The following is a 283,626-nucleotide window of genomic DNA, read 5'->3' as shown; positions in this document are numbered from 1 at the left end:
TAATATATAAATATTAAATTTATGCAAAAATATATAAATACAATATATTAATTTAAAATATATATTATTATAGATATAATTAAATTACAACATATAGTGTTAGGGTTATATGCATACACACAAATTCGATTATACTGCATGCGGCTTTTTCTGTCTTTATCATAAACAGTTTCTCATATTGTGAATGTTTTGCAAACATCATTTTAGTAGCTGCAGAAAAGGCTATAGCCTGGATATATATTTCACTAAACCACCCTCAGGGCCTCCTCGGTGGCTCAGTGGTAACGAATCTGCCTGCAGTGAGGAAGACTCAGAGGATGATGGCTTGATCCCTGGGTTTGAAGATCCCCTAGAGGAGGAAATGGCAACCCCCTTCAGTATTCTTGGTCCCAAAGAGTAGGATGCAACTGAGCATACTCGCAATCCACCTTTTATTTTGGCATGTGCAAAGCCAATGCATATTTTTTAATGTTTATATCACTTATTAATTTGGCCGCACTGGGTCTTAGCTGTGGCATGGGAACTCCTAGTTGTGGCACGTGGGATCTAGTTCCCCAACCAGGAATCGAACATGGGCGCCCTGTATTGGGAGTACGGAGTCTTAGTCACTGGACTGAAAGGGAAGCCCCCAAAGCATATTTTAATAGAGATGTGACAGTACGTTGTGTTTACTGTTGCACCCTGATTTTTTCACTTACTGAACAGTTTTTTTGTGTGTTATTATAAATTCTGTGACTATCATTTTAATAAATCACTCAGCCTCTAACAAGTATTTTTGAGGGTCTCATCTGTGCCAAGCACTGTGCTAAGTGGTAGAGATACAAAAATTAGAATCCAATAAACATTAAAGTCTTTGAGGGTCCTGATCTGATAAACCACATCTTTCATTAAATTGAATATATATGTATATACATTATTACGTATTCATTATATGCTAATCGAATTAGTCCTGCTGTTATTGGAGATTTGGGTGGATTAATGTTTCTCACAATTGCACAGAACAGTGCCTTGAATGTTTTTGTATATAAACTATTATCACTATATTGATTTTTTTCTTTCTTATATATGCCCCAGAATGCAATGAATGGGTCTAAGGTATTAATATTTTTTAAATTTTTAATGAGAAATCTGGTTTCTACTTAAATGAAGTTTTAGGAATGAAACTGATTTGTGACCTAGAGCAAATACCAAGAAAAAGAAAGAAAGTAAGTCACACAAAATTAGACCCCCAGGGGGCTCTATTTTAATTAATTAGAAACAGTGCTATTTTTAATATCTCAAAGGCTGTCAGAAGGATGTAATGAAAGAATAACAATGTCTTATTCATGGAGAGAGACAGGAGTTTTTAAAAGTGCTCACCCTCATCCTTTTAGTCATGGAACAGTTTCGGAAACTATAAAATAGCGTTTTTCCATGAAGTAGGATAAGTGCAACGAGCTGTTGGCCACGTGATTTTAGGTGGCAGAGACATGAACCTATTTTTAGTTTTTCATCCTTTTGTGTTTAAGTTTTCGTGTGTTAGGGGAAAAAAATGCCAGTGGAATATCAAACCCACACTCTCGCAAGACTGGTTTAGAATAGACTGGCGAAGGAGTGAGAGAAGGGTTAAGCTGCAGTTTGAAGAGAAGCACGTTGGTCGCATGAATGTGGCGACCAGCGGGTGCCTGGGAGGGTCACGGAAGGTGCCGTGTGTATCAGCGTGACCTAGGACGACGATGACAAGAGACTATCAACAGGGCCAAGCTGATGGGACCAGAAAGCCCCAGATGTCAGGGAACTTGCTATTAATATTCATCGAGCTTTCCCATATGGCAAAGCTGTGATGGCCAAATTTGGGGGTTTTCTTCACTAGAGAGATTAAAAATAATATTTCAGACTTCCTTGGCAGCACATTTTAACTGGCCTGGGGGCAGGGTGGCCTTCTAAACCACCAATGGCCAATGGCTGGACCCCTCCCATAGAGGTTCAGCATCCGTACCTCCGGGCAGCATGTGGGCATCGGTATTTATAAACCTTCCCCCGTGGGTCTGACATGCATCCTGGGATGAACACTCCTGGTCAGACGGCCTTCCTTCTGGGTGTTCATACATGGGGGCTGGCCACACCTCCCTCGTGATCACGCCCCTCTTTGGCATTCTAGAATTTCCCCCAGCCCTCTGCTCACAGGATAATGAGGCTAACAGCCAATCAAGCCTTAACGAGGATTGATTCGTTTATTAAGCTGCCATTAGGTGCCAGGTGCTTCCCACTCCAGAGCCCAGGAGACTCAAGGGCAAGCAGGATACAGCCCTGGAAAGGCTGGGGATGCAAGAGGAGAGAGAAAGAAGAGCGACTTCAGGCCTTGAGGGTGGACTTGAGGTCCAAGCCACAGGGGAATCTCAGCAGCAGAACAAATAAAAGACCCTGAAAAGACCCTAATTCTGGAAAAGATTGAAAGCGGAAAGAGAAGGGGATGACAGAGGATGAGATGGTTGGATGGCATCACCAACCCGATGGACATGAGTTTGAGCAAGCTCCAGGAGTTGCTGTTGGACAGGGAGGCCTGTCGTGCGGCAGTCATGGGGTCACAAAGAGTTGAACATGACCGAGTGACTGATCTGATCTGATTGAATGAGTCTGGGCCAACTCAAGTATAGATTATACACCTGGGTGGGAGTACCATCAGAACATGGACTACAAGGTTCTGGGTGGAGGATGTGCTGGAAGACAGGTGGGGCACGTGGCCGGCATTTTGCTCAGTGAGGGACAATAACCAGTAAATGCCAGAGCAGGCAGGAGTGAGTCATCCTTGGTTGTGGGGATAGAGATTGCACCTGATGCAATGATGTGTCTCCTCCTTTTCTCAGGATGCCTTTCTACATCCAACCCTCCAAAGGACATGAGTCACGCACACCGTTGTGGGATGAGTCGTCCTCGTCTCTTCCTGCTCTCCCTGCCCCTTGCACTGGACAAATGGATGGACTTGTGGGTGGCTCACCTTATTAATTCAAACACAGGTCAGCCGAGATCACCTCCTGTTGCCATCTATGGGCCAGCCCAGACAGTCCAAAATTCCATAACTCCAACATCATGCCCCGGAGGGGGGAAAAAATAAAAAATCAACAGCAACAACCACCTCCCAGGCCCTGAACCATCAGCCACTTTTCAAAGAAAGTCAAGACTCTGTCACATTTTTTTCTTCCCTCCCAAAATTAAAATGTGCCTCCAGTATAACTTGTTATCAAAAATAGAAGCATTTTATCTATCTTTATTGCAGAACAGAGATTACATGGAGACATTCAATTTGGAGTCAATTTAAATTTCAATTGTCTGTGAAATCTAAATCAATAGGGTATAGTTCAATGACGCTTTAATAAAACAGGACATAACAGAGAAATCATTAGGAATTACATATGATAAGAGATTGGAGCCAAGCCTCCGTAATGGCGGCAGGGACATTAGAAAATTACCCCCAAGCGTTCACAAGTAAACCAACTGCTCCCTTTCCCCATGAGACGCCTGAGAAAGCTTCATTTTGCCGTGAGCGCTGAGAATCCATCTTTGTCAGCCCAGTGATTGGGGGACAATTTACAGTGAGTGACAAAGGCAGGGGGTTTGTCTCACATGGAAGGTCCCCGTCACGTGTCTCCATCCGAACAGTGTGAACACGTGTTATGCCTTCTCTGAATTCTTGACCTTCCTCTCCTCATCACTGGCCTCCTCTCCTTGAGATTTGTCCCCCAAGGGGCCCCCAGGAGGGTCTGCCTTGGGATAGGAGGCTCAGAGGCAGGGAGAGGGGGCAGCTGGATACAGTGGATCAAAGCCCAAGCTTTGGAGAAAGACAATCCAGGAAGAAACTCCAGCTCCTCTCCTGGGCCTGGAGTAAGTGGTTTCACCCCCGCGAGCCTCCGCTTTCTCATCTTAAAAACAGAGATATGACTCTGCGCCTCACAGGCAGGAGCTTCATTCATTCAACACATATTTGTTGAAAGAGACTCAGACTTAGAGAACAAACTTAAGGTTGCTGGGGGAAAGGATAGTTACGGAGTTTGGGATGGACAGGTACACATCGCCGTGTTTAAAATGGATAGCCAACCAGGGACTGTACGGCACAAGGAACTCTGCTCCATGTCACGTGGCAGCCTGGAGGGGAGGCGGGGCATTGGGGAGAGGATGGGTCCAGGTATGTTTGGCTGAGTTCCTTCAATGTTCCCCTGAAACTATCACAACATTGTTAATCAGCCATGCGTGCGTGCTAAGTCGCTTCAGTCGTGTCTGACTCTTTACGACCCTATGGACTGTAGCTCACCAGGCTCCTCTGTCCATGGGATTCTCCAGGCAAGAACAGTGGAGTGGGTTGCCATGCCCTCCTCCAGGGGATCTTCCCGACCCAGGGATCAAACCCAAGTCTTCTAGGCCTCCTGCATTATCAGGCGGGTGCTTTACCACTAGTGCCACCTGGGAAGCCCCTAATTAGCTTTATCCTGATACGAATTAAAAAGTCCAAACAAAGAAATATTTGTTGACGGCCTACCGTGCGGGAGCAACAGGGCCAGAATGAGGGTGAGGCAAGCGAGGCCTTTTCTCTGAGTACAAAATTTAAGGGGACACCAAAACAGCCCTCAAGATAGTGTCTTTTTTTAATTAATTTATTTATTTCTGGCGGTGCTGAGTCTTCGTCACTGCGCCCAGGCTTTCTCTGGTTGGGGTGAGCAGGGCACTCTCTGCTCACGGTGCACAGGCTTCTTGCGGCGGTTTCTCTTGTCACAGAACACAGCCCCTGGAGCTCGGGCTCAGCTGTGGTACATGGGCGTAGCTGCCCCTCAGCATGTGGAATCTTCCAGGACCAGGGATTGAACCTGTGTCCTCTGCAATGGCAGGCAGAGTCTTAACCACTGGACCCCCAGGGAAGTCCTCAAAATAGCTTCTTGATGCAGTATTTTTTCAAATCCAGATGAACACCTCAAATCCATCATGAACAAAAATATCAAAACTGTGTACAGAGACAAGGCCACAAACAGTGCCACGCCCTGGTAGAGTTGGGGGTCGAAAAATATCAGCAACGGCACTGATCCTGTTTTTGTTTAAAAGTCTAAGACTTTGCTTCTTGTATTAATTTTGATTTTTTTTAATATGCATTAAAACACTGTTTATCTTGATGACTGAGATTGTATGCATCCACCACTCTTAAATTTTGCACCCCAGAGAGGACTTCCCTATTCGTCCCGTGGCTAAGACTCCAAGCTCCCAACGCAGGGGGCCTGAGTTTAATCCCTGGTTGGGGAACTAGATCCCACATGTCGCAACTAAAGATCCTATATGCCGAAACTAGGACTCCACACAGCCAAGGAAGTGCGTATGCTCAGTCACGTTCGACTCTTTGCGGCCCCATGGACTGTAGCCCGCCAGGCTCCTCTGTCCATGGGATTCTCCAGGCAAGAATACTGGAGTGAGTGGGTAGCCATTCCTTTCTCCAGGGGATCTTCCCAACCCAGGGATCAAACCTGGGTACCCTGCATTGCAGGCAGATTCTTTACTGTCTGAGCCACCAGGGAAGCCCATGAAATTAAAATAAATATGAAAAAAAATTAGCTTCACCCTAGTCCTGGCTCTGCATGTAAAGTATGTTAAGTATTAGGGAAAACAGCAGAAACCAGGCCCACACATTACCCCATGATTTAGCAAATGAGGCAAAGTAAACCAATAAATAGGGTAACTGTAAGTTACTGTAAGTCTAATGGTAGGAACATGGTGCTGAGAAAGGCAATAACCTGCTCACATCATGATCACTGACACCTTCTCCAAATTTCCAAGCTTGAAAAGCGCTTATCGTTCTTACCTGTAGAATCTTGCTGTGCATTAAAGGGTTAACTCAGCAGGTTTAGCATCTTCAACCCTGAACCATCCAAAGAAAGGACTACACTGGCTCTTGGGAGATTACCTGTAAGCCCTTGAGTCATTCTCACTACTAGAAGTGTCTTTGTATACTTGGGACCCTGAGCCACACCTGGCCAGATAATCTATGCTAATAATGTGATTTATGGGGGGCAGCCTTGAACCCTGCTATATCATTTGATTTTTGAAGGGGCTGGAGATCGAATAATTAAGGTCAGTTTGTAGGTGCTCCACGCCTATGTGACTGATGCCCAATAAAAATGCAGGACCCCAAGGATCCAGTGAGCCTCCCTGGGTGTGTCATTGCACACCACTGCTGGGAGGGTGAAGCTCTGTCCCCAAGACACCGCTGGGAGGAGACAACACCATGCTTGCTCCTGGTCTTTCCTGCACTCCGCTTTGCTATCAGATCTCCTGGGACCACCCCTAGGGCCGCCCCTCCCCGCAAACAACCCCAAAGGGAAAGCACCACCCCCACGCCCCTCCACCAAGAGCCTATATTTTCTTCCTCACTCAGTGCTAAGCTTGTTGAGATTTCTGAAATTTCCCAGGCCTAACAGAAGACCCTGAAGTTCATCTTGACACACCCACAACCCAGGTGATGAAACCAGCCAGGGCAGGGCGTTCATAGGGGTGAACGTTTACTGAGCGGTCTCACCCCATGCTATGAGCTGAGCCGCCACATAAGAGCCTCATTTCATTGGTTCCTCATGCAACCTGTGAGACAGGGCTGCTGTTGATCCCATGGTGCTGGAGGAACATTAGGCCCAAAGTGGTGGAGCCTCGCCCGCCTGTGGGGCCGCCCAGAGTCCCGCAGCTGCCAGTGGAAGAGCCGGAATCAAGCCCAGACTTGACTGACTTCAAAACAGGTAGTGAGTTCCCCGTTTCTGGAGGTATCCAAGAGTCTTCATAATCATATAGCAAGAAGGTAGTAGAGGGAATTCAAGAAAAGGGAGACTAAAATATCAGAGTCACACAAAGAGGCTCCCTCAACCAAAGTTTCTCAACGTCAGGGCCACTGACATTTTGGACTAGATAATTCTTTGGGGGGAGGGAGTTGCTGTCCTGGGCACGGGAGGATGTTGAGCAGCACCCCTGGCTTCTACCCCCTGGATGCCAGCAGCAAGCCCCTAGGTGTGGCAGCCAAAAATGTCTCCAATCAAAAGGGCAAATTCCTTTCGCTCCACCCGCATTCCCTCTCCAAACCCTTCTCCCCTGACTCTCTGCCCCAGAGGCTGACATAGTGTCAGCGTGTCCTCCAGGAAAACGGGGCGGAGTGTGGGGGCAACCTCTCCCCTGTTTGAGAAACTCTGCTCTGCAAGAATTTCTGGAAAAGTCAGTCGACATCCATGAAGACCAGCGCTGACAAGGCAGTGCAGTTTCACACCCAGGCAGCGCCATCGTGGGAGACAGCCCTGCACTGCTGCAGCCCTTATATCACGGCCAAGATGCTGTATATCTGCTGCCCCTGTCAGCATCCCAGAACGGCAGGAGGAATATCTGTGTGTGTGTAGAAAATACAGAGAGAGATGGGAGAGAGGGAGAAGGAGAGGGGAGAGAAAAAGAGGAAGGGAGAGGAGAAAGGAAGGAGGGAAGGAAAATGCCATGACCCAGAAACAACTGAATCCAGGCATTATTTGACCTGATGCAACAGAATTGTGCCGTTTCTACCAGACCAACTCTGAGCTGCCACAATAGGATCTTGGCAAGGCCAGACCCATTGAAGAACCTGTGCATGAGCAACCCGGAAGGACCCTTAGAAAGTGGCAATCTGAGAGCTAACCCTGGCTTGTGTATTGCAGGGTGGGGGTGGGTGTTGGTCTCAGGCATCTTCCTTTTGCTCCACCCCCATTTCCTCTCTAAACCCATCTCCCCTGACTCTCTGCCCCAGAGGCTGATGTGTGTGGACTGCAGTGGACTGTCTTGCCTTCAGCCTTCCGGTTGGGCTCTGCCAATGGGAGGTCCATTCAGAAAACGAAGATCATGGCCTCCGGTCCCATCACTTCATGGCAAATAGATGGGGAAACAGTGGAAACAGCGGCAGACTTTATTTTTGGGGCTCCAAAATCACTGCAGATGGTGACTGCAGCCATGAAATGAAAAGATGCTTGCTCCTTGGAAGAAAAGCTATGACCAACCTAGATAGCATATTAAAAAGCAGAGACATTACTTTGCCAACAAAAGTTTGTCTAGTCAAGGCTATGGTTTTTCTAGTACTCGTGTATGGATGTGAGAGTTGGTCTATAAAGAATGCTGAGTGCCAAAGAATTGATGCTTTTGAACTGTGGTGTTGGAGAAGACTCTTGAGAGTTCCTCGGAGAAGACTTTTGAGAGTCCCTTGGACAGCAAGATCAAACAAGTCAACCCTAAAGGAAATCAGTCCTGAATAGTCATTGGACTGATGCTGAAGCTGAAACTCCAATACTTTGGCCACCTGATTCGAAGAACTGAATTGGAAAAGACCCTGATGCTGGGAAAGATTGAAGGTGGGAGGAGAAGGGGCCGACAGAAGATGAGATGGTTGGATGGTATTACCGACTCAATGGACATGAGTTTGAGTAAACTCCGGGAGTTGGTGATGGATAGGGAGTCCTGGTGTGCTGCAGTCCGTGAGGTCACAAAGAGTCAGACACGACTGAGCAACTGAACTGAATGGGAGGTCCAGAAGGAAATGAGAAGGAGTAGGGTGATGGAGGTTGGGTGTTTATCGTCCCTGCTCCTGCCTGCCAGCGGCTCTGATGGGGCAGCTGTATCTTTTCACAAAAGGTTTCAACCCCTCCTCGGAGACCACATAACCCTAACCCCCCTGGTCCCATCTCCTGGTCTAGGAGTGATGCTGGTACCCTCCGTACCGAGACCCCAGAGACTCCACTATCCTGTGTGGTTTCCCTATGCCCTGCCCACACCTTTGTAAGCAATTCCTTTATTAAACTCTCCTTAAATTATTCCAATTTATCTGCGCTGTGTGTTTCCTGCTGGGTCCTAATTGATGAACCATGCAATTCATTGTTCAAACAAAATCGTAAGCAAAGACCCAGTAGATGAAACAGACTAAGGCAGGGCTCCTCCATCCATGCAACATGCATCTGTTTGGTGTCCACACGTGGCCAGTTTGTGCCACGGCTGTTAGAGGCAGAGGCTTACTTCTCTGAACAGATCAGTTCTCTCCAAGACCATCTTGATGGTCTAATTATCCTTGGCTCGCTGTTCTATGTGGCCAACTGGTATTTCTGAAGAATTAAAACGTTCCTCCAGGCACGTCTCACTGGTGAGTACAATGTTATCTCTCCTTCTATACGTGCACCCAAAACATCCTCACTCTCCAAGCCCAAACACCATCAGTGTGACTTGGATGTCTCCTATCCTGAGTGTCATCAAACAGTAGTTGGTGGGAAATTCCCCACAGGCAGGCTGTTCGTGACAGTATCACAAAGGGACATTAAAAAAAATTTTTTTAATTAAGCTCCGCTATGGTATGAGTCTGGGCTTCCCTGGGGGCTCAGTGGTAAAAAAATTCGCCTCCCAATGTAGGAGACATGGGTTCGATCCCTGGGTCAGGAAGATCCCCTGAAGGAGGAAATGGTAACCCACTCCAGTATCTTTGCCTGGGGAATCCCACGAACAGAGGAGCCTAGTGGGCTACAGTCCATGGGGTTGCAAAGAGTCGGACACCACTGAAGCGACTTAGCACACACACACACAGTGTGAGCCTGTGCCATCCAAGAAGGGATAAATCAGTAGGAGAAAACGATACAAAGAGAAAAGAAGTTTGATCTGACCTTTAAACTGTAGGTAGGGTTTGGTAGTTAAACAAAAGAAGAGGGGATAAGCCCAGGAGGGAAAGCACCAGAGCAAAGGTGTGAAGTTAGGAGGTGACGATGCCACAGAAGAGTGAGAAAGAGACGCCAGGCCCCGGAGGAAGGGGATGGCCCCAGGAGTTAAGGGAAATGTATTTTAATAGGCCAAACGGGGCCAGATGGCTAAAAACCCTTGAAAGGCAGGCAGGTGAAGTTTCTCTTCAGTTATTTGATATAGTAGGTAGTAGGAAGCCTTAGATGGTATTTGAGCGGGTGAGTAATACAAGATACAATCAGATCTCATTATTCACAGATTTTGTACCCGTAACCCCCAAACCTATCTCCACAGTCATTCTTGGGCACTGGCAGAGGGGTTAAAAAAAAAAAAGTGTCACCCATCGTGAACATTCACAGCTGGGGCTGAGGGAGGTGGCACTCTGCTTCCCGTTTCAGCTCACATCCTGTGAACAAGTGTCCTTTTGTGGTCTAAATGGAGCCCCTTTTGTGTTTTTTTTTTGCATCTGTATGCTTTTCATTGGTGATTTTGCTGTGTCTGTTTTTCTTTGTTCATTTCATTTTGCTGTTTGGCTATATAGGGTTCCTAAGTGCGAGCAGGCTGTGATGTGCCTTAAGGAGCAAAACACACGTCTTGGAGAACGTTTATTCAGACATGAGCTGTAGTGCTATCAGCTGTGGGTTCACTGTTAATGAATCAACAATATATATTAACTCAGGTATCTTTAAACAGAAACACACATAAAACAAGTTTACGTATTCATCAGTTGACAAAAACGTCATGTCCAAAGGCTTTCAGGAACCTAACCCTGTATGTCCCCTAGGAGCCACGGTTCAATATTCACCAGTTCAGTGTTTGTGGCTAGTTTATAAAGCATAACCAGCTGCAATAACAAGAATCAACTGTGGCAGCATTTGGGAACTGGGTGGAGGCCACAAGACCATCAAGAGGAACCACCTCTAGGGACTTCCCTGGTGATCCACAGGGAAGTATCACAAAGGGACATTTGTTAAGACTCCACACTTCCAATGCAAGGGGCATGTGTTCAACCTCTGGTCAGAGAACTAAATCCCACATGCCAAGTGATGTAGCCAAAAAAGAAAAGAAAAAAAGAGGAACCACCTCTTGAGAGCATGAGCGCTGGAGCGAGTGCCTGGGCCTAAATCCCTGCTCTATTGCTTGCTAGCTGTGTGTCCTTGGACAAGCCACTCAGCCTCTCTGGGCCATGTTTCCTCATCTGTAAACCCTTCTCCTAGGGTGCCTAGGAGAATCCCAATGTGTCAGTGTTGTAAAATATTTAGGACACTGCTTGGGACACCAGGAACACTCTGCATGTTTCAGGTTTGTTAAATAAATAAATGGAGAAAGGAACAAAAAGAGAAACCAACTTATCTCGCAGAGGAGGAAACTGAGTCAGGCCTAGGAAGAACTTGCCACACCTGAGTTACTGGCAGAGCTGCGGAGCTCTTTCCAACAATGGCATGGGGTGACACCGGCTCCAGGGAACCTGCTCCCAGCCTGCGATGATGACTCAGCTGCACAAGAAGCAAGGTGGAGCTGACCCCAGCGGTCACAGGGGCAAACCCACCGTGTGGCCCAGGGAGCCCCCCGCCGCCGCCAAGTCCCCATCCTGGGAGCCCCTCCCCCTCAGCCCTCCTCCAGCAAGCCCCCACGTGCCACTCCCAGGCATGGGCCAGACGGATTCTAGAACGCTCTGAAGGAGCACCTCTCCATCTTGCGGTTTAAGAATTACTAGTGATCTCCAGCGTGTGCCTGCGGAGGAACAAGAAATACTACCACGCCCGGGCAGAAACCTAATGAGAAACCGAACATGGCCAGACAGAAGCTTAACAAGAAATACTGGCCCGGGCTCCCAAGAAGAACAGCGGCCTCGGGAGGCCGGGGCAGGTGGCCTGCCATCTTCCCCCGCCCATGAATCGATTGCGCACAAGGCTATCCAGAGCAGGGAAGTAGATAAACGGGAAGATATACGACAGGAGGGGCCCAGGGCTGATGAAAGGGGAAGAGAAGGCAGCTTAAATCAAGGGGCAAGTGCTTCGAGAGAGGGGAGATAACAGGATTTGTGTTTATGGTTAACTAGGAGAATCGGCTGAGGTGCTGGGGCCGCGAGATGGGTGAGCACCCCAGGGAGGGGTGGGTGGAGAGTGCGCGGTGCTCCCGGTGAATCACCGATGCTCTGGGAGGCCGGCAGGCAACGCAAGCCAGAAACAGATACCTAAAATCGCAAAGTCCCTCCTGGTCCATTTGGTTGTGGCCCTAAACTGCCTTTCACCCTCTGTCCTTTGTTTCCAGGCTTGCCTGGACATCGCAGGGCACTCTCAAAGGTATCCACAAGCACCACATCCTCCCACCATGGGGATGATTAGGAGAGAAGGCAATGCCCACGCTGGGACAATCCAGACATCAGCAAATGCTTACTGGGAAGCTCCTCTGTACCTGTGGCTGAACACAGGGCCTCCTGTGTCTTGTTCCAGCCAACATTCACTCGAAGCACTGGGGCTGTTCCCATTTTACAGAGGCGGAAACGGAGGCTCACGGGGAACTGTCCCAACACAGTCAAGTGGTGCTGGAATTCCAGCCCAGGCAGTCTGGCTTCAGAGCCCACCTGGATTCTAGAGTGGCTCGGTTGCCATTGTTAGTATCCACTTAAAGGGAGACAATATGCCCCCATCACATTCTCTCTTTGTCTCTGCGGCAGACAGTTCCTGTTTGGTGGGAAAGAAGAGAAACGAGATAGGAAAGGGTATGTTACCCAGCAGGTCACCACCATGGGCGACAGAGCTCAGTCCTGTCACGCAAAGGACGCAGCTTGTCCCTGTCGCCCAGAGGGGAGGGAGCTGGGCTTTCTCTACACCCGCATCTGTCGTTGTTTGTTGTTAATGTTTAGTTGCTCAGTCGTGGCCAACTCTGTGACCCCCACGGACTGTAAGCTGCCCAGCTCCTCTGTCTGTGGGACTGGCCAGGCAAGAATACAGGAGTGGGTTGCCATTTCCTCCTCCAGGGGATCTTCCTGACCGAGGGATGGAGGTCACTTCTGCATTGGCAGGTAGGTTCTTTACCACTGAGCCACCAGGGAGGCCCATTAGTCATTGGCTGGGGCATAATTCACCGGCCCTTTTAACTGGCCAGAGCATGGGCACCACAGGTCCAATGGCCAGAACCAGCCTTCCCCCACCCAGTCCTACCCCACGCCACGCCCAGGGAAGGAAATGCAGGACAAGGGACTATGAGCGTGGCCCCAGCAGCCTCTGCTGCACACCTGCCATGTTTGCGCCTAGAGCCTGCTGCGCGCATATTTATCCCACAGGAGCAGAAAGCGATGTTTAAAAGCTCAGGTGATAGAATGAGGCAGACTTGACCTCAAATTTCAGCTCTGTCACTTTCTACATGACAACTTGAGCAAATTGTTCTTCTACAAAACAGGGGTCTTGCATGGTTGAGGGAACTCAATGAGTTCATCCCGATTTCATGCTCACCACAGCGCCTGGCACATCGGAGAAACTTCCAATAAACACTAATAGCAATGAGCAGTATTGTTACCATCTCATTCACTCTATTTCCTCCCCCCCCCAAAAAATTCCACATCAACATTTTCCCATTTTTTTCTTTTTGATTATTTTTAAGGTTTAATTGTTGAAAGAGAATATGTGTATTGGGTTGGCCAAAAAGTCCATTCAAGTTTTTCTGTAATGTCAGCTGGAAACGTCCAAATGAACTTTTTGGCCAACCCAATGCATAGTTCAAAATCCAGAAGGTATTAAACAATTAACTGTGAGAAGTCTCCACCCGTCTGCACTAGCCACCCAGGGGCCCTCCTCCCAAGTAACCAAGATCAGCATGTTTGTGAATTTTCCCAGATATTTTCATACAGCATTCTAACATGTATTTTGGGCTTGCTTTTGTTTTTCTATGGCTGAATCCAATACAGGATGGTGTTTGGTTTGGCAGAAATAATGCAAACAAATCTTTAAACTTCCTGCTTAGAAATAATTTTTAGATTTATGGAAGAGCTGCAAAGATAATACAGAGTTCTGGTATATCTGTCACCCAGCAGCCCGAGTGCTAACATCCTGCATAACCATAGTGCGTCAATCAAAACTAAGAACCTGACGTTGGTGCCATTACTTATGCTACAGATTTAATTGGGGTTTCGCCCGTTTTCTCCCCAAAGTGGATCCACTCCAGGATAGCGTGTGGCATTGAGCTGCGGTGTCTCCTACGTCCCCTCCAACCTGTCACAGTTGCTTATCTTCACCTTGTTTTTGTGATCTTCACACTTTTGAAGAATCCTACGCCATTATTCACAATGAACGAATCTATGTGTCTCAGTGCCCCTAAAGGGCATTCAGTTCATTTCAGTCATCAGTTCAGTCGCTCAGTCGTGTTCGACTCTTTGCCACCCCTTGAACTGCAGCACACCAGGCCTCCCTGTACATCACCAACTCCGGGAGTTCACCCAAACTTATGTGCGTGGAGTCAGCGATACAATCCAGCCATCTCATCCTCTGTCGTCCCCTTCTCCTCCTGCCCCCAATCCCTCCCAGCATCAGAGTCTTTTCCAATGAGTCAACTCTTTGCATGAGGTGGCCAAAGTACTGGAGTTTCAGCTTTAGCATCAGTCCTTCCAAAGAACACCCAGGACTGATCTCCTTCAGAATGGACTGGTTGGATCTCCTTGCAGTCCAAGGGACTCTCAAGAGTCTTCTCCAACACCACAGTTCAAAAGCATCAGTTCTTAGGCGCTCAGCTCAATGCTCCACAGTGAGAATTGGTAGTGCCAGGAAAGGGCTTTGAACGCTTCATTGTTGTCACTGTCACAGGAAACCTGGACATTCAGATCTCCACCATCGCTGTGTGATCTTGGACAAGCAGCACTCCCTCTCTGGGCTTCAGACTCCTCCTCAAGACAATAAAGCAGTGAAATCGTGTTCGCTTGCGGTAATTGTGTAGTCAAAGCAGTCTACACAATGTATGTACAGATCCCACTGTATGCTAGCATGTTAAAGGCACTGAAAAGTCCTGCAGGAAAGATTGAAATAACAGTTTCTAAAAAAATGAACACATTTTTATTTATCCATGCAGTGGAATGCTGGCCATCTGCAGTTATTTTATTTAAAGAAAAAAAAGAAGGAAGGAAGGAAGGAGTGAGGAAATTGTTTATGTACTAAAATGGAAATATCTCCAAAATACACATATAGAGTGTATCATTCATGAGTAAAAATAAAGGGCAAAGTAAGAATATAAATATATTCAGGATATATAGATATATATGGGAAGATGTAAATAAAACTAAGAATCATGGTTATTTATAGGGGAGGGGGGTTGCATAGAAGTGGGAAAGAGATGTTTCACAGTCTTCTTTCAAATATGTTTATATATTTTACACATAAATCACTTAATTATTTTATTATATATTTTAACAATGAATATATGACTTCAAAATTAAATAAATAACTATGAACATGGGATGTCTATGTGGACTGAGGTATAACAATTTTCCAGGTAAACTATTAAATGAAAAAGAAGCAAGTTTATAGCAATGTGTATAGTATAACTTACGTGCCCAAAATGCATGTTTGTATATATGTATGTCTGTGTGTATTCATGTGTATATATACATTGTGTGTGTGTATCAACATACTTGAAAGTACACATGATCTCTCTGGAAGGTTCCAGAAAAAACTGCGTTAGCAGTTTGGTTCCACCTGTCAAGGAGACCAGGAAACACACAGGCACTGTTCACTCTGGAAAACTATTTAAATATTCAACATGTGCATAAAACATTTTTTTAATGGTTTTTAAGGGATCTGTGAAAGATTGGTCACCTTAGCAAAGTTTTTCAAGCAAAAATTTAGAAATGATTTTCACATTTCTCTTCTAGAGCTGGTTTGTATACATTTTAGCCCAACCATTCTCTAGAATATTCTTCAAACATTAACATAGTTGAAAAATTAAACATGTACCTATTTACAGAGAACTTCAGAGATGCTCACAATATATTATAAAGTGAAGAAAAGCTTAAGAACCAAAAATATACTGTAACCCAATTTTGTGGGGAAAAAAAAATGCCTAAGTGTACACATGCATCTATAGTGTACTATGCAGACACACATGCAGGGGATTCAAGTCCTGGCTCTGTCACTTACTGGCTGTGGGATTTTAGACAATCCTCTTAAAGTCAATGGTCTCAGTTTCCCCATTTGTAAAATTAGTGCAAGTAGTCTGGGATTTCCAGGTGGCGCAGGGGTAAAGAATCTGCCTGCTGATGCAGGAGATGTGAGTTCAATCCCTGTGTCAGGAAGATCCCCTGGAGTAGGAAGTGGCAACCCACTCCAATATTCTTGATAGAAATTTCCATGGACAGAGGAGCCTGGTGGGCTACAGTCCACCAGGTTCTCAAGGAGTTGGACATGACTGAGCGCAGCATGCATGCACAACTGTTCTACCCGCCTTGAATTAACCCCTTTGACATCTCATCCTCTGTCATCCCCTTCTCCTCCTGCCCCCAATCCCTCCCAGCATCAGAGTCTTTTCCAATGAGTCAACTCTTCCCATGAGGTGGCCAAAGTACTGGAGTTTCAGCTTTAGCATCATTCCTTCCAAAGAACACCCAGGACTGATCTCCTTTAGAATGGACTGGTTGGATCTCCTTGCAGTCCAAGGGACTCTCAAGAGTCTTCTCCAACACCACAGTTCAAAGCATAATGCCTGTCCCACAGTCAGCGCTCTGTAATTAATAGGTGCTGCTATCGCATCGGAGCAGGCGATGGCAGCCCACTCCAGCAGTCTCGCCTGGAGAATCCCATGGGCGGAGGAGCCTGGTGGGCTGCAGTCCATGGAGTCGCGAAGAGTCAGATACGACTGAGAGACCTCACTTTCACTTTTCACTTGCATGTATTGGAGAAGGAAATGGCAACCCACTCCAATGTTCTTGCCTGGCGAATCCCAGGGATGGCGGAGCCTGGTGGGCTGCGGTCTATGGGATCGCACAGAGTTGGACACAACTGAGGCGACCTAGCAGCAGCAGCTATCCCATGCAGGTGGTTTTCTGCCATTGTTGCTTTTGCTGAAGTATAGTTGAGTTACAATGTTGTGTTGGTGATAGTATCTTCTTTATACTGGTTAGTAATATATGTTTTTTCATGTTCTTTTCCATTATGATTTGTTATAGAATACTGAATATGGTTCCCTGTGCTATACAGTCGGGCTGTGTTGCTCACCCATTCTATGTATAATAGTTTGCTTCTGCTAATCCCAAACTCCCAATCCAACCCTCCCCCTCCCTGGTCCCCCTTGGCAACCGCCAGTCTGCGGTGAGTTGTTTGTTTCATAAATAGGTTCATTCGTGTCTGCGAGTCTGTTTCTGTTTCATAGATAGGTTCATTTGTGCCGTATTTTAGATTTCACATGTAAGTGATATAAAATATGTGTCTTTCTCTTACTTCACTTTGCATATAGTCTCTAGGTCCATCCATGTAGCTGCAGGTGGCATTACTTCATTTTTATGGCTGAGTAGTACTCCGCTGTGTGTATTACTACACCTTCTTCATCCATTCATCTATTGATGGACACTTAGGTTGTACCCATGTCTTGGCTATTGTGAATCACGCTTCTGAAAACACAGGGGTGCATGTATCTTTCAGAATTAGAGTTTTGTCCAGATACATGCCCAGGACTGGGATTGCTGGATCATATGACAACTCCAGTTTTTATTTTTTAAGCTACCTCCATATTATTTTCCATAATGGTGGCACCAATTTGAATTTCTACCAACAGTGTAGGACAGTTCCCTTTTCTCTACGCCATCTCTAGCATTTCACATACAGATTTTAAGAGTGTCATGCAGACAAGGGCTGGTAGTACTCACAATACATGTTGCACTGGTTACCCGAGAATATGGGATTTGAGTGGGCAGGGAGAACCTTCACTTTCTATTATTTGAAACCTTTTTTAAATAGCAAGCATGCATTCTGTTATAATTAAGAGAAAAGACAAAAATAGTTGGTGGACGAGGGTGGGGGAAACTCGGTAAGAACCCGCAGCGGGGGAGAGAGGAGCTGCGTACACCTCACCATGCTCAGACCTCACGTCCATAAAGCAAGAAGACAAGACCCAAAGCAGCTGCCGCCCATCCCACCACTAAATCTGTCCACGTCCTCCCGCCTGTGAGACGGAGGTGACCAAACTCAGGAATTACATCTGGGGTGTTCAGATTTGTGGCCACACAGCCCAGTACTCAGGACACTGGGAAACTGGGTCAGTGGTACTGTTCATCAAGCATCTCAGACAGAAGATGGGAAATGCTGAAGCCCTGGTGTCTGGAGGCCCGCCCAGAATGGGGTTCACCCACCAAAATCTGAACTGCCAATCTCTGTGAAAAGATGCTGAGAAATGTGGGGTTTCTCCCAGTGTATTCCTGAGTGGCTTCGCTTAACAGAAGGCTTTGAAATCATCTGCTGTGAAATCCTCTTTTCAGCCCCCAATGAAGACTCCCAGTTGACAGACCAAGAAATGGGCTCTGAGAACGAAAAGACTTGCCCAAAGTCACAGCGGGAAGTAGAAGACACTGCATCCAAACCCTGGTCTGTCCACCCCAAAGCCACGACAGTGACACTACCAAGAAGCAGGGATGGGACCCACCAGACCACAGAGAACCCATTTATTTGTTTTGCACACATGGAACCGGTAATTTTGCACTTGCCATGCGCCAGGCCCTGGGTCTGAGAGCACAAAGATTCCATCACCATTTGACATAACTAATGCCCACACGGCTCCAGGAATTCGGCAAGATGCTGGGGCTACAAGGAGGAACAAAGAGGCATGGTCCCTGCTCTCAGGCCCTCTGCAAGGGGAGACGATTGCTTACCCAATCTGGATAGCAATGACTAGTCTACAAAGGCGAGATCCTCAGAACTGATAACAAGAGTTTGACCGAATCTCTGGAGAACTGAAGTTTGTGCTGAAATCTGAAGGATAAGGGGGTACAATTAAGGGGGGCGGGGGCTAGGAAAGAAAAAGCATCCAGTGAAGGAGAATGGCATGTGCCAAGGCCCTGGCGTAGGAAGCGCACAGAACCTGAAAGTGACTGCTGTGGCTGGAACAGAGCGGGAAGACCACTCGAGGTCACACGGAAGGGGGAGACAATGCAAAGTCATGCAGGGAGTTGAGGCCAGAGTATGGATTTGGTCTTCACTCAGATGGTTAAACAGCATCAGCAGCTCAATGGATATGAACTTGAGCGAACTCTAGGAGACAGAGGAGGATGGGAAACTTTGGCAAAGGGTTGGACACGACTTAGCGACTGAACAACTAAAGCAATGAAGTCTTCAAAGAGCTCTGAGCAGGAACTGATGTGATCCATTCGTACCCTCGAGGTGGTGACAGTCCAATGAGAGATATGTAACAGGCAATCACAACCAAATAAAGACACAGATGACGGGGTAATCCTAGAAGCTGGGCAGTCGCCTGATGCAATCTGAGGGGTCATGAGGCTTCCTGGAGGACATGATGTCCTGGAAGGGATGGTTCTTGAATCCACCCCAGAATCCAGATTGAAAAGCTTTAAACCAACTCCTTCCAACAGGGATGCAGGCCCATTTCCAAGACGAGGCCCAAAGACTCCAGATGACTCTGGTGAAGCCGTACAGCCTCATGGTGGCAGACCAGAGGCCAATAGCCATAGGGGGCGCTCAGGGTCTCCTGGCTGGATTATCTTCCTAATTGGCCCCTGAGCCCCTCTGAGAGGCATGATGTCACAGAGACCTGATGCGTTGCGGGCAGAAGTCCAGAGTCTGAGCCTCTAATCCACCAGGTGGGAGATGAGACAGGAGCTGGGCACTCACATGGCTCCCCAGAGAGACCCCTTCTCTCCACTGGAGAGCTCCCCCCAAAGCTGGCCAAACAGCCCCCGAAGAGGGGGTGCATTAAGGTGAGAGGAACTTCAAGGAACCATCAGAGTAAATTTCAAGGAGGGCCGAGGGCTGACGGGGAAGGGGTGGTTGGATCTGCTCTCTGCAGGGAGATGGAGACAATCAGACAGGTCAGCGAGTGAGCTGCTCAAGGAAGAGTCACTGCATGACTGTTGACCTGGGACCCCAGTCCTCACAACCCCGGAAGTAAGAGAGCGTGTCTCCTGGGGGGCTCGAAGGAGCAGACATCCATGTCGTGAGCTGTCTGTGGAAGGGGGACACATGACAAGGATCTGAGAGTGGTCTCTGGAAGACAAGAGCTGTCCCTAAGCAAGCAGGCAGTGAGAAAACAGGGACCTCAGCCCTACAACCACAGGGAACTGAATTCTGCTGACACCTCGATTGAACTTGAAGGACAACCTGAGCCTCAGATGAGATCCTAACCCCAATGACACCTTGATTTCAACCTTGGGAGATACTAAGCAGAAAATCTAACTACACCATGCCTGGACTATGACCTACAGGCCTGTGAGCTAACAGATGGATGCTGTTTAAAGTCACGAAGTCTGCGGCTTTTTTTATGCACCAGGAGAAAACGAGGGACTTCCGTGATGGTCCAATGGTTAAGACTCTCTGCTTCCAATGCAGGGGGTCCAGGTTCGATCCTTGGTCAGGGAACTAGATCCCAAGTGCCACAACTAAGACCCAGTACAGACAAATTTTTTAAAAATTGACACTCCCCTGGCAGTCCAGTGATTAAGACTTTGCCTTCCAATGCAGTGGGTGTGGGTTCATCCTGGGGAGGCAGCCAAGATCCCACATGCCTCCTGGCCAAAAAACCAAAACAATACTGTAACAAATTCAATAAAGACTTTTAAAAAAGAAACAAATGCACTAAAAATGTTTTTTAAAAAACAGAAAATGAATCCACTACCCTGACCTCTGTAAATAGTATCTTTATTAAAGTAGGGTCATTTGAATGTGTCACCTGTCTCCAGTGGGGCCCTGCGTTATTTAACTTCTCTGGGCTTTGGTTTCTTCACCTGTAATAGGAGATAACTATAACAAAGCTATAACAAGGATGCAATGAGATGGTGACCAGGCCTGCTCTCTGTACCTCCCTCCCCTGCTCCACCAGCCCCTGCTTCAGCTGCACAGACTCATGGACCATGCACCTGCCTGCGCTCTGCCCCAGCCGAGTGATGCTTCTAAGACTGAGGGCAGCACGGCTTCATCTACTAGTTAACAAGAAACACACGCCACCGCGCTGGTGGTAAACCTGAGGGCCTGTGAGGGGCGTGCCCAAACCGCTGGTTTCCCTGGTAACCAGTGAGCCACGTGACATCAGTTCCTCCAATCAACGGCCTCTCTCTCTCCCTCTAGTGGTGAAGAGCGCCGCCATGTTATGCTGACCGTCAGCTGTGCGCAGTGCGGCTGTTGTCTCAAGACCCTTTCCTTCTGACGTCAGTGCCTCCAGATTCAAGTCTGGGCAGCTACAAGGCTCACAGTCCAATGGGTGCAGCCAAAAATTGGCCACAGAAGGCTGAGGAAACTCCCCTCAGTGGGAAGAAGTCGGGAAGTGAGGACGGGGACGAAAAGCTGTGGGGGATCACCTGAGGTGTCGTCCGTTAGCACAGGGGCCCTGGGCAGCTGACCACCATGAAAGGCGTCTTTCTCTTCCATGACACTGAGGGTGTCCTACTCAATTCAAAGTCTCTTTCCAGTTTAAAAGTGGCAGCTCCGCGCTCGGGGTTCCTCTAACTGCTCGGGGTTGGCTGGTGAATACAGATGAAAGATGAGGATCTGAATTATTTGTCAGATACTTGGGGGTTACTTGGTTGGGTAAGACTAGCCCACTCCCTAAACCAATCCCCCACCTCGGTCCCGGCTACAAGAGGGGGCAGAGCAACGAAATCGGGGGACGGGATCTCGGCTACACACCGGCTACGACGCGTTACCACAGGTGGGAGACGTTACAGAACGTTGACAAAGTCTTCCAGCATCACAACCACTGTTCATGATCTAGAACAGCCGTGCGTGACCTATGGGACCCCTTTTGGACATGGATAGGGAATAATGCCTGTGAAGTCCAGGAACAGGGCAATAAAAATGCCATACACTCGCTTTTCCACCTGCTTTACAACCCCACTGCTGACGGGCTATGAAAGGACCACTTAAACATTGAGAGGGGAACTCATTCCCAACACGTGGTTGTCTCGAGCCCTGCGAACTGTCCCCGAGCAGTCCAGGAGCAGCATCTTCCCAGTGCCCACACTGTGTTGATCGAGAGGAGACTGGTCACACCGTCCCCCTCAACTGTTGACAACCAGGAACCAAAGGACCGTTGCCAAACATGGGTCAGGACAACCACTCGCTTTTTCCCTTGACGTGGGATCCACTTCCGGGGAACACGTTGTAAAATGACCTGGGACTGGCAGGTAAGTCCTGTTGGTTTGTGTCTGCCAAATAGGATTAGAAAGGGGCTTACACGGACTTCTCTGGTGGTCCAGTGTTTAAGACTCTGCACTGCCAATGCAGGTGGCGCCAGTTCGATCCCTGGTTGGGGAACAAAGATGCCACATGCCACTCAGTGTGGCCAAAAGATAGATGAGTTAAAGCTTCCTGCTCAGGTCACTTCTTCAGGTCTTCATTATCTTGTGGAGAATTAAAATTTAAAAGTTGTATTTAAAAAGGGGGGTGCTTACAGGGTGGGATAAATACATCACCCTTCAGTTCAGTTCAGTTCAGTTCAGTCGCTCAGTCGTGTCAGACTCTTTTCGACCCCAAGCACGCCAGGCTTCCCTGTTCATCACCAGCTCCTGGAGCTTACTCAAACTCCTGTCCATCAAGTCGGTGATGCAATCCAACCATCTCATCCTCTGTCGTCCCCTTCTTCCGCCTACAGTATTTCCCAGCATCAGGGTCTTTTCCAGTGAGTCAGTTCTTCACATCAGGTGGCCAAAGTATTGGAGTTTCAGCTTCAGGATCAGTCCTTCCAATGAATATCCAGGACTGATTCCCTTTAGGATGGACTGGCTGGATCTCCTTGCAGTCCAAGGGACTCTCAAGAGTCTTCTCCAACACCACAGTTCAAAACCACCAATTCTTCAGCACTCAGCTTTCTTTAGAGTCCAACTCTTACATCCATACATGACTACTGGAAAAACCATAGCCTTGACTGGACAGATCTCTGTTGGCAAAGTAATGTCTCTGCTTTTTAATATGCTGTCTAGGTTGGTCATAGCTTTTCTTCCAAGGAGCAAGCATCTTTTAATTTCATGGCTGCAGTCACCATCTGCAGTGATTTTGGAGCCCCAAAAATAAAGTCTGTCACTGTTTCCACTGTTTCCCCATCTATTTGCCATGAAGTGATGGGACCAGATGCCATGATCTTAGTTTTCTGAATGTTGAGCTTTAAGCCAGCTTTTCACTCTCCTATTTCACTTTCATCAAGAAGCTCTTTAGTTCTTCACTTTCTGCCATAAGGGTGGGTGTCTTCTGCATATCTGAGGTTATTGATATTTCTCCCAGCAGTCTTGATTCCAGCTTGTGCTTCATCCAACCCAGCATTTCACATGATGTACTCTGCATAGAAGTTAAATAAGCAGGGTGACAATGTACAGCCTTGACATACTTCTTTCCCGATTTGGATTCTTTATGAGCTGAGCCACAAGGGAAGCCCTTCTTTCCAGATTTGGAACCAGTCTGTTGTTCCATGTCCAGTTCTAACTGTTGCTTCTTGACCTGCGTACACATTTCTATTTTGATTATTAGTGGGATCTTGGTCCTCCTGGGGTGTAAGGAGCCACTGTGAATGGTTTATGCATGCTGAATTTAACGCGATTTCCAACACAGGTGCTCCCTCCACAGAGAAACCCACTTCAGTAGCCTTAGCACTTCTCTCTTCAGCCCCCTGGTGGCTTGAAGGCAGAGGAAACTGAGCAATGGGAAATGTCTTACCTTAACCAATTGTTTCAGGAGGGCTCATACCTGGGAACCAGTTTGTTAAGAGGCAGAGACGGAGCAGTGGGGGGAGAGCTTGGAGAAGGAGATGGGCGGCCAGCACCCAACACCCAACGTCCACAACTGCCAGCCTTTTTGCAGTTCTTTAGCTTCCTGGTTGTGACCACCTGTGGGATGGAAATCAGATTCGGATCCTAGAAGACAAACGGGAAATCACTGTCTCTTAAGCTTTAAAGTTTTAAAACTATCTTTCCAAGATCAGTGTTGCCATTGGTGGGAGGGTGGGGAGGGGTCATGTCTCCTGTTCAGAGATGATTTTAAGAGACATTCATTTACTCAGGCTCTAGGGGGAACATTGTTGTTACCCGCCAGAACTGGAACCGAACTCGGGTTCAGCTGCTTGTGACTGAAAAGTCAAATGTTCGAGAGACAAAGACTGGTGGGAAAACAGGCTTCATTCAAGAAGCCTGTGACCTGGGGAGATGGTGAACGAGCAACCCCCAAAAAACAGTCTCCCCATTGCCAATCAGGGGGCAGGATTTTTTAAAGGAAAGCTTCACGGTGGGGGTTCCATGCAGAACGGCCAGTCAGCTGACTCCATAGATCGTCTTGGTCACATGGTGGTCTAGTCAGCACCATCTTGACTGTCTCAAGCACTGTTCATCTTCAGCTCCAGGGTTGGTCAGTTCCCATTTCCTAGAGGCCAGTTCTTAAAATTGTGCAAGATGGAGCGGCTCGTGTCACAGCTACTGTCTGCTGATCATGCAATTAGCTTTTTCCCTCTGGTGGTAGTTCTAGTATCTGCAAAACAACTCAGGAGTGGTCATCAAACACTTACCTGTGTCCTTAAGGGAGGAACTAAAGATGATGTGACTCACCCTAATTATTAACTGCTAGAGCCTGCTCTTTTGTGACTCAGAGGAGGTCTGGGAGACTACAGCTTTTCAACAGATAAAAGATGGAGGACTCTGAAGGCCTTTTGTACCTGGGAGGGCCCTGAAGGGTCCTTCTTGGTTTTATTATAAGGCAGAGACTATCCTTGCCCTTAGGGAGAAAACAGCCAGTGAATTCGGTAAAAAGGTGGCAGAGGCATGAAAGAATCACTGGAGTTATGATATGCGTGTGAAATTATTAAGGAAACATGTTGGTAGACGCTCCAAGCAGTGGACCTTGTACAAACAGGTGTTATGCAATAAATAAAGTATATGAAGGGATGCATGTTAAGTAACTTTGGTAAACTGGGTTCAGTGAAACTAATAGGTGTTCTCAGTGCCCTTAACGTAAGGATGTGCCCTGAGCTTCTCTGAATCTGACTGATTGTCACAGTCCTCAGGGAAGCATCTCAAAAGGACAAATGTAGCACAGACCTATGAAGTCAAAATCCCCCAGAAGTGAGGCTAAGGAAACTGCAGTGTTACAAGGTCTCCAGGTTGATTTTTTTTTAATAATCAGTCAAAATAATCTGGAGATTAGAATTTGGGGCTGTTAGGGGGGACTTCCCTGGTGGTCCAGTGGCTGAGGCTCCAAATTCCTAATGCAGAGGCCCTGAGTTTGGTCCCTGGTCAGGAAACCAGATCTCGCATACCGAAACGAAGATCCCTCGTGTGGAAATTAAGACCTGGAACTGCCAAATAAATTTTTTTTTGTTTTTTAAAGAGAGGAATTTGGGGCTATTAGGGACTGAAATGTCTGTGGTCCTTTCCCCCCACCACCCTCCACTGCCAGTTCATCAGTTGAAATCTAATCCCCACTGGGATGATATTTGGACATAGAGCTTTGGGAGGTAATTAAGTCATGAGGGTGGGGCCCTCATGGACGGAATTAATACCTCTAGAGGAAAAAAAAAAATACTAGCTCACCTCCCTCATGTGAAGATATGAGAAGGGGATTTTCTGCCACCCAGAACTCACCAAGACCCCGTATGCTAGCACCCTGATCACAGACTTCCAGCCTCCAGAACTACGAGAAATTTCCATTTATACACCATCCAGTCTATGGCACTTTGTTTATAACAGCCCAAGCTAAGACAGGGACTACAGGAATTTCCCAGTCTTCTTAGTCTCCTAGATATATCTGCTGAAACATTCTTCAATATATGCTAGTCTGGATACCTGGTCCTAGCTGTATTTATTTCTCTGTTGCCATCCATTCATTAGGAAATGTGCTGGCATCCCAGTGCAATCCAGGTGTGCATATTAAAGGGAGCCTGGTACACACACAACCCTAGCCAAGTGTCTAGAGACAAAAATCACAGGAGCTCATGGTCCTCTGGGATTTCCCCTTGGCAGAGCCTCTTTGGGAAGATCTGGTTTTGCTCTTTTCCTAACACACAGGAGGTGCAGATGCTGGAATGATCTCAGTGGCCACAAACGAGCCATCCAGAGGCTGGAGGTGGGGTGGTCTGGATGGTTCCTGAGGGGGTCCTGAAGCACTCACAGCAATGCCTAGATTCTAGGAGTTGGTCTTTAAAGGTAGGAGTCTTCTAGGGGGATGGTATGGGGGGATAAGAGGGAGGGAACATAGGTATGTATTTGTTATGGCTGATTCACATTGTCCTCAGCAGAAACCAATACAACATTATAAAGCAGTTATTCTCCACTTAAATAAAAATGAGTATGTTTTTTAACAGGTAAGGGGCCTTGCCCGTGTCTGGACTTGTGACCCTGTCTCTCCTCTGCAGGATTTCAACAGGCTGACCGTGACTCTTTTGGCTGATTTACTCCTGATGTTCCCATTGGCTATCTCCCAACAGCCTCATGGTCATATTTATAACAAAGCAATACACCTCTTTTAAACAAGCAGCTTAGGGTGCTGAACAGTCACAAAATTAGTGAAAGTAGTTAAATCCTCAGTTCTTCCTGGACAAGTTGTTCATTTCCACGCATGCTTCAGTTTCCTCATCTGCAAACAGAGAAAATAGAATAAAATCTCCCTCCCAGGATGGAAGAGATTAAATAGATGCCATTACAAAGCACCTGCACAGAGCAGATCTTCAACAAATGCAAGTTATTCCTTCCTTCCTTATTTCCTTCTTCCTCGAAAGGGCTTTTCGTTAAGAGTCAGGAGAAAGAGGATGGTTCTGCCACCAGCTTGTGTGTGACATTGGTTCTCTCTTGGGCTCTGAATTTGGGGGAGAGTTTAGTTGGAAAGGAGCTGACATTCTAATTAATTCAAGCAGGGGAAGTAGGAAGAAAGAATACATATTATTGAGATGCAGGGGCAACTCATAGAGCCTGAGCTGGAGTACAGGCAGGTCTCAGGGAAATAGGGACCCGGGTGTGCTAGGAAACCTGAGGTGCTCCTCCTTTCTGCCTTTGTCCTTTCTCCTCTCTTGATGTGGCTTTCATCCGGTGCTACTTCCCAGCCCACAGCACAGATCATGGCAGTCAGCACTCCCCGGAATGCACACACTGCGCCAAGGGCCCACTTCCCTTAAAAAATGAAAGTGTTAGTCAGCCAATCCTGTCCGACTCTTTGTGACCCCATGTTGCCCTCCAGACTCTTCCGTCCATGGGATTCTCCAGGCAAGAATACTGGAATGGGTTGCCTTTCCCTTCTCCAGGGGATCTTCCCGACCCAGGGATTGAACCTGGGTCTCCCACATTGCAGGTGGATTCTTTACCATTTGAGTCAGCAGGGAAGCCCTAAAACTACTTCCAGATCTCCAGAGGCTTTCATTGGGCCCAACCCCTGATCCAGTCCATGGTGTCCATAGGTGGGGCCAGAGAAGGAGAAAAGCAAGAGTCTCTGAGATGAATGAAACACGCTAGCTGGCCTCACAGAGCTCGGTGTGAAGAGGGAGACAGACCTGGGGACAAACTCCATTCCTACTTAGGAAAGGTCATCGAATGATGGGATTGAAAGGACCACCCAACCAGCTTGCGGTGGGAAAAGTTCCCAGAAGCTGCACCAACCACCACCCCAAAGCCGCTCTAGGACATGATGAGCCAATTAATCACAATTATTATTTATGGCAGTGCCAATCCACCTGCTCGTGTCACAAGACATTAGTTATTGCCAGGAATGATGAATCCCAGGATGTAGAACATGCTAAAAATATTAATCTACAAGTGAAAATGATTTTAATTGGATTTCGCCCTTGGGGTCGTGTCAGGGTCCCGCTTTCAATCAGACTTGTCCAGTCAGCAAAGCGGACCCCAGCCTTTCAAATTGAAACTGTGATTGGCTGGCAGAGGTTAATAGAAATGTTGGGAAATAAATAGGTTATTGATTGATCATAACAATCAGCTGGCTCCCGGCTTACCTTGCTGACCTCGCCCACCCAATTTTACGGCCAAACTCAGTTAGCATCTAATTATAGATCACTTTTACAATACTGTGTATTAATGAGTAGATTAAAGGGGGTGGTGGGTAGGGGAATTCTTACTGGAGAAGTTTCCCCCTGGCAGAAAAATGTGCTGAGACCTCCTGTCTTACTTGGGGACAGTGGCTGAGAGAAGGGAGCATCCTAAGAGGAATAGTTACTCTCCCTACTTCCCTGACAAAACGTCATTCCTTCACTCAACAAGCATTTGGAGGCTTTGTGCAGGGAGCCTGGGGACCATATTTGATACAGCCCCTCTGCTCAGGCCCTCATTCCAGCTTCTAAAACATCTGTGAGCGTAAAAATGACTTGGCAGGAGGCGTCCCTGCTGGCTCAAGTGGTAAAGAGTCTGTCTGCCAGTGCAGGAGACATGAGTTCAATCCCTGATCCGGGAAGATCCCCCATGCCTCGGGGCAACTAAACCCACGTGCGATAACTACTGAGCCCACATGCCCTGGAACCCGGGCTCTGCAGCAAGAGAAGCCACCACAATCAGAAACTCGTGCAGCACAGGTAGAGAATAGCCCCACTCCCCACAACTACAGAAAGCTCACACAGCCATGAAGACCCAGCACAGCCAAAAATAAATAGTAATTTTTTTAAAGGAATTATTTGACAGGCAGCTTGTTAGAAAGGCAGATTCTTGAACCCACCCCTGAGGTGCTGATTCAGAGGAGTTTGCATTTTTAGCAAGCCCACCCAGCCTCAGAAATCCAGAGGCAGTGGGGGAACCTCATTTTGAGACAGAATGGCCTGATTGGAAATAAGGTCCACACAAGGAAACAAAAGTCAGAGCTCTGGGTGCCTGGCTGGAAACTGGTCCAGGGTCCCATGAGACACATGGAAAGCCAAGGTCAGCTGAACCTGGGAGTCTTCACAGAGCAGGTGATGCTGTTGTTGAGCAGGAATTCCCCAGGTGAGCCTGAAGAGCAGTTTGTCCCCATAAAGGGTCATTTTTAACAGGCACCAGTGGTGCGGCTGGCAGGCCCCAGCAGGGAGATAATCAGCATCTGCTTTTTGGCTGGGAAGACAAGCTTATAAATAACTTTGAATCGCCTCCTCTCTTCCAAGTGACTCTCTGCTTGCCGGCCCCCAGCCTCTTGCGCCCCAGTCTTCCCCCAGCCTCATGGCCCAACCCCCAGCCTCTTGTGCCCCAGTCTTCCCCCAGCCTCATGGCCCAGCCCCCAGCCTCATGGCCCGACCCCCCCAGCTTCTTGCGCCCCAGTCTTTCCCCAGCATGCCAACTGACTCCCACCTCAGGGCCTTTGCCCTCTCTGTCGCCCGTGCCGGACACGCCCTTCCTCCTGACATCACATGCTCAGTTCCTTCACAGCAGCTCGAAGTGCCACCTCCTCCCACTACCAGCCTCAGCCACCCCCAGGCCATGCTGCCCAGTTGCTCTCCTCAACTTCTTCCGTAGCAGTGAATGGCAGGAGGTACCTCACATGAAATTAAAAGACACTTACTCCTTGGAAGAAAAGTTATGACCAACCTAGACGGCATATTCAAAAGCAGAGACATTACTTTGCCAACCAAGTTCCATCTAGTCAAGGCTATGGTTTTCCCAGTGGTCATGTATAGATGTGAGAGTTGGACTGTGAAGAAAGCTGAGCGCCAAAGAATTGATGCTTTTGAACTGTGGTGCTGAAGAAGACTTTTGAGAGTCCTTTGGACTGCAAGGAGATCCAGTAGTCCATCCTAATGGAAATCAGTCCTGGATATTCATTGGAAGGACTGATGCTGAAGCTGAAACTCCAATACTTTGGCCATCTGATGCGAAGAACTGACTCATTTGAAAAGACCCTGATGCTGGGAAAGATTGAAGGCGGGAAGAGAAGGAGAACACCAAGGATGAGATGGTTGGATGGCATCACTGACTCGATGGACATGAGTTTGCGTAAACTCCAGGAGTTGGTGATGGACAGGGAGGCCTGGCGTGCTGCAGTCCATGGGGTTGCAAAGGGTCAGACACAACTGAACGACTGAACTGACCTGACGTCACATGTTAGGGTCCATGTCTGTGACCCCTACTGGCCTCAGAGGACGCTGTGCACAGGCAGGACATGGTTGCCAAAGGAGCCTCATCCTGAACTCTGAGGAACAAAGAGGGCAGGCCAGGAAAAGACAGATGACGTTCATAAGCTGAGACCCAGCACTCCAGGGAGGCGAAGTTGTGAGCCCGTGACTTACCCGCTCTGCACATCATTTATGTATCAAGATTCCTGTTCTGCGGGAGAGAGGGGTGGGCAGGAAAGGGAGGAAGCTGGCACGGCCACCCCAGATGCAAGCGAAGCGCTGGAGGCTTGGACAAGAGGAATGGCAGAGAGACAGAGGAAAATGGACAGAATCAAGAGATACCTGTGATTTCTCCCTGATTTTGCCTTTGGGCAACCAGAGATGAGATGTGGGCCCTTCATTGAGATGGGGGACACTGGTGGAGGACCAGGATGGGGCAGAGGGAAACATCCTGAGTTCAGGGGAGAGAGAAACAAAGATGTTTTTTTAAAAGGAATTATATCTCTTGTGTTTCTGCACAAGGATCCACTCCAAGACCTGCTGACTTAGAACTAGAATCATTTCTCCTGAACCTGCAGTTTGGGAAGGGTTGTCCCCGCTCCACGTGGCATCAGCTAGGGCAGCCCAAGTAGAGCTGAAGGATCCACCCTTTGAGATGGCACAGTTGCTGCCACTGGGGGCTGAGCCAGGGCTTGGGGTGGGGAAGGGGTTGGGGCTTAGGTCTCCACATGTCTCTTCACAGCTGCTTTGGCTTCCTCACAGCATGGTTGCTGGCCTCCAGGTGAGCCACACTTGGCCTTGGAAGTCACGTACCATCACATCTGCCATAGTCACAAACCTGCCGAGCTTTTGAGCAGATGGGAGAGACTGCTGCTTCCATTTTTGGAAAATACAGCCATCCACAGTGACAATAGTGACAAACACTTGCGGCACGATTACTCTACACCAGGACCTCCCCGCACCTGGGGTCCTTTCACAACAGCCGCAAGGAGGAGGCTCCGTTATTAACCCCATCTCACACGTGGGGACATGAAGGCCCAGACAGGTGAAGTGACTTGCCCCAGGTGACACACTGTCTGAGTTCTGGTGGCTCCGAGCAGAGCTCAGCCTGACTTTTCTGTACGCCTCGGTGCCCAGTGCAGGGCCCGGCCCCAGACCCCGGGGTGCTGGCACTGGGTGAGAGGCTGAAGGCATAGATGGCGTGAGTCCTGCAGGAGCCCCATCACTGCCACACTGAGAACCTGGGGACGCTTGGAGGTGGCTGAGGCCTGACCCCAGTGCCAAAAGGTGTTGTCTGGTATGAGCTCCCCGGTGGCCCAGCGGCCCTGAGATCCTCCCTGGGAAAGAGCCCCCACGGTCCTGAGCTTCCAAGGGGCTTCTGTCCTGGGGCCCTGGCAGGAGGCTCCAGAACATTCCTTACATTCCAGGGCTTTTCTCTGGGAGGAGGCCTCCTTCCCACAGGACAGGACTCTCTGCGACGGCTGGGAAGCTTGTTCTGTTTGAGGCAGAACAGCACCATTTCTCCATGGGGCCTCTGTACCCCCAACTGTGTGCCTTTGACCCTAGTGTGGCCACTTGGGGTAAGAGAATCTGTTTATCTGCCATGGGGCCTGGTGGGAAATGCCCACGGTGAGCTGGCCTCCAGGACCACGGCCCCTGGGGCGCCTGGGTTCAGGTGGGCTCAGGCGCTGGGGGGACAGGGCGGCCTGAGCGCCAACTGGCTGCCCATCTGTCCGCTCAGTGGCATGGTCTGGTTGCTCCCCTGTCCAGTCCTCAGGCTGCTCCACCTTCCACCTGGCTTCCCTGCCCAGCGGCAGGAGAAACCGCAGGTGTGGGAAAGAGGATTGGAGACCCATCAAGTACTGATATTCTGCAACTCCTCTTTTCGAGTCCTCACAATCTCTTAGAGGGAAACAGTATTATCTCCATTTTGCAGATGAAGAAACTGAGGCTTTGAAAGGGGAGATCACTAGCTCAAGGTCACGTAGCCAGCAAGGGGTGGATCTGGTGGCTTCCAAGTCAGCTTGGGTACTGCCTGCTCACAGATTCCACTGGCTCCCCTTTTCATTCAGCAATATCTTCTGCATCCCTGGCTCTGTGCCTGGCACGAGGCTGGGTGCAGCACAGGGCACAGACATGCAGCAGGCAGGCATCATCTCCGCCCTGTGGAATCATGGACCCGAGGGGGCAGCACGTGAGCAAAACAGGCGTGAAACACAAACCCCGTTCAGTTCTCCAAGGACAGGGAGCACCTCACAGGGAGGAGCAGAAACAGAAGAGAAGCTGCTGTAGAGACAGCGACCAGGCCGTCTCACTGGGAAGACAGACCCGGAATCTGGGAACGGTGCATCCCCCCGTTGCCATGGTGACCATCTGGGACCCAGCATTCCCAGTCCTCCAACTGTGCATCCCTGGGCAAGTCTTCACCTTCCTGAGGCTCAGTGTCCCCCTCCTGTAAGAATGGGAACAAGGAAACTCACCTCTCAAATATTGTGAGCACTCCAGGAACCAACATGTAGGAACGATTTAGCACAGAGCCTGGCTAAACAGCCATTTTATATTTGAAAGTGGGATGAGGAGAAATGGTCTTGCCTGCATGCAGAGCCCACAACATTGGCTTGGTTCTCAGAATTCTTTAGGGGGAGTAAATTAGAGGACCCTGAATTGTCAGAAACACCAGTGGCATCAAAATAAAGTGACCCTTGCCAAGAGAACCGTGGTGAAATGCAAGCCAAAGTCATAGTCTGCCCATTTTGCAGAGAAGAAAAACAGGCTTCAAGAGGAGGAGCCCTTTGGCTTGATGTCTGTTAAGAACAGAAGCCCTCAGCAGAAATGAACAGAACTTTCCCAAAGCATCTGTTCAAAACCGCATTCTCTCTAGCGTGTTCCTTTCCCCTACTCACCCAGGCCCACCCAATTCCGTGAAACTGGAATCCAAAGAAGATCCCCACAGAGCCTCCTCTCGAAACCCTAGAGAGTAACCAAAAGTGTCCAACAGAGAATGCGGGGGTCTTGGTGCGACGCCGCCATCTGCTGGCTACTCCCAAGAACTGCAGCTCTGGCTTGACCACTTAAAAGTGCCTGCAGTGGGCTCTGGGACCCTGCCTTCTGCGAATGTACAATAAATAAGACCACAGACAGACAATAAATAAGGAATCAGACGAGTAAGCAAGTTAATTTCAGATGGGTGCCAGTTTTAAGCAGGAAATAAACACATTTATGTGATAGAGCAGCCGGTCTCAAGGTGTGGTCCTGAGATCTGGGGACTCAAAGAGAAATTAATCCTTCCGTTTTGTCTTCCCTCACAAGTGCATGGTGGGGTTTTGCAGGGGCTACCTGGACATGTGATGTTGCCAACAGACTGAATGCAGAAGCAGACAGCAGAATCCAAGGCTCACTCTTCTATTAAGTTCAGTCGCTCCGTCGTGTCCAACTCTCTTTGACCCCATGGACTGCAGCACGTCAGGCCTCCCTGTCCTTCACCAACTCCCGGAGTTTACCCAAACTCATGTCCATTGAGTCAGTGACGCCATCCAGCCATCTCCCCCTCTGTCGGCCCCTTCTCCCGCCTTCAATGTTTCCCAGCATCAGGGTCTTTTCAAATGAGTCAACTTTTCGCATCAGGTGGCCAAAGTATTGGAGTTTCAGCTTCATCAGTCCTTCCAATGAACACTCAGGACTGATCTCCTTTAGGATGGACTGGTTGGATCTCCTTGCAGTACAAGGGACTCTCAAGAATCTTCTCCAACACCACAGTTCAAAACCATCAATTCTTCAGCACTCAGCTTTCTTTAGAGTCCAGTTCTCACATCCATACATGACTACCGGAAAAACCATAGCTTTGACTAGACGGACCTTGATTGGCAAAGTAATGTCTCTGCTTTTTAATATGCTGTCTAGGTTGGTCATAGCTTTTCTTCCATGGAGCGTCTTTTAATTCCATGGCTGCATTCACCATCTGCGGTGATTTTGGAGCCCAAAACATAAAGTCTGCCACTGTTTCCACTGTTTCCCCATCTATTTCCCATGAAGTGATGGGACCAGATGCCATGATCTTAGTTTTCTGAATGTTAAGCTTTAAGCCAACTTTTTCACTTTCCTCTTTCACTTTCATCAAGAGGCTCTTTAGTTCTTCTTTGCTTTCTGCCATAAGGGTGGTGTCATCTGCATATCTGAGGTTATTCGTATTTCTCCCAGCAATCTTGATTCCAGCTTGTGCTTCATCCAGCCCGGCATTTCGCATGATGTACTCTGCATATAAGTTAAACAAGTAGGGTGACAATATACAGCCTTGACATACTTCTTTCCCAATTTGGAACCAATCTGCTGTTCCATGTTCGGTTCTAACTGTTGCTTCCTGACCTGCATACAGATTTCTCAAGAGGCAGGTCAGGTGGTCTGGTATTCCCATCTCTTTCAGAATTTTCCACAGTTTGTTGTGATCTACAGTCTTCTATTAAGCTAGACTTTAAAGAGATTTACCAAGAAAATAATAATGCTGTCTTTTTTTTTTTTTTTTGGAAAGTTATTTTTCATGAAGCATGTGTTATTTACATAAGCATGCAATGCTTATTTTTATTCTTTTTTTTTAATGAATGAATAAGTCTTTTTAAAGTCTCAGTTTTCATTTCTGTTATGGTAATGAATTGGATAAACAAGGCTCTGAAACATCTCAGTTCTGACTTCTAATATGGTAGACGCCATGCCAATTGCCATCTCCTCTGTTTCTCCTTGTGAGGTAGTCCGTGTCCTTGGAGAGCTGAGAACAGCTGCCTCCCCAGGGCTGTAAGCCCCACAGAGGCAGGCCAGCGCCTGTCTGCCTGTCTGCCCTGGGCACTCCATGTGGCACTTCACGCAGAGCAGGGATAAAAAGGTTTTTTTTTAATTGGGGTATAATTGATTTACAATGTTGTATTAGTTTCTATTACACAACAAAGTGAATCCGTTATACATGTATCCACTCTTTTTTAGATTCTTTTCCTATATAGGTCATTACAGAGCGTTGAGTAGAGTTCCCTTTACTCTACAGTATGTCCTTATTAGTTATCTTTCTACATAGACTGGTGTTTATATTTCAATCTCATCTCCCAATGTATTCCTCCTCCCCACCCCTTGATAATCACAAGTTTTTTTCTATGTCTGTGGCGCTGTATTTCTGTTTTGTACAGTTCATTGGTACCATTTTTTAATATTCTACATATAAGCGATATCATATGATATTTGTCTTTCTCTGTCTGACTTCCCTCAAAATGACACTCTCTAGGCCCATCCATGTTGCTGCAGATGGCATTATTTCCTTCTTTTCGTGGCTGAGTAATAGTCCATTTTACGTAAGTGCCTCACCTTCCTTATTCTTCTATCTGTGGACATTTAAGTTGTTTCCATGGCCTAGCTGTTGTAAATAGTGCCGCTGTGAACACTGGGATGCGTGTATCTTTTCAAGTTATGGTTTTTTCCAGGTATGCACCCAGGAATGGGATTGCTGGATGATAACAGTAATTCTGTTTTTAGTTTTTTAAGGAATCTCTATACTGTTCTCCATAGTGGTTCCATCAATTTACTTTCCCGCCAACAGTGAAAGGGTTTTCTTTTCTCCACGTTCTCTTCAGCATTTATTGTTTGCAGATTTTTTGACGGTGGCCATTATGACCTGTCCCTGGAGAAGGAAATGGCAGTCCACTCCAGTATTCTTGCTTGGAGAACCCCATGGACGGAGGAGTCTGGCAGGCTCCAGTCCATGGTGTCGCAAGAGTCGGACACGACTCAGTGACTAAACCACAGCCACCATTCTGACCTGTGTGCGGTGATAACGCACTGTAGTTTTGGTTTGCAGTTTTTATGACAATTAGTGATATTGAGCATATTTTCACATGCATTCTGGTCATCAGGGGATGCTGAATGAATGAAATGGGGAGCAAGTTGTGACTGAGCAGTGCCCAGGTGGCCTGGAGGGTGACCTTTTACTATATGGTAGGAGTGTGAAGGGGCCCTAGAACCAAAATATTTTAGAACAGAAATGACAGAATCACCATGGATGCGATGGTCAGGGGAGGTGTCTCTGAGGTGACATTCAGCTGAGACCTGAGGGCCCCAAAGAAGGGCCCTCAGCCATGCGAAAAGGAACAGCCAGTGCAAAAATCTACAGGACAGAATAAGACAGTTGCCTTAGAGAAACAGAAGGGTGGGTAGCCTGGCATCCCCGAGAGGAGGGCTGTGTCCGGTATTCAGGATGGACTCAGTACATGGTTTCCAGGTGAATAGAGAGAAGCAAAGAGACCGAAGTTGAGAAGAGACATGGGTTTTCTCTGACGTGCTGTCCTAGAAAAAAGTAGCGCTATCTTAAAAATATAAGGGACCGCCCTGGTGGCCCAGTGGCCGAGACTCTGCACTCCCAATAAGCAGGCCTGGGTTCCATCCCTGGTCAGGGAACTAGATCCTGCATACTGCAACTAAAGATCCCATATGCCGCAGCTAAGACCTGCTGCAGCCAAATAAAGCGATTTCTTTCTCCAGAATAAATAGGTGATAAATACTAAAACACAGAGTGGTGGGTTTCCCTGGTGGCTCAGTGGCAGAGAATCTGCCTGCCAGCGCAGGCTCAATCCCTGGGCCGGGAATCCCCTCGAGAAGGAAGTGGCAGCTCACTCCAGTATTCTTGCCTGGAGAATCCCACGAGCAGAGGGGTCTGGCGGGCTACAGTCCATGGGGCCGCACAAGAATTGGACATGACCTAGTGACTAAAGAGCAAATAGTGATGATGCTTGCAACGTCAAGTGACAGGGTGAGTGTGCCTGCTGCCACTATGCCGTAGACCTAAAAATGGTTAGGGTCGAAAACTTGGTTAACGTGTATTTTCCCACAATTACAAATGAAATCTATATTGTATTGGCTTTTAAGGGCACGGTCTTGAGAAGAGATTAGCAGAGTCCACTCTGGTTCCTGGAAAATGCCACGGGTTCCCCCTCCCCACAAATTACACGCTCCTCTGCCTTTTAAGCCACAGTGATCCTCTGAGTATGAATTAGTTTTTAATATCAAAATGGTCTTTTCCACTGAAGAAGCTGCATTTATGGGTGAAAGCAAAAGGCCAAGTTCACACTTCATTGCTGGATACACATAAAAGTATGTTTAATCAACAGCAGAATTTCCATCCCCACAGTCTGCATCCCCGGGAGGCAGTGACATGGAAAGCATCCTCTCTGGTCTCTTCAAGCAAAACAGTGGGTTCCCTGGGTAGATGCTCAAGAGGGCCTTTGGGGTCTTTTGTAGGGATGGGACCAGTCCCCCCCAGGGAATCCCCCAGCTCAGTGTGTGCAATATCAATATCTACGCAAGCACAGCCCCCCAGCAGGGACCACCGTGGCCTCTCCCTCCACACTGGCTGTTAAAGGATTGAATCGCCTCTTCCAGCTGGGAGGCCAGCTCCCGGGCTCCTGAGGTACAGCTCCCAGCAAGCTTGATGCTCAGAGGAATCCAGGCCAGAGTGAGCATCGACAGGCCGGGCTCTGGGGTGGAGAACAGAATTGCCTTCCTGGGCTCGGCTTCCTCTAGTAGTAAGTCAAGGACACACACACACACTCACACACAGAATTCCAGAATCCCACCACCATCCTCAGTCTCAAAGGTGGCCTACTCCCAATCCTTCTGTCTCCATAAGGTTCGTTACCCACCAAGACACATTTTTCCCTCCCTGGGACCAGCCTCTTGGAAGCTTCCTCCAAGCCTGCATGCCCCTTGCAGCCTCACGGGACTAACAGGGTCCCTCTCCAGTGAGACTTGCCTGTGGACTTCCAGCCCCAGGACCACGTCCCCTCAGGTCTTCCCCCAGACCAGCATGACCATTCCAGGGGCTTGGGACGACATGCTTTTAAGACTGTTCCTCCAACCTGTCTGTCCCCTCGGCCAGGCCCCTGCCTGGCAGGAACACGGCCCTCTTTATCTTAAGATGGATCTGAGGATCCGCCACCTTTCCAGAAGTTCTAACCAGTTTCCTAAAATTTGGCAAGAACATGTTACCAGCATCTCAGAATTCCACCTAGGCTGAAACAGTCACGTTGTCACCCTAGAACTGAAATCTAACATCTCCCCTCCTCAGATCACATCCACAACCACCCCACACACACACCATTGCCCTTAGGATAAACTCCCTGGCAATACCATCCGGTATGTGTCCACTTCCCCTCTGTCTCCCGCTTCGTCCCCTACGACCCTTCCAGAACTTCTTCGGTCCTCTCTGACCCCCAGAACTCTGTGTCCTCCCTTCTCGCCACCACATTCTGCCCAGCCAGGGCTCCGCTTAGATGCCTTCCTCTTCAGAAAATCTACTGGTGGCCCACAGTCCACTCTACCCCACACCCGCTCTAAGCATAGCATTAAAGCTTAATGCTTTAATACGCTAGCATTAAAGCTCCTGAAGGTTGTATGATGTTTAATCACCACTCATCCCTGATGCCTAGCACCACCCCTGGCACGCAGCAGGTGTTTCTCATCCTTTGCCTCCTGGGCACTTCCACAGGCCCATCACCCCTATCATGGTGCCCACCTCACTGCATTACCTGTTTTATTTCTGTCTCCCCCACCAAGCTAATCAAGCACTATGGAAAAACCTGTGCGTGGGTCCAAGACCCAGAGCAGTGCCGGGCACATAGTAGGTCCTCAGCATCATCAGGTCTTTGCAGTTGAATAAAGAGGCCCCCCAGAATGGGAAATGTTACCAGTGAAATGAAGCGAGGCGGCCACTAGAGGGCAGCAGGCATGTGCTTCCTCCGTGCAGGCTCCCCCTCTTCCCAGGTTCTGATGTGTCCTCTCGCCTTCCCTTTGCAGCTCAGGCCTCTGGATCACCCTTCAGACCTCACCAGCGGCTCCACGAGTTTAGCTCTGAGTCTGTGACTGTCAGAGAGGCTCTCAACCCCACAGCAGCATTCAATGACTCAAGCAAACTGCCCGCAAAGCCTCCAGGCAGGACTCTGACCCTGCCCCTGAGCTGATCCAATCCTCCAGGCTCTGCTATAAGCTGGCCTCTCCCACAGACCCTGACTACCAGACAAAACCAGCAAAACAGCCCCTCTTATCCCCCCTCCCCAGCCTCCTGGTTTCCCCTCTTACACCCACCCAGGAACCCCCGGACTCCAGCTTCTCCTCCGTTCCCAGAGGAGCCTCCCCCAGCCCTGAAGAGACTCCCTTCCAGCCACATTCTGGTCCTCCCAGGGCAGCTAGTTGCACAGAAGTTAGAAGAGAAAGCTGAGCTAATTTACACCAAGGTGTCAATGGGTGATGGAGTTATAATCTGAAGTTTTCTGTCTTAAGGCTTCCAAACTCTGAAGTCCCCAAATCAAGGACTCTAGACTGTCACCTGGTGACTGATGACTCCAATGACAATGGCATCTCCTCTCTACACACTAGACAGGCCTTTGGGGGCGGGGGGGGCGGGGCGGGGGGGGCGGGGCGGGGCTACAAAAGCTGCCGGCACTAATACAACTATCAGGCTATTGTATAAAAGAACCAGAATATGAATGCAGGTTATGAGGGGTTAATAGGATATGTCTAGCGGCCAAAATCTTGGAAGGCTGAGTATGCTTCTGACCACCCACCACCACCCCACCCGCCCCACAGCAGACACCACTCCTCCATTCGGCCTGAGCCACAGCCCAGCCCCGGCATCTCCTTTAGAGCACCGAGGTCTTCCTGACTTCAGCTGGCTCTTCCCCAGAGCCGTCACCACGGCCCACACGACTAGCTCCGCCTCTCCCCGTGTTAGTCAAGTCCCAGCCATGCCGACATCCAAGCTGTTAATAGTAATAGTGACGAGGAGTGTTAGACCTGTTGTTAGTCAGAAAGAAATCCACAAGCCGTTAGTTTCTGCTGAGAGGAACAGATCAGGGGGCAGGAGTTAGTCAGGTGAAGGAGAGGTTAATTAAGAGCAGGTCAGAGCCAGGCCAGGAGCCTGGAGCCCCCCAAGATGGGCTGCCTGTTAATGGTCAGCCCCTGGGGCAGCCAGGGCGAGGCAAGGATTAGCTGGGTGGGAGCAAGAGTTAGTGCAGAGGAGCCAGAGATTAGCCCAAAGAGACCAAGGTGCCTACTGGAGGTGAGGCATAAAATCACCCCCAGGTGTGGCCCTGGCTTAGCGGCTGGCGGGCTCTGGGGTAGACAGGCTGGGGCAGGGACATGGGGGTGAAAAGAACAAGGAGCCAGGGTGAATTTCTGACTGGCCCAAGGCGTGCAGGGCCCTGTGGGCGCCGGGGGTTCATTGGTTGCTTCCCACTTTCTCCCGCAGACCCCCTACCCAAGACCTGCTTTCTTCACAAACTTCAGATGTGCTGTTTTCTCAAACTTCCCAGTGTGGATTGCCCTTCCCAGTGTGGATTGCCCTTCTCAAAGGCATCTGTAGGGAAAATGGACCACACCTACTTCCGGCGTGGGAAACTGGGATCTCGCAGCTCCAGGGGTGGAGAAGGGCCCCTCTAGCTAACTTCCTGTCGTATGAACGGCCCCCGTCACTCATCTCTTTGGTCATTCCTCTTCACCGCCTTGCAATAATGCAGAAATCCCCCTCTCACTGACTAACGGTGTAACAAATACCCCTCTTCCCATTCTTCAAATATAGGAAATGCCCCCTTTGTCTGACTTCCAATACCAAACGCTGCCCTCAGTGATTTCCACCGCGGTTAAGACCCTTTCAGTGACTTCCAATGCGGAGGAAGTCATCACTTACTGACATCCGGCGAGGGACAAGCCCCTTTACTAACTCCCTTGAGGGACACGCCCCCTTTGTTGACTTCCTGTGCAGGACACGCCCCTCAGTGGCGCCCCGCCTCTATCAGCCACTTGCCCAGTAAGAACCTCTGCCCCCACTTCCCTGGGAAGGACGACCCAGTGGCCCCTTCTCTCCTCTCCCTTGGCTGGAAGGAGACCTGCAGGCCTCCACCTTCACACCGCAGAGGTTGCCCTGCTCCGGCCAACTCCCAGTGGCCCCCAGACTCTGCGCAGAGGAGAGACGCTGTGCTCAGAGGCCGGCCTCCCTCTAGAACCGCAGGAGCCCCTCTTCCTCCGGGCCTTCGCCCCCCTCAGACCTGACCCAGGGCACTTTGAACTCACAGCCAATCGGGGCAGCAAAGTAGGGCATCTGTCTGCAGAACCAGCCTAGGACGTCTGCTTGCCAAAAGGAGGGGGGAACTATCCCCGCCACGGGGGCCCAGAGCTCGGCAGGGCTGGGGTTAGTAGAAGAGAAAAGAGGGTTAGTAGGGACTGGGTTAGTAAGTCAGAGCACAGCACCAGCGGACAGGGGCACCTCAGCAGACACACACGGGAATCGCTAGAACAGGAAGAACACACTCGGGTCCGTTAGTTGGTTAGGGGGGGGTGGTCGGGGTGCAGTTGAGGCCCCCCCCGCCCCGGGGTTAGACGGGTTAGTAATTGAACAAAAGAACTGCCTATAGGGGAAAAGCTGAGGAGAGGAAGAGTGTGGGGAAAGACACAGTTAAGGGTTCAAAGCAAGTGTCTGGCCCCAGGCAGAGGGGTCTGTGTGCAAACCACCTAGAGGGACCAGGGCCTGCCAGGGGACCCGATGGGTCCAGTTTTCTGGGCCTCCCGCCCCCACCTCGCATAAATGGGATTAAGTATCTGCCACGTGTCAAGAACTCTATCCTCCTGGGAATGCTCACGGCCACCTGGGAGGTGGCCTCCCATTCCACTGCCGAGGAAACGGACTCAGAGAGGCGGGGTGACTCGCTCTCCAAGTCGCCGCCCCCCACCCCCACCCCCACCCCAAGCAGGAAGCGGCAGAGTTGGCAAGTCCTGTTTGCGCGCCCGGTCCTGGAATGTGGGTCTGCACAAAGATCCCAGGCCACGGGCAGGGCCTTCCGGAGCCTCGTCTGCCCCCACATCCCCGCCCCTGGGAAGGCCCGTGAGCTGCTAGGTTAGTAGGATCTGGCTGCGAGGGGCGGGGGGGGGCGGGGGGCGTGGTTAGTAGGGCATGCTCGGGCCTGGTTAGTGGGTTAGTTGGTTGGCAGAAGGCCAGGCACCTCGCCACAGGCCACAGCGTCCCGGCCGAGCCCTGGGTTAGTAGGTTAATCCCACCATGCAACACTGCCCCAGCCGCATCTCCAGAGGCCGCCCGCCCCCACCAGCCAGGGAGCCGGGCCTGACCAGGGCAGGGGGTCTGCCGCCAGTGCCTCAGCCCCGCCCCCGGGATAAGACTGTCCACGTGAACCCTGCCCAGAAGAATCGGCGTCCCTGCTTCTCGTCGGTGGTCCTCAGGGCCCCTCCCCCAGCCACTTCAGATCCCCCGAAAATGGACCCTGCTGGTCCTGGCTGGAAAGACCCCCTGCCTGGTCCTGGTCACTGCTTCCCAGAAGGCTGGATCCTGTCACACTCAGGCACACGCACACACGCACATACCAGCATCTTCTCACAAGAGGTCTGATACCCCAGAGTCACTGGCTCCAGTGGACAGCTCCCTCTGTCCCCCACCGCCAGGCATCCGGCTACCCCAGCAGCTGGCCGGCCCTTCCCACAAACGCTCCAGCCGAGTAGAGCTCCCCTGACTCCTGCAGCCGAGTCTGACTCGCCGGCCCCAGGGAAAGCGCTGCCTTGCCAGCCGCTGCTCCGGAGCACCTGAGTGTGCCCTAGTTTTGTCATCTCCTATCACGGTTATCATTCTCCCACGGAAACCCCAGCCTAGACTCTCTGCGGTTCTAAATGATGCTCCATAAGAAAAGGGTTTTGTTGCCAGTAAAGCTTGGGGGAAAATACTTAGTCCTCTGTCTGTCCTTGAGTATTCACAGTTCCCATCAGTGCTTTTACAGGCTCTGATAAGTCCTGCACTACAGAAACCTACTGAGTTTTTTTTTTTTAAGAGCAATGACATCCCTTAGAACTTATTTTGGGAATCACTTACCTAATTTCCCTTGGAAAACTCTCATTTAAGCCACATCTTTCTCATCCTCCCAAGGTCCTGACTGGTTCTGCCTCCCTAGGAAGCCTTTCCAGCCTACTGTGGGCTCTCCCTCCCTCCCACCCACCCGTGCCCTCAGAACCTGTGCCTCAGGAGACTGTTTTCTGCCCTATCCGCTCATTCTCTGTGTGGACTGGTTTCCTCCCACTTGGCATGGCTGTGAAACCCTGCCGGCTTGAATCGTGGCCATAGCTGTACTTATATCCCCCTCAAATGAGCAGCACAGGGAAGGACTCACAGTAGGTGCTCAATTCTGATGAGACGGGTAGATACTAAATTCCCCAGGAAGCATTCAGAGCTACTGTGGAGGCCATGCCAGGCAGTAGATTCCTTGACCTGATTAAAAAGGGATATTAAAAACATAAGAGGGAAAGGCTTCCCTGACAGTCCAAGGGTTAAGACTGCACTCTCAGCACCATGGGCACAGGTTCGACCCCTTGTCCAGGAACTAAGATCCCACATGCCACCCCATATAGCCAAAAACAAACAAACAAAAAGATTGAGCTGGGGAAGCACTGGTCAGAAACGCCTCTGGATCAAAGATGCAGAGTTTACAGTCCAGGGTGCCCAAAAGAGAGAAGCCCTAAGTCCACACTCCCAGACGGACGGGAGTGTTTACTGAGCACCTACTAAGAGTCAGGCGCTGTGCCAGCCGTGAGACCTCACTGACTTCTCCCTGTGCCCCGCCCCCCGGGTGAGCTGATGGTTCCTGCTTCAGCGTGGCAATCGGACTCACAGGGGTGACATGACCTGCCCAAGGTTGCACCTCAGAGCATAACCCTCAGGCTCCAAAGCCCAGGCTCTTCACAGGACCCTCCTCTCCCGGGGGCTCCTCTCCACTGCTCTGGGTTCGGCCAGTCCCGTGTCTCTCCCAGGCTCCCAGGCACCACCTCACACAGGACCTGCCGCACCGTTTCTGCTTCCCATGTCTCTGCTTCTCCTTCCCCTCCCCACCGGGGGTGGGAATTCTAAAGGGGAGATGGCTCTAGCTTCCAGGTTTGTGGTGACCACCTGCTATGGACTGAATTGTGTCTCCCTCTAAATTCATAGCCCCAGTGTGACTATATTTGGAGGTAGGGCTTTGGCATAGGTATTAAGGCTAAATGAGGTCATAAGGATGAGGCCCTAATCCCATAGGACCGGTGCCCTTATAGGAAAGGGAAGAGATGCCTGATATCTCTTTCTCTTCTCTCACACACACTCTCTCTCTCTGCGTATGCAGAGAGAAGGCCATGTGAGAACACAGCAAGAAGGTTCTATCTGCCGGCCAAGGAGATATGCCTCACCACAAACCATCCCTGCCACCTTGGTCTTGGACTTCCAGCCTCCAGAACTATAAGAAAATACACTTCTGCAGTTCAGCCATCCAGGAGTGGAGTTCCATTATGGCAGCGTCCCTTCCTGCCCCAGGAAAAGGACGTCAGGCTCTTGAGCTTCTCCAGGGAAGGCCATAGCCACCCTCCTGCAAGCACTGAGGCTGGCCCCCTGGGGGGACTGGAGAGGGGAGGGCATGTGAGTGAGCCCACCGCCCTGTGATGGGGAAGCTGTCCCTGTGCGTAGCCTACCCTGCCCGCCTCTGCTTCCCAGGGATGGGGGTGACCAGGAGCAGGAGTCTGAGACTGGGCCAGGGTGAGGCTGATTCCAGACTGTTCCCTTTGGATGTCAGGAGCCAGGCCCAGGGTCTGTCTCCCTCACAAGCCCCCTGGCTGGGGTCTTCTCCTCTCTTGGAAACCCTCTCCTTTCAGGATAACCTCTCCCAGAGCTCCACAGCATTAGGGGAAGGCCCAAGCTCCCCTGAGGCCTAGACTGCCTCCTCCTGGTGACCATCAGGGAGAGAAGCTAGGAAGAAGAACCCCAGAAGCCTCCAGAAAAATGAGAATCACTCACACATAAAGAGCATAAGACAGACTCCAGCCCACCGACTCCCCGAGCTTCGTCCCCCCTCCACCCCACTGGCAGCTCGTCCCTGACGCCCATCCACAGGTTCCTGCCCCCGTCCTGCAGGTCCTGTGAGACCCAGCCTTGCCAAGGGTATGGTCAGTGGGGCCTGGGCCCAGGCCGAGCTCCACCCAGTCACCGGCGGGGATGGGAGGAGCAGTGAGGTCTACACAGGGTCAGGAAGGGCCCCCAGTCCTGGACAGGGGCGGGGACAGGCAGGCAGGTCCAGGCAGATGCAGAGGGGATGTATGGTAGGCTGCCAGCCTCCCTCACGCTCCGCCACTGTCCTCGGCTGAGCACCAACCAGAAGGGGCCTTTATCCAGGGGAGGCCCAGGAGTTAGGAAGGATGAGATCTTCGGGGAGCTGTCCAGGGTTCCAGAAAACCAGCGAAGACTGCTCCCTGTATCACCACTGCCAGAGTCCAGGAGGAGAGCGGGCCAGGAGTCCTAGAGACACAGCCGGGGCAGCGCTGCCTGGAGGGGGCACAGCGAGTGAGGAGGGGGGCCCGGCCTCCACCCAAGGCTAACCCACACCTGGGGGGGGACACCCTCAGAGACCCCCTCTCCCTCCTGTGCCGCCAATGCTGAGAACAGGGTAGGGCGGGGGCCTTGGATGCTAGTAATGCATAGAGAGGGCGCCCCACCTTGACAGGGCCAGCAGGGGGTATGGAAGCAACAGAGAGCGCCCAGAGCTGGCCCTGCAGGCATCACGGGCAGATGAGAAGCAGGGGTCCAGGTGGGCAGAGAGGGCCTTCAGAGTCCTCGGGAGGCTCGACATTCCTGCCGGCGGAGAGGGGCTCTGCACCACCCTTTGCCAGCGCACACACACACAGACACAGACACACACACACACACACACACACACACACACCTCCCATGATGGGGAGCTCATTCCCTCACAGAGACGGTGATAAAGCACATTCTTACACGAAGATCTGAGAGGGCAGGACCACATCTCACGTTGACCTCCGAATCCTTAGTTTCTATCCGGGAGAAGGCGCTCAGTCCACATCTGCGCTGAATGAAGGCACATGCTGAAATCTGTGCCGTGGACCTGCCCACCGTGGTCATGACTCAGTCCCACCACCTCCACCAACACCGCACACAACGAGCCTTCCAGCCCCCAGCTCCCGGCAGGAGCGTTTAGGCCGGGCTTGGGTACCCAGGCTTACCTGGCAGTGCCTTGATCCCAGCTCCTACCCCACGGAGACCCCCACAGGCCCATCCTGGAAGACAAAAGAGCCAACCGCAACACAGGAGAAAACCACACCCAGGCCCCCTCCCTAGCCCGGGCCAGACCTCTCTGCTAAGGAGACAGCCCTGGCCTGGGACCCAGGGAGGCTGGGCCCAGGCGCACCACCCCCACCTCCCTTCCCCCCACCCTAGAAAACCTTTCGCTTTCCAGAACACCTCCCTGTTCCCTGCCAACAGCAGCATGGGACCCCAGAGAGAGCAGGGCAAGCTCAGCTTGAGTGAGCGCATGGAGCAGGGCGAGAAGCCGGACATCTGATCCCAGCTCTGCCATCCCGTGTCATGCTGGACCGGCGGCCCCTCCCTCTGGGTCCCAGGGTCCTCCCAGTCCAGACATTCACCCAAAGTGCAGTAACCACCCTCAGTTTGAGACAGAGGATGGGAAGCAGAAGGCCCAACCTCAGTTATCTTTCTGCTCAACGCCCCCCCCCCCCAACCCTATCCTCTTTTCTGATGCCCCAGAAAAAGAAAACGTGGGGAGCCAGATGGTGGGCTGGGGCTCTTTAGCAACATCCCCGTGTCTCCAGTGTGGAGAAGACCAGAGGATGCCCCAGATCCTGAGCCAGGACCACCTCCCAGGCTTCTCTTCCGGTGACAGCGAAGCTATCTTAGGGCTTCCCCGGTGGCTCAGTGGTGAAGAATCCGCCTGCTAACGCAGGAGACGAGATGCAGGTCTGATCCCTGGGTGAGGAGGATTCCCTGAAAAAGGGAATGGCAACCCACTCCAGTGTTCTCGCCTGGGAAATCCCATGGACAGAGGAGTTACCGTCCATGGGATGGCAAAGAGTCAGACATGACTTAGGGACTAAACAGCAAACAGCAGCAGAGTTATCTTCATCCACGGGCAGGCCTGGGCCCGTTCACCGTATCTTCAGAGCCTGCTGTCAGCACTTGGACTTGGGGGCCCGGGCCCAGAGCTGGAGACGTGCTCAGACCCTTAAACCAAGAAGCATGCGCCCTGGGGTCACAGTGCCGAGGTCCCCACTTGACTGCCAGGCAAGAAAAGGAGACCTAGCCAAGTTTTATAAATATGATGACAGAGGACAAGAACCAATAAGGGAAGGGCCAGCCCAAATCACCAGGAGTCCCCAGTCTCCTCCTGACACCAGATCTACAGGTGCTCAAGATGAAGTTACTCAACTTAGCTCCCCAGAAGTCCCTGAGGGTGGAGTTTGTAAAATACTAGCCTTGATGTCAAAAGTAGGGTAGGAAAATTACTCTCTGGGGCCCCACAAAATAGGGACAAGCTTTTTCTTTGTATCTTAGGCATAGGAAAGCGAATGAGCTGGAGCGCTGATTTCTCCCTGGATTTGGGGATTCAGGGATGCTGTACTTTGCTCCACAGACCAGGAGAGGGCAGGAGAGGGCAGGCTGGAAGGCTGCGGGCTGGGAAGCTGGAATACTTATCTGCAAGGCTGCTTCCCAGTGTGGTCCTGAACATCTCCAAGAACCCGGAAATTCCCTTCCTTCTCTGTCTCAGAAACTTGCTTGCACTCTGTGAACAGACCCTGCACCACTCAGAGGAACATTGTTTACACACGATAACAACACTTTCCCCGACCCTGTGAACCCAGACTCCCTGATATGAATAAATCAACGGAGGTTTCAATGGAAACTTCAGCTGCTGCATCAAGCTGACAGTTGTTTAGGAGGGTGTAAAGGGCTCTGAGGTCAAACAAACATGAGTGAGATGATGGCTTCCAGACCCCATGTCCCCAGCGTGTGGCTCAAGGCTAATTATTTTCAAAGGTTCAACCAGTGTCTGGCGCACAGGGTGTGTTTCCAAAAATTATCCTCCCCAGTTAATGATTTAAACTTTGAATAAATCTTTCAGTAACACTGATGGGCCATATTTATCCTGCAGGGTTAATAAGCCTCCCGGGGCCGTGGGTGTATATACCCCACTTAGGAAGCACAGATCAAATATAAATCCCGTCTTGGTGGATGGATAAGTAAGCTTGTAGTTGTCGTTGGTAGTCCAGACATATAATATTAATAAAATCTCCTCAGCGATAATCAGGAACAAGCTATTGCGACATACCATGACAGGGACAAACTTCAAAAATAGTATAACTGAGTGAAGGGAGCCAGGCCCAAGACAGGCTGTATGGTTTCCGTTTATACGAAAGTCCAGAAAAGGCAAACCTCTGCAGACAAAGCATACTAGAGGCCGCCAGGGAGTAAGACTGGGCTGGGGATTAGCGGTAAACGGGGTGAGGGGTCTTACGGGGCCAGCGGAAGTGCTTTAAAACTGATTTCTAGGACTTCTCTGGTGGCTCAGTGGATGAGAATCTGCCTGCCAATGCAGGAGACACAGGTTCGATCCCTGGTCCAGGAAGATCCCACATGCTCCGGAGCAACTAAGCCCATGTGCCACAACTACTGAGCCTGCGCTCTAGAGCCGGAGAGCCGCAACTACTGAAGCGGGTGTGCCTACAGCCTGTGCTCCTTTACATCTAACCTCTATCCTTTACAAGAGAAGGCAGGGCAATGAGAAGCCTGTGCACCACAATGAAGGGTAGCCCCTGCCTGCCCCAATAGAGAAAGCCCGCATGCAGCAACAAAGACTCAGTGTACCTAAAAATAAACTAAACAAATAAAAAGTTTAAAAAAAAAAAAACTGATTTCTAGTGATGGATGCAGAACTTGGTAAACCAATGACGAAAACTCACTGAATTGTGTGCTCAAAGTGGATGAGTTATATGATATGCCTCCCTGAAGTTAGACCCAGAAAAGGGGGCTGAATTGCTGACAAGACAATGGCAAGTTTAAACTCAAAAACATGCTGAGCAAAAAAAAAAGTCAAGCATAAAAGATTTCCTAATGATGAAACTTTAGGGAAAATGTCAAATCTGTAGACACAGAAAGCAGTTCAGTGGTGTCCTGAGACTAGGCGGTGATTTAACAGGGGGACTTTTAGGGTGATGCAACCGTCTGATATCTTGATTGTGGTGGTGGCCACACAGATGTGTACTTTTATCAACATCAAAATGTATGCTTTAAATGAGTGCCTTTTATGGCATGTAAATGATCCCTCAGTATAGTTCACTTTTCAAAAATCATCTAGAACTGATGACAGAGGGCAAGACTCAAGAAGGGTCAGGCCAAAGGCCACACAGAGACCTGGGGGTGGGCTCCCAGGTCCCAGCGTCTCAGGTTCCATTACTCCACAAAAGACCCCACCCCACCCCTACTTCAAGGTGAGGAGTCCCATCAGGGAAGCCTTGATTGAGGGACTGGACCCCAGAGAACCCTAGAGGTCCCGCCTGCCTCTGAAATCTACAAGTTTTCTCCCAAACATGTGGGTTTCCTGGTGGACCTGACCACACAGCTTGAGACTGGCCTCCCCCACCCCCAGGAGCACACAGGAGAGGAAGGGTCACCTTGGTTACTCCTTTGATGCTGGTGGGGTCGCGGCGGCCACGTGAATGTCTGGAACCACACGGGTTAGGCAGGGAGAGGCCTCCGGCTGTCATCGAGAGAAGGAAAGATGGGGTGGGAAATGTGGCCGTGGGTGCGCTGGAGAGTAGATGCCAGCCTATGTTCTGAAATCACAGCGTTTGCCAAAACTGATCTCCTGGGATGCAGATCGGAAGAGAAATGAGAAACCACAAGTATCTTGGTGGGGCCAGTGCCAACCGGAGCACCCAAAGGTGCTGGAAAGGACATGGGCTTCCGGTCCTGCTCTGGCACCTTGAGCAGCTGCTTTGCTTCCTGAGCTGCTCCTCTCGTCCACACGGTGGGGATAATAATGGCGCCTGCCATACAGGGGCTGTTGTGAGGATTACATGAGGTGGTAACTGGTATCTCTTAGCTTGCATTCTCTTCTTTTCTTACATTGTTATGACTACAATTGTCTGCACTGTTCATTAATACCATCCACGGATACTCAATTTTCCCCCTACACTCTGCGCTGATCGTTGTAATGGAGGAAAAGCTGCCAGGGAAAAATGCATTTGGTTGCATTTTAGGATCCCTCTGGGTTTGAGGGCTTTTTCTTTTTTTCCCCTGACTCTGGAATAAAATAGCTGCTCAGAGAGCTGAGGCATCAGAGAGACGCTGGCCTACATTGCTGTGGATGAGTGAGTGCTGGGAGATGATGGCAGCTCCTGGGAATAAGAGGGTGTGAAAGGCGCCTTGTGGCAGACTTGCGGAGGAAGAGAGGCTTCTGCACACGCGCACAACACCGTCTCACGACACATTCCAATACAAACCTACACAAAAGGGGAGCTTCAGTATCCACACCTCTCTCAAACAAGGGGACCCCTGAGCTATAGGTATGGGTGATTGCCTACCTGACAAAACAATGGGTTGGATTTTTTTACTCCCATTTTACAGATCAAGAAACTGAGGTTCAGAGTCCAGTGCCTTGCTCCAAGATCATCCACCAAGAAAATGATGCAGCTGGATTCTAATCAGGCCTGTTGAGGCCCTAAGGGAGGGAAGGCTTCTGTTCAGATATGGGGGTGGGAGTTAAAAGGGAAAAGACCCGGAAGGGCTGTTTCAAATGTAAACACTGGTCATCAGTGTTACTGTGAGAGAACTCACAATAACTGCTAAACCATCTGGGTCAGTTTATTCCAGTCGCTTCTATGGTCTTGAGGCAACCGATTGTGTTCCCTTTTAAGAGAAGAGGTGGCGTACTGTAGTAGTTTCAAATACTTCAGAGCCAGACTAGTTCTAGACTCAAGTCCTGACTCTACAACTGACCTGCTGTCTGACCCTGAGCCAATCACTTCACCTATCTGAGCCCCCAGTTCCCATCTGTAATGCCCAATTCTCAGCCTTTCCGTGGGGTCTCCAAGCGGCAACTCCCAGCAAGAACTTTGGTTAACAAATGGCAGCTAGAGTCGGATACCATTAATCACCTACTCCACACTTCTGAACACAGGTTAGTTCAGCCCCTCCCGCCCCTCCATGACTCACCCAGTAGCTTCCAGGGCCCACCTGGCACCCCAGGGGAGTAAGGGACACCTGCCTCGTCTGATCCGGTCAGCCTGGCGAGGGACGAGGGGACAGATGTCACCCTCAGCCAGCCTTTGCCTCTACTGAGCATCCCTGGCTATTGTTCCACGGAGCTCCAGCTGACAGATGAGCTGTGCCTCAAAGATGAGGGGGAAGGATCCCTTCCAAACAAAAGACTAGCCTTTAAGTTGTTCCCCAGCCCATTGAGCCTGCACAATGGCCCCAATGCCCCAGAAACACCACTGTTAAAACAGCCTGAGGTCTACCCAGGAGAGAAACCAACAAGCCCAATACAAATGAAAGCAAATAACTAGATGTCTCTACAAGATTCAGGGGCAGTGGAAGTGCACCCACTAAAGCAGCCATGTCTCTACTGGGTGATGGGCACTTTACACACATAGGTTCAGAGCCTCACAATCGCCTTTTAAGGGCAAGTATTATGCTTACCACTCTGCAGATGAGGAGACTGAGGCTTAGAAAGGGAAATGACTTCCTCCTGAAACTGACACAGAGCGTAGGGTGGGGGGAGGACTCGCACACAGATCCCTGTAGCTCAGTGCCTTCTCTTTCTACCACACTAGGCTGTCTGGAGGAGGGATCAGCTCAAAGAGCAGAATCCCGCCCTGGGCAGGAGCAGGGATGAGGTCCAGAGAAAGGATCCTTAAGAGAAAGATTTTTAAAAACAACTGGCAGGACCAGTAATAAGGAGACACCAACCCTGTTAACAGTGATTTCTGCCAAGGGCATAAAAATATGGAGAAACTCCTCTGATGAAACCTTTTAAAAGCATTATACACAGAGCACAAATTCACTTAGTATTTTCAAGAACAGAAAATATACCACAGGGAAATACGTGAAAATGGTAGAGTAGTTATTCTTGGATGACAAAATTTTGGACTTTTCATCCCTTTTGTTTTCAGTGTTTTCCAAATCTTCTACAATTATCATGCATTCTTTTAAACTTACTATGTTCATCTTAAAGGTCACCAAAAAATTTTGTTTGAATTCATTTCGAATACAGTAGAGAGAATGGTCCTTCTAAATCTCGTGGTAAGTTACCGTTCCTTTGAGCGACGCCAAAGAATTCACCTCTCTCCTCCCTGAAGGAGTGGAGAGATAGACCAAAAATGCAGCAAGAAGGTGTAGGGTAGATTTCAGAGACTTTCTCAATGGCCAGCATCATTAGATAACAAAATAGGCGGGCAAGGAAGCCATAGGGATGTTACCCTTAAAACGGGCTTCCCAGGTGGCTCAGACAGTAAAGAATATGCCTGCAATGCGGGAGACCCAGGGTTCGATGTCTGGGTGGGGAATTCGATACTTGGGTCAGGAATTTGGTCCTCGGGTTGGAAATGGATCAGGAAGATCCCCTGGAGAAGAGAATGGCAACCCACACTCCAGTATTCTTGCCTGGAGAATTCCAGAGACAGAGGAGCCTGGCAAGCTACACAGTCCATGGGTTTGCAAAGAGTTGGATACCTTCAAAATCTTTTCAACATGAAATTAACCAGCCTCAGTGTGGGATGAGCTTGAGGCCACCCAAAGCTAACCTCTGCCCAAGTTTCCCCGGGGATACCTTTTTACCCAGAGTGGTTCTGGGCCGGGGGTGAGGGGAGAGGTCTGACCATCTGCACGATGAAGAGGAGGAGGGGGTCTGAGTAAACCTCCAGATGCCCAGCCCCACCCTAGCCCTGCTGACTCATCCCCTGGCCACGTGGCCCGGACATCTGCCGTACCTGAAGCAACGCCCCTGAAGTCTGAGAACCGCTGTCCTCAGGTTTCCTAGTCTGTCGAGTGGAATTACTCATCCCTCCCCTCCTCCATCAGCCCCGGCAATCGCGAAGCTCCCCAGCTTTCCCAGATGGGGACCGCGCTTTCGGTCGCCCGAAGGAGCCGCTGGGCCCTGGGTCTCACTCGGCCTGAGGCTGAGCACCGAGAAAAACAAAGCCGTTCTCTCCCCGCCCCTCCCCGCAATACCACCTCCTCCCTCCCCCCGCCCCACCCCCAGCAGCAGGTGGGGGCGGTTTCCCCGCGCCCGCACTGCAGTGGGGTGAGCGCGCCAGCAGTCCCGGCGCAGGGCAGCTACCGGTCTGGAGCCCCCGAGGATGAGGGTAGGGGCATACGGAGCCCCCAGCCTCCCTCACAGCCGAGAAGCAGTGTCTCCAACCGAGGGTCCTCCAGTAGGGGAGAGCAGAGATCGGGCCCCCTCCCTCCCAAATCCCCAGCCTCTCTAGAGAATGTATGGGAGAGATGTGGGCGGGGAGCTGGGGGTTCTGGGGTCTCCGCAGATCCATTTAAGGATACAACGTGGGCTTTAGAGTTGCACCAATCTGGATTCAAAAATACCTGGCTGTGTGACCTTGGACCTGTCGCTAACCTCTGGAGCTCAATTTCCTCATCTTTAAAATGGGACGCTTACCACCTCCGGGACTGCTGTGAATATGCATACAAAGCACTAAGCTGCTGCTGGCAGAGAGTTCTCCTCGACCTGATGTATTATTATCATTATCGATACCATTATTCTTCTCAATGAAGAGGTTTTCCGGCCCTCTGCATCCCTCTGGACACCGGACATCTAGCATTTGAGTCCTGAAGTGGAGAATGGGCAGGCGCCAGGGTCGGGGGTTGGCGGGGGGACTAGGTATGAAACAACGAGGGCGGGGGGCTCAAGAACCCTGCTCCGCATCCCATCCCCCACCTCCAGCTCTGAGACCGCGAAGGGGCCCTCCAAGGCTTGGCTAGTTCTGGCGGGCGGAAAAGGTTCTGGGGGACTGACGCCTCCTGTTCTGTCCGGTAGCGGGGGGAAGGGAGGGTCTTTGTTTCCCCTCAGATCATGACTGCAAGACCCCCATGGGCGCTAGACTCGCATTGCAAACTCCCCCGCTTCTTGCCCACGCCCCACCCAGGCCGGGGTCGGCTGCATTTGACAACAGCAGACTGGTGAGGCTCTTCGTCCAACAAACGAGGGCAGCTTCAGGCAAGGTTTGCCACGCCAGGCAAGGTTTGTCCCAGCCCGGGACCCTGGGACCTACCCTCGACGCCAGCCTCGGGAAAATTAGGCTGTTCCCGGCCCGCAGACAAGGATGTTTGGGCAGAGAGGGCTGTTAGAGCGGGTCTGCGGCTTACCTCGGGTCCGCGGTCTTGCGGCGCCAGTGCAGAGAGCGCTTTGTGCCCCGGCTCACAGCGCAGAACTGGGGGAGACCCTGCAGGCGCCTCCCATCGCAAACTCCTCCCCGCCCTCGGCCGCAGCCTCCCTCCCTCCGGTCCCCCGAGCGCAGCCGGCGTAGTCTTTGTAGCTGCTGCAGCGCCCATGAAATTTTAATGCGGGAGCGGCTGGCCGGCGGAGGCGCCCCACCCCCAGCCCTCCCCCCGTCTCCCCGCGCCCCTGCAACCCCACACCCTACCCTTCACCCCGTCCCGGGGTCGGGGTCTGAGTGGCGGGTGCGGCCGGATGTGGGGCGAGCGCACCGACACCCCCGCGGCACAAAGAGGCGAGCGGGGCAGCGCGCTCGGCCTCCCGCATCCCAGCCCGCGGCGCTGCCATGGCAACGCTTGCCAGGCTGAACTGGACCGGGGATGGAGAGGCGAGCGGCGCGCGACTGCGGACCGGGGGAGTAGACGCCTGGAGCTGGGGCAGGGGGAAGCGGGTGGAGTGCCTCTCGATTGACCTGCACGGCTTGGCTGTGTGCCTCTCTATTAACCCCGCCCGTGGTCGCGGTGGACTCAAGACCTGAACCCCCGTCTGAGACCTCACAGGCTTGTTCGTGCCACTACACCACTTGGCCTAACAACTTAGAGGTGTGGCTTTTTCCCCCTCGCCTTGCCCTCTCCTTCCTACCTACAATTTTTTTCTAGAGCAGTAAGCGGGAAAGAATCTGCGGCAATGCGGGAGACCCGAGTTCGATCCCTGGGTGGGGAAAGAGCCCCTGGAGAAGGAAATGACAACCCACTCCAGTATTCTTGCCTGGGAAATCCCGTGGACAGAAGAGCCTGGCGGGCTGCAGTCCATGGGGTCACAAAAGTGTCGGACATGACTTAGCGACTAAGCAACAGCAAGAGTGGTAGAAAATGGTCCCAGAGGAGTCGCTCTAGACCGGTCCCCGAGAAGCACCATTACATCACCTGGAAACTGGTTAGGAATGGAGATTCTCTGGCCTCTCCGCAGAGCTACTGGATCAAAAACGCAGGCGTAGAGGCCCAGAGATCTGTGTTTTAACAAGCCCTCCAGGGCATGCTTGAGAACCACTGTGCCAGGCCATTCCGGTGGCCTCTACACCCTGCTATCCTGGATCAGCTCTATCCATGCCCCTTGGTGGATGGCCTGAGGCAAGTCACTCCCTTTCTGAGACTCAGTTTCCTAGACTCCAAAGTAGAGGTAATACTGGAGATCACCTCATAGGGTCGTGTGGGCTAAATGCAGGAATACCTATGGGGAGAGAAGCTTAGGACAGCCTGGCACTTAGTAAGGGCTCAAATCACATTTTAATTCCTACAATACTATGATATCTCCTTTCATTTTCACACCTCTGCATATATTATTTATCATCTCCTCAGCTCCAAAAAGGACGTTAAGGCTCAGAGAGGCAGCAAGAGATGCCCAGGTTCCTGGTAAGGGATTCAGGTGGGATTTGAACCCACCAGCTCAGGTCCCAGATTAAATAGTGATTAACTAAACTACACATCTCTTGCTGGCAGCACCGCGCTGCTCCCCCGCTCCCCCCGCCCCCCACCAGCCTTGATCTTCGGAAAATCCAGACCCAACTCAACAAAACCTAGAGCACATTTCCATTGTGCACAGCCAAGGCCACTGCAGGAACTGCAGATGTCAGGGCAGGACCCAGATTCTGCCTTCACCCCAACAGAGCCAGCAGTCCCACCGCATAAGCAAGACTCGTGTGGAGCCATTAGAGAAAAGTCAAGATGGGCGCCTGGGCACAGCGTGGCCCCAGAGTCCACAGCCAAACCCCTGTCATTACAGGTCTATGACTTTGCCCTGCATCACGAGAGAGGAAATGGGGTTCAGCATGACTAGCTCTAAACGAACACAGGGGATGCCTAGGGGTCACTCTTTAAAAATAAAAAAAATAGTATTCCCAAGCATCACCTTTTCCATCATCAGTTCCCAAATTCTCCTGAGGATCCACCCATCATTTCCAATATCCATTTGGGGGAAAAAATGTCAACACTTGCCACTCTCAAATTTTCAGTGCTTCTGTTCTCTGGGGCTTCCCAGAGATGAATGATAAAGGATCCATGATTCTATTCCAAGCAACTTTGTTTCCAGGGATATCTTTCCCAGGAGGGCAGCAGGAGGAAGGGGGGAGCCAAAGAAATAATCAGAAGCTGCCGTGGGCTCGCTGGGAAGACTGTGTCTAAGTGAGGTGGGTTCAGCATGAGCCATAGCCTGAGTGACGCCGAAGAGGACAGACCCCGCGTCCAGCAGATACAGGAGCCTGCGAAGTGCGGTCCTGCCTGCTGCCCTCGGTCCCTGCTTCTCTGACTTCTTTATCTCAGATAGCTCAAACTGGCTCTCCCGAGGGATTCAGTTGGTCCCTTGCCTTTTCCCTGTCCATCTGCAGAGCACCTTTGCAGTGAACAAAAACTTCCTTGGAATTTGCCATTATCCTGGGAAGGGGCGGGACCCACAGTGGCCTCCGTCATCCCCTTTAATGCTCTGAGTACCGCTGCCACCTCCTCTGGGCCCCACGTCTAGTCTGATGTCTGTGGAGAGCTGGCATCCTTCTTGTCTCCTATCCTCACCTTATCCTGCGGGTAGACCCAAGATGTGCCAGGATCCACCCCCCAAATGGTCAAATGTCATTCTCAGCACAACTCGCCAAGAGCCCCAGCCTCCAGGGGACATTTACAGTGTTAACCTGGGCCCCTGGGGGGCCCACACTCGGATAAGAGCACCAGATGGTGTGCCAGAGGGGAGTGTCAGTGTCCTCTGCCTCTCTCGAAAGTGGCTTGAGCAGCTTAGAATGATGTGTCAGTCGCCATGACAACAGGAAGAGGCGCCATCATCCTGGAGATGCATTTCAGCATGTAGTTGCCTCCTGTAAGCCAGCCCAGGTGGTTGCCTCACCTGTCTTCATGAGGCTTTGTGAGCTAGGTAGTTTGGTGCTCATCGAGCCTTCACCCCTCTACCCCACAGTCCAAGATTTCCCAAGAATTCTGACAGGGGCAACATGTCCAGGAAAAACTCTGATTTCTCTTTCCCTGGAGAAACTCAGGTAGCCCAGGTGGCCAGGGTTCCACTTCCAACTCTATCTTCAGCCTGCCTGGTGCCTCTGAGTTCTCACCCTACTGTGCCTCCTTTTAAATTAAAAAAAAAAAAATTATTTTATTGAAGCACAGTTGATTTGCGATGTTGTGTTAATTTCTGGGTCCAGCAAAGTGACTCAGTTATAGATCTAAATATTCTTTTTCGTATTTTTTCTGCTGTGGTTTATCATAGAATATCGAATCTAGTCTCATGCGCCGTACAGCAGGACTTGGTTGTTTATCCATCCTATATATACTAGCTTGCATCTACTAATCCCAGACTCCCAATCCTTCCCTCCCACCCCTTGTCAAGCACAAGTCTGTTCTCTGTGACTGTGAGTCTGTTTTTGGTTCATAACTATGTTCATGTATGTTTTATTTTAGATTCCACACGTAAGTGACACCATATATGTTTGTCTTTCTCTGTTTGACTTACTTCACCTCATGTGATCATCTCTAGGTCTACGCATGTTGCTGCAAATAGCGTTATTTCTTTTTCGGGGCTGAGTAATATTCCATTTAACTATGTGCCGCACCTTTATCCGTGCATCTGTTGATGGACATTTAAGTTGCTTCCGTCTTGGCTCTTGCGAATAGTGCTGCTATGAACACAGGGGTGAGTGTATCCTTTTGAATTCCAGTTTTGTCTGGGTGTATGCGCAGGAATGGGATTGCTGGATCATATGGCAACCCTATTTTTAGTTTGTTTCAGAAACCTCCATACTGTTTTCCATAGTGGCTGCACCTAAAAAAAAAAAAAAACATTGGGTGAATTTCAGATAACTAAAACCGATCACTTTAAAGCCAGCAGTTCAGCGACGTTTACTTTTTATTCTTGACGGTGCGGGGTCTTCACTGCCGCCTGCAGGCGCTTGGCTTGCAGGGGCTGCTGTGGTTGCAGTGGTTCCTCTTGCTGGGAAGCACTGGCTCTACGGCACCAGCTCAGTGGCTGTGGTGCCTGGGCTCAGTTGCCCCGAGGTATGTGGGCTCTTCTCAGACCAGGGATCGAGCCCATGTCTCCCGCATTGGCACACGGATTCTCTACCACTGAACCACCGGGGAAGTCCAGTTCAGTGGCATCCAGCACTTTCCCAGTGTTGTGCGACAATCGCCTCTATCTAGTTCCAAACCAGGTCACCCCTCCAGGTAATAATCTGCACCCGTTAAGCAGCCCTTCCCCAGCCTCCCCCCGGCCCCAGGCCCTGGCAGCCCTGAACCTCTGTCCTGTCTCTTGTGGATGTGCCTTTCCTGGTTATTCCAAATAAATGGAAGCATAAGATATGTGTCCTTTAGGTTCCGGCTTATTTCACCCAGCATAATGTTTTTGAGGTTTACCCACATCGTCACACATACCAGCACTGGGTTCCTTGTTATGGCCGGACCATATTCCATTGTATGGCTACACCATAATCTGTGTGCCCATCCATCCGTTGATGGACACGTGGGTTATTTCCACCTTTCGGCAACTGTGGATGCTGCTGCTGTGAACATGTGTAGATGGGATTTGTCTGAGTCCCTCTTTCCAAGCCTTTTGGGCACAGGCTTCTCTGCACCTTGTTTTCTTTCATATGCTCGCCCCAGCCATGCACCTGACCCCCTGACCCTGCACCTGACCCCCTCAACCCTGCACCTGACCTCCCTGACCCTGCACTGACCCCCCGACCCTGTACCTGACCCCCCCAACCCTGCATCTGACCCCCCGACCCTGCACCTGGTCAGGGCATCCTGGAGACGGGGTGAGGTGGGCTTCACCACCTTGTTACCTAAACTAGTCACACAAACCCTCCTTCCCCAGTGCCGCCTCTCTGCCTGGCCACACCTGCTGTATCCTCCAAGGAAGGGCTCTGGGAAGAGCCAGATTTCATCTGCCCTCCAGCCAAGCTATTAACAGAGCCTGTGTGCCTCCATCCGGGCCTCGGGGGAGCTTCTCTCTGACAGCTGTTCCCCGAGCCAGCAGTTCAGCTCCCAGGCTCACTCAGATAGAAATTTCATTTTCACTCATCAAAGTAGCTATCATCACTGGGATGAGGGTGCTGCTGCTGCTGCTAAGTTGCTTCAGTCGTGTCCGACTCTGTGCAACCGCATAGACAGCAGCCCACCAGGCTCCTCCGTCCCTGGGATTCTCCAGGCAAGAACACTGGAGTAGGTTGCCATTTCCTTCTCCAATGCATGAAAGTAAAAAGTGAAACTGAATTTGCTCAGTCTTGCCCGACTCTTTGCGACCCCATGGACTGCAGCCCGCCAGGCTCCTCCGTCCACGGGATTTTCCAGGCAAGAGGGATGAAGGTGGATTTCCCTAAATTCAGGGGAAAGTGCTCGTACTGCAGAGGAGAGCCGCGTGTGGCATGGCCACAAAAAGCACTTGCCCTTCAATGTTCCCGGACCTCCCTCTCCCCGCCCCAACCCCCACCCCATCATCACCTTCAGAAGCAATGAACTTACCCCGCCCCACTAACTTGACACTGTTCAAGGGCTTTACCCACATCCCCCACCCCCAGCATCCTCTGAGAAAATGTCAATATCATTTCCATCTGATAAGGAGAGCGAGGCTCAGAGAAGGGGTGTGATTTACCCCAGGTCAGCCAGCTAAAAAGTGCTGAAGCAGAGATTCAGGCTCAGCACTGTTTCCAAAAGCTGCGCTCAGAATCACTGAAAAAAAAAAAAAAATCTGCAGTCACGCTCACCCAGTCCTTCCCCTAGAAAGGATGCGCTGGCCCGCGGTCAGCTGGATGCCACCACCTTGCTAGGGACACTTAGGGGTCCATTCACCGCCCTACCCTGGGCATGCACAGCAGTGGTTGATACCTCCCTCAGTCCAGGACGGACATCACTGGCTCAACATCATTGCCACGGGTGAGTAGAGCTCCGTGTTTTCCAGTCTTTTCTCTGTTCTGCCCCCAGGGGCTGCCTTCAAGCGCAAAGGCCAGCAGTGCCGCTAGATAAAGCGTGGACAGGAGTGTGAGCCTGGACTGTCCAAGGTGCAGGCTCTGAGACAAGGATTCACATGCTCATAGTTGACTTGGCGCTGATCCCAGGATGAAGCAGACGAGTTGGAGAGTGGACTAACGGAGGAAGACGAGGAAGACCGAGGGGCCAGACTGGGTGGATCAGTGAGGGCATCGCTCTGCTAGGGCTGCCGTAACAGAACGCCACAGACAGGGGGCTTCAGCCGCAGGCATTTATCTTCTCACGGTTCTGGAGGCTGGAAGGCCAAGGTCAAGGGGGCAGCAGGGCTGGTGTCTCCCAAGGCCTCTCCCCACAGCTTGCAGAAAGCCACCTTCCCGCTGCTTCCCCAGCGGGCCACTCGTCTGTGTGTACAGCCCTGGTCTTATCCGAACCCCAGTCCTATGGGATCGGGGCCCCACTTAATCTCCGTGACCTCCATAAGGGCCCTCTCTCCAGATACAGTTGCACTGGGGTCATACTCAGTTCCACCTATGACTTTAGGGAGACACACTCCAGTCTGTAAGAAGAAGCCGCTGCCCTGCTGAGGCGCTCTGACAGGTGGGGCACGCCTGAGCTGTCCCACGTGAGGTCCAGGGAATCAGGGGGCCTGTCCCCAACTCTCACCCTATGTGGTTGAAGGATGCTCCCCGCACATCAACCCCTTGCCTCCTCCAGGCTGCCCCGGGCACACACCCAACAGATGCCCTTGGCCAGAGACAGCAGTCAGCAGGAAGTCACGGGGCCCACAGCACAGAGCCACTGGGGTGCCCGGGCACGGTGAGGGTCCCAGGGACACGCCATGGGGCATGCTGCCTACTCCCATCACCCACCACTGCCCAATCCTACCCAGCAGAGCCCACCCTGCCCTCCACGAATCCAAGGTCTCCCCAGTTTAAGAAGCTTGCACCGTCTGGGTGCCAACCCGGCATATGCTGGTGAGTAATACAGAGCCCTCCGCCCACCTCCCTGAAGCTCCCACCTAGTCGGGGAAAGAGCAGAAGTCATGGGGAGCAATGCCATCATGACGAAGTTCAGGGGACTTGGGAGAATTTATATATTAATGACCCAACTCATCTTTCAGGTCAGTAAAAGGCCTACTGAGTGCCAGACACTGTACCTGGGACCGAGAACTGAAAGTCACAGGAAGTATAACTATTCCGTTTTAGAACCTTTTCAGTTTCAAGTGGCAGAAAAATAAGTCCGTCGCTGTAACTGTTTCAGGCATAGCTGTATCCAGGTGTCCAGGCAACATTACCAGGTGTCTGTCTTTCTCCAGCAGTGAGGAGGCACTCACCAGGCACTGCCAGGCTCTCTGCCACCTGGCTGTTTGTTTCTTTTCTCTACCTTCCTCTCAGCTCAATTGGCAGCCGAGAAATGGATGCGGGAGTCAGGAATCTGCCCTTTACTCATGATGTGACATTGCTCTGGGCCTCGGTTTCTTCTTCTGTAAAAGGGGCGCAACACAACCTGTCCTGCGGGGCTTTCAGAACAATTAAGGGACTCGACTGCCGGAAACACGTGGCGTAAACATGCCCCCGACCACCTCTCTCCTCTCTCTACTGAAGAACCGTTAGAGACCAAGACCCTGAGTTCTTGGTCCCGAGAAATTATGATAAACGGGTCTCAGGAACTCCTCAGACATCAACCCTGTCTGCAGGGCATGTAGGTAGCAAGTCCTGTCCACCGCTCATGTGCTCTTTCACATGTGCGCGTCCAAGCTGCTGGTTTAACTCAGTATAGGTTGGTGTGGGCCCCACACCACACTCGTGGTCTCCTTCTTTACCATCACCACACACGGGACCTGAAGGTGTACCCTTGACTTAAGGACCCCCTGATCAGGTATCCTTTGAGGAAGAGACCATCGGACTCGCAAGGTTTGGGGTTAACTGGTGTCCCCCAGCCTCTTTGTTTGCGGTGCCCGGAGCAAGGCTCAGAGACCACGCAGCCTTGCCTGAGGTCACACGAGCCTTCCCCATCCCCACCTGGCTCCTTGTTCTGCGAGGGCCAGCCCCTGCCCCCTCCCCTTTGTGCGGGCGCATGCGTGTGTGTGTGCGTGTGTGCGTGTGTGTGCATGTGTGTGTGTGTGGAGGGAAGCCGAAGGCCCCAGGCAGGGGTGATGGAAGCAGAGACCCTGGTGGCAGTGGGTGGGGTGAGGAGGGTTTGGCGTGTGCAAGCGTGTGTGTGTGCGCGTGCGTGTGCGTGTGCGTGTGCGCATGTGTGCACCCGTGTGTGCACGCGTGTGTGTGTGCTGTGTGAGCCAGCCTCTGTGCGTCCTGTGTCCCTGCTGCTCCTTTGTCTGCGCTTTTGTGTCCAGACAACAGAGAAGGCAGGCAGCGAGTGTGCCATTCTCACCCAGCCCATCTCGCGATCCGTCTGCAAACAGACGCCCCGCACCTGCTCCCTGGCCTCCCCAGCTGCCCCAGCAGGTGCTGCAGCCGGCCAGCCTCTCCCCATCCTGCCCGCCCTCCCAGCCCATTTCTTCTCCTGTAAGGGCAGATGCTGGCAGAGCCAGGGAGGGGCCAGAAGGAACCGGAAAGGGGGAGACACTCTCTGCAGAGCCTCACGCCCAGACCCGATGCGCCCGCAGCCCCATCAGTACATGCTCTGCACACTCACCAAACCCTGCCCACCGCACCCGCTGCCACCAGGCTCTCTGCCTCCATCACCCCCGCCTGGGACCTCCGGCTTCCCTCTGGTCTGCTCCCCTCACTCCAGCCAGAAGGGTCTCGAAATGCAAAACTGACCTCATTGCCCCCCGCCCCAGCCCACAGCCCTTCAGGGTCGCAGGATGAAGAGTAAGCGCCTTGCCTTCCCGGTAAGGCCCTGCCTTGGCTGACTCCTGCTGACGGTCCCGCATCCATCCCTCACCACGCTCCTGCTCCACTTGCCACCCGGCCCCCACCCCCGGCCCCGCCCGAGTGTCTTTGTCTCGGAGAAGGACACTTGGAGAAGGGATGAAACCTTCTCCAGCCTCCTGGTCAAAGTCAAGGCCATTTGTTACACACAGTCCTTGACTGACCCGTGTCCCGCCCCTTCGGGGCTGCTTTTAGTTTGAGATTACACAGCTATTTGTCTGTGTGTATACACACATGCACACACACACACACGCACACACACCAGCTTGTGAGATCCTTTATGGGAGGAACCTGCTGTTTTCCCATCATCACACCACCAGAGCTTGCCCAGGGTCTGACTCACAGGTGGCCCTCCATGTATGTTGGTCAAAAGAACAACTAAACCTTCAGGTGTAAATGCTGCAGTTCTGGAACGCTTCTCAGAAACCATTTTATAGATGGACAAACAGAGACCCAGAGAAGGAAGGTGACTCACCCAAGGCTTTGTTGCAACGCAGGCATGCTGATGGTATAACCTGTGTCTGCCTTCCAAAGGGCACCTTCTCCTTTAGAAGCCAGTCAACCAGCTCAAGCGCCCACGCTGAACTGGCTGCAGAGCCGCTGTCCGCTTGCCAGAACTTGTCTGCTTGGGTGAGTTAGTGGTGTGTCCTCATCCCTTTCTCCAAACACCTGCTGCCATCGCCTTGAGCCCCTCTCGCTGGGTCCTCCCTTTCCTGCAGCCCATCATCTCCCCCCCCCGACTCAGACGCCGTGTGAACCCCATCCTCACCGATCCCCAGAGCAGAAGCAAATGCAAAGCTCTTGAAGAAGACGACTAAGGAAATTCGGGGCAAATAGTAACAGTCACTGAGCATTTACTGTGTTCCAGCTCCTGGGCTAAACGCTCAAAGTGCAATGGCCGTAACAGCCCATGGTACCAGTACTGATATTATCCCCATTTTACAGACACGGAAATTGAAGCTGAGGGACACAGCTAGGAGGTGTCTGAGCCAAGATTCAGCCCCAGCAGTCTGCATCCAGATCTGGCCCCGTCACACCTTCCCGGGCTCTCCGAGTGCCCCCCGAGTGCCCCCCGCACTGGTCTGGGAGCAGCAGCCCATGGAGTCCTCCCTGCATCCCGCAGCCCCATCTCCCTACCTCCCCACCCCCACGCGGCCACGCCGCAGCCATTCTGCAGGAACAACGCATTCTTTATTTATGAGATGCATCTGGACTCTGCAGATCGGCTGGGAATGCTGCGGTGTCTGCAGGCAGGAGGCAGAAAGTTCTGGAGGCCAGAAGTCCTCCAGGAGGCAGACAGGGGCGGGGCTCGGGGCCCCAGACTCTAGCAGGGGCACCCAGTGGGTCTCCAGAGCTCAGAGTGGGCGTGGAGGCAGAGTGATTTGGGCTTTGGACCCTCTCTGCGTCCCGGCCTGCCCCCGGCAAGCAGCGGGGAACCCGGGGCGGGCTGGCGGCACAGAGCCGGGAGACACACAGGCGCTGGGCATCTCCGCAGGCTCCCACACAACCCCACAGGGCAGGGCTTCCTGTGCCCACTTTATAGGGGAGGAAACAAGACTTGTAGAAGGTAGGAAGCTCTTTCTGAATTTTTAACCCTGCTTTGTCAGCCCTGTCCCCCACAAAGAAGGGAATTAAAGTGGTTTACTGGGCTTCCCTGGTGGCTCAGATGGTAAAGAATCTGCCTACAATGCGGGAGACCCGGGTTCGATCCCTGGGTCAGGAAGATCCCCTGGAGAAGGGAATGGCTACCCACTCCAGTATTCTTGCCTGGAGAATCCCATGGACAGAGGAGCCTGGCGGGCTACAGTCCACGGGGTTGCAAAGAGTCAGACACGACTGAGCGACTAACACACACACACACACACACACACACACACACACGCACACACGCACACACAGTGTGGCTTATAAGCATGCCCTCAGGGGCTTTCCTGGTGGTCCAGTGTTTAAGAATCCGCCTTGCAATGCAGAGGACACAGTTGCGATCCCTGATCTGGGAAGATCCCTAATGCCGGGCAGTAGCTAAGCCTGTGCGTCACAACTACTGAGCCCACACACTGCAATTACTGAAGCCTGCGCCCCTTAGAGCCCGTCCCCCACAGCAAGAGACGCCACTGCAATGAGAAGCCTGTGCCCTGCAACGAAGAGAAGCCCCTGCTCGCTGCAAGTAGAGAAAGCCCTTGTGATGCAATGAAGGCCCACCACAGCCAAAAAATCAATAAACGCATAGATTTTTTTTTTACTTAAAAATTCTTTAAAAAAGATTAAGGATGCCCTCCAGCCCAGGCAAAAAACTAAATATACAATAGAGAAAATGAGGCTCACAGAAAGGAATATGGAGTCAGGGATTAAGCTCCTCCTCCAAAGCCTGCCACCTGGTACTGCCTAGTTGCTAGTGGTGGATTGTACTTTGGTCCCGAGCATCCTGGCAGTCAAGGCAAAGAGGGAATGCAGTTCCTTTCGAAGGTATCCAAGGTCTACAAGGAGAAAGGAAGTTAGAAACACAGGTATGGCAGAGAAACAGGAGGAACATCAGGCCCCTAATCAAATTTCAAATTCCAAAGTTCCTAGAAATTGTCCCACCAACCCGTATTCCACCACCCCTTTTCCTACTCCACCTGCCCGGGGTAGAACAGTCTCCTGACAGCCTCTAAGTGAAGTGAAGTCGCTCAGTCGTGTCCGACTCTTTGCGACCCCGTGGACGGTAGCCCACCAGGCTCTTCCGTCCATGGGATTCTCCAGGCAAGAATACTGGAGTGGGTTGCCATTTCCTTCTCCAGGAAATCTTCCCGACCCAGGGATCGAACCCAGGTCTCCCACATTGCAGGCAGACGCTTTAACCTCTGCGCCACCAGGGAAGCCCAGCCTCTAGGAGGTGTGTTTTCACATGTGACCACCAGGTGGCGGTGCGGCGCAGGTCTCGGGTGGAGGTTTGTTAGAGTCCCAAGGTGGCCCAGTGGGCTGGAAGGGCCGGTAAGCGCCTGAGCTACCTTGGTGAACTAGTGTGGAGCCTTCGGTTGAACCTCAGTGAAGAAATCGGTCTCAGGCTAGGGTAGACTGCACTGCTTCCTCACAGAGGAAGGAGGAAGAGCCCTGGCCAGAGTGTCACGAGTCACTGGTTTTGAGTCTCAGCCCTGCTTCCCATTTTCTGTGCAAAAAAGCACATTGATTTGCACGTGCTAACCTATCTTCTTACCTGAGCAAGCGGTTGATAACGCCTTGCAGGGGGAAGAGGAGACGGAGCCAGCGATGGAGAGATCGTGGTCACTAAGGCCAAGAACAGCTGGCGGTTGGCGTGGGGGGCCCGGGGGGGCGGGTGGTGGGCGGTGAAAGAACAAGAGCTTCTAAGATACAGGTAAGGAAAAAGGGGGCCCAAAGGAGGCCCAAAAGGAAAGCCACCAGGGCCCCTGGTTAGGGACAAGGAGAGGAAGTGGTCAACGCTTCTGTTTCTCCTCATGGGTTTAGGGGTTTAGGAGAGTTCAAAGGGCCAGGATTTGTTCAAGTGTCGATGACAAACCCATCTTAAAACATCTTAAAAGAAAAAATATAAAACACAGGGAGAAGGTGTTTTCGGTTAATGTGATAAATAGCGCAGCGGGTATTTGCATAACAGGATAGTGGGGCTCATTTCTGGCCGCTAGGGCTTCCCCTGCCTTGGTTTTGCTTTCATATTGCCTTCGAAGGCAAGTCCCGATCTCACACCTGCCACTTCACAAGCCTAGCGCGGAGAAAGCATCTCCTTCCAAATGGTCCCAAAGTTCCAGAGCGGCCTCTCATTGGCTCCCCCTGGATCACATGCCCATCCCTTGGCCCAATCACGGTGACTGTTACCTGGCCCGCCGCTGTTCTCACCTCTGGAATCAGGCGAGTCCTCCGCGAACTCGACCCAGAGAGGGAGACAGGCGACGCTCTTAAGTGAAACTGGGGTGAAAAGGGCAGACTGTCACCTCCAGGAGGAACCGGTCACAACCCGCAGGACTGCCTCCCCCACGTTTTTGTGTCAAGAGAAGATTCAGGAGCGTGAGGCAGGAAAAGAGCCTCCTCGCCCTGAGGTATCTCGCCTCCACCTGTCTTGTAGTTCGGCGATGGGCAAACAGCCGTGGGAAGTAGGGATCGGGGGCCACCGCCCATCGTGGGGGCTTGTGCCCGACTTGGCTCCCCACCCCAGTGGGGCGCGCGGGGTGGAGTGGGGGCTTCTGGCTCAAGTCCCTCGTTAGTGAGCTGGGGGCGATGGCCTGGGGGGCGGCGAGGGGGCAGCGGTTGAGTGCCCGGCCCTGTGACCAGCTCGAAGCAGACCTCAGTAGGTGCCGTTTCTTAACAAAGGGCTGCGGTGATGAGCTCCGTTACTGGAGCCATCGTTGCTCTGGTCCTTGTTAGTGATGAATAGGCGCTCCACGCAGCCGCTTCTGGCAGGATTCCGGAAAAAGCTCCCTCGCCAGGTCTCACTCGCCCTCCTCTCCCCTATTTCTTCGCTCTCCCTCCGCCCCTCCCTCTCATAAACACACTCAGGACGGGTAAGATCTTCCACTTCTCGCCTCCTTTCATCCCGGGTGGTTTCTTTACTTTCTGTCTGACCTGTCCCACCATCATCTCTGTCAGGGCCTCTGTGCTCCCGGGGGGGGGGGGGGGGGGGGGAGTGGAGGAGAAAGTGATTCATTAAGTGTGAGGACCCTGTAAACCAGAAAAAGGACCAGACAGGTAGGCAGGAGGCTGCAGAGCAGCCTCCTGAATGGTGCTTGCTGCGGGGCCTTAGGCAAGTCCCTTTCCCTCTCTGGGCCAAAAGGAAGTTGGCGTGAGACCCCTAGTCCCAGACCCTGTGGTGGGTCATGTGCACCACGTGTGGGGTTCTGCGTGACCGGTGTTCTGTGCGTAACACTCACTTCTGAACACACAGCATCAATAATTCAAGTGCCCCTTCCTTTATAACCTAGGAGAATTGGTCTTCTGGCAAGATAGGAAAAATAATTTCACGCTCCCTTTCCTCCCCTCCCATGATCACCCCTGACAAATTGTCTCTTTATGGCCTGTCACTCCAGCCGTCATCTCACATCTGGGGTTCCATTTTTTATAGTTGCCAGCCTCACTCTGGCTCTGACTGGGACTGGCTTTTAATAGGGTTGCCATCAGATTCCAGTGAGGCTCTCCCCATTCTTTCACTCAGCAAATATGGCCTGCTTTGACCCCTAGGGACCCACAGCTTACTTAGGATAGATGAGAAGGTTCCCCATTTATTCATACTAAAGTGTAAGGGGCAACTTTCTTAACTTTTTCAAAGGAGGGTATGAACCTAGCAATTTACTGTTTACAAATCCCATTGTGCCTAGTATCTCTTTAACACTCCGGAAGCTTTATACAACCCACAGTGAGCTCAATGCTCTTGAGGGCTGGGTGACCTCAGGCAAGTAGCTTGACCTCTCTGAGCCTCTGAGCCTCAAGTTCTTGATGAGCTTTATGGGGATAATGATAATGTCAAGGAGTTACTGTGAGGTTTAAATTATATCCCAGATGAAAGAAACCAAGGGAATGTATATCATCAATTTTATCATCATTGTTATTATGAGGAAGGTTGTAAGGGGGTTGGGGTAAAGACAGAGGACTATCAGAGTGAAAAGACAGAGAAAGTTAAAGTATTACTAATAACAATACTGAGAATGATACCAACAACTTCCACAAAGTTTTCTTGAGACCTTATCGAGTGCCTTGTGTATGTTCTGGGCACAGGCATATATAATATGTCCTTCAACTTTTCACAAGCAAAGGGGTGGGTATTGTGTTTCCCCAGTTAACAGACAAGAAAACTGAGGTGACAAGCTGGTAAGCCCAGGATGTGTGTCCATGCTGTGATGGCCTCTGTTCCCAGGGGTGATACCAATTCAGAACTATCAGGGTCAGACAGTCACCCCTTGTGGAAGGTACAGCTTTAGGGTTACAACTTTCCTATACCCAGTGCTTTCTAGGGGCTCAGAGTGGAGACATTTCTAGGTGGAAAATGGTGACCAGACCCAACCCTCATCCAAGGCCTCAGCAAAACCTCAGAATCCGCAGACTGACTTCAGGCCCCCTCTCTAAATTGTCCTCATCCCTATGTCTTCCTAATGCCCGTTCCCTAGGACTGACCATGACACCACATCCTGGACAGTATCCCTGCTCCCATAGCAACACTTAGCATCTCCGCAGTGCCCTTCCTAAAGTCCTGCCAAACGCCAGGACCTGAACACTCCAACCTAATTCATACTAGGCTGTGAATGACTATATCACACTTAACTGCCCCATTTACCACTTTATTCCTCAAGTCATTCATGATGCAAGATGCTCCACCAAAAAAAAAAATAAAAGATAACAGTTGTGTGTCAGGTACTTTTGAAAAACCCTGAACACTCTATTCTCCCTTCCAGAGAGTCATCTGCTATCATTGTTCAGCCACTCAGCCGTGTCTGACTCTTTGCAACCCCACGGACTGAGAGAGTCAGGATTCACATTACACTCCGGCAAGCTGTGAGTATTCCTGCACTATAGACACCACCAGTACCCAAAGCTACAGGACATAATTTTTGTTCAAGGAACCAAGTAACAATACCTGTAAAACAGCCATTGATAAATCCTAAGTGAGGACCCAGGTTCAATCCCTGGTCTTGGAACTAAGATCCCACAAGCCACGTGGTACAGCCAAAAAAATTAAACAAATAAATTTAGTTAAATAATAAAAAGAGACGTGACTCTGTTATACATTGGAAATGGGGCTTCCCCAGTGGTTCAGCAGGTAAAGAATCCTCCTGCGATGTAGGAGACACATGTTCGAGCCCTAGGTTGGGAAGATGCCCTAGGGAAATAGCAGCCCACTCCAGTACTGTTGCCTGGAAAATCCCATGGACGGAGGAGCCTGGTGGGCTGCAGTCCATGGGGTCGCAAAGAGTTGGACACGACTGAGCAACTTCCCTTTCACTTTTCACTTTCATGCATTGGAGAAGGAAATGGCAACCCACTCCAGTGTTCTTGCCTGGAGAATCCCAGGGACGGGGGAGCCTGGTGGGCTGCTGTCTATGGGGTCGCACAGAGTTGGACACGACTGAAGCGACTAAGCAGCAGCAGCCAGTATTCTTGCCTGGAGAATTCCGTGGACAGAGGAGTCTGGTGGGCTGCACTCCAGGTGGTCACAAACAGTCAGACACGACTGGGCACTAGCAGGGTAGAATGGGGGCAATAGTACCCCCAAAGAAGTGAAAATTGGTACTTGAGGAGCAAACGAAACAAAAATAAACCCCAAACATTATTCTTTTTATGTGAAGCACCGATGTACATATATGATGGACATGGGTCTACATTATATTAACATCTGTGGCATTAAGATTCTGTTGGCAAAAGGGGAGGCAGTTTGGAAAACAATGTCTGAAAAGATGCTGGAGGGGTGGCAATAAAGAAAAAAAGCTTTAGAAACACTGGACTTGATAGAGAAGTTCCTTCCAAGTCTATGAACACCTGATTCTAAATGAAAGGGTCAGCAGGAGTACAGGGGGCCCAGGTTCCATCCCTGGTCAGGGAACTACATCCCACGTGCCTCAACTAAGACCTGGCACCACCAAATAACTTTTAAAAAACCGAACCCACAGGTGGGAACAAACCTGGTCTCGTGGACTGAAACGTTTCCTCTCAAAATTCACAAGTTGAAGTCCAACCCCCAATACCCCAGAATATAAAGATATTTGGAGAAAAGGTGTGCCAAGAGATCATTAAGTCAGGCTGTTAGGGTGAGGCTCTCATCCAAGAAGACTGGGGTCCTTATAAGAAGAGGAAGAAGTACCAGGGGTTCACACACAGAGGAAAGTCCACATGAGGACACAGGGAGGAGGCGGCTGTCTGCAAGCCCAGGAGAGAGCCCTCCCCAGAAACCAACTCTGGTGGCACCTTGATCATCAACTTCCAGCCTCCATAACCATGAGAAAGTAGATTTCTGTTGTTTAAGCCACTGTCTGTGCTATCTGGTTTTGGCAAATGAAAGCACCCCACTCCAGTACTCTTGCCTGGAAAATCCCATGGACAGAGGAGCTTGGTAGGCTGCAGTCCATGCGGTAGCAAAGAGTCAGACAAGACTGAGCAACTTCACTTTCACTTTTTACTTTCATGCATTGGAGAAGGAAATGGCAACCCACTCCAGTGTTCTTGCCTAGAGAATCCTAGGGACAGGGGAGCCTGGTGGACTGCCATCTATGGGGTCGCATAGAGTCGGACACGACTGAATCGACTTAGCAGCAACAGCAGCAGCAGCAGCAGCAAATGAATACACCTGGGATGTTTAAGGAACACATCACTACAGGGACATGAGGTCATAGATAGCACAGGGGAGGCAGACCATGGCCAGCCTCGGTGTCAGACTAGGAAATACTGGTTTGTTTTGTTCTTGGGGTAGGGTGGGAAGTGTGGGAGGGTTTTAGCAGGGGAGCAAAGGTCAAACTTACTTTTTTTTTTTAATATACCCACACTTGCAGCCTGTGGGATCGTAATTCCCCAACCAGGGATTGAACCCATGCTGCCTGCTCTGAGAGCACGGAGTCTTAACCATTGGGCCGCCAGGGAAGTCCCCCACGTTTCGTTTTTAACGGGGCCATTCTGGCTGCTGGGTGCAGAGCAGATTTGTTGTGCAGCCACTAAGTTGCGTCCAACTCTTTGTGAACCCCAGGCTCCTCTGTCCATGGAATTTCCCAGGCAAAAATACCGGAGCAGGTAGCCATTCCCATCTCCAGGGAGTCTTTCCGACCCAGGGATAGAACCTGCTCTCCTGCACTGCAGGCAGATTCTTGACCACTGAGCTACCAGGGAAGCCTGAAGAACAGGTTGTTCAGAGGCAAAGTGGGACCAGGGAGACCGACGGGGATGGAGAGAGAGCGGCTTGGACCAAGGTAGGGGCAACAGAGATGGTGACAAGGGCTTGGGTTCTAGTACATTCTGAAGGCGCAGACACCACGATTTGCCAGTGCATTGGACTGCGGGGTGTGAGAGATTTGGGATTATTCCAAAGGTTTGGGCCCACACAGCTGGAAACGTGTAGCTTCGGTTGTGGATGGATTCTGTTTGAGATGTACGTCAGACATCCACGTGGAGGTGTGGAGGAAGGAGCTGATATTCAGGGATGGAGTCTAGAGGAGAGGTCAGAGCAGTGATAAACTCCAGGGAAGGACTGCCTCCCAGCCCTCTCCCATCATCTGACTGAGGTCCTTGCTTATCCGCCCTACACACCCAAACCTCCTCATCACAGCACCCGTCACAGGAGATTATAGCCCACTGTGGACTTGTCTGCCTTCCCCACCCAACTGCGTGAGAGAAAAGGTTTTGTGTCTCTTGTTTACCATTTGCCAGGGCCTGGGTGCACAGGAGGTCCCAGGCACGTGGCTGTTTGAATGAACGGGATACTACAAAGAGGGGTTAAAAAATGACTAAAAGTGCCAGTGTTCCCAAATACTGTCCTCCCCTTCCTGAGCCAGATAATGTTATCTTTTCCAGCAGGCTGTTCAGAACCCCGCCCCTTCCTGACTCTATCAGACTTACTTATGACAGAGGAAGATAGTCCGGAAAATAGCCAGATGGCTTACGATTGTTAAGACAATCTATATACAAAGAACCAGGAGAGAGAGTAAGGGCAGGGTGGGGCGAGGAACGTTTGTACAGATCTGGCCGCTCAGGCTGCAAATGGAATGGGAAGGTGGAAGGTGTTAAATGTGACTCCAGGGTAGTATGTGTGAGAAAGAACTGGGGAGAGAAAAAAGGAAGGTGTGAAGCTTTAAGGGAGAGAACTTGCTCCCTCCATGCATAGCTTTAAAAAAAACACATGCTTGGGACAGTTTATTGGGAAGACAGGAATCATAAACATGCGTGTACCTGAGTTTGGGGGAGAACGGATACATGTATATGTGTGACTGAGATCCTTAGAACTGTCCACCTAGAACTATCACAACATTGTTAATCAACTACATCCCAATATAAAGTAAAACATTTAAAAATAAATATATGTGCACCCTCCCTAGTAACTCAGCCAGTAAACCCTGCTGCAGTGCCGGAGACCTAGGTTTGATCCCCGGGTTGGGAAGATCCACTGGAGAAGGGATATGCTACCCACTCCAGAATTCTGGCCTGAAGAATTCCATTGACTGTATAGTCCATGGGGTCGCAAAGAATCAGACACAACTGAGTGACTTTCCCTTTCACTTTCTGTAAAACAGCAGCAAGGTTCTTGAGGGAAAAAAAATCAGGAAGCAAAAATGAACAAAACTAAGGATAGAAGCAGGTAAAGCCCAAATCACTGTAGGAGATATTAACAACCCTTTCTGAGTGATTGATTAAAAAAATAATAATTTTTTAAAAATTGGCAAGGATATAGAAAAAATCCTACCAAAGCTGTGAACCAACCTGACCTAGTCCACATTTATAGAACACTACACCGAACAACGGTAAGACCTTAAAATTTTCACGTCTATCAGAAATAGACCATAATCTGGGCCATGAAATAAGTTTCATTAGAATATTGAAATCTTGAGTATGTTCTCTGATCACAATTAACAAACCAATAACAATAAAGTATGTAGGAAATCCCAAATATTCAGATAGGATATCCCTAAGTAACCCGTGGATCAAAGAAGAACTCATAAGGGAGACTGGAAAATATCAAAGTGAGTGATAATGAAAACACATCAAATCACAATTTCTGGGAAGCAGCAGGGATTGCAGGGAAATTCTAAACTGACTATACGGGCATGCGTGCGCGGGTGCATGCTGTCCCTTCAGTGTGTGTGACTCTTTTCGACCCCATGGACTGTAGCCCGCCAGGCTCCTCTGTCCATGGGATTCTCCAGGCAAGAATACTGCAGTGGGTGGGTAGCCATTCCCTTCTCCGGGGGATCTTCCCAACCCAGGGATGGATCCCGTGGCTCCTGCGTTGCAGGCAGATTCTTTACCATCTGAGCCACCAGGGAAACCCATATGGGGGGAGGGGCCATAATTAATGACTCGAGGCTCTACCTTTAAAAGCTAGACACAAGACGAATAAAGTAAACCCTAAATAATAGAAGATGAACAACAGGAAGGGTAAGAGCAAAACTCAGCGAAATGAAACACGGACGACAGAGAAAATCAGCAAAGCTACACGCTGATCCTCTGAAAGGATTCACCAAATGGAAGACCACAGGCTGACACTAGGCCTTTTATTTTAGTATTACTTGTAGTTTTTCGTGCTGACTGTGCGTGGACTGGCCCACAGGGTTAACGGTGCATACGGATTACGGGCGGGCAGACGCGAGAGCAGGTGCAGCGGCCGCGGCTCCTCCATCCCAGACAAGCACACGCGCGCTGCTCGGCGCCGACGCCTCTGCTCACTGCTGGATTCTTCGGATGCTCTGCACCTGGAAGGTCTGGGCGTGAGAACCCCACTCCCGGAAGTGCTTGTAGTCGCCTGAGTGGTGGTCACACTCCAGCACGTACTGAAAGCCTCGGTAGCCAGGAAACTGGGAGCAAACCCAGCTGGAAAAGGGAAGGGGGCAGACCGTTACCTTTCAAGGGGCACCAGCACGGCCACCAAGGCAGAGACACGGGGGGAGCCGGGACTGCGAGCACACCCCAGCCACCCCGCGCTCCTGCCCAGAACGCGCCCTGCTCTGCCCGCCACGGGCGTCTTTTTGATCACGCGCTTCCGTCTGCCAGCAACACCCTTATGGCCCTTCTTTGCCTGGTCGAGTTAATATTTATCATCCAGGTCTCAGCCCGATCTTCACTGCAACGGGGGCGGTCTGACTTCTCGTCCAAATTAGGCAACGGTCCCCCATCGTACCTTTGTAGCACTCGTGTAATTAGGTAATTAACAGATTATTTGTAAAAAAAAATAAAAAATAAAAAGTCATGCTCCTCTGCCAACAGCAAGCACCTGTGTGCCCTGGTTCACTGTTATTTAGCGCCTACACAATGCCTGGCACAATAAATATTTGATGAGGAAAGGGAGGGGGGAGGGGGAGGAAGGGGGAGGGGAGGGAAGAGGAGGGGAGAAGGAAGAGGGAGGAGGGGGAGGGGATGGCAGGAGGAAGAAGGGAGGAGTCTTCCTCTTCACTGACCCTCACATTGTTCAGAACTAGACAAGGGCTGGTGTCTTCTCTGAGCTTCCGTTCCCCTTTCTGTAAGAGGGAGGCGGACTCGAGATTCCCAAGAGGTCCATCCTCCTCAGGAGGTGTCCCCCCAGCCCTCTCAACCTCCTCTTTGTCCCTGCAGAGCACAGCCTCGATCCACTTACGCCCCCGAGTGGACGTGGAAGGAGCCCACTTCATTGCCATCCCAGCCCATGGCCTGGAGAGAGGGGTAATCATCACTCAGCTCTCCTTTCCTGCCCAGGAAGTTCTCCTGCTCGAAGATGGTCAGCCTCGAGTCGCGGTGGTTCTGCAGGGAAGAGAGTCAGAGCATCAGGGTGTCAGTCGGAAGCCCCAGCAGGCCCCCGCACCCCAGCTCTCGTCTCCAAAAATCAGCCTTCCCTCGCCAGCCCTCTGGAAGGACAATAAGGCAACAGGCACTGGAAACCTTATAAGAGGCAAAACCTTCCCGAAATTTACACAAAATAAACAAGGACAACAAGCCTTGGTGATAAAAGAAAAAAAGAAAATAATCAAAAAAAATCAGTATGACACCCAACAGCAGGGGATCAGGGGATAAGCTGGAGTGTTGCACTAGGGTTACGAGCAGGGTGTGGAGATCTGGGTTCAAATCCTGATTCTCCACACACCAGCTGACTGAGCTTAAAAACATGCCCCACATATACACAATGGACTATTACTCAGCCATTAAAAAGAATGAAGTGATGCCATTTGCAGCAACCGGGATGGGCCTAGAGATTGTCATACTGAGTGAAGTAAGTCAGACAGGGAAGGAGGAAATATCGTATGCCTTTCCTTACATGTGGAATCGAAAAAGAAATGATGCAGATGAGCTTAACTTACGAAACAGAGAGAGACTCACAGACGTAGAGAACGAACTTAATGGTTGCCGGAGGGGAAAGTTGGGGGGGATGGGATAGTTAGGGAGTTTGGGATGAACATGTACACACTGCTATATTCAAAACAGATAATCAACAAGGTCCTACTGTATAGCACATGGAACTCGGCTCAATGTCATGTGGCAGCCTGGATGGGAGGGGCATTTAGGGGAGAATGGATACATGTATATGTGTGGCTGAGTCCCTTTCCTGTTCACCTGAAACTATGGCAACATTGTTAAATTGGCTAGACCCCAATACAAAATAAAAAGTTTAAATAGACAAAAAAAAACCTGTCCCACAGCATTTCTGAGCCTGTTTCCACGTCTATAAAATGAAATTAACCACATCCACTTTTGCAGAACTGGTAAGCGAGGTAAAGGCAGGGATCGCTTCTGTGAGAGCCTGCGTGAGTCCCTATATGGGCACAGTGGCTGGGCTGTCTGTGGAACAAGTGAGCAGCCGCCGTAAGACAGTATACTGGGTAGGCACCATGGAAAATGTCATAGGTGAGATTTAATCACCCGGAGGGTGACTGGATATATTTGCAGAGGGGGTAAGGCTGGTTTCCGAGCTTTAGGTTCATTATGATTCAATTTGTACAACCAAATGATATGCATATGTAGATATATAGCCTTAGATGGTGTAGATACGCAGATCTAGACATCGATATGGACATCAATCACTGCAGATAGCATCTGTGGGTAGCACAGAAACCAAGGGAATCTCAAGTACCGATAACAGTAGGCTTCTGTCTCAGAAGTGTGGGTATAAGTGACTTTTATTTTCTTATTCAGCCATATTGGGTTTTTCCCTGAACTTTAGGGGATAAATACATGTGCTGTAGTTATTTAAAATTCATCAAAATTGTTTTTTGAAGGAGAAAAATACACCTTTTTGAGCCTCAGTTTTTTCGTCTGTTAAATGGGGGTCATAATACTCACCTCCCCCCATACTCTGTACACAGTAGCTAAAATATAAAATCAGGAACACTGACAGTGAATTAGGAATAAGACGTAGGACCCCTATTTCTTCCATCGCCCTGCCATCTCTGGTGCCCAGCCTCTCCCAGTGCCCCTGAGTCATGAAAAGAGGGACGCAAGGACATCTCCGGTGGTCCAGAGGTTAGGGTTACATGCTCCCAACACAGGGGGCACAGTTCAGTCCCCAGGCAGGGCACTAAGGTCCCCAAAGCCGCACAGCACGGCCAGAAAAAAGGAAAAGGACACAAAACAGGAAGGAGTTCATATCACAACCAGAGCAGCAATGGGCAGAATGTCTGTGCTGGGCTCTGTCCCCATGTACATCTTCCCCCCCCAGAACTTAAGTACCATGGCCCCAGTTTAAGATGAAGACATTGAGGCTCAGAGAGGGGAGGGACCGCCACAGCTTGAAGCAGTGATACGAGAACCTGAACTCTGGACATCCAATTTCCAAGCCCCCACTGGAGGGGCTCAGCCCCACACCCCCGCCCTCAGGGATCAGGCAGTGTCAGGACTCACAGCGCAGGCCACCGGCCGGAAGGAGGTGAGCCGCTCGGCGGGGTAGGACGTGTTGCCGCTCCACGCGTCCCAGGATGGGTACTCGCCCCGCTCCAGCACATACTGCTGCCCTTGGAAGCCGGCGTGCTCAAAACCCACCCACCTGCCAACAGAGGGTAGAGGGTACACGGGGTTAGGAGGCCTCCGACCCTGAGTTCCAGACCAGTGGTTGTCATATAGGGGTGACTTTGCCGCCCCCCCCCCACCCCACCCAAGGAGGCATTTTAAATGTCTGCAGGCATTTGTAGTTGTCTTGCTGGGAGTCCAGAGGAGAGAGATTTACAACTGGCATTTGTGAGTAGAGGCTGGGGACGCTGCTAAACATCCTCCCATGCACTGGGCAGCCGCCAGCACGGAATTGCCTGACCTCAAACATCCATAGTGCCGATGTGGAGAAGCCCGCTGCCCCACCGTGCATCCTGCAGGCAGGGGACTGGCCCCTTGCAGGCACCTGCCACCCTCGCGCCTGTTGCCGTGGGCCACGTAGATGAGACTTGACCAAGTGCTGACTTCAGCTTTGGTCATCTCATCAATCTCCGTCTCTCTTTTCAAGTTTTTCAAATTTATTTTATTTTTGGCTGCGCTGAGTCTTCCCTGCCATGTGCGGGCTTTTCTCTAGCTGCGGTGTGCAGGCTCCTTATTGCAGTGGTTTCTCCTGTTGTGGAGCACAGGCTCTAGGGTACGGGTTTCAGTAGCTGTGGCCCGTGGGCTTAGCTACCTCAAAGCATGTGGAATCTTCCCCAGCCAGGGATCGAACCCACATTGCCTGCATTGGCAGGCAGATTCTTTACCACTAGGCCAGCAGGGAAGTCCCCTCTCTCTCTCTTTTTAAACAAAACATATCTCATGCTCAGAGCCTCAGTCAGGCAGCAATGCTTAACTAAAAATTACTAGCATTATTTTTCACTATATTTTTAGTTAGCTTCCACTTTTGGTGAGTGATATTGACTTTTGATTTGTACCTAACAGAGACACTTCAGACCCAACACTGGATTTTGAAGGTCTGCCCCCACAGGGCTGCCTCATCCAATGTGCAGACTCTGTGAATGGCACCAGCGACCCCACCCCGCCCCCGCCCCGCACCTCCCCGCCCCGCTCCCCGCTACATTTGGGCAGTGCACAACCTGTGCAACCTTACACTGCCATCCTTCGTGCTCCCCAGCATCTCAAACCCACGGAGGCACACCGGTACAGTTAGAGCCTGGGAAGATAGGACCTCGAACACCTAAAAGTCCCAGCACCCCTCTCTAGATACCTTCCTGTCTCCTCAACCCCAACTCTGATCCCCCTGGACTCACGCGCCACTCAGCACTTTCAAAGATCGAACAGTCTCGAAGCCAAGCTCCAGCACGCTGGGGCACTCGGCTGTGAACTCATGCCGCCGGCCCTGGAAGCCCTCCTCATCCCACACCACGATCTATGCCGGAGAGAAAAGGTAGGGGCCCACATCAGAGCGCTGGGCAGCGGGGGGCAATGGGGGACGGTAAGGGGTTAGGGATGCACCCCAGGACTCAGTGAGGGGCAGGCCAGGTAATGCAGGGACGGCGAACTCAGATGCCTTCAGGATCCAGGGACGGGAGGGTGAGAGCTGAGACCCCGGGAGCACAGGCCCTGCTCAGCGCCACCTACTGTTGCCACGTGGTAATGCGACCAACAGTCCAATTTTCCCAAGACAACCCCTGTAACTGAACTTCTCTGTGAGCTCTCCTGGTGTTCAAAAGCTGATGACAAATTCAGAGGTTTTAGGGTTTTTTTTTTTTTTCCTCTTGTTTTTTAACACAGAGGAAACCAAAGGAATCACGCCCAGAGGCTGTGCACCATCACCGGCTGGCCTTTTTTGCCGGTGGTAGTGGTGCTGGCCACTCAGTCCTGTCCGGCTCTTGCGACCCCATGGACCGTAGCCCGCCAGGCTCCTCCGTCCATGGGATTCTCCAGGCAAGAACACTGGAGTGGGTTCCCATTCCCTTCTCCAAGGAGTCTTCCCAACCCAGGGATCGGACCCCGGTCTCCTGAGTTGCAGGCAGACTCTTTACCGTCTGAGCTAGAGGGAAGACCTGTTGTTTCCTGACGGTTAAAGTTGGGGACCGGAAGCCCCAAGTTCAAGTCAAGAACCTCTGTGTGTGACCTCGGGCAAGACCCTCTCCCCCTCACAGCCTCGACTACATCCTCTGTGAAATGGGCCCTCATTACCGCCCCCCTCCAGGGGTGAGGTGGGAACTCAGTGAAGGTGGGACAGGGGTCCACAGGACCTGGGTTTGACCTGTGCCCTCCCCCTCCTGACGTCGCCCCCACCCCCAGCGCCTCTCCCTACCTTCCAGTGTCCCGCCGACTTGGTGCACTGCAGAGACATGCCGCTTGTTTCCTAGGCGACAGAAGAAGGTGAGGAAGCTTCCACCCAGACTCTGCTCCCCTCCTTGAAGCTGAAGTCTGGTTTGAGCAGATGGGTACCCAGGTGGGGTCCAGAAGTGCCCCAGATGAAGGGCAAAGTGTGGCTTTGGGCTGTCCCCCTCCTCCACTTTCCAGTACCATCTCCTTCTCTTCCATCCTCTCTCTGTCTCAGAATGAACCCATTCTGGGTCCCGTTCCTCTAAGCCCCTCGGTGCTGATTTATCTACTCAGTAGGGGGAATTTTCCGTGGCTGCGGGTGGGTGGGTGCTGCACCCCTGGCAAGCGCCTAGGTGCTCAGCTTGAGAGCCTTCCAAAGACAGCGCCTGACCCAGAAGGGAGGCTGTAAGAGCAGAAGGTGAGGCCGCAGGATTACAGGAATCATTTGGGTTTCAGACGGCAGTCGCAGGTACTGGTCTCAAGGTCTGGAGCCTGGTTCGATGAGGATGGCATGTGGGATGACTCAGTGGTATCCCCCCAAGACTGGGGACGAGGGGCTCCCCTGTCTCCCAGGAGACTCACCCAGAGCTCGAATCCCACCCCTTCTCCAAGCCGGGGACTTACCGAGATGGACCCAGAGAACATGCCAGACCCGGGAACGGCCGAGGTCAGGCTCTTATAGGCAGGGAGGAGAGAGGGCCCCTGGGGGACGGAGCCCTGACTCAGCAAGTGAGTGACGGGAACAAAAGCCAGCCCTGCTTGTGGCTCCGATGGAGAGGTGTCAGCACCATTGGCCTCGGCTGGGAGGGAGAGGCCAGGGTGCCCCCCTCGGGCATCACCCGTGAAGAAGGCAAGAGGAAGACGGTCCCCTCTAATCAGCTCCACCCTAATCCAGTGGTGGACCAACAGTCCAAACACCTCAGCCTTCCTAGCCATGTGACCTGGGGCAGGTCCTCCCCCCTATTCCTTCTTGTAAAATGGAGCAAGGATAAACTATAAAATGGCATGAGAGTATGTCACATGCCTGGCACAGAGCATTCCACAAATGCCTATACCTTTCCCCTCTCCCAGCTCCCTTCTTCTTCTGGTGGGGGCAATCAGGGTGGGCTTCATGGCAGAGGTGGCATTGAAACTCGGTTCTGAAGGGTGTGGAGGATTTATAGCGAGTGAGATGCTTTTGCTAGGCAAGAGTGCAGAGGTGGGAATCTGGGGCTGGTGACCCAATGGGGCTGAAGGAGCGCAGAGGGACGCAGGCAGGACAGGTGGCTGGGCCAGGGCCTCCGGGGCCCACAAAGCCCAGAGACGGGTCCAACTGGCTCCGTGGGCAGAAGGAAGGCGCTGATGGCCTGAATATGCTTACAAACTGTGCTGCACCACCAGACATATGGGGTTCGTAGAATTTGCTTCGTCCACATGTCTCCCCCAACTCCCACCCTCTGAAATTGGCCCAAGAGGGTCCTGTCACGGCACAGGGAAGAGCGTGCCTGGAAACCAGACCCCTCCGGGTGAGCTGGAGAACGTCCACATCAGCTCATGGAGCTGTGAGCTGTGAGCTGGCAACGCTAGTGCCCTCTGGGTGGGCTCTATGCAGCTTGATCAAAGACACAGCTTTGACATCAGGTTGCCAGGAAGGTGAAAGGGCAAGCATGCAGCCTCCGTAGCCAGACGGCCCAGGTTTACATCCCATTCTTGGTGGCTGGGTAACCTTGAGCCTGTTACTCCGTCTCTCTGAGCCTCAGTTTCCTCATATGTAAAATGGGTATACAGGTAAATTGGGTTCAGCCTAAGAGATGCGGTATTGTGAGGGTAAATGTGAGTTACACACGAACAGCAGCACGGTTCTGGAACAGCTCCTGGAACCTAACATTCATCACGTGTCTCCATCATCACTGGCATCATTGCAGCTAATTAAAAAAAAAATTACTATCGACACAGCTGCACTTCTGCATGTATTACAGCTTTACGCACAGCAGCCAGGATGTGAAAATAACCTAACTGTCCAAAATAGTGGATAGCGGAGATAACCTGATTATCCACCCACTCTTTATCCACTGAGTGGATATAGAAGATGTGATACGTAGATACAATGGAATGTTATTCAGCCTTGAGAAAGAAGGAAACCCTGCCGTTCATGACAACACGGACAGACCCTCGAAGGCGTTATGCTAAGCGAAATAAATCAGAGAAAGACAAATACAGTATGATCTCACTTACATATGGAACTGTAAAAAGACAAAATCAGAGACGTGGAGAGTAAGATGGAGGGTACCGGGAGCTGGGAGGTGGAGCTTTAAGCTTCCAGTTATAAGGTTAATGAGTTTGGGGACCTGAAGGACAGCATGGTGATTATAGCTGATAGTGTAACGTGTACTCGAATCTTGCTTAGGGAACAGATCTCTCGTGTTCTCCCCACAAGAACATGAACTGTAACTGTGTGATGGCAGGGAGGTGGCAATCACTTTGCAATTTGTAAATGTATCAAGCCAACGTTCGGCACACCTTTACCCTCTGTTGTGTGCCAGTTATATTTCAGTAAAGCTGGGGGAAATGATTCCTCTTAAATGTTTCTGCTAAGTCACTTCAGTCGTATCCAACTCTGTGCGACCCCATAGACAGCAGCCCACCAGGCTACCCCGTCCCTGGGATTCTCCAGGCAAGAGTACTGGAGTGGGGTGCCATTGCCTTCTCCGCTTAAATGTTTATTAAATACTTAATGACTACCCTTTATTACTTGAAAATACTTACTTGTATGAAAGCAAGAGGGCATGGTTTTTAAGAGCTGGGGTTCAGGAGTGCAAAACGTGTGACTTCCAATTCCGTTCTTACAGATGAGGAAATGGGCTGAGAGAGGGCAAAGGGATTTGCTTCGGTTTCCTCGTCTGCGAAGAGGATCAATCCCAGCGCCCCCACCGAAATAATGAGGATTACAGGAACCACGTCAGTCAGATGCTCAGAGTGGAGCCACCCAGCATGGAGGGGAGGGGGAGGCCTAGGAGGGGCCCCCCTACCTCCGCCCCCACCGTTTGGCTGACCGCCCGTTGCCATAGGGGACACAGAACTGCCCCAGACGTCTTGGCCTTGAAACCCAGACCTGTGGGTGGCCCCCACCGCAGGCATCTTGGCCCCCGTTCCAGTGGCTGCCCCGTCCTGCGGTTGCTGCCCCCCACAACAACCAAGGCCTTGGCCCAGGATGAAAGGCTGGGGGGAGGCTGGGAAGTGAGGGGGTGAGAGGTGGGGGGTGGGCAGACGGCAGAGCTGCCCCTGGGACATGCGAGGCAGAGCTGGGCTCCATGGGGAGTCTGGGACCCTGGACCCCCACAGAAGAAACAAGAACCTAAGGAGAATCCCGTTCTCCCCACCCCATCACCACCACCAGGGGCCGGGGAGGCAGACTGCAGGCCGGCGTGGCCCGGCAGCGCCCCGCGCGCGGTCCCCTGGCGCTGGCTCGATTGTCAGTTCATCCTGTGTGGCCATGTTGAAATCCATGGTTCCCCCGGGCCTCAGTTTCTCCAAGTGTGAAATGAGGGGATTGGAGGAGGAGATTTCTGGCATCCGTTCCCTTGTTCCGACTCTTTATTGCTCCATTTGACATCCGTCCCTGTCGCCATCACCCTTCCCTCTCCCCATCTGTATTTCTGTCTCCATCATCCCTCTTTTTCTGTCACTCTCCACTTCTCCCAGCCTGAGTCCCTGTTCTCTCTCCCAGCTGGTTTCCCTGGCTCCCCCTGCACCCAGACCATTCCTGGCTCTGCTCTCTCTGTGCCTTAGTTTTGCTCATCTGACAAATGGGTATAATGAAAGTACCCAATAAGGTGGATTGTCCTGGGGACTGACCCAGATGGCAGGGGTGATGCATTAGTGCTGCCCCTTGTCCCCTGCCTTCCTGAGCAGCAACCCCACAGGGACACCTGAGCCACTTGTAACTGCAGACACAGAGGCCCCAAGGGACAGACTTTCCTAAGGCCACGCGGTGCAGAGTGGCTGAGCCTGGATTCCAACCCAGGTCTCCAACCGGCCTTCTGGAGGCTCCTGCTTTCCCTGGATTGGCAGCCAGTGGGGACCCCATCAGAGGCCCTTACCCGGCGGGGGTTTGTGAGAGGAGCTTCAGGGCAGGGGCCCGGCAGAGGCAAGGCCATGTGGCTGCCGGCCAGGGTTTCTGCTGTGCGTGCCGGGCTCACAATGGAAAGTGCTGCCCTCCGCAGGAACCCAGCAGGGCTGGGGCTCCAAGGCCCCCCCGACTCGCTGCCCGGGGCCTGCTGAGCCAGCTGCCACTTTGTGCCACAGAAGACAAGATCTGGTGTCTGCCAGACTATAAAATGGGGGGTCGGCCCCTGGTCACCCACTGCACCAAGCCTGCCCGCCTGCCTGTCCTCCAGCAGCAAATAGCAGGGCCCCAGGTAAGAGGGGACCCACCCTCAGCCAAGAGCCCCAGGGGAGGGGAGGGGAGTGAGAAAGGGAGACAGAGAGCAGGGGTAGAAGAGGGTCAGAGAGATGGGGGTAATCAGGAGACAGGTAGGGACAGGGAGAGAGGACGCAGAGCGAGGAAGAGAGGGAGGGAAGAAAAGGGAAGAAAGACAACAGATAGATGCAGAGGTATAAACAGGGCAAGACACTGGGGGAGAGAGAAGCAGAGAGACAGGAGGCTAGGCACAGAGAGAGAGAAGATGGGAATAAACGGGAAAACTGAGGGGGGAGGGGAGGGGGAAGGCAGCGATGGATAGAGAGAGGGATTGGGGGGTGGGGGCGGGCAGGGGATAGGGAAAGCATGTCTCCAGGCAGGAAGGAACCCAGTGCCAGCCCAGGGGACTGTGGATCCAGAGCCTGACTTTGGGGGCGGGGGAAGCAAGAGCCTGGAAGCCACAGATGTGGCCCAGCTGTCTGGCCTCCTTACAGCTGGGCAGAGCATCCCGGAGCGATGACAGTCCTTCTCAAGAGGTGGCCCAGGGAGGGCTCTGCTTGCCCCCAGCTAGCTCTTCCTCACAGAAAGTGTTCCGGAAGCTGCAGCCAGGGACTCTTGATCTGTGCTGGAGGGGGGCCCTGGAGTCTCTGGGAATGGTCTCCAGAGTTAAAGGGGGCATTTTCCACCCCCTGGGGACAAAGACAAGGCATTCTTCAAACACCCAAGGCGCCCATGACCCCAAAGTAAGGAGGAAGCACTGGAATTGACCAAAGGTCTCTCCACCCAATGCCTACACAGCCACAGCCCTTTTAGAACCCTGACAGGCGTCTCCTGAGCCTCCTGCAGCCCAGGCCTGTGTCAGCACTCACACACCCGTTCCCAGGCAATGCCAGAGGCACGGTTTCAGAAAAAGGAGAGAGGAAGAGGCATTCGTGCAATCTCTGGACAGGTGTCAAGTGAGCCTCTCCCATGTGCCCGGTGCTGAGCCAGGCCCTGAGGGCAGAAGGATGAGTTGATCAGGATAAGCAGGTGGCAAAGCCTCCGTGGCGCAGACGGTAAAGCGTCTGCCCGCAATGCGGGAGACCCGGGTTCAATCCCTGGGTCAGGAAGATCCTCTGGAGAAACAAATGGCAACCCACTCCAGTACTCTTGCCTGGAAAATTCCATGGACTAAGGAGCCTGGTAGGCTACAGTCCACAGGGCTGCAAAGAGTCGGACACGACTGAGCAACTTCACTCAAAAAGCCCAGTCGCTGGGTTTGTCTGCTGGCATTGAAACTGGAGGGAGTCCCACCACTTAAGCAGCTGTGTGGCCTCAGGCAGGACCCCCCTCCCCTCTCTGAGCCTCAGCTTGCTCCGAGGGGATAAGAGGTTATCCTGCGGGAAGGATGCTGCATTCATGAGCCTCATATCTCTCGGGCTTCCCCGAGTGGGACATTCTTGTTATGAATCTGCTGGGGCAATGGAAGCTGCCCTGAGCCAAGAAGGGCGCTAAGCGATGAGAGCGAGAAAAGTGACTCCAGGGGGCACAAAGGACATGACAGCCAGCGGGGTGCAGGCAGCCAGGAGGAATGAGGGGGTCCCCCAGAGGAGACGGGGACAGACAGCTTTCCAGGCGTCCGTCTTAGAAGGAGAAAGAGAGGAAGTGAGTTTGCGGGAGCCTGAGCATACAGGAGGATGGGGGACGAGAAGCAGGAGGCAGCCCGGGGGTTGCCGGGCCTGTCTGAACCCGGGCCAAAGGGTTCTCTTCACACAACTTCCGCAGGCGGCAACCATGTCTCAGCCCGCGGCCAAGGCCTCGGCCACCGCCGCCGTGAACCCAGGGCCCGACGGGAAGGGGAAGGCGGGCCCGCCCCCAGGCCCCGCCCCGGGCTCCGGCCCCGCCCCCGCCCCCGCCCCGGCCCCCGCCCAGCCGGCGCCCGCGGCCAAAGCGGACCTGCCTCCCGGCAGCTACAAGGTGAGCGCGGGCCTGGGGGCGGGGCGGCGGGCCTGCACCCCCGCGCCTGCGCGCCCCCGCCCCGCCCCGCCCCGCCCCGCCCCCGCCTCCCCCTCCCCACCTGCTCCCCCGCGTCCCCGCCAGATGCCCAACAGGCTTGCACCTGCTTTCGAGTTTTTGTCGAAAGCAAGAAACAGAAGGAAAGAAAGCGGGCTGGCTTAGCATCAGGAAACAGCTGTCCCAGAAGGTCCTCTCGGGCAGAAGGCCGCCCTCAGCTCCTCCTGAAAAGTGTTTCCAAGCTGCCGGTCAAGCTGAAAGGGCTCCTGGAGAGCCAGGCATCCGGTCCCCTGGGACCGGGTTGGGTTGCAACCGCGGGTATTCAGAACTGGGTCATGACACGCTGTCAGGCGGCCCACCCCCCACCCCGGCAGGCTTTTATTTATGCGGCCCCTTATTTAATGGTTTAATTTCAATTTGATTTTTCATGAATACAACACGCATCTACAAACCCGCTATTTACACGAAAAGGCAGGACTTGGTAAACAGCCTCTCTCTAACTTCAAAGTGTCCCCCGCCCCCGCCCCCCACACCCTCCCGGGAGCCCACCTCCCTCCTCCCCTGGGCGAGGGAACTGCCATCCTCACCCCGCCCCCTCACCTGCTTGCTTGCTGTTTTATGTGCTTTGATGCATTGTTCTTTTAAAAGTATGTATTTGCACTTCGTTTTTAACTTATTGGAATATACTGTATGTAACCGTTCTGGGGTTTTCGTTTTTCTTTTGTACCTCCTATGAGATTTATAACAGCCACTGACACTGTGGTGCATTGCTGAGGGTCATTTGTTGTGGCTGCTGTGTGGTATTTCAGGGCGTGTCCATCACTCCTGACGATCGTGGGGTGGGCGCTAGCTTTGCTGTCATAAACAGTGTGGTCAGGGTGTTCTTAGCCATGTCACCTGCAGGAGCTTCTCTTGGGCGGATAAGTGCAGGAGTGGAAGGGCTGGGTCATGGGTGTGTTGAACCTCTCTCCATTTTACAGCTGGGGAAGTTGGGGCTCAGAGAAGGCACACACTTGCCTCAGTTCGAGCGAATGGCAACGTTTTCCCAACTCCAGACCACTAGCAGACAAAAACCAAAATTGGATGCTTAGTGAGAGGAGGGTATTAGCCCTTGTAGACACAGGGGCCCCTGCTTCTGGCCTCGCTTGTGGTCTGATGGGTAGACTTATGAATGTTTCCTGAGTATCAGCTCTGTGGCAGAGGCTGGGGCTGGGAGATGCAGAAATAGATCCACCCCTTCGGAACCGGTGAGTGAAAGGGGAGAGGGGTACTTAGAGACCCGGAAGAAAAGCAGCAGTGACTGTGTATGTGTTACTTGTACTGCTGATGGGATGGGCACAGTGAGGGTGTATGGGAGGGAGCACTCGACCAAACTCACTCAGGGAAAGGGTATCAGGGAGGGCTTCCTGGAGGAGGTGACATCTGATCCTAGAACAGGACAGGGGACATGAGTTCCAGGATTGGGGTGTGTGGTGGAGAGGGCATTCCAGGCAGAAGGAACAGCACAGATAAAAAGACCTGGAAGGAAGATCCATCAGTTCCTAAGGGTGGCACAGACATTAAGTTCAGAAGTGGAGGGAAGGCAGGACAGGGTCATTTCACAGACCTCGGCTCCCAGCAAGCTCTCAGTTGATCTGGGCATGGCCTGCTCTTCAGTACATAGGTGCTTAATGCATATTTGCCCTGGAGCCTCTCCGTTTTGGAGGTACTCCCCCCCTCACTCTGCTCCCTGGGCACGGGGGCTTCTCTCCTACAGCTGGTGGTCTTTGAGCAGGAGAACTTCCAGGGCCGGCGGGTGGAATTCTCCGGGGAGTGCTTGAACCTGGGAGACCGTGGCTTCGAACGAGTGCGCAGCATCATTGTCACCTCCGGACCGTGAGTGTTTAGGCGGGGGGCGGGGGGGGCACTCCCACAGCCTTAGTAAAATAGGAATAGCAAAACAACCATAGCTGCTCTTGACTGCCTTCCCCTGCGCTAGCAGAGACGCACACGGTCATCCCTCAGTACCCTCCGTGGGCTGGTTCCCGGACCCCCAGCAGATACCGAAATCTGCTGATGCTCAAGTACCTGGTATAAGACGGCATAGTCCAGCCTGACTTCTGTATTCACAGATGCAGGACCCCCCATACTGGGGCCAACTGTGTACTATTTCTAGGGCTTGTTTTAAAGCCAAGAGGGAGGAAAGGGAGGTATGGTTCTCCTTCCCATTTTATAGATGAGGAAACTGAGGCTCCGAGAGGTGATCTGATAAGCCTAAGGGCACACTGACAGCAAGGCATGATTCCAGGCTCCAGAGAAATGTTGTTTCTGCTGCAGAAGGAGCCCCCTGCCCATCACTGATGGCAGGAGCAGGGCAAAGGGCCAGGTCTCCACTAGCTTTCCCCTCTCCTGGGCAGCAAGCAGCCTTTAGGATAGTAACGAGCTTCTGTTGAGTACCCACGAGATGCCAGGCACCGACTGAGGGCTTTACCTAGATAATCCTACAGTGCTGTGTGGGAGAGGGGTGGTTCTTATTCCCATTTGATGGATGGGGAAACCGAGGCTCAAAGGGTGAGTAGCAGAGCCTGGGTTCGACTCAGGTTGATGAGTTTCACTCACAGTGCCTATATCATCCTGCTCCACAGGCTGCCCCTGACTCTCTGGGCCTAAGGCAGGAATAATTGTCCCTTGGACATAGTGGTTGTGCCAACCTCAACCCCTGTAGACTACGCTCAGGGCGCAGGGCCAACCTCTGGACAAGACCCACAGGGCCCGTTTGCCTCATCTCTCCAGCCGAAAAGCCTGCAAGGGGTGTGATCAGCCTTTACAACCAGTATCCCGGGGCTCTGGGTGCTACAGAGGGAAGAGATAGGCTTTGAGATCAGACATGCCTGGGTGTGAGTCCCAGCTCCCCTGTTTACCTTGTTCAGTGTCTAAGCCTCAGTTTCCTCATCTCGGAAATGGGCAGAGTAATGGTCCCCACTCCCTTCCACTAGGTTGTTCTCAAGTCTGAAGGCAATAATGCAGCATGGAACTGGCATTCGGTGGGTGCCCAGACGTTAGCTGGTGGTAACAAGGATTATTGATGCTTCGTGATGCTCTGTGTGTTTAGCCAAGTTACCATGGGCCAGGGTAGGCTGGTAACCTCAGCCCCACCCCCAGATTCAAAGCCCAGCTGAGAAGAGAAGCTGCCGGATGTGGCCAGTTTGGGTTTTCAGGCTTTTTTCATTACCAGTGACTCAAACCCAGAGTATTTCTCCTCCAGCAAAGATGCAGCTGGGCTTTGGTGTGTGCTCTGGTCCTGGTTCCCAGGGCCCCGGGCCGGTGTCAGGACCAGCAGGGCCCAGGGAGAAACAGCGGTAGAGAAAGCGATGGAGGGGATGGGGTGAGCAGGGGGAGGGGAGGAGGGGTGTGCCCTCACACAGCTGGGGTGGGGAGGCAAGCCCGCCTGAAACCCAGAGGCCTCAGCGGACACTCGCCACCACTGCCGTGTGACTTTAGACCAGTGACTTAACCCCTCTGAGCCTCAGTTTCCCACATCTGTGAACTGAGATTCCTGCCCTACCTCTCTCCTTGCTCATATGAGCCACAGGGGATGAGAAAAGGCACTAATATAGACAACTCCTCACCCATATCACTGGGCACTGTGACTCCTGAATAAGACAGTTTTAGGGGAGGTGTCGGAGTGGCAAGACCGCTCAGTGTCTGTCTTTCTGTAAGCTCAGATCTCCAGCTTCCCTTCCTCTTCAATCATGAACGATCTTGCGGGCTGTGTTTTCTCTTTAGACCCTCATCGTCTCCTGCCCAGGTAGATGCAATCCTCTCTTCTCCTTGACGGAGGCTCAATGAGCTCAGGTGACTTGCCCAGATCACACAGAACATAAATGCTAAAGTGGGATTAGAACTGGGGTCTGTCTGTTGCCAAAGTCTATCCTCTTAACTCCTGCACGGCACCATCTTCCAAGGCTCCCTCTCCATGCACCCACTCATCCATCTATAGCTCAGTTCATCCATCCATCTGCACGCTCATTCTCCATCCATTTATTTATCCCTCCATTCAGCACTCCTTCCATCCATCCATTCCCCACCATGCATCCATCCAGCAAATACACTCCTCCATAGATCCATAGATCCAGCCATCTACCCGGCCACCTACCTGTCCATCCACCCATCTGCCCGTTCATTCAACCATCGGTTCACCCATCCACCTGCCCAGCCTTTTCTCATATGCTCCAGCCTCTGTGGGGCTGAGGCGGATTCGCCTCTATTCTGGAAGAGCAAATCTGCATCACCAGTTCTGTCACCCTGCTATGTGGGTTGGCGCCTTTCTCAGACGAGACCTGAGGCTCCTTGGACACATTCTATTTCAGCCTGTGGTAGTAGCCTCCCCCGCCCCCATCTTCCCCCTCTCATTCTGGGTAGAGGAGGGTCCCAACCCCCATCAGGGAGATGAGACTAATGTCAGCATCCCCCAGCCCTCTCTTGTTCCCTGAGAACTCCGGAACACAGAGAGGAAAGTTTAAGGGGCTCCTTCGTCACAGCCTTCTCATCTATGAAATGGGCATCATCTTATCTCCCCCAGAATCCCTGGTCCTTTTAACAGCAAGCTCACTTCCCATCCTCAATCAAGCTGCACTGAGAAAGCCCCCATCTGACGTCAAGCTTGTAATTAATCCTTTTAGAAAACTGAACAACTACATATGCACAGTCAGATTTAATTCTCATAGGCATCTGAGAAGCAAACATTACTCTCATTCCCCCTTCCACTGCCCCCATACTGATTACTGTATTCTGTATGCTAGGCCAGCCTTTGTCAAACACGATTCAAGCACCTGTATCAATTTTTCCCTACCCCCATACCTGCAGGAATATCATTTGTTTAATATACTTATTTGATTTTTAAAAATAATATCTGTTTATTTGGCTTCCCCGGGTCTTAGTTGTGGCACATGGGATCTAGTTCCCTGGCCAAGGATCAAACCTGGGCGCCCTGTGTTGGGAGCCTGGAGTCTTAGCCACTGGACCCCCAGGGAAGTCCCTACTTCATTTTAAAATGACCCTTTTTTGACACAAATAAACACATATCAAAAGAACCTTTGCATCACTTTTACAAATGGAAAGATAATATCACCTGCGGTAAGTAAAAGGTATCTGTAGAAAAGATTCCTACTGTGAACACAGGATAATAGCCTGCTCAAGGCTCTGGGCCGGTGGCCTGTTCTTCTTTTGCTACAAAGATAAATTATTGTTGTTTAGTTGCTAAATCATGTCCCACTCTTTGCGACTCCCTGGACTTCAGCACGCCAGGATCCCCTGTCCTTCACTGTCTTCTGGAGTTGGCTCACATTCCTGTCTGTTGAGTCAGTGATGCTATCTAACCGCCTCATGCTCGTACCACCCCCTTCTCCTCCTGCCCTCAATCTTTCCCAGCATCAGGGTCTGTTCCAGTGAGTCAGCTCTTTGCATCGGGTGGCCAAAGTATTGGAGTTTCAGCTTCAGCATCAGTCCTTCCAATGAGTATTCAGGGTTGACTTCCTTTAGGATGGACTGGTTGGATCTCCTTCCAGTCCAAGGGACTCTCAAGAGTCTTTGGGGTTTTAAAAAATGTCTTCTGATGTGTTATTTCCCCCAGGTCCTCATAGTGCTAAAATTATGTGTAAATCCTACATCTGGGGAGATATTTGGCTTCTGTGATTGTATACACTGTCTCATTTAATCCTACACCAACTTCAAGAAAATAGGCAAATTAAATGAGGGAACCGAGGCTCAGAGAAGTGAAGTGCCTTGCCCATAGTCTCCCAGCCAGTCAGTGACATAGCCTGGGATCAACCCCTCCCCGCCTCCAGCCTTGCTGCTGACTTGCAAGGCAAAAATGGGAAAGCGAGTGTGGGGAGGGGCCTTCTGCCCTCAATGGCTTCTCCTCTCTGCCTTCGCCCCTCCTGACTCTCCCTACCCTGCCCACCTCTCTCCCCGTCCAGCTGGGTCGCCTTTGAGCAGTCCAACTTCCGGGGGGAGATGTTCGTCCTGGAGAAAGGCGAGTACCCACGCTGGGACACGTGGTCCAGCAGCTACCGCAGTGACCGGCTCATGTCCTTCCGACCCATCAGGATGGTGAGTGGCCCCTGGACCGGGCTCGGGGTGGGGGGAGGTGCTGGGGCAGGAGCAAGCCCGAGGTGTGATGGCCAGGAGACCTGAGGAGTCAGGTGAGCAGGAGAAATGAAGAAGGAATGTTGGGCGGTGACCTCTGAGCTCGTCCAAGGGCAATGTCAACACACAAGTCACCTGTGATACACTCATCACGTGCCCTGGGCTCCCCAGGGCACGTGGAACCCGGTTTTGTTTTTAAATATAGTTTCATTTCTTTCATTTTGGCTTTGCTGGATTTCCATTGGTCCGCAGGCTTTTCTCTGGTTGCGGAGAGCGGGGACTGCTCTTCGTTACAGCGCACGAGCTGCTCTCTAGCTCGTGGAAGAGCAGTCCCCGCTCAAAAACAAGAATGTAAAAACCCCTCCTTAGTGACTCCCCTGGTGGCCCAGGATTGAACTCAGGGGCGCCGGTTCAATCCCTGGCCTGGGAACTAAGATCCCACATGCCACATGGCACAGCCAAAAAGTTTTTTTAAAAGACCTCATTAATATTGCTATGTTGTCTGCCTATTGAAATTAGCATAATTTAGACATATTTGCTTAAATAAAATATATTATTAGAAAAAAATCCCAATACCAGGACCCGCCCCTGCCCCCCCAACCCAGACCAATTTAATCCAGATCTCCAGGGCTTGTTCGCCGGCACTGATTTCTTTCCATGCCTCTGAGGTCTCTGGGTAGCCAGGGCTAAGAGCCACTGGTCCAGTCCCTCCCCTGTACCCCTGCCACCATCCTGGGTGGCCCATTTTCTCTCTTACCTCCAACTTTCTCCCAGCTGGGTCCTCTGGCTCCCTTCCAGCCCTCTCTCCTGAGATGTTAGAGAGATCTCTGTCTCAACCATCTCCCACATGCAGTCATTCATCCCAGCACAGAAACGTGGGTGTGTTTCTGCCCGGCTCTGTCGTAGGCTCTGATGTGCTAGTATGCTTACAACAGGCAAGGTCCCTGCCCCCATGGGAGGCGGCTATTGAACACCTAATCACAGAAATCCACCTGTAATGGCAAACAGCCATGGTGCTTACTGCATGGGGGCCTTGCGGGGTGTGCTCAGAGAGGGGAAGAGGAAACTGGGGCTCTGGTATTGGGGAAAGGGGGGTGGGAGTGGCTGGGAGGTGATCCGGGGAGAGAGCTCCCAAAGGATGGGGACCGAGTCAGCCGTGGGCACAGCCTTCTGGGGGGACAGTGGGGGCAGCGTTCCTGGAGTGAAGATGGGCTGGGTGGAACAAGGAGGTAGAAAGGGGGGCTATTGTGGCTGCAGCAGAGGCAGTGGAGGGGAGCGGGGTGTAAGATGGGATGGGAGCAGGGACACACTTCTCTGGAGGGTTCTGCCCCTGGCTGGCTGTGTGATGCCGGGCAAGAAGCTTAACTTCTCTGAGCCTCTGCACCCCTGATCAGCATGATAAAAATATTGAGTGAATTTGTCTGGAGCTCTGGGTGTATTCCAGGTATCATGCTAAGTGCCCTATATGGGTTAGCTCTGTGAAGTAGAGGCTGACATCCTTATGTTTCCGGATGAGAAGGGCACTTCGAGGCTGGATGTTGGCAATCCCATGATGGTCTGAGCAGGCTCAGCTCTCTCTTTCTCCGTGCCCAGGAGGCCCCATTCACCCCTGACCCGTCTCTCCTTCCCCAGGACGCCCAGGAGCACAAGCTCTGCCTGTTCGAAGGGGCCAACTTCAAGGGCAACACTATGGAGATCCTGGAGGATGACGTGCCCAGCCTCTGGGTCTACGGCTTCTGTGACCGCGTGGGCAGCGTGAGGGTCTCCAGCGGAACGTAAGCCCTGCTCCTGTGGGCCCTCATCCCCTGCTTCATTTCAAGCTCAGGCAGGCTGGGAGGGCACCCCCCCAACCCGCCCCCACCCCTGACAGGATGTGACATCAGACATGCAGGAAAGGCCAGGAGGCCTGGATTCTGCCAAGAGAGTGTCATAGCCCTAGGGGGCGGGGGTGGAGTCATGTGTTGATGAATTACATGTTGGTGTAAACAAAGCTAGCAATTGTCCTAAGAAGTGGGAAGATGCAGCGAGTTGAGGCTTCTAGCCCAGTGTTTGGGTTGGAGAAATAGTGAAGCATGGAGGAGCAGAGTGGATGTGAGTAGACCAGTCTGGGTGGGTCGAGGAAATGGAAATATCCAGGGAGATTGGAGCCTCTGGAGACATGAGCAGAGTGACATCTAAGAGGTGAGACTGTGTAACGAAAGGGCCTTGACCCTGTCACTAATGCGCTGTGGCACCTGGGTGAGCTACAAGCCCTCTCCGTGTCTCAGTGTTTCCCTCTATACAATGGGTACATCAGAATTCTTAATCCCAGAAGATTCTTTCTGCTCCGAACTCTAGAATTTGAAGCTTTCAAAACAGAGGCCCCCCCCACCCCTTGACCCCATGTCCGTGAGAACACAGGGAAGGGCCAGATACCCAAAGGAGGTCACTTTATCCATCCCCCTGCCTCCAAAGAACCATACAAAACACCCCTGATCTCCTCAAGGCAAGTGGAAGGCATCTAACTCTCTACCCCAGATGCTTTTCTGAGTTCCTATAACACCATCAGGGCTGTGGTCTTTTTCTTGCTCTTTGATCCTTCCCTGAGACCCAGTATTCCAGTATGTAAGCCATCTGAAATTTACCAAACATTGACAATAAGCCAGGCTTTGTGCTCAGCACACAGCAGGAGGCAGAGGTGAAGAAGGCTCAGCTCCTGCCTTCAGGGGCTTATTCAGTCTAGCAGGAGGGTGTCAGTACACCTGTGAGATAATGTCCAGCAATAATAGATATGAGATGGTCCACACAGGAGGTAAGAGGGAGAAGAAAGGTTTCTGGCACTGGGTTCTGTGTGCTGGAGTGGAGGGCAGGTCCAAGGTTTACCTGAGGAGGCTGGAACTTAAGCCAGACCTTGAAAGATGAGCAGGGGGTCTGAGAGAGACCTGGAAAGGCCCTCCCAGCAGAGGCAATGACAGAATTAGAAATTAATCATGGATAATAAGTTGTATTAAGTGCTTATGATGGACCGAGCACCATGCTAACTTCTTTCAATGAATCGTCATTGAGTGTTTACAATACACCCATGAGGCAGGTTTTCATCATCCCCATTTCATAGACAGCAAGCTGGGGTTCTGATAAGTCACCTGTCTAGTAAATGGCAGAGCTAGGATTTGAACTGTTTGTCTCTGATACCAGAAGGTGTGTTCCCAGCCACTTCACACAAATGGAAACCACTTTTTGGACCAAGACTGCCCCTTCTTATTGCTAACCAGTCCCCAAGCCCTGTCTTAATTCCCTTGGATCCTGTTCTCTGAGCTCCAGGTCATCACTTTCAGTGGAATGTGTATTACTCTCCCTACCATGTATCTGTAATCCACTTAGTAAAGTACTTTGATTCATTTTCCCCTTTGGCCCCCCAAACCCTCATAAACCAGCTCCCGTGACCATCCCCACTTCACTTAGAGGAGGAAGCCGAGATCTGTCAGAGAGGTGAGATCACAGCCCAGAGCCAGCAGGAAGGGGCCAAGCCCGCCCAGAGGAGCCCCGGGTTCCCCTGGGCTGCGAGGACAGGTGAGGGTTTAGAGAGCAGGCTGCCGGGCTGGATGCAGGACTTGCGGGTCCAGGGGGGCGTCTAGGTGCCAGGTGGTGAGACAGGCCACCTCCACACTGTCCTTGCTTTCCCCCCAGCTGGGTTGGCTACCAGTATCCTGGCTACCGTGGGTACCAGTACCTCCTGGAGCCTGGCGACTTCCGGCACTGGAACGAGTGGGGGGCCTTCCAGCCGCAGATGCAGGCCGTGCGCCGCCTGCGTGACCGGCAGTGGCATCGCGAAGGCTGCTTCCCCGTCCTGGCCGCCGAGCCGCCCAAGTGAGTCCACACGCTGCTCGTGGGGCCTGCCCTGCTGCAGGCTCATCGTCCCCACCTTCCCCACGCAAATAAAAATTCCTGAAGCCAAGCTGTCTCCTGGGTCTATGAACAGATGCAGGCATCAGTGTTGGCACGCGACTTCGTCCATCTTGATAAGTATTGTAATAATCAAAACAGCAAGCACAGGCCTTCCCTGGTGGACCAGTGCTTGAGAATCCGCCTGCAGTGCAGGGGACGCGAGTTCGATCCTTGGTGAGGGAACTAAGATTCCACATGCTGTGGGGCAACTGCACCCTCATGCCATGATTAGAGAGTCCACGCGCCACAGCAAAACATCCTATGATGTAACATAGATCCCACACGCCGCAGCTAAGACCTGATACAGCCAAATCAATCAAATAATTTTTTTTAAAGTTTAAAAAACTACAACTCAGAAAAAAAATAACCTAGCCAGCACCACTAAGTCCTTTGCATTCTTTGTATATCTTTTGGACAACTCTTCAGCTCAGTTCAGTCACTCAGTCGTGTCCGACTCTTCGCGACCCCATGGACTGCAGCACGCCAGGCCTCCCTGTCCATCACCAACTCCTGGAGTTTACTCAAACTCATGATGAGTCAGTGATGCCATCCCACCATCTCATCCTCTGTCGTCCCCTTCTCCTGTCCTCAATCTTTGCCAGCATCAGCGTCTTTTCAAATGAGTCAGCTCTTTGCATTAGGTGGCCAAGGTATTGGAGTTTCAGCCTCAGCATTTGGACGACTCTAGGAGGCCAGTATTGTATAATTATTCCTATGTAACAAGTGAGGAAATTGAAGGTCAGAGAGGGAAAGTGACGTGCCTAAGGTCACACAGCTGTCAAGTCAAGATTTGAACCCAGTCAGGTTCCAGAGTCACAGTCTTAAAAAAAAAAAATCTGTGTTTTCAAATTCTACTTCAGGTACTACTCTTTTTTTTTTTTTTTGCCTTCTCTTCTTACCACCTGTCTTGTTGCTTATCATTTTTGTTTAAATAGATAGCATTGTGTGCTTAAATGCATTGATTTGTAAGTAAAACTTGATAACACTACAGGATACGGGAAACTGGCATCCTATGCCAGATAGGAAGCAGTCATTTAAGTAAATATAACTTACAGAAGGCCAAGCACTGAATTATCAGCAGATACCACTGCTTGCTTAAGCTTTAGCCTGCAGCCTGCTCACTCTTTGATGAAATGGATCATTAGCAAGTGTTGGAGGGGGGTCTGAAAGAAGTGCTTGCCCAAACTGAGCTGTTTCTCCCTGATTTAATCAAAGAAGAGTCAAAAGAGGGTTCTTTTCTTGTATCTGATTCAGTCCTGGGTTCAAGTTCCACCTAGCATGATCTCTCCCACTACAAATGGCTCATGCCCTATGCTGGAAATCTACACCAGGCAGTGAGTCCTGTATCAACAAGCAGCTTTGACCAATGTTATGAATCATTAATCTCTGCAGGAAGTCTGGGGGAGGTGTTGCCATGGATATCCTCCTGGAGGAGAGGGTATTTGAAGGGGGCCTTGAAGGATGAAGTGGGAGCTTACTTGCTGGTGAATGAGGGAGATGGCATTCCAGGCAGAGCAAACAGCAAGGTCCCTGCTACCCTACATGGCACCTTTGTGCAAATGATAAAAAGATACTTCTTCCTCAAGACATTTGACTGCTGGGACTTCCGTTGTGGTCCAGTGGTTAAGAATCCGCCTTGCAATGCAGTGGACGTGGGTTTGATCCCTGGTTGGGGAACTACGATCCCACACACCATAGAACAACTAAACCTGTGGACCACAACTAGGGAGCCCGTGTGTCCTAATGAAAAGATCCCGCATGCTGCAACTAAGACCCAATGCAGCCAAATAAGACAAACAAAAGAAGACAGTTGACTGCCATCTGCCAGAAAGTATTGGTATAAATCTGTGATGTCTATGATGTCAGTACGGGACCCTTGTGCAGTGCCCAACCTGTACAGCTGTACTGGGCAGCCGTGGAGCACCATGGGCAAAGGCACAGAGGTGGAGAGAGCTTGTGGTGGGTCCAAGTGACGCCTATTAAAGTGGGAGGAGGAGCTTGGTGGTTGAGTGGGCGGAGGTCGGGGGTGAGAAGGGAATGCAGAGTGTGGCAGAAGAGGAAGCCGGAAAGAAAAGCGGGGCCTCATGACACCCCACTCTGTGGTTTTGCTGAGCTTCAAAGCTGGAGATCTTCCCCTCTGGGACATGCATTTTCCTTCTTCCTCCCACCTTAGTTCTCCCACCCTCCATCTGACCAACCTCTTGCGTTTGAAGTCAGGGTGTCTTATCTCGGACCAGAAGATAGGAGCCCTGGGTAGGAATCAGGAGATATGGTGTTAGTCCTGCTCTGCTGCTAGGAGCTACCAAATGTTGGGCAAATCGCTTCTGTTCCCAGGGACTCATTCTTGCCATCTGTAAAATGGCAGCATAAACAAGTCCATCCAGCCTCAAGATTCTGATGTTGGGACTCTGTGTTTCCCAAGTTCCATGATTCTCAATGATTCTGCAGTGCGTCTCTAAGTGTCTACGGTCCTCGGAGGCCAGTATCAAGCTACATAGATGGCCATTCTCACTTCCCAAGGTGTGTGAGTACAGCTCTGAAACTCTGCTGCAGTGGGATTGTATGAGCCACGCAGACCCAACTTTCACATTTCTTCAGTGCTTAGACCTCATTAAAGGCAAGATGCCACATGATCTTATGATCGAAGGAAGGCAAAGAGAAATACTATCCATTCGAACATAACAGTTCCTTTCGAATCACTTAGAACTGTTATTGCGTACTTATTGAAAGAACTACTTTAACCTTTTTATATTTATATATAAATATATTATATTTAAATTTATTAATATTTAGGCAAAACTTTTTCAGCGTGTCAATTTTGTGAATCCCATAAAAAGAAAACATGCTGGAAATCCATCAGTGAAGTGAGTCCTTAAATTTCTTTGTATTTATAGTCTAAACTTCCAGATTGCTTTCCACTCAAAGCTGTTGATGTGTTTATTTTCTCACAGGTGTTATATTAAAAAAATGTGCACATTAGCATCGCAGATGCAAAAGCAGCTGAAAAAACTTGGAAGAAAAACTTATTATTTTATATTTAATTTGTTTTTATCAATACGTTTAACTTTGGCTACTGAATTTATGAGTAAACAAAATGTGGTAATAGAAAACAGAGAACCAATAAAAAGTACAAGCTAAAATAAGTAACAAGATAAAAGGAAACAAGGAAAAGAATAGAACATCTAAAAAGGCCAGGAGTGAAGGTCACATGAGAGCTATAAACCTATTATTGTTCCTCCCTTGGGTCCTAGTTCCCACGTGTCTCTTGAAATGTGAACATCTCACCACGTGCAACAGGATTTCAGAGCTTACAGATGTCACATTTTTGCTTCGAAACAGAAACTTTCAGTTTCTACTTAATCAGGTGCTCAACAGAAGCGGTCACGGGCACGATGCTGGGGGATGCCAGTGGAGCTGGACTTGGCCACGTGGCCACGGTGCCCACAGCCTTCTCGGGGGCGTCTCAGTGCCGGTTTGGATCCTGCATGAGTTTTGCTGTAAACGCCGGCTTCAGGATGCAATGCTTGGGCAAGCTGGGACGTCACTACATTTCCACGCGAGATCCCAGCTCATGAATCTTTGAGTCACACCTTTGGGAAGACCAGGCCCCTCGGTTATGGAATAGCATCTCCCATCCACAGTGACACAGTGACTGAGGCAGCCCTCAGCATTTTGAGCACCAGGACTTCGGTACAAAGTTGCGATGTGTGTGTGCAGGGGGCGGGATGTGGGTGGGAGCACCACCCGAGGCATCATCTCTCCTGTGCCAGGGCCAGATGGTGCAACTGAGTTTTGGGGAAAGGGCATGTTGCTAGAGTGCCCTGCGGAGCTTCTAGAGAGATGAGCATCTTTTTAGGGCCACGTTGCCATGACATCCAGTCAGCTGGATCTGATACCCAAGATCAAAGTCCTCTGTGAAGCCTGGGTACCCAGCTACTTAGGGTAACCCCACATCCTTCCAGCAAGAGAAGTGAGCCTGCCCCTCTGTCCTAGCTTCCTGCCCGCTGCTGGGTCACCTCCCACTCCCCCTTCAGCCTCCCCGCTCCCACCACCCACCACCCACCACCCACCACCCACCACCATCCTGAGTTTGCATCTCAGCTCTGACATGTACCAGATGTTGCCCTTGATCAAGCCCAGTTACCTGAGAGAACCTCTGTTTCCTCATCTGTAAAGTGGGAGTAATGATAATAAAGCCTTAGAGGTTGTTGGAAGGAGTAAATCATTAGCTTGAATGTCCTTTTTATAAGGTGCTCAGAGCATCGCAGCTTCTGAATCATCATCTTCTTGGATGTCAGGAAAGGGGTTTAGAACCCACACGCTTCGTGCCACATTTATTCTTCCTGCTTTCGATGACCACTGACAGAGGGGCTCCTATGTGCCCGGCTTTGTCTAGGTGCTGGGGAGACAGGTTGGGGAAGACAGAAAATGCCCCTGGCCCAGTTGTTCACAGGCTAGAGGAGCAAACAGGAATAAACTGTTTCATCTACACTTTCACAGTCACAACAGTTTCCCAGGCTGCCTTGCCCAGTGTCCATCTCATCAGGACATTTGCCAGGGGTGGGGGTTGGGGGTAGTGTTAGGCTTCCTCAAGGAGACAGTCAGCTTGAGGCCTGAAGCGGTTTTCTGAGTCGGGGGGCTGAGAGGAGGTCCAACCTAGAAACCAGGCGATCCCCTTCTTTAGTGCCACCACTGAGATCTACCAGTTTTATCTTTCAGATATTTCTAGAACCCAAACACGCCCTCCATGCCCCCAGCCCTGCTGGGTTGACCAGCTTCCTCCAGAGTATCTCAACAGCCTTCAAAACAGTCTCCCTGCCTGTCCTCTTCTGCACAACAGCCAGAGGATCTTTGCGGAAACCAAAGCCGGCCCCTTCTTCCTCTGTTTCCCGCCTTCCATATCTTTCCATCTCTACCAGACTCCCTCTTCTAGCCCACAAAGCCCTGAAGCATCCACCCCTGCAGACCTCCCTGACCTCCTCTTACCTACCCCACATCCTGTCCACTCTGCACTTCATGACAGCAATCCTTCCTGCTGAATGTTTATACCTGTGGGTCCCTGCAACTGACACAATCTCCTATGACCCCTGAGCCGTGCTTCAGGCTTCAGTGTAAACATCCCAGCCCTCCCTCCTTCGACCAGGTTGATCGCCCTCTTTTCAGCTCCCTAATGCTTCCTGGGAGCTGCAGCAGACACAGGAGACATAGGTTCTATCCTGGGGTCAGGAAGATCCCTGGAGGAGGAAATGGCAATCCACACCAGTATTCTTGCCTGGAAAATCCCATGGACAGAGGAGCCTGGAGGGCTACAGTCCACGGGGTCGCAAAGAGTCGGACAAGTCTGAGTAACTGAGCAGCACTCACACACAAAATGCGTGTTGGAGGGTTCAGATTCCCCCACCCAGATGCAGGACCCTTGCTCTTGTGTTACTTGCTGACTCTCAGGCCCAGCACAGCGTCACAGGGTGCTCAGGAAACGCATGTCGCTACAGTCAGACCTCTCTTCCTTTGATTTCCATTTCTCTACCCAGAAAGGGACATTATAAAACACCCAGCAGGGTTACCATGCAGCGAGTCACACCAAGCCTGTGGTATGTGCACAATAAACACTATATAACATTACTCAGTAACAGCTGGTTCCATGGAAGCAGGGGATTTCATTTTGCCAGTTCCAGCAGGCAGTTCTTACATGGCAGGTGCTATTTATTGGCCATATGAATGAATGAATGAATGAGCTACAGATAAACACATGGCTGCACATGGACAGATTACTTAACATCTATATGTAAGATGGGGATGATAACAGACCTCTGACAAGGTTATTAAAGGTTTAAATGTATAGAGAGTGCTTAGAGCCATGCCTAAATAGTATCTAATTATATTACTTATAGAAAGCGAATTATATATGTATATGAGCTTCCCTGGTGGGGCTAGTGGTAAAGAACCCACCTGCCAATGCATTAGACATAAGAGACCTGGGTTCGATCCCTGGGTCAGGAAGATCCCCTGGAGAAGGAAGTGGCAACCCTCTCCATTATTCTTGCCTGGGAAATCCCATGGACAGAGGAGCCTGGCAGGTTAGTCCATAGGGTCGCAAAAAGCGGGACACAACTGAGCACACGCGCAAATAACAATGTGTGTGTGTGTCTATGCAGCTATGGTGGTAACGATTATAGAAATTATTTTAAATAGGTAATATACGAAAGAAAGTGAAAGTGAAGTCGCTCAGTAGTGTCCGACTCTTTGCAACCCGATGGATTGTAGCCTGCCAGGCTTGCAGTTCACACGGAAAAAGAACAAAGGCTCACAGTAAAAAGTAAGCCTGTTCCCCTGCCTCCCCTTCCTTCAGGTATTCAACCCACATGCATATAACGCACAGATCGGTCTATTACCTGCTGTTTTACAGATGGAGAAACAGAGGCACAGAGAAGTTAGACTGAGATGAGACCTACCAGCCCAGAGTTTTCGTCTTGTCTGTCAGGGATTCTCCACCTCGCATTTAGGCTGGATGGCTCTTGGTTTGGGGGGAAGGAGGTCAGCCCTCCTCCTCTCCATTGTAGGCTATTTAGCAGCATCCCAGGCCTCCACCCACTAGATTCCAGTAGAAACATACTCCCACCTTCAGCGCCGCTCCGCCCCCCCGCCCCCCACAGCGGTGACAATCAAAAATGTCTTCAGACTTTTCTAAATGTCTTCCGGGGAGCGGGGCGGCCCGCAAGAGAGCGAAACCACACCCTCTTTGAGAACCATTGATGTATACGAACTGTAGGGCAGCCCTTCAATCTCGTCTTTTTTGTTTTATGCAAACAGCATTTAAAACACTCTGCCCAGGGTCTGGTTTTCTTCTCTCACACCACTTCCTGGCGATCATTCCACTCCCTTGCATACAGACAGAGGGAAATTCTCTTAAACAGAACTGCCGGCGGGAGGAAAAGTGGTGAGCTGCCTGGGCCTGGGGGTAAGTCGACGTGTGGACCAGGGTTGCTCTGGGACGTCTCCCTGGGACGCCCCGCCCCACCACGCGGTCTGGAGGCTGGACTGGAGTGATGGGGAGCGGCCGTGGGCGGGCCCGAAAGGGGGCGGGGCCACGTTCCAGGCACGCCCCCGCGCAACGTCACGGCGCCGCGGCCACGCCTCCCCCGGCCGGGGCGGCTGGCGAGCTGGGAGTCGCTGGGCGCGCGGGGCTGCCGCGGCGAGCCTCTCACGGTAGGTGGCCCCGGGGCGGCGCGGTGCGGGGGCCTGGGCTGCTGCCGCCTGCAGGAGGCCGCCTGCGGGTCGGCCTTGAGCGCCGGGGAGCCCTCGGCCCTCGCTGCTTTTTCCCTGGCCCGGCCCGGCTGCTCCGGGCTCCGGAGCTGGGTGCTGGGAGGAAGGCGGCGCTGGCGGGCGTCTCGCGGATCCTACCCGCTCCGTGCGCTCCGTGCGCTCTCCGCGGGATGCGGCAGAGACCCGGTCCCCGTGACCCGGATCCCGCGGTGAACCCGGGAGGTGCTCAGCGTCTGTGTGTGTGTGTGTGTGTGTGTGTGTGTGTGTATTGGGGGGAGAGGGGGCGGGAAGCAGCGTGTCTCCGCTGTCGGAGCCACCGACCCCTCCCTGGCGTGCGCGGGGACCCCCACGCGGGCGCCGAGACGGGCGGGGGGTGGCGCGTGGAAGTTAACTTGCAGCCGCTGTGGAGTTGCGAGGCGTGTCTCAAGTGGAGGGATTAGGGGAAGGAAATAGTTGCCTGGAGCGGGGAGTGGGGGGCGCCGAGAGCATGAGATAAGGGGTCACCCGCTAGGAGGGGTGTAGAGTTTGACCAGAGGATCCCGCTGCCCAGAAACCTCCGGCTCTCGGAGGAGTGAGCTGAATGGGAGATGCCTCCTAAAGCTAGGACTGGGAGTGGCGGCCAGGGAAAGGGGGCATAGTCACCAAGGTTGGGCGTGCCGGACCTGGCAGAGTCTGTTATTATGTGGGGCGGAGGTCGAGGTCTAGCTTTCCCACTTCAGAGGCCCGCCCCCTCATGAGGACGGATGGGAACCATCCGATTGAGTGCAGTAGTTAGAAGGGCTGATCACTTTGCCTTCTTCTCCTTTTACAGATGGGGAAACTGAGTCTCAGAGAGGTCTTGTGCCCACGGCCTTAGATCCCACAGCTAGGATGTGGCAGAAGTGAAACGCAGCCTGAGGCCCCCTGACTCCGTGTATCTTGTAGAGACGTTGGAAGGGAGGTGCGGGCGTGGGGAGCTGGTAAACTCCTACTCATCCTTCAGAAACCTCCTTGAGCAGCACCTCCTCCTGGAAGCCTTCCCTGGCACTCTGCAGGCATCGTTCAGTTCAGTTCAGTCGCTCAGTCCCGTCTGACTCTTTGCGACCCCATGAACCTCAGCGTGCCAGGCCTCCCTATCCATCACCAACACCTGGAGTTTACCCAAACCCATGTCCATTGAGTTGGTGATGCCATCCAACATCTCATCCTCTGTCGTTCCCTTCTCCTCCTGACCTCAGTCCTTCCCAGCATCAGGGTCTTTTGGCATCGCTGGGCCTTCCTATTTGGTATCCCACAGAGTTAACAGGCCCTTGCTTGTTAACCTTTTTGCAGGTCTGTCTCCCATTCCGGGCTGTGGACACTTTCCCCTCTACTCCATCTCACATGCCTTCATTTAGCTGGGTGGCTTGATGGTTACGCCAGGCTTCTGGGTTTGGACAAATCTTGGTGTGACTCACTCTGGCTTAGTAGTGATGTGGCCTGGGCAAGTCATCCCCTGCACTCAGCCTCAGTTTCCATGACTGAGAAATCGGGTTTATTGTGTCACTTGTGAACCATTTTAACCTACTGACTCCCAATTGTACTATTATTTATTTAATATATGTGTTTATATCACCTTATTATTTAAAATCTCATGTAATTTTTTAAAATCATAGCCTTATTGAGATATAACTCACATACCATACAATTCACCCATTTAAAGTATTCAATTTAGTGGTTTTTGAGATAGTCACAGAGTTGTGCAACCGTCACCAGTGTCTAATTCTAGAACATTTTCACTGCCCATAAAGAAACCCTGGGCCCATCAGCGGTCACTGCCAATCCCTCCTTCCCCCAGCCCCTGGCAACCACTTATCTACTTTTCATCTGTATGGATTTGCCTATTCTGGACATTTCCTATAAAGGGAATCATGCACTATGGCCTTTTGTGATTGGTGCTTTTCACTTAGAATGTTCACAAGTTTCATCCACGTGCTAGTATGCGCTACTTTATTACTTTTTTTTATTTTAGCATAAAAAAATATATTTATTTGGCTGCGCCGGGTCTTAGTTGAGGCATGTGGGATCTTCAGTCTTCGTTTCAGCAGGATCTTTAGTTGTGACATGTGGGATCTAGTTCCCTGATCAGGGATTGAACCCAAGACTTCTGCAGTGGGAGCATGGAGTCTTAGCCCCTGGACCATCAAGGAAGTCCCTATTTTAGTAGCTCATTACTTTCCTGGGGGGTGCTGAGTACATTGCATTGAATAGATCCTGTTTATCTGTTTATCAGCTGATGGGCATTTGGGTTGTTGCCACTTTGGGACTATTATGAACAGTGCTGCTGTGAACATTCCTGTATAAGTCTTTGTGTGGGTGTATGTTTCAGTTCTCTGGGGTACAGCCCTAGAAGTGAAATTGTGGGGTCATATGGTAATTCTTCGTTCCACCTTTTGAGGTCCTGCCAAACCGTTTTCCAAAGCAGCTTCACTGTTTTAGAATCCTATCCGCAGCAGATGAGGGTTCTAATGCTCTTGAACAAATTTAGTCTTCAGCAGCTGAAATCTTCCAAATCACTGGCTTTGACCCCTGCTAGTTAGAAGTTAACACATGTGAAATTAATGCACATGAAATTTACACAGGTGAAACTGAAGCACAGGAAATTAAGCTCTTCCTTAGCAGAGTAACTGGGAACGCCTGGGTACTCTGAGGAAGGGAAACAGATCAAGTACTGGGGCAGTTAGGTGAGGCCCATGTGCACTGTGTCCTCCTCTAACAGTGAGAAATATTTGCTGAGGTTCCTCTTGCCAGATCCTGAGCGGGACCAGGGGAGGCCGTGAGGAAAGGAATCCTGGGGCTCACTAGGCCCACCCCAGGACCCGGCGCACGATCCGGTGGCGCCTTCAGGGGCCTCTGCGTTGGCTGAAAGGAAAGGGGGATGGCTCAGACCCCCCAGCCCTAGGCCAGCGGGAGTGGCTTGACAGCTGAGGCTCCATGTGGAAGCCGGGGACACCTCTGACGGGTTTCCTAGACTGCAGCCCCGGGGCTTGGAAGTGGAGTCTGGTCCTGCCTGTGCTCCACCCCGTACCCCCATGACTTCCCCCGGCGGCCACGAGGCTCCCTTATCTTGCAGTCATGCTTAGTGTCCGGCTCTTTGCAACCACATGGGCTGTAGCCCGCCAGGCTCCTCTGTCCATGGGATTTTCCAGGCAAGAGTACTGGAGAGGGTTGCCATTTCCTCCTCCAGGGAACCTTCTGAATCAGGTATCGAATTTGAGAATCCGGAGTTTCCTGTACTGCAGTCAGATTCTTGACCGCCTGAGCCATTGGGCAAGTTAGATGCACCCTAAGTGGGCCACTGCTTATTTCCAGAGACGCCCCCCTGGGCCTGAGGCCTGAGCGACGGCCACCTGTGTCCCTCCTCTCAGTCATTGCCCCCACACCTGGGACGCCCACGCTCCTTGTCTTTCGATAAGACAGGGCTGCCCAGGAAGAGCCCAGGTCAGAGGGCGCTGGTGTCGTGAGACCACAAGGGGGCTTGAAGGTCACCAATTCTTCCTGAGGTTCAGCCTGTAATCCGCTGGTTCAGGAACCTCAGCTGGCACTGGGCTGTGCATCCCGGGGTCCCAGCCACCGGCCTCGTCCCACCCAGGCAGCCGCTCTTTGGGAGGGCCGTGGAGACCCGGCCTCCTGGTGGCTGTGTCCAGTCCCTCCTGCTTTTGTTCACTCGTGCGTCCTTTCCCTCCCTTGGCCTTTTAAAATCCTGAATTCTGTGCATGGAGAAGGAAGCCTGGGGAAATGGAAACAGGGCTGTGGTGGCTAGGCAAGGGGTTGCCCCTTGCTGGGCCTCAGTGTATCCCGCTGGGGAATGGGCATGGACTGAATGCAGTAGCACCTTGGGATCTGTAAAGCGCTCAGGCGTGTTATCCACGTGAGTTCGTGGATCAATTTGTAGCAAGAGTGGCAGCTCAAAAGTGGCTGATATTGACCTGAAAGCCCGGGTGTGGCTGTCGTGGCTTTGATCTGCCAGGCGGTAGAGTGGAAACCTGTCTGGATAGCAGGCTCCTGGCCTCCCTACTTGCCACCTGTCCCAACTGCCTGCCTCCTCGCTCTCTGCAGACACATCTGTTCTATCTGGTTCCGGGGCAGGTTCCAGGGTGCCTGCCCCTTCCCACGCCCCCTGCTCAGGTCTCCTCCACCCCGGGCTTCCACAGCCCCGAGGAGAATGTCTGGGCCGCCAAGTGAATTCCCGCATCGACCAGACTTTTGACCCAGGCAGCTGTGGCCAGAGAGTGGGCTGGGCCATAGCATCTTTGAGGGCCCGGGCCTGTGTTTGAATCGGGGCAGTTCCACACGAGGGCAGGGTGTTCCCTGGCTGACTCCTCAATGCCTCAGTTTTCTCATCTGCAGAATACAGGCACAGCTGGGACCTACTTCCTGCGGGTGTTGATGGGAGGGGTCGCGGGTAAAGTGCCCACCCTGCCCCTAGGGGAAACGCCAGGCCCCTGGGGTCAGACAGGCTCTTCAGAGATACTCAGAACAGTGTTGCTTTGTGAGACCAGCTTCCCCATCTGTCCAGAGGCAGTGATTATAAATACAGTGTCAACAGGGCTCACTGAGTGCCAGGCAGTGTTCTAGGTATTTTCTGTGCTTGAATTCACTTAATTCTCCCACCCGTCCTCCGATATGTCCACGCAGAGGCACAGAGAGGCAAAGTCATTGGCACAAGGTCACCCAGCTGGGAAGTAGGGAGAGACAGGGTTTGAATCCAGAGTCTACACACTTTTTTTTTTTTAATCCTTTTATGTGCTGGGTATTGATTGCTACGCAGGCTTTCCTCTAGTTGCAGAGAGTGGCGGCTTCTCTTGTCTTGGTGCACAGACTTCTCGAGGTGGAACACAGGATATCGGGCTCTAGAGCCACAGGCTCTGTAGCTTCATTGCTCCCAGGCAGATGGGATCTTCCCAGATCGGGATCGAACTCATGTCTCCTGCACTGGCAGGAGGATTCTTTACCACTGAGCCACCAGGGACGCCCCCAGGGTCTACACTGTTAATTACCATCTTACCTGCCTCTAGATACCCTGTCTTCATTGTTCATCCCTTTTTCTGCCCTTCTATCCACACTGCTTCTCGGATGGACAGAACACGCAGGGCTTTTGGCTTGTGAGGTCTAAATTTCTCCTCCCTACCCAGGTGTCCCAGTCTCATGAGCAGCTGGGGGCTGGGCAAGAGCTCAGAGGCAGCTGAGTCCCAGCTCTGCCTCCAGAGTGCTGTGTGACATTGGACAGAGTGCTTGCCCCCACTGAGACTCCGTTTCCCCACCTGTGAAATGGGTAGGCAGGGCTGTAACAAGCTGCCAGTCAACGGCTTCACCCCACAGAGTGGCTCCTGTATACTCCCACGATGTTTTATTTTAAAAAGAGAAAACATTCGAATATTTTTAGAGAATAATGCCAAAGCTTCCCTTCTTAGGGAAACTCAGGAGCTTGGGCCACACTAGAGTGTCCTGAAGCTGCCCCTTTGGTGGCCTGGGGTCTCCTGGTTTCTTCCCACTGTGCCCCAGCCCTGAGGGTCCCTGGCCGAGTGCACACCTTCCAGGCTCTGAGGACCCCAGGGGCCTGCCTGGGTTCATTTGAATGAGCAGATCTGTTGCTTTAAATACGAATATGTATTTTAAACCACTGGTTGCAGTGTTCTCCAGGAGCGCTTCCAGCGCTGCTTTTCTGGGTCACCAGAGACTGAGGCCTCTTACCTCTTCTGCTGCTCTAAACCTTCAAGGCTTTCTTTTTTAACGTGGCTGCTCCAGGTCTTAGTTGAGGCTTGCAGGATCTCTAGTTGCGGCATGTGCCATCTAGCTCCTTTACCAGGGATCGAGCCTGAACTCTCTGCGTGGGGAGCGTGGAGTCTTAGCCACTGGGCCACCAGGAGAGTCCCCTCAAGGCTTTTAACACAGCCTTGTCCCCATCCTGCAGTCCCTCTCTGGGCCCCAGGGTCCTGCCTTACCAGGTCCAGGCCCCTGACTAGCCCACAGGGTTATTTGGGGGCCAGGTACGGTCCCTCTAGGGCTTCCCAGGGGGCTCAGTGGTAAAGAGTCCACCTGCCAATGCGGGAGATGTGAGTTTGATCCCTGGGTCGGGAAGGTCCCCTGGAGGAGGAAATGGCAAGTCGCTCCAGTATTCTTGCCCGGGAAGCCCCGTGGATAGAGGGCCTGGCCGGCTACAGACCATAGAGTGGCAAAGAGTTGGACACGATTGACGGAGGCCCCTCTGCCGTGAGGACTGGGGACTGTGTCTGCCCCAGCACGTCCACGCCGCCTCACAGCTGCCGGAGCACCATCCCATACCCTCTCCCTGCCCTCGCAGGGTGCCAGAGAGACACTTCTCTACTGACAGCTTCATTTCCCAGAAACTGACACTCCGGTCACTTCCCTGAAGTCACGCAGGCCTGAGGGGACAGCACCAGGATTCGAACCCCCTCCCCAGCTCCAGTGGCTGCCGAGGCAGGTCAGCCATCCACCTGTCACTGCACGGACGTCTGCAGTCAGCGCCGTGACCCCTGCACCTGGCCCTGGGCCACACTGGGCCCTCAGTAACTTGGTAAATAAATAAGGACACGTGGCAAGTTCTCAGCTAGATGCTGGGGTGCAAGATTCAGGAAGCCACCAGGTCCCACTTTTCCCGGAGCACATGTTCCAGTAGAGGTGGCAAAAAGAAAAAGAGAAAATGATATCTCTGACCTAAGCTGCCCAACTGGGAAACTGGGGCTTCCCAGGGTGGCTCAGCAATAAAGAATCTGCCTGCTAATGCAGGAGACACAAGAGACGCCGGTTCCATCCTTGGGTCAGCAAGACCCCCTGGAGAAGGGAATGGCAATCCACTCTGGTGTTCTTGCCTGGAGAATCCCATGGGCAGAGGAGCCTGGCGGGCTATAGTCCATGGGGTCGCAGAGAGTTGTACATGACTACGTGACTGAGACACACCACACCTCTCAAACTTCAACACTTGCACGAATCCCCTAGAGATCTCGCCGAACTCTGCAGATGCTGACTGGGCAGGCCCAGCTCTCAGGGGACTCCAGTGCTGCTGTCTAAAGACCACACTTGAAGCAGTGACAACCTAGATCAGAGGTCCGAAAACTACAGACCATGGGCCAAATCTGGTCCACAGCTTGCTTTTATGAATAAAGTTTTATTGAAACAAAGTTTTATTGAAACCTAGGCAGCATATTAAAAAGCAGAGATGTTACTTTGTCATAAAAGGTCTGTCTAGTCAAGACTGTGGTTTTTCCAGTAGTCATGTATGGATATGAGAGTTGGACTATAAAGAAAGCTGAGTGCTGAAGAACTGATGCTTTTGAACTGTGGTGTTGGAGAAGACTCTTGAGAGTCCCTTGGACTGCAAGGAGATCCAAGCAGTCCATCCTAAAGGAAATCAGTCCTGGGTGTTCATTGGAAGGACTGATGTTGAAGCTGAAACTCCAATATTGTGGCCACCTGATGCGAAGAGCTGACTCATTTGAAAAGACCCTGATGTTGAGAAAGATTGAGGGCAGGAGGAGAAGGGGATGACCGAGGATGAGATGGCTGGGTGGCATAACCGACTTGATGGACATGAGTTTGAGTGAACTCCGGGAGTTGGTGATGGACAGGGAGGCATGGGGTGCTGCGGTTCATGGGGTTGCAAAGAATCGGACACAACTGAGCGATTGAACTGAACTGATTGAAGGGGGCCCACACTTTCTTCCACCTACCACAGCAGAGTCCAGTAATTCTAACAGAGACCATATAGTCCGCAGACCTGAAAACAGTTTTTATAAAAAATCACTAGTGCTTTTTTTAGGGAAAAAAAAAAATTCTATTGAATTTGTTACAACGTTGCTTCTGTTGTTTATGTTCTGGTTTTTTGGCGGGAAGCATGGGGGAATCTTAGCTCCCTGACCAGGGATTGAACTCACAGCCCCTGCATTGAAAGGTGAAGTCTTCACCACTGGACTACCAGGGAAGTCCTGCCAGTAACAATTATTGGGCCCTTTATAGGTTGTCTGACAATCTCCATCTACTCATATTACTCAAGTAATAGTGTTTTGTGATTTGGTGAATGTAATGTTGTCATAAAAAGGATTGCAATTAACATTTGAGGGCCTCCTGGGTACTTAGCTCTTTAGGGGTAGTTCACTATTGTATCCACTTTATGGGTGAGACAGACTGAGGCTCGGATTGGCTGGGTCACGGATGCAGAGTCTAGGGGGCCAGGAAGTGGCCGAGGCCAACTGGTGCCAGGTGAGTACATTCTTGCTACGTCAGAGCTTCTGCCTGGAAAATCTTCATGGAGCACAGAGAAGGTTTTGTTTTGATTTCAACCCCTCCGAGTGCACTTGGATGCCTTCACTTTGTTCTCCCATGGAGTGGACAAATAATCCATGCAGCTGGTGCTGGGAGTTGGGGGCCTTGCTGACCCCTAATGTCGAGAGGATGTAGGGAATGCCCAGTCCTGTGCCTTCCAGTGGAGGAGGCAGTGAGCCAGAGAGGCCACTCAGGCTGCTAAGCACCTGGGGGAACCTGACATGGGCTTGGGAGGCAGTCACGGAAGGCTTCCTGGAGGAGGGGGTACAAATTGTACCATTAGGAGTTAGCTGCGTTGAGGAGGGCAGGAAAGGTTTTCTAGGGGAAGGGAACCACAGGCACAAAACTGGCCTTGTTGGTTTGGTACAGCTCACAACACAGATTTTTCTCTGTGTGTATGTTGGGGATGAGAGAATGTTAAAAATTGGCTGTGTCAGAAAACCTGGGTTTACCCTGGTGAAGGAAAAAGTTTTCCTCTCCCAAGTTCCCCTCCACCTTCTGATGGCTTCCTAGACAGGGTCTGCTGTGGGTGCTAACTTGGTGCTTATCTCCAGGGAGTCCTGTGGACGAGCAAAGGGCAGATCCCCCCGCTGGGCTCCTGGGGGTGGGCTGTGTGTGGTGGTCCTTGGGCTGCTGGCAGCCTCAGCCAAGAGGCAGGAGGATCGCTTCCTTTCCGTGTCTTCTTTGCAGTCACTTTTTAATTAAGGCGTGTTGTTAACTGAAGGTGTGAGGGGGCAGAGTTTCCTTTGAAGATGTTTTTAATGATACTGAATTCATTTAGCCAGAGTATCAGGCAGACAGCAGCGAAGGGGGTTTGGGGTGTAGCTGTTGTCACCAAGGTGGCCCTCGGCAGGTGGGAATTTGGGGGGGAGCCCCGTGGTGGGGGTGGGGGGAAGCTGGGAGGGGGCCAGACCCGCAGCAGCCTTCCCCCTGATTGTCTGCTCTTTCCCTGAAGTCGAAGGAGCCGGGGCCAAGGGTGGGGGCAGGGAAGGACCCGTTTAGCCACGGTGGTGCGGGGTGTGCGTCCCCGGTAGGTGGGCGCTGGGGAGCCGAGGTTCCCGTTCCAGGCTGCTCCCTGTTGCTCTCACTCCCCGCCGGCCGCCATCTGCCGGGGTCTCTATTTCTGCTGTGCCCTGTCTCTCTTTCCCATCCCTGTCTTGGTTTTGGTCTGACTGTGACTGTCTCCCCTCGTCCCTCTCTCGAACCGGCGCTCCCCCCCCGCCCTCCGTCTCTGGCCCATCTCTCTCTCCGCATCCCCCCCACCCTCCCACCCCCGTCCCTGTCCGTCTGTCCTCTCCCTCCCCGACCTGGGCTACTTCCCCTTCCCCTCCCCCCTGCACACACCCTGACTCGCTTTTCCTTGCTCTCCTCTGTCCCACTTCCTTCTGCCTCGAGTGACATCCTGCCTCAAGGCCCATCAGAACCCCCCAGGGACCAGCCATGTGTGCCCCATGGAGGTGCAGGAACCTTGGTGTGGTCCATGTTGGCTGGGTGAAGAGAGAGGGCACCAGGGAGGTCAGGAGGGTGGCTGAGGCTGCTCTCCAGGGTTCGCAGTCCACCCCCCAAACCCCGGGAGGCCCCCCCTGCCCCGCCCCGCCCAGCTGACCCAGGGCTGCAGGGAGGAAGAGGAAGCTTGGGTTGAAGGCCTGTGGGTGGATTGCCGCTGTGGGTTTGATTTGGGCTGGGGCTCTGTCCCCTGGGGTGGCGAGGGTTTTGTTACCCTGGCTCCCAAGCAGAGGTACATGTCCGTGGGTAGTCCCCTTGGGCCACGCAGGGGCCATGCAGAGGCCATGCGCCCACCCGGGCAGGCACCACGCGGTGTGTCCGCGGCTCCCCTCCAGCACACAGTAGGCCAGCAGTGCATGTGAGAGTTTGGGGGTGAAGGGCCAGATCAGAGACTGAGTCCAGCCTCTTCCTTCCGCCCACGGGAAAACCGAGGTCCAGAGAGCGGAGGTGATTTGCAATTTGCTCAAGGATGTGCCCACGGACTTGGAACCCAGAGCCGCGTCAGGGGGCCCCCACCCTTGGCAACAGGACAGCGCGGTTGGGTGTTCCTGGTGGCCTTGGGTTGGGGTCATGTGAAAACCATGCCTGAGGAGGTGGGAGACTCGCCCACCTGCTGAGGACCCCCCTCCACACCCTCCAGGGGATGACACGCAGCCCCAAGGTTTGCAGAAGGGGTTGGGGCTGTGGAGTCAGAGGTCACTGACCTCCCAGCTGGCAGACTGTAGGCTTGCTTTCAGCCCGGGGCTGCGGCTGCCGGGGCCTCAGGAACCTCTGTCCTCCACTCATGTGTCACGGCTCTGCCCTTGGGTCGCACGGAGGATGCTGTTGTAATCACAGGTGTTTTGTGGGTTCGCTGGGGAAACCAGAAGGGAGAGACGCAGCTCTGCCGAGGAGGGAAGGGGCTCTCCTTGCATGAGACTCCAGTGTCTGGGGATCCACCCCTGCCCCGCTCCTGCCACCCCTCCCATCCCGAGAAGGTCGGTGGGAGCGCAGTGCCTTTGAGCAAGCGGCAGCACCCCCCAACCCCCGAGGGCTTGTCCTCCACAGCTGGCTGCACCCCACGCCCAGAACCCCCTACCCAGCAGCTCTGGAAGGGGCCCAAGAGTTTCCATTGCTCACATGTTCCCAGCTGCTGCTTTGGCTAGACAGACCTGTGTGGGCAAAGCGATGTCTCTGCTTTTTAATAAGCTGTTTAGGTTTGTCATAGCTTTTCTAACAAGGACCAAGCATCTTTTTAATTTCATGGCCACAGTCACCGTCTGCAGTGATTTTGGAGCCCAGGAAAATAAAATGTGTCTAGCAGTGTAGGCTCAAGATTCTGCTCCACCATGTACCTGCCGAGAGTTCTGAGGCAAGGCCTTTACCTCTCTGTGCGTCGGCTTCCTTGTCTGTCAAATGGGACAATAACAGCACTGTTTCCGTAGGTTAGCTGTGAGGATTAAGTGAACTGGTCCGTGTAAGGTGCCTGGAGCAGTGCCCGGCATGGGGTGAGCAGTCTGCGCGTGTTTGCTGCTGTCAGTTACTGCTGTTACTTTTATTACCGTTGTCATTTCCATCCGCCCCCATACGGTTCTGCAGATGAACTTTTTGGCCAACCCAGTATATATGTAGACGTATTTTTTTTGTTTTGTTTTTATAGGTACTATCTCACTCTGACTTTAGAATCTTCCCAGTATACCTTGATTTTAATTAATATAAAAAAGAAAGGAAATGATCGCTGGTTTATCTAGATAGGCTGAGTTGGGCAGTGTTTTCTTTTAAGAGATTTACTGCAGGATTTAGCTCACCCAATTACGGGTCAGACACACTTGAATTGACTTGTGCACAGCAGTGTGACCTTGGGCCAGCCCCTTCTCTTCTCTGGTTTCCAGTTTCCGTCCCTGTAAAATGGGAATCCGATTAGTGACTGTCTCTTGGGTTCCTGGCAGGATTATATGTGAGTTTATGTGGTGCCTGATGCATAGAAGTGCTCAGTAATTCATAGCAATCTGGATTGTGTTGTTTACCCATTTTACAGATAAGGAAACTGAGGCTCAGAGACATTCAGGGACTCTTCCCACAGCAGCATGCTCCCTGAGTCTGTTTCTGGTGATGTCTGGGCAAGTCTGCAGATGCAAATACTTCCAGCAGAGTCCCAGGCCCCTTCAGCAACCCAAACCATTTTTCTTTAAAGAAAGGCCATTCACTCACTCTGAATCTAGCCCCCAGAAGTCAATGAACCATGATTTTTTAAAGTGTTCTTATTCTGAGCAGCTCTTGGAGCTCTTTGAAAGTCTTCCTCTTCTGTCTGCTTCGGGAGCAAGCAAGAGGAAGAAGGGTCTCCCAGTCCTGGACTGTGTGTGTCCACGAGGGAAGCAGGTGGGCAGGTTGATGTCCTGGGTAAAACGAGATTCCCAGGGATGTGCTGCCTACAAATGGCTCTCTTAAAACCCCCACCCAGGGATTTCCCTGGTGGTCCCATGGTTAAGAATCTGCCTGCCAATGCAGGGGACACGGGTTTGATCCCTGGTCCGGGAGGATTCCACATGCCTCGAGGCAACTAAGCCCGCGAGCCACAACTGCTGAGCCCACGTGCCAGTACTGAAGCCCGTGCACCCTGGAGCCCATGCTCTGCAGCAGGAGAAGCCTGTGCACAGCGATGAAGACCCAGCACAGCCAGAAATAAAAAAAAAAACCTCATCCCGTCCCCCGACCCATACCCCAAAGATCACCTGCGGAAGACTCCTCTTATCTGGGAACTTACATCAGGAAGTGTTGGCGACTTGCTTGCTTTGTTCCTGGTCAGGCCCTTCTACCTTACTGGCTCTCGGCCACGGCAAAACTTGCACAACGAAGACGTGCAATCAGAAAAGCCATAAACTACAATTAAGGGGCAAGGGAAGCTCGTCCAGGACTCTGCTAGGCATAAAGTGTAGGAACAGCCTTCTGACCTTCGCGTAGCAACAGTCTCCAGGTTAGCTTCCCGTGAGGACAACTCCAATCCACACACCCTTGGGGGCAGAAGTGAGAGTGCTTAGCTGGCTCCAGCTGTCGCTGTGAGTTTTCCCATGAGACTTTGGGAATCAATTTTGCTTAGTTTTATCAAAACAAAAGAAAAAATCATGCTGGGGTCTGGGAGAAGACCATGTGAGTGGTGAGTGTGCCAAGGTCCCAAAGGGCCTCTGATGTGTCTGTATCAGTTGGTTGTGAGTGGTTGAATCCTGGTTTAAAATAGTTAAAGGTGGAGGGGAAAAAGGGTGATCTGTTGGCTTAGATAAACGGTTAAGTCCGGAAGTAGATTGCCTTCGAATGTGACTGTTTGGGTGCTTCACCCTTGTAGGATACTGTCTCTCTCTCTCTCTCTCTCTCTTTAAAATGTTATTGTTTATTTACTTTTGGCCCTGCCGGGTCTTGGTTGCTGTGTGGTCTTTTCTCCAAGGGCAGCGAGTGGAGGCTGCTCTCTGATTGTGGTGTTGGGCTTCTCTCACTGCAGAGCGCAGGCACGCTCGGGTGCATGGACTTCAGTAGCTGCAGCCCGCGGGCTCAGCAGTTGCGGCTCCCGGGCTCTAGAGCACAGACTCAGTAGCTGTGACTCCCGGGCTGAGTTGTTCCGTGACACGGGGGATCTTCCCGGAGCAGGGATCGAACCCGTCTCTCCTGTCCTGGCAGGTGGACTCTTTGCCGCTGAGCCACCGTGGAAGCCCGACATGATGTCCTTCGTTCTCTGTCTCACAGATGGGCTGTTTTTCTGTGGTGGCTTCATTCTCAGGCCTGCTCTCCCTTTTGACGTCTCCAGTCGTCCGTCCTGCTCATTTAGCTCTAAGAGAACGGGGTCTCTGATTCTTCTCGCAAGCCCTAGGATTGCTTCCTGTTCACCCACCTGGAGTCTCGTGCCCATCCATGACTGTCTGTACCCTTTTGTTGACCAGACCTCAGCCGCTGGTCTCGGGCAAGGGGTCAGCCCCGTCCCGGTTACAAGGATGGAGAATGCATGAATCCCAGCAGACAGATGCCCACAGCGCCAGTGGTGGAGCAGAAAGGAAAAAGGAAGGCAGGGTTTATGTCCTGGAGGAAAAAGTGGAAGCAGCCGCTGCCCTTAATGGAACCTTCAGTCTGCTCCAATATGGCATAAAGGCCTTTATATGTATTTAACTGCACTCCTCTTTCACAGGCAAGGAAATAAGGCTCAGAGAGTTGAAGTGACTCTCCAGCTGACAGGTGGAGAATTCAAACACGGCTCCATCTTTCTGCAAAGTCCATGTGTTCATGGCTCCCTGATACCTGGGAAAACTTTGTGATCTGCAGAGAAAGCTCAAAAAATATGAATGCCTGGGGCAGTGCCAAGCTCTGTGTTAAGGCTGGGACTAGAAAAGAATTGTACTTAAAGACTGCAGGACCCATCAAACCCTGCCGCACCGTCCTCTCTGCCGTAGCCTGTGGCAACCACAATTACAGTTTCTGTCTTCATGACTTTGATGACTCTGGACACCTCATGTAAATGCCGTCATGCAGTATTTGTCTTTTTGTGACTGGCTAATTTCACTTAGCATAATGCCCTCCAGGTTCATCCGTGTTGTAACGTATCGGGATCACCTTCCTTGTTAACGCTGAGTAACATTCCATTGTGTAAATACCCCACGTTGTGTAAATACCCCCCCCCCCCCCCATTGTGCACCTCTATCCATGAACCCTTGGGAGGCTTCCACACTTTTGCTATTGTGAGTAATACTTCTGTGAACGTAGATGTAAAAATACCTCTTTGAGACCCTGTGTTCAGTTCTTCTGGGTCTTCTGGGACGTGGAATTAGCGTGGGTCATATGCTGATTCTTTACTTTTAATTTTTTGCAGAACCTCCTCACTGTTTTTTCACAGTGACTGTACCATTTCACATCCCCAGCAAGTATTCAAAGATTCATTTTTTGACATCCTGGCCAACACTTGTTATTTTCTGTCTTTCTGGGGTTTTGTTTGTTAGGGGGGTTGTTGGTTTTGTTTTCTTTTACACTAGCCATCCTAATCGGGGTGAGGTGGCAACTCATTGTATTTTTGATATGTGTTTTCCTGATGATTTGATGTTGAGCATCTTTTCACGTACTTGTTGACCATTTGTCTGTCTTCTTTGGATGAATGTGCTTTCAGATTCTTTGCCCAGTTTTGAGCCAGTCGGTGAGTTTTAGGGCTTCCCTGTAGATTCTGGATGTGAACCCCTTTTCAGCTCTGTGATTTGCACATATATTTTCCCGTTGTATGGCTTGCCTTATTACTCTGGGGATAGTGTCTTGTGAAGCACAAAATATTTTTAATTTTCATGAAGTCCAGTTTTTTTTTTTTTCTTTTATTACCTATGCCTTTGGTGTCAGATCCAAGGAATCATCGCCCACGTCTGTTTCGAAGGCGCAGTTGGCAGGTTTGGCTGCCGGGTTGGGTTGGGGTGGGAGAGACAGAGAGGAGTCAGAGGTTCTGGCTACCTCCGAGGCTTTTGGCCTGAGCGTCTTGAGCTGCCCACAGCTGGAGTGGGTGAGTTAGGGGGAGAAACCAAGAGATGAGCTTTGGGCGCGTTAAATTTGAGGTCCCGGCTCGACGCAAGCAGAGGCGATGTGGACACGGTTGATGGCCAAGTCTGGTGTCGGGGAGAGAGGTGTGGGCTGGGGATGACAGCCCAGAAGTCACCAGCCTTCGGGGAGCAGAGGAAAGCCTGGTGAGCGAAGTGGAGGCTGCAGCGGCAGACAAGTAGCAGTGTGTGAACCCTGCTGCCTCTGCAGAATGGCCCAGCGCAAGAAGGAAAAGAGTCTCAGACTTTATTGCACCGAGCCGGGACAGAGAGTGGAAAACAGGCCGACATCACCTCCTTGGCCTCTGAGCAGAAGCCACCCCAGCTGTGGCGGCTCATTTCTGGCATGTTGTGCAGTGGGGACAGGTCTGTGTGCCAGGCACCGGGGTGGGATTGGCACAATCGGGTGCCGAGGCTCCATCCACTTTTATGTCCCGGCACCTGGCACCGAGCCTGGCCCCGGGAGAGCGCCGAGCAGCCAGCGGTGGTTGAATGAATGAATGGACTCCTGTGTGTGCCTCTGAGACCGCGGGAAAGGTGGGTGGGTGGGAGGGTGCCCAGCGGCATTTGGCAAAGTGTGATTCTCTAAGACTTGTTTTTATTGGAATCGATCAGACCTACAGAAAGGTGCACACATCGTAAAGAGACTGCTCGATGAATTTTCAAAAGATAATTGTGCTCATGTGTGTGACAGTACCTAGATCAAGAAAAGCACGTGCCCAGCACCCCCCACCCCCACCCCAAGATACTGTGCCCCCCTCCGGCATGCCTCCTGGCAAAGAGTGATTGCTGACCCAGAATCTTCTACTGGAGATTAATTTCGCCTGTCTTTGTACTTCATATGCATATAAAGTGCTTACATGCACACAAACATATATTGTCTTCTGTGTTGGCTTTTGGGGGCTAATATCTCAGCATGCTGTCTTGAGATACTCACCCATAGTATGTGAAGGTTCGGCTTGTTCTCTATCCTGGCTGTCCAGTATGAATGGATTTATTGTATTTACTTATTTATCCGTTCTCTTGTGTATGAGCATTGGAGTAGTTTCCAGTTGGAGGTGGTTACAAATAGTGCTGCAGGAAACAGGTCAATATGTATCCTTTGGGGGAAGAAGTTAGATGCATTTCTGATGATATATACTTAACAGTGGAATTGCTGGGTCATAGAGACGGAACAGCTTCCCTGGTGGCTCAACGGTAGAGAATGAGCCTGTCAACGCAGGAAATGCGGGTTCGATCCCTGGGTCAGGAAGATGCCTGGAGAAGAAAATAGCAGCCCACTCCAGTATTCTTGCCTGGGAAATCCCATGGACAGAGGGGAGCCTGGCGGGCTTCAGTCATGAGATCGCAAAAGACTCAGACACAACTTAGTGGCACCACAACAGCAACGGCCAGAGAAGGTACAAATTCAGCTTTTGTCTTTTATGCCAAAGAATTTTTCCAGAGAGAATGTGCCAGGTCCCTCTCCCACCCATGGAACACGGATGTTCTAATTGCATCACATTCTTGCTAACACTTGGTATTATCCTCTTTTTTCGTTTTAACCATTCAGATGTATATGGCCCCAAGTTGTATTTTTATTTTGCATTTATTTCCCCGGTGAGGTGGTGCACCTTTTCAAATGCTTATTGACTATTTAGATAATGTCTTAAATGAAGTATCGCTTCAGATTTGCCCCTTTTCCTAATGGGTTGCCTGTTCTGTTCTTGCTGATTTCCCAGAGCTCTTTGCATATTCTGAATACAAATATCTTGTTTGCCATATGTATTGTAGATATGTTCTTCCATGTATAACTGTTTTTGATCAGTAGGAGGAGGAACCAGAAGTTTTGAGCCTCCAAGGCATTGACTTGAACAGAGGTCTAGCTGACATTTAGCCTAGTGCTTCGTGTATAAATGGGGCAGGGATGGTTAATTAGCACCTCTGTAGGAATGAAAGAGCCCTGAACTAAAACAGGCAAAAGCTAGCCCTGTGGGGACTTTTCAACCTGTTATCCCTGTTTTCTTGCCAGTTCTATAAATATCTGTTAAGCATATACTTTGTATCAATCGCCAAACTAGGGATTTAAAATCCGGTGGTGAACAAAATGCAGTTCCTTCCCTTGGAGGAAGTTGCACTGGGGTGAGTACAGGGGGCCATGAGAGCCCATGAGAACACTAACTGGACTGGAGGCATCAAGGAAGGCTTCCTGGAGGAGGCAGCCTTCATGGTACAGAATGCTTGGTGAGCCTCTTCTTTTTGGGTGCATGTTTTTGGGTGCCTTCTGTGTACAGGCACTGATTCCCAGCCGGGAGCAGTTGTGTTCCCAGGGGACACCTGGCCGGGAGCGATTGTGTTCCAAGGGGACACTTGGAGATATTTTTGGCCATCACCACTTGGGGAGGGAACACTACTGACGTTTAGTAAGTTGAGACCGGGGATGCTGCTAAACAAGGCATAGGCCAGCCCCACAACAAGCCCTCCAGATGTCGAGAGCACTGAGGTCGTGGAACCTAGAAGTGCACAATGCTGATGCCGTGTGACATTATAACAAGGGAGTGAGCAGAAGGACCAGGGATGTGGGGAATGTCAGAGAAGGCTTCCTGGAGGAAGGAGCCTGGAGCTGTATCTAGGAGGAAGGAGTGGGGACTGGCGAAAGTGGGAGGTGCTGGGGAAGGACTCTGATGAATCACGGAGCTGGGAACTCAGGGCATGCGTGGAGATTCCATTCGTGTCCAGGACGGGCTGGGAAGGGAGGCGTGAGAGGGCTATGGGACCAGACACTGAAGGACCGAACTTGTGTGTCTGCTCCAGGAGCCATGAGCCACGAGCGGCCGTGGAGCCCTTGAAACGTGGCTAGTGCAGCTGAGGCACTGAATTTTTTATATTGATACAATTGAAATGTAGATTTCAAAACAAAGTCCATTCCATGTCTTGGGAAACTTTTAAAATGTGTGTAGGACTCTTCGGGGGCATGGATGTAAATGTGTCCAGCTGTAACTCTGATGACCTTTAGTTGCGGATTGGGTGTTTCTCCTGACAATTTATCATCCAGATTGAGATGCGCTACTGATATGCCCTGATACCAAAAAATTAGTACTAAGGGAAAGAAGGAAGTCAATTGTCTCATTAATCATTTTCTATATTGACTAATAATGACATTTTCGGATACACTAGGTGAAATGAAATCTGTTATGAAGTGTCAGGCCATCATCTTCTTTTCACCTCTCTAACGGGTGGCTGCTGGAAAATTGACTTCCACGTGTGGCTGACCTTGAACTTGTGCTGGATGTCACTGTTAACAAACCGTGGGGAGGAGCTGGAGTGGCCGGCTAGGGCTGAGGGCTCACGGAAGAGTTTAGACAAGGGGGTGGCGTGGTCTGATTTCTGTGGCAGCTCCACCTGCCAGCCACAGGTAGGGAGGGAAGATTCCAGAGGATGGGACAAGACCAGCTGTAGGGAGCCCGAATAGCTGGGAAGACCTGAGCTCTGGCTCCAGAGAGAAGCCGTGCCGTCCCAGACAGGTAGTGTTTGCTGCCAATCCCCGGGCGGGTGGCCAGGCTGGGCCCCGAAGGAGGAGGAGGAATGTTTGGGGAGAGGTGGGGACATCCTGGGAATGACTGACCCTTCAAAGGGGCCTCAGCTCTGAGAGCTGGGAGGAAAGACCTCAGCCAGTTCGGGTGTGCCTGCTCCCAGTGGCCACGGCTCCGGACACCTGCAGCCCCAGCCTGGGTGCTACCTGCGCTCCACACTCAGGTTGGACACCCCCTGACCCCTCACCCGCCCTGCAACTTGCTGCCTGGCCCTGCTCGCCACTGCTCACCATCTGTGTGACTGTGAGCAAGTGGCTTTCCCTCCCAGGGGGATTGCCAGCTTTGCCTGGCCTTGCCCGTGTTGTACCGAGATCACAGGAGAAAAGGGAGTTGCCCACGGGTGACAGGTGTTCCTGGGTAGGACAGCGTGGAGCCTGGGGTGGAGCGGGAACATCCAGTACGTTCTGCAGTTTGCAAGGCAGCTTCCCGTCTCTGATCCCTGCATCGCATCCCCATTTCACAGCTTTGAAAACTGAGGCTCAGAGAGGCCAAGCAGCTTGCCTGGGGTCACACAGAGGCGACAGAGGCAGGATTTCGACGAAGGATCTGACACCCTGTGAGGTCCAAGGCTCCCGTGGCCACAGCTCAATGTGCAGTGAAGGGCAGGCAGGGCGGCACCTCTCTGAGCCTCAGTCTCCTCATCTGTCAAATGGGCAGGGCGATGAGGAGGTAGGTAGTTGAATGCAGCGGTGCAGCACCTGCCCAAGACAGGGCTCCACGTGACGGCTGCACGTCCTCCTGGCAGCTCTGCAGTGAGGGGCATGAACCCATTTTTCAGGAGAGGACACTGAGGCTAAGATGTGCAGCCAGTGAGAGCAAGGCTGGGGTCTCCTCCACGCCCCAGCTCCTTCGCTCTTTTCCCTCCCCTGTCGTGCTCTTCTCCCAGAGCCCTGGAGTCACCTCCTGTGCATTAAAGGGCAGGCTGACCCCGGGATCCAGCCGGTCCTTTGTCCTGGATGACTGGACATGAATGGGGACTTGGCAGCCTCCCTGTGGTGCTTACAGACACTCCCGCCCCCATCTCCAGAGCCAGTTCCCTCTCGCAGGACATCATCTTTTTCCAGGTGAGCAGCTTCGCTTCCTGAGAGCCAGAGAGCTTGGGCGGGAAGCTGGCCCAGAACACATCCAGGACGTGGCCAGATCCTAAAAGCCGGAGGTGGGAGGAGGCCTTAGAAGTTGTCAGTCCCACCGGGGTTCTGGCCATGTAGCCTCAGTCTCCACATCTGGAAAATGGGAAGACTCATCAGCTCAGGGGAAACAGCAACGTCTGACAATACAAAGTTGGTGGAGACGCATGGGGGGGTGGGGGCGGGGGTGGCGGGTGGATCGCGTATCGCTGGTTGGGGGGGTCTTTGGAGGGCACTTTCTGCTGAAACAGGATGTGTGGCTCCCAAGCCAGCTGACTGCTTTTAGGTAACTACTTAGTACGAAGCTGTGCTTCTCAAGTTTGAATATGATGGGGATGCCTGCGTGTGTGTGCGCTCGGTCGCTTCAGTCACGTCTGACGCTGTGTGACCCTGTAGCCCACCAGGCTCCCTGTCCATGGGGTTTCCCAGGCAAGAATACTGGAGTGGGTTGCCGCTTCCTCTCCAGGGGATCTTCCTGACCCAGGGATCGAACCCACATCTCTTCCATCTCCTGCGTTAGCAGGTGGGTTCTTTACCGCCCGCGCCACCTGGGAAGGCCCGGGATGCCTCGGGGCTGGATAAGATGCAGACTCTGATTCTGCACCTCTGGGGTGGGACTGGCAGGCTTCCAGGGGACTCTGCTGATGCCGTGGGGTGCCTCGGTCACAGCAAGGGAGGCACGTTCTTTTGTGATGGGGTGCGTTGTGTCTAAGGGGAAAGCAGCCTGCATGTCCATCAGGAAGGTTTTGGCCTAATGGATGTCAGCTGTCCCTGCCCAGGATGCTCCAGAGCTGTTGAAAGGAGGGAGGCCTCTCGGGGTCCTGCACGCTGCTGGGTCGGCCTCCCGGGAGGATGGCAGCCGTCCGTGAGTGCCAGGGATTCGCCTGTGTCGTCAACCAGTGCGGCCCTGGACTAGAGCTGGGCCTGGCGCACAGTGGGTGCTCAGGCAGGGTTTACTGAATGATAGACTCCGTATACTGACTCGGGAGGATCTCCCCGACCTGGTGTGGGGTGACTGGAACCAGTTTCAGGATACGTCTGATCCAGAGCCTCTCAGGCCTGGCTTTACTGGCATTTGGGGCTGGACATCGGAGCATCTCTGGCCTCTACGCATCCGATGACCCCTAGTTGTGACAAGCCCAGACTCTTATGTCCAGACATTGCTGTTCGGTCCCTCAAAATCAGCCCCAGCTGAGATCCGCTGGTGCAGTCGGACAGTGTGTGGCTGGAAGGAGGGAAGTGGAAATGGAAGAATGAAAGGATGGGTGTCTGGGATGGTGCGGGACAGGCCCCGTGTGGTTTCCATTCAGATATGACTTTGGCTGTAACCTCACAGAAAGCAGGTGTGTATGTGGGGGGTTCCTCCCCACAGTGATCGATAGCGTTTACCTCTTAAAAGACGGAAGAAGACGGAATTGCAGATTTTGCTCCCAGGAGACTTAATCCTTCTCTAGTATTTTTTTCTTAATATTTATTTGTTTGGCTGCACTGGGTCTTCATTGTGATATGCAAGATCTAATTCCCCAACCAAGGATTGAACTTGGGCTCCCTGCATTGGGAGCGTGGAGTCTTAGCCACTGGACCACCAGGCAAGTCCCGTTCTCTGTTATTGTTAAATACAGCGGTTGTAACTTTGACCTGAGTAATTAAGTCAAACTTAAAAAACAGAAATAGTCCAAGGACCCACTTCCGGGGTTGCAAAGAGTTAGTGAGAGTTCCCACCTGAAGCAGACGGAGAGGAAACCGCTGCTGTTTTATTGTGTGGCAGCCCCTAAGCATACGGATCAGTTAGCATCTTCTTTGCACATGGGCACACTTGAGCTCAGAGATGGAAAGGGACTTTTCCAAGGTCACAGCAGAGTAGGAGCTAGACTTGACTGGAAATCAGTCTTCATGGCTGTGATATAGGGGCCCTTCTCTGCCACCCTGTGGCCCCTTCCAGGCTTCTGGGCCTCCTGGTCATCACACACGAGGCTGTGTGGGCTGTCTCACACCCCTCAGCTTGTTGATCACTTGGTGTTCACCAGCCCAGCTGGCACCCAGGAAGTGGGCACGGCTGGAGGCCGCAAGACTGTACCCAGTGGGCGTTGTTGTGGTTTGGCCGAGCAGCTCTGGGAGGACTGCCATGGTTGTGGAGCCTGTGATGGAGGCCCTTGGCAGAGACGGTTCCCCTAGGTGGACGCTGGCCGCCAGCCGTGTGCTCCTCTCCTGCTCAAACACCTGCCGTGGCTCCCTAGTGCCCAAGTTGAAATTTCCTTCCTGCGTCTGTTGAGTTAGCATTCCGTGCCCTGCGGAAGATCCTTTGTGACGCTACTAGATTCCAAACACACATACTGGTCATAGTAAATAATAAGGCCTAGAGTACCTACTGTTCGGTACAAAGTTCTTGACTCACTTTATCTTTTTTAACTCTTTGCAAAAGCCCTTTGGTACTGCTGCGTGTCTGAGCCTTATCGTACAGAGGAGGAAACTGACGCTTTTGAAAGTTAAGTGTCTTGCCCCCAGGTCATGTAGCTCATGGCGCCACTAGGATCTGCAGCCTGACTTCAGAGCCAGCCTCTTTTGCGGGGGGGGGGGGGGGGGGGGGCGGGGGGGGGGCGGGGAAGAAATGTTAATTTACTTATCTTAAATCTGGCTGTGCTGGGTCTTTGTTGCTGCATGGCTTTTCTCTCGATGGCATTGAGTGGGGGCTACTCTGGTTGTGGCGCGAGGCTTCTTATTCCGGGGGGCCCCTCCTGCTGCAGATCCCGGGCCCCGAGGCACATGCGCTTCAGTAGTTGAGCTTCCCGGGCTCGAGAGCACAGGCTCAGAAGTTGTGGCATACACAGGCTTAGTTGCATGTGGGATCTTCTGGATCAAGGATCGAACCCGTGTCCTCCTGAGCCACCAGGGAAGCCCAGGGCCAGACTGTTTACCAGGGGGCCAGCCTCCCTGGTCTTGCAGGAGAATGAACCAGCTCCTTGAAAGGAAAGTTAGGACCAACCTAAACAGCATATTAAGAAGCAGAGACATGACTTTGCCAACAAGGGTCTGTCTAGTCAAAGCCATGGTTTTTTCAGTAGTCACGTATGGATGTGAGAGTTGGACTATAAAGAAAGCTTGAGTGCCGAAGAATTGATGCTTTTGAACTGCACTGTTGGAGAAGACTCTTGAGAGTCCCTCAGACTGCAAGGATATCCAACCAGTCAAACCTAAAGGAAATCAGTCCTGTATATTCATTGCAAGGACTGATGCTGAAGCTGAAACTCCAGTACTTGGGCCACCAGATGCCAAGAACTGACTCATTTGAAAAGACCATGATGCTGGGAAAGATTGAAGGCGGGAGGAGAAGGGGATGGCAGAGGATGAGATGGTTGGATGGCATCACTGACTTGATGGACATGAGTGAGTAAACTCTGGGAGTTGGTGATGGACAGGGAGGCCTGGCGTGCTGCAGTCCGTGGGGTTGCAAAGAGTCGGACACGACTGAGCGACTGAACTGAACTGACTCAAGTCAGCAGAGAGGAGCCGGGCTCAGGGTGTCTGGAAAGCAAGACCCAGGCCTGGCTGCCCCATGACCTTGCTGTGTGACCTTGGGCAGACTCTCTTCTCTGGGCTTTCACTGGGCTTTCTCCAAGGCCGGCTCGACATTCCAAGGCTCAAAATCTCAATATTATGCAAACCTAGAGATCACCCCAATTTCATTTTTCAATTCTTTTATATCACACCAGTAATATATATCTGCTGTAGAATAGTTAGAAAATTCAGAGGGGAGAGAAGGAGAAATAGATGAAGCTCCATTTAGCAGTTTAGGGCATACCTTTCTGGGGTATTTTTCTAACATGAATACTTACCAGAATAAAATTGGATAGCCTTTTTTATCACCAAACATCATGTTCCCAGATCAGCTGCAGAATAACGAATCCCTTCTAAACGGTCGTATATATGTCTGTTATGGTTGTACTGTGGAATGTTTAATTAGCATGTAATTAGAGATGATGCTAAATGAAGAGCCGGCATTTACTGAAATCCTCCTGCTGCCGGGTCTTGCCCTAAGCATTTGCTTCAGTGGTCGTCACAGCAACCCTCTGAGGCAGGCAGTTCAGCCCCATTTTACAGATGGGAAAACCGAGGCTGTTGACGTTACCCTGTCCCAGATCTCCTGGCCTGTCTTTGGCAGAGCCGGACGTGGCTCCAGGCCTTTCCCAGCCCTCCACTCAGGCCTTTGACCCCTGGGCCACCCTGCCGTGTGCCTCGCCACCCGTGTTCTCAGAGGCCCTGTTTTGTCGAGGGGGTGAGCCGTGACTGTTCAAGGAAAGGGAATGAAGGGGCTGCCCGCCGAACCTGGTGTGTGGGAAGGTGACCTGTGATGTATACAGCCAGAGCTCAATAAACGCTCCTCTCAGAGCGGACGCCGCAGTGGAGTTTCTCGGGGCAAGTGGAGTTAGGGTCGCTCCAGGGAGTGGGGCTTAATGGAGCCACTCCACCACTCCACGTGGATTCCCTCCAGGGGCGCCTCTCAGCCTCTGCTGTCCAGCCTGGGGGCTTCGTGGGTACAGTGTGAACAGAACTGTGCTCTCAACTTGAGGTTTGCAGAAACCTGAGTTTGGTCTAGAGAGATCCCCTAAACCCAGGGCTGAGATTAAGCATATGAGAAACTAGACTCAGGTACAGAGTTTAAGGAAGTGCCCAGAGCTCAGCAATCAAGACAAGTACTGTTTAATGCAAATTTTAAAAACCCAAATAAAGGGTGAACCTTGAGAGCATTATGCTAAATGTAAAGCAGCTGAAAACCCTGTGTTCTGTTTTTCTGTTTGTCTGAAATGTTCAGAGGAGGAAAAGTCACAGGGTGGTTGCCAGGGGCTGGGGGGAGGAGGGGGTTGAGGGTGCCGCTCGAGCGTGGGGCTTCTCCTTGGGCTGATCAAGATACTCGAAAATTGATTGTGGAAGTGTTAGCATGACTCCGTAAATGCACTTAAAACCGTTGAATTATACACTTTAAATAGGTGAATTGTATGATATGTGAATTCAGTCTCAGTGAAGCTATTACACACCCCTCCAAAAAAAATCTAAATTGATTAAAAAAATCCATGATGAACAATATGTCAACAATAAAGACAGGATTAGTACTACTGATTTGTTTTCCTTCTGCCTCAGGCTCTAATACAACTTAGCTAGCACCGTTATTTATCCTATTTAAAAATGTGATGTTTCCTTTGTCACTGTGTTCTTCTGGCAGTTTTTTTTTTTTTAACTGGAATGTGGTTGCTTTACAATGTTGTGTTAGTTTCTGCTGTACAGCAAAGTGAATCAGCCATTCACATATATATGTATATCCCACATATATATATCACATATTTATATATATATATTTATATGTATATAAATCCTCTATTTTGGATCTCCTTCCCATTTAGGACACCACAGAGTACCAAGGAGAGCCCCCTATGCTCCACAATATTCTCATGAGTTAGCTATTTTGTACAGAGTAGTGTGGCTCAGCGCTAAAGAGTCCGCCTGCCAGTGAGGAGTCGCAGGAGACTTGGGTTTGATTCCTGGGTCTAAAGATCCCCTGGAGAAGGAGATGACAGCCCACTCCAAGTAGTCTTGCCTGGGAAATCCCATGGACAGAGGAGCCTGGAGGGCTACAGTCCATGGGGTCGCAGAGTCGCACGTGACTGAGCGGGCACATGTGTATGTCAATTGCGGTCTCCCAGGTCATTCCTCCCCTCTTCCCCCCTTGGCGTCCATACATTTATTCTCTGCATCTGCGCCTCTATTTCTGCTTTGCAGAGAAGATCATCTGTACCGTTTCTCTAGACCCCACATACACGTGTTGACATATGATACTTGTTTCTCTCTTTCTGTCTTGCTTTGCGCTCTCTGTCGGTCCCTCGGTCCATCCACGTCTCTGCATGTGGCTGGCGTTTGTAGACGGGGCATTTGAGCGTTGTCGAGCCTGAATACTGAGTTGGGGGATGCCCCTGTAAGTTTTGCGGTCCAGGGCAGCGGTCTCCTCACCCTGCCCTACCTGCCCTGCAGACCCGTTGCTCTCATTTGACGGAGAGGCCGATGAGGCCCAGGGGAAGAAAGGCTGTGAGCTGAGGCTAGAGTGGGGTCTCTGAGTCACCTCCTGCGGCCCAGACCATCTGGCCTCTGGGCCGCCTCCTCCACTCTGCCCTCCATCGCATCTCCTCTGAGGTGGTCCCTGGGCCCCCTGGCACTTCTCGCCTGGCCTCCTGCCCTCAGCTTCTAAGCCATCCTGTGCTAGAAAAAGCCCACGCCCCCTCCCAGACCTTAGTCGCGTCAGCACTCGCCACTTCCCTCAGCCCTCGGGATAAACCCCAAGCTCCTTGCTTGGCCTTCCTGGAGCCTGCTGACCTCCTTTCCCCAGCCTCTTGCCCCCCACCCCCACCCCCGCCATGGCTGCTTCCTTCTCTCAGATTTGCATGGGACCCATAATTACCAAAGGGCGGCAGCATCCCCCGCTCTTATCTTCTCACGGGTAAGCCTCCATCTCACTGAAGTCCTCACCGCAGCCCTTGCTGGTGAGTGCTGCTGGCCCCATTTTACAGATGAGGAGACTGAGGGCCGGGGAGAGGAGAGGAGAGGACGCCACTAGGGGCCCGGAGCAGCGGCAGGTGCGCACCCGGGGTGCTGGGAGATGTAGACACCTTGTCCTGCTTCCCCTGGGGGCCATGTGTGCCGAGGTCACCCCCACTCTGGTCCCTGATTGCCCTCCGCACTTCTTTTTTTTTAATGTTAACATTTTCATCTAAAATTTCTTTAAAATATTTATATTTGTTTATTAATTTGTCTGTGCTGGCTAGGTGACTGTGTCACTGATCTTCATCACTGTGTTCTTAGCCAGACTATAACTGGTTTCCTTTCTACTTCCCTGTACTTGCTTCCTAAGTGAGCCTAGACCTGTCTGGCCTCCTGGACCTGTCTGGCTCTTGGCCCCCACACTGGGCCCATTCCAGTGCCCAGCCAGTAAATAGTCCTCAAATGCCGAATCCAGTGCCCCACGTAGTGATTTGTAGAGCCAGGGGAGGGGCAGAGCTCGAGAACTCTGTAACTTCCAAATCAGATTATTTGGCGACAGGCCCCAGGAATCTGTCTGTTAACAGTTTCAGGTAATTCTGATGCGTGGAAGTTTTGAAGCACCTTAAAGGGAGGAAGTAACAGTGGCGCAGCAACGAAGCTCAGAGCTGTCAGTTCATTTGTTTAATCCTCAGCGCGGGTGTTCACATCCCCAATTCACAGATGAGCAAACTGAGGCCCGGTTTAGGACTCAGTTGTGTAACACGGCTGTCTGCTCCCTCTGCTCCAGCCAGGGCTGCGTTGCTAGTGAACCCCGGAACCAGGACACAGAGCCTGGTGTGCTGATCCTCCCACCCCCTCTACCCCTACTTCTGGACACTTCCAGGCAGAGGAGTGGAGACAGGCTTGGGTGTGGGTGTGTAGGTGTGTGTGTGTGGTGCAGGCGCAGGAAGCCCCGGGCCCTGCAAGGTCACCCTGGCCCTTTCCTGTTTATACTCTTTATCAGGCCCGGCCCGTGTGTTCCTGAACAGGAAGCACAGAGCAGAGCCGGGCCGCGCCAGACGCTGGAGGCAAGGCTGCACCCTGGGAGCTGGGAGGCCGAGCCAGCCATGCCCCAGGCAGCTGCCTGACCGTGGACACGCATGGTCCCCGTCTGTGTGTGGAGCAGGGCAGGGCTTTGGGGGTGACGGTTAAAGAGCTTGGCCTCTGGGATCAGACAGAGCTGGCTCCACTGCAGGCTGAGCTCGTTGCTCTCTGTGTGACCTTTCCCTGAACTCTTCACTTCTGTGAGCCTCAGCTTCCCCCTCTGTCGACTGGGGCTAATAAGAGTGCCTCCCTCAACTCCCCAGGTTGTTGTTAGAGGCAAAATGCACATCGAAGGGCCAGGCACACACAGGTCTATCTCCTTAAATCTTTCCTTGGTGACAGGCCAGACAGTGGATGACCCCACATACGTGCATGCAAAACTTTCTCGAGTTGTCCATTTTTCTCACCAGAGGCCGGCTGCCTGAGTCCTGCCCCTGGCTGTTCCAGCCCCAATATACACCAGCTTCCACGGTGACCCTCTGCATCTGCGTTTTGCGGGTTTGTCCCAGTTCCCCTGGGAGTTCAGACAGAGCCGGGCCTTCGCACAGGATCGCCTGAGGGGCACAGCGAGGTCGCCGCCTGATGCTGTAAAGAGTCTTTCCTGGAACCCAGCCACGTGTATTTCTCTGGCTGCTCTCATAGTGCAGAGGCCGAGTGGTCTGTAGAGCCCTGACAGACCCTCTGGCCCACGCGGCAAAATCCTTGGCTTTCCTGGCCCTTCCCAGAAGTGTGCCTACCTTGCCTCACCAAACCACTGGCCTGTTTGTCTACAGGTTCCCTCCAGTCTTCCTCCCCGTGCGGTGATGACAGTGATCGTACTCAGTGCTAGCGGGTTTGCACATGTGTGCTGGGTGCAGTGATGCCAAGGAATTCCTCGTGACTCTTTGTTCCAGGTGTCAATGCCCATTTCTCAGATGGCAGTACTGAGGCTCTGCAAGCTGGATTGACCCAGGATCCCTGACGTATGAGTGCAAGAGCTGGGATGTGACCCCCCCACCGTGAGCTTGTGCCAACAGGGTGCTGAACTGGGCCTCCAAGATTGAGGCAGGGTGGCAGGCGTGGGCCCTGCTTTGATTGTTTCAGGTGAAAAAAAAAAAAAGCAAAGCTCAGTAAACATTTGTGGAATGAATGAGGAAACTCAGGAAACTCAAGTCTAGGAGCACGGGCTCTGGAGAGAGATCTGGGTTTTCCTGTTAGCTCCTGTGCCAACCTGCTGTGTGGCCTTGGCCAGAGGAACTTACCTCTGAGGATCAGTGAAGAGATGGTTAATACGGGAGAGTCAGATAGGGTCATGGACAGAGCTAGTGAGGCAGAGCCTCCGTGATATATGTGAAGCTCTCAGCTCAGTACCTGGCATACAGTAAGGGCTTGTATGAGCTGATATTTCTAAGGCCTCTCACCTGCCTGCCTTTTCTTCTTCTCTCTTGAATCACCCCACGTGTTTCTTATGCTCAAGCCTCACCCCTTAAAGCCGCAGAATTATCCTTTTTGCCTCTTCCTCTTGCTCCACTGGATTCTGGCAGGCTTTTCTTGTCTGGCTTCCCTCTAGAGCAGGTCAGAGGTCTCTGATCCCCAGGGATCCTGAAGGGGGAACCCCAGTCTCCCTAAATCTCCTTGGAGGCTTGGGGTGGCGAGGTCAGTGGGCCCCACAGGGGTAGGTGGTCTCCATGGTGATGGAATGCTTGGGAGCTTGTTCCCACAGAGAGGGCTCGCAAGGCTGATGGCTGAGCTCCGGCACGGGGGTACCAGGTACCCCTCCAAGGCTCGTCTTATAAGTGCCGTGGCCTGCCCCCTGAGCTGGCGTCCTGTGCTCCAGCCCTCCCCCCGCCCCCAGTTTGGGAACCTCTTGATCTGCTGAGCTTTGGCGCCTTAGGGCACGTCTCCCCCTCCCACGTCGGGTATCGCTCGTTTATCACAGTCACGGGTGCAGTTATCTGGCATGCTGATTTCCTGGCTCTGTGCCAAAGCATCATCTCCGTGAGGGCAGGGCCCTGGGGTGCCGGCCCTGATGTGTTGCAACGTCTGCTTCCAAGCACAGTAGGTGTTCAGTAAACATTTGTGGAATGAATGAGTCCAGGTCTGAAGGTGTCTTGACGATGGTCCATCACCGCCCCCTCCCCTTGCTTCTGGTGGTCACTCAGGGCAGCCCATGGGTCAGTGGAAAGAGAGTGATGTGAAGTCCTTGCTCATCCTCACTGCTGGCCCATCTTCTGAGCCGTGTCATCATGAAGACAGAGCCAGATTTAGAAACTGGCTTTCCCTCTTAGTAAAGCACACTTTCTACGTGCCAGACTCTGTTCTAACATTCTCTAACTTATTTATACTTCCCAGGACTCCTATGAGGCTACTTCCACATTTACACTGGCCACATTTCAAGGCCCGGGTGCCTCACGTGAGCCTCCTAGGAGGTCTTGTTGTCGTCCCCATTTTACAGATGAAGAAACTGAGGCTCAGAGACGTTGAGTGACTTGCCAAGGTCACGCCGCCAGTAACTGGTGGAGCCAGGATTGGAGCCCCTTCAGTCTGACCCCCCCCTACTGTGGCTGGCATAGGATTAAAAAAAAAATACTGGTTGTTTTATTATTCTGTAGATCAAGACCATAGAAAAACGCCATGAAAGTATGTGTTCAGGGAAAAATGCTCTTGCCTACCACCACTGTCTTCTTACCCGGGGTTTGTGTTTGCTGATTGGTTCGATTGATTTGGCGGATTTGCTTTTTGGTGTAGCTGTGCTTACCCTGCACCCCCATGGGCCTTTTGTCATCGTAAATTGGAGAGCCCCCTCCCTGCTCCACCCTGCCACTGAGCTGTCATGAGGCTAAAATGAGGTAGAGGCGTGGAAAGCCCTTGGTCTAGTGTTAGGGATACAGTGGCCCTCAGTAAATTCTGATGTTCTTCCTACAAGAAAAGGAGGGCTCATTGACTCCCCTCCACCCCTCTCCTGTGTCTTCTTGATATAATTTATTTGTTTATCTTTGGCGGTGCTGGGTGTCTGCTGCTGCGAGGGCTTTCCTTTAGTGCGGTGAGCGGGTGCTGCTCTTCTTGCGGGGCGCAGGCTGCTCATCACAGTGGCTGCTCTTGTGGAGCACGGGGTCTAGACGCACGGGCTTCAGCAGTAGCGGCCAGTGGACTCTAGAGCACAGGCTCAGTGGTTGTGGCCCGCGGACTTAGTTGCTCCGCAGCATGTGGGATCTTCCTGGATCAGAACCTCTGTCTCCTGCACCGGCGGGTGGATTCTTCACCGCTGAGCCACCAAGGAAGCTCTCGCTGTGTCTCCTGAGTCTCCACTGTGCCCTACAGACGAACTTCCACGTTGCACGCTTTCAAAGATGTGAACTGTGTTCGCGTGTCCAGCCACTTAAGTCAGTGTCTGGCGTCCATTGTCACGTGTGTGCATCTTTTACAAGTGGTTGTGCTTTCAGTACTGTACAGAGTCCGGGGGTACAGCATCTCTATTTCAAGCCCAGGATGTCTGGAAGCAAGCGTAGAAGCAGCAGTGGTATAGCTGATTGTATGAGCTGGGATACCGAGGCTAACTTTGTGGGACTTTTGAATGCATACTGGGAATGGAACTCGTTATATGTAGGGGAGTGACTGTAGACCTTCGGGTGAATGATAGGAATAGTCTAGCTCAGCAAACTGTTTCTGTAAATGCACGCGTGCATGCCAAGTCACTTCAGTCGTGTCCAACGCTGTGCAGCCCTATGGACTGTAGCCAGCCAGGCTCCCCTGTCCACGGGATTCTCCAGGCAAGAATACTGGAGTGGGTTGCCGTGCCCTCCTCCAAGGGGCTCTTCCCGACCCAGGGATTGAACCCACGTCTCGTAGGTCTTCTGCTTTGGCAGGCGGGTTCCTTACCACTTGCACCACCTGGGAAGCCCTTTTTTATAAATGACCAGATAGTAAATATTTCAGGTTTTGCAAAATGGTTTTTCTTGCTGCTGCTGCTTCTCCTCTCCCCTCCCAACTCATCCTCTTCCTCCTCTTTCCCTTAAAAAAAAAAAGTCAAGATCACTCTTTGCTCACAGACCTCATAAAACAGGCTGACGGGTGGATTCGACCCAAGGGTCATCACGTGCTGACCCCATCCTAAATCTGCCATGGCCAGTACGGTAGCCCCCAGGGGGCCTCTGGGCTCTGGAAATGTGACCAGTATCAATAAGGAGCTGAATTTTAAATTGTATTTAATTTTAACAAATTTAAATCGTGACCTGTGGCTAGTGCGTCTTGTTGGAGTCGCAGCTCTTCAGTGATCAAAGGCCCTGACGGCCCGTCCCCGACCCTGAAGGGGGCCGTGGGAGCTGCCCTCCTGGCAGGTCTCTCAAACTCTCTTGGCATTTCAAGGGCTGCCTGAGGGCAGCTGGGCCGGAGCCATCTGGTCTCCGGAAGAGCTTCAAGGGCCCTGGTCCCGAATGGTGCTTTTGTTGTTGTTGTTCCAGGAGCCGCCCATGCCTCGGAAAGCCAGGCCTGTGTGTTCAGTAGCTGGGAGGAGGGGCAGGGGCTGGGAACCGTCCTCCTTCTGGGTTTAGATACACTAATCAGGTTGGTGTTTCAGGGATAGGGAGAAAAAAAAAAATGTAGAAGCAAAGAATAAGAGAATAAGAAGAGAGATAGGACCCCAAGAACAGAGTCACAGCCTACTCCCAGTATGTTAATAATTGCTGAGATTTTTGAGTATGTGCTATTACCCTGTTTGAACCCATCAACAGCCCATTTTACAGAAAAGGAAAACTGAGGCTCAGAAGAACAACAATCTACCTCGTCAGAGAGTCATCCAACTCCAGAGCTGCGTCCTTAACCACCACCAACCCTCTTCCCTCCTCCCCCACCTCCTGGGATGGGACTAAGAGGAGAGAAGTGAGTCTGTGATGTGATAGCTGCTCCTGAGCCTCAGTTTTCCCATCTGTAAAATGGGAGGAGGTGAGAATTGGATTAACAATCTACCTCCTCCCCCCACCCCAAATGATATAGCAGTGAGGTGTAAAACAGGATTCCCTTGGTTGCATGTCAGCCAGGCTTCACCCCCGACCCCCACTGAGTTCATGGCCCCATTCGTTTAATGCAGTTACGGGCTGGGCGTCAGAGTCTCAGATGGTGACCCTGGTTCCCAGAGTCAGTTGCTCTGCCTCTGGCTGTCATTTTCTCACTTTACGCAGTTGGGAGCATCATCCTTTCCTCGTTGGGGGATTAAATGGCACACGGCACTCACATAGTACCTTGTGGCAGGCTATATCCACAGGGTCACAAAGAGTCGGACACAACTGAGCAACTGAACACACGCGCTCACACAGTAGGTTGTTAGTTCATGTTCGGTGGTGAGAGCAAGGCACTGTTCAACTCCAGGGAGCGCCGTAACATAGACTGGGTGCACAGTGCCCTTTGGAGTTGGGCAGTGCACAGCCTGTTCGATCGTACCCAGCAGTCCCAGATGGTGACTAGAGGTAGCTATGGTGGTGGTGGTTGCGTCTTGTGATATTTACTTGCCCTGAAGTCCAAGGCCCCTGGGCCAGGAAGAAGGGAGGGCCTGATAGGCAGAGACCCACTGCTGCTCAGATTCTCAGCCCACAACTTGCTGCCTGAGAAGTGGGCCAGTTCATTCCCTAGCGGAATCGGTGAATTTAGACCCCCAGCTTCAGCATCTTGGCCTGAGGTGGCCTGTCCCTGCTCTGCTGCTCATTTGCCAGGGTACTTCCCTGCTGCCCCAGATCACTGTGGGGTGAAACCGAGCACCTCTCCTCTGCCCCTCTGGGGGGCCCAGCCCCTCCCTGTAGCACACACGCCTAACGCAGCATCTCCTCTGCCTCCGTAGGGCTCAGCTGGTGGACCGTCCTGGCGAGCAGCCACGAGCAGCAGAGCCCAGGGATGAGTGTGTCCAGGGAAGGTGAGTGCTCCCCACGGGCCCCCAGAGTCCCGGCTTCTGAGAAAACCCTCGGCACCCCCACTGCCCAGCCTCCACGATCGGGCAGCTGATCAGACTCCGCCAGGTCACTCTCTGTCAGAAACCCAGTGCCTGAACAAGGTGGACCCCGGCAGCGTGGAGAGGGCAGGCCTCATTGCTTAGGGAAATTTTACTGCTGGGAAGGCAGGGACTTAACCGGCATCACTGAGCCGATTCAAGGCGCGGCCACAATCTAAACACCTCCCCACTCTCCGGTGTCCAGCGCCAGCATCCTTGGCACGCTTTCTCAGCCCCTCACACAAAACATCCCCACATCTCATGGTAGCTCCCCGAGAAAAGGTTCTTATCAGCCCACCTTTGATAGAGGAGAAAACCGAAGCTCAGAGGGCTGAGGTCCCTCGTCCAGCTGTCCAGCTCCAAGTGGCAGGGGCTGGATTTGAACCCAGAGTTGCAGGTCTCCCGAGTCTGAGGCTCTTAGCCACCAACTTCACTGCCCCTGATGGAGTTTGGCTGCGTGGTGGGGAGTGGAGGGCAGGCCTCGGGCCCTGGGCTGGGCCCGCTGGCCCCTCCTGGAGGGGATGGGGTCTGTGGTTCTGGGTGGTTTGGAAGCTACCTTCACTCTTAGGTTCCCAGCGGCTTTCTCTCTGCCAGGGCGCCCTGCCTTTGCTTCTCAAGCTGCCCTGCTGGTCTTTGCTGTCTCCTGCTCATGTCTAACCTGCCCGCTTTGCGCTGTCTTCTCCCAGTGGCAGTGATGGGTCCAGAGATGAGCCCCTTGCTGGGTCTGCTCTGAGGACCGTGAACAGCGGGCCTCAGCCCCTAATCTGACCCTGACCCGTCTCAGGCAAGGGGCCTCCCCTTTCTGAGCTGCTTGCTGAGCGGGAGGCATGCTCCACCCAGAGGTGGCAGAAGGGATCCCACTAGGTGATGCATGAAATAAACTTTAGCTGAGGATGTGCTCAGTAAGTGTAAAAAATATACAGCTCCGGGCTTTGTTTTAAAGCGCTATAGCCGAATGAATGCTCAGCATTAAGCAAGACTCGGGAGTTGATAACAGCTTTAAAATTCTGTCTGTCCCTTCATACAGGCTTTCCCCCCTGGTATTTAGTATCCGGATCGCTTCCAACTCCACACGTAAGCTCAGGGGACACACATGCACACATATGCATGCGTGTGCACACACACACGCTCACAGTGGCAGGCACACCGTGTCTGTCTTTTCTGGAAACCACTTTCCTAAATCGTCCCGTCTTCTATTCCCTAAACTGCAGTCTCTCCCTCCCCACCAAGTGTCAGGAAGAAAAAGTGGTTGCAGTAATTCTAGCTAAAGTGTGATTGACACTCCACCAGGGCCATTGACACTGAAATAATCATCTTTGGCAGATTGCTAGTCTCTGGGCTACAGACAGAATTTCACTGAGCACTTAATGAAGCTGAGGGCACCTTGGAGGGATTTCTGAGTGACTTTGTGTCCTATACAGCCTGCCTCTGCCCAGAAAGTAGCTTTGGCGTTAGATTTCCCTACCCCAACCCGGAATCCAGGGTACCCATGAACTGCCAACAATCGACGGTAGGCTCGTGTTTCTTGGAAGAGGGTCCCCAGCTATTTTTCAGTGCTCAGTGAAGCCAGCGACCCCCAGATGAGACTCATCTTCACTTTGCCAGTTGCTTCTAGAACCCTCATGGCAGCCTTTGAGGTCATCAGACCCACCCCTTTTTGCAGCTGAGGAAACTGTGGCTTAGATGGGGGAAGTGACTCTCCCAAAGCCACATGGCCAGGAAATGCCAGGGCCTCTCAGCAGTTTCGAGCCCTGGCCTGAGATGGTGTGTTTTTTTCAGCTTTGATGTTTCTTTTCCACTTGCTCTGACCTGAGGGCCCCCAGGTAGTCCAAGCCCTTGTGGGAGGGTTGGTCCAGCTGTGCACTGGGGCCTTCAGTAGTTTCGGCTGAACACCTGCCCAGACCCCACCCCGCCTCCCATCATGCTAGGTTCTCTCCTGCCTGTGACTTTGCCCTGGCTGTTCCCTTCTCTCTCTGCTCCACCCAGCTATTCAAAACACTACCTGTCCACTGCTCGTAACTCGGCAGGAAGGCCGCCTCCTATAGGCAGCCCTCCCACACCTACACAGGTAGAACCCATCACCCCTACCTGATGTGGGCCCATAGTCCAAGTAGAGCTGGAGAGCTGAGTCTGTGTCTGTTACTTAGCTCCATAGCCAACTCCCGCACACAGTAGGAACTCATGAAATGTTGGAGAGAATGAATAACCAGTGATCATGGCTAATATTCTTTCAAATGCTCCCTATGTGCTGGGAACATCTTAAGTTCTTAGAGGCTGGTTAGTGTTCAGCCCTTCGAAGTGGACACTCTTAGACCCATTTTACAGATGAGGCTCAGAGAGGTGGAGTCTGTTGCCCGAGCTCAGCTGCAGAGGAAGTGGCAGAGCTGGGATGTGAACCCAGGTCTGTCTGACTCCTCGAATGCCCAGAGGCCTCAAGCTTCACTTTGATTCTAGAAAGAGGTGAGAGAGGAAACAAAGGCTCTGAAACCCAGTGGGGGAGACACAGAGAAGAGCTGGGGTGGCTGGAGGAGGGCTGCCTCTCCAGCGTCTGAGTCTGCACCTTCGGAGCTGAGGTTGCATAATCAAAGGACCTTGAGAGTGAACGGGGGAGAAGGGTAGATGTGAGGTTTGAGTGACTGGAGAAGGGGGAGGGGGGGGCCGGGCCGGGTGGACCCCTGCTTTTCAAGACCAGTGCCTAAGCTAAAAGAACTGGCATTGGGTCTGATCAACTTTTGCAGTGACATTTACAAGGGGTAAGGAGCTGGGTTCAGGTCCCATATCATTCCCTCCCCCGTTCCCACATCAGCCCCACAGTCTACACATCCCTAAGTCTCCCAGAATGCGGGCAGGGCCCTCCTGGCTGACCTCCCTGCCTCCATTCTCACCCCTGCAGGCCCTTTCTGCAGGGGCTGCCCTGAGAGTAAGTCCAGCTCCCTCCCCATCTCCACCCTCCCTCCCCTCTGGTCCCAGTAGCCTCCTCTCCTAGATTCTTGAGCACCCTAGATCCTCCCCCATCCTGGAGTTTTGCTCTCTCTTCCCTCCGCCTGGAGCCCCCCACCCCTTCCCTCACATCTTCACATAGCCAGCTCCTCATCTGGGTCTCAGCTTGAATGTTACCTCCTCCAAGAAGTCTTCCTTGACCTCCCTGCTCCCGCCCCTTCTTGATCCTGCTTGTGGTGTCCAGCTCATTTCCTTGGAAGCTGGTATCATAGTCTGGCCAGAGCTTGTAAGTCGTCTGCATCCACTGCCAGGACATAGGCTCCTGGAGGCCACAGGCCCGGCTGTCTTGTCCAGTCCTGTCTCCAGCCTCCAGCCTGGCACCTTTCATTGTTTCCTAAGCATTGATTGAGGGAAGGCTGAATGAATGGACAGCGATTCTGGAAAAAGCCCAGGCCCCAGGATATTTTGCAGCTTCTGAAAAGCATCTCCTGCACAGGCAGACGGTGGTCGCTCAGGGCAGACACAGACCCTGCTCCTGACCCTTGCCCTGGGTTCCGATCACGGACCACAGCTTGGCCACTTCCCAGCCGGGTGACTGTGAATCGCCCCTCCTTATCTTGGCTTTCTCCTGTCTACTGATATCACTTCCTAGCACTCATTCTACCCCGGGCCCCACTCATTCCACCCAGGCACGTTCCATAAATATTTACTGGGCACCCACTAGGAGCCAGGCACTACGCTAGGGGCTGAGAAGACAGCTGTGAGTAAAAACAAGCAAAACCCTCTTCCTTATCTAATGACTGTGCTCCTGAAATGTGATATTCTAGTGCTTTTATTATTTTCACATTTTGAAGAATTTCACATAAATGTTTTTCAAGAAAGTCCATTTTTAAAAGAACGATTCCTCTTTCCGTTTGTTCCTGCTGGGAGAATCCCATGGACAGAGGAACTTGCCAGGCTATATATAGTCCGTGGCGTGGCAAAGAGTGGGACCTGATGGAGCGACTGTCACTCACTTGCCATGTATCAGATGGGGAAACTGAGGCCTTGAGTGGGTATGGGGACTGGGCAGGGTCCTCCAGCTAGGAAGTGGGGAGGAGGGATTTGAACCCAGGCCTTCAGGGCCCCTGGGGGTAATAATAGTGACTCCCCTGAGGGTTGTTGGATCTCGGGAGTTAAGAGGGAGGGCCTGCCGGGCACAGAGCCGGGCTCATCAAACTTTCCTCTTGGGGGTGTCAGCATCCTCGCGGGCTGTTGTCCGGGTCTGGATGGGGAAGCCCCGGCACCGCGCCGGCCTCCCTGACCGCACCCCGCCCCGTGTCTCTCTGTCTCCCCAGATGTGAGCACCGCGGGGCTCCTGCCCGCCTGCCCCTGAAGCGCGCCCCCCGCCCCGGGCCCAGCATGCGCCTGTCGGTGCGGAGGGCGCTGCTGGCAGCCGGCCTGGCCCTGGCCCTGGTGCTGGCCGTCCACCTGGGACAGCGGGTGCTGGAGTGCCAGGCGGTGCTGGGGGGCCTGCGGGGCCCCCGGCGGACCATGCGGCCCGAGCAGGAGGACCTGATGATGGTGGGCGCGGACCACGTGGAGTACCGCTACGGCAAGGCCATGCCGCTCATCTTCGTCGGGGGCGTGCCCCGGAGCGGCACCACGCTGATGCGGGCCATGCTCGACGCGCACCCCGAGGTGCGCTGCGGCGAGGAGACCCGCATCATCCCGCGCGTGCTGGCCATGCGCCAGGCCTGGTCCAAGTCGGGCCGGGAGAAGCTGCGGCTGGACGAGGCGGGCGTGACGGACGAGGTGCTGGACGCCGCCATGCAGGCCTTCATCCTGGAGGTGATCGCCAAGCACGGCGAGCCGGCCCGCGTCCTCTGCAACAAGGACCCCTTCACGCTCAAGTCCTCCGTCTACCTGTCACGCCTGTTCCCCAACTCCAAGTTCCTGCTCATGGTGCGCGACGGCCGGGCCTCCGTGCACTCCATGATCACCCGCAAGGTCACCATTGCTGGCTTCGACCTCAGCAGCTACCGCGACTGCCTCACCAAGTGGAACAAGGCCATCGAGGTGATGTACGCACAGTGCATGGAGGTGGGCAAGGACAAGTGCCTGCCCGTGTACTACGAGCAGCTGGTGCTGCACCCCCGGCGCTCCCTCAAGGTCATCCTCGACTTCCTGGGTATCGCCTGGAGCGACGCTGTCCTCCACCACGAGGACCTCATCGGCAAGCCGGGCGGCGTCTCCCTGTCCAAGTGAGTGGAGCCCCCACCTTCTGCTGTGTGGCCTGGGGCTGGTCACTGTGCCTCTCAGAGCCTCCTCTGTTGTAACAGATCTGAGACGCCCAGTGGTTAAGAGCAGAGCTTCGATCCACATCTCCCTCCTGGTAGCTCTGTGGCACTGAGCAAATTGCTAGACTCCTCTGAAACCTCAGTTTTATTAGCCCCCTCCAAAAGGGGGCAGTCCCTCCTCAGCACGTCCATGCGCTTTGTGTAGTCAGCTGTTGTTGATAAAGGGTGAGAGGACAGGTTCTGGGACCGGGCTGTCTGGGTTCGAGTCCCAGCCCCGTCCCTTTTTAGCTCTGTGACCTTGAGCAGGGGATTCAACCTCTCTGAGCTTCCGTGTCCTCATCAGTAGCATGGGGATAGAATCCATCCACCTTTGTTCTTGTGTGAACTTCAGATGGGGTGGTACCTCTTAGGTGCTGTTAGTCCCCATTATCTTCATTTTAGTGTTGACCTTGCTTTTAGTAGCATCCCCACTGGCCTTGCCTTTGCTCTCTTATTGAGCGCCTGCTGTGTGGCCAGCACTGAGTTAAGCCCCCAACCATCATTATTGCCCTCATCTTCACAGCAAACTCGGACATAAGAACTGCTCTTAACCGCATTTCATAGATCAAGAAGCGGAATCTCAGGAAAGTTACTGGCCTAGCAAGAGGTGGTGCCAGGGTTCAAACTCACACCTGTTGGACTCCAGGGCCTATTCTCTCAAGCTCTGCATGACTGGGACCCTCTTCCCTCTCCTTAGACCCTGGGACAGGGCTGGGCCAGAATGTGCCATTCCCATGCCTGCATCCTGCTCAGGTGCGAGCATCCCTAAGAGCCCAGGGGAAGAGCGGTCCTTCCTGGGACAACGCCTCCTGTTTCTCTGATGTCTGGGCCCTCCCAGGCCCTGTCCCCAGGAGCTCTGGAGCCCTGAGCAGAGCTTGCAGCTCTCCTTCTGGCAGCAAAGTGCCCATGGACTGGATACTCTGGCCAGCTGGTGCTGGAGCTGGGATTTTGTAAATCATCCTGACACAACATCAGATGACCAAAGGAATACATCCTGATGGCAGGAAGTTGGGAACAGACATAAAACAGGAAAGGAAAACCACCCATAATCCGCCCCCACCCCGATTGTGATCTGTGGCCTGCTGGTCCTTGGTCAGGGAATAAAACCAGAGTGCTGCTGGGCAGGTTCCTCTAAACTTTCTTCACCTTGTGTCTGGGACACTTGCCCACGAGCCCCCAGCACTCTGCAGTGACATCACTTTGAATGGCTGTATAATATTCCACTACACAATCACCATATTCCCCTTCTGGGACACTTTGGTTACTGACTCATGTTAAGCGTGGCTCCCATCCCTGTTCTGGGATCCATCTATGTGATTTTCCTGTAAAGTCCTGTAGACACCAGGGTTGTGGGGGAGGCCAGGCACACGTTTGATCGGGTTGGGTTTCTTTGCCGTAAACATCTCTGCAGCAAGTATTTTGCTGTAAAAGATGAAATAACTGGTTGATTGACAGTTTTGGTTTCATTATACTAGGAAACGATAACATATCAGTTTCTGCAGATCCTCTTGAGCAGTCATCCCTCCCACCTGTCAAAACCAAAAGGGTACCGAGCTGTGGCTCATAGGAAAGTGGCAGCTGCTGATTCACAGAAGCCTTTGAGAGCGTTAACGATGGGTCTTTGGCTAGTTTAGATACAGTGGTTTGCTCCCTCCTGCCATCTTTACCAGATTTATCATAGTTTTGGACACGGGGGCCCATGTTCACAGTAGCCGGGACGTGGAGGCAGCTTAAGTGTCCATCAGTAGATGGGTGGATGGAAAGATGTGGTACGTAGATACAGTGGAATGCTACTCGGCCACAAAAAGAATGAAACGATGCCATTTGCAGCAACCGAGTTAGACCTCGATCTGGTCATAGTAAGGGAAGTAAGTCAGACAGAGAAAGACAAACATCGAATGATGCCACTTGTATGTGGAATCTAAACCGTGACAGAGATGAACCTGGGAAACAGACAGACTCACAGACAGAAAACGAGCATGATTAGCCAAGGGGAGACGGGAGGGGTAAGTCAAGAGTTTGGGATTAGCAGAAACAAGCTGCTGCTGCTGCTGAGTCACTTCAGTCGTGTCCGACTCTGGGCGACCCCATAGACGGCAGCCCACCAGGCTCCCCCGTCCCTGGGATTCTCCAGGCAAGAACACTGGAGTGGGTTGCCATTTCCTTCTCCAATACATGAAAGTGAAAAGCGAAAGTGAAGTCGCTCAGTCCTGTCCGACTCTTAGCAACCCCGTGGACTGCAGCCTACCAGGCTCCTCCGCCCATAGCATTTTCCAGGCAAGAGTACTGGAGTGGGGTGCCATTGTCTTCTCCAAGAAACAAGCTACTATATATAAAATAAGCAACATGGACCTGTATAGTGCAGGGAATTATATTCAATATCCTGTAATAAACCGTAGTAAAAGATTATGAAAAAGAATATAATATATACATATAAGTGAATCACTTTGCTGTACACCAGAAATTAATACAACATGGTAAATCAACTATACTTCAATTAAAAAAAAAAAGAGGCAAAAGAAGAATCAAGCTCCACCTATCTCCCCCAAAAAAGGGATGGTAACTTGATTCCTGATGTGTCTTGGACACGGTGAAAATTCTCACAGAGTGTGGCTTAGATAAGCTCACCCAAGGACCTGTAGAAACTGATACATTATCATTTTCTCTCGTCATGTAACTGTCAGCATGTGATTTTATCTTTTATGGCAAAACAGCCTTTGTGGGTGATCGTCGTGGGGCGAGACTGCTTGTGGCAGAGATGTTTATATGGTGAGAATACCTAGAACAGTGCTTGAGATCTTTTGACCGCTGGCTAGAGTTGAGACTTGGGTCCGGTCTGTAGCCCCCAGCTCCGTGCCCCGCCCCCGTCAGCCCACATTGCTTCGCTCCCCAGTCTCCCTCCCTCCCCATCCCAGTTCCTTTTGCTCCATCTTTTTGTATTGTTTTTCGTTCCCAAGTTATCTCTTGGTTGGGATGGAAGCATCTAGAAGTAGGTCCTCGATCCTTCCCCACCCTCCAGCTTGTGAAGCCCCTGAACCGTATACTCAGTAAGACCATCATGATCGGATGAGGTGATAAGCCTGTTATCCGGGAGACCGAGAACGCATGTGTAAGATGACGGCATTTTCATCCTAACAGCAAACTGGAAACAACGTCCAGGGCCACCTTTCGGGGATGGAAAAAGGAGGATGTACTGAGCGAGTGGAAAAAAAAAAAGCCTGCCGAGCGGTACTATATATAGCATATAACTTCTGTGTTTAAATCTGCAAGCAAAACCATAGATTTTCTATGTATATACGTGTAGGGGAGAGAGAGAGAGCACACTAACACCGAATGCACCGGTGCTCTTTTATTATTAACCTGTTTACTCCTCAGAACAGCCCAGCAGGGTAGGTGCTGTTAATGATTCCCATTTTACAGGTGAGGACACTGAGGCTCAGAGAGGCTCAGTCACTCTGCCGAGGTCACACAGCTGGCACCCGCCCCCAGGCAGTCTGGCCCCTTAGCCACTCTGCTTTTAAAAGCAGAGAAAGCAGACCGAAAGAAGAGGCACACTCCAGAATGCCACGGTCGGGCCCTGCAGGCAGCTGATGGACCGGGAGCGGCGACCACAGGGGCTCTTCACCTTACTGTTAAGGCTTTAGAATTACTTCTCAAGAACAAAATCTTAGTCCATCTTAGTCACATAAATAAAAAGTCATTTTTAAAAAGTCATAGAGGTCAAGGAAGAAGTCAAGGGCACGTCCATCTTAGTCATGTAAATAAAAAGTCACACAGATCAAGAGTCTGAGCCCCACTGAAATGGTGTTTCTGCCAGCTTCCCACTCTTGCTCTTAAGCCCATTGTACAGAGCAGGTATGCTGAGGCCAGATGACTCGCCCACTTTCTTAGAGTTTAGGGGAGCCGAGTGGGTTCCAAGAACCAGGTCCCCCCCCACGTTCCCTGCTGCCCCAGCGCTCCCTGGGTCTGCCCACACCCCATCCAGTTCGCCCTCTCTCCCCAGGATTGAACGATCCACAGACCAGGTCATCAAGCCTGTGAACCTGGAAGCTCTCTCCAAGTGGACTGGCCACATCCCTGGGGATGTGTTGAGGGACATGGCCCAGATTGCCCCTATGCTGGCCCGGCTCGGCTATGACCCCTATGCAAACCCGCCCAACTACGGCAACCCCGACCCCATTGTCATCAACAACACACACCGGGTGAGTACACTGCCCACAGGGAGATGCAGCCAGGGGTGGGGGCTCCTGCTACCCGAGAAGACATTCAGTCCCTTGATTCCTAAGCAGCTGGCTTGTGTCTGTCTTCGTATGACTGCTTATATTCCCATTTTCGCTTGGGCCACCAGGAAGCTCAAAACCAGTGGGTGTTCTACCTCTCACACTCCGTAGCATCTCCTGGTGGGCCCATCTCTGTGCTGATTTCATCTTCTTTCTCTCCTTGGCCTTGTCCTTTCCCCTCTGCTTCCCTAGCTGTCAGCTCATCTGTTTGTAAAGCCCTTCAAGTCTTTGTTGAGGCGGGGTGTGAATAAATCAAGGATGGGTCCCTTTATCGCCCCCATAAGGTTTCATTTCTGTTTATATATTCATTTCTGGTTGTGCTGTGTGGCGTGCAGGATCTTAGTTTCCCATCCAGGGAAAAGAGAGAATTTACTCACACAGCGAGTTGGCAGCTCTGCCCTTGTCCTTGAAGTGTAAGCCCATCTATTGATCTTCTTTCTTCTCCTGACATCGGCTGATTCTGTAAACTTGTGAAAATGCTCAGCCATCCAAGGTAGATAGCCAGACTGCATGAAGAGAGTGGGTGTTAGCAACCTGGATATTGCTCCTTATCACTGTGTTGTTATTTTTGGTTTGATATTTACTATGCATTTTACCGTTTACTATTTAACCATAGTTATTATCCTTTACACTGTACTTAGGCGTTTTACATACTTTCCTGTATATATGTCTATTTCATAATACAGAAGTCATTAAGGGGTTAAAAAGAAGCCACAGTAGCTGGTGGTGACCTTGAAATCCAGCCCCCAAGTGCTTCTCAGGAGAGAGAGGTGGCTGGGATGGGACGAGGGCCTCAGAGAAAGCTGGCCTCTCCTTTCTTGCGTTCTTAGCCAGGGGCTCAGCAGCAGCTTCTCTGGAGTCTCTTTAAAAGGCAGAGCCCCCTGGCAGTTCCCGGACTGTGGGTCAGAAGCTCCCAGAGTCAAACCTGACCTTGGGTGTTGTATAAAAAGATGTTGATGAGCAGTGATGGTCAAGATCAGCTCTTTGGAGCTCTGCTGTTTGTGTGTTTAAATTAGAGAAAGTTCTCTAGATCTCCTCCAAAGAGGTTGACTCCCCAAAGAAGAACGCTTGTTTCTATGAACTTAGTTAATGACACAAGTGTTACGGAAACCAGAATTCACTGATTCATTTCACCTCATTCCTAACTGTGAATTTTTGTGACTACATTTGTGCTTCTGAAAAGAAATATTTTGACCTTTCACATATGCAAGTAGAGAGTTGAGCGGGTCAGTTTCAAATATGATTTTTTTTTTTCTGTTTCAAGTTTCTGGCTTACATATCCAGTGGTGCAGATTTTGATGTAAGAACAGAATTAGGTGAAAAAAAATAAAGCCAAAAGCTTCCTCTAGTTTTGGGACCTTGTGTACTTTTAAAATATAATCAAGGTGGCAAAAAAACAAAAACACAAAGAGGTTTATTCCCTGAACGTGTTGAATGTGTTCATAGCTCAGTCGTGTCTGACTCTTGGCGACCCCATGGCCTGTAGCCCACCAGGCTCCTCTGACCGTGGAATTCTCCAGGCAAGAATACTGGAGTGGGTTGCCACGCCTTTCTCCAGGGCATCTTCCCAACCCAGGGATGGAACCCGGGTCTCCTGCATTGCAGGCAGATTCTTTATCATCCGAGCCACCAGGGAAGCCCATTACTCCTTGGGGTTCCATAAGTCTTGACCAGTGCCAGACACCTTGTTTAGTCTTTACAGTGGTGTTGCTGTGGCTGTGAAGATAAATCCCCTCATTGAAAGCCGTGTGTGTGTGTGTGTGTGTGTGTGTGTGTGTGTGTGTGTGTGTGTGTAGGGGGGTGTGTGTGTGTAGGGGTGTGTGTGTGTGTGTGATGCGCGCGCGTGTGTGCTGAAGGCACAGAATGTTCCTGTCCTGGGTCCTGGCAGTACACTCAATTCTGAAAGGACCCCAGTGCTAATGAGACCATCTATCCCCATGCCATCCATTACAGCCACTAGGCTTGTGCGGCCATTGAGCTGTGACGAGTCCATATGGGAAGGTGCTGTGTAAGTGTGAAACTCGCACTGCGTTTGAGGTCCTCATCAGCTCAGTCACTGAGTCGTGTCCAACTCTTTGCGACCTGGACTGCAGCAGGCCAGGCCTCCCTGTCCATCACCAATTCCCGAAGTTTGCTCAAACTCATGTCCATCGAGTTGGTGATGCCATCCAACCATCTCATTCTCTGTTGCCCCCTTCTCCTCCCGCCTTCAATCTTTCCCAGCATCAGGGTCTTTTCCAGTGAGTCAGCTCTTAGCATCAGGTGGCCAGAGTATTGGAGCTTCAGCGTCAGTCCTTCCAATGAATATTCAGGGTTGATTTCCTTTAGGGTTGACTGGTTGGATTTCCTTGCAGTCCAAGGGACTCTCAAGAGTCTTATCTAATAACACAGTTCAAAAGCATCAATTCTTTGGGGCTCAGCTTTCTTTATAGTCCAACTCTCCCAGCCATACATGACTACTGGAAAAACTATAGCCTTGATTGCTGCTGCTAAGTCACTTTAGTCATGTCCGACTCTGTGCGACCCCATAGACGGCAGCCCACCAGGCTCCCCCGTCCCTGGGATTCTCCAGTCAAGAACACTGCAGTGGGTTGCCGTTTCCTTCTCCAATGCATGAAAGTGAAAAGTGAAAATCAAGTTGCTCAGTCGTGTCCAACCCTTAGTGACCCCATGGACTGCAGCCTACCAGGCTCCTCCGTCCATGGGATTTTCCAGGCAAGAATACTGGAGTATGGTGCCATTGCCTTCTCCAGACGGACTCATACCCGCCGCCCCCCCCCCCACCAAAGCATGTAGAATTTCTCACTAATCATTTTATATTGACTATGTAGGGGAGGAAAACTTTCCCCTTTTTTTCTTCTAGGCTGTTTGGCTGACCTGATAATGGAATTGACATAAGACAGATTAATAGGAGAGAAAACAAATTTAATACACATACAAGGGCTCATAAAAATAGATTCACAGGAAGGGGCCATAGCAGGCATCTTTTATCCCTTTTAGGCAAAGAAACAATACATTTGTGAAGAGCTGATAAGACAGAGACACTTGGGCTTGGGGGAGTAAGTTAGCGGAGAAGAGGCGAGGTTTGCTCACACAGATTCTCCTTGTCTGGTGATAAACATGTCTCTCTACCTCCTGGGGATAGGGCATCTTTCAGTGGTGAGGTTCACCTCCTGCTCCCAGGGCCTCAAAGGAGGATCAGAGTGTCCTTCTGGCACTGTTGCTGTTGCTGTTAGTCACTCAGTCGTGCCCGGCTCTTTGCAACCCCATGGACCACAGCACGCCAGGCTTCCCTCTCCTTCACTATCTCCCAGAGCTTGCTCAAACTCATGTCCGTTGAATCATTGATGCCATCCAACCATCTCATCCTCCTGCCTTCAGTCTTTCCAGTGAGTTATCAAGTTATTTTCCAGTGAGTCAGCTCTTCGCGTCAGGCGGCCAGAGTGTTGGAGCTTCAGCATCAGTCCTTCCAATGAATATTCAGGGTTGATTTCCTTTAGGGTTGACTGGTTGGATCTCCTTGCAGTCCAAGGGACTCTCAAGAGTCTTCTCCAGCATGACTGTTTCTTAAACAATTTTAATTCAAAACAGTGAATATGCCACAGTGGTGCATTGGCGGGTGACCTGCCCTGAACGCCGTCGATTGTGTGTTGAAGTATTAATTTTTGGATGTATCCGGTTAAGTTTAAAATGGAAAAAAAGCACCCCTAGAGGGAATTCCCTGGCAGGCCAGAGGTTAGGACTTCGTACTCTCCCTGCTGAGGGTGTGACTTCGATTCCTGGTCAGGGAACTGAGATACCACAAGCCCCACCCCCTGCCACCCTCCCCCCAGAGAAACCCCACTATAATTAATTTCACTTAAAAAAAAATGTAAATACTGTGGCTACTGAAATATTTTAAATTACAGGGTTGTTCACATCCTGTTTTATTGGACAGCACTGGTCCATCCAGTGCCGTGTATTTCCAGAGAACAGTGGGAAGGCCTAGAACTTTCTGGTTCCCACCGCAGGGCCTTTGCCCCGCTGTGCCCTCCATCTGAAAGCTTCTCCTTCAGAGCTCAGCCTGGCAGGGTTTCCTTGGAACACGGGCTCAGCTCAGAGGCCGTGTGTCCCAAGAGGCGCTGTTGGACCACTCACTCACAAGAAGCCCCCGGGCAGTCCGAGTCACACCTCTTGCTTCCCATGTTCCGCTTCCCATGGTTTGGTCTGTTCTTGTTTCCGTGTGTTTGGCTGTTACTTGTGGATTGTCTGGCCCTCCCTAGTCTAGAATGGACGCTGCATGAGAATGGGAATTTTAATTTGTCTTGTTAATGTTGTATAACCCCTGCACACCCCCACCCCCACCCCTAACCCCAGAGTTTAGAATAATGTCAGGAGCATTGTTAATAAATGTTCAGGAGGAGCTTATTAATAAATGTTTGTTGGATGGATGCATAGATGAGCAGATGGATAAGTGGATGGGTGCATGTGGTGGATAGATGGTTGGATGGGTGGGTAGATGGGTGGGTGGGTGGGTAGATGGGTGGGTGGGTGGGTGGGTTGGTGGGGTGTGAATGGGGGGTGGAGGGTAGGTGGATGGATAGGTATATGTGTGAAAGGGTAGATGGGTGGGTGGGTGGGTGGATGAATGGATGGATGGGTGAGAGGCTGGATGGATGGAAAATGGTTAGTTGGGAGGGTGGATGGGTAGGTGGGTGGGTGTGGAAGTGATGGGCTAAATTTTGTTGTTTGATCATTTCTAAAAATAGTGATTTCTTTTTTCTCTTTCCTAGGTCTTGAAAGGGGACTATAAAACACCAGCTAATCTGAAAGGCTATTTTCAGGTCAGAAACCCCAGGGGGAATTCTGTAGTACCACCCGTTTGCTCTATGCCCTCACACACTTCACAGCTGTAGTGCGGCCAGTGGTTCTCCCATCAGAAAACTGGGGGGGGGGGGGGGGATGGGGGGGGATGGGGAACCGCTTGGGGGCTCTTGAGCGTCTGACCCACCCCAGGCCACATCGCAGCAGCCCTTCTGCCTGAGCCCCGTCCTTCCCCTTGCCCCCTGGCTTGAACGCAGTTAAAGGGATTTGGTGGGGACTTTCTGTCAGACTTCATGCCTCCAGTCTTAAATTCAGCTTCATTTTAAGTGGCCATTCCCAAACACAGCCACAACCCAGAGCAAAAGTTTCATCAGTCTACCCAAAAACGAGAGTCCCATGCTGCAGGTATGCGTGCAGACATAGGCGTGATACAGTCCTGTGTCCCCACACGTGTCCCCCATGCCTGGCCTTCCTGCGTCCTGCGTGCATCCGTGGGAATCTGTCCCTGGATCTTGTCAGAAAAAACTGCTCCTGGGACTGACATTAAGCCATCCAACCATCCTCCTTTGGGTGCTCAGGTGTTCCTTTAAAAAAAAAAAAAATTTATTTTTTTTTAAGTTGATTGATTTTTGGCCGTGCCAACACATGTGAGATCTTAGTTCCCAGACCAGGGATCTAACCTGAGCCCCCTGCAGTGAGAGCTCGGAGTGTTAACCACGGGAATACTACGGAGGTCCCGAAAGTGCTTTTTTTAATGAATTGTCCTGATGCTAAAATCAGTAGTTTCAGTTTGTGTGTATGTGTGTGTTAGCCAATAAAAGGCGAACCACCCTGTACCAATTTCCACTTTAGTTATCAAACTCACACATTTTCGCTGCCCGGGGGCCCGTACATGTCGACCCTCTGGCGTGGAGTCCAATGCTCCCTGCATGGGAACCAGAAAGCCATCTCATGCCACTGTGAAGAAAAGTGTTGCCAGACTTAGTACTAATTTGTTATTTGTTTTAACTCAAAGAAGATGTAACAAGAACAACAAACAGAAGTGGACTGAGGGGGATTAACCACAGTCTGAAACTCTTTTCATTTTTACATATAGCTTTTTTGGGGGGGCCCGCCTGGATATTCATTTTTGTATTCCATGCAGTTGCATGGTGTGAGCTGCTTTGTTTTGCTTTCTTAGTATTTTTCCATCCTGGGGGTTTTACTGTGGCCATTCTAGGTGACTCCATGCATTCTCTGCCTCCAATTACTTAACTGTCATCCTGAAATGGTTTGCAGTTTTTGCAATATTTTGAATGGTGTCATGTACTGGTTTTGCCTCTCTTCTGTGGGGTGAGGGGTGGAGGGCTCTGTGGACTCATTCCCTTAGAATACATTTTTAGGGAGTGGAATGTGTGGACCATTTTTAAAGTCTTTATTGAATTTTGTTACAATATTGCTTCTCTTTTATGGTTTGGATTTTTGGCCACAAGGCATTTGATCTTAGCTTCTCAACCAGTGATGAAATCTGTACCGTTGGAAGGCGAAGTCTTAACCACTGGGCCACCGGGGAAGTCCTTGGCAGAGTCCTTGTTAAGACTCTTCAACTACAAGGCTAAAATTGTCTTACAAAAGAGTTGGGCCAGCTTACACTCTCCTGCACTGTGTGGGACTGTGTGTTTTGCTCTATTAGGACCAAAAATAAAGGGGTGGCATATGCTTGTCATCGTGAGCAGTCCCGCCCTCAGGAGAGCCACCCCACGAATATATCAGATTCCTACTTCCCACCCTCTTCTCCTCCACTGTCCCTGACCCCCATACACACATGACCTCATGCAGGATACTGTAAAATTTGGAAATAGCCGTAGGCAACAGTTGAGTAATGGTGGTGTGTACATTATACAGAGTCCTAGGATACTGTGTAGCCATCCAAAATGTCCTTGTGCAATGAAAAAAATGGGAGAGTTGGAAGCCAGCAAAACAAAGCAGCTCACACATCAGAATTGTAGCTCATGCAAAAAATGAGTACTCACTTCCTAAACGCCACACACCCTCTCCTTCCCAGGGCTTTGCTGTTCCCACTGCCGGGCTGGCCTCGTTTCATCTTCTGGATCTTTGCTCATGGGGTGATTTCCAGCACCAACAACCTGAATGTCTAGACACCAGCTAGCTGTTGCACAGTTCAGTTCAGTTCAGTTCAGTCGCTCAGTCGTGTCCGACTCTTTGCGACCCCATGAATCGCAGCACACCAGGCCTCCCTGTCCATCACCATCTCCTGGAGTTCACTCAGACTCACATCCCTTGAGTCCGTGATGCCATCCAGCCATCTCATCCTCGGTCGTCCCCTTCTCCTCCTGACCCCAATCCCTCCCAGCATCAGAGTCTTTTCCAATGAGTCAACTCTTCGCATGAGGTGGCCAAAGTACTGGAGCTTCAGCTTTCGCATCATTCCTTCCAAAGAAACCCCAGGGCTGATCTCCTTCAGAATGGACTGGTTGGATCTCCTTGCAGTCCGAGGGACTCTCAAGAGTCTTCTCCAACACCACAGTTCAAAAGCATCAATTCTTCGGCGCTCAGCCTTCTTCACAGTCCAACTCTCACATCCATACATGACCACTGGAAAAACCATAGCCTTGACTAGACGGACCTTAGTCGGCAAAGTAATGTCTCTGCTTTGAATATGCTCTCTAGGTTGGTCATAACTTTTCTTCCAAGGAGTAAGCATCTTTTAATTTCATGGCTGCAATCACCATCTGCAGTGATTTTGGAGCCCCCAAAAATAAAGTCTGACACTGTTTCTACTGTTTCCCCATCTATTTGCCATGAAGTGATGGGACCAGATGCCATGATCTTTGTTTTCTGAATGTTGAGCTTTAAGCCAACTTTTTCACTCTCCACTTTCACTTTCATCAAGAGGCTTTTTAGCACCTCTTCACTTTCTGCCATAAGGGTGGTGTCATCTGCATATCTGCATATCAAAAACAAGACCAGGAGCTGACTGTAGCTTAGATCATGAACTCCTTATTACCAAATTCAGACTCAAATTGAAGAAAGTAGGGAAAACCGCTAGACCATTCAGGTATGACTTAAATCAAATCCCTTATGATTATACAGTGGAAGTGAGAAATAGATTTAAGGGCCTAGATCTGATAGATAGAGTGCCTGATGAACTATGGAATGAGGTTCGTGACATTGTACAGGAGACAGGGATCAAGACCATCCCAATGGAAAAGAAATGCAAAAAAAGCAAAATGGCTGTCTGGGGAGGCCTTACAAATAGCTGTGAAAAGAGGCGAAAAGCAAAGGAGAAAAGGAAAGATCTAAGTATCTGAATGCAGAGTTCCAAAGAATAGCAAGAAGAGATAAGAAAGCCTTCTTCAGTGATCAGTGCAAAGAAATAGAGGAAAAGAACAGAATGGGAAAGACTAGAGATCTCTCTAAGAAAATTAGAGATACCAAGGGAACATTTCATGCAAAGATGGGCTCGATAAAGGACAGAAATGGTATGGACCTAACAGAAGCAGAAGATATTAAGAAGAGGTGGCAAGAATACACGGAAGAACTGTACAAAAAAGATCTTCACGACCCAGATAATCGTGATGGTGTAATCACTAATCTAGAGCCAGACATCTTGGAATGTGAAGTCAAGTGGGCCTTAGAAAGCATCACTACGAACAAAGCTAGTGGAGGTGATGGAATTCCAGTTGAGCTATTTCAAATCCTGAAAGATGATGCTGTGAAAGTGCTGCACTCAATATGCCAGCAAATTTGGAAAACTCAGCAGTGGCCACAGGACTGGAAAAGGTCAGTTTTCATTCCACTTCCAAAGAAAGGCAATGCCAAAGAATGCTCAAACTACTGCACAGTTGCACTCGTCTCACATGCTAGTAAAGTAATGCTCAAAATTCTCCAAGCCAGGCTTCAGCAATACGTGAACCGTGAACTCCCTGATGTTCAAGCTGGTTTTAGAAAAGGCAGAGGAACCAGAGTTCAAGTTGCCGACATCCACTGGATCATGGAAAAAGCAAGAGAGTTCCAGAAAAACATCTATTTCTGCTTTATTGACTATGCCAAAGCCTTTGACTGTGTGGATCACAATAAACTGGAAAATTCTGAAAGAGATGGGAATCCCAGACCACCTAACCTGCCTCTTGAGAAATCTGTATGCAGGTCAGGAAGCAACAGTTAGAACTGGACATGGAAAAACAGACTGGTTCCAAATAGGAAAAGGAGTATATCAAGGCTGTATATTGTCACCCTGCTTATTTAACTTCTATGCAGAGTACATCATGAGAAACGCTGGGCTGGAAGAAACACAAGCTGGAATCAAGATTGCTGGGAGAAATATCAATAACCTCAGATATGCAGCTGTTGCACAACTCAGTTAAATTCTGACACTGATTTCCAGACATAGCCTCTAACCCCCCAGGTTAAGGGCCCCCGCCCCACAAGAGTACACCCTCTTCAGATGCCCATACTACCCCCTACCTTTCTGTCACTTGTCCACCAGCCCTGAAGCTCTTTGCGCCTCACCCTTTAGGAATGTTTCTGGAGGCTTCATTACGTGGTAGGCGTGTGGGCTCCCCAGGTTGCACAGTGGTAAGGAATCCAGCTGCCAGTGCAGGAGACACCGGAGACGTGGGTTCGACCCCTGGGTCGGGAAGATTCTCCCGGAGGAGGAAACGGCAACCCACTCCAGTATTCTTGCCTGAAAAACTACATGGACAGAGGAACTTGGAGGGTTACAGTCTATGAGGTCGCGAAGAGTCGGACATGATTGAGCATGCACGCATTAAGTAGGCATGGTTGATTAAATCATTGACCATTTGTTATTCATTGCTCTCCAGAGGTTTGGGTAGGGGCAGCGGGCACTGCAGTTTCCAACCCATTAATCATGGGTGACCAAGCCCCCACCCTGAAGCTCGGGGGCCCTAACCACCCTGTCATCTCATTTGCAGACAAAAGATGCTTTTTATCACTAGGGAGATTGCAAGCATTCTAGGAGCTTGGTGCCTGGACCAGGGTAAAGACGTAGGTTTCTTGTTACGCACATGCATGCTAAGTCACTTTAGTCATGTCCTGCTCCTTGCCCACCAGGCTCCTCTGCCCATGGGATTCTCCAGGCCAAGAATACTGCAGTGGGTTGTGGTGCCCTCCTCCAGGGGATCCTCCAGGGATGGAACCCATGTCTCTCATGCCTACTTGCGTTGGCAGGCATGTTCTTCACCACCAGCACCGCCTGGGAAGCCCAGATGTTTCATTACACCACACCTGAAAGGTCATCCCTCTGCAGGGGCCTCTGTGAACCACTTTGTTTGAAGGCGCCCCAGCACCCGTCACTCATCAGCCCACTGTGTTGCCTGGACTTAATAATTCCGTACAGATGCGTTTGCTGAGCAGGCAGGCTCTCCCCACTAGAATGTGAGGCAGAGGGGAATAGGAGGGGGTCTGTCATGTCATGTTCCTCGATGCTGGGGAAGACTGAAGGCAGGAGGAGAAGGGGACGACAGAAAACGAGGTGTTGGATGGCATCACCAACTCGATGGCCATGAGTTTGAGCAAACTCTGGAAGATGGTGAAGGACGCGGGAGCCTGGCGTGCTGCTGTCCATGGGGTCGCAAAGCGCTGGACACGACTGAGCGGTGGAACAACGAGTCGTGTTCACAGTAGCTCAGTGAGGGAGTGTGTTCGCAGTTCAGTGGCGCTAAGGGCTGAACCTCGGGGCAGTGAGACCCTGGCACCCCCACCTGGCCGTGACCCTTCCTCTGTGTGTTGTCTTCCTCCAGGTGAACCCGAACAGCACCTCCTCCCACCTAGGAAGCTCATGATTTCCAGGTAGGTCTGTGGACTTCCCAGGGCCTCCCACCACTTCTGAGACCAGCCGCTTTCCTGAAAAGCTTGTTCCTTCCTGAGCCTCCCTGGGTCTGGGAGAGGCTACCCAGGTGGACTAACCCAGGCCGGCTAGGTTTCCATGGCGATGGCTTGGGGAGCTGTCTATAGAATCAAGGCTTGGTCTCCTAGCTCTGGATCTGGGTGGCAGCGGGGATCAATGGTGAACCGACAAGAAACAGGTTCCTCTGTCATTGGGCAGGGGGGTACAGAGGAGCAGTGTGATGGGGGGACTCTAGACTGATTTGCACAGGCTGTTGTTTGGCAGCCTGGCTTCTATAATCAGCATCAGGTTGGCCCAAAGCAATTAACGTTCTAATAATAGTCACAGGCGGCTCTGGTCTAAGAATAGCCCCCATTGCACTGGCCCAAGTGGTCCTCGGCCATTACTCCTCTTATCCTCAGCATCCCTGGGAGGCAGGTCCCCGATTTTACGGAGGAGAAAAACCAAAGCCCAGAGAAGGGCTTGGACTTGCTCAAGGTCACACAGCCGCCAAAAGTCATCTCCCCCAGAGTTTGCTTTTAACAGACGATTTTAATCCATGTTTTGCCAGGGGGGGCGGGAAAACAGGTTCTGATCTTAGGAAGTCGAATATTTCAGAACGGACTCCAGGCTGGACTCCTGCTGGCCTCTGTTTCCCTGTCTGGAGAAGGGGATTCACCCCTGTTCCACTTGCAAGGGTGGTTGTGAGTTGAAGTGAGCTGGCCCGGGTGGGAGTGCTAGGCCCTGGCCATGGGCCCCAGAGCTAAGGCTCCAGCCACTGAACTCGCTTCCTTACACTCCTACTTCTCTGATCAGGCTCAAGGAAACCTGGGGGGACTAGGAGGCCAGGACCAACTTGCCTGGGTGTTTATTCTGCTGCTGCTTTTAAACTGTAACAGAGCTTCGAGCCTCGAGCCTATTTTTAGTCTCCTTGCCTTCTTTTTAAATAATCAGCATGTTTGTTTGTTTTTCTTGAAATCCCCTTTGCACCAGCACCCTAAGGCTGGAGAGACACTTGAGTCACCATTGTTACCAGGGTTCCCATCTTGAGTTGTGCTAAAATCCAGGACTTCCGCTTTGTCCCTAAGAAGCCTCGCGTTGAAAGCAGCCTTTTCTGGGTTTCTCCCCAACTTGATTCCCCTTGCTCTCTTTCTGCGGGTTCTTTAGTAGAATCCTGAACCTTTGATGAAAGCCAGATCTGTTCCCCGCTTTACTGCTCAGACGAGGTACCAGAGACAGGGTGCTTTAGCTAATTCCTGGTAGGGAGTTGCCCTTGAACACACTTCCTCCCTTGCCCTCCAGAAATTCACTGGCACTTTTCATCACTGCCATTTGCTCCTCATTAAGTCAGGAAAGTGTATCTTCGAGGTCGAGAGGCAGCAGGCTGAGCTGTGGGTAAGAACCCAGGAGACATTTTAAAATGTAGATTCTCTCTGGCCATCTGGGATGCTATAGGAAAATCCCACAGGCTTATGTGAGTACACGCAGACCATCCGTCCAGCCGTCACACGTATAAATATACAAGAGGTATTTCGGAATCATGACTGGGGCCTAACGCCCATTTCTGGTTTTTTTCTTTCCCCCTTTCAGATCTCAGCACATGGTTTTGTTTGCCAGAAGAGGAGAAACTTTGCATTCGAGTGGAAATCGGACCTCTAATCCAAGCATATTGCTTGCTATTAACCGCCAAAACAGGACTGCTCACGAGGAACGTCTTTGCATATATGTTTGCAAAAGCTGTGTCATTGGAAACTTAACCTTGAGATACTCTGTCTTAGGACAGTCCAGGGTAGAGAGCCAAGAGTGTAAAAGTAGTCCAGCTTTTGAAACTTAGGTTATTTTATATTTTTCTCCTCGAGAACTTTTTTTGGTTTTTTAAGAAATGGATTTGCCATCCTCCTCAACTCACAGGACTGCTGTGGTGGCTTTGTGTCTGGGTCAGGGCCCACCGCCTGCGCCTCTCCTGTTGACCCTTAACTTTTGAAGTCAAAGAATCTATTTAAGAATTTAATATATGAGGCTTTCTTTTATTCTTCCTTGGTTCTACTCAGTTTCACAGAGGAAAAAAAATTATATATATATATTATTTCAATAAACTGAACAGGGATTCATTTGTCTGTGCCGTACTTTACAGAGAGCTTCCCTGGTGGCTCAGATGGTCAAGAATCTGCCTGCCAATGCAGGGGACCCGCGTTCCATCCCAGGGTTGGGAAGATCCCATGGAGAAGGGAATGGCTACCCACTCCAGTATTCTTGCCTGGGAAATCCCTTGGACAGAGGAGCCTGGTGGGCTACCGTCCACAGGGTCTCAAAGAGTCAGACACGACTGAGCAACTTTAACACTGACTTTAGAGAGTGAATAGATTTTTCCCCCTCTGTGTTGAGTTTTGTCATGTGGACTGATGAAGAGCAAAAGCTGGAGAATAGGCCCATGCAGGGGCACAGCTGAACTCCCATGTCGGGGATCCCAGGGCCACCCTCGGGTTCTGCAGTTGGCTAGAACTCATGGAATTGCGCAAACCTGGTGGACTCACAGTTAATGGTTTATTACAGTGAAAAGACGTGGATTAAAATCAGCAAGGAGGGGCTTCCCTGGTGGTTAGGAATGCACCTTGGGATGCAGGGAAGGCGGGTTGGATCCGTGGGAACTTGAGGACCTAAGATCCCACGTATCTCAGAACAGCTACTGAGCCTGCGTACTCTAGAGCCCGGCAGTGCAATGAAAGATCCTGCACGCTGCAATGGAGGCCTGACACAGCCAAATAAATACTCAAAACTAAAGTCAGCAAAGGGGGAGAAGGCGCAGAGAAGTCCGGTAGAGCCTACACACAAGCCCTCAGATACCCTCTCCTAGTGGAGTCTTAGCGAACGCGCTCACTTCTGCCAAGGGTGTGTGATGACGTGTGAAGTGTTGCCGGCCAGGAAGGCTCGCCTGCGGCTTGGTGGCCAGCATTTTTTTACTGGGCGTCAGTCATGAAGGCACGGGGCAACTGACCTTAGTTACTCTTGTCTCCAGCCCTTCAAGAGGCTGAATGATAACATCGTGACCCAAGACCCTCCCCCTATAAATCAGGATTAGCATAGACTCTCTGGCCTTCGGTGGGCCGGGGTCCTACGTGTCCAAAGACTCCTTTTAGTAAAGGACATTCCATTGCAGGAGGCAAGCTCCCAGGAGCTGGTCCCCTCCTTTCTTTGTCATCTGCAGCATTTGCACTTTCTCCAAACCTGCTGAGTTGGTCCTTGGGCTTGACAATCCCCCAAATGCTTAGGGATCAACCAGGCTCAGAACAGTTTCTTATCCTTAAGGGTTAAATGTTTTACTCACACCCCCTTTCCTTCATTCCCATGACGGTAGTGTGGCTTCGGGAAGGCAGTGACTCACAGTGGCGTGGGATATGGCTTTTTGGAATCGGGCCAGAGTACCAGCTATGTGGCTTGCACTCCTGTTTCTTCATCTGTAAAAGGGGGAAGTTAGAACTTCCTGGGTTTATTGGGAGGGGCTGGTGGGTGAGGTGGGTGTGATGCCTGGGAAGTGATGAGCTCACAGAGGGAAGCAGCTTGTGTCTTCCCGGTCTTGAGACGGCAGTGGGATGGGCTGCTACCGGAGTCGTGGGCGCAGGAAGCTCATGACCCTCGAGGGGCGTGATCTCAGCTACTTTTTGCCCATCTCAGGCTGGTCTGGATCTTCCGTTCTGTCAAGCTCAGGCCACAATATGTGTTCTTTTGTGACAAAAACTGAAAATTCAGACTAAGCCATGTGCCGCTGTGGAGTGTCAGCGTCCCAGAAGGCATCCAGGCTCATTCATGGTTCCGCCCATCCCTCGCTGTGTGACTAACCGGCCCCTGGCTTCGGGACCTAAAACCATGCCTTGTGCAACCTCTCAGTTCTGGGAGTCAACTAGAGCAACCTCGGTGGTCCTCGGAGTCAGATGGTGGCCGGGGCTTGTCACCCTAGTCAGATGGTCCACTGTAGGGTCCTGCATTCGGGTGTCTGGTGCCTGGGCTCAGGTGTTGGATCATCTGCGGGCATCACTGTCAGGTACCCTCTCCACATGCCAGTCTGGACTTCTTGCGGATGGCAGTCTCAGGATAGCCAGACTTCTTACGTGACAGCTGCCTCCCCCCACTGCCTCCGCCAGCAGATGCCACGCAGTTGAGGGACATACCTGGAGCTGGTGCAGTGTCATTTCCCCTCACCTCACCTGTATCACCTTTTAAGGATGCTTGCCACACAGTAATGCACCAGGCCTGCAGAACCTCCTCTCAGCTATCTCAGGACAGTGCTCACAGATGCTTGAAAGATAAGTAGGGGAGAAGCCATCTGTAAGAAACACTTAAAAGGAAACCACATTTGCTAGTCTCAGCTCATCTGGGTCTTCGGTTCTGCCAAGCTCAGGACATGATATATATATTTTTGTGACAGAACTCAAATTACGACTCAGCCATGTGCCACTGTAGAATGTCAGTGTCCCAGAAAAGGGACTTGTGCTAGACTTTAAATATATCGTCTTTGAAATGCCACTTACAGATTGTTTCTATGGTACCAACCTATTTAAAGTTGCAACTCAGGATTCCCCCCCACCCCAAAATCTTTTGAAGGCAATATAGAAACAGTTCCGTATGGTGTGAGTGACCTAAGCGGGTGATTAGAAGTGTGGACCCCTGTGGAAATATAGGAATTACCTTGGAAGATTGGGGAATCGAAGAGATGACATGTGCAGAGCTTTTATTCTTTGTGACCCTGAACAGACAGGAGTCAGTCTATGCATTATTCGCTCACGCAAGTGGATAGAATCGATGTGGGATGGGGCAGGCACGGTGCAGCAGAGAAAGTGCTTGTCCGGCCCCGCCCTTAAACACCCTGTGTGACCCTGGTACCTCCCCGTAGGGCGTGGCCTCCTCTGCCGCCTCTTCTGTGAAAAGGGAAGAAAAGGACCAATGAGGGTCCGAGAGCCCTGCCAGGCTTCTGCTGAGGAACCTTGTTGCCTGGCAACCCCTCCTGGGAAGGCTACATGTCTGAGCACCTCATTGGGAATCTAGACATGGGCCTGGATCCCCTGGGTCCCAAATGAAGGGTTTTATCTGGGGAATTCTGGGAGACCAGACTGGATCTGAGAATCCGCAAACTAAACCTCTGGCTACCTCCCTCCTGGCTTTTCTGGAGGCTGTGTGCACTTCAGTCCAAAAATCTGGAAAAACCACTTGTCCTTGAGGCTCGAGACCGTCCATGCAGAGATATGCGATTGTCTTCTAAATCAAAGTAGATCTGACTGAGCCAGGAGCTTCTTACATGCATTAATTAGCTCGCTCTCTCCTGCTTTTTATTTTGGCCCTGGGAACTGCCTTTCAGAGCAATACGAGCTTTATCCCTATTTTAGAGATGGAAGGGACTTCCCTGGTTGTCCAATGATTAAGACTTCGTGCTTCCACCACAGGGGGTGCAGATTCGATCCTTGCTCAAGGAACTAAGATCCCACTTGCTATCCAGCCAAACAAAAACAATATGCCAATAGAGATGGGAAACTGAAGTGTAGAGAAGTGAAACAACCTGCCCAGGTCTAAGAAACAAAGTGGAAATTATTTGGGTCCTTGACGTTTTACTCCAGAAACTTCACTTAAAAAAAAAAAATCTAAGTACATTGTTGTCATAGTTTCCAGTCGCTCAGTCGTGTCCGACTCTTTGCGACCCCGTGGACTGCAGTGCGCCAGGCTTCCCTGTCCTTCACCGTCTCCCGGAGTTTGCTCAGACTCGTGTCCACTGAGTCGATGATGCCATCCAACCATCTCATCCTCTGTCACCCCCTTCTCCTGCCCTCCATCTTTCCCAGCATCAAGGTCTTTTCCTTTGAGTTGGCTCTTCCCATCAGGTTGCCAAAATATTGCAGCTTCAGCACCAGCCCTTCCAATAAATATTCAGGGAGAAGACATTTTTTTTTTCTTTTAATCATTTGAGAATAAGTTGCCTACGTGATGTCTGTCCTATCACCCCCTAAATACGCTAGTATTTCCAACTAACAAAGACATTCTCCAGTGTAACCACAGGACAATCGTCAAAAGCAAGAAATGAACGTGGACGCGCCACCACCTTGGAGCCCTCAGACTGCACTGGCGTTTTGACAGCTGTCCCAGTAACTTCCTTTATCGCAAAAAGATCCAGTTCAGAAGCATCTGTTGCTTTTAGTTGTCATGTCCCTTCAGTTTCCTTTCATCTGGAACAGTTCTAGGGTTTTTCTTTACCTTTCACTCCCTTGGCACTTTCGGAGGTTGCAGACCAGTTCTTTTAAAACATTGATTTAGTTTTGGCGGTGCTGGGTCTTTCCTGCAGGGCTTTTCTCGTGTGGAGAGTGGGGGCTACTCTAACTGAGGTGCGCTGGCTTCTCGTTCCCATGGCTTCTCTTGCTCTCGAGCACAGGCTCTGGGACTCGTGGGCTTAAGTAGTTGCGGCTCCCAGGCTCTAGAGCACAGGCTGAGCAGCTGGGATGCCAAGTGCTTAGTTGCTCCACGACATGTGGGATCTTCCCGGATCAGGACCAGGGATCGATCCAGCGTCTCCTGCATTGGCAGGCGGATGCTTTACCACTGGACCACCAGGGAAGCCCCAGAGCAGTTGTTTTATACAAATCCCCATACTGGGGGTTTGTCTTATGTATCCTCATGGGTCCATTCAGGTTATGCACCTTGGCAGAAATCACAGGATTGATGCTTCGATCTTCTCAGGACATCCTATTGAAGATTTCCATTCGTCCCATTCTAGGGGACACATACACTCTGATCACTTGATCAGAGCCTATATTCTCAACGACCCCATGACAATCCACAAAGTTTCCTCCTCCAGAAGCCACGTGGTAGAGTCCATTTGTTGAAGTAAATCCACTGGCATCAATCCCTCGAGATCAAAGTAGCTACAGATTCATAAAGTCTGCTGTAAAGCTGTGGACATGGCTACAGAGAAGCCAGGCTTACATTTATTTTTGGTTTTGACCTATAAACAGAAGCAAGTACATTTTCAGACCCCGGCTCAGAATGTTTTATCTTGTCTCCGTGTTTGCCTTACTCTGCTCCATAGTGGGCCTTCAGTCTCTAAGACTTGCTCCCTCTGGCCTTCTCCTCTACTAAAACCTCACTTTCTAGATCCTTTCCTGAGTGCATGTTATGTAGTATCTATCTGTCTGGCACATGGACAAGACACGTCATTGGGGATACAGAGACACAGACCCCTTTCCCAAGTAATTGGCTTCCTGTAGGTTCTTGTTTAATTCAGGACCATGGGAATTTAGACCCACATCTTGACTCCAAGTCCCTTGTTCTGTGTATACATTAACAATGCCTCTTGGGTCTTTACTGGAGAAGGGAATGGCAAACCAGTATTCTTGCCTTGAGAACACCATAAACAGTATGAAACGGCAAAAAGATAGGACACTGAAAGATGAACTCCCCAGGTCGGTAGGTGCCCAATATGTTACTGGAGATCAGTGGAGAAATAACTCCAGAATGAAGAGACGGAGCCAAAGCAAAAAGAACACCCAGTTGTGGATGTGACTGATGATGGAAGTAAAGTCTGATGCTGTAAAGAGCAATATTGCATAGGAACCTGGAATGTTAGTTTCATGAATCAAGGCAAATTGGAAGTGGTCTAACAGGAGATGGCAAGAGTGAACATAGACATTTTAGGAATCAGCGAACTAAAATGGACTGGAATGGGTGAATTTAACCCAGATGACCATTATATCTGCTACTGGGGGCAAGAATCCCTTAGAAAAAATGGAGTAGCCATCATAGTCAACAAAAAGAGTCTGAAATGCAGTACTTGGATGCAACCTCAAAAACGGCAGAATGATCTCTGTTCGTTTCCAAGGCAAACCATTCAATATTACAGTAATCCAGGTCTGTGCCCTGACCAGTAATGTTGAAAAAGCTGAAGTTGAATGGCTCTATGAAGACCTACAAGACCTTCTAGAACTAACACCCAAAAAAGATGTCCTTTTCATTATAGGGGACTGAAATGCAAAAGTAGTAATTCAAGAAACACCTGGCGTAACAGGCAAATTTGGCCTTGGAATGCGGAATGAAGCAGGGCAGAGGCTAATAGAGTTTTGCCAAGAGAACGCACTGGTCATAGCAAACGCCTTCTTCCAACAACACAAGAGAAGATTCTGCACATGGACATCACCAGATGGTCAATACCGAAATCCGATGGATTATATTCTTTGCATCCAAAGATGGAGAAGCTCTATACAGTCAGCAAAAACAAGACCGGAAGCTGACTGTGGCTCAGATCATGAACTCCTTATTGCTAAATTCAGACTTAAAGAAAGTAGAGAAAACCACTAGACCATTCAGGTATGACCTAAATCAAATCCCTTACAATTATACAGTGGAAGTGACAAATATATTCAAAGGATTAGATCTGATAGAGTGCCTGAAGAATTATGGATGGAGGTTTGTGACATTCTACAGGAGGCAGTGATCAAGGCCATCCCCAAGAAAAAGAAATGCAAAAAGGCAAAATGGTTGTCTGAGGAGGCCTTACAAACAGCTATGAAAAGAAGAGAAGTGAAAGGCAAAAGAGAAAAGGAAAGGTATACCCATTTGAATGCAGAGTTCCAAAGAACAGCAAAGAGAGATAAGAATGCCCTCCTCAGTGATCAATGCAAAGGAATAGAGGAAAACAACAGAATGAGAAAGATTAGATATCTCTTCAAGAAAATAAATTCCTAGGGAAATTTTCATGCACAGATGAGCACAATAAAGGACAGAAATGGTGTGGACCTAACGGAAGCAGAAGATATTAAGAAGAGGTGGCAAGAATATACAGAAGAACTACACAAAAAAGATTTTAATGACCCAGATTAACACGATGACGTGATCACTCACCTAGAGCCAGACATTCTGGAATGTGAAGTGGGCCTTAGGAAGCATTACTATGAACAAAGCTAGTGGAGGTGATGGAATTCCCGTTGAGTTTTTTCAAATGCTAAAAGATGATGCTGTTAAAGTGCTGTACTCAATATGCCAACAAATTTGGAAAACAGCGGTGGCCACAGGACTGGAAAAGGTCGGTTTTCATTCCAATCCCAAAGAATGTTCAAACTACCGCACCATTGCACTCATCTCACATGCCTGCAAAGTAATGCTCAAAATTCTCCAAGCCAGGCTTCAACAGTACATGACTGGTGAACTTCCAGATGTTCAAGCTGGGTTTAGAAAAGGCAGAGGAACCAGAGATCAAATGGCCAACATCTGCTGGATCATCGAAAAAGCAAGAGAGTTCCAGAAAAACATCTGCTTCTGCTTTATTGAGTGTGTGAAAACCTTTGACTGTGTGGGTCACAACAAACTGTGGAAAATTCTTCAAGAGATGGGAATACCAGACCACCTGACCTGCCTCCTGAGAAATCTGTATGCAGGTCAAGAAGAAACAGTTAGAACTAGACATGGAACAAGAGACTGGTTCCAAATCGGGAAAGGAGTATGTCGAAGCTATATATTGCCACCCTGCTTATTTAACTTATATGCAGAGTACATCATGAGAAACGCTGGGCTGGATGAAGCACAAGCTGGAATCTGCTGGGAGAAATATCAATAACCTCAGATATGCAGATGACACCACCCTTATGGCAGAAAGTGAAGAAGAATTAAAGAGCCTCTTGATGAAAGTGAAAGTGGAGAGTGAAAAAGTTGGCTTAAAACTCAGCATTCAGAAAACGAAGATCATGGCATCTGGTCCCATCACTTCATGGCAAGTAGTTGGAGAAACAGTGGAAACAGTGACAGACTTTATTTTGGGGGCTCCAAAATCACTGCTGATGGTGACTGAAGCCATGAAATTAGAAGATGCTTGCTCCTTGGAAGAAAAGTTATGACCAACCTAGACAGCATATTGAAAAGCAGAGACATTACTTTGCTAACAAAGGCTCATCTAGTCAAAGCTATGGTTTTTCCTGTGGTCATGTATGGATGTGAGAGTTGGACTGTAAAGAAAGCTGAGCGCTGAAGAATGGATGCTTTTGAACTGTGGTGTTGGAGAAGACTTGAGAGTCTCTTGGACAGCAAGGAGATCCAACCAGTCCATCTTAAAGGAAATCAGTCCCGAATATTCATTGGAAGGACTGATGCTGAAGCTGAAACTCCAATACTTTGGCCACCTGATGGAAAGAACTGACTGATTTGAAAAGACCCTGATGCTGGGAAAGATTGAAGCTGGGAGGAGAGGATGAGATGGTTGGATGGTATCACAGACTCAATGGACATGAGTTTGAGTAAACTCAGGGAGTTGGTGATGGACAGGGAGGCCTGGTATGCTGCAGTCCATGGGGTCGCAAAGACTCAGACGCTACTGAGCGACTGAACTGAACTGAACTGAGCTTAGGTCTTTTCATCATACAGATAGAGTGAGAGAAAATAAAAGGTAAAATTAGCAGCTAACACTCCCTAAGCATCTGTTATGTACCAGGTACAGTTTTAATTGCTTACCTATTTTGTCACAACCATTTTGCTTCAGGAAAGGTAATCAATGCCTTGCCTGGTTTTGCAGTTGTTAAGTGGTGGAGCTGAGATTGGAACTCTAGAGCCTGTGTGCTGACGCGGAATCCAGAGCTGGTGAGGGTTTCTCTAGGAGTGTCCCTGCTTGTCAGTTCCTTTGATCCCTGGAGCCTGGCACATTGTAGGCACTAGGTACATTTTTATTAGATCAGTGAACTGATTTATTTACCAACCTGTTGGAAAGGAAGAGAATGCAGAGATTGCCTGGCAGAATACTTGGGAGTTTGCCCATTTAATCCTTCACTTAATCAAACTCCTGTAAAAGGCAACCGCTCCGGGCCCACGACCGTGCTTATACTGAGAGACTCGAAGATCCAGGAGACAGTCTTGACCTTCATTATTCCTATTTGAATGTCATGTGCCGTCCCCACCCCACCGCAAATGTCTCATGCACAACTGTCCCAGGAGCTAGTCTTATATCCCCATTTTGCAGATTTAGAATCTCAGGCTGACAAAGGAATCTCCCTCGGCCAGGGTGGCTCGGCGACGTCCGTACCAGTCGTCAGAGGCGGGCGTCACCACGAAGTGAGCGCGACAAGAAACAACAGAAAAACAGCCCTTAGCCGTTCTCGGCCGCGAAAACCTTCACCATATCAATAACGCAAATGCTCTAAATCCAAAGCCGCCCCAGCGTCCCACTGCTGCCATGGCAACGAGCGCGTCATATCCGCTGACGTGATGTCATCTCTGGTGCGCCGCCTCCGCGTTCCGGCGCCTTAGTGGCGCGTTTCTCGCACCGAGTGGGGCGCTGAGTTTGGTCCGCTGAGCCGGGGAGAGGTGAGCTGGGCCCGGGAGTGGACGGACAGGGGACGCGGGGGTGTCCGTGCCAGTAGGAGAGGGGGCTCTGGCTCGCGGAAGCGGGCCTCGGCCTCGCCGGTCGCGCTTCCCTTTGGCAGACAGCTCGGCCGCCGCGGGCCGGGGGCGGGGCCGCTCGGGGTCTCCCGGCCGACTTGGACCCCGAACCTCCACCGCGGGCCCTGGACGGCGCGGCAGCGAGACGCCGAGCCCTGGCTGCAGTTCACCTGGTTTCAAGCCTCACCAGCCGTGGAACCTAGGGAAGTTAATTTCTCAGCCTCGTTTTACTGAAGTCTGAGGTTCGAAGGCGCTAGCAGTACCTCCTCCCTCGTAGAGGTGCCTTGATGCCTATATTAGATTATCGGCCTGAGGCGTCCAGCAAGGGCTTACTTAGCACCTCCTGGGGGCTCTGTAACTCGTGACAGCTCCGTGCTTTTTACCATGCCCTGTGGCCGAGGAGGCAGCGGTGATCGGCGACTCCTCTGAGAATATTTCCCACCTTTTCCGCGCCTGGATGACGTTGGGACCGGCAGGACCCAACCATTGCACCAGTGAGTTGAGTAGAGTTAAGTAGGGAAAACTTTCCCACAGAGCTGACCAGAGTTTGAACTCGCCTTAGAAGTGTTGCGAGTTGGCTGTCCCTGAAGCCTGCTTTTTGCAGCTGCTAGACGGAGGCCACAGCGCTGTCCTGCACCTAATGTATTGCGTTGCGGCGCCCCGTGCTTGGCACTTGGTCTGCGTTTAATATTCATGCATTGAGTACCAGGTAGAGTGGGGATTTGAACTCGGTCTGTGTGATTTCAGCACCTGCTTTCACAATCACTTTGCTCCATGCTAATCCAGTAATAGGAGGGGCCATAGACCTAATCTGGGACTAGAGTAACAAGCACTTCCTGTGAGCTAAGTGTTTTGAAAGAGCCATCTCATTGATTCTGCAGCACAAGCCTTCTCTAAGATTGGTACTGTAGTTAATCCACTTAAGAGACAGCTGAATCTCATCACCCAGCTACCCTGAGTGGATTGCTGCATTCGGGTTCACAGATGTGTGCTGTTTTAAGGTCGTATTCATAATCACTACTGCCTTCTAGTGCCTCAAAGGTTCCTGTCTGGGGAGGAAAACCTGAGGGTTATATATAAGTGTTTTCTAAAAAAAAAGAAATCACTTTGCTCAACTGTTATAAGTCCAGATGAAACTCTTCACTCAACAATAGAAAAAAATAATATCCAGGAAGATGTTTGCCTCATTTGTGAGGCAGTCATCCGTAGAATAACATCCTTAAATTGTTTTTACATGGTTTGTGTGTATGTGCGTGTGGGTGATGTTTGACAACATTGAGAAGGAAATATGTTTTTAACCACATGGACTGTTGGGACTGGTCTTTTTTATTCTGTTTTGGTACCTGTTTTGTAAAATACGTTTTCAGCGTCTGTTTTATTGAATTGTAACAGTGACTTCAGTGGATTTTAGTTTGGGGGAAGTTGTGAAGGCAGCTTTCTGCTGCTGCCCTAGGACTTGTCACAAACTGTGCCTTTTCCCTGCCTCCCTTCAGTGACGGGCCATGTCGCTGTCCCACCTGTACCGGGACGGGGAAGGCCACATGGATGATGACGAGGACGAGCGGGAGAACTTTGAGATCACCGACTGGGATCTCCAGAATGAATTCAACCCCAACCGGCAGCGCCACTGGCAGACCAAGGAAGAGGCCACCTACGGAGTGTGGGCAGAGCGAGACTCGGATGAGGAGAGGCCCAGCTTTGGAGGCAAACGGTATGGCTGGCGCGGCCCGCTTTCCCCAGGCGTTGGGAGCTACCCCGCTAAGTACGCTTCTCTCCCGGCCTCCCCGAGCCTCTTAGCTGCGACCTCAGCCAGGGAGCCCAGTTCCTCCTTCGGACAGAGCGCTGCTCTCTCACTGACCAATCATGAGTGAGCGATCATATATCTAAAGCCTTGTGCTGCAGCCCCAGTCCTTCCCTTCCAGGAGCCCAGACCCTGGAGGATGAAGGCAGGCTCACAAATGGAAGTTTGTAACTGACGTAGGACCGGAGGGGGAGTACTTTTCCGGGTGTTGACCCGTTCTGGGAGGTCAGGGAAGATGGAGTGGCGAGGGGCAGGAGGGAGCAGAGCCCCGTGATGGGAGGAGCAGGGCGTCCAGGAGGGTGTGAGTGGTCTTGTGGGGAGACAGACGGGGGAGAGGGAAAGGAGGGGACTGTTGTCTGTGCAGAGGGGGCGAGACGTGGCAGGGGGAGTGTGTGTGCAGACCACCCTGGGAAGCCAGAGTGGAAGCGGGGCTGTGTGATGAGACCCGGGCGGTGGTCCGGGGAGAGGTGGTGGAGACTGGGCCGGGAGGGCAGCCGCGGGCTGGGGGTTCAGGCTGAAAGCCGCCGCCTCCTTGGTGTGAAGTCGTGTGTGGGGGCTGCAGCGTGTTTGAGCAGACTGTGTAGCAGACTGAGGTTAGTCTGTGCGTCCCCACCTGAAGCCTGGATGCTCCAGCCCGTCGAGACTGTACATTTTTCACAAAAGAGACAGGGAGAAAGAGCAGAGATCCGTTCAGCCTCTTTTCATCTGGCAAGAAATGTTACCAGTGGACAGTGTGGATCATAGGGCAGGAATGTATGATCGTAAGATAGTAACAGCAGCCGGGACCTGTGGGTCCTGGTCTCACTGACCTGCTGAGAGAGGCACCAGGTGTAAAACGGGGTAAGTTTCACAGATTAGGAAACAGCGGCGAGTCACGCAGCTGAGCTGTGAGAATCAGGGTCTGATCTGGCGTTGGGCTCTCATATGGCATCTCTTAGGGCGAAATTCCTCTGTGGATCTTACTGCCACAGGGATGTTTATTTACTAGGTTAGTCATTTTAGAAAGCATCACCTTATGTTGCAGTATTCCCGGGCTTTTTCATTGGATTCTTTTCGCTCTTCTTTAGCCACACAATACAGAGCTGTCAGGTCCAGTTTATACAAAGGGGAGCTGTGACTAAGAACTTACTGTAAGTACTGTTCTTGAGGCGATTGGATAAAATCAGTACTTTCCATCTCACAGAGTTAATTTCTTAGCTATGATAGTTTTCATAAGTACATTTAATGAACACGAGCTTTTCTGAGAATGATTGATAAAATTGCTAATGTACTTTCCGTTCATATAATCTCCCTTAAGTGTATTATATTTATGATAGGGATTTATGAAAGTGTCTTTTCTTATTTGATTTTTCTGCTTGAAATAGTGTCCGAAACAAATTTTTTGTGGGGGCCGGGGAGGATAGTGTTGTTTACTTAAATGTTGTGTTAGTTTCATGTGTAGAGCAAAGTGAATCCGTCATACGTATGTATTTCTGTTTATAAGTATATACATAGAAATATGTGGAGAGACGCTGTTTTTCAGACACCTTTCCTATATAGGTTGTTACACAGTATTGAGTAGAGTTCTCTGTGGTGCACGGTAGGTCCTTGTCTGTTTTATAGGTGTGTGTGTGTTAAGCCTGAGCTCTTTAATTTATCCCTCCCCCGACACTTTCCCTTTGGCAGCCACAAGTTCGATTTCGAGATCTGTGAGTCTGTTTCTGCCTTGGAAACAAGTTCATTTGTGTCGTTTTGAACGCCTATGTTTGTCTTTCTCTGTCGCAGTTCGCTCCGTAATGCAGCCTCTCGGCCCATGTATGTCGCTGCAGGTGGCATTATTTCATTGTGTTTAATGACCAAGTAATATTCCATCGTGTATATGATTGTTCCACATCTTTGTCCACCCATCTGTTGATGGACATTAGGTTGCTTCCATGTCCTGGCTGTGGTACATAGTGCTGCAGTGGATACTAGGATGCATGTTATCTTTTTCGGTATTTATTTATTTGGCTGCATTGGATCTTAGTTGTGGCACATGAACTCCGTAGTTGTGTGAGGACTGACTTGCCCTGCGTCTTATGGGATTTAAGTTTCCCCAGCTAAGGATCAAACCTGCGTCCCGTGCATCGCAAGGCTTATTCTTAACAACGGGCCATCTGGGAGGTCCTGGGGTGCACAGATCTTTCTGAATTACGGTTTTCCATGGGTATATGCCCAGGAGTGATGTTCCTGGGTCAATCGGTGGCTCTGCTCTTAGTCTTTTAAGGCACCTCGTACTGTCTCCGCAGTGGCGGCACCTGCTAATGTCCCACCAACTGGGTCTCCTTCCTCCACGCCCTCTCTAGCATTTGTTGTTTGTAGATATTTTGATGATGGCCGTTCTGATTGGTGTGACGTGATATCTTATTGAAGTTTTTATTTCCGTTTCTCGTACTAGTGGTGTTGGGCATGTTTTTATTTGCCTCTTGGCCAGCTGTGTGTCTTTGGGAAAATGTCTGTTTAGGGCTTCTGCCCGTTTTGTGATTTTTTAAAAAAAATATTGAGCTGCCTTGAGCTATTTGTAGACTTTAGAGATTAATCCCTTGTTGGTCGCATCTTTTGCAAATATTTTCTCCCAGTTTGTGAGCTGTCTTTTCGTTTTGTTTATGGTTTCCTTTGCTGTGCAAAAGCGTTTGAGATTAATTGGGTTCCATTTGTTTATTTTTGTTTTTATTTCCATTACTCTTAAGAGCTGATTGTTGAGTTTTAAGCTTTGAAGCTGAAGTTTTAAGCCAACTTTTTCACTCTCCTCTTTCACCTTCATCAAGAGGCTCTTTAGTTCCTCTTCACTTTCTGCCTTAAGGGTGGTGTCAACTGCATATCTGAGGTTATTGATATTTCTCCCGGCAATCTTGATTCCAGCTTGTGCTTCATCCAGCCTGGCATTTTGCATGATGTGTTCTGCACATAAGTTAAATAAGCAGGGTGACAATATACAGCCTTGACATAGTCCTTTCCCAGTTTGGAACCAGTCCACTGTTCCATGTCCAGTTCTAACTGTTGCTTATTGTCTTGCATACGGATTTCTCAGGAAGTAGGTTGGGTGGTCTGGTATTCCTATCTCTTAAGAATTTTCCAGAGTTTGTTGTGATCCACAACGAAGGATTTAGGGTAATCAATAATGCTGAAGTAGATGTTTTTTTCTGGAACTCTCTTGCTTTTCCTATGATCCAGCAGATGTTGGCAATTTGATCTCTGGTTCCTCTGCCTTTTCTACATCCAGCTTGAACATCTGGAAGTTCACGGTTCACGTATTGCTGAAGCCTGGCTTGGAGAATTTTGAGCATTTCTTTGCTATATCATGTGAAATGAGAGCAATTGTGCAGTAGTTTGAGCATTCTTTGGCATTCCCTTTCTTTGGAATTGGAATGGAAACTGACCTTTTCTAGTCCTTTGGCCACTGCTGAGTTTTCCAAATTTGTTGGCATATTGAGTGCAGCACTTTAGCAGCATCATCTTTTAGCATTTGAAATAACTCAACTGGAATTCCATCACCTCCACTAACTTTGTTCGTATTGATGCTTGCTAAGGCCCACTTGGTTTTGCATTCCAGGATGTCTGGCTCTAGGTGAGTGATCACACCATCGTGGTTATCTGGGTCATGAAGATCCTTTTTGTATAGTTCTTCTGTATATTCTTGTCACCTCTTCTTAATATCTTCTGCTTCCAATAGGTCCATACCATTTCTGTCCTTTATTGTGCCCATCTTTGCACAAAAATTTCCCTTGATATCTCTAATTTTCTTGGAGAGATCTCTAGTCTTTCCCATTCTATTGTTTTCTTCTATTTCTTTTGCATTGTTCACTTAGGAAGGCTTTCGTATCTCTCCTTGCTATTTTCTGGAACTCTGCATTCAGATGGGTATATCTTTCCTTTTCTCCTTTGCCTTTTGCTTCTCGTCTTTTCTCAGCTATTTGTAAGCCCTCCTCAGACGATCATTTTGCCTTTTTGCATTTGTTTTTCTTGGGGATGGTCTTGATCACTGCCTCCTGTTCAGTGTTACGAACCTCCATCCATAGTTCTTGAGGCTATTGGAGATCTAATAGATCTAATTCGATCTATGGTGATCCATAGATCTAATCTATGGCGATTAGATTTTCAGATCTAATCCCTTGAATCTTTGTCACTTCCACTGTATAATTATTAAGGGATTTGATTTAGGTCTTACTGAATGGTTTTCCCTACTGTCTTCAGTTTAAGTCTGGATTTTGTAATGTGTTCATGTTCTGAGCCACAGTCAGCTCCTGGTCTTGTTTTTGCTAACTGTATTCAGCGTCTCCATCTTCAGCTGCAAAGAGTATAATCCATCTGATTTCGGTTTTGACCATTTGGTGAGGTCCACGTGTAGAGTCGTCTCTTGTGCTGTTGAAAACGGATGTTTGCTGTGATCAGTGCGTTCTGTTGGCAGAACTCTGTTAGCCTTTGCCCTGCGTCATTTTGTAGCCCAAGGCCAAACTTGGCTGCTGCTCTGGCTGTCTCTTGTCTTCCTACGTTTACATTCCAGTCCCGTGTGATGAAAAGGACATCTTTTTTTGGTGTTAGTTCTAGAAGGTCTTATAGGTCATCATAGAACTGTTCAACTTCAGCTTCTTCAGCATTACTGGTCGGGGCATAGACTTGGATTACTGTGATATTGAATGGTTTGCCTTGGAAACGAACAGAGATCATTCTGTCATTTTAGAGGTTGCACCCGAGTACTGCATTTCAGACTCTTTTGTTGACTATGATGGCTACCTCATTTCTTTTAAGGATTCTTGCGCACAGTAGTAGATATAATGGTCATCTGAATTAAATACACCCATTCCAGTCCATTTTAGTTCATCGATTCCTGAAATGTCAGTGTTCACTCTTGCCATCTCCTGTTTGACGGCTTCCTATTTATGTTTATTATCATCAGTTATTATGATTACTGATGTTTGAATGTATTCCTCCATTTTACTAGTACTATTAACAGGCTTTATTTCTTAAACCTTTTCGTGCCTTAATCGAATTTACCAAGTTACTGTTGTTTAATGTTAATTAACTTTTGGCCACACTGGGTCTTTGCTGTACGGGCTTTCTCTAGCTGAGATGGGGCTGCTCTCTAGTTGCCATGTACAGGCTTCTCATCGTGGAGGCTTCTTTAGTTGTGGAGCGTGGGCTTAGTTGCCCATGGCATGTGGGATCTTCCCAGACCAGAGACTGAACCTCTGTCCCCTGTGTGGGCAGGCAGATTCTTAACCACTGGACGACCAGGAAAGTCCTCAAGTTATAGTTTTTGTTTTGGGTTTTTTTTTTAATGTATTAACTAAAAGGAAAGGTGGACAGTTACATCATACTTAGAATTTTTAGTCAACTCTATGCTGTCATTGGTAAGTCTGAAGTCACAGAGTTGAGACATCAGGTCAAAGTGTCGAATGTGATTACAGGGGAGCCGGGTCTGGGGCACTGAGGATAGGAGTCAGCGCTGCTCTTTTAAAATGGATCCCATGAGGTCTGCTCTAAGGAGCTCTCCTGAGAGAGTTCTTACAGACCCCCTTGTGTTTGCCCGCAGGGCCCGCGATTACTCGGCCCCTGTCAACTTCATCAGCGCAGGGCTCAAGAAAGGGGCAGCAGAGGAGGCGGAGCTGGAGGACTCCGACGATGAAGAGAAACCCGTGAAGCAGGATGAATTTCCTAAGGATTTCGGACCAAAGAAGTTAAAAACGGTAGCATCTTAATTGAAGGGCTGTGACCTTCGTAATATCCCCAGAAGGTCGCTGTGGCCCTGGCATCTGCTGGGGGCCGGTCGTGTGGGCCTGTCCCTATGGGAGCAGGTTTCCCAGGGGTGGCTGTGGCGGGCAGTCTTTGCACTGTCCGGAGACGTCCCTGGGGTCCTTGTGGTTCATAGGGTACTTCTCACAAAGCTCTGGGACTGCCCGGCCATGGTTGCATCAGCCGAGCTTGCTTGCTTAGGTTTTTCCTTCTTTGTTTTCAGGGTGGCAATTTTAAGCCCAGCCAGAAAGGTTTTGCAGGAGGAACCAAATCTTTCATGGATTTCGGCAGCTGGGAAAGACACACAAAAGGAATCGGACAGAAGCTTCTTCAGAAAATGGGCTACGTGCCCGGAAGGGGCCTGGGGAAGAATGCTCAAGGTGTGGTGCCCCGCTCGGGGGGCAGGCAGGGGCATGCTCTGCCTTTGCTCTGCTTTGTTGCTTTTCTGCCAGAATGTGACAGTTGTGCTCTAAGCTCCATGCTTTATCAAAACTCAGGTTACATAAAATGCCGTATTTCAGCATGGGGGAGGGGTCAGGCTTCATACAGCCTGATGGGCTGAAAACAAGCTTCTTTCTGGCCTGCCCAGTGTTTCTAAAAAGTCAGATCAGTTGCCAGTGTTTAAAAATCAGACAGTTTCTCCTAGGTTGTAGATAAGCTACAGTTTAGGAGGTTGGCAGGGATTGGGTTAGCTGACAACTCCTGCCCCGGTCAGCCCCCACAGCTTCCTTATTCTGCAAGCTGTCTCCACACCACAGCCCACTCTCCTTGCTCATGTTACTGTGCCTGGGCTCTGCTCACAAGGGGGCAGGGTAGGTAGCTTAGCTGCATGAAGCATCCATGGACTTGAGTGAAGATTGGAAAGGTGACCTGGAATGAGAGTGAAGGCTGTTCTAATTTGGGAGCTCAACAGTACGAGCTGGAAAGGGTCTGGTGGGAAGTTTGGGGTGGGGGCAATTCTTCACGGAAATGCTGTAGTCCCGTTTGTAAACTTTTTTACAAGAAAAATGCATTTATTTTCAAGGCGCAAACTAGTATAGAGCAAAGCAAGCGTAAGAGATAGGGACTACCAGTGTGGAGTATTACACGGGCGTGATAAGTGTGGGTGGCGAGAGACTGCCACTCATTCGTGTCCGACTCTGTGACCCTATGGACTGGAGCCACCAGGCCCGTTTGCTCTGGAATTCTCCAGGCGAGCATCCTTGGGTGGGTTGCCATGGCCTTCTCCAGGGGATCTTCCCGACCCAGGGGTCGAACCCTGGTCTCCTGCACTGCAGCCAGATTCTTTACCAACTGAGCCACCAGGGAAGCGTGTGTATATATATAATATAATAAGAAAACAGATGGTGTTTAAATGGCGGCTCCCCCTCTCTTTAGTCAGAATCAACATACCCTTCCCGTAGTAACTGGCTTCCAGGCAAACAGCGTAGGCCAGAGTCGGTTATAACTACTCCCGTCTACTAAGTGAGTGACCGCAGTGGAAGCGGCCCTCAGGGCCTGCGTGCACTCCTGTTGGCACACTGCTCTGTGATATCGGCAGCAGGGCCAGGTGGGGCGGGCAGGAGCGGCTCCTCTCTGGGCGGTGTGCTGTCCCATGGGAGGACCAGGGAGCGGGTCTCCGCACATGGCACACCCACATGACGGCAATGACTGCAAGTCTGTCTCTCTCAAATCCATCAGGCATCATTAACCCAATCGAAGCCAAGCAGAGGAAGGGCAAAGGTGCGGTGGGGGCGTACGGCTCGGAGCGCACCACCCAGTCCCTGCAGGACTTCCCCGTGGTCGACTCGGAAGAGGAGGCCGAGGAGGTGGGTTGGGAGGCGGCCCGGCTGGCTTGTGCACCTGTCGGTCGGGGTTGGTCTGTCTGCTCGTTCGTTAGCTCAGCCAGCGTCCGGGGTTCCGGGGTCGAGCTCACGCTGTGCACCAGCACGGGCCAGAGGCTGGTGTCCCGCCATCAACAGGGAACACGGCACACAAGTAACCAGTGTGGTCAGAAATGGGGGTGTGGGGACAGGGTCTCGCCTTTGTAGGTGGGAGTGGGTGTCAGGCAGCCTCCTCAGAGGGGTCAGCATCACACAGCACCATTCTCAGCACGGAACCGTGTGGAGGTCTCAGCAGCCCTTTCATCTTCTGATGGACCATGTCCCTCTGACTCAGGAATTTCAGAAGGAGCTGAGCCAGTGGAGGAAAGACCCCAGCGGAAGCAAGAAGAAGCCCAAGTATTCTTACAAGACTGTGGAAGAGCTGAAAGCCAAGGGCAGGATTAGTAAGAAGCTCACCGCTCCCCAGAAGGAGCTTTCTCAGGTCAAGGTAGGTGCTCACAGATGCCCACCCTGGATGGGGGTCTGGGAGACACGCAGTTACGCCACACACGAGAGGCGGTCTCCAAGCACCTGCTCGTAAGGCGCCTGCGGGTCTTCTGTGCAGGGGCGGGAGGGTGTGTGCGTGTGCTTTTATCGCGGGTAGCAGCCTCTGTCCCTTCCCTGCACTCAGGTTCATCATCGCCGCCCCGCCCCCCGCCCCCCAACATGACGGTGCTAAGGCTGCCAGTTCCTAGTGTTCTGTTGCTAGACCTTGAACATGGCTGGGTCCGTCTGGGGCAGGTCACTTTGTGCATAAAGCCCTGTCTGTGCTGGGGACAGTTCTTAAGGCTCGATTTCTAGAAGTGCAGTCGCCAGGTTGAAGCATTGGAAGCTCTTGGAGTCTCTGACCAGGAAGGGCGCTCGGGGCATCCCCACGTGGCCTCAAGGTGACCCGACTTTCAGCCCCAGGCATGTGCAGACTGAGAGGCTTTCCCGTCACCGCCCCAGGGGACAGAGGTGACAGGTGTCTGCTGCAGGAGGTCACTGTGCGTCACAGAACCGAGAGTTCAGTGGGTTCTCCAAGGTCAGGTGGCAGGTCATCTGGGGACCTGGCAGGAAGTCGCAGCCGGAGCCTTTGCGGCCACAGGTCTGGTCGGGCCGAGGGCTGGAGCGGAGGGGACAGCTTCCTGGGTGTTCCAGTTCAGGTGGTCCCGGGTCGCAGTCTTGGCTCAAGTGACGGCGGTACTTCGTTTCAGTACCATCCTGTTCTCATTGTCAGTCGTCCCGACACTGAAATCACCTCATTTCCTTGGCTGCCTCTGTGGGTTTTGTGTGTCATGTTTTTACATTAAAAAACAGAACAGCTCTTCCCGCAGTGCAGTACGCGGTACCTTGTAGACAACTGCGAAATGGAGGCAAAAGTATCAACATTATTTTCCCCATAACTGACCATTTTTCACACCTGTGATGTATATATCTTTTCAGGTCTTTTTGTTGAAATGTGCATTTTTTACCAAGGTATTTTTGACTGTGTTTGTTGTTTTATTGCCTGCTTTAATCAGTACAGCCTCTACTCTTGTATGAAAATAGAGCTTCATCTCAACGACATAGTCCCATGTGTATGTCATCAGTTTTCCGTCTAGTCTGTCCAGAGGCCCCAGGGGAGGGCTTGTCCGTCTGTCCCTGGTGGTCGGGTCCCTGGCCTCTGCTGAGCCCTGCCCCAGCTCCGCTGAGCAGTGCTCACAGGCTCCCACGAGCGTGGCGCCCTGCCCGGGCTTCGGTGCGCATCCTGAGGGGCAGCGGTGGCGCGCGTTCACCCGCGGGCCCCTCCGCCCTCCCCAGGTCATAGACATGACCGGCCGGGAGCAGAAGGTCTACTACAGCTACAGCCAGATCAGCCACAAGCACGGCGTCCCGGACGACGGGCTCCCGCCGCAGGCGCAGCCGCCCCCCCTGCCGGGCAAGGAGGCCCGGGCGCCCGGCTTCGCGCTGCCCGAGCTGGAGCACAACCTGCAGCTGCTCATCGAGCTGACGGAGCAGGAGATCATCCGCAACGACCGGCAGCTGCAGTACGAGCGGGACGTGGTGGTGAACTTGACGCACGAGCTGGAGAAGGCGGCGGGCGCGCTGCAGCAGGAGCAGCGGGCCATCGCCAGCCTGAGCGAGGTGCTGGCGCTCGTGGAGGAGTGCGAGCGGCGCCTGCAGCCCGGCTGCAGTGACCCGCTCACGCTGGACGAGTGCGCCCGCGTCTTCCAGACGCTGCGGGACAAGTACTACGAGGAGTACCGGATGTCCGACCGCGTGGACCTGGCCGTGGCCATCGTCTACCCGCTCATGAAGGACTACTTCAAGGAGTGGGACCCCCTCAAGGTGAGCGGGCAGGGGAGACCGCCGCGCCGCCTCTCGCCTGGGGCGGCCCGGGCTCCAGACGGTCCGGAGGGTGAGAGGCGGCCGGCTGCGCTCAGCCGCTGTGTCTTCCTCCTCAGGACTGCACGTACGGCATCGAGACCATCTCCCAGTGGAAGAGCCTCCTGGAGAACGACCAGCTGCTGTCGCACGGCGGGCAGGACCTCTCAGCGGACGCCTTCCACAGGTGCTTCCGGGGGCGGCGGAGGAGCGCTCCCGGCCGGGCGGCGGGGCTCGGCCCCCTGGGTACCTGCGGGTGCTGCTCTGGGAACTTAGACTCGCCCATCTAAGTGCTCTTGGGAGCGATGGGGGAGCACTCCCGGCCGGGTGGCGGGGCTCGGCCCCCTGGGTACCTGCGGGTGCTGCTCTGGAAACTTAGACTCGCCCGTCTAAGTGCTTCTGGGGGCGGCGGGGCTCGGCCCCCTGGGTACCTGCGGGTGCTGCTCTGGAAGCTTAGACTCGCCCATCTAAGTGCTCCTGGGAGCGACGGGGGAGCGCTCCCGGCCTGGCGGCGGGGCTCAGCCTGTGTGGGCCCCGGGCGCCTGTGGGTGCCGCTCAGGGAACGTGGATTCGCCCACCCGCTCACCCTCCCCTTGTGTGCGCTGAGGATCTATCTGTCCTCGCCGGACTCACCTGGGAGTGAGGCAGGGCCGGTCTCCAGGAAGGGACAAGGCGGGTGGTAACGGAGTGGACAGATACAGCCAGGCTGAGCATGAATGGCAAGGGTGCCACCTGTGTGCGCACATACAGGTGCAGGTGGAGGTACAGGTCTCGGGAGGCTGACGCTGAAGCCTGGACCTGAGGGGTCGGCTCTGCAGTAGAGCCCCAGGTGGGGAAGTGCCCGCAGCCGCCCCACCAGGGAGGCAGGGACACCCAGGAAACACCCCGAGGCCAAGTGGGAGCCACGAGAGCTGTGGGCCGGCCAGTGGTTTCCTGACAGGAGGGCCCTGCTGTTGGGTGTCTGCAGTCCTGCCCCAGAGGTGGGGGTGGGGGTAGTGGGACCAGCTGGGCGTGTAACCAGCCCCCCACACCCCCCACCCGCAGGCTGATCTGGGAAGTCTGGATGCCGTTTGTCCGGAGCATCGTTGCACAGTGGCAGCCGAGGAACTGCGACCCGATGGTGGACTTCCTGGACAGCTGGGCGCCCCTTATCCCCGTGTGGGTGCTGGACAACATCCTGGAGCAGCTCATCTTCCCCAAGCTGCAGAAGGAGGTGGGCCCGTGGGGTGGGGGCCGGGGCTCGGGCAGCAGTGGCCTTCAGTGGCTGTCACGTCAGCTCCAGCCTCAGAGCCGTTCCTCGAAGCCCGCTTTGTAGGGAATTCATTTACTTGGTTTCTTCAGTGACTTAGAATTGTACCGTTTCTGAGACGTAATACAAATAGTGTAGGTGTACTGGTGGTTGAATAACCCTGTCTTGGGGGAATGTAATGGAGACTGTGGCCCCCCACACGCTTGCTCAGCCAGGAGGGCATCGTCTGCCTGCCCCACAGGCTGCGTGAACTCAGGCCCCTTGCGCCCCCCCTGCAGGTGGAGAGCTGGAACCCGCTGACGGATACGGTGCCCATCCACTCGTGGGTCCACCCGTGGCTGCCGCTCATGCAGGCGCGCCTGGAGCCACTCTACTCCCCCATCCGCAGCAAGCTGGCCAGCGCCCTGCAGAAGTGGCATCCCAGCGACTCCTCAGCCAAGCTCATCCTCCAGCCCTGGAAAGACGTCTTTACCCCCGGCTCCTGGGAGGCCTTCATGGTCAAGAACATCGTGCCCAAGCTGGGTAAGGAGCGGGGGAAACACAGCCGCAACCAGTGCGGACTCCTCCCGAGAGGTGCCCGGATCCCAGGTGTACCCGGGCCTTTCTGCCTGCTTCCTGAGCTCTGCTTTGGGCCTCTGGTGACAGGGCAGCCACAGGGGTCCTCAAACTTTTGTCCTACTGGATTCTAAACTTCGAGCTAATTCTGGGTTAGGGAAGGAAATGGTTTTTAAGAATTGCCACATCGAGAGCTTAAACTCGACCTTTAACAGCAGCTCGAAGGCGGACACAGTGACTATACCTGAGAGGCTGGCTCTCTCTTCCAGGGATGTGCCTCGGGGAGCTGGTCATCAACCCCCACCAGCAGCACATGGACGCCTTCTACTGGGCCATCGACTGGGAGGGGATGGTCTCTGTCTCCAGCCTGGTGGGCCTTCTCGAAAAGCACTTCTTCCCCAAGTGGCTGCAGGTGAGCCCGCGTCAGCTCGTGGGGTGCGGGGGGACAGCTGGGGTAACTGGGGCCACACAAGAAGGAACTACACAGGCAGGACCACAGTGTGCACCTTTTATTGAACACCTGCCACATGGGGCCCGAGGGTGGGGGGGGAGGCCCAGGCGCAGAGGCTACGTGCAGGGCCCTTCACTGCTGAGCTGACCCCATTCAGCCCCTGAAACCCTGCAAGCGTCACCAGCTTGCAGACCGGGCCCCAGACGAGCAGGTGGACAGACCCTGGCGTCTCACCTGCCTCCTCTGGGCAGGTGCTGTGCTCCTGGCTGAGCAATAGCCCCAATTATGAGGAGATCACCAAGTGGTACCTGGGCTGGAAGTCCATGTTCTCGGACCAAGTGCTGGCGCACCCGTCCGTCAAGGACAAGTTCAACGAGGCTCTCGACATCATGAACAGGGCGGTGTCCTCCAATGTCGGTGAGTGGGGGCCCCACACTGAGTCAGAGTTCACACCTGCGGCTCCTGGACACAGACTGTCTCAGCCCCACCACATAGTTACTTAGCCCGCAGCTGCCCCCTGTCTCAGCTGCAGCTGAGGAGCGCTGTCCCTGAACGAGGCTCACATGAGCCGGGTCCACCTCGTCACCACTGTGCTGGCGGCTCCTTGGTGCGTCTGCCCGGCAGGAGCTGGGTGGCCCCTCTAACACTTAGGAGTTAACCCTTCGTCTCTCCTGTAAAACAGGAGCGAGGCCCCACTTCCGGGTCTCGGCAAGGACCCAGGGCGCCGGGTGAGTGAGTGTGGACCACGCTCAGTATAGGTGGTGTCAGGAGGAGGCAGCTGACTGTTCACTTACTACCTACCCCTGGATAATACTCAGCTCTTGGGAGGTCCTGCTGCCTGGTGGGTCAGGGGGCCCCCTCAGCCAGTCCCGTCTTTCACAGACAAGGTCACAGAGTGGCAGCTGGGACTGGACTTTCTATTCAGTTCTTTCTGCTTAGCCCAATACAGGATGACAGACTGTATACTGTGTTTAGTGAGGTGAACGTGTGTCCGACCTCTGCTCACCCAGGCCTTCCGGCCGGGGACACTGGCGGGCATCTCTCTTCTCACACCAGTCTCCCCTCTGGACCCCTCAGTTAGCACTGGGCATTTGGGGGCCCTTCAACATCTGTGTTTCAGCCCCGGATACATCTGTTAATAGTGTTGGCCTTATGTTTCAGGGTTCTGAAAGCTGCCTTTGGGGACGTGTGGGGTGAAAGCCCTAGCAAGTGGGGAACAGCGGCTTATGACTGTCAGGGTTGTTGAGTGTTTTATAACCTCTGGTCATTAGGCATGAACCAGAAATTCTTACGTGGCCATAGCCAGCTGTCCACCCCTACCCCGCTAGGGCACCTGGGCTCTGTGGGTGGGCCAGGCCCGCCCTGACCCCGCCCCCGCGCCTCGCAGGTGCCTACATGCAGCCCGGCGCGCGCGAGCACATCGCCTACCTCACGCACACCGAGCGGAGGAAGGACTTCCAGTACGAGGCCATGCAGGAGCGGCGCGAGGCTGAGAACATGGCCCAGCGGGGCATCGGCGTGGCCGCCAGCGCCGTGCCCATGAACTTCAAGGACCTCATCGAGACCAAGGCCGAGGAGCACAACATCGTCTTCATGCCGGTCATCGGGAAGCGGCACGAGGGCAAGCAGCTGTACACCTTCGGCCGCATCGTCATCTACATCGACCGCGGCGTGGTGTTCGTGCAGGGCGAGAAGACCTGGGTGCCCACCTCGCTGCAGAGCCTCATCGACATGGCCAAGTAGGCCGTGCACCTGCTGGGGGCGCGCTGGGGAATAAACGGCGTCTTACATCAGAGCCAACGTCCTCCCTGCTCTATGAGAGGGCGCCCTGCAGTCCCTACGCCACGGGCCCCTCACAGTGAGCTCAGGTCAGCGCGGGGAGGCTCCTCTGTCTTCTTCCTGATGATCTCCAGGTCTTCGCAGTCCTGGTAATCTGGCTCCTCCCGAAACGCCCAAGTGTCCATGGGGAGCTGCGTTAGCTTTTCTACAGGAAACCAGTGGATGGAGGTGTCGTTAAATACGTCCATGTACCTCAGGGTCTGAGGGAACGCCAGCTCCTCCAGGCCTGTCAGAATCTGAGCAGAAAGATCCAAAAGTGAAACAAACTTGACAGGCCCAGTAAGCCCCACCCTCCCGAGTTAGAGTCCTGGTTTACTCATCACTCCAAGGAATAAGGTGCTTTTAGTACTTAGTGCAGTGAGTTGGAGTCCCCAAGGACAGTGCGTAAGTTGGATCAGATACCGAGAACAGAGGAAATTAAGGGAAAACGAGGAGATGCACTCAAACATAGCTTTCTGGACCACAGACCCTCGCAAGCACCCACCACTACTGGTAAAGGCAGGATTCTCCACAGTAACAGAGACAGTACAACTTCCCAGGCTGTCCACCCCAGCCCCTCCACTTAGGCAGATACCTTTGCAACATATGGGTAATGTTTATGCAGAATCCTTGTCAACAACCTAGAAACCAAAATTGTTGAAAACATGATTAGGCAGTACGAGACCAGGTTCATTCCCCTTACGACACAGAAAGGCAAGATGACTTAATTAGAGCAAGAAATCTTTTCAAATGGGGATGTGCGTCAATGCCCCCGTGACTGCCCATCTCGTTAGGGAGAAACGACAGTGCGTGTGAAGCAGACCAAGGATACTGTGTTAGTTGTAAGAAATGACTTTTCCCCCATCTAGAAAAGCCGTCTCTGCTGCCCTAAGGGAAGGGAGAAATTATTTGCAGAAAGACACCCTGCTTCCCAGCGTGACCCAGACTGACATCTCGCAGCCCAGCCCTGTCCAGGGGGGACTTGAGGACCGGGTTCACCCCGGCGACCTGCTCACCTCTCCTCGAGCGCCCTGAAGCTGTTGCCGACAATGACCACCTTGGAAAGGGCGTCCACCGACCAGTTCCTCCACAGCAGGTTGTTGTAGAGCGCCGTCCCGCAGTGCGGCATGTAGAAGACGGTGGGCTCCCCGCACACGCTCCGCTTCCCTTCCTGGGGTCCAACACGCACGAGGTGAGCACGCGTCTTACAGCAAGGGGGGTTAACCCTAGCCAGCCTCGCTCAGCGCCGGAAGATGAGTGCAGTGGTGTGCGGGCGTCACCCCCACGACACGGCTGCCTGCACACGTTCCCTGTCCCCACGGTTAGCACAGCTGGGAGGACGGGAGGCGGAGGGGGCGGCGACCCCAAGCACCGAGGGGAGAGACACTCCTGCGTCGCCCTGTGCGCCGTCCACGGCACGGGCGGTGCTACAGAATTACACGAGACTGAACCCGGACGTCGGAAGCCCGGAAAACTCACGCCTGCTGAACACACGCGCCCTGCGGACACGGACGGCTCTGGACTGAGGCAGGGCCAGGGCCCTCGGGAACCGTCCCGTCACTCTCTGCAGCTCCCCATCGTGACTCGGGCCTTTTCAAACATTACCTTGGGGTGCAGCCACCCCCTCTAGAGAGCCTTCTTTCTGGAGGTCTCAGATCCCCAAACTCAGCCGGGGGCTGGGCTGCAGCCTCCCACCCCTGGAATGGGGCACCTCCCGGCAGAAGGGCTTCACGAGGTGCAGACACCATGCCCTCTCCCCTCGTGCAGCAACACGCCCGCCACTGAGCACAGCGGGCGCACAGCCCTCAGGAGGTGCAGAGACTGCGCCCTCTCCCCCTCCTGCAGCCACATGCCCAGCACTGAGCACAGCGGGCGCACAGCCCTCAGGAGGACCGTGCAAACCGCACACGGTGCCGTCACCTAGTCTCTCCCTCTGACAGGACCGCACAGGTCCACGTGGGAGCGACAGGCCAGTCCCGTGCGAGAGGCCCCCGAGTGCGGGGCCCCTCGCGCCCCTAACCATATACCTCGTTCTCCTGGAGAACCACCACGCCCAGGGCGTTGAGGACCTCGATTTCTACTCGACTAAACAGAGGGTCGTACGCCCAGCAGTGACTCCTGGGAATCTGCAGAGGGCGACAAGGGGCTCTGTCAGCGTGCGCACGAGACGGAGGAGGGGGACGGTAAAGGACGCACTCACCTGGCACCGCTCCAGGAGGAGGAGCAGAAACGCCAGCTGGCTTCTAGCTGTGACGCAGCTGGCGAAGTTCCCGATGCCGTAACACACACACTTGAAGCAGCAGGTCCCTGGGACCAGGGTCTCTTCCGGGACGGAGCCAGGGGCCGAATCTGCCTCCACCGGGGGGGCGGCGAGATGCAGGTGTCCCAGGGCTTCCGAGAGAGGCCCCTCGGGGGCCCTCAACTGTTCCAGGTGTTTCCGGAGACACCCGGTGATGGTTTCTGAAAGACCGGGCCCTGCACAGTCAGAGGGTATGCTGTGACCCAGGAATTAAACCATCCATGGCCTGGGGAGCAGGGCGCGGAAGCCTTCACTCCCCAAAGAAGGGGCTGCCGGCCTCCCGCCCGCCACACGAGGGGGTGTGCAGCGGCGCCCACCCCAAGCTGACAGCGGCTGGCGCCTGGGTACCCACGGCCTCAACGAAGGGAATGCTTCAAGCAAAAGTCAGGTTCATCCGCGGCCACGATGTCCATCTAATGCTTGTGTTAACTCATCCTAATTTAGTAAGAGGCAACCAGTACATGCAATTGTGGCCTGAAATACTACTTTTCTAATAAAAGAAGAACTGAAAAGCAGAGCTCTCAAAATGATCTTATAAATTACCGGGAGTGAGAACATTTAACGTGTAAAAAAGTTAAAAACAGGCTGGGCGTCTAGAGGCTAAGGAAACTACCCAGTCGTTTCACAGGGTGGTGAGTTCTCATCTCCCTTTCTGTCATTGGCACTGACTTCAGTAGATCAGATCTGTATGCAGAACAAAACAGAAAGCAAACAGCCATATGTCTATTCCCGTTAATAAGATACCAACGTTGACTTATCAGCAAAGACACCTTGAAATAAGACCCAGGCTACAGAAGGCTACATAGAGAGCTGGCTCTCCGCATCCATGCTGCTCAAAGAATCAGTGAACGCTTTCTGGACAACAACCAGAAAGTGGATAGCAAGTTGACCACTTCCACCTCTGGAAATATACACTAAGAACATTACCTTAAATTTTGTAAAAAGCTTTTTGCATGAAAACTTATGTATACTGGGACTTCCCTCGTGGTCCAGTGGTTAGGACTCTGCACGTCCACTGCAGGGGGCACAAGTTTGATCACTGATTACTTTAAAAAAATAATAAAAATCATGTATAATAAACAACAAAAGTCCCTCCATAAAGACTATAACTATGGCATACTTGTGTTATCACCCATCAGGTTTAGGAATAGAGTGTAACAGCCGTGTAAGGTCAGGGGAGAGAGCAGGGTAAATGTAAATTTCAACAGCACAATGACAAGTAACATCCACTGCCTCCGGTGCAGCAAGCAAGCACCACTGTAAGCACTTCAGGAAATACTTCATTTATACAACTGCACTACAGAATATGTACATTTTCATGTCCATTCCACAGATACAGAAGCCGAGGACCAGGGTTAATGCTGAAAGGACACACAGTTGTAAGGGGGGCGGGGTTGGAGTCAGCATTAGAACCCAGCATGGACACCCTGCCGTGAAGCAGACGTCACCCGATGAGGGCTGGATCCCCTGCTTTGCCCACTGTCAGGCCCTCCTGCCACCCCAGCCGCCTCCAGCCTGAGCCCCATGGCACCCACCTAGTGCTGAGCTCCAGAAATCAGAGACAACCAGGTCCTCCCTGTTGAGAAAAAAAGTGGCATGGTCACCTCTTGCCCTTTTCGGGGCTCCCTAACAGGGACTGCCTCCTGACCGGGATCAGGAAGTGGGGAGGGGGCGCACGCTCCGACGCAGAGTCCACCCCTGAGCCTGGAGCAGGGTGCCCGGGGGACACAGCCAGGGCAGAGCCGCTGGGGCCCAGAGAGGACGGGGGAGAGGGCTTCCCCGAGGAGGCCCCCGATTCCCGGGACACGTCTGGGTCTTGGCACACGGGGGCAGCTCCGCAAACAGTGGCTAAACTTGGAGATTAGCCTCTCCACACTTGTGTCCTCACCTCTAAAATGGGGTGAGAACTGCACCTATCACAGAGGGCTGTGGCAGGGATGTGATGGGGAACACCCAGCCCAGTGCCCCGCGCAGAGCAGGCCTCAGTCAGTGGCCTTTGTTGCTACAGACAACCCCAAGGTGAAAGTAAAAGAAGGGGCAAAACCAAGTGTCGAGGCTTAAAGTCAACTGTTTCCACAAACCAAGGCAAAACACAGTCAATGGTTAAATGGACTGAGTGGATTCTCCAATCAAAAGACAGAGTGGCTGAATGGATTGAGAGCATCCATCTCTATGCTGCCTACAAGAGAATCATTTCTGACATGATGGTACACAGAGCGAAAATGGAAGGGACAGAAAAAGATATTCCATGCAAATGTAAACCAGAGCAAAGTGGGAAGAGCTATACTTCTGTTAGAAAAAATATTGGTTAAAACAGGGATATAACAAGACTTCATGGGCTGCAGCAAAGGCTATTCTAAGAGGGATGTTCACAGCCAGAAACCTCAAGAAACAAAGTCTCCAACAACTTTACACCTCAAGGAACTAGAAAAAGAACAAAGTAGAAGGAAAGAAAGAGCAGAGCAGATGTGAAGGAAATGCAGATTAAAAAGACAATCGAGGGCTTCCCTGGTGGCTCAGTGGTAAAGAACCCGCCTGCCGACGCAGGAGACGCAGGTTCCGTCCCTGATCCAGGAAGAGCCCGTGCGCCGTGGAGCAACTCCAGGCCTGAAGCTGTGATCCGGGGCCCTCGAGCCGCAAGTCCTGAGCCTGCACGCCCGGGAGCCCGTGGTGCAGCACAGGAGAAGCCTCTGCGGTGAGAGGCCCGCACGCCCGGGAGAGTGGCCCCGCTCTCCGCCAACTAGAGAAAAGCCCAAGCGGCAAAGGGGGCCCATCCCAGCCAATGCTACTATTATACTAGACAGAACAGAACTGTTCTTTAAAAGACGATAGAAGATCAGTAAAACTAAGAGCTGGTTCTTTGAAAACATAAACAAAATTGACAAACCATTAGCTAGACTCGGCAAAAAAAAAAAACGCTCAAATAAAAATCAGAAATGAAAGAGGCTACATTACAACTGGTGCCACAGAAATATACAGAATCATAAGAGACTACTATGAACAGTTAAATGCCAACAAATTGTAAGGAAGTTGAATCAGTAATTAAAAACCTCCCAACCAAAAGAAGTCCAGGACCAGTTAGATTGACTGGTGAATTCTACCAGACATTCAAAGAAGAATTGATAGGGATCCTTCTCAGACCCTTCCAAAAATACAGGAGGAGGGAACACTCCAAACTCACTTCACGAGGCCAGCGTAACACTGATACCATAACCAGACAAGGATGCCGTAAGGAAAGGAAATCACAGGCCAACACCCCGATGAACGCAGACACAAAGCTGCTCATCAAAAACACTAGGAGACCGAACTCAGCAACACATTACAAGGAGCATACACCACGATTAACTGGGGTTTATGCCAGGAACGCAAAGCCAACGTAATATACAGCACATTACCAAAACGAGGGATAAATCCTATGAGCATCTCCACAGGTGCAGAAAGAGCGTTTGGCAAAATCCAGCCTCCATAAGATGATAACTATCAACAGAGCAGGCCTAGGTGGAACAGAACTTAATAAAGGCTACAGACAGACAGCGTTTTCACTGGAGAGAAAAGCGCCTTTATGACGAAGAACGCGCTAGGTGTATTTTAAACAGTCTCCTCTTCCTTCTGCCAGAGGCTCCAGGTGATTTTCCCTGGCTCTTCACCATAAGATCCTGGTGGGGTTCCTGGAGGTAGAGGCCAGGGAAGTTTGGGGGTTCCCCTCAGGCGGCAGCCCCAGGAGTCTCTCCCAGACTCACACACTAGTCCTTACTCAGCAAGCAACTCACTGAAGGGGTCCCTGAGGTGTTCCCACCAGCTTGTGGCTCTCGAGGCTTCCGTTCCCGAAGTGGGGCAGCTCTCCCAGGCAACAGGAGACCTGCCAGCTATTCAGAATGACCTCTGACCTCTGATGCTTGCTCAGTGGCAGCTTTGTGTCCTCTGACTCCAAAAGACGGCCTTGCCCTTCCAGAGAAACGCCATCTTGCAAGGCTGCACTGACTGCCCTTTCTATCCTTGTGTTTATGGTTCTTGTACCTGTCATCAGGATAGTGGCAGGAGGACCTCTCCGGTGGTCCAGTGGCTAAGAACCCATCTGCCAGTGCAGGGGACTTGGGGTTTGATCCCTGGTCTGGGAAGATCCAACACACCACAGGGCAGCTAGCCTACCCACCGCAACCAGAGAGGAGCCCCCGCAGCAACGAGGTCCCAGTGCGGCCAAAAATAAATAAATAATAAAACAAAAACGAGTGGCAGGAGATGAAATAACAGAGCATGTGTACAATGCATCAGCAGAAACTCTCTCTGAAAAAAAGCACGTTTGGAACAGAAATAAAAGGAGAAATGAGACGGTAATATCACTAACGATTTCAGGCTAAAAGACCGGGAACACTCTCAGACACTGAAAAATAACTTTAACTCAAGGTCCTCCGGACCCTCGGGTGAAAAAGGAGAGAGAGGTCCCAGTGGAGGTGGTGGGCCACGAGGCATGCCAGGTCCAATAGCTCCTCCAGCTCCGGAAAGCGACTGAAGATCAACTGGCTTTCCGGGAATCGAGGATTCCCAGGACCAAAGGGGGCTAAGGAAGGGCCCCTTTAAGATCGGGTGGGTTGGGCGGGACACTCCATGCTACCATCTCACTGAAGGCCCTTCACCTCCGGACAAGCCATCGGCACGGCTGACTCCACGAGGCCACGGCGGCTCCTCCAAAGGCCCCGTGTCCCGCGCGGCGCCCAGCTTCCATACGGCCTCCTCTCTCACTGCTGGCACCGTCTGGGCCTCTGCCCCCATCCGGTGCCCGCCATCGCCGCAGCCCCTCGCACCCTGGGCTGGGCCGCCTGCTGGGCCGCCCCTACCAGGCCTCAGAGCAGCCCCGGGCCCTCTGCCACCCCCTCCTCCCGTGTTCCCCTGACCCGGGTTCTGGGAGAAACTCCATGGGCAGCGACTACACGTGCATTCTTTACATCGGAAATACTAGGCTCGGGCCTCCCTGGTGGTCCAGTGGAGTCGGCCCTGCAATGCAAGGGATTTGGGTTCAATCCCTGGTCCGGGAACTAAGACCCCACGTCCCTCGGGGATACTAAGCCCGCTCAAAACAACTCCTGAGCTCGTGCTCAGACCGCACAGCACGAGAGAGCCCACGCAACACAGAGCAAAATGCAGCCAAATAAATAAATGAATGTTAAGAACAGCCACAAAGCAAGCAAACAAACAAACCACCAAGTCTCAACCGGAGACAGACACGCTGCAAAAGAAAATCTGTCCATTCGTTCATTCATTCAACCTGCGTGGGCTCGTCTGTGTGCCTTCTGGAACTGGACTTAACAGCCATGAAGAGAGCTGCTGTCTCTGGCCTTACAGAACTGTCTCTGAAAGACACAGATGGGAAAACAGGCAATCATGCAACACAGCAGAGCTGCATGGGAGGAAGAGCAGGGCCCCACAGGTGCGCAGAGGAGAACAAGACCTTGAATCCCTTAGAATTTTAAGCGACTTGCTTAGCTTACCTTCTCGTCGTCTTGTTCTCCAAAGTGTAGCACATCCTTGTCAAGTTTTATAGTGAGATCAGGTAGAGCTGGGGCAGTCCATTCAACACATTCAAACCAAATATAAAAAAAGCAAACAACAAAAACCTGCTTTCCTTACATTAACTGTCCATTGAAAGCAGTAATACTTAACATTTTATTATTCTAAAAAGTTCTTTATATTTCATGCTTCAAATATCCAGCATAGATCATGGAGAGAAAGAAATATTTCAGTAGAGCTTGAGACATTAAGGCAGACCATACATTTTAAAAATTGAAAAAAATTAGAAAGGAAAAATCTTGGTCCACGTTATTTTTTAAATGTCTACTAATAAACAGATTACATTCTCACAACTGTCCTCTCCTTCAGGAATTAACACGTAGCCCCAGGACTCACAGTATTAAGGTTCTTGTAGGGCTCTGAACAGCGTGCCTGTGTGTGTCTCACCACTTCCACTCTCTCCCTGTAAGACGGGCGTCGTAACCCCTACCACACAGGGCCACTGTGAGGGTCATATAAGATACTGCGTCTATGAAGATGGTCTGCAAAACCATAAGGTGCTTTAAACACATTAAAAAAAACAAAAAAAGCCATATATGACAAACCCACAGCTAACATTCTTCTCAACGATGTAGAACTGAAAGCCTTTCCTCTACAATCAGGAACAAGACAAGGGAGCCCACCCATTCTAACCACTTTTATTCAACAAGGTGCTGGAAGTCTTAGCCGAACCAGTTAGGCAAGAAAAAGAATCCAAGTTGGAAAGCAAGAAGTGAAATTGTCACTGTCTGCATGTGATATCGCACTACAGACAAGAAACCCTACGAGACTCTACCAAAGGGCTGTCAGAGTGGACTAACAATTCCGCAGTGCTGCAGCAGACACTCAACACACGAAACTACGCCGCGTCTCTGTACACCAATAAGGAACTGGGACTTCCCAGGTGGCACAGGTGACAAAGAATCTTCCTGCCAACGCAGGAGGTGTAAGAGGCGTGGGCGCGATCCCCGGGTTGGGAAGGTCCCCTGGAGGAGGGCATGGCACCCCACTCCAGTGTTCTCGCCTGGGGGACCCCATGGACAGAGGAGCCTGGCGGGCTGCGGTCCACGGAGTCGCACAGAGTCGGACATGGCTGAAGCGACAGCACAGCACAGAATTATGAACCATCAGAAACAGAGACTAAGAAAACAGCCTTGGGGAGGATGACGATGACGCAGCGGGAGGATGCGAAGCTCACCTCCCACAAACACACCAAGAATACCTGTCGAGCGATTCTCGCAGAGTATCTGCTGAATGCTGGCTGAAGACTTCAGAGTGCGGAAAGGGCAAGCATGCAAATCTCCATGCAGCCGGGTAGGACAAAAGATAAAAAAATTTCCGCACCCTGGGAAGCGCCCCCCCCCCACCCCGGCCTGGGGATCTGTCAGAGCCTCGGAGGAGAATGCGGCAGCCGGCCTGTGGCAGCCAGAGTGCACAGAGGGCTACACGGGTGGTCAGTGCCGCTGCCCCGCGCCTGAGACATGGGGCCTGGCATGGGTCCGGGCTGGGTGCCGGGACGTGGGCTTTGAGACCAGACCTAGGGAGGACTGGGGTTGGCTGTGTGGGAACAGCTGGGACAAGGCTGGAATCGGGTGCCCCCACAGCTAAGGGTGTGCCAGGCCACGTCGTGGGGGGGTGCATAAGCGGAGAGGCAGGCCCCCTCCGTTGTAGCCTTTTCCCCTATGCACATACTCACAAAAAGCCAACTGAGAAAAAACACCGATATAAAAGCCTTACGATATAATACAAAGCATGCATGATAGGGATTTCAGAAGGGGAAGAAAGAGAAAGGAGATCAAAAATGTATCTCAAGAGATTATGGCTGAGAACTTCGCAAACCTACAGAAGGAAGCAGATATCCAGGTACAGGAAGGAATCGATCCCATGTTTCCTGCCCCACAGGCAGATTCTTTACTGATGAGACATACTATAGACATACTATAATTTTAAAAATGGCAAAAGTTAAAGATAGCTAAAGATAGAGAGAAATTCTAAAGGCAGCAAGACAAAAACTGGCGGCTCAGTGATAAAGAACCTGCCTGCCAATGTAAAAGACATGAGTTTGATCCCTGGGTCAGGAAGATCCCCTGGGTCAGGAAATGGCAACCCACTCCAGTGTTCTTGCCTGGGAAATCCCATGGGCAGAGGAGCCTGCAGGCTACACAGTCCACGGGGTCGCAAAGACTAGGGCCTGAGTCAGCAACTAAACAACAAACTTTAAGGGAACCCCGCCCCCCAACAAGGCCATCAGACAATTTCTCTACAGAAATGTTACAGGTCAGTGTTACAGGGATAAGATAGATTCAAAGTCCTAAAAGGGAAAGGTCTGTAACCGAGGATAGTCTATCCAACAAGATTATCACTTAGAATAGACAGAGAGAGAATTTCTTAAATAAGCAAAAACTAAAAAAATTCAGCAATACTAAACCTATCCTAAAGGAAATGTTAATAAGGAGGAAATCACAATGGGAAAGTAAATCACGTAAATAAGCCAGTAAACAGACTTTTAAAAATAAAAGTCTTCTGTGACTGTGATAACCACAGAGAATGGAGGATGAACATGAAGATATAAAAGAGGCAATCAAAATCATAAGACGTGGGGAAGGAGAGTAAGAAAATAGATTATTTTCCCCCTATAATGTGTTTAAGCCTATATGACTACCAGTCTAAGACAAGCAGATACAGGAAGGGGTTAACATGAAAACAGGGTAACCTTGAAAAACAGGGTAACCACAGATCAAACACATACAACAGATTCGCAAGAACCAAAAAGAAGAGAACACAGGAGAGAAGAGAGTCACCAACACAGAAGAGAAAACAACAGGGACAGAGAAGCATAAATTGAAAGGGAGAGCAAGGTTTAAAACGGCAGTAAATGCATAGCTATTGATAACCACCTTAGAAGCCAAGGGACTAAATGCTGCAAGTAGAAGACACAGAGTGGCAGACTGGATTAAATAAAACAAAACACAAAAGCCCACGATACACTGGTCACAAAAGACCCACTTTAGGGCAAAGGACACATGTAGACGGAAAGTGGGGATAGAAAAAGATACTTCACGCAAACGGAAGTGACGCGAAAGCAGGGGTTGCCAATACTAATATCAGACAAAACAGACTTTATAACAAAGGACATAAAGAAAGATAAAGGACACTATACGATGATACAAGGACCAACAGAAGATTTTCTACTCGTCAACATGCGCGCACCTAATACATGGGGGCACCCGTACACAGAACAAATACTAACAGGCAGAAATCCAGGGACAGCAGGAGACGCCGGCATCCCACTCACAGCAGTAAAGCAACAGAGACATGAAATGATACAGAAAGAACAGTTAAGACTTAATGGGTATTTCTAGAACATTACATCCGAAAAATACCCAGAGTACACATTCTTTTCAATTGCATGTGGAACATTCTCTAGGATTCACCACATTCCAGGGTACAAAACAAGCCTCAACAAATCTAAGGCCATGGACATTATCTCAAGCATCTTTCCTGACCAAAATGGCATGAAACTAGGAATTAACCACAGAAAAAGGAATGAGGAAAAAAACAAACTGCATACACGAGGACTGAACAACAAGCTACTAAAAAACTAACAAGTCGACAATGAAATCAAAGAGGAAATTAAAAAATACTTTCAGACAATGAGAATGAAAGCACAACCACACGAAACCCGTGTGATGCGGGGAAAGTTCACAGCAACACAGGCCTTCCTCAAAAAACAAGAAAAACCTCAAATAAAGAACCTAATTCATCATGTAAAAAAATTAGAAAAAGAGCAAAAAAACCTAAAAGCAGAAGGAAGAAAGTAATAGATGTCAGAGAGGACACACACAAGAGAGATTGGAAAACACAGATAAACTCGGTAAGACCAACACCTGGTTCTTTGAAAGGATAAATGCAGTTGACAAACCTCGAGCCAGGCTCACTATGATGAAGAGAGTGACACCCCAAACCAACAAAACAAGAAATGAAAAAGGAGACACGCCAGAAATGCATAGCAGAATACTATGAACAATTACGTGCCAACAAAGCTGACAACCTGGAAGAAAGGGGTAAGTTTCTAAAAATGCACAGCCCATCAAAACTGAATCAAGAAGAAATCATCTGACCGCCAGAAGTGAAATAGAGTCTGTAATTTAAAAACTCCCTACAAAGAGAAGTCCAGGACCAGAGGCCTTCAAAGGTAAATTCTACCAAACACGAGAAGAAGAACTGATCCCAATCCTTAAGTGAAGGGAGAGTAAATGAAAGTTGCTCAGTCGTGTTCAACTCTGCAACTCCATGGACTGTGCACTCCACGGGATTCTCCAGGCCAGAATACTGAAGTGAGTAGCGTTTCCCTTCCCCAGGGGATCTTCCCAACCCAGGGATGGAACCCAGGTCTCCCACATTGCAGGCAGATTCTTTACCAGCTGAGCCACCAGGGAAGCCCAATCCTTCTCAAACTTCCAAAAAAATGGAGAGGAAGCAACACTCCCGAAGACATTCTATGAAACCATCACTACCCTGACAGGAGCACCAGGCAGAGACGTCACGAAAAGGAAGAGAAGAAAATTATAGGCCAGTATTTCTGATGAATATAGATGCAAAAATCTCAACAAAATATTAGCTGAATCCAACAACACATAAGAAGATTACACACTGCATCCAAGTGAGATTCATCCCAAGTTCACAAAGATGGTTCAACATATGCAAAATCAATCAATGGGAAAAACTACACATAGACAAAAACACGTTATCATCATTAGATACAGAAAAAGCATTTGACAAAATTCAATATCCATTCATGATTTTTTTTAAAGCTCTTACTAAAGTGGGTATAGAGGGAAACATCTCAGTATAATGAAAGCTATTTATGGCACGTGAAAGTGTTAATCGCTCAGTCCTGCCTGACTCTCTGTGACCCCGTGGACTGCAGCCCACCAGCCTCCTCTGTCCATGGAATTCTCCAGGCAAGAATACTGGAGTGGGTTGCCATGCCCTCCTCCAGGGGATCTTTGCAGGGACTGAACCCACGTCTCTAATGTCCTCCGCACTGGCAGGTGGCTTCTTTACCATGAGTGCCACCTGGGGGATCCATTTATGAAAACCCAAAGGCAACATAATATTAACTGGTGAGAAGCTGAAAGCGTTCCCCTTAATACCTGGAAGAAGATAAGGATGCCCACTCTCACTTCGTCATTTATAGTATTGGAAGTGCTAGCCACAGCAATCAAACAAGGAAAAGAAACAAAAGATATTCAAATTGGGAAGGAAGCAATAAAACTGTCATTTTATGCAGATAATGCAATACTATACATAGAAAATGCTAAAGACCTCACACAAAAACTACTAGAACTGATAAATTCAGCACAGTAGCAGGGTACAAGATTAACATACAGAAATTGACTGCATTTCTTTACACAAATAAATATCATAAAGGGAATGAAGGAAAAACAACAACAAAAAATTCCTCTTAAAATCACATCCTCGCCCCCCTCCACCACCAAAATAAAATACTTTGGAATAAACCTGATCAAGGAAGTGAAACACTTACACTGAGAACTATAAAACATTAATAAAGGAAATTCAAGATGACTCATGTCCCATGCTCTTGGATTGGAAGAATATTATTTAAATGTCCATACTACCCAAAGTAATACACAGATTTAATGTGATCCCAGCAAGTTACCCACGACATTTTTTCACATAACTAGAACAAATAATCTGAAAATTTAAACAGAATCATAAAAGATCCAGAATTGCCAAAGTAATCCAGAAGAAAAGCTGGAGGCATAACCCTCCCAGACGTCAAATAACGCGACAAAGCTACGGTAATCAAAACAGTGTGGTAGAGCACAACCCAGACATATGGGTCAACGGAACAGGACAGACAGCCCAGGGGGAAAGCCACACGTCTATGGCAAAGCAACACTTGGCAGAGGAGGCAATGAGACACGATGGGAGAAAGACCGCCTCTCCAGCAAGTGGTGTGGGGAAAGCCAGACAGCCTCACGTAAATCAGTGATGTTGGAACACACCATCCCACCATACGCAAAAAGAAACCCAAAATGGATTAAAGACTTAAATATAATACATGGCACCACAAAAGTCCTAGAAGATATCACAGGCAAGATATTCTCTGACACAACTTATACCAATGTTTTCTTAGGTCAATTTCTCAAGGCAATAAAAATAAAAAATAAATGAAGTGAAGTGAAGTAAAGTGAAAGTTGCTAAGCCATGTCCGACTCTTTGAGACCCCATGGACTATACAGTCCACGGAATTCTCCAGGCCAGAACACTGGAGTGGGTAGCCTTTCCCTTCTCCAGAGGATCTTCTCAACCCAGCGACTGCACCCAGGTCTCCCGCGCTGCAGGCAGATTCTTCACCAGCTGAGCCACAAGGGAAGCTCTAAATGGGATCTAATCAAACTTAAAAACTCAAGCGTTTGCACAGCAAAGGAGACCACAAACAAATGCAAAGGCAGCCTGAAGAATGGGGTAAAACATCTGTGAACAACGCAACTGGCAAGGGTCTAATTTACAAAATATATAAGGAGTTCACAAAACAACAAAAAACGAAACAATCCAACTGGAAAATGGGCATAAGACCTAAACAGACCTTTTTTCAAAGAAGAAATACAGATGGCCAGTAGGCACATGAGAAGATGCTCATCACAGCTAATTCTTAGAGAAGCGCAGATCAAAACTACAACGGGCCATCTATCGCCTCACATCAAACAGAACGGCTTTAAAAAGTCTGCCAATACCAAATGCTGGAGAATGGCACGGATAAAGGGGAGTCCTCCTACACTGTTGGTGGGAATGTGAGTTGCTGCAGCCACTGTGGAAAACACTTACGGAGGTTCCTCAGAAAACTTAGAATAGGATAACCATATGATATGGCAGTCCCACTCCCGGGCATATATCCGAACAAAGCTAGAATTTAAAAAGATACACGCAAAGCTATACTCACAGCAGCACCATTCACAACGGCCAAGACATGGGAACAACCTCAGTGTTAACTGACAGACGAATAAAGAAGACGCGTGTGTGCATGTGTGTGAATACTACTCAGCCATAAAAGACACCATTTGCAGCAACATAGCGGGAAGCAGAGATTACCATACTAAGTGAAGGAAGTCAGAAAGGCAGAGACCATATGGCATCAGTTACATGTGGAATCTAAAACACGACACAGATGAGCTCGCCTGTAAATCCAAGTTAGACTCGTGGACACAGAGAACAGGCTGGTGGCCCCCAAAGCAGAGGGCAGCGGGAGAGGGCTGGAGTGGGAGGCTGGGGTTAGCAGGTACACACGTTTAACAACACAGCCCTGCTGTACAGTGCAGAGAGCTATAGTCAACATCCTATGATAAACCGTGATGAAAAGAATATATAGAAAAGAATGTATATATTAATATATGATAAATGAATCACTTTGCTGTACAACAGAAATCAACACACTTTAAATCAACTACACTTCCATAAAAAATACTGATCAGAAAAAAAAAAGAAACAGCCTCATGTACAACTGCATCAAAAAGATTTTTAAACCCAAAAAGAATAAAATACCTAAGAATAAATGCAACCAAGGAAGCGAAAGACTTGTATACTGAAAAAGACAAGATATTAAAGACAGAAAACTGAGGAAGACACAAGTAAGTGGAAACATATTTCCTGATCATGGACTGCAATTAATGTTGTTAAAATGTCCATGCTACCCAAAGAAATTTACAGATTCAATGCAATCCTCATCAAAATTCCCAAGGCATTTTTAACAGGACAAACAATTCTAAAATTTGTATGGAACCACAAAAGACCCCAAATGGCCAGAGCAATCTTGAGAAAGAAGAACAAAGCTAGAGCTACCATGCCCTCTGATTTCAAATCTATTACAAAGCTAAGGTAATTAAAACAGTATAGTTTTGGTTTAAAAACAGACACATAGATCAGTGGAACAGAACAGAGCCTAGAAATAAATCCACTCCATCTATGGTCAGTTAATTTACAACAAAGGAGCCAAGAATGTAAAATGGAAAAGACAGTCTCTTCAATAAACTGCATTTGGAAAAACTGACATCCACATTAGGAAAAAAAAAAATAAAACTAGACCACTATCTTACACCATACACAAAGCTTAACTCAAAAGGGATTTAGACTTAAATATAAGACTTGAGACCAGGACTTCCTTGGCGGTTAGTTGCCAAGACGCCACAGTGCAGGGGGCGTGGGTCTGACGCCTGGTCGACGCACTAGATCTCACACGCGCAATCAGAAGATGGAGCGTGCCGCAACGAAGAGCCGGTGCAGCCAGACAAACAAAACTGAGGCTGTTTTCAGAAAGACCTGAAACCATAAAACCCCTGGAAGAGAACACAGGCAGTAAACGTGACGCAAGTATTCACCAGGCTTGTTTGTTTCTATTTATTAAAAATTTTTTGGTGATGATATTTTAAATCTAACACCAGAAGTACAAGTAACAAAAGCAAAAATAAACAAGTGGAACTACATCCAACTATAAAGCTTCTGCATGGCAAATGTGACGATGGACAAAATGAAAAGGCAACGTACCGAATGGGAGACAGTATCTGCAAATCATGTATCTGATAAGGGGTTAATATCCAAAACACACAGAGAACACACAACAGCAAAAAACCCCAAACAGTTCGATTAAAATATGGGCAGAAGATCTGAACACACCTTTTTTCCAAAGAAGACATACAGATGGCCAACAGGTTCATGAAAAGATGCTCAACATCACTAAATAGTAGGGAAATGCAAGTCAAAGCCACCATGAGTTACCACCTCATTTCTGTTAGGATGGCTGTATCAAGAAGAGAGAGAAATAACATTCCAAAGAAAAAGAAATGCAAGAAGGCAAAGTGGTTGTCTCAGGAAGCTTTACAAATAGCTAAGTAAAGAGGAGACGCGAAAAGCAAGGGAGAAAGGGAAAGGTTCACCCAACTAAACATGGAGTTCCCGAGAACAACAAGGAAGGACAAGAAGGCCTTCTTCAATGAACAGTGCAAAGAAACAGAGGAAGACAACAGAAGGGGAAAGACGAGAGATCTCCTCAACAAAGTCAGAAATATGAAAGGAACACTTCATCCAGAGGTGGGCACAAGACAGGACAGAAACGGTACAGACCTAAGAGAAGCAGAAGAGACAGAAGAGGTGGAAAGAACACACAGAAGACCTGAATACAAATAAGAACACAAAAAAGGTCTTAGGGGCCCAGATAACCACAGTAGTGCAGTCTCTCACTCAGAGCCAGACATGCTGGAGTGTGAAGTCAAGGGGGCCTTGGGAAGCACTGCTGTCAGTACAGCTAGAGGAGGTGATGGGATGCCAGCAGAGCTACTGAGAATCCTAAAAGATGATGCTATCAAAGTGCTGCACTCAATAGGTGAGCAAATCTGGAAAACCCAGTAGTGGGCATAGGACTGGAAAAGGTCAATCCTCATTCAAATTCCCAAGAAGGGCAGTACTAAAGAATGTTCAAACCACTGGACAATTGCACTCATCTCCCATGCTAGTAAGGTTAGGCTCAAAATCCCGCATTGTAGGCTTCAGCATTACATGAACTGAGAACTTCTAAACCCAGATGTTCAAGCTGGGTTTAGAAAAGGCAGAGGAACCAGAGATCAAATTGTCAACATTCGCTGGATCACAGAGGAAGCAAAGAATTCCAGAAAAACACCTACCTCTGTTTCAATGACTACACTAAAGCCTTTGACTGTGTGGATCATAACAAACTGTAGAAAACTCTTATACAGATAGGAATACCAGACCATCTTACCTGTCTCCTGAGAAACCTGTATGCAGGTCAAAAAGCAACAGTTAGAACCCTGTATGGAACAACTGACTGGGCTCAGAATTGAGAAAGAAGTACAAGGCTGTTTATTGTCACCCTGTTTATTTAACTTATACATAGAGCACATCATGCAAAATGCTGGCCTGGGTGAGTTACAAGCTGGAATCAAGATCCCTGGGAGAAGCATCAACACTCAGAGAGGATATGCAGATGATACCACTCATATGGCAGAAAGTAAAGAGGAACTAGAGAGCCTCTTGATGAGGGTGAAGCAGGAGAGTGAAAAAGCCAACTTAAAACTCAAGAATAAAAAAACTAAGATCACGGTATCCGGTCCCATCACTTTGTGGCAAATAGGGGAAAAGGTGGAAACGTGACAGATTTCCTCTTCTTAGGCTCTAAAATCACTGCGGATGGTGACTGTAGCCATAAAATTAGAGGACAGTTGCTTCTTGGCAGGAAAGCTATGACAAACCTAGACAGAGTATTAAAAAGCAGAGATCATTCTGAAAGTCACTCAGTCACGTCTGACTCTTTGTCACCCCACGGACTACACAGTCCATGCATTCTCCAGGCCAAAATACTGGAGTGGGTAGCCGTTCTGCTCTCCAGCAGATCTTCCCAACCCAGGGATCGAACCCAGGTCTCCTGCACTGCCAGTGGATTCTTTACCAACTGAGCCACAAGGGAAGCCCAATAAAGGTACATATAGTCAAAGCCATGGTTTTCCAGCAGTCATGTACCGATGTGAGAGCTGGACCATAAAGAAGGTTCAGCACCAAAGAACTGATGTTTTCGAAGTCCGGTGCTGAAGAAGACTCTTTAGAGTCCCTTGGACAGCAAGGAGATCAAACCAGTCAATCCTAAAGGACATCAACCCTGAATATTCATTGGAAGGACTGATGCTGAAGCTCCAATACCTTGGAAAAGACCCTGATGATGAGAAAGACTGAGGATCAGAGAAGGGGGCGAGAGAGGATGAGATGGTTGGATGGCATCACCAACTTAATGGACATGAGTTTGAGCAAACTCAGGGAGATGGTGAAGGACAGGGAAGCCTGGCGTGCTGCAGTTCATGGGGTCCCAAAGAGTCAGACGTGACTTAATCTGCTTTGTGTCAATCTGATTATTAGAGCAGCCAGAAGAAGCTAGAAGAGTAGAGTTCTCCTCCTCAGCACTATGTAAAGTACACGGCAGAGCACAGAGGGGTGGGGGTGGGATAGCCCAGAATGATGGAGAGCTTTGAAGCTGCCAAAGTTCTGAAGGGAGTTCTGAAGTCCCTGGTTCCAAACAGGGAAAGAAGCACATCAAGGCTGTATATCATCACCCTGCTTATTTAACTTATATGCAGAGGACATCATGAAAAACGCTGGGCTGGGTGAAGCACAAGCTGGAATCAAGAATCCTGGGAGAAATATCAATAACCTCAGATATGTAGATGACACCATCCTATGGCAGAAGGTGAAGAAGAATTAAAGAGCCTCTTGATGAAAGTGAAAGAGGAGAGTGAAAAAGCTGGTTTAAAACTCAACATTCAGAAAACGAAGATCATGGCATCTGGTCCCATCACTTCATGGCAAATAGATGGGGAAACAGCGACAGACTTTATTTTGCTGGGCTCCAAAATCACTGCACATGGTGACTGCAGCCATGAAATTAAAGATGCTTACTCCTTGGAAGAAACGTTATGACCAACCTAGACAGCATATTAAAAAGCAGAGACATTACTTTGCCAACAAAGGTCCGTCTAGTCAAAGCTATGGTTTTTCCAGTGGTCATGTATGGATGTGACAGCTGGACTATAAAGAAAGCTGAGCACCGAAGAACTGATGCTTTTGAACTGTGGTGTTGGAGAAGACTCTTGAGAGTCCCTTGGACTGCAAGGAGATCCAACCAGTCCATCCTAAAGGAAATCAGTCCTGAATATTCAATGGAAGAACTGATGCTGAAACTGAAACTCCGATACTTAGGCCACCTGACCTGAAGAACTGACTCATTGGAAAAGACCTTGATGCTGGGAAAGACTGAAGGTGGGAGGAGAAGGGGACGACAGAGGATGAGATGGTTGGATGGGATCACCGACTCAATGGACATGAGTTTAAGTAAACTCCGGGAGTTGGTGATGGAGAGGGAATCCTGGCCTGCTGCAGTCCACGGGGTCGCAAAGAGTCTGACATGACTGAGCTGAACCGAACTTGAAGTTACCAAAGACAAAGGTTTGAAACCTGGCTCTATACACATCTAGAAACCGTTTTTCTTGAAGACTCGGCGCCCCATCGGGACCCTAGCATGGCTGAGATGTTCATCTCGATAAAAAGCGCTTAAGCCAGTGTCAGCCACAGAGCAGCAGCTCCTCAATTAACCAATGATGAGACTCGTGAAAATGACTATCACGCGTGCAGGCTGCGGCCCTCGTGTGAGCAAAACCACTGATGACCGATATCAGCATTATATTCATACGGAACACGGGTAGCGCGCTTACCACGCGCCAGATACTGTTTGGAATGGTGCAACCATTTACTAATCCACGGAACCCTCGAAACAAGCCTGCTGCTGCTGCTAAGTCACTTCAGTCGTGTCCGACTCTGTGTGACCCCATAGACGGCAGCCCACCAGGCTCCCCGGTCCCTGGGATTCTCCAGGCAAAAACAGTGGAGTGGGTTGCCATTTCCTTCTCCAATGCATTAAAGTGAAAAGTGAAAGTGAAGTCGCTCAGTCGTGTCCGACTCTTGGCGACCCCAAGGACTGCAGCCTACAAGGCTCCTCCGCCCATGGGATTTTCCAGGCAAGAGTACTGGAGTGGGGTGCCATTGCCTTCTCCCGAAACAAGCCTATATAGATCCTATTACTATTTTCACGCCCATTGGCCACGCAGTTGCACCTGCCGTAAGAGACGTTATTGCGTGCTTATTACAATAATGAGCTCTTTACCTCCGTTACCTCCACCCATAACCCTTAAACCCTGAGCGTTAAAGGGGACAAATGGTGAGACTGGGGCTCGGGGAGACTCCCACGGGCGTGAAGTCTGGACCCAGGACCGTCCTTACCTGGCCTCCTGGATGCGACGAAGCACGACTCCGCCGTCCACCTCGGGCTCGGCTCCCGGGGTCCCGGCGGCCGCCGCCGCCTCTCTCCGCTTCGGACGCCGCGCCGCTGAGCGCCTTCTCCGCGGAGACGCCGCCCGCCAGGCTTCTTGCGCCGCCGCCGCCGCCATGGGGCTCTGACGTCACGGCGCGCTCGACCCTACGTCATCGGCGCGCGCCAGTCCTGCGGGAACCCACGGGAGCGGTAGGCTCAGGTGGCGCGTGACCCTGGGACCGCTGTGCCGCGCGCGTAGGTACCGGGCGGGAGTTGCGGGGACCACCAGGTCCGGAAGCCCGATCGCCGACCCTGGGGCTGCCTGGCGACTCCGGCGGGTGGGCAGTGCCCGGCGGCGCAGGGACACCGAAGCGGGGGAGAGGGGGACCCCGGCGGAGAGCGCCTTCTGGGCGCCCCTCCGCGCGGTGACCCGGGCCCCGATTGACCCCTGCGCCTTTTCGTCCACTAATGCCAGCTCCCTGAAGCTGAGGCCAGACACGTCCCGCTACCACCTGCGGTTAGCCATCGCTTTCCCGGCCCATCGCGGTCGGTCGCGCCCCTTAGCCTGCTCTGCAGACCCTGAAGCCACACATCACCGCCTCCCCCCGCCACCGCCCCCCGCCAGGGACTTCTGCGGCCTCATCCCAACAGTTGCCCTACCTTCGGACCATTACCGGCTCCTTGTGGACCTTTCAGATAAGCGAGTGTACCTTGGCAGAGGACGGCCCAGTCCCCTGGGAACAAGGGATGGGGGTTTCAGCATGCAGTCCTTGGCCCCTGGGGGCTTAGATACCGCCTCCTTAGGCATCCGAATATGCTTCTCAGATGCCATGAGTATGACCCTAGTGAGGCCCACCCCAGGATAGCAAGAGCTGAGAAAAGACAGGTTTTACAGGCCACCAAAGACTCAGTGGTGTCCTCTCTAGGGACTTCTACCAAAGGAGCTTAGAAAAGAAAAAACAAAACTCCCTTGTGTTCCCAGGAGGATGGCAGATGGTGAGCAAGCATTTGAAACCATGTCCCTGGGGACACTGAGCTTGGAGAAAGTGATGGTTGGTAATACAGATTTGAAGTGACCAAAGGATCAGACCTTGTTTTGTTTTCCTGGAGAGTGTGGAGTTTACTTGAAGACCAGTTTCAGCTTGGTGGAAGGATAAATTTAACACTGACCTGTCTCTGGAGGGAGGAAGCCAGAGACAGTCAAGGTAGTTACTGAAGGAGAGTACAAGAGAGGATTAAAGTGATGCCCTCATCCTTTCTGAGTTTGAAATTTCATGAGTTTTCTCTCCTCTTGTGGGAGTTTGAATGTCACTTGTTAAATTCTCTGTCTTCTGGAAACACGCCCAGCTCTGGGATTCTACGTGTTTTAGACTACTTTGGGGCTGTCGAGGTGACAGTTCCTTAATCTGAGTTCCATTATTACTACAGCAGCTGTTTCATTTGTATCACTGTGCTCAACACCCAAAGCTTTTTCACACCAGTTATTTAATTTTATCTTACGTGTGACATAACTTTTACAAGTTAACTGTGGGACTTACTCTGAGGTTTTGCTCCCCTCTCTTTTGGATCTTGAAACACGCTTTTCAACTTTCTGGAACGCTCTTTTGAGGCATACCATTTGCTTAGCTCTGCTGGGTGACATGCTCCCTCATGGGATTCTGAAATAATCTATGCCTTGTGTTTATTTTAGGGCCAAGGGCCTGATCTTTGAACAGGAAGCTTCAAACTTTAAAGAAGAAGCCTTCAGAATGGCTTTGAAGAAGACAAGCTAGACACTGCTTCAGGGCACCGCCTTCAGAATGCATCTCACCTGTCCAGGGGCGTCCCTGGTGAGGAGCTCTTTGAAGGGTTCGTTCCGCAGAGGGCCAGAGAGCTGATGCTCGTGGAACCAGATTGGTGGATTCGACTTTCTGGAACAATCGTCTTGCTTTTATTCTGTTCTTTCTGGGAGGCTGGAGGTACTGATGGGACGGAAGGGCCTCCAGGGAAGGGAAGCAGCACTTTCATGCTGAATGAAAACTAGACAAGTCACTGCTGGCACCTGGAGGCACCTGAACGCCCCACATCCGGATTCAGCAGACTGGGGACCCGGAGGAATTGCCACTGCTGGGGAGAACAGAGCCAGACTGGAAAAGAAAACCCAAATGAAGAGAATGAGGGCCCTCGGAGAGTAAATGGCGGCCTCCACCTCCACAGAGAGCAAGTTGGCCTCCTGGTGAGTAGCAGGGCCTGCGGGGGTTTAGTTCCTTCCAGGCTGCTGGACAGATGTTTTGGGTGAACTGAAAATCCCCAACTGGATTGTCTACATTTAATTAAGTGGGGTGGGGGTGGGCGGGGGGGTACCATTTTCCTCAGAGCCACTAATCAAGGGCCATTTCTCTCTGAAGCTGATGTGTTGTGACCGCACAAGCCTCTTGCAGGGTCTAGCGCTGCTGGTAGAGTGCAGAAAGGATAGCCGTGGCTGGATTCTGCAGCTGGGCCGTGACAGTACCACAGGCGATCGAGTCCTCATTTTCAGAGACAGGCAGAGGTGGCCGTGTGGAATTTCCCCACGAGGAGAAGTTTGGCCAGACTGGCTCTTGAGGGGTATTACACAACACCTGCCTGAAACTCTTCTTAATCCTAAATGGGTTAAGCCTGTCTGAATTTGGTTCAGCGAATGTTAAATCGAGGAGAGGAAAGTGAGAGGCGTGGTTTCAAAAGAATGAGCAGAGTTTATGACATTTCTATGTGTGCAGTTCAAAATGACACTCAAGTGTTCTTTGTGGGCCTGTCAAGAGTCGGGGCACTTTCACCCAGGGAACATGAGGAAAAGGTGGACTGGAGCCCAGCAGTGGGGTTTCATTCATTCATTCGTGTATTTATCTACCTACAAGCTTCCAATTCACTGACATATAATTGACGTTCAGCACTGTAACTCACATAATCATGAAAAGATTACAGTCAGGTTAGTGAGCATCCATCATCTTACACAGATACAAAATAAAAGGAAAAATTTTTTCCTTGTAATGAGAACTCAGGATTTACTCTGTTTAACAACTTTCATATATAACACACGGCAGTGTTAATTACATTTATCATACTGTTACACCAGGCCTTTGCTGGTGGCTCAGCAGTAAAGAAGCCTCCTGCCGATGCAGGGGGCATGTAAGAGATGCGGGATCTATCCCTAGGCTGGGGAGATCCCCTGGAGGAAGAAATGGCAACCCACTCCAGTGTTCTTGCCTGGAGAATCCCATGGACAGAGGAGCCTGGCGGGCTATAGTCCATGGGGTCGCAAAGAGTCGGAGACGGTGCCAGCGAGTAAACAACGGCAACAACACGTTACAACCCTGGCACTACTTACAACTGGAAGCTTGTACCTTTTGACTACCTTCATCCGATCCCCACTTCCCCCACCCCCTGCCTCTGATAACCACACATCCCATCTTGTTCTATGACATTTTGTCTGAAACATAACTGACGGAAAACACTGTACCCAACACAGTGATGTGCTGTTTCTGTACGTTACATTACAAGAGGCTTGCCACCCGGCAGTGGGGTTTCTGAGCTGCACCCGAGGCATTTTTGATCTGCTCTTGCCCTGAAGCCGGATCTAGAACTCGGGCAAGCGGAATGTGCTGGAAACAGACTTACTGCTTGTCACAGGGAGGATAAAGTGGGGGCCAGGGAGGGTGGCACGGGGAGGGTGTAGATTGGGGAGAAGAGTGCAGTCACTGCTCTGGCCTGATGGGCATGCTTTCAGAGACAGAGGCTGAACCCAGGGCCAGCCTGGGGAGTTTGCCTTGTGGTCTTAAGGAGATAATTACAGTCATACCGCAGAGGAGACCCCGAGTCTTTAGGGAAGAGCAGAGGGTTGTGGGAATTGAGAAGACAGCTTCCTCTGAGGAGAGGAAATCAAAAGTTTGATGAGGGGTCCTGTCAAAGGAGGGGTGAGGCTTTTAGTTTTTGTTTTGTAATTTTTTTGGCCGAGCCAGGTGGCATGTGGAATCTTAACTTCCTCAGCCAGGGGTTGAAGCTGCACCCCCTGCGGTGGAATTGCGGCGTCTTCACCAGCGGACCACCGGGGAAGTCCCTGGGACTCAGGTTTCGGCTTACAGACGTGCTCTCCTGCCTGGAGACCGCACGTTCCCTGTGTCCCTTTGCTCGCCGTGGCCCCAGGGCTGGCGAACGCAGCGCACACCACAAGCCTTCAACGTGCGTGTGTTAAACGACACAGTGGCTGGAGGTCTCGTGCCCAGCAGTTGTGAGGGCAGCTAAGACATCCCTAACTTATCAGCATCTTAGAAGACACATTACCAAACCACGTGGGTACGGAGTTAAGGCGCAGTGTCTCAAATAAGAGGCGTCATCATGGGCGCACTCTTAGCTATCCGCTGTGTTTTGGGGCAGAGGGTCAGACGGCTGGATGGAGGCGTGTTTTTAGCTTGAGTTGGCCACACTTACGAAATGGTCTTATCTCTTTGTAGCTCTCAGTTTCCTTCTCCTCTGGGGCCCCCAGAAGGCTTTTCAGATACCGAGGCGTGAGTCCCTCTTGGGCTGGGCCACCGGAAGCTGTGTGTTACACGGCCCTGCTCACGGGATGGAAGGGAACACGGCTCCTTTCTCTTCTCTTGGCAGGTGGAACTATTTTTTCCTCTATGATGGTTCCCAGGTGAAGGGAGAAGGAGATCCAACCCGAGCTGGCATCTGTTACTTTTATCCCCCGCAGGTAAGCCACTCGGCTCACTTGGTGGGGACCCCATGACCTTCCAAAGGGTTTATATCTGGACAGTTTTCTTCGCATAATCCAGGCATTTGCCACTTCTACGCTCTCGTTCTTTCTTGATTGTGACTCTGATTATGGTTTTGGCTACGCGGGGTCTTTCTGCTGCACACAGGCTTTCTCTGGGTGCACCAGTGGCAGCTGCCCTCTGGCTGTGGTGCACAGGCTGCTCCTTTTGGTGGCTTCTCTTGTTGCAGAGCGCGGGCGCTAGAGCGCGGGCTTCAGTAGCTGTGGCACGTGGGCTTGGTTGCTCCGAGGTATGTGGACTCTTCCCAGGCCAGGGATCGAACCCACATCCCCTGCACTGGCAGGCAGATCCGTAACCCCTGGACCACCAGGGAAGCCCTGCTCCCTTACTCGTAGCTGTACTCTTCGTTGCTGTTCTGACGTTGACATGCCCAAGCCAGCGGCCCAGTGCTTCTGCCCTCTCTACCTCTCTGTTACTGTCACGATTTCCTGTCTGCTCCATTGGGGAAAAAAAAAGAAAAACTTTTCTCCAAATATATACCAGAGTAAGGAGGAGTGAGTCATCAGCCCTCGTGTGCCCGCCTTCAACAAAGATCACCACCTGACCAGCCTGTCATGAGCTAGCCTAACTCCTCCCTACTCTTGTTGTTCCCCCTGGAGTATTTGAAGCAGATCCTAGACGTGGTGTCATCTCACCAGCATCAGGGAACACCTCTAACTGGAAAGGGTATATTTGGGTAACATCCCGCTTGGCGAAAGTTGCCATAGGTGACAATAATACCATCCTATATAGTCTGTGTTCCCATTTCGCCTTTATTATCTGAGATGTTACTCAGCCCTTCCTTCCCTCTCCCTCTCTCTCTCCCTTCCTTCTCTTCTAATCAGCATCCAAACAAGACCCACAAACCCCGTGCGGTCGTTTCAAGTCCCTCGTATCGTATGACACTGCTCACCCACTTCCCCCATGCTCTCTCCCCTGAGCCACTGAGTCACTGAAGACACCAGGTCCCTGATGCAGGGGAGCGCCAGCACGAGTCCCGCTCTGGACTGGGCTGGTCCCTTCCTCACAATGGGGTCATTCGGTGCGTTCTGCCCAGAGCCTTTCCTGTAAACTAGAGGATCCAGAGCCTTGACTGAGTCCAAGTTCAGCCCTTTGAGGCACGAGTGCTCCATTCTCCGTGGCATCACGTGCTATCTCCCCCGGGGGTTTACTTAGTGTGAAGGTGAAGGCGGGTTGGGAGGCCCGTGTGTTTGCTCACGTGATTGTGGTCTGACTTGCAGCGCGGGGATTAGTCTGCACCACTCCGGTCTCTCCACGGGGATCTGAATGGGGATATGTGTGCAGGCCTGTAATCCTGGGAACAGGAATGCCGTTCTGGGCCTTCATCTCCTGCATTCACTGTGGGCGTTCTGTGACACTCCGGGCAAGGTTCAGCCAACTTGGCCTCAAAAGGGCCAATGCTTTAGGCTTTGTAAGCCACGCAAGGTCTCTGTCACGTGTTCTTCCTTGTTGTGATTTTGACAACCCTTACAAAACTGAAAAGCCATCCTGGGCTCACAGACTATAGGGAGAAACAGGCAGCAGGGCCGATCTGGCCTCCGGGCTGCAGTCTGCCAACCCCGACTCTGAGGAACGACCTGGGAGTTCAGGACCTTCAGCCTCATGTCTGGACTGGCTCCTCTCCCCAGACCCTGCTGGACCAACAGGAGCTGCTGTGTGGACAGATCGCTGGGGTTGTCCACTGCGTTTCCCACATTTCCGGCGCTCCTCCTGCCCTTGTCCGCCTGCGGAAACTGAAGTTCGCCGTAAAGGTTGACGGTGATCACCTCTGGGTAAGTTTGCCAGGCTGAACCAGTGCCGGCGGGGTCGCCTCTACGAAGAGGCGCTTGTCTTGCTGAGAGGTGTCGTGACAGTGGGGTTTACAAGGTAACCCTTGCTGTGACTCCTGAGCCTGCGGCCTCGTCCCCTGCCTCTGTGTCACCCACGATGCCCGCGTCCCTCTCTGCGGGTGCCATCGGAGCTGAGCGCTCTCCCAAACGTCACTATCACAGCCTGCATTGCACAAGGCGGCATTCGCCTTGCTTTTGAAAGACTTCAGTCGTCCTGTGGACGTTCTTTTTGCTCTGTGATGTGAACTGAGTTTTTAATCTCCGTCTTTTCTTGTTTCTCCTCTATTCTTCCCTGTACTTACCACACTTACTGGGGAAGGGAGCTCGAAACTTGAAGACACTGGTGCATGTAGGTTAGGTCTCCAAGGACCATTAAGGGAAAAAAACAAAACAAAACCACTTACAGCTAGTAGTTCCGTTTACTCTCAAGTCCCTTTGTCTCCTGCCTACTCTTATTTGAAATTTATTCCTGAGGGAAACGGATGCTTACCTGTGAGGAAGTATCTTCGCCTTTATAGGTATTATTTCCAATGTTTAATTGTGAAAATTTCCTAACATACCAAATGGTTGAAAGAACTGTATGGTGAATATCCACATACCTCTGAGATTCTACAGTGAACCCTTCATTATCGTTGCTTTATCACATACTATCTATTCATCCCTTTATCCTCTATTTTAATGCTTTCTGAAGTTGCACATATGAGTATATACCTTACCGCCTGGCCCCAAATACGCCATCGTGCTGCACGTTAACTAGAGTTCAATGTGTGTCTGTGGTTCTTCTGCGCTTTTTTGAGGTAAAATTCATTTACATGCGATGAAATAGGCAAATCTTGACTGTATTTGGTGCGTTTGGATAAATGGTGCACCTGTGTAACACAAATCCCTATCAAGATACAGAATATGTTAGCATCACGCCAGGAAGCTCCCTTCTGTCCTTAATTCCGTCCCCTCCCCCCGCATCCCAGGTAACACTGTTCGGAGTGTTCCCACCAAAGAAGAATTCTGCCTGTTCTAGGGTGTCATGTAAGTGGAATAATACTCACATCATTCCTCTGTACAGGGTCCTGTCCTACTGCTTAACTGGGGTTCATCCACGTTGTTGCACAGCCCCACGGTGCATTCCTGTTTATCACTGAACAGTATTCCACAGTCTAAATGTACTGGTCTACTTACTCATTCTCGTTTTTCTGGACACAGGAACTTTGTCCAATTTGGGGCACTTAAGAGTAATAAGGGTCTAGGGAAATGAGTGTCAAAACTACAATGAGGTATCCCCTCACACCAGTCAGAACAGCCATCATCAAAAGTCTACCGGTAATAAATGCTGGAGCGGGCGTGGAGAAAAGGGAAGCCTCCTACACTGTTGGTGGGATGTAAATTGGTGCAGCCACTGTGGAGAACCCGCCTGCCAGCGCAAGAGACGGAAGCAATGTGGCTTGATCCCTGGGTCGGGCACATCCCCGGGAGGAGGGTATGGCAATATTCTTGCCTGGAGAATGCCATGGACAGAGGAGTCTGGTGGGCTACAGTCCATAGGGCTGCAAAGAGTCAGACACGAATGAAGCGCCTTGGCACACACACACTGTGTAAAACAGCACAGAGGTTCCTCAGAAAACCGAAAATGGAGCTACCAAATGATCCAGCAGTCCCGCTCCCGGGCACATATCCATGCAAAACTCTAACTAAGAAAGATACTTCACTTCCCTGGTGGTCCAGGGGCTAAGACTCCACACTCCCAATGCGGGGGCCTGGGTTCAATCCCTGGTCAGGGAACTGGATCCCACAGGCTGCAGCTAGAGATGCCACACGCCACAGCAAAGACTGAAGATCCCACGTGCCACAACTAAGGCCCGGTGCAGCCAAGTAAATGTGGGAGGAAAAAAAAGCCACATGCACCGCTGTTCACGGCAGCGCCATTTACAGCAGCCAAGACACGGAAAACGTCCACTGACAGGTGAACGGGCCAAGAGGATGTGGCCCATTGTATACAGTGGCATACTACTCAGCCATAAAAAAGAATGGACTAATGCCATTTGCAGCAACATGGATCAAACTTGAGATTATCATACTAAGTGAAGGAAGTCAGAAACGGAAGCCTGAAAGACAAATAACACGTGATATCACTTATACGCAGACTCTAAAATATGACACAAATGAACAGCTACAAAACAGAACAAGTCTCACAGCTACAGGGAACAGGCTTGTGGTTGCCAAGGGAGAGGAGGTTAGGGGAAGGGAGTACTGGGAGTTTGCGAGTAGCAGGTGCAAACATACAGGATGGATACACAAGGCCCTGCTGTATGGTAAAGGGGAGCTAGATTCCATATCCTGCGATAAACCATAATGGAAAACAGTCTGAAAAAGAATATATGTGGCTTCCCAGGTTGCACTCGTGGTAAAGAACCTGCTTGCCAACGCACAAGACGTTTGTTTGATCCCCGGTTGGGAAGATCCCCTGGAGGAGGGCATGGCAACCCACTCCACTGTTCTTGCCTGGAGAATCCCATGAACAGAGAAGCCTGGCAGGCTACAGTCCATAGGGTCACAAAGAGTCGGACATGAATGAAGCGACTTAGCACACACATATGTATCCCTGAATCACTTTGCTGTTTAGCAGGAATTAACAACACTTCGAATAAGAGTAAGAAGAGTAAGGCTCTAAAAACATGGCTATACAAGTCTTTTCTGTGGACGTACATTTCCTTTTCTCATGGGTAAATACCTAGGCGTGAAATTGCTGGGTCATAGGCTAGGTGTGTGTGGATTTTATAAAAAACTGCCAGACGTTTGCTCAAAGTGGCTGCACCATCTTGCGTTCCCACTGACAGTCTATGAGAAGGCCAGGCACTTCACACCCTCACCAGCAGGCATGTCAGTCTGTTTATTCACAATTTTAGCCACTGAGCTGGATGTGAAGTGGTATCTCAATAGGTGTTGATTTGCACTTCCCCCATGACTAGTGATAGCAGGGCTTCTTCATGTGCTTCGTGGACATTTGGGTATCTTCCTTTGAGATATTTTCCCCCAGTCTCTGGGTGTGCTTAAGTTTCTTAGTAATGTCTTTTGATGAGGCGTTTTTTGGTTTTAATGAAGTCAATCAGTTTTATGTTTTACAGTTATTGCTTTCTGTATCCTGTCTAAAACCACTGCCTACCTCATTAGAGAAGACATTCTCCAATTCTGGGGGGCGGCGGTGGGGGGAGCACGTTTCGTAGTGTTAGCTTTTAAATTTAGGTCTGTAATCCACCTTGGATAAATCCTCGTGAGTAGCATGAGCAGAGGTCAAAGGGCCTTTTCTCCTTGCGGATGCCCCATTGTTCTAGCACCACTGTTGAAAAACTTGCCTTTTCCTATTTGCTTCCTGGGGCTCCTTTGTTGGAGCTCAAGTGGCCGTTTAAGTCCGGCTCTGCTTCTGGGCTTGCTGTTCTTGCCCACTGGCCTTTCTGAAGATTCTGCACGCGTCCTGCTCCGTCTTGATGTCTGCAGCTTTAGAATAAGTCTTGAAATCAGCTGGGGGAAGTCCTCCAAACTTACTCTTCTCTGAGACAGCGTTTGCTCTTTTCAGTCCTTTGTATTTCTGTTGCAGAATCAGTTTGTCAGTCTCTGAAGGAAAGTTGGTGAGATTATTAGGATTTCTTTCAATCTGTAGAATAACTGGGGGAGAAGTAACACTTCACTGGGCGCCAGAGTGTTGATGGCACTTGAGTGGCGCTTACATTCAGAGAGCATCTGTTTGTTTACGTGTTTTTGTTCAGAGTTGGTTTGTTGAAGTTTCTGATGGTTCCCTTAGGAGAGATTCCTCCAGGTAGAATTAGTGAGTGAAAGAAGATGAAGTTTTCTTCAAGCGCCATAAACGGGGGGCCAGATTACTTCCTAACTGAGCAAGTGTCTATCATCTGTGGAACGGAACACCGCCGACGCTACGTGCTGGCGTGACGATGCACTGGGTGCGGGTTATGGAAGCGCCCCGTCCAGCTGGAGAAGGGATGGCCACTCCTAACAATCTGGATCCCATGTTTGCTGTGAAATCCAAATGAAACATCCAGTGTCCAGATCACAGTGGTGACCATACGGGGGTTCAGGAGACAGGTCACGGTTGGCTGCAGTGATGAGAGCAGGCCTGGGGAGCTGGAATCTGTGTGTGTTGGGAGGGGGCTGGGGGGTGGGGCTGCCCGGGCAGATGAGCAGGAAGCAGGGATGATGATTCCAGCTCGGGCGGCAGGAGTGGGTTCAAAACACACCCGTTTCCTGTGGAGCGCTGCGTGGCTGGGGGAGGGTGTGGGGCTGCACACACAGGATGGATCTCCAGGGGCCCGTGGAGTCTGGCTTAGTGAACCTTGGGTACCAGCACTTCAGGCCTGGCATCCGAGAACAGGAAAATGCTGTCCTCTGCAGGTGCTGGGCTGTGCCGTGGAGCTCCCCGACGTCAGCTGCAAGCAGCTTCTGCACCGGCTCATTGGCTTCTTTCGTTTTCACAATGGGCCCGTGTCTCTGGCCTGCAAGGTATGAGGAGGGCAGCAGGGAGGCTCACGTGGAACCTCTTTAGCAAAACTGATACTGCCAGGGCACATCCGGGCATCGGGAACCCTTTACACAAACACGACATGTCAGCGACAGGGTCGTGGGCCCCCGGACCCCCTCCTGGACGCCTTTCTTCCCTGGTGGCCTGGGGCCCGTTCATCCACCTTCTCTGCTCTCCTTGCCTGGGGGTGTGGGCAGTTCAGAAGATGCCCTCCCTGCCAGCTGGGTTTGCGTGAGGGGCAGTTCTGCGGGGGGCTGGAGTCCCCGCTGGAGCGCGTGTCTCGGGATCGCGGGTGCTGATGCCGGCTGTTCTGTTTCAGAGCTGCCCGCGGGAAGAACTGCACGCCGAGTGGGACACGCTCATCGAGCACATCCTGGGGAACACGGGCGACCTGCACAAGATCTTCAGCTGCCTCTGGCACCTGGATCAAACCAAAGTAACCGGCTCAGCACCCCGCCCGCTGCATGCGTGGATGGGAACTGGGCTTCTGGACACGGGCGCTTCCCCTTCGATGAGCTGTCCCTCCGTCCCCATGGCTGTTAAGAATTCAGGTTCCAGGCGGCGCTTGCCAGCCGCGTGGGCTGGGACCAGTCAGGTCACCTATCTCAGCCTCGTTCTCCTTACCCGTGGAGCAACGTGACACCCACCTCCCAGGACTGTTCTGGGGCTGAAACTGGGACAGTTACGTAAAGGACAGATGCCCAGGAAAGAGTGTTATTGCTTTGTTAATGCCCAGACGTGCTGAATTCCGTAATCTGAAGGCCCCCTTCTCAGCTTTATCATTAGTTATTCTCAGCATCCAGAAAGGCCCAGGGCAGCCACTGTCTGGGACAGGGGGGCTGGGCAGGGTCTGTCCCTGAGCTGTCCCCTCGGCACATGGTGACGGGAGGCCACCTGCACTGCTGCGGGCTGGTGGCCTTGGCCTTGGCAGATGTCACATCCTCGCCATCACAGCGGGGGGAGGTGTGAGCGGTGCCTTGAGGAGCCCTGCCCGTGCCCCGAGCATCTTGGGAGTGGGACCTTCCACCATGCATGGCCTGGGTCTCTGCGGGTGGGGACCCTGTCCCTGTCCCTGGGGTGTGGCACTGGCTCGATGCTAGAAACAGGGATGGGTTTTCCCGCTCCTGTTTGGAGGGCTTCTTGGAAGTTGGCCCAGAGCTTTCTGAGTGGCTGTGAAGGAACTAACCGCCCACGGTAAGGGCTCCAGTGTGGCTCATTAACGCTCAGTGCCGACTGCTCCCGGGTACCGCAGGCTCCAGCTGCCAGGCAGGAACCTGGAGGAGGCCGGTGGCCACTGCTGGCCCTTTGTGAGCAGGTTCAGATCCTCTGCCTGTGCCTTTAGGGACTTTTTTACAAGGACCGAGGACTGAGACGTGCTCCCCTGCGTGAAAGGCTGCAATGCTTCCATTTCCCTTCTGGCTGAGTTAGGGGACCGGGTCGGACAGTAAGCCACCTGCCACAGGGCCTTGGGCTGCAGGAGAGGGTGGGCCCACCTGACCTGAATCTGAGGGGCGGGCTCTCCCCTGCGGCTGCTTCCTGGTCTCCGCGCCACCGATCAGGGCCTCCTTGGCGATGTGCATGGTCGCCTGTGAAGAGCCATATGCCCAGTTCTCTCTGCTTCCTGGCTTCAGGGAGGCCCCCTGGTCCCAAGCAGCTGGCGTTCTGTGGTGGCAGCTGTGCAGGATGTCAGAGGCGTGACGTGACCAGTGTGCGGCACGCCCTCCCTCCGGGCTCAGGCTCCCAGCAGTGCGTTTGCCCTCCACAGGCCCCTGCCCATCCCCTCCTGCCCACGGGGCGTGCCGACCAGGGCTTGCCTCTCGCCCCACACAGGTGGAGCCCCTGCTCCTGCTCAAGGCGGCCCTCATCCTGCAGACCTGCCAGCGCGCGCCCCACGTGCTCGCCGGCTGCATCCTCTACGCGGGACTGTGAGTAGTACCCCCGCCCCTTCTCCCTCTCCCCACCCCCGGCTGCAGCCCTGACCACCCGGCCACCTCCTGGTCGGGGCTGGGGAGCCGAGAGCTCTGTGTGTGGCCAGTTTCAGCCGGTCTTCTTTGGCAACTCGAGGGTAGTTTAGATTCGATTGGGGGGGGGGGGGGGGGCCGTGCCTGTCCCTGGGGAATTGGAAGCTGTTGTGTCCAGAGAAGAGTTAGGAGTGCACAAGGCGGCTTTGCAGAGATCCACGCAGCTCTCAGCTGGGCCACGCCCCCGCAGTGGTCGGTCTCCGGCCCCCACCGCCGTCAGGAGAGGGGGTGAGGCCCACGGCACGCCCCTGTCGCCCAGGGCCCCGGCTCACCGGCCGCGCTGCTGCTTGGGCTCCTGCAGCTGTGTCGCTGGGTCTGCCTCAGGCTAGCTTCACGGAGGTCTCGCTGTGCCGCTTCGCCCGGCTGGAGGGCCTCTTAGAGGGCCTGGGAGCCCTCCACGCCGCCTCCAGGCCTCAAGGAGGCTCGGCCATCCCGGTCAGAGGCAGGGGAGCTGGTGCTCTGTGTCCAGTGCTATGATCCTGGAGGGATGTACCCTGGAGAAGCCCTCCCGGCACCTTAGGAATATTCTTAGTACAAGTCGGTCCAAGCGTTTCGACATTTAAAACTTTGATGGGGAACAGCCAGAGGGCCCCTGTGAGTGCCTCCCCAGGTGACACTCCCACCAGCTGTGTCCCCCAGATCCGAGCTGCTGCGGGTGCTGGGACTGTCTTGATGCCAGGTCCTGACTCAGTTTCTTCTCTGGTGTCCTGGTTCCTGTCCAGGATCGTCAGCACCCAGCTCCCACCCTCCGTCACGGCCAAGGTCCTGCTTCATCGCGTGGCACGTCAGGACCAGGTATCAAACCCCCCTCCCCGCGCACCCTCCCCCCGGCGGGGAGTGTCCCCCAGTGAGTCTCTCTTTGTGTCGGGCAAGGCTGATCACCAGCACTGAATGGGGCGGTGGGGCAGGGGGCTGCCATGTCCTTCTTAGGACCCCCGTCCATCCTTGTGGTCCCCCTCAAGTGAGGTCCTGGCAAAGCTGGAAGAAAATGTTTCCTCCTGCGTGGTCGGCTTGGATGGTTGGTTTTTCTTCCATCCAGGTGGAACTGTGAGAATATGACTTCCCGCAGGGTAGGCCTTATGTCAAAGCAATGTTGGATTTTTTTCAGAGACTGTAAAAGATGGCTTAGGACGACAGCGGCTTTTAAAATACTTCTATCTTATATTTGCCTAATTGTTTTCATAATGAAGGAAAAGTCATAACGTGCTCATTGAGAATAAAACTGCCCACAGCTGGGCCACATAGAGATAATCACCGCTAGTGTTTGGCACATATCCTTGGAGCTCTTTTCTCTTTTGTTTTACGAGTTGATTCTTAGTGTGTGAAACTGGTTTTAAATCTGTCGGAAGGCTAGCTTTTTGCACTTGCTATGTCAGCAGACATTTAAAAACGCACATGGGGCTCTATTCTGGCTACCTCTCACTGTGGTGCAGGCGGCGTGAGAACACCTCTCCTGGTGAACTGTCTGATAAGGAGAGGGCGGAGGGGGTCTTTTCCTTTCCCCCCTTGTTCAGCTCTGAGAATCAATACTAAGGAAGTCATCCGACTGCTGGAAAAGGTTTATACTCAAAACTCTTGTCACAACAAGATTTATGAAAGTGAAAAATCAGATTATCACTGAGACATCTAAGGCAGGAGCTGCGGGCTGGTTGCCTGCCATGCTTCCTTGGCCTGCTTTACCGCCACGGCCGCAGCTTGAGTAGCTGGACAGAGACCTACAGCCGCAGTGCCCAAAGCACTGACTGGCCTGCCCTTTCCAGACAGGTTGCTGATGGTGGTCTCAAGTCAGGGAGTGCTGAATTCTCCCGCACCACGGTGAACTTCCTATGACTTTAGTCAGCCATTAAAAATGGCCGAAGGTGCTCTCATGACAGAAACTGTGAGTCCCTCTTTCGAGCAGAGAAATAGAACTTTATGCAGTGTGTGCTCAAAGTATTTTAAAAATGCACGGACTTTACAGGAAAATGTGCCCTGTGTTCACAGGATTGGCTTGTGGGCGAGGGGATTCTATGTGATTTTTTTGAAAATAATTTTTGTCTGGAGTTAGCTTCTGTGAAGGAAACCACATCCTTCGCCTCGGGTTTAGGCCCCTCACGCTGCTGTCACAGTGGGGCCTGTGTGGGCTGCAGCCAGGGCTGTGGGAGACGTGGCTGTATTCCGGAAGATGACTTCCCTGGAGGTCTGGAAGCACGGGAACGCTCGCTGTCCTTCCCCGAGAGGAGGAATGAGAGATCGGAAAGGGGGGACGCCGGTATGCGCCTGGGTGGCGTGGCCGCCTTGGCCGGCGTGACCCCAGCCCCGGCGGGGAGCAGGCAGCCTGGGGGGATTGGTTCCATCCGCGTTGCTGTGGGCGAGCGGCTGGGCCCAGCACCCGGGCCTCGGCCACGTTTCAGGGACAGATGGCAGCACGCGGCCCCTATGGGCAGGTCAAGGGGAGCACGCGGTGACCCGCCCCGACGCCTGTCTGTTTATTTTCAGAGGAAACCTACGGGAGGGGACGCCCTGCAGGAATGTGGTGAGTAGACGGGTGTCCTGCCACGTTTTGGAAATGGCCTGTAAGCAGCCTGGCCCTGTCCAAGTCACATGGAAGGCGGAGCAGTCCCAAACAGTTATCCCGTCGGCTCGTGAGATCAGGGGAGTATTAACAACGCTGCAAAGGCAAAGTTACTCTAAAAATCCCAGTTGTAAAGCCTCTGATTTTAGGCACAGCTTTTAAATCCTCCCTTTCAGCTCCTCCTTAACCCTCAGCACTATGAGGCTGCTCAGATGAGTTCCAGAAGGTGACGATGGGGAGAGGGTGACGGCAGAGCCACTGCCAGGAAGACCTTTGGCAGCAGAGCGGGGTTTAGTTTGAAGCCTAAGTTCGGGCAGACCCCTTTGGTCAGTTAGAAGTGCCTTTGATCCAGGTTCTGTCTTAAGTGCCGGTCAGTTTTCTTCCACCAAACGTCACTCTGGGAGCAGAATGGCCCACATGGGCTTTTCCTTGCTGACGGCAGGAACTGTAGCTGCAGCTTTGTGGCTTCTGTTCTGGGGAATGGAGCCCAGAGCTGCTTGCTGGGCTGGCCTGCAGGCTGGAGGCATCATCCCAAAAACACTTCCTGCCCCCCCATCTTCTCTGGCCCAGAGAGGGCCCTGACCACATTGCTCTGCTCTTCTAGGAGCTGCGCTCCCTCCCAACGTTCAGATCACGCCTGTTTTTCTGACTGAAGAGGAAGCCGCCAGTCTCCGCGAGTTTCCCCGGGAGCCCCCGGCCAGGTAAGGGGGCTCAAAGAGGCTCCTCTGAACCCACATGTCGGGCACTCCCTCCCATGGGCTCATCCAGAAGTCCCGTGCCTCCCATCCTCCCACGATTCCCTCTTCTCCATGCTCTGCCCTGGCAGGGGGTGGGGCTGAGGGATGGACAATTGGACCTTCAGCAGAGATGAGGGGGATCTGGCAGAGTGAGACAAGCGTAGGTTTCAGATCTGAGATCCGTGGCTTACCTGCTGTGTGACTGTGGGCAAGTCCATTCCCTGCCTGAGCCTCAGTTTTTCCATCTGTAAAATGGATCCAGTAATGTCTACGTCTTGCGTTCATCATGAAAGGTGGAAACGGCATTCGTGCAGCGCCCGTATAGTACCTGACTCGCAGTTAAGCCCCAGACCTGGGTGCCTCTGATCCAGGGGGCTCTGCCACTTCCAGCAGTGACCCTGGTGTCACCGTGTGGCAGCACATGTCGCCAGTGCCTGTTATTTGTAAGGAAGCTGCTTTAGTCCCCCCGGCAGGGCCTTGCCCACACTCAGTCGTCTGCCCTTCCTCACCAGCACTCCGGTGCCTCCAGCCAGACTCCAGGAGCCTTCAGCTGCTCCGAAAGAAAACGCCCCCGGACACGTGGGCTCCAAGGCTCAGACCTCGACGACCACACCTGAACCCCCGTCTCCTGATGCCGCCTGGGCAGATGGCAGTGGGGAGAACGGACACTGGCCCGGCCCTGACCTGAAGATCACACTGCCCACAATGCGGCACTGCACTGCTGAGGGCAAGGGTTCGGGTTTGTTTGGGGGGAACGGGGACCTGGACTTGTCTGAAATCCACATCCCAGAGGCTCAGAAAACAGAAGCATCCCCGGGCCATCCTGCTGCAGATGGCGGGGGTCCTGGTTGTGAGCAATCTGTCCACAACCCCGGCAGTCCCGGAGCCAAGCCGCACGGGGCCCTGCCCCTGGGCCGCCTCCCCACCTCTGCTCCTGAGGTGGTCCCCCAGAATGGAGCCCTCGAGCAGCCCGCAGACCTTCCTGGCAGTGGTGGCCAAGCCCCCGTCACCAGGGAAGACCACGTCCCCGGCGGGACGAGCGGGCCTGGGCGGGCACCTTGCTTGGATTTGAGGCAGAGGGGCACTGAACTGCCCCTGGAGGAACACGGTGGAGAGGAGCACCGCAGTGGGGCTCCCAAGGGCTGCTTGGCGCCCGGCCCGGACTCCACAGACCCCTCAGACGAAGGCCCCTCTGCAGACAGAACCGTGTCCAGGGGGAGCCTGGCCTCCCACGAGGGGCTCGTGCGGATGAACCTCTACACTCACAGCGTCAAGGGCCTGGTGCTGTCGCTACTGGCCGAGGAGCCGCTGCTGGGGGACCGCGCGGCCGTGGACGAGGTGGTGAGTGTGCAGCGGGGTGGGGGGCTGGGGTGGGGTCGGGCTCAGCCGTCAGCTGCACGGCCCGGTACAAGCGCCCTTGTTTATATGGTGGGGTGCAGGGAGTGCCCACCTCCCTGTTTGTGGGCGGTGAGCGTCCAGTGCCAAGCACAGAGCCAAGTGCAAAGGCAGCCACCAGGGCTGCCCTCTCCAGCGTCCCCACTTTCTCGGGGTCTCTGGTTCGTAGTGACCTGGGAGGGTGCTGGGCACTGACCACACATGGCCTCGCCCCCTCCCGGCAGCCCTCACATCTCTGTGTGGCTGGAGTCTGCACGTGTTACCACCTGGGTTGGGTTTCTCCACGAGCCCCAATTCCCGTCCATCTGAAGCTCTTTGCTAGGAGCCTGGGCCCTCTGAAAAGCTGACTGGCTCCAGAAGGCGCCGCTCAAACCCGTGCAGCTCTCCCACCAAGCCTAGAGGCTCACTGACCTCTGGGCTGGGATCCATGCTGGATGCAGTTGCCATAGTAACAGCCCTGCTTTAGTTGCCAGGGAAGCAGCGGAGGTAAGAGCAGCAGGTTGAGACTGCTGCAGGGCGAACGGCGTCCTGGGGCCCGCCGTGTTTCTGTTCTTCAATCTATATTATGCTAAGCTCATCTTATTAGCATGCAGGGCCCATGACCCTTTGTAAAGGAGTGGGTCCCCCTTGGAGTGCAGTAGAGGAGGGAAGGCGGGTCCCCGCACGGAGCCCTCCCGCACCTGTCTGGCCCGTCTCCCCTTTTCCCAGGCCCCAGGTCACCCTCTCCACCTCCATCCCCCTGGCTCTGACCGACATCCCCCCCCCGCCCCCCGCCTCATTGTAACAGCTCGGGGACCAGGGGTGCAGTTCCGCACATCCATCCTCCCCCTCCCCCCACACCTCAGTCTCATGGTCTGTTCAGCTTAGCGCCCAGCTCAGATGAGGCCCCCCCAAGATAGAAAGAAAAACCAGCACAGGCTGCTCAGAGAGAAGGAGGTAAATTGGGGTTCATGCTGCATTTGCTGTATGTAAATAATTTACATCTGCTACTTCTGCCAAGCCTTGACCAGCGCTGGGGCCCGGCACGGTGACGCCCATCTCGCCCTGAAGTAGCGATGGAGACCTAGCTAACGCACGGGGCGGGTCCACACCTCTTGCTTGTTTCCCGGCCCCCACCCCAACCCCTCTGTCCCCCGTGGGCCTGACCATGGCCCGGCAGGTGGGAAGGTGAAGGACTGAAGGCCTGCCTTCCGTGCCCCTTTATACATGGACACGGCACTTGGTCTGTCACAGCCCATCCTGGTGTCAGGACAATGACCTCCCTGGGCTTTCACGGACAGGAGGGTTTGGGGTCGGGGAGGAGAGAGAACACAGCTTTACAGAAAAGGAGAACCAGTCTTTCCTAAAAAGAGAAGGGTGTAACAGACTTGGATCAGCTTGCTGGTTTGAGAAGGGGAGTCAGCTGATCAGACCCGGAGGCTGTCTCCTTTATAACTGGCAGAGAGCTTTCACTGCCTTTCGGTCCTGACCTGCACACAAAACAGTTGACCTGATTTCCCCCGGGACTCTCTGCTGCTGTCAGAAAAGCCAGGCCCCACCCTGCCCCCCCCCCCCCCCCCACCTGGTGCAGGACACTCAGACGTGACCATGAGCGCAGTCCCCCCGGGAAGGACTTGTCGCTACAGCTCCGTGTCGTTTCGCCATCACGTCTTTGCGTGGGCCAGCTGCCACCGTTTCTGCTTGCTGAGGGTGGGTCAGGGCGCTGGGTGACCGGGGTGAGTGGGGAGCAGCCAGGGAGAGGTCCGCCCGGTTCAGAGGGAGCAGAGTCGGCTCCTCCCACCAGGGGGCAGCAGAGAGCCACCGACAGTTTCCTGCTCAGAACCCTGAGATCATCTCAATGACTTTCAGCCACAGTGATGGGGTCAGTTATTCATTGCTCCAGCAGGATGGGGAACTGTGAGCGTAGAGCAGACGAGGCCCAAGGTTAGTGTGTTGGCAGAAAATACGAAAAAGCCTTCCTCTCCCCTGAAACTCGTGCTTCTGAGTACATGGGTGTCCCTGCAGCGACTCTTCTGCATGTTTGGGCGTGCACTGACAGTGAGCCACTAACTTTGCCGTGGACTAAAAGGCAGGGGGTCCCGGCACAGCCTCAGCTCCGTGTGCCCTCGCGTGTTGTGCAGGTCATGTATGTGGTAGCGTGTCTCGGGGCTGGCAGACTCTAAAGTGAAGGGATACACAGCAGGTGTTTTCTGCTTTGTACAGCTCTTCCCCTCTGCTGTTACAATACAAAAACAACCATGAACAGTATGTAAACTGGGGCTGTGTTACAGCACACTGTTAAGGACACAAAACTTGGAACTTCATATAATTTCACATCACAGTATTATTCTTTTGACTCTTTTTTTTCTAACCATATAAAAATATAAAAACCAATCTTAGTTCTCAGGCTATAAAAATGGTCCACGGGCCATGTTTGCCAACCCCTGGTCTCTGCCTGTCCTCCTGGACACTGCCTGTCATTCACACCTGTGACTAAGTCACAGCCTGCGGCTGACAGTGCCTAGTTCACGGTCGTGGTCCAGTCACCAAGTGGCTGTGGACCGGGCACCTCCTGGGAGCCAGGCTGGCTGCTGGGCCCTGGGGACGCCGCGTAAACCTTGTAGCCAGACCTAATGCCTGAGTTTCGTTTCTGCAACATGGGTCAGAAATGCTAATTTAAGTCCAGGGTGCTCCCCAAGATGACGCCTGAGCTTTCTGACATTCACCTCAGAACATTCTCTCTGCATCGCTGAGCCTTTTTATTGCGCATAGTGTTTTGCACAGCTGTTGTGAAATAAGTCAGCCCACAGACACGTCTTGTTAGTCCAGGGACGGGTGCTCATGGAAGAGAGAACGCTTCTTCAAGGACGATGATTTTCATATTCTTGACTTCAGGAAAACGCCTCCCTCCAGGGAGCACTTTAGAATGGACAGAGTGTTCAGATGTTATTTGACTTCCGCCAGTCAGCAATGATATTCCTATTTTGCAGATGAAAAGAACAAGGTGCAAAAACCTCTGTAATTGGCCCTGGTGGTCTGGCTAGGAAGAGGCTCTGACATGGGCTCGTTCACCTGGGCGCTAGCCACTGTCTCCTTGTGACTTCAGTAGCCCCCGGGGTGGCCCCATGGGGCCCTATTTCAGGTCCATCGGGTGTGACATCCCCACTTGATGGGCCCCAGAGCTCAGCCGTTGGTCATTGGAAAATGTGGGAAAACAGATTGAAGAGGGAAGTTCATGCTATATCGTTAGGTCGCAAAACTAGCGTCAGTCGTTTAGTCTGACGCCCATCTGTAGCTTATAAACAACGACTCATACGAAAGGGGACAGTCCTGTGTTCCCACGGCATCTGCACGTGACATCCCCCCGGGAGGCGATGGAACATAGAGGTGCCTGGGCCTCGGCCCCGCACGGCCTTCTTCAGCCGGGTCTTCCCCTGGGCCAGTGAGGGGAGAGCCGCCCGCCCGCGCCCCTAGGTCCGCTCGGGTTCCCGGGAGGGAGGGGGCCGCGCTGCCCACGCGGATGACGTCATGACGTCTCAGTCTGGCTGAGACGCGCGGGGTGGGGACCGGCGTGGCGGCCGCGTGGTGAGGAGGGGGCGGGCCTCCTGCCCGCAGCTCCGCCTGGATGCTGAGGTTCTGGGCTGTTCTTCTTAGCTTGTTTTCCTTTCTACCCCTTCTTTTACTTTTTGGCTTCCCTCTATGTTCTTATTTTTCTACAAGTTTGAAAAGGTCTCTCTCTGGTGGCTCAAACGGTAAGAATTTGCCTGCAGTGTTGTAGACCGGGGTTCGATCCCTGGGTCGGGAAGATCCCCTGGAGAAGGGAATGGCCGGTATTCCTGCCTGGAGAATTCCATGGACAGAGGGGCCTGGTGGGCTACAGTCCATGGGGTCGCAAAGAGTCAGACACGACTGAGCGATGAACGCTTTTAAGAGGTCTAGGACCTCAGGGCAGAAGTCGGGACCTCTCCAAACACGGGTCCTAGCCCCCGTGGCGCTAAGTCGGGCGGCCAGGCGGCCCTCCTCGGGTGGCCTGCTGAGTGGCGGCGGTCTGTCCCCTCCCGCCCCGCAGTACCACGGCAGCCTGGCGTCCCTCAACGGGCTGGAGGTGCACTTGAGCGAGACCCTGCCCCGGAACCAAGCAGCCCCCGCGGCCAGAACCTACAGCTTCGCACACTACGACCGCGTCCAGAACTTGCTAGCAGGTAAGGGCCGCCTCCAGGAAGTGGGTGGGGGGGTCAGCACCCGGGCCCAGCTCCCTGGCTTGGGGGGGAGGTGCTCTGTGGTCAGGATGCTCTTTCTCGGAGCCCAGCTCCCACCGGGTTTAACTACTCTCGGCAAACTCTTCCTGGCTGGTCTCTTTCTGGCCCTTTCTCCAGCGTTTTGAGAGAAGCACCCGCGTCCAGACTGTGATGGGGTCGCCTCCCGACTTGGACATGTGTGTGCCGAGACAAGTGTTGACCACCATCGGGGTGGTGGGAGGGTCCAGCACCCCGGCCTCTGTCCCGCTGCCTCTGGGCACCCACGCTCCTGCCTGGGGGGCCTCACTTCATCCCAGCTTTTGGTGGTTCTTGGTTTGGGTGTACTGGGGGGCGGCACTCTGCCACGCATGACGACTTCTGTGTCCTCTTCCGGAAGCCAACCTGCCGCAGGTGACCACGGCGCAGGACCACCGCTTCCTCCAGGCTGTCAGCCTGATGCATTCCGACTTCTCCCGGCTGCCCACGCTGTATGAGGTGACCGTCAGGTGAGTGTCCCCAGGCCGCTCCCAGCCCTGCACCCGGGGTCCCTGGCAGAGCCTCACTCACAACCGGATGAAGACCAGTGCGAGGACCGGCCCGGGCCTCCCTGACCCGCCCTGCGGGCTGCTGTCATCCACCCTCAGGCTTCCCTGAGTCCTGTACATGCTGGGTCCCTTCCTGGGGCTCGGGCTGCTCCAGACATTGAGGGACAGCAGGGAGGGGACCCAAGGCCCTCCCCATCTCGGTGTTTCCATCAGTCACTGGGGGCGGAGGAGGGGCTGTTGTCTGTCTTCCAACTGGACAAATCCCGTGTGCTCCTGACCACAACATCCAGATGTCCCCACCTCAAAGGTCTCCCAAGGGCAGCGTGTCCTCCCCCCACCAGCATGTGCCCCCGGATGCTCACAGTCAGCAGTATGGTGTATCGCACCCCAGGTTTTCTTGGCATTAGTTGGGTTTTTTTTGCACATAAGAGGTGCTGCTGCTCAGTCCCTCAGTCGCGTCTGACTCTTGCGACCCCGTGGTTTGTAGCCACCAGGCTCCTCTGTCCGTGGGATTCTCCAGGTAGGAATACTGGAGTGGGTCGCCATTCCCTTCTCCAGGGGATCTTCCCAATACAGGGATCGAACCTCTCATCTCTTGCATTGGCAGGCAAGGATTCTTTACCACTGAACCACCGGGGTAGCCCATATAAAAAACATGATCAGTATTTTTTATTATTTTACTGGTCTTTCTTCTTAAAAAAAAAAAAACTGGAGCACATGCACTTGCTGTTTTTTAAGTTCCTTTTTCACTTTGTTGCGTGTCTTGAACAGCTTCAGGCCAGCAGATCTAGACCTGTTAATTAGTGGCATTTACAGTCTTTAACCAACTAAACTCTACTTTTTCTCTCTACATGCTTCTCTTACGAAACCAGTAGCAGAAAAGAAGGCAAGTTAGAGGATCAGAAGGGGAGTGCTTGCTCTGTGTGTGATGCGTGTGTGTACTGTACTCTGGAGTGGGTTGGTCGGGTACATTCTTTGTAACCTCATTTCACAGACAAGGAAACTGAGACACAAGTATGCTGTAGGGTGAATGAGTCGCCCCAGATCAGAGGCCGAGTCAGGATTTGCGCCCAGGTGTCTCGTCTCTGCGGCGCGCGTGCCCCGCCACGCACGCTTGTGGTTGGGGCGTGTGTCTGTGTGTGTCTGTGTGTGTGTGTGTCTGTGTGGGGCGTGGGCTCTGGGCCTGGCTGACCAGGTTCTAACGTCTGTCAGCTGCCACACGGGAGTGCGGGCGTTTCTGCTGCCCAGCGCTGTCTCCAGCCAATATTTCTGTGTATCTTTCCACAATAAATGTGCCTCCTCTGGCTTTAAGTCAGAGCTGCCCACGCTGGCAACCCAGACCCACCCCCCACCTGTGGACCTGCAGCGTCTCACCTTCCTCGGAGCTGAGACTTTTCGTGGTGGGATACGTAGCTCATTTGAGTAACAGTAATGGAAACAACAGCCTCCATTTCTGAACCATCTCACCACGGGCTGAGTGATTTGTATCCATTCCTAACTCATTTACTCCGTGAAGTCTCAGTGAGGGGATTGACTGCTGTCATCTATTCTTCTGATGAGAAAGCTGAGACTCCCACAGCCAGAAGTCTCAGGGCTGGGGTGAGCACCCAGGTTGCGTGGGACCTCCAGACCCGTGCTCGGAACCCCGAGGCGCCCCTTCTCTGTGGCCACAGTGACTGGGCCCGTGCTTGTCCTGCTGGGCCAGAGACCTCCCGGGGTCTCTGGGGTCTGAGGTCTGCATGGTGCTGGACTGTGGTCTCCTCTCTCTGCCCCCCTACCAGGAACGCCTCCACGGCTGTATACGCCTGCTGCAACCCTGTTCAGGAAACCTACTTCCAGCAGCTGGCCACAGCGGCGCGGAGCTCTGGCTTCCCGAACCCGCAGGACGGTGCCTTCGGCCTCCCAGGCAAAGCCAAACAGAAGCTGCTAAAGCACGGGGTGAACCTGCTCTGAACCATGGGTCGCTCCTGACCCTCGCGGTGACTCTCAAATCAAACCCCAGCAAAGGAAGTGCCGTCTTGTTAAGTGGAAAGCCCCTCTGTTTTACTTTCCCTGGAATAGTCCTCTTTTTGGGGACTGCAGTTTTTGAGTGTTTGTTACTCCTTCTGTGGATCAGGGCTGGAGGGGGTTGTTCCTCGGGTTGGCAGACCTAGAGCTTGTGGTAAAGAACTTGACAGCGTGGGTGGTGCGGGGGCCAGGGTGGGGCCACGGCTCTTTCCACCCCAGAGGCCTGGGTCAGTGACTCCCCCATTACACGGAGGCCGAGGCACCCGACGTTTCCTGGGGCTGCTCCACCCCAGCCTTGACTCGTACACGGAGACTGAGGCTGGTGTCCTTCTAGAACCCCGCTGTCCCTGGTCTAGAGTGCATGTCCCTCGCTGTCTGCAAGGGGTGGGTCCGAGGTGACTGCAGAGCCAGGAGATGGGTCTGTCTGCAAGCACACCGTGTGCCCACTTCTCAGGCTGTCTTCACCACGGTCCTCCTGGGGGATGGGTGCACAGGAAGCAGTCTGGGGCGCTGAGACTGCCTTGTCTGGATCTTCTGGGTCACCCACGGTGGGGAAGGGGCGACCTCAATGACACGACAGGAGCCTGGGGCGACCTCAATGACACGACAGGAGCCTGGGGCGCCGGGACCCGGAGGTGGGTGATGACTGGCCAGGCCGGCCCCTTGGCTGGAAGTGGGTGGTGCTGCTGGTTGCTTTGAGTGAGGGTCCCAAACAGGAGTTTCTAAAAGGTCTTAGAGCAGAAGCAGAGCTGCTTTTCAGGGAGGGGGATGCTGCGTGAGAGGGCACAGCATTCTGCTCTGGCTGTTGCCAGGCCGGGGTAGGACTTAGAACATCAGTTCGGTGACGTTACGGTCCAACATTCTGTGATGATACGATGCAAGTCACAGAATGAAAATATTTACCAAAATCCTAACCAGATCTTTACCAGAAGCACCTAAGACTCCATGTGAAAACTGCAGTGTAACTTCATGCCAGTGAGCCAATATCTCCTGTTTATGACATGGGGTCTTTTTCTTGAAACAAGTTGCTAAGGGCTAAAAATAAAGTAGCCAGAAATGGTACTGAGTTCTGAGTACTGAGTTCTGATGGGGATATGTACGTATAGATGTACATGCGTGTGTGTACTCTGCGTGGTCACCTTTCTGCCCTGCCTGATCCAGCCAGGCTAGGGAGGAAGGGCGCGTCAGCGCGGTCTGTGTGCGAGGGTTGGGGGCGGACAGCACCAGCTTCAGCAAGGCTGCACCGCACACCAGGCCCACAGCCCTCTTTCCGTCACCTCTCTGGCGTCCCTCCTGCCCCTGGCTGGCCTAAGACAGCTTCCCAGATGAAGGAGGGCTGTAGCTGAAGCTAGGGAAATGCACGTTGTCCCGCTTCTCTGCCGGACTGTTGGAGGAAAACTCCTTCCAAGACCTGGGCGAGCCTCTGCAGGCACCTTCCCGTGACTGACGGACACAGAACCCATTCCCTTTCTGTCCTGCAGTATTTCTAATCAGCCAGACTTGCTGCCGATGCTCTAGAGTTGTGAGATCTGCAAGTCTTGAGGTTGGCGAAAATCTGACCTGTTACATGTTGACGCAGGGACAGAACGCGGAGCCCCCGAGCCCATGTTCATATCCCCCGCCCTCAGTAGCTTGGCTGAGTGCCTGGGTTCGAGGACACTTCCACATGAGATCTGCTTCACAAGGCAGCCTCCCGCCTATTCTGGGCCCTTTCCTAGGTGCCAGGCTATTGGCAGATCATCATCTTTGCTTTGCTTCCAGAAACCTCTCTTACCATCTCATTTCCCAGGGCTGCTATTGTGCTGAAAACACGTAAAACGCAGAATCCTGGTTCCTAGAGTCTGTGCTCAAGGCAGCCCAGTGCCTCCCGCTGAGCGGAGTCTCCACGTCACGGGAAGAGCGTGAGGTCCGCAGAGCAGAGTGTGGGAGTAAGCCAACAGGGACTTGCCCGGTGGTCCAGTGGGTTAAGAATCCGCCTTGCAGTGAGGGGTATGCAGGTTTGACCCCTGGTCGGGGAGCTAAGACCCCACACGCCGCAGAGCAACTGAGCCTGCGCGGCACATAACTCCTGAGCCTGCAAGCCACAGTACAAGTCCACACACAACCAGAGACCTCGCAGGCCACAACTAAGACCTGACGCAGCCAAGTATTTTAGAAAGTCCGGAATTTTTCTGCTACAATTTCAGGACCTGACTCTCGCCCTTGAGTGAGGGCTGGACGGAGTGCTTCGTTTTTAATGACCAGAATGTGGCCAAGATGCCAGTGTGACTTCTGAGGGTAGGTCACAAAACATCGCAGCTGCCACCTCTCTCTTGGTCCACCTATTGTGGGGAGATGTCCCCGGGGTGGGGTCTCCTGCCCGTGGCTGTGTGAAGTGAGCCTCTTGGAGGCAGGTTGCCCGGCCCCAGTGGCCTTCACCAGACAACGGCAGGCCCTGCCTGTCCTCATCTGATTCAGCCCTGAGAGAAACAGCCAGAACCATCAAGCCAAGCCACTTCAGAATCTCCAGCCCTCAGGAAGCATGGGAGATGATAAATGTGTGTCGTTTTAAGCCACTCTTGGGGTCATTCATTACAGCAATAGATGGTGCGTATGCCTGCGGGCCCACATCTCACCCGCCCAACCAGGCTCCTTACCGGCTTGGGCCGTTAGGCCAAATGCCGGACAGTCTCAGTCCAGATCCCAGCCCTGCCCTTCCCACCTGGAAGACCTACGCCGCACAAGGAGGGAAGAAATGGAGCACTCCCTCCGCTTCCTGCTCATTCCTGCTGGAGCATGTCCGCACCAGGCAAGTGGCCGAGGCGCTGGGCGAAGGAGCCTTGAAACAGGGCAGTGACTTGATTTGCTCTTCGCTGGAAACGTCCCTGGCTCCCGGATAGGCGAGAAGCACGGCAGGAGTGGAAACCTGCCCCCTGCCCACCCCCCACCGCCGTCGGAGGCTGTGGACAGACGACGGAGGGAAACGGGCAGATTCAAGGATGACCTAGACCCCCACCTCTGCCTGCACGTGGGGCGGGTAGAAGGATGCGCCTGCTGTATGTGGGGCGTGGTCTCCAGAGGGGAGAAGCCCCAAGGGGGAAGAGGGGAGCTCCCTGCTCCGAAGGAGTCCACGGCACAAGCAGGAAACCAACGGCTGATGCTCTCGAGCTGTGCGCAACGCCAGCGTCCGTTCACCGCCTCCCGCTGCACGCACCCCCGCACCCCTTCACTGCGGACCTGTCCTGGGAAAAGAGCAGCAGGAGGGGAAGCCCCTGCCCCCGACCCTGGGGAGGGCAGGGCGTTAGCGCCACACCCGTCACCCTGGCTCAGAAAACAAGCCACCCTGGATCTTTTCTCAACACGGTCACTGAATCAGGGGAGCTTAAGGTGAAGATTCCCAGGGCTTCGCGGCTAAAGGACACTTCCTCTCTGTTCATTTTAAATGTCTGAACCACCTGGAACCCAGCTGCAGCTCTCCGGGGAACAAAACCCAGAGAGTCTTTTGAATCCTGTCAAGAGCCAAGAAGAGGCATTTCACGACTGCACAGTGTGCTCGGGTCAGCTGAGTGCCAGCCCTCCCCTCTCCTCCCTGGCTGAGTGCTCCCAGGGAGGGCGTGGGGGAAGGGGAGGGTGAGCCTGGCGCTCTCCCGATTCCGTCCCCTGCACGTGCTCGGAGCTGGTCCCTCCTCTCCCACCAGCCCCAACCGGTTCCTGTGGCAGGAGGTGCACCCGGCTTTGGAGTCAAGAGACTAGGGTTCAAATCTGGTTCTAGGACTTGCTTCGGAAACTGGTTAATGTAATTCTCTGAACCTCAGCTTCTTCTTTTAAATGGAAGGGAGAGGCGATGTATGTGAAAGCCTGGCGGGTCATGGGCCTTCAGAAAGTGGGGCTCAGTGTGTGTCCTGAGAAGGCAAACGCTCTCCCCAGTGGGGTACGTCTGTCTGCCGTGGAGACAGAGGCCTGAATGCACGACAGAGTTCAAAAGCCTGGGGATGGTGAGCCGTGAGCACACAGCTGGCTTCTACATCTGGCTCATCCGCCAGCGCAACCTCTTCCGTGTCCACTGCCCTCGGACCCTACGTTTTCTTGTGTTTAGTGTGTAGCTGTCCCAGCTCCCCCTGGCAGGGCCCCAAGTATTACGGGATAATAACACATGTGACAGACTCTCCCAGAAGGTACAGTGCCATCTGTACTCAATGATGAGATGCACTCACCTTGCATCCAGGGTGGCAGGAGGGGGCATTACGGGAAACAGTGGGTGATCTGAAGTTGGGACCACTGTGTGCACCTGGGACGGAGGCAGAGAGTCCGTCAATCTCTGCGTGTGTTGCCTCCTGCCACCCAAAGCTGCACTCTGCTGGAGTATTTTGGCTGCCATCTGTCAGCAGCTCTAAAATACAGGGCCTCATTCTGTCCTGTCCCCAGTGTTTACATCTGGTTAGTAAGATTCAAGCGGGGACGAACATGTCATGGGGAGGTGAGGCGGCTGGCAGCAGAGCGTGATAATCCTTAAACACAGCACTCTGCACTGAGCCTTCGCTTATCGTGTTTACATTTTGAAAACACGTAGGGAGCGCTTCCCACCCACCCACAGCTCACCATGATACTATCTTCCTGAAACCTCACTTTAATCCTAGGCCAGGGAGCATCAGGCACAAAGTGGATCTGGACATCTGGGGAGCAACAGACAAAAACAACTTGGACGTGAGTTAAAAGAGCATTTATTGGCCCATGTGATGGAAAAGTCCAGAGGTAGGGCTGCTTCCAGGCAAAGCTCTATCAGGATTCAGGTGTCTCCACAAGATGAGCCTGCTCTCCTCTGGGTTTCACTCACAGCTTTTCTTCACACTGGATTCCCCACTCCCATCCCATCAACAGTTGCCTTTTTCTCAACGGTCCCAGGAAAGAACCGGGGTCCTGTACCCAGCCATGACCCAATCCCTGAAGACCTAAGAGTTCGGAAGGCTCTTATTGGTCAGGTGTGGGTCATGTGCCCAGCCCTGACCCAACCCCTCCGGACCTGGGAGTTTGGAAGGCTCTGATTGGTCGGGTGTGGGTCATGTGCCCAGCCCTGACCCCAATCCCTGAGGACCTAGGCGTTTGGGAGGCTCTGATTGGTCAGATGTGGGTCATGTGCCTAGCCTTGACCCAATCCTAAGTACCCAGGAATCTGGAAAGCTCTGATTGGTCAGGTATGGGTTATATGCCCAGTCCTGCAGCCTGGGTTGGGTCAAGTCGTAGAAACACAAGGACTGAGAATGGCAATGTTAACGCTCATACAAGAGGCTCCTCAAAGTACCGTTGGAGGAGGGCGTTAGAAACAGTGGCTGTCCCCTAGAGACCAAGATTAGGAGGCCTGCCCAGCTCACAGGGACACAGCTCAGCCCCGAGCCTCCAGCTGGCTGGTTTCAGAGGCCTCATCATCTCTGCTACTCAGGGCAACGACCCTCAGCCCCAGCTACACTGGAGATTCAGCCCAGGAAATGAGCTGAAACAAAGAACGGGAATGCCTTGGGGGAGGCGGGGGAGGCGGGGGTGGGGGGGGGGTAGGGGGGTGGGTAGGTACCAGTATTTCTCAACAGCCCCCCAGGTGACCATAGTGTGCAAAGTGCAAAACCAGTGAGTGAGGACTACCCTCCCCCTTTCCCGCCACACGCTGCAGGGCACTCGATGTCACCAAGGCGGCTCAGAACCCAGACAATCTAGGTGACTTTGGGGGGTGACAAGCAGGTGCACAGCAGACCTGGGAGATGACCTTGTCACACTGAGCAACCGCTCTGGCCTAGCCAGCTGGGGCTGGCTGTCTCCCGGTGGAAGGTAGGGCATCCCATCCGAAGCTGGGCGGGCAGGCCAGCTCCCCTCTCTCACCTTGGGCATCCCCCGCCAAGTTGGCAACGCACCCTTCAGGGGAGCCATGGCGGCCCGGCCAGCCTTGCTGTAAAGACACCCGGCAGCCAGGCAGCTCCAGGTCACCAGAGCCCTGGTCCCGCTTCTAAGCGGCAAGATTCAAAACGCAGCCGTCGAGGGTCTGGGCCCTGAGGTTAGACACAGGCAACACGGCGCCCCTGACCACCTCTACCACTGGCCCCGTGAGTTCACCCAGCTCCCCCTCACCCACCCTTCCTCCTCACCTGTTTCTCCCTAACTGCTCAGAACCCCCGTTGTGTCAGGAAGGGGACCGATGTCGCTGCGTCTCTATGGGAAGGACAGTGACTGGCCCAAGGGGACACAGGAGTGAGTTCCCAGCGCTGAGTCCCGACTCCTCAGATTTTCTGAGGCAGGACAGGGTCCTGGTTCTCTACCCGGGGCTGACGCCTGCAGTTCCTGAACATTCCATAGGTCTGCTCCTCACCCCACCCCAGGATCAGAACTACACTTTGCTTCAGTCACTGCATGTGACCACCTTCAGGGTCCCACCTGTCTCCGTGACATGATCCAGGAACCAAGAGCCTCCAGCTCATACGCGCCCCTCCCAGAGCTTCCGCCCAAGTCACGTCTCTTTCCCCACACGCCACCTTCACCACGTCACTCTGGTTTTCAGCAAGATCTTTTATTTACCTCCTGGTCCCCCGCCACGTCACGGAAGCACAGGCAGCTGGGGATGGGTGTGGGCTGCCAGCTCTGTAGACGGACAGCAGTCAGGATGCAGACACATCATGCACCTCAGTGACTCTTTAACAAGAAACTGGAGGAGGAGGAGAAAGACTTCGGGCGGGGCAGAAGTCTCTGCCCTTCCTGCATCCTAATCGCTGAGAAAGGTGTGTAGAAAGTGTACTCAAATGCAGACATGGTTTCTTTATGCTGGACCTGGACACGGGACAAACTGTGTGCTCCGTGCCTCTCCATGGCTTTATCCGCCCAACTCTGCAATAATACATTGTTCCAAACATGCCTCTCTCGTGTGGCCGGCGGTGACTCCTTTACACATTGGCTGACATGGAACTGTTTCCAGACTTGGCGCCATAACCCAGACACGTCCTTCACAGGAGACCAATAAGCCAGCGCTGAGACTGTGGGTCCTTTGGGTCTGCAGGTCGCCCAGGGTCCTCACGAGCACACGCTGGCTTGAGGGGGGCTGGAGCTGTGCCCTTGTGCGGTGACAGGCACAAGGCTGACCCCAGCGTGATCTCCGAGCCCAGCATTTGAACGTTTATGTACAGACAGACAAATGGAAAATCACAGGCAGCAGAACTCCAAAGCAAAAAACAGACACATCCTGGGCGGACCTACGATTCCCAGTTTTGCCAGAGAGAGGCTTTTCCAGAATGTCCCTGGAGGAGGGAGGCCTTGCTCGCCCCACCTTGGCGCCCGCGGGCCAGCCTGGTGGTCTGAACGCTCAGTGCCGTGGACTCCACACAGCTCAAGTGGGGAACCTCCCGGGCCCGGTTTGGCAGTAGGGCTTCTGTAGGCAGTGAGGTAAGCAAATCACACGTTCAGAGACAGATCCGAGGGAGCCCCGGCTGGGCTCTCGAAGGAGAAGATGCCAACCCCGGCTCTGTTCGGAAAGCCATGTTTACAGAGAAGCCTCCGGTCCCGCCAGCCCAAAGCTCTTGCCGTGAGCGAGCTCACGGGGCTCAGGGTGAGGTGAGCGATGGTGGGCTGGCCCTGCCCCTGACCAGGGCCACCCTGCCAACGCCGCAGCTGGCCGGGACCAGGTGGCGATGCTGACTGCAGACTGCGCCCTGCCCTGGGGCAGCGGAACGGCCCCAGGTGACGTAACAGCAGCAGAGGCCATGCTCGCCAGCTCCCTGCTTTGCAGTTTTTTGGTTGTTGGTTTTTTTTGTTTTTTTTTTTCCTCTTAAGATGACCACAAGAAGATTTACGTTATTACATTCAGACAAGTAACCGTTTGGCGACTCTACTTCAGAGCACTGACAAGACCAAGTAGCAGTGCGCGTGACACCAGACGACAGGGACATCGGGCCTCTGGCTGCAGCACAGAGGAACGCGCTTTTAGGCAGAAAGGAATCGCAGAAGCAAACGATGGGAAGGGGAGAAAAAAAAATCTAAGGAAATACAAGCTGGAAATTCCCTACTGTTCAATAACCAAAGGAAAAAGGGACCCAATGTGATCTTAAAAAAACAAAAGTTCCAAATGCGAGCTCTCAGTTGAGGCAGGTTTCTGAGCATGGGGTCCAAACGGAGCCGGGGGGCTGGGCCGCAACCCTGTCTACCCAGGCAGACCCACTGTCACTCCTGGCGACTCCAGCGCGACCAACGTTCTCATCGTCCCGGAGCAAAGATGAAATCCAGGGCCTGCCGCTCAGCTGCCGCGACGTGCGGGTGCCACAGATCCACCATGAAAACCACCCGCGGGCCATCCTCCGCTGAACCTGGGGGAGGGGAGGGGAGGGCGGCGAGAGGAGAGGGTCAAAGTGCCCCGAGCTGGGACCACGGTGGAGACGGACCCACGCGGGCAGCACCCGGGCAGTGACCCCTCCTGCCCCCTGGCACAGAGCGCAGGCTTGCCTTCTGCCTGAACAAACCCTAGGAGAGGGCCCCAGAAGGTTCGGAGCAGAGCGCAGAGCACGTTTAGGGCAGGAAAGCTACTGCGTGCGCTCGTCCCGTGGCGGACCCATGACATCTGTCCAAGCCCACAGAATAGACAACAGCAAGGGTCAACCTTCACATAAACTATGACACGGCCACTGTTCACAAACGTGCCACGGCCATGCAAAATGTTAATAAAGGGAAAATGTATGCAGAGGAAGGTCGCATCAAGGGGCAAACATTCTGGACTTTCTGCTCAGTTTTTCTGGAAACCAGAAACAGCTCTAAAGAGATAAAATTGAAGTATATATAAGTATACACATGTATATATTTAAAGGCGGCCACAGAACAGGCAGGCACTCACCTTCGTGGAATGCGGTGTGTAGGAAGGAATCATCGAAGAGGAGGCAGCGGCCTTCTGCCCAGCACTGGGGCTCCCCTCCCACCACCAGCTCACAGCCACTTGGGGTTTTCAGACCTGGGGGAGAGGAGAGAAGAGAGGATGAAGAGGGGCAGGACCAGGATGCTGGAAGTCAGGAGGGCAGCCTCGGCAGGGGTGGGAGGGGCATTCAACTTCCGAAGCCCCGCCTTCCCCCTCCCTCACTCCTCGGGAGCCCGGATTGCAGTTTGCTAGGACAGAGCCAGGCTGTGCACCCAGACGCCCACTGTGTTCCCCAGAAATGCTCCCTCCTCCCGTGGCTTAATCTGCTCTGGGCCAGGGACATTTCTGATCACAGCACAGACTGACTGAGGCTTGCACCTCACCTAGAGACTCCTGAAGCCCAGCCTTAGGACCCCTGGAGGTCGAGGCAGGTGGGATCAGACCTCCACTTGCACGAGAGGCAAGGGCTGCTCCAGCTGAGAGTAAAGACGCTAAGACCCTCAGGGTGCCCCCGCCTTGGGGTCCATCGCAAGGCCCAAGCATGGCATGTTCACAGGCCAAGTTTCCCCAGCCTCACTCTGGGAAGCTGGAGACACCCCTAAAGAAACGGCGAGCTTTGAGAGGTAACTGACAACCCTCAGAGAGGGAACTGCTGTGTTCAACAAAAGCACGGGGCGGGGGGCTCGGGTACGTAACCCCGGACACGGGGTCTGGTTGAAACGCTGCTGTGCGTGCACGTTCACGCCGCTATCTCCAACCCGAGCGTCTGAAGGGCGCCGGGCCCCTGGCACTCTGGTCGCCTAGGCACCTGCAGCCACCTAACTGATTCGGAAGATGGTGAGTGGGCCCGACCTGGGAGGCAGCGGGCCTTGCAAGAGGCGCTGGCATGGTGGGGTTCTGTCTTCTGCGTCCCAGCCTGACAACCACAACCCTGGGCCAGTCGGCACCCACTGCTCTGATTTAATGTCCCCTTGACACATAGGAAACAGCTTCCGAACAGCCTGAGGATTTCATGTACCCCCTGAACCACCAATGGATGGCTCCAGGAAGCATGGATGGAGGCAGAACTGAAACAGAGGCCGTGAGGAGGAGAGGGCAAGACAAAGGACCTGGGGTCAGACAACCACCTTTACGTGCTAGGTGACTTTAAGCAAATCCCTCCACCTCTCTGAGCCGTAGCTCTTCGTCTGTAAAGAGGGGCCGTGGGCGTACTTGCCTTCCAGGCTGTGTGACCACTGTCCTTGCTACCAACCACCAAAGACTTACCGCGAGCAGGGGTTTGCATTAAACATACACTTTACAGACATCACTTCACATGCTTTCCAGGTGCAGTAACTGAGCCTTAGAGAAGTTCAGTGACCAGCTGGGAGCGCTATTCAGCCCTGCGGGAACTGAAATTCGAACCCCAGTCTGTCTGGCTCCATGGAGCAGGCTGGTCTAACACTAGACAGTATGAAGGAAGTGTGAGCTGACACGTCAGTAGCAGTGATGCTAAGTGGTTGTCAATTTCCCCGCAGACGGTCAGTTTCAGCTCTCAATAGTACATTCACTGGCTCAGCTGACAGTCCATTCTGCCTCTGGAACCACCCTCTCCCACTACAGTGACAACTGCTGCGGGAGGTCAGGGTTGTAAAGGGGTTCAGCCTGCCACTCACTGGCCCCGATGGAGAGCCCCGCGGGCCACATCCTTCCGTGTGTCCCCTCACTGCTTGGTTTGGGTGCAGAAGGCCTTTAGGAATGGGTGGTTCTCCACAGGGACAGTCCACCCCAGGGTTTCGGAAAGGAGCTCCCCTCTCTCTGGGTAGTGATTCACTACCAGTCCCCACAGTACAACAGACAGACAGCCTGGCTTGCGCTTCCCAGCCCCAGTTCCCTCTCCTCCTCCTCCCTCCCCTGTACCCCAGCCTCCCTGCGGCCCACCATCCCAGCTGACTGCCAGAGCCAGCCTGGCTGGCAGGAACAGTCAGCACCCCCACAGACAGAGCATCTGGGTGGCTCCTGGGGATAGACAGGCCCCCACGCTGCCTCGGCAGTCCTGCGTCCCCGGCCTCTCTGGCTTAGGGCTTGCTGCTTTGTCTCCACCGCCCAATAACGGAGACAAGAGATAGGAGAAAGGGCTCTGTCCAGCGAGGCCCTGCCTCAGGAGGCTGGCAGCTGGCCCGCAGGGCGGGCAAGGCAGACACGAGCTGACCCACTTGCATCACCATCCAGACGGCCAAGAACACCAGCAATACTCAGGAAGGGACGAGAGCCTGACTGGGCTTCCCGATGAGAATGTGCACACGCCTGTGTGCAGGCCGGGCACCTGCCTCCTGGCTAACATCTGCCTGGTTAGTTCCAGAGGCGGTTCCCTGGAGGTCTGTGGTAGTGGCTGGGGACACTGCAGCCCCTACGCGCTGCGGCACGATGGCTGGGCAGCGTGGAGGGGTTAAGTGATGCCACGTCTAGTGGAAGCTTGGAGCAGTCTCGGCAAACTTGTGCCAACTGGAGGCGCTGGGGCTGCAGTCACACAGAGAAATGACCCCCCCAGGCCCCATGAGGACAGAAGGCAGAAAAGGAGGCAGGGGTGCGTGTGCATTTCCAGGGCCCAGTCCCGGAACCGCAGGGGCCTCCCCACGACGGCCAGGTTAACTGGTGACGGTGTGGCCACCAGCACGTACCAGGCCCTCCCTGCCTCTGACCTCGTGCTCCAGACCCTCCAGTCGACACACAAGGTCACATGAGTCTCACACACCCTGTTTCCTTTCTGGGTGGATCATGTAGGCAGGACAGAGAAGAGAAGGAAATGGCAAACCCAGCCCTGGCACTCGCCCTGGCCACGGCACAGCCCATGCCGGTGGGCCGCCTTCCAGCACCGCCTGCTGTCCAGGGTGACACGGGTGACCCAGTTTCTCTGGTGGCAGGCGGCACTCAGGGAGGGGAAGGACAGGTCATAAAGAGGCCCATGCAGACACGTATTACAAGCACGCGCGTGTACACGGCACTGATACACAACAGGCATTAATACCCAGGGGGCGGATCCTGGGTGCTCTTGCCACCAGCCCTTCCTACTCACGCTGCCTGAATTCTGCCTCAGATGCCCTTCCCTACGCATCACTCTGAAGCTTTCAAAAGACAAGGAGAACCTTTAAGAAGAACAGCATTGCTTCCTGTGCCCACAGCCTCAATTCCTCAGCCTGACGGGGGCGGGGAGGGTGCCCTGTGGTTTGCTCCCACCGACTGGGCCAGCTCAGCCCACCAGCAGACTTCCCTGCTCCGGAGGACGGCTCTTCCCTCGCTCCACCCGAGTGGTCCCAGGGTCCCACAGGGTCAGACCCTTCTCCCCAGAGCAGCCTACCTGCAGCGCCCGGGTCCCCTGAGCTCAGAGCGCATCCCGGTGCATCGCACAGAGACCTTACTGACCACGACCATCACTTAAGATGATCACCTCACGTCTCTGATTAACCAGAGCCCCCTCTGCCTGACTGCCCTCCACCTGCCAGGCACTTAACACACAGGACATATTTCTAATCATCCAATCAGCCCTCCAGATGGGTACTACCCCCACTGTAGACAGGAGAAAACTGAGGCGCAGCTTCAGAGCCTACCCAAGGCCGCCTGGCAAATGGGCTAAGCCAGGATCCGAGTCCAGGTGTGTGTGCTTCCGGAGCCTGCAGTTTCTGCTGTCTCCTGGGGGCAGGACCACGTTCTATGGATTAGTTTTTCACACTGCCCAACACACCGTTTGATCATTAACATCCTAGCTGCCACTTATCGAATGTTGTTATGCGCCAGGCGCTGTGTCAAATGCCCATGGAAGATGTTACTTTGTTGAAACCTCTCAACATTCCTGTGAGTGAGTACTATCTGCTCATCTCACTGATGTGGAGACTGAAGCCCAGAGAGATACAGTTACTGCGCAAAGTTTCACAGCTGGCCATGAAGCCAGGCCACTCCCTCCAGGGCCCCGATCGTGTCCTGCTTTTACTCTTGAAATACTCAAAACGGTGTCAACTGCCTCAATCTAATTTTCTTTTTCTTTGAAGCAGTAAAGCCCTCTGTCCAATCCTCACAGACAGAGCACAGGAGGAGCAGAGGGGCCCAGGGGAGAGGGGCTCAGGGCCCCGGTGCCTGGCTCAGGCTCCCCCCCCCCCGCCCCACCCTGGCAGCCCTGAGGTCCCCTGCAGAGCCCAGTTCTGATACCCCTGCTCAAGCCCATCCTGGGCTCCTCCACGTGCTCGTCCCCACTCCGTGCCACAGGTGGGGCGGTCACACCACTAAGCTGGGCTTTGCCCAGGCTCTTCTGGTGGGATGCTAACCTGTGGCACCGTTGCCCTGGTAACCAACATGTTATCTCGACTCACCAGGGAGGAGGCATTCTGGAGAACTAATATCCCTCTTCACCGAGTAGCATCTGAGCCTGCTTTTATCGAGTACTCTCTCAAGAACACTCCTACTCCAGTGTTCTTGCCTAGGAAAGCCCACGGACAGAGGAGCCTGGTGGGCTATAGTCCATGGGGTTGCGAAGAGTTGGACACAACTTAGCAACTAAACAAGAACACTCTCTAGCAGGCTCTGCTTAAACAAAGGCTTCACAACTCACACTACCAACACAGCTCTGTAAGAAATGGTCTTTTTTACCTCCAATTTCCAAATGGGGAAACTTGAGGCCCAGAGAGGTGGACTGACTTGCCCAAAGGAACCCAGCCAGCTGGTGGTGGAGCCAGGATGCAAACAGGCAACCTGACTTCAGACCCTGTTCTCAAAACCACTGCTACACACACTTCGCCTATTACCAGCCTCCTTAGAGGCTGAACGAAATCAGTGTAACACCAAGCATCACCTCGTCCTTGTGATTAGGAAGGCACTCCGGTTATCTTCCAGCCTCCTGGACGCCGTGACAAACCGCCAGAACCACTTCAACAGCTTCTGGCTCTAGAGCTACTCTGTTCCATACAGCAGCCGCCACCAGATTTTAACTTCTGGATTAAAGTAAAAATCGAGCTCCTTAGTGGCACCAGCCATGTTTCAGGCCCTGGACAGTCACAAGCGGCTGGCGGCTCCCGCCCTGGACAGGGCAGACAGGGCCTCTGAATGGAGCACCTGTCAGAGTAGGTTGATACTGACCACGCCTTTCTTTTTTGACTCAATCTCTGCTGCCAACACTGTGTACCCCTGACCCATCGATTTTTGATCAGAGTGCCATGAAGTGCGTAGCTTTCCTGGGGCGGGATTCAGGACCGGAGGCCCCGCCCCCGCCACCTACCTAAATGGCACCGGACACGGATGTTGGTGGGGCCGTAGTGCTCCGTGATGACGGTGCCGGGGCTCAGCACAGAGAGGCATGCGTTCCCAAAAACATTGTTGCCAATACAGGTCCGAAGGCTTCCCAGCAAGCGGTACGTCCGTGGGCACTTCCTGCAGTTCCGGGGGACGCAGACCCCCTGGTTGACCAAGTGAAAGGTGACCCACTCCCCGCTGGGGGTGCTGTTCATCTTCCAGCCCTGCGGGAGGCTGCAGTTCGAGAAGGCTTTGTACAGGGTCTCAAACTCGCACAGGATGGTCTGGAAGTTGCGCTCCAGCAGCTCCACGTCGTGCTTCTGCGCCTCCCGCGAGAAGTAGGGCGCGGTGGGCAGGTCGGGCAGGAAGAAGACCTCAGGCTTCTGGATGGACGGCCGGCTGCTGCGGTAGCGGCCCTGCTCGCGGATGCCCTTGTGGATACGGCCCATGCCGGACCACGAGTAGCGCTTGGCGTACTCCTGCAGGTTGTGGTAGAGCTTCTGGTTGAGCCCCTCGCTGTGGCTGCAGCGCACGCACTCGGCCGACTGGCAGTACACGAATCCGTTCTGCAGCCCCGCTGCGTCAGGGCCCTGCATCAGGGCGTTGACTGAGGCGTAGGCCCGGGGCTGCTCGCGGCCCACGTGGTAACAGTACCACACGAACAGGGCCAGCAGGCAGGCCACGCTGACGGCCGCCGTGGTGTCGCAGTCCCGCACCGACTGGATGCCGGCGGCGATGCAGTCCCTCAGGCCGTCCAGCGACCAGCCCCAGGCCACCAGCCACTCGAGCGACATTTTGGGGGGAGCTGACGGGGGTCTGGAGCGAGGTCAGTCCTCAGGGGTCGCGAGGGCACTGACGCCCTGCAGCCTAGCGCCGGGGGCGGGGCGCTGCCTGGGCCGGTGGGGGCATGGCGGCCGCGGGTCCTGGGCTGCTGCTGCGGGTGGCATGGACCGACCTCTGCGCCCACCGCTCCAGTCCCAGCGGGAGTCCCTGCGGCGGGGGCGAAGGAGTGGCTTGAGGTCGCCTTAGGACGTGGGGCGGGTCACCGTGCAATGATTTTTTAGGCAATCCAAACCTGGGATTAAAAATAATAATAATAAACCGGCATCCATTTTTACACTCGGAAAAGTCCTCAACTACAATGCAAAAAGCCCCAGATCGTTTTATCAGATCCCATTGGAAGAGGACACACTTCTCATCTTGTGCGTTCCTCCCCCATTTCCCAAAACGCCAGTTGTGTCTAATCTGGGTCGAGTACTGTGGGATAATTGCAGCAGTCCCATCTGTTCTGTGTCATCCTCAGGAGGAGCTATGATCCCCACTTTATGGATGAGGAAACTGAGGCTCAGAGAGGTCCTATAACTCACCCCAGTTCATGCAGCGGGGGCAGGGACACAAAGCCCATCTCACCTCAAAGCAGGATCTACTGCCCTACTCTTGTAAAGAAGGTATGTAATAAATGCTGCTTCTCCCTAAATCTCTAATGGAACTGCCCGACCAGGGATTGAACCCTCACCCTCTGCAGTGGAAGCTGGGAATCTTAACCACTGGACCAGTAGGGAAGCCAACTCTCTTGTAGTTTTTATTAAAGAGAAATCTGGATTCAAAAGCATCTTACAAATGGCAAAGGCACTTAAAATCTCATGTTCTCCATTTTACTTTCTCTTTCACAGCACTTCATCATTCTTGTTTATTTAATCTCTCTTGCCCTCTGACACAGGCTGGGCTTAAATCAAGCTGGAAAAGCAAGTGGGCTCCCTGGGGTCAATCCGTGGCAGACACTGGGCATTTTCTGTCTACTCGCTTGGGAGGCTACCTACTGGCCTCACCCATGGCATTATGAAGTGAAACGATGGACAGGAGGAGGAGAGAGAAATAGAAACCCTTTCTGGTCTCGGCCTCCAAACCAGACAGAAGCGCTTTACCTCACAGCTCACTTACGTTTCGGGCCAATGTCTAGCACGCTTATTATCCTAATAATCTAAAAGACGATCAGAGCCCAGCTGTCTCATTGCCAGTTGACACATATACACTATTGATACTATGTATAAAATAAACAGGGGATAGGAACATACTGTATAGCAGGAGAAGCCTAACTAATGCACTTTGGTCACCTAAATGGGAGGGGAATCCAAACGAGAGGGGGTATATGTGTAAGTATGGCTGATTCATCCTCCTGTGCAGTGGAAGCTAACACAACATGTAAAGCAACTCTACTCCAATAAAACTAAAAAACAAAAAAGCCCAGAGATGCTTCCCAGTTGAAACTCTTTGTCCACCCGCTTTTTAATCAGTGGAGAACGGCCAGGTCTATGTCCTACTACATGTGTGGTAACATTCCCTCATCTCGAGGAGAATAATTCCGAAATTTTGTTTGGTACTACCCTCTCTCCTCTCCCCCAGAAATATGAGACGGCAACTAACAAAAACAGGAAAGCTGTACCCTCCCCTTTCTCTGGGGACTAAATTTGGCCTAAGCGTCCTTGCAACGTAGCAGAAAGGCTAAGAACCCAAACTGGGCAGGTCACTCCCCTCTCTAACTCTCAGTTTGCTCATCTGTGTGGAGGGGAATGACGGGTTGAAAGTGCTTATGATCAGGTCATCATCTAACGACTTCTGTGACATTGGACTCCCATCTCTAGGAGCCTGAAAACCAAAGGTGGGCTGTCAGGGACAGGTACCTCAGCAGTGAGAATTCCAGCAGCCAAAGGTAAACTCTTGTGGCCACACACCTCAAGGGACTTTTTCTTTTGTCCCCAGACATGCAGAGCTATTAAAATGAAAGGGAACCCTTAGCTTCTCCTTAACTCCCTACTTTTTATCTTCCCAGCTTAGGTTGAATCACTTGACTATGATATTTAGTAAGTCAGAAACACACATGCTGAATATTCATGGACATTTTTTATGTTTCTAGGAAAAATACAAGAGCGGGGAGGTTAGAAGCTAAATTTTTGTCCTCACGCGTCCTCCATTTCCTCACAGATTCGGGAGAAAGGGAAAGGCTGGGTCCCTGAATGGAAAGAGCCCCTCCCCAACCCCGCCCGGGCCCTGGTCCTCCCATCACTAGCAGCTGTTTCCTCTTAAATACCAGGGAAGGAAAATCCTGCAGAAAGGTGTTTTGCTTGCAAGCCTTCTCCCAAACAGAACCCCAGGATTCTTGAAATTCAGTGTGAAACTAACATCTGTGTGATAACAAGCACTTTTACTAAAAGGATTTCCCCCCTCACTGAGCTGAAGCCCTAATTGGAACGTTTACACTGAGTCTCTCAGGAGGAAAGATTTTTCTTAAAGGTTCTAAGAGATGATTATAATTTAACAAACACCTGTTTAAGTGTTCCTTTCCATCAGCCTTGCCTACGGTTCAAATCAATCAAAATGAAGACCCCCAGGGACTGGGTGGATGACAGGGGCTTCTCTCTACTGGACACCCACACTGCTAACCCTCCCCACCCCACCCCCAGAAAGCCTCATTGTGTACAACGCCAGCCATGAATGCTCCTTGGGCTGAGCTCAAAACAAAACACAGCAGAAGCTCCTGCTGCTCCAAACCCCAGTTTCGGACCCTGCTCACGAATTCACAAACAGTACCGAGCTCACAGGACTCTTCACACCTGTCCCTTACTTTTAGCCTAACTATCCTGGCAGAACCTAAGCCCAGAGGTAGATTAACAAGCTCACAGCTGAAACGTGACACTTAAATTAAACCTTTACCTTTGCAGGGTGACTGGCAGTTTATCAAGCACTGGTTTATTAACATCTGACACCCGTAGACCCCAGCCCTCCAGCTGGGAGGGCATGAATGTCACCAAGCTCCATCCCTGCCCTCCCCCTTGTCCCCACCTAGCGCTTGCCTCAGTCATTTCCAGCTTTCTTTGCACATCTGTTCCACTGCTGTCCTCCTCAGGGAGGGGGACACCTCATTGCTGTCCTTAGTTTAATAACTCCGGATCTTAAAAGTCACTCAGCTCTGGGGAATAGGGTCTGAATTTGTGGCCACTTTTGGATGAACAAGTTCCATCAAACACAACTTCGGGTACAATGAATATCTAGGAGAGAGACTCAGCTCGAACCTGGTTAGTCCAGTTACATCACCAGTTCAAGAGGCTGCCCAGTGCTTAAGAGCTTTTGCTCACTCTCAGGGTATGGTCAGGACACCCTAGAAGACCTCCAACGAGCAGGGCAAGAAGCGTGAGGCATGTAACCAGGAGCCTGCCCAGGGCCAGCCCTCTGCTGCGGAGAACCCCAGACCTCTCCTCCTCACTTTCTGGGCCAGCTTTTTCAGCACCCACCCACTCAGGAGGCTGGGGGAAAAGGGGAGGACACAGGATAGGTTAGACAGATGGTGACTACCAGGAGGGCGGGGGGCGGATGAGGAATGGGACGATGGCTAGAGTATTGACAGGAACAGTGGGTGATTAGGGAAGACGGCTTAAGGTGATACCTCCTGGGACAGGTGAGGGAGGGTCACCACGGGAAACAGGGGAAGTGGGTGATGCACAGGGGCGGGGGGAGGAGGAGGAAAAAGACCAAGGAGGACGGTCACCCAGGAGGGTGATGCGGGTGGGGTGTGAACACGGCGGACCCACAGGGAGGAAGAGGAGGATGCCCGGGCCGCGAACACTGCCAAGGCGGCGGCGCTCAAGCACGTAGCTAGCGCTGGGCGGCGGGGGGCCCCTCCGCGGGGCGAGGATGCGGGGCGCTGAACATCCTCGGAAGCCGCACCGGCGGGAGTGGGGACCGTGGGCCTGCAGCCGCCTGGCCCCCGCCGCCTCCTCCCCGTCTCGCAGGGATCGGCCCGGCCGCGCCGCCCTCCAGCCCCGCAGCCCCGGGAGACCCCCGCTTACCTGCGCCCGGGCGCGCGGGGCGGAGGGGGCGGCCGCTGGGGCCGGGGCGACGCCGCCGCCCGAGGGCGCGGACGCCTGGACGCCCCCTGCCCGCGCCGCGGAGCCGCCGGAGCCGGAGCCGGAGCCGGAGCCGAGCCGGTTCCCCCCGCCGGTGCCGACGCCGCGCTGCGCTCCGCGGGGACCACAACTCCCACAATGCCGCGCGCGGCCGGGCGGCTCGGGGAAGGGGCGCGGGCGGGGCGGGCGCGAGGCGGCCTGCGGGGCGGGGCCGAGACCCCCGGCGCCCGGCGGCGCCCCCCACGGGCGCGGCGTCCCCCGGGGCCTCGACCGCGACGCCCGCCTCGCGTGGCTTTGGCGGCCGCGGCCCGGAGCGGGGAGACGCACTGCCCACGCGGCCCCAGGGCGCGCGCAGGCGGGGCGGCCGGGCGTTAATTCCCCGCTGCCGGTTCTCCCTGGGTGCCCCTGTCCGTTCTCCCTCCCTGGTCCCTTTCTCTCTGCCTTCTGGTTCTCTCCCTCCTACATTTGCCCCTCTCCTCTCTCCCACCTTCCTCCCTCACTTCCTCATGCCCCTGACATGACACCCTTCTTTCCTTGACGTGTTGATTCATCATACACTTATAAGGCCTCTTAGACCCTTGGAATGAAATCGCAAATCCGACAAGATCCTTAGTTATCATGGAAAGTGCGCTCGTTCTCTAGTTACTGGGCAACCTCTCTGGAGAATGGCAACCCACTCCAGTATTCTTGCCTGGAGAATCCCATGGACAGAAGAGCCTGGCGGGCTGCAGTCCACGGGATCGCAAGAGTCTGGACACGACTTAGCGACTAAACCACCACAACCACCACCACGCTCTCTGGGGCTGACTCTGCTGCTACCCAGGCAGGGAGCTCCGACAGGGCCCCTGCCTACAGGGAGTCACCATCTAGCCCGGAGTAGGGGGATGCTCAAGTGATCACAGGGGAAGTGAAAGTCGCTCAGTCCTGTCTGACTCTTGTGACCCCATGGACATACAGTCCATGGAATTCTCCAGGTTAGAATACTGGAGTGGGTAGCAGTTCCCTTCTCCAGGGGATCTTCCCAACCCAGGGATCGAACCTCAATCTCCCACATTGCAGGCGGATTCTTTACCAGCTGAGCCACCAGGGAAGCCCCAAGTAATCACAGGTACAAACCCACAATCACCTACCAGGCTGAGTGGTACCAGGACAAAGGACAGGATAGGCTGAGGGTGCTTAACAGCAGGGTGGAATGCGGGAGTGGAGGCCCCAGGGACACCTCTCTGAGCAAGGAGGTGTTTGACCGAAGATCTGTGCACGACAAATAAGCCTACCCGGGGCCACAGGTCGGGTCGTTTGATGGGCACCAGGAAAACTGCACAGGTGGGTTGTGGGAACAAATGGGACTGCCAGCCCACAGTCCATCCATTCTGTTCCAGAATCTACTTGTAGCTGTCCCAGAACCCACCTCTCACCTCACCACTGCCCTGGAATCCACCTCTCCCTGTCCCAGAATCCACCTTGGTCATTTCTAGAAACCACCTCTACCGATTTCCAGAATCTTCACTTCTTTCATGTCCCAGAATCCATCTCATCCTTGTCCAGGAACTACCTCTACCGTGTCCCAGAATCCACTTGTCTCTCTCAAAACCCACCTCTAACCATGTCTATTAGGGCCCCAAATCCACATCTGTTGTGGTCCAGAATTTACCTTTGTCATATCTTAAAATCCACTTTATCCCTGTCACCTCCCCCCTTTTCTGAAGTCCATAGGAGGAAGAACTTTTTTTTCACCTCTTTTATTCTACTAAAATAAACCAAGATGCATACATTGGGAAACTGTAAAACGCATCCAGATTTGCTCCAAGTGTGGGTAATCAACATGGGTATCAGATTTAGAAACATTAAACATGTTGTATCTTTTCGCTGCCAGACTCGCAATGGTTGAGCCTGGGTAGGGTGGAGAAGATGGGAGGGTACTTGGTGCTTCTCACATTCAGAAAGTTGCTCAAATGTAGATTTCTCCAAAGACACATATATTCAGTCACTGCATCACCCTGACAAGGATGAAAAAGAAAACTATTTCTTCATAGTTGTAAATGTGTGCTCCATTACTGGACCACACCATCTGTAGTACATTATGAATTAATATGGTCTATAAATCTCGTAATTATCTTTGACCAGTGCAATTATATAGCTCTGTACTTGTTAAGGGTATTTATTTGTTCAGTGGCGACATTACCATACACACGTTCTGCTAACCCTGCTTGCCATTCTTTCCTCTGGGAGATCCTGGAAGGTGAATTCCCCCACGGAAAAGGGTAGCAGGCCTTCCAAAGGGGGCTTTGGGGTGAAAGCTCCAGACGAATTGTCACTGCACTAATGGAGGAGTTGAGACGAAGGCCAAGGGCATGTAAATTGCCTGTCTTCAGCCTGGCTGTCACCAGCACCCTCCTCCTCTCCCTGTCGTCTCTAGGGCAGTCGTTCCCGACCCACTCTCAGGCTGCATACCCTATCATTATGCCATCTCGTACGCTTGTAGGGTCCACCCAGCTCCCTCCTCCGATAGATGGAGTCACTAGGGGTTCAGAGAGAAAACATGCCTTGCTCAATCAAGATCACAGCAAGTCAGTAGGGGGATATGTAGACCCTCAACAAATACTTGATTGGTGCATGAAACAAATGGGTCTAGTCACTTTAGCAATTGGGTAGCATTTGCTGAAACAAATATGTATACCCTAAGAACCAGTAATTTCACCACTCTATATGTACCCTAGAAAAATCCTAGCATAAAGGAACACTTACATTTTCAAGTTATATAACACTGTGCAGCTATTAAAAAGAGCTACATGTATGTATGAAAATATAAAGCTCCTGAGCAAATGATAAAGCCAAAATAAGAATTATATAAGCAGTATAATTTCATTTATATAATACACACAAATACAACACAAAACATTATGGTGTTCGTGTTGTATAAACACATATACATATTTATGTAAGGCAGGATAAAAGCACTGGAAGAAAACCCTAGTATCTTCTCCTTTTTAAAACCTGAAATAAAATAAATAAATAAATAAATAAAACCTGAAATAACAGGACTTCCCCGGTGGTCCAGTGGTTAAGAATCTGCCTGCCAATGCAGGGGAAATAGGTCTGATCCCTGGTCCAGGAAGATCCCACGTGCTGCAGGGCAGCTAAGGCCTGTGTGCTGCCAGTACTGATCCAACGCTCCAGAGTCCAAGCGCCACAAAAGAAGCCACCATAACAAGCAGTCCATGCACCGCAACCAGAGTAGCTCCCGCTTCCCGCAACTAGAGAAAGCCCGCATATAGCAACAAAGGCCCCTTTTTTCCCAGGCAAATGCTATCCATTTGCAAATATACAGAAGTATTTTAACTTTTAAAAAAGAAAAGACACAGAGGTTCACTCTCATCACTCCTACCCAACACTGTACTGGGCCTTCTCACCAGTGCAATAAGGCAAGAAAAAGAAATAGGAGATATTGGGAAGAGTAATTGGGGGGAAAAATTATTCATAGTAGCAACAATACAAAACTGTCAAGAACTCAGGAATGAATTTAACTAGAATGGGGAAGATGAAAAAAGTGAAATAAAAGTATTGAAGGGCACAGAATAAATCGTGAATAACGACAACGTATGCACAGATTCATGGATACCAAAGAGACAACATCATAAAACTGTCAGCTTCCCCAAATGATCTATAAAACTTAAATTAGTTTTTATGACAGTCCCCCTATTTTTCATGCAACAAGATAAAGTGATCTCAAGAAGTTTATAGAGAAAAAAAGCAAAGGGCCAAGAAAGCTAAAGACAAAATGAAATTACCTAATAAAAGATAAGCCAGGGATATGAGCAGGCAAGTCACACAAGAGCAAACACAAGCAGCCAATAACCAACTGGGAAGGTCGAGCATGCCCTCTGCTCATGAGGGAAAGACAAGCTAAAACCACAGCGAGACACTGCTCTGCTCTCATCATGCTGGTCAAAATGAAGAGGCCAGCTGAGGCCAAGTACTGGCGAGGCTACGGAGCAACTTGTATATGCTCTTGTATACTGCCGGTGGAGTGTACATTTGCACGCCCACTTGGCCCTCTGTCGTAAACTCTGAAGGTGTGCACAGCCCCCAGGGCTGCCATGCTCCTGCCACGCTCCTTCCTGGTGTGTATATGCTCCAGGGCACCGATTTTGAAACGGAGGTTTCCACTGGTGGTTGCAGAATTTATACAGTGAGTCATGACCGCAGTTTAAAATGATGAAATAGCTAAGACAGTTGTCTTTTGTTTTTTTCAGCTAAGACAGGTTGTTTTATTGTTTTGGAAAGCATCCTAGGAGTACTGTGTATCTGTGTATGTATGAGTGTTGCGCTGGGTCTCAGCATAACATGCATTTCTGATAGCTGGTGGCAGTCAGGTCAGCTTGAAAGCCTACACGCTAAAGAAGTGTTCAGGGTGGGACGTGTACAGGAATGTACACGGCAACAGTTTGTGAAAAACTGGAGGCGGCAAGCATCCACGGGAGGAAAGTGCACACATAAATTCATACAAACAAATATGGTGCAGGAGGTAAAGTGCTCGAGACAGAGCTAAATGTTTCAACACGGATAAATCTCCAAAATATACAGTTGAGCTGGAAAAGGAAATTGTAGATTAGTATGCATAGGATGATAGAGATGCTAAATGTGAACTCATGCAAAGAATGCTGCTTAGGAAACATACATATATTTTATATGGTATATATGCATGCATAGATACATATTTGTGTTCACAGAAAAAATATATATTAATATATGTATTAATAGTAAAAATCTTGCATGGGGACAATTAATGCAAATTCAGGGGGAGTTACTTCTGAGGAGGGAGTACAGAGGAGAGAGGAGAGGGATTGGGGAAAGGGTACGTGGTGAGAAGGGCTTCAACAGTATTTTTAATATGTTTCCCTTGGAGAAGGAAACGGCACCCCACTCCAGTACTCTCGCCTGGAGAATCCCATGGACTGTAGCCTGGCAGGCTACAGTCCATGGGGTCGAAAAGAGTCGGACACGACTGAGCGACAAAACTACTAACTACTACTATTCCTTTACAAAAACCAAGGGCTTCCCAGGTGGCGCTAGTGGTCAAGAACCTGCCTGGCAATGCAGGGGACATAAGAGAGAGGGTTCAATCCCTGGGTCGGGAAGATCCCCTGGAGGAGGGCATGGCAACCCACTCCAGTATTCTTGCCTGGAGAATTTTTGAGCAAACAGCAGGAGAGAGTGAAGGACAGGGATTGCAAAGAGTCTGATACGACTTAGCGACTGAACACCACAAAAACCAAAGCAAAATGTTAAGATTTTCTAAAAGTGAGGGGTGGGTCCATAGATATCCTGTCATTCCCTATGAATGTTTGAACTGTTATACAATTATAAATTATAAGGAGGCAATCTGATTAGGTAAAAAAACTTTGCTTTTAAATGTTTGGGTTGCAAGTTTCCAAAATGACCCAAGCTACTGGGAGATTTTCCAGAACAGCTATTTCAACTGCGTTTCAGCTTGGAGGTTCCTAGTAACCCAGTAAGGGCCAGAAGAGGGGCCGAAGGGAGTGGGGTGACAGGCACGTGCCTAGGGCGGCTTAGTTACTTGCCTCTGAGCAGCTGGCTTTTCATTAGCTTCCATATTTGGGCACCAAAAGATCCTAAGACTAAAATAAGTTTGTAAACTATTGCCCTAGGCTACCCCAAATAAAAGGTAGGAAGCACTGGGAGCAGGGTTGGGAGGAAGGATTGGGACTTCGAGGTCAACAGATGGAAACTCGTATATGCAGGATGGATGAAGAGAAAGGTCCTATTGTATAACACAAGGAACTCGATTCAATAAACATCCTGTAATAAGCCATAATGGAAAAGCTTAGGAAAAAAGAATATATATGTAAAACTGAATCATTCTGCTGTAGAGCAGAAATTCACACAACATTGTAAATCAACTGTACTTCAGTGAAAAAAACAAAGCTACAAGGCTTTGCTGTGGACACTATCAGGATAAGCCTGAGGCAGAAATCCTATAGGGAATGAATCTGCATCTCCCCAAACGGCTTGATCACACTGGATGATACACTCTGGTTGGGGAGCATATACAGAGGAGTAACTCTATCTGCCCAGAAAGCAGAGCCACACTTCCGTGTCATCAAATGCCTAATGGGCTCCAAGAACACATTTAAATCACCTTGAGCAGATCCAATAAAGTGCTGCTAACATCGCCTTTGTGTCTGAACAGACGGTGAACTTCCTACTTACAATGCAAAGAGGGAGACGCAGATGTGAGCCTGCCGCTTGTGACACCCAGGAGAGCTCACCGTAGACACTGGACTTGCAGTGAATTCATCAGAATTTCTTCCCAAAGCCAACACCTGTTTCCACCACTGTCTTCCACTGGGTCACCCCACCCTTGAGCTGGCTCAATGCCTTCATCTGGACCACTCCAATCATTCCCCCATCTCCAGAGGCTTTGAAGGGTAGGTGTGAGAACCTACCGGTCTCTGCGATGGAAAGACAAACATCAGAAGCATGACCGGGTTCATAAGCTCTTTAAGAGAACCAGCCCCTCTACCCAACCTGGAACAGACTTCAACCTCTAAATGGACTTCAGTGGGTTTTGCTCTCTTTCCCATCTTTAAGAGCCCTTCTTGGTGGTCATTGACTGTGATCAACATAGGCTTCCATTTCTGCACCCAGTGGGGGTTGATATTAAAATTATTTAACAACCAGCACACCATAGCAGCAATCATCAGAATGGATGCAGACTATCAAAACAACAGGCAAAGCCAGACCAATGCCTACAGACCTGCAGCAGCCTCAGACCAAGTGGTAGAGAAATCTTATCTTTGTGGAATTTCATCCAGGCTGCCTCTGGGCTCAGCAGCAGACACATCTTAAAGCTCCCAGCTAGAATGGAGAAGCATCTTCTTGCTCGAACCCCACTCTTCTACGTTCCCAACAGCAGGAAACTGTACTGCCCGTCAGCTACTTCCAAGCTCTGAGAAGTCACCTGAGAAGACTTTTTTTTTTCCTGAGTAGACTATTCAACACAGAATTATTGAACATACCCTCTGTGCTGTGTCCACAGAATACTCAGCACTGATCAAGTATTGGTGGCCTCTGGGTTAAATCCAGCACAAAGGTACGTTCAGTGTGGCCTGCATGGGGCTTTTAAGAATTGTCAGTCTGAAGACAGAAGACCTAAATAGACACTTCTCCAAAGAAGACATACAGATTGCCAACGGGCCCGTGAAAAGACGCTCAGTATTGCTCATAATTAGAGAAATCAAAACTACAGTGAGGTATCATGTCACACTGGTCAGAATGACCATCATCAAAAGGTCTGTCAAGAATAAATGCTGGAGAGGGCGTAGAGAAAAGGGAAGCCTTCCCACATTGCTGGTGGGAATGTAAATTGGTGCAGCCACTGTGGAGAACAGCGTGAAGGCGCCTTAAAAAATTGAACTCAGAACTATCCCATGATCCAGCAGTTTCTCTCCTGGGCATATATCCTGACAAAACTCTGATTCGAAAAGGAACATGCGCCCCAGTGTTCATAGCTGCACTACTCACAACAGCGAAGACAGAGAAGCAGCGTAAGCGTCCATCAACAGACGAGTGGATAAAGAAGATGTGATACACACACACTCACACAGAGGAATGCTGCTGCTGCTGCTGAGTCACTTCAGTCGTGTCCGACTCTGTGCGACCCCACAGACGGCAGCCCACCAGGCACCCCGGTCCCTGGGATTCTCCAGGCAAGAACGCATGGAATGTTAATCAGCCACAAAATGAATGGAATAACGTCAACTGCAGCTGCATGGATGGACCCAGACATTATTGTACTAAGTCAGTAAGCCAGAGAAAGACAAATAATCATACAATGGAATCTAAAACATGATACAAACCTGGAATCTAAAACATATGATGTGTGGAGTCCAAAATATGATACAAATGAACTTATTTACAAAACAGAAACAGACTCACAGACATAGAAAGCAAACTTAACAGTTTCCAAAGGGGAAGAATAAACTAGGAGTTTGAGGGGAACAGATACACACTACTGTCCATAAAACAGAGAAACAACAACAAAGACCCACTTCATAACACAGAGAACTATATTCAATCTCCTGTAATAACCTATAATGGAGAAGAATCTGAAAAAGTGTGTGTATATATAAATCACTTTGTTGTACACCAGAAACAGAACATTGTAAACAACTACACTTCAATTTAAAAAATTGTCAACCTTAAAAAATTAGGAGACACCACGTGCAAACCTGGATTTCCAGCTTATTTTGAAAAAACGGCGATTTCTGGCCACATGGGGCAAGATTTCAGCAAAACAGCAAATAGGCTGGTGGGAGGCTTGCTGCAGTCAGCCCCCAGTGTCGCTGCTCCCAAAACCAAGGAGGACTGCCGCTTGCTCCCATCACTGACTCTGCACTGGGTGTGTTTTTATACTAAGAACTAGTCCCTGCTTTCATGTCTCTGTCAAAAGTGGGAAAACAAAAGCCAGACAGAGAGAGCTGAATGATTTTTATTAGCCTTGGCCACCTTCCTTGTTTATGTTACCTGACATGTTCCGCAGGCACTTGAGTTTGTAGCTCCCAGAACACAGCGATGCCAAAAAAAAAAAACTTTAAAAAATGAATTTCTGCCTCTGAGAACTTGCAGGAGTGAGGATGAAACTTGACAAGCTTCGGAGCCAGCAGAGGGGAGGAAGGAACAGTGAGTGCAAAAGGCTTACAAGTGTGAACAATCTGGGCACGTTTACAAGTGGGCCCAGGGCGGGACAAATTGGGAAATGCGGATTGACGTGTGTAAAGTGGACAGTTAGTGGGAACTTGCTATATGGTCAGGAATCTCAGCTGGGTGCTCTGTGATGACCTAGATGCGTGGTGGGGTGGAGGTGGCAGGGAGGACCAAGAGGGAGGGGATGTAAGTATGCATCTGGCTGACTTCACTTCACTGAACAGCAGAAATTAACACAACAGGGTAAAGCAGTGACACTCAAAGAAAGAAAAAAAAGAAAGAAATGGCAGGAGGCCCACATGGCTGGGGGAAGGGAGGGAGAGCGTGGAGGGAGAGGGCTTTGGAGAGAGAGCAGGCTCAGATCTTTTAAGCCCTGGGAAGGAGCTTGGGTTTTATTCTAAGTGGCCTGACCTGGGTTCTTCTCAACACCACGCAGGCTCTTGAATGAGTCTTGGTTACTGGTCCTTGTAGATCAGGTCAGGGTGGTGCCAACAGCAGGGGAAGAGGAGAGGTGGGTCACAAGATCCCCAGTTCACCCTCCAGGAAAAGGAAACCACATCCCAGCGTGGATGAGGAGCCAGGCTCAGGCACAGGGTCTGCTGACAAGGGCTATCTATGGCCAGACATCTCCAACTTCAGGGCAGAAATGCCTCCTGGTTCCAGGAGGCCCGGGGATGCAAGCAAGAAAAAAAAACCTTCAGGATCTGGTTTGGAAGATAAGCTACTTGGATGAGGACTCAGAACTGCTGAGATGGAGTGAGGGCCCCGATCTGATCTTACTGGAATCTGCAACTCCTGTAAAATGCTGCCCGGGGCATGACTCACAGAGGTGGTGTCCAAACCACTGCCTCCATCCCGGCCCCCTAGGCTCCTCCCTCTTTCTGCAGCTGCAACCCGAGAGGCCTCTGCTCCCTCCAGGGAGGGGCCCCGGGACCTGGCGTCAGCTTCCTGGCCTGGCCAGCTCCCTCTGCACACTGCAGGTCACCCGGATGTCCTGGATTTCAGGGCAGAGCAGCATGTTGGGAGAGTCCAGACAGCAGAAGTCTCCTCATCTCAGGTCAGGTTCCTAGAGGGAGCAGGTGAGCCTGCGGAGACACAGCTGGAAACCACCTGGGTCACTGTTACAGGCTCCCGCTCAGCTCAGTAAATAAGCCTAGGGTGGCTCCTCAGACCTAAGTCATCTTTGCATTTCTTATTAACGAGTTTGGTTTTCATGCATCTGGGAGTTTGCAACAGCCCGAACCAGATGCACAGGGGTTTAGGTTTTTTTTTTTTTTTGCAAGCTTCTATTTTGCTGTCTTTTGCTCTGCATTTCCCCCTTGCTTCTACCTGTCTGAGGTAGTCATTTAACAGCCCCACTAGATTCTATCTAGCTGATTCCATGGTGGCGTGGGAGGGTGGCTGGGTCACGACGTGGTAGCAACTCAACCTGCTGGTTGACACGTACGCCCTCCCTAGAACTGAAGGGCTGTGTATTCCAAGTTCCTCAGAGTCTTCTGATGGCAAAGTTGTCATGGTTTTTCTTAACCTGAGATGCACTGTTGGGATTTTTTCTTTCCCTTTACAAACTCACACTGCACTTGGTGGGAAAAAGCAAGGAGCTTTAGACTCAGATCCAGGTTTGAACGCCCAACTCCATCCATCACTGGCTGTGTGGCCTTAGACAGGGGTTACCTGAACTTTCTGAGCCTCAGATGTCCACCTGTCAAAACAGGCTAACTACCAAGTTCATGGTATGGCTGTAAGGACTCAGTGGGGTGACATTAATCCCTTATACGGTCAGGTTTAGAGCAGATCCAAAATATCAGCATCCTCCTGCCCCCCAGCCTTCTTATTCCTACATTTCAACCCTTTTTATCCATGCTGCTGCCCTCAGTATCTTGCTTAACCACAGAGGAGTTGCTGTGATCACGCAGTTCATCCCCCTTCACAGACTCCACTACTCCTCAGAGCTTCAGCCAGCATGGAGCCCTTGCCAAGCCTTCTAAAGGGTGTGTCCTATAGAGTGCAATGTTTGGAGCACCATGTTGATTTGAGAAATTGGAAATTCAGAGCGATGGATTGGAAGTACAGAGGAGAGGGGGGACGTGGAAGAGACTTGGGGGATCAGAAAGGGCTGTGAAAAACCACGGGATCTGCTGAGAATCGCAGGGAACAGCCCTGATGAGGCCGGCCAGCGAGTGCTGGAGAGATCTACCTGGCACACAAGAAGGAAGCCTTCAATACGGCTCAATGAATGAACCTGGGAGGATGAAGAACTTCTTGACGAATGGGCAAACCAGCCAGCAGCCTCAGGGCAGTTAGAAGGATTGGGTTTTTGCTCAAATGCCACTGACGAAAGAGGACCTCCTTGGCCTGGGACATACAACAGCCCTTGAGTTGATGTCCTGCCTGGCTTCCCCCAGTGCTTACCACCATATTGCATATTTATTGTATATTTATTGGTTTGACTCCTCCACAAGCTCCAGAAGGGCAGGGACACTTGGTCTCTCTTGTCCCCTCCTGCATCTCCAGCTCCTAGAACGGAGCTAGGCACACTGCAGAGGCTCGGTACCTACATGTGAATACGTACGTGACTGAATATATGAGCGCCATCAAGGGGATAGGTGGGGATGGGAGGACCCTGGAGATAGATTTGCCATGGTTCTCAAACCTAAGATGTCTCAGGATCACTGGGGCTGGGTTCAAACGGGGATTGTTTGGCCCTGTGGGACTCAGAATCTGAGGGACTGCATTCACCAGCTCTGCAGACTGTTCTGAGGACCTCAGATGTTTTGAGGGTCCCACTGAGAAAGCCTGGACTTGCCTTAGAAGCTGCTGGATTTCCCCCCATCGCTCTCCCTCCTGGAATGGTCTTCCCTGCACTCATCTCAGAATCACTTTGTGATATCCAGGCGCTTGCCTTAACAGCTCTTCTATATACATATCTTGATCCATCACCTTGGGGAAGCCCACCCAGAGTAACTTGAGGAAGAAGCAGTGAGAGCTTTCTCCAGATGGCTCCATTCCCAGATGCTGCTCCTGGGCTCCCCAAACACTCCTTCCTACGAATTCTAGTTGCCTGCACACTATGAAAATTAGTTATTTTCACTTTTAGCTGTCTGCTGTTCAGTACTTCATGGCTCTGGGATCTTATTTCTCAGTGAATTTCTGTGTCTGATCTGCCCATGGTAGACAGCACCCTTGGAGGACAGGGACTGCCACTTTTACTTTCTGTCTTTCCCTGAGTGCCAGCTGTCTGAGAGGATGCTCTGTGAGTGCTCTTCCCTCACTGGCCAAGTAGCAGCCACGGCCAGGCAGTGCCCAAGTGCCTGGGACGTGAAAATGATGATGAGAGCGATAACAGGAGCAGCTTCTTAGCTGTGCAGCCTCTGAGCGCCTTCCTTTCCAGAGGACCGGCGGGCGACTTGGTAGAAGAGGAATTTTCCGATTGTTATGTAACTTTCACTGTTTCTTCCCTACTCTTTGGCTTTCTTTCCTGCCCCAATAACGTGATCTGTCCCTAAAGGAATTTAATCATTTAGCCTGAAGAAAAATATGCCCACAGTGTGAATCTTTCGGTGGACTCGGAGAGCTGGAACTTTGCAGGCAGAACACACGGGGCGCTGATACCTTCACCTCTGCTGACTCACCTTCCACTGACAGCAGAAATCGGCAGGACAGATGGCTCTGGCCCTCTGCAGGTGTGGAAATGTTATTTTACTTCTGTGCCCGTTGCTCACAATAAAAGCAATGGTGAAAATAATTAAAAGCCCACCATGCCCGGCCGTCAGTTGTTGCTGGTGGGGGTGATGTATGTATGTATGTATGTATGTATGTATGTATGTATGTACGCATGCATGCGTGTGTGTTGCAGCAAACAGTCTGATCTTTCATGAACATGCTTCCAACACTCCTTCAGTTATTCCTCCCAACCCCAAACCAAAGACTCCTCCTGTCTTTCCTGTCTCCATCGCTGGCCCCCACCACCCACCCCCCACCCCAGCACCCCTGTTTTGAATATTAGAAGCCAACTCTGATTTCCTTCCCCTTGCAAGTGCTTGCTGCAGCCGGTGGACACGGCCCCCAGTGTCTCTCCCACCAGCATCCCTCTTTCCCATTCTCCTGGTTACCGTGGCAATTCCCAGCTTCACCATTCCCCAGTCAGTATCCCCACCATCCATTCACCCTGTATATCACTGACAATTTCGGCTTTCTAAAGCAACTTCTTAGCTTCCCTGATGGCTCAGCTGGTAAAGAATCCACCTGCAATGCAGGAGACCCTGGTGCGATCCCTGGGTTGGGAGGATCCACTGGAGAAGGGATAGGCTATCCACTCCAGTTATTCTTGGACTTCCCTGGTGGCTCAGCTGGTAAAGAATCTGCCTGCAATGTGGGAGACCTGGATTTGATCCCTGGGTTGGGAAGACTCCCTGGAGAAGGGAAAGGCTACCCACTCCAGTATTCTGGCCTGGAGAACTCCATGGACCATACAGTCCATGCAGCTGCCAAGAGTTGGACACGACTGAGCGACTTTTTCACTTTCAAAAAATCCCTGGTTTCAAAGCCTCACAATTTACCCATGGAAAAGATATGCAGATTCATTGGCTTGGTTGTCAAGTCCTTCCAAGGGAGCCCCAACCAACCTGGCCATACTCATCCCCTCTCCTCTGGCATCTAGGTATTTTCACAGGTTGTCTCTATGTCCACGGCTGCCCTCCTTTATCGTCATGTCTGTAGAAACCCCGTTCACTACGCCAGGCCTCACAGCGTGACCATCAGTGGGCGCTTCAGTTTAGTCAGTCCTCACTGTTGAGGGCTCTGGGCACGGCGCTAGGTGCTGGGGATTACAAAGATGAAAAAAGCATGGACCCTGCTCTCAGCGGAGGTCACAGTCTAGTAGAGGAAAGCGATGAGGGAACAGTCAGTAAAGCTAATTGCTTCAATAATTCAGATTTCTGTGCAAGCAGAGAAAAGAGGCACCTGACTTTGACCTTGCTTGCGGGGCCGGGATGGTGGGAAGGGAGGGAAGTGGATATGGAGGGAGTGGTGCAGGGGCAGTCAGTTGAACGTGAGAGGGTGGCCCAGGAGCCCAGGAAGGAGACGAAGCAAGCACAAGGGGCTGAGGGAAGCCCAGCCAGGTGCTCTCCCACCTGGGACAGCTGGGAACAGGGAGCACAGAAACCCTGGGCCTCAGCCAGTTCGCTGGAGAGAGGAAGCGATGGGAATTGTCTCCTGGCTCTGGACGCTCACTGGTCAAAGTTTATCCCTTGGGGCTTTGAGTCCCTATTGAGGCCTCTTGAGAAGCTGCTGGGGAGATCAGATCCCAGGTCCTGATACATAGAGCTTCATCCAAGCCTAGACATGATGGGAGGCGCAGTCTCCATGAGGCTGGTGTGCCCGCGGACCTGGGTACCAGAGCTGCTCTGGCTCCTACACGGCAAGTGCAGTGGACGGTGTGCCTGATTCCGGCCTCACTCGGGAGGTGGTGGGGGGCAGAGGTGGAGGGGGGCAAGGAAGTCAGCAATGGGGGCCGTGGAAACGGGTGATGATGGCTGGGCTTTCCAGGAAGCAGAGCATCAGTTCTGAGCAGTACCATCCACCTCTCGAATTCTCATTTATATCTATGCCTTCTCATGATATCTGGCTTCCAGACCATAATGCCTGGTCTCTTTTTAAAAAACAAAGCTACCACATGGAAGGTAGATTTCAAGAGGGCAACTCTAGAGGGCAGAGAGATTAGCTAGGAGGCAACTGTGATTATCTTAGTAAGGGATGATAAGCATCTCAACTAGGATGCTGGCAGTGGTGATGGAGAGGAGAAAACGAACCCAGTAGATATTTGGGAGGCAAAATGAACAAGATTTGATGGCTGATGGAAATGGGGATCTTATGGACTGCATCGTGCCCCCTCAATTCATATGTTGAAGTCTTAACCCCCAACATAATGGTATTTGGAGATGGGGGTCTTGGGTAGGCAAGTCACAAGAGCAGGCCCCTCATGATGGGATTAGTGCTCTTACAAGAAGAGACACCAGGGAGCTAGCCCTCCTCCTCTCTCTCTGCCTGAGAGAACAGAGCAAGAAGGTGCCTATCCATAGTCAGGAAGAGAACTCTCACCAGAATGCAACCATGCTGGCACTCTGATCTAGGACTTCCAGACTCCAGAACCAATGGGAAAATAATTTTCTGTTGTTTAAACCACCCAGTCTATGGTACTTTGTTACGAAAGCCTCAGCTGACTAATACACGGAGGTTGATGAAGAAGGAATTAAAGTTGATTCCAAGGTTTCTATCTCGGGTAACTGGAAGGAAAGGTGGCAATTTCAATGTGCGAAATGGAGAAGGCAGAGGTTTTTCCATTATTTGAATCATGGGAAAAACCAAGGGAACAAGGCCACTGGTTTTGAACGACCCAAACAAAACCCAGAGGCCAGAATAGGAGGATGCAGTTGACATGTTTTTATATCGTAAGAGAAATTCCAAAAATTCTCATTTGTCTAATTCTTTTTTGAATCTATTTTTGAAAAGTTAATTCAAGGAGATGAAAGGGAAAATCTCACCTTCTGGTATGCCAACCTGACAACGGGCAAAGAAAAGCATTATCTTTCATTTCACGTTACCGCCTTACAGAGTGGATTTAAAAAGCAGATATATAATCATCCCAGTTGCTGAGCTCTTTTTTAGCTCAGAGAGTGGGAGGTAGACAGGCGCGCAAGAGGCTCATTTGGCAAGTGTGTTCCCAGTTATGCTGCTGCACTGTCCAGTGGAGATTTAAGCTCTGAGAACAGCAAACAGGCTTTGCTGTCCACAACAAAGCCACGTCGGAAGTCAGGAGCCCGTGGATCAGGAATCTGCTTCAGCCAGTACCTCCCTGGGACTGATTTTTAAAGGGCAGACTCCAGACAGCATGCTGGGATCCACAACCGGTGTCAAGCCGTTCTTCCTCTCATTCACCTCCCATTGTCTTCTTTGCCAAGTTGTGCTATTGTTTCTCTTTCAAATCAGGTCTTAGAAAAACACGTTACAAGGACAGTTTTGGACATTTTGAGATTTCCAGCAGCTCTTTCAGTAAGTGCTGTTCCGTTCCCATGGCAACCAGCAATGTTTTGAAGAGGCAGTGACAGGTTCAGCACAAACCAGCTACCATGGGGAGTGCGTGTCAAGTCTACCGGCTGAAGTCTAAGGCAGAATTACCACCTTCTAGGGCTTTCCTTGACACAGCCAACCTGACCTTCTAAAGAAAGAGAAACAGAATGATGACAAAGTCATTCCCCATCCCCACTCCCCAGCATTCCAGGCCTGGATTCAGTTTCTCTCTCCATCAGCAAGTCGTTCTGACTGTCTTCGGGACTCCCACTTTGAAACCACTAGCAGAGCAGATGTGGGGATTGTGAAACATGTGTGATCGCAGTGCTAGCGAGAGGAGACGTGCTCTGGCAGGGGACGTGACTCGCCCATTGGCTGGCATTTCCTTCCTGTGGAATCCATTCCCAGAGAGCCTAGCCTGTCTTGCTAGGAAATTTCAAGTTGGATTAGTTGTTTTAAGTATTAGTTCTTTTAAGTGTTGGTTTCTATTGCATAAAAAAATAAAATACTTAGGAATAAACCTTACCAAGGAAGTGAAAGACTTAAATGAGAACTACAATAAAGGAAATTAAAGATGATTCAAAGAAACGGAAAGATATCCCATACTCTTGGTTTGGAAGAATATTATTCAAATCACCATACTACCCAAAGCAATCTACAGACTTAACATAATGCCAATCAAAATACCCATGGCACTTTTCATAGAACTAGAACAAATAATCCTAAAATTCATATAGAACAATAAAATACCCAGAGCTGCCAAAGCCATCCTGAGGAAAAACAAAAGAGCAGGAGGCATAACCCTCCCAGACTTCAGACAATACCATAAAGCTATAACAGTCAAAACAGTGTGGTACTGGCATAAAAAGAGACATATGGATCAATGGAACAGAATCAGTTCAGTCGCTCAGTGTGTCTGACTCTTTGGGACCCCATGGACTGCAGCACACCGGGCCTCCCTGTCCATCACCAACTCCCAGCGTTTACCCAAACTCATGTCCATCGAATCGGTGATGCCATCCAACCATCTCGTCCTCTTTCGTCCCCTTCTTCTCCTGCCTTCAATCTTTCCCAGCATCAGGGTCTTTTCCAATGAGTCAGCTCTTCACATCAGGTGGCCAAAGTACTGGAGTTTCAGCTTCAGCATCAGTCCTTCCAATGAATATTCAGGACTGATTTCCTTTAGGATGGACTGGTTGGATCTTCTTCAGTCCAAGGGACTCTCAAGAGTCTTCTCCAGCACCACAGTTCAAAAGCGTTAATTCTTCAGTGCTCAGCTTTCTTTATAGTCCAACTCTCACATCCATACATGACTACTGGAAAAAACCATAGCTTTGACTAGATGGACCTTTGTTGGCAAAGTAATGTCTCTGCTTTTTAATATGTTGTCTAGGTTGGTCATAACTTTTCTTCCAAGGAGCAAGTGCCTTTTAATTTCAAGGCTGCAGTCACCATCTATAGTGATTCTGGAGCCCCCCCAAAACAAAGTTTGTCACTGTTTCCACTGTTTCCCCATCATTTGCCATGAAATGATGGGACCAGATGCCATGATCTTAGTTTTCTGAATGTTGAGTTTTAAACCAACTTTTTCACTCTCCTCTTTCACTTTCATCAAGAGGCTCTTTAGTTCTTTGCTTTCTGCCATAAGGGTGGTATCATCTGCATATCTGAGGTTATTGATATTTCTCCCGGCAGTCTTGATTCCAGCTTGTGCTTCATCCAGCCCAGCATTTCTCATGATGTACTCTGCATATAAGTTAAATAAGCAGGGTGACAATTTACAGCCTTGACATACTCCTTTCCCTATTTGGAACCAGTCAATTGTTCCATGTCCAGTTCTAACTGTTGCTTCCCGACCTGCATACACATTTCTCAAGAGGCAGGTCAGGTGGTCTGGTATTCCCATCTCTTTCAGAATTTTCCACAGTTTGTTGCGATCCACACAGTCAAAGGCTTTGGTATAGTCAATAAAGCAAAAGTAGATGTTTTTCTGGAACTCTCTTGCTGTCTAGATGATCCAGCTGAGCATCTGGAAGTTCACAGTTCATATACTGTTGAGGCCTGGCTTGGAGAATTTTGAGCATTACTTTACTAGCGTGTGAGATGAGTGCAATTGTGCAGTAGTTTGAACACTCTTTGGCATGGCCTTTCTTTGGGATTAGAATGAAAACTGACCTTTTAAGGCCTGTGGCCACTGCTGAGTTTTCCAAATTTGCTGCCATATTGAGTGCAGCACTTTCACAGCATCATCTTTCAGGATTTGAAATAGCTCAATTGGAATTCCATCACCTCCACTAGCTTTGTTCGTAGTGATGCTTTCTAAGGCCCACTTGACTTCACATTCCAGGATGTCTGGCTCTAGGTGAGTGATCACACCATTGTGCTTATCTGGGTTGTGAAAATCTTTTTTGTACAGTTCTGTGTATTCTTGCCACCTCTTCTTATATCTGCTGCTTCTGTTAAGTCCATACCATTTCTGTCCTTTATCGAGCCCATCTTTGCATGAAATGTTCCCTTGGTAGCTCTAATTTTCTTGAAGAGATCTCTAGTTTTTCCCATTCTACTGTTTTCCTCTATTTCTCTGCATTGATCGCTGAGAAAGGCTTTCTTATCTCTCCTTGCTATTCTTTGGAACTCTGCATTCAAATGGGTATATCTTTCCTTTTCTCCTTTGCCTTTTGCTTCTTTTCCATTCACAGCTATTTGTAGGTAGCTACAAATGCACAAATTTGTATTTGTGTAGGTAGGTAGTTCCTTTTTAAGGTGAACAGTATTCTATTGTATAGATGCACCCAATTTTGTTTATCCATTTTTCTACTAATAGATATCTGTCTACTAACAGACATTCTACTTTTTAAGCTATTATAAATAGTGCTGCTATGAACACCCATATATAAGTATTGGTTTGAGTCCCTGGTTTAAGTTCATTTGGGTCTATATCACCCAGAACCGAATTGCCTTGTCTTCTGATAATTCAGTGTTTATCTTCTGGAAGAACTGCCCAACTATTTCCACATGGTTATACCCGAGTTCCAACTTCTCCACAATCTCGCCAACATTTACTATTTTCTGTTTAAAATTATGTCTATCCTAGAGGGTGTGAAGTAACTCAATAAGTTTTCCATGTGTTCTTTCCCAAACACACGGAAAAGTTAAAAAAACAAAAACACAACCCAGAACACCTGTGTTCCCTCCGCTTAGCTTTAACAATTTGGATTTGCCCGAGTAGTTTCTTATGGTCTTTCAACCCGTTCGTCCACCCTAGTAATTTTCTGTAAACTAGGAATTTTGTCTAAAACCCTGATAGGTTCAGGTGAAACATCTCAACATTTTAAATAATAATAGCAGATGAGAGTACTAAGTACTTACTAGGCTTCCATTGTTCCACAGACATATTCTTACGGAATCTCAGAATGAAATAGCAGTCCTCTCTTCTGACCACAACACCTTGACTTTCTTCTTGGAAACCACAATTCCTTTGCTGGTCCTCCTGCTTAAGCCATGCAGACCCCAACTCTTAACACCGAAGAAGCACCTGTTAAGGCCTAACAACAAGAGCCACAGTGATTGGCCAGCCAGAGGCATGTGATCTTCTTGGGCCAATGAGACACATTTGCCTAAGGCGTAACAAAAGTCCCAGTGATTGGCCAGCTAGAGGCACGTGATCTGCTTGAGTCAATGAGAGCCAGCCTTTGAACTACTCAAGTTAATAGAGTAGAAGGCCTTTAATTGTACTACTTCATTGTTCTTTTGGAGAAGGAAATGGCAACCCCCTCCAATATTCTTGCTTGGAGAAGCCCATGGACGGAGGAACTTGGTGGGCTACAGTCCACGAGTTGCGCAGAGTCGGACACGACTGAGCGACTTCACTTTCACTTTCACTGTTCTTTTATGTAAAGAAAGTACTGCCAAGTAGTTATGAAAGGGCATCATTTGTCAGATTTACCCTGAGTTCAGAAATGTGCACATGTGAAAACAAGGACTTCCCTTGTGGCGGATTGGGTAAGAATCCACCTGCCGATGCAAGGGACAGGGGTTCAATCCCTGGTCTGGGAAGATTTCGCGTGCAGAGGGGCAACTAAACCCCTGGGATCCAACTAGTGAGACTTCGAGCTGCAACTACTGACACCTGCGTGCCTAGAGTCTGTGCTCAGCAGTGAGAGAAGCCATCGCAATGAGAAGCTGGTGCATAGAAACACAGAGTAGACCCCATTTCCCCCAAGGAGAGGAAAGCCTGTGCAAAAGGAACGAAGACCCAGCACAGCCAAAAATAAAAATAAATTTTAACTGTGGAAAGTTAAAATGTCTCAGATTGCTGGCCATCTCAGCCTCCCTAGAGAAGAGCTGTCTGAAGAGTGGGGCGGTATTTTCTGGGGAGAATTGTTTAATTCGCCACGTCCTTTTTCCTCGTCTCTAGTGACTGGAAGTGGAGAAGGAAATGGCAACCCACTTTAGTGTTCTTGCCTGGAGAATCCCAGGGACAGCGGAGCCTGGTGGGCTGCCGTCTACGGGGTCGCACAGAGTCGGACAAGACTTAAGTGACTTAGCAGCAGCAGCAGTGACTGGATGACATGAGCTGGGAGGATGCTGGCTGCAGTTCTGGAGGCTCAGAGAGCCCATCCAGTGTCCCCCAACACGTGCAGAAAATGCCCTGTACTCACCCATCTTCCCTAATGACCAGGGTTTCTTGGGGCCCCAAATTTTCAGAGACTTCTCAGACTCCATTTTGATGGTGGCAGGGTTGGGGAGGGGGTGGAAGCAGCATTAGAAGCAGCTTCACGGTTCCCAAAGGCCGTCTGTGATGGGCAAACATTCCCACGGGGACTATGGATGGTGGTTCAGGGCACTGGGAGGGAGGTCCCAGGAGCCACCATACCCCCAGAGACCTCCAGGCATTAGAGACATCAAAAATCAGAATGGTTGAAGGGTGACCACTCAGCTGTGTGATACTGGGCAAATTGCCCAGCCTCTCTGAGCCTCAGCTTCCTTATCTATACTGGTTTACCACTTAGCTGAGAGACTTGATCACAAATCCAGGCAGACCGTGGGTGCTTACCACTTGTTAGCTGTCACTCTGCCCAAGGTCATCCAGACCTTAGGGCTCAGCCAGCCTTGAACCCAGGGAGGTCTGGCTCTCCTGCTGTGTTCTAACACCTCCCCAGGATCCTTTCGCAGCCTAGTTCTCCTCCCCCTTCTCCCCAACTCTTGTCACTACCTTAAACTCACAGCTAAATTGTGATAAAAGAAGGTTTTGTGGCAAATGGCTCAGCAAGATTTAGAAGCAACTTCTGGGAACATCTGCGGCACATGTTGACAAACTCCAGAGGACAAAACTGGGATCAACTCAGCTCACCGCCAAGATTTACAGTGGGGGGCGAGAGGGGGAGGGGCGGGGGGCCTGGGTGTGGGGTCACACCCACCCGCCGGGCCCTCCAGGGCCCTCCCAGACCCTCCAGTTGTGTGTCTTTCAAAATCAGGAAGCTTAGGATTGAGGTTTTTGTCCATGCTCTTTCTGTTGGGCATCTCAAAGGTCAAAAGATATTTTAATGGAGGTGGACACAGGAGAAATCCAACGATGGATGTGCGAGGCAGGTTTCCAGGCAGCCGGAGAAATGTGCACTGCCTGACAATAAGTTCGTGGGAGATGGAGCTGGTGCGGGGGTGATGTGGTGGATGGAGGCGGGGGCGGGATACAGGCAGACATCAAGAGAGAAACGGGGACAGAGGGAGAAACAGAGTGAGACCGAGGGAAACAGAGACACAGAGAAACAGAGAAGAGACAGGCACAGAGAGAGACAGAAACACACAGAGAAGGGCAGAGAGAGAAGCAGAGACGGAGAGACAGAGAGACAGAATCAGGAGAGAGGGCAGAAAGAAGGAGAGGACAGGATATTTATTAACTTCAAGAGAAAGAAAAGAGAGAGCCAAGAAAAAAGAGGAGGAAAAAAAGGGAAGGGGGAATTTGAGGTGAGAAAGAGACAAAGATTAGGGAGAAAAAGGACACAGAGGAGAGAAAAGCTGAGGGGAGGGGAGAAAGGAGGTGGGAGGGCTCTGATTCGCCAGAGAGGCCCTTTCCCATATCTGTCTCCAGTGTTTTCCTTCCAGTAGGAGGGCTAAATTAGCAATAATCTCAGGCTTGTGGAAGCTCCGTACTCCAGTCTAGTATCCAGGCTGTGTTAGAAGTTTAGGGACCCGCGTTTTTGTCCACCATTTCCTGCCCGGAGGTAGACCCCTCTCCCAGGCACTCAGTGCTCTATCCCAGGGCATGACTTTGGGAGGACCTGTGAGACATCCATAGCTGGAACCGAGCATATGATTTGCAAAATGAAAACAGACCCCTTGCTCAAAAATTAAGACTTTCAAGACATTGGCAGCTGAGCAGTAAACCAAGTATGGGGTTCTTCCAAGTACAGGATACCTACCACCCCCATTTAGGTACTGCAAGTGAGTGGGAGAGGAAGGAGCCCAGGGCCTCAGGGAACAGCGAGAGGCACTGACTCTACTGTGGGCTTCTCTGTTGATTTCATTCATTCATGAAACAGATATTTAAGACTGCTAGCCTGCGGCTACAGTCTTAACTATGGCAATAAACAGCTTCATTTCTCAACTCTTTTCACGTGCTAAGCACTTCACTTGCATTGTTTCATTTCATTCTCGTTCATAAAAAGCCAAGACGGCTTGTTATTACTTCCAGCCCCATTTTATGAATGAGGAAACTGAGGCCACTGGTTGAAGTCCCAGAGCTATTAAGTGGTAAAGCCACACTCTTTACTGTCAAGGCCAGTCTGTCTCTACTCCTCTTCCAAACAGGACAGGAGACAGAAACTGAGGCTCAAGAAAAAGGTGCGTCAGCGTCAGGATTTCTGGTGAACAGGGAGACTAGATCGATGGAAAGGGGAGTAGACTGAACAGGGGTGGGTGTTTTCACATAAACAGAGGCTTTATCACACCCTGGGGCATGGGCAGGATTGACAGGAAGCAACAAATGCCCCCCCCCCCCCCCAAACTGAGGCACACAGCATTTGATGTGCAGTGAAACCCTCAGGTGCAAGGAGCTGCAGTTTCGTAAGTCTGGTTTGTTTTTTGAAGTCTCTAACACACCACATCAGATTGCCCTGCTGTGGGCACCATTTGATGGCTATCCTCCAGAACAGGGTTCTAAGCCTGGGGGTAGGAGTGGGCTCCGGTTCTCCTGTGTTTGGGTGTAGCTTTCCTGGTGGGTACTCTCCCCAAGCAGATCCAGAGTCAAGACCTTTTGGTCCTTCCCTCTCCCTCCCCACCCCAGCCCTCAGCTGTGTCCTCAATGTGTCTTTAGTCTTTGGGAAAAAACTTTCGCTAAAGAATAAGTTTAATCAGAGGAATGAGAAAAATGCAAGAGCAAATTAAAAGCAGTCAGACAAGACACAACAGTAATTGTTTAGTCATTAAGCACAGTCAAAGACCCTCCGTTCCTGCTCAAGGGCTATAGATAATATTCTGAGCCATATCCTGTGAGCTGTACTTGATACTGAAACCCACACCTGGCGGAAGAAGTTAACCACCTGATGACTGGACTGTAGCCTGGACATAAAGTGAAGTGAAGTCGCTCAGTTGTGTCCGACTTTTGCGACCCCATGGACTGTAGCCTACCAGGCTCCTCAGTCCATGGAATTTTCCAGGCAAGAGTACTGGAGTGGGTTGCCATTTCCTTCTCCAGGGGATCTTCCCAACCCAGGGATCAAACCTGGGTCTCCTGATTGCAGGCAGCCGCTTTACCGTCTGAGCCACCAGGGAAGCCAGGACATAAGCTGCCACAATTCCAAGACTTGGCCTCAAGGAAATAGGAACAAACCAATCAATCCTAGAAGTGAAGATTAACTGTACTTAAAGCAGTCAAGATGATGCAGGTCAGACCACCATGTGACTAATTTCAAGGAGGCTGTCAGACCTGACAGTGCTGTTTCTGCATGTACCCCCCCTCCCCCAGCCTATAAAAATTCGCGCCCACTGAATGTCAGTGGAGGGCAGTCTGCCTTTGGACAGGCATCCACCCTCTCCACTGGATGCCAGCATGCAAAATAAAGCAAACTTTCCTTTCCACCAACCTGATCCCTTCAATGGCTCTTGAGCTGTGAGCAGCTGGACCCTGACTTTCAGTTACTAAAAATGACACTAAAAGGGATTGTTTGCGAGGCAATTCCAGGAAGCATCTGAAGGACAATAGGCAAGTAACCCTCAGAGGGGAAGGAAGACCATAAAGAGTGTGTTCTGAGCACTGGGCCACCTGATGCAAAGAGCCAACTCATTGTAAAAGACCCTGGTGCTGGGAAAGAGTGAGGGCAAGAGGAGAAAAAGGCAGCAGAGGATGAGATGGTTAGATAACATCACTGACTCAATGTACATGAGTTTGAGCAAACTCCAGGAGATAGTGAAGGACAGGGAAGCCTGGCGTGCTGCACTCCATGGGGTCACAATGAGTCAGATGCAACTTAGCCACTGAACAACAACTGAGCACTCGGAACTCTGGGGCCAGCATAGAACATACCTCAGTTATTCCTCCCAAGGGAAGTGAGAACTGTGATATTAATCCCTCAACTCCATCCCTCATTGGCTGAGAGCTGCTCCCAGGTGTATCTCTCTAGCACATCCAGATGCCCTGTAAGCCACATGGAGCGTGTGATTCTTACCTGTGGGTCTTGACATTCAGTATACGAGTTATTACTAAATATAAAATACTACAAATTTTCAGATATATGTTTACACTTTGTGAATATGACTGCCTGAGTATGTTTGGGGGGAGAGGCAGGAACACAAGATCTATTTTCTCAACTACTTGACATAAAAATAATGTTCCATTTAGTACTATAACTTTTAGTTTCAAGGGATAGAACCCAACTCAAGTTGGCTTCATCCCAAAGAGAAGGTTTGGTTCAGATGATTCCAAAGGCCAGTAGAAGTGGGTCTGACTTTCACTCCAATCGGATCCCAGAGACTCAACCACCTCACCAGGAATCGTGTCTTTTTTTCCACTTCTGGGCCTTGTTTTTCTTGGTCTTCTTTTCATTGTCAGCCAAGCTTGTCCCACGTGGAAGCAAGATGGCTGCCAGCAGGTCTGGGCATCCCTCTTGCAACCTGGCAACTCCCCATGGAGACTGAGCCTGTTTCCCATTGGCCCACTTTGGGTCATGTGATCATCTCGGAGTTAATCCTGGAATCTCTGATTGGCCAGGCTGTGGTCTGCTCCAAGAGTCAGGCTGTAGGGTGGCTCCACCCAAGCACGTGGACTGAGATCCTCTCTCTCCAAGTGGCTTCCCAAAGTAAAATGGCGAGCTGTTAGGAAGAGAAGGGATCCTGGGTTTCCACTACAACCAGCGTGTGGGGTGCTTTCCACGTAAAAGGAACTTTCCTTTAGGAAAATGTTGGGATATAGACCAAAATGTACCAGCATTTTCTTAAGAGATTAACAGTTGGTTACCCATGATTTGGGGATAAAATTGTGGTTCTTGCCTCATAAGCTGATGAAATCATTTTGATTATATAAACCTCCCAGAGGAACCTCCAGTAGAAAATAGTTGTAAGTCAGGAAGGAGGGACTGTGGGGGAGGGAAACTGAGGCAGATTGAGTACATCTCCATTGTAGAGAAGAGGTTCAGATGGAAGAGTCTCCTTCCAGGAGGGATCCTGCAGTACCGCGGGTTAAAGTCCGACTGATAAGAAAAAAAGACTCTGGAACTGCTGGCAGAGTCTTTCAGATAAATAAGCGCAGCGGTTCCCTACTGATTGTCCTTCACATTCTTCTTAGCTTGTGACACGCCATTCTGCTGCAATAAACAACCTTGTACAAAAATCCTCCACCCCTGGTGCCTTGTATTTCTGTGGGATAAGTGGAATAAATTATGGTGTCGCACACCATGGGCTATAACTCAGCTTTAGAAAGAATGAGCTGGAGCTTTGTGTAATGTGACCTGGCGAGATGCTCAGGATAGATATGTCCTCTCGCTATCAAGGGGGATTTTTAAAAAGCAAGGTGCAGAATTTTTTCTCTTTTTTGAGGAAAATGAAATCTCTCCTTTGTGTTTTTAGGAGTGAAGGGAATGGCGTGGCAGGAAACCCATCGCATCGTGAATATCACTGTTTTAAGGATGTGGGACTAGACGAGAAGCTTATTAGCTCACTTGCTAGTCTGGTGGGTTGTGCGAATTGTTTTAATCTGCCTGGGCTATTTTTTTACACGTATATATTTCACGTGCAAGCAAAAATGTAAAGACAGAAACAAATATGTGGCATTTATGAATGACCTCAAAGTAACAAACTCTACCCTTTCTGCTGACCCCCACTTCTGAAACAGTTAAGGAAGGAGGTCCAGGTTGGGGGTTGGGGAAATGAACAGGCATATCTTGCTTTTGCAGAAGAGGGTGGTAGGGTTGGTAGATAAAATATCCAGTTAAATGTGAATTTCACATAAAGGATGAGTACATTTTAGTATAAGTATATCCCTAACTGCACTTTCCCACTGGCTCAGCTTGGGTCATGCGACCATCTCGGAACTAATCAAGGAAACGCTGATTGCTCAGAGGGTACTCAGGTGCTCACAGACTCAGAACTTACTTACACTACAGATTTACATATATTTAGAAATCTGATTTTCAAATTTAACTGGTGTCCTAGAGTTTTATTTTCTAAATTTGGCGACTCGATGTGAAAGGAAGGAAGGTGTCCGGTATGGGGTAGGGGTGGTGAGCAGCGGGCCCCAGTTCTATGAGGGGGAGAGCACGCTGAAGTTTGGGGAGGGAGAGCGATGAGGACAGGTGCCCAGGAACGTGAGACTCTTGGGGACAGAACTGGAGACCGAGGATTTAAAATAAGTTTCCTTGGCAGGTATGCCTCCCCCTCAGTTCCCTTGAGGGACCGTCAATAGAATTCGATTCTCACCAGGCTTCCCCTGGTGGCTCAGATGGCAAGGAATCCACCTGCAATGCAGGAGACCTGGGTTCAATCCCTGGGTTGGGAAGATTCCCTGGAGAAGGAAATGCCTACACATTCCAGTATTCTTGCCTGGAGAAGCCCATGGACAGAAGAGCCTGGCAGGCTAGTCCCTGGGGTCACAAACAGTTGGACACGACTGAGTGACTAACACTTTGTGAACTTAGAGTGGCTGAGGATGAAACTACATGAGCCCTGGGTCCAAGGTGAGCCCATTTTTTAACCATAACACCTTTGGTCCGGGTCTATCTCGTGGGCAAGGAGGAACAACCAGGGACGTTTGTTTTTCTTTCTCTGTCAAGAGTCAATGGCAGTGCACTCATCCTTCAAATTGAAAACCATTGTATCAGAAACAATGCATCTAATCTGATGACTTTGTCCAAAGGGAATGACCCACAGGCAGTGACGCGTGCCTGTACTTCTTTAGGATTAGGCAGACCTTCAACTAAAGCCAGGCGGAGGTTGCCACCTGGTGGATGAAAGCTACCCAGACCCTTGCAACCAGTCATACTTTGGTTGATATTCTTTCTTCACAAATATTTAAGAATGCTTGTATGTGTCAGGCAACAATGTTGCCAACAGTAGTATTAATAGCATTGTCTTAAAATGGGAATTTCTGAGACTTTCTGGTGGTCCAGTGGTTAAGACTCTGCCCTCCCAATGCAGGGGGCCACAGGTTCCATCCCTGGTTGGGGAACTAACACCCTGTCTGCCATAGGGTGTGGCCAAAAAAAAAAAATAGATAAATTTTTATTGTTTTTTTTTAAGTTGTGCATTAAAAAATAATTAAAATGGGTATTTCTTAGTTGAATGTAAATAAAAACTTAGAAATGTGAGGAAATAAAAAATAGGTCTTTAAAACTTGTAAGCCATGAAATTCATATTAAAACTACTTTTTCTGTCCTGTGCCATCTTTTAGGTCAGAAGGTTAGTAAATCTTGGACAGGCTCATAACAAGGAGCCAGAAAGATGGGGAGAAGAGGGAAAACAAGGGAAGGAGGTGAGAGACTTGGAATGGAAGGTTGGTGGGGGCACAGGAGCTGAAACGTTGATAGAACTTCCAGAAAGTGGCATGTATACCTTATCTTCGCTTTTAGGTTCTGCTTGGGTGAAATATTTTCTCTGTTTATACAGTTTCTGAACATACAGAACCATCACCTGTGTTCATGGAGCTGGTTTCCTGTATTATTATTCTTGGGACAGGTAGGTGGATGTTGGCGCCATCAGAGGCCCAGAGTTTTCTATCCACGTAGTGTCTGTCCATTCTTAGCGTCTTGCCTTTGTCCTCATGCTGGAGTCTTTCATTGCACGATGGACACTCAAGTCCTGAAGCATCATGACTGGGCTCAGAGAGGAGGAAACAGGCAGCAGGGCTGTTGGTGCTCTATCAGCCGAGTCTGTCCCCTCTTCCCAGGAAGGCAAAGACTTTCGTAGACAACCCTCCCTCCCCAGAAACACACACACACAGAGCCAACTTCAGCTAATGCTCATTAACCAGGAGTTAGAGGATCAACCCTAACGCCAAAGGAGGCTGGGGAAATGGGTAACAGGACTGTCATAATTGAAGCCAACCGTGACCTGTTGTTGGAAGATGGGCTCATGGCTGCTGTTGTTGCTGAGCAAAACTGAGGTTCTGTTAGCAGAGAGCAGAGAAACAGACATTGGATAGGGTGACTTTCAGTATCTGCCCCAACATTCTATCACTTTTAAGACAGTAACGTTTCCTCCCACACACAGGGATATAGAAGCCCCATACCAGGGCGCTTCATAATGACGTAGGAAGATATCTCCTCCCTATTGGGGTCCCTCACCCCAATACACTGCTTATCATTGATTGAGTCAAGATTCAGACTCGGAGCTCTAGCTCCTAACCACTGCTGAGTCCAGCCAAACACCCACTGGGACAAAGCCAAGTGAGGCTGACGCTGCGTTCAGGGCGTCCACGGGATAAAAGCCTGCTTGGGTTCTTGGTGCTCCAGGACGGAGCGGCACTGCTCAGGCTGGCCTGCAGGCATTCCTACCCTGGACATGGACCAGGAGCCGGACCTCCTGCATCCCTTCCCTCATGGACGAGCTGTGTGGACTTGGGCGGGTGACTTGGCCTCTCTGAGCCTCAGATGCCACATCTGTAGGAGGAGAATGACAATAATTTTACTAAGAGTAGAGCTCAAATGAGAGATTAAAGGGCGTCAAATACCTAGGAAACCCCAAAGAGAGAGGGCTTCCCTGGTGATTCAGTGGTAAAGAATCTGCCTGTCAATGCAGGAGACGCAGGTTCGATTCCTGGGTGGGGAAGATCCCCTGCAGAAGGAAGTGGCACCCCACTCCAGTATTCTTGCCTGGGAAATCCCATGGACAGAGGAATCTGTCGGGCTACGGCCCATGGGATCACAAAAGAGTTGGACAGTACTGAGCGACTCAGTTCAGTTCAGTCGCTCAGTCGTAACCGACTCTTTGCGACCCCATGAATCACAGCACACCAGGCCTCCCTGTCCACCACCAACTCCCGGAGTTCACTCAGATTCACGTCCATTGAGTCAGTGATGCCATCCAGCCATCTCATCCTCTGTCGTCCCCTTCTCCTCTTGCCCTCAATCCCTCCCAGCATCAAAGTCTTTTCCAATGAGTCAACCCTTCGCATGAGGTGGCCAAAGTACTGGAGTTTCAGCTTTAGCATCATGCCTTCCAATGAAATCCCAGGGCTGATCTCCTTCAGAATGGACTGGTTGGATCTTCTTGTAGTCCAAGGGACTCTCAAGAGTCTCAAGAGTCTCTCAAGAGTCTCAAGGGACTCTCAAGGGACTCTCAAGAGTCTTCTCCAACACCACAGTTCAAAAGTATCAGTTCTTCGGCGCTCAGCCTTCTTCACAGTCCAACTCTCACATCTATACATGACTACTGGAAAAACCATAGCCTTGAATAGATGGATCTTAGTCGGCAAAGTAATGTCTCTGCTTTTGAATATGCTATCTAGGTTGGTCATAGCTCTTCTTCCAAGGAGTAAGTGTCTTTTAATTTCCTGGCTGCAGTCACCATCTGCTGTGATTTTGGAGCCCCCCAAAGTAAAGTCTGACACTGTTTCCACTGTTTCCCCATCTATTTGCCATGAAGTGATGGGACTGGATGCCATGATCTTCGTTTTCTGAATGTTGAGCTTTAAGCCAACTTTTTCACTCTCCTCTTTCACTTTCATCAAGAGGCATTTTAGTTCCTCTTCACTTTCTGCCATAAGGGTGGTGTCATCTGCATATCTGAGGTTATTGATATTTCTCCTGGCAATCTTGATTCCAGCTTGTGTTTCTTCCAGCCCAGCGACTAAACAACAACAAATTTAAAATGTAGAAAAAAGGGAAATGGCACGCAGTCAACAAATGCTAGTGGCTATTACTATAATGGTTATTGTTGCTATACTATCCTGGTAGGGGTCTCATTGGTCACTGCCTTAGGGTTGTCTTGCTCCTGGCCCAAGGTAGCCCATGCTGCTGTTTGTCTGAAGCACATTTACTGGTGCGGGTGGGTTCCAGTTTCAGGAGAGTTCTTGTCTCTCCACTGTTGTTCTAAACCTGCAGGCAGTCGGGCCTGGGAAACACTCTCGGCTTCCGAAAGTATCCTAGGCACACCACCTTGTCTTCTTTATCTTGTCTGTCCTTCCGCGCCTCTGTTCCAGGACTGATAGCGACAGGCCTATGGGTGAGTCAGCCCCACCCTGGTCCGGCCAGCGGCCCCGCCCCCTAGGAAGCTTCTCCCCAGAGGACCTATCAGAAGCCCCGCCCCTTCGTTTCATCGCGGAAGATGATTGGACAGCTGCGAGGAAGGAGCACGCCCCCACCACCACAGGGATGCTGCCACGCGTGCCTCCCCAGCCCTAGAGCGACCTTGGAGACCCTGTTCCCCTAATCCTTGAGAATTGCTTAAGCTTTGGATTCGATTCCCCACGTGGCCGCCAGAGTGAACGTTAAACATAGAGTCCACTCCGGTCTCCCTGCTTGGCGTCTGCCCCCTCCCACCCTCTCTGCCCCTCTCCCGCCAAGCAGCCCCCTCGCTCCACTTTCCAGCCACACTTGCTTTGTCCTTCAAAGAGGACAAACTCCCGTCGACCTCCCTCTGCCCCGAGGATTCCCCAACAGCCCGGTGTGCCTCTATTCCTCTAAAATCACCTCCTTGATCGGTCACCCCCAACCCCCTCCACACCTGGCTCCTGCCGGCACTTGTCATTCTTGGCACAAATCGTGGCTTGCGGTCATCTATCAGGATTTCTCTACCTTCTTCTGGGTACCACCTGGAGCATCGCTTTGTCAAATGGAGACAGGCTAGTGATGGTTAACTGTTTGTGTCAACTTGTCTGGGCTAAGGGATGCTCAGCTAGCTGGCCAGACTTCATTTTTAGGTGAGTCTGTAAGGGTGTCCCCCCTAGAGATTAGCATTTGAATTGGGAAACTGAGTTAGAATATCACCCCCACCTAGTCAGGTGGGCATCTTCCAATCCACAGAGAACAAAAGGCGGAGGATGGGAGAATTTGCTGGGCTTGAGGTGGATCGTCTCTGTTCTGCTGCTCTTGGACATGGATGCTGTTGATGTGTCCTGGATGGTGGTGTGTCTGATGATGGCAGTGGGCACAGTTCTGCACCTTCCCAGAACCATTCCCGAGTTGGCAGTCCTGCCTTGGCATCAAAGTGTCAATATGTGTCACCCCAATCAAATCCCCAGAAGCAGGAAACAGTTCCCTCGGTGCCATCCTGGAGTGTTTATAACAAAACCCCCGTAGCTTTGACTCTTTTTCATTTGTTTTATTAGCATCAATATATACAAAGTGGAAAATGACTTTATTATTTTAGCTTAGAAAGTTTGTTTTGCGTTTAATTTGGGCAAAAAAAAAAAAAAAAAAAAAGGAAATGAAAACTCCCCAGGAGAAAGCCTACCTACCTTTGGGGCCTCTAAACAACTCAATAAAACCTGACCTCAAATGACCCAGTGACCTCAAAAAGCATAGGAAAGTCAGACCCTTTGGGTCGACCCCAAAGAAAAGGTCATTTTTACCTAAGGCTCACCCTCAGCCTCAATCTACCCATGTGTTTGCCAAGTCCCATCTGCTTAAACAACCATTTGGGTCACAGGGCCACTTCGTATCCTGCTAGGCTGTTTGGCAGTTTCCAAAGCTATCAGCCTGAGGCTCTCCAAGGAGCTGGCTTCAAAAGATAATTTTTTAAAGCATGTCTGTGGAACTAAGTAAGGATGGCCATCAAGTAGCAACCGGAATACTTATCTTGACTAAATAATTCTACACTCTACCCCTGAAAAAAGCAGAAGGATGAGTTCCAAGCTGAAGAGGATTGAGTGTGTGCCTTTTAAAGCACAAGGTGGTAGCTGGCAGATACAGCTTATACGAATTAGCATGTAATACACACCATCACATGCATTCTTCAAAGCTCGAAATCTCTGTAAACGTATTTCCCCGATGTTTTACAAAGGGTAGCTAGTAGGAAGGTTCAGTCTGTTCTCGAGTTTCTCAGGATTGTAGCCTATTCAAAAACATTTAATCCCAGCAGATTTTAACATTGATCTTAGAAAAACAGACAGGACAGGAACTGAGGTGATATGCCTGGTAAATTTTTGGCATGATTATCATGATTTGTTTCACCTTTACATATTACAAAGACACATTCAGATATTTGAAAAAGAAAAATAGACACCAACCTGTCCTTCAATCACACTGTACCTTGTCAAGCTTGCACGATCCAACTTTCAGCTTAAACAAACTTTGAAAACATGGTTACAGGGGCTGTACTACTAAGACAGAACTGATACATTGGAATCCTGAAAAAAAAAAAGAAAACAAAACTCCACCTCTCTACTCCTTCCAACAGCCAATAAGAACGCCTAGGCCATGGCTTGGCCAGTTTTAGGGAACGGGGTTAGAATAAAGATTTTATTTTTTGTCAGTCTGTATGAAAGGCAAACATTTAGTGTTCACATAACCACAGTCTGTTCTAATATTAAATGTCATTAATAGACTTCTTCATTCTGGATGACCCAGGGTTAGGGCTAAATCAGCCACAAATAGATATCAAAGCAACTACTGGATTCTGCCCCCCCCCTTCTTTTTTTTACAGGGTTTGCATTATTTACGTTGCTGCTGTTTCTCCAGACATGACGTTGCTCACTAACGGTCTGGAACATCTCTCCTCTGGCTCTTTCATCAAATGGGGTGGACTCTGGGTGGCTGGAAGGCAGCGCTTTATGGCCTCTTGCTGTGCATCACAAGTGCACGCTGGAAGGAGCAAGTGTGCAGGATCCTTTTCTGGCAGAAGGAAAATATAGTGGGCCTCAGACCCCCCGAGACTGAGGCCCACGGTCCTGCTGGGAGGAGGGTGTGTGTGTCTGTGTCTGCAAAGCCAACTGCTCTGTTCTGTTTCAGAGGCTTTCTAAGCAAGCGTCCAAGACATGGACTCCAGGCCATTGCCCCAAAGGCAGGGCAGCCCAAAAAGCCTTTTTATGTTTGAAAACTGGCTGATTTAAAACAATTCTAGAGAGCATGAGAAGGTGCCAAAGAGGACCCCCAAAGCCACCAGGCTGGTACACCTCTCTGAGCCATCGGCCATCACTTGGGAGATGAACTAGCCTCACGTGGACTATTACTTCCAAGCACCCTTACCCCTTGCCTTCTCTTTACACCTATATTTAGGAAAAAAAAATCTTCCAGATAATCACACGCTCCCCAGTCCTACTGGGGTGGGGCAAAGGACCCCGATAAAATACCAGGATGCTCACAGGATTAATGAGCTGCTGAGAATCCCTTTCTGGCCTGCAATTTCTCCTTCCCTCCTCCCTGGATTGCAAATCGTATGATGGGATGCCATGGGGGCTTTAAATCCCCGTTCCTGTTCCTAAGCACCTTCATGGTCAAGCATTCACACCACCATTCAACATCTGGGCAGAGCTTCAGAGAACAGAAAAGGAGTTTCTTCCTATGGGACCCTCCCTCGAAAATACTTAAATGTAAGGGTCTTCTGAAGGTGCTACCTTGCTTGAATCTCCACTATTTTAAGGGCTCTGGCATTCTAGCATCCCGGGAGGGAATCAGAGCTCATCCCTGGATTCCTCCCATGCAACTCCACACCCTTTTAGCTATGCAGGCAACATTCCTCATGCCTCCAAAGCACACGGATCAATCATCACAGCTTGAGGGTGGCCTTGCTGAACACAGTGATCGATTCTGGCCCTGGGGGCATAAATTACCTGCTCTTTCATCATTGGAAGAGTGTCATGGAAAAGAAATTTTTATCCACTCCATTCCCTTACCCAGCGATCCCCCTCATCCAGTTCCTCACTGGAACTCACTCAAATCGCTCATCTTCTCTGAAAACTTTGCTTTGTCACCTGTCACCTTTATAGAAAGAAAACATTTTCTTAGTTTGCCAGCAGCCAGGGAGGCTGGGGTGGTGAAAGAGAATGTTCATGTAACAACTTTGCTGCCCTCAGAGGGGCCAGGGGGGAAGAGGTTGGGGCAAGTCCTTTGAGAAGCCCAGGAAATTGGAAGGAAGGACGCAGACTGATTTTGGAGCAGAGCAGTTTAAGTCTCCATGCCAAATTCCAACCCCAGTTAATCCAACAAGAAATACCCCTTTCCAACCTAACCTTGGGACTTAGATTTGTACGAAAACACCATGGGCATGGATCCTGAAGATGCATGCAATTTGATGCAGCCATAGTTGCTTATGGGAGAGACAGCCTGCTGTGTTCTATTTATTCCCCTCTTCCCTCAGCTGCTGCGTTTGCCATTTTACAGGTCCTCCACCCGCCTTCATGACTGAGGCCGTGCCACGAA

At 51.5% G+C, this 283,626-nt stretch overlaps 7 protein-coding genes across 10 annotated transcripts; 4 read left to right on the top strand and 3 right to left on the bottom strand.

Annotated features, from left to right (window-relative positions):
- Positions 1-74,447: 74,447 nt before the first annotated feature.
- CRYBA4 (crystallin beta A4) lies at positions 74,448-80,598 on the bottom strand. Its single transcript, XM_052655074.1, has 6 exons — positions 80,578-80,598; positions 79,940-79,990; positions 78,927-79,045; positions 77,590-77,731; positions 75,356-75,498; positions 74,448-74,595 (listed from the first exon to the last, which is right to left on the bottom strand). The coding sequence occupies exons 1-6, from the start codon at positions 80,596-80,598 to the stop codon at positions 74,448-74,450; spliced, it is 624 nt and encodes a 207-aa protein (XP_052511034.1).
- A 5,527-nt stretch (positions 80,599-86,125) lies between these two features.
- On the top strand, positions 86,126-96,320 carry CRYBB1 (crystallin beta B1). The gene is made up of 5 exons (XM_052654926.1): positions 86,126-86,308; positions 88,101-88,219; positions 92,302-92,434; positions 94,103-94,245; positions 96,137-96,320. The coding sequence occupies exons 1-5, from the start codon at positions 86,126-86,128 to the stop codon at positions 96,318-96,320; spliced, it is 762 nt and encodes a 253-aa protein (XP_052510886.1).
- Positions 96,321-103,527: 7,207 nt separating this feature from the next.
- On the top strand, positions 103,528-159,501 carry TPST2 (tyrosylprotein sulfotransferase 2). Of its 2 annotated transcripts, none has more exons than XM_052654788.1 (6): positions 103,528-103,600; positions 137,112-137,183; positions 141,536-142,441; positions 146,520-146,718; positions 151,569-151,619; positions 159,041-159,501. In XM_052654788.1, the coding sequence occupies exons 3-6, from the start codon at positions 141,600-141,602 to the stop codon at positions 159,107-159,109; spliced, it is 1,161 nt and encodes a 386-aa protein (XP_052510748.1). In that variant the 5' UTR covers positions 103,528-103,600; positions 137,112-137,183; positions 141,536-141,599; the 3' UTR covers positions 159,110-159,501. The 2 variants fall into 2 exon arrangements, with proteins under 2 accessions (XP_052510748.1, XP_052510747.1); XM_052654787.1 differs by lacking the exon at positions 103,528-103,600 and adding an exon at positions 157,365-157,413 and having other exon boundaries at positions 137,119-137,183.
- A 9,190-nt stretch (positions 159,502-168,691) lies between these two features.
- On the top strand, positions 168,692-188,001 carry TFIP11 (tuftelin interacting protein 11). The gene is made up of 13 exons (XM_052654383.1): positions 168,692-168,769; positions 170,338-170,555; positions 176,197-176,350; positions 176,620-176,776; positions 178,077-178,204; positions 178,554-178,706; positions 180,041-180,568; positions 180,685-180,791; positions 181,649-181,817; positions 182,132-182,375; positions 182,678-182,820; positions 183,111-183,276; positions 184,247-188,001. The coding sequence occupies exons 2-13, from the start codon at positions 170,347-170,349 to the stop codon at positions 184,600-184,602; spliced, it is 2,514 nt and encodes an 837-aa protein (XP_052510343.1). The 5' UTR covers positions 168,692-168,769; positions 170,338-170,346; the 3' UTR covers positions 184,603-188,001.
- SRRD (SRR1 domain containing) lies at positions 182,917-205,545 on the bottom strand. Its single transcript, XM_052654472.1, has 7 exons — positions 205,379-205,545; positions 188,512-188,552; positions 186,878-187,137; positions 186,705-186,803; positions 185,694-185,848; positions 185,273-185,318; positions 182,917-184,934 (listed from the first exon to the last, which is right to left on the bottom strand). The coding sequence occupies exons 1-7, from the start codon at positions 205,543-205,545 to the stop codon at positions 184,713-184,715; spliced, it is 990 nt and encodes a 329-aa protein (XP_052510432.1). The 3' UTR covers positions 182,917-184,712.
- A 64-nt stretch (positions 205,546-205,609) lies between these two features.
- HPS4 (HPS4 biogenesis of lysosomal organelles complex 3 subunit 2) lies at positions 205,610-230,101 on the top strand. 3 transcript variants are annotated; one of them, XM_052654544.1, is made up of 14 exons: positions 205,610-205,664; positions 207,100-207,624; positions 210,030-210,120; positions 211,831-211,974; positions 216,430-216,537; positions 216,876-216,992; positions 218,387-218,481; positions 219,300-219,372; positions 221,056-221,092; positions 221,736-221,832; positions 222,381-223,209; positions 227,312-227,444; positions 227,878-227,986; positions 229,807-230,101. In XM_052654544.1, exons 2-14 carry the CDS (start codon positions 207,584-207,586, stop codon positions 229,976-229,978), a joined length of 2,046 nt encoding a protein of 681 aa, XP_052510504.1. In that variant the 5' UTR covers positions 205,610-205,664; positions 207,100-207,583; the 3' UTR covers positions 229,979-230,101. The 3 variants fall into 3 exon arrangements, with proteins under 3 accessions (XP_052510504.1, XP_052510506.1, XP_052510505.1); XM_052654545.1 differs by lacking the exon at positions 205,610-205,664 and adding an exon at positions 206,597-206,614; XM_052654546.1 differs by lacking the exons at positions 227,878-227,986; positions 229,807-230,101 and adding an exon at positions 227,619-227,711.
- Positions 230,102-238,220: 8,119 nt separating this feature from the next.
- Positions 238,221-244,936, bottom strand: ASPHD2 (aspartate beta-hydroxylase domain containing 2). The gene is made up of 3 exons (XM_052655017.1): positions 244,129-244,936; positions 238,866-238,979; positions 238,221-238,344 (listed from the first exon to the last, which is right to left on the bottom strand). Exons 1-3 carry the CDS (start codon positions 244,934-244,936, stop codon positions 238,235-238,237), a joined length of 1,032 nt encoding a protein of 343 aa, XP_052510977.1. The 3' UTR covers positions 238,221-238,234.
- Positions 244,937-283,626: the final 38,690 nt, after the last annotated feature.

The sequence above is a fragment of the Budorcas taxicolor genome, chromosome 17 (genome assembly GCF_023091745.1).
Source record: "Budorcas taxicolor isolate Tak-1 chromosome 17, Takin1.1, whole genome shotgun sequence".
NCBI classification, from domain to species: Eukaryota; Metazoa; Chordata; class Mammalia; order Artiodactyla; family Bovidae; genus Budorcas; species Budorcas taxicolor.
Note: the sequence above shows the minus strand (reverse complement) of the source record. Positions and strands in the feature narration are given on the sequence as shown.

Coding starts and splice junctions, on each gene's coding strand:
- CRYBA4 (XM_052655074.1), bottom strand. CDS start 80,598: ATGTTCTCTGGGTCCATCTCG. Junction 79,991..80,577: donor TGTTCTCTGGGTCCATCTCG/GTAAGTCCCCGG, acceptor TCTGTCGCCTAG/GAAACAAGCGGCATGTCTCT. Junction 74,596..75,355: donor TTCCACGTCCACTCGGGGGC/GTAAGTGGATCG, acceptor TCCCTTTTCCAG/CTGGGTTTGCTCCCAGTTTC.
- CRYBB1 (XM_052654926.1), top strand. CDS start 86,126: ATGTCTCAGCCCGCGGCCAAGGCCTCGGCCACCGCCGCCGTGAACCCA. Junction 88,220..92,301: donor ATCATTGTCACCTCCGGACC/GTGAGTGTTTAG, acceptor CTCCCCGTCCAG/CTGGGTCGCCTTTGAGCAGT. Junction 94,246..96,136: donor GTGAGGGTCTCCAGCGGAAC/GTAAGCCCTGCT, acceptor CTTTCCCCCCAG/CTGGGTTGGCTACCAGTATC.
- TPST2 (XM_052654788.1), top strand. CDS start 141,600: ATGCGCCTGTCGGTGCGGAGGGCGCTGCTGGCAGCCGGCCTGGCCCTG. Junction 146,719..151,568: donor TCATCAACAACACACACCGG/GTGAGTACACTG, acceptor TCTCTTTCCTAG/GTCTTGAAAGGGGACTATAA. Junction 151,620..159,040: donor ATCTGAAAGGCTATTTTCAG/GTCAGAAACCCC, acceptor TCCCCCTTTCAG/ATCTCAGCACATGGTTTTGT.
- TFIP11 (XM_052654383.1), top strand. CDS start 170,347: ATGTCGCTGTCCCACCTGTACCGGGACGGGGAAGGCCACATGGATGAT. Junction 178,205..178,553: donor CGGAAGAGGAGGCCGAGGAG/GTGGGTTGGGAG, acceptor CCTCTGACTCAG/GAATTTCAGAAGGAGCTGAG. Junction 182,821..183,110: donor TCTTCCCCAAGTGGCTGCAG/GTGAGCCCGCGT, acceptor TCCTCTGGGCAG/GTGCTGTGCTCCTGGCTGAG.
- SRRD (XM_052654472.1), bottom strand. CDS start 205,545: ATGGCGGCGGCGGCGGCGCAAGAAGCCTGGCGGGCGGCGTCTCCGCGG. Junction 187,138..188,511: donor TTTCTGGAGCTCAGCACTAG/GTGGGTGCCATG, acceptor CCGGTCTTTCAG/AAACCATCACCGGGTGTCTC. Junction 185,319..185,693: donor TTCAGGGCGCTCGAGGAGAG/GTGAGCAGGTCG, acceptor TTTGGTTTCTAG/GTTGTTGACAAGGATTCTGC.
- HPS4 (XM_052654544.1), top strand. CDS start 207,584: ATGGCGGCCTCCACCTCCACAGAGAGCAAGTTGGCCTCCTG. Junction 216,993..218,386: donor GGCACCTGGATCAAACCAAA/GTAACCGGCTCA, acceptor CGCCCCACACAG/GTGGAGCCCCTGCTCCTGCT. Junction 219,373..221,055: donor GCGTGGCACGTCAGGACCAG/GTATCAAACCCC, acceptor GTTTATTTTCAG/AGGAAACCTACGGGAGGGGA.
- ASPHD2 (XM_052655017.1), bottom strand. CDS start 244,936: ATGTCGCTCGAGTGGCTGGTGGCCTGGGGCTGGTCGCTGGACGGCCTG. Junction 238,980..244,128: donor CCGTGTCCGGTGCCATTTAG/GTAGGTGGCGGG, acceptor CCTCTCCCCCAG/GTCTGAAAACCCCAAGTGGC. Junction 238,345..238,865: donor ACACACCGCATTCCACGAAG/GTGAGTGCCTGC, acceptor CCCCTCCCCCAG/GTTCAGCGGAGGATGGCCCG.